At 46.0% G+C, this 271,007-nt stretch overlaps 2 protein-coding genes across 5 annotated transcripts in view; one reads left to right on the top strand and one right to left on the bottom strand.

Moving 5' to 3' along the window:
- The first annotated feature begins 29,258 nt into the window (after positions 1-29,258).
- LOC137347980 (parathyroid hormone/parathyroid hormone-related peptide receptor-like) lies at positions 29,259-173,027 on the top strand. The gene is made up of 17 exons (XM_068013051.1): positions 29,259-29,418; positions 30,045-30,144; positions 31,565-31,750; positions 33,900-33,981; positions 40,056-40,319; positions 41,888-41,993; positions 124,983-125,093; positions 126,174-126,295; positions 128,560-128,654; positions 133,105-133,288; positions 139,594-139,747; positions 144,753-144,813; positions 147,634-147,700; positions 148,486-148,580; positions 157,712-157,853; positions 169,642-169,683; positions 172,659-173,027. Exons 1-17 carry the CDS (start codon positions 29,259-29,261, stop codon positions 173,025-173,027), a joined length of 2,340 nt encoding a protein of 779 aa, XP_067869152.1.
- A 74,783-nt stretch (positions 173,028-247,810) lies between these two features.
- The window catches only part of ddx42 (DEAD (Asp-Glu-Ala-Asp) box helicase 42), a 96,914-nt gene continuing 73,717 nt past the window's right edge, over positions 247,811-271,007 (bottom strand). For 3 of the 4 annotated variants that reach the window (XM_068013098.1, XM_068013099.1, XM_068013100.1), the window contains 5 exons: positions 264,488-264,589; positions 260,146-260,270; positions 255,878-255,988; positions 250,734-250,832; positions 247,811-248,861 (listed from right to left, as the gene is read on the bottom strand). In XM_068013098.1, the coding sequence (XP_067869199.1) occupies positions 248,127-248,861; positions 250,734-250,832; positions 255,878-255,988; positions 260,146-260,270; positions 264,488-264,589 (1,172 nt within the window). In that variant the 3' untranslated portion in view covers positions 247,811-248,126. Of the gene's footprint in view, positions 248,862-250,733; positions 250,833-253,518; positions 253,744-255,877; positions 255,989-260,145; positions 260,271-264,487; positions 264,590-271,007 lie in introns of those variants that run through there. The other variant, XR_010969050.1, reaches the window with a different exon arrangement.

Below are 271,007 nucleotides of genomic sequence, written 5' to 3'. Positions count from 1 at the left end.
TCATCACATGGACCATGCCCACATGGTGTATCATCACATGGACCATGCCCACATGGTGTATCATCACATGGACCATGCCCACATGGTGTGTCATCACATGGACCAAGCCCACATGATGTATCATCACATGGACCATGCCCACATGGTGTATCATCACATGGACCAAGCCCACATGATGTGTCATCACATGGACCATGCCCACATGGTGTGTCATCACATGGACCATGCCCACATGGTGTATCATCACATGGACCATGCCCACATGATGTGTCATCACATGGACCATGCCCACATGGTGTATCATCACATGGACCATGCCCACATGGTGTGTCACCACATGGAGTGTGATCATATGGTTCCATCACTCCAGGCAAGTGACTTGCAAAATGGGACAGCCACTTTCTATTAGAGATTTCCCTGCCAATTTCTGGGATCAACTCTCACTCATGTCCCAGACTGTGAGTTGGCATTTAACTTCATCCCTGCTCCTTTGGTTGTGTGAGACCCCTCAGATGTGAAAATCCACTGTTCAAGTATTTTTAACAGGAACAGGCAGGTTTAAGCTATGTAAAGGGCTGTTGTAATCTGGAAGGTGCTTTGTGACAGTCACTATATCCCAGTGTTAGAGGAGGGGTCACTGTGTGTGTTCTTACTTATAACTTACTGCTCAAAACAATAGGGCTCGCAACATTAAATATTAGATGTCACAGATTTATTACATAAACAATAATTGAACATTCAGCAGTAATAATGATTAAACTTTGCAAGTTTAATCGGAGGACCCAAATACATTATAGTTCTGAGCTTGGTAAACAGGCTGCAGACCTTAATTGCTAAGTCTCTGTTCCAGCTCTCACTTTTAATATTTTTTTCTTACCCATTCTGTGTGACAATCCATGCATTTCTGTATTACCGAATAAAATTCTAGATCAGGTGAATTCTAATCAAAGAGAATTCATGAGTAATTTATTTTTTAGCATTACATATCTCTCCTCGTTTATTGCTTAGATTGCTATTCATTAGTTTTACATAAATATAATTATAATTAAAATATGACTCTACATTTCATTGTAAACAACATTCAAAACCTATTCCCCAGTCTGTGACGCTATAATATTACCTGGTCTTATAAGATTCTCCGGTACTCTGCTGTTATCATTATTGTAGATATTTGAACTAATTGGTAGTTCACTGTGAATTTGGAATTTCTTTCCACTATCTATTCCTTTCTCTATTTTAATTTCAATAACTCTGATCAGTATCTGTGTTTTTGAACCTTCCTGGTTGTCGTATTAAGCTTAATGCAAAAAGTTGGTTTCTCGATGGAGCATGGGTCAGTTCCTTGTGTAAACGGTTTACATCAGTAATAATACAGTATATGTTCTCACAGTCCTGAGCCACATTAACCGTTTCATGTAGTGGTGTTGTCAGCATGACTGAGCATGTTTGAGACTTGCTCTTCAATATATCTTCATTGTGCACCTTCACATAACAATTTTCCTGTTGCTACCCTATACCCTCAGTCACATACTCTCATCCAATTTTCTCTCTTACCAGTTTCGATTTTAATTTCAATTGACTGGCAGGGGAAACTCTTTCTTCCTCTGTTCCAGTCTTACTTTGTACACAGCATTATCCAGGACCCACCTAGACTGGACCTTTTTTTTAGATTATCTCCTCTTAAGCTCTTGTGGTAAATATTTACCTTTCTCCAGTGCTTGAACAGCAATTCATATAGGTAAACTCTGGTGCCCAGGCTTGGTGGTTTTACACTAGATACCGGAGTGCTTGCATATAACGTTCGAAGGTAACTCCCATGTCTCCCCTTATCGCCCCTGAGTACTTTGCATAGCAAGCTGAGAAAGGGCATTGAATGAGTTAAAACCAAGCCTTTGAATGGTGAGGCCTTCGTCCAGCTTGTCAGCAAGCTGTGACATTTGATGATATTTGTCTATGGCTGTAGCAATACCTTTACAGAAAAGGCTTCTCTTTAACTCTGTGCACCTACTTTCAGATAAAAGGAATACTTTTGGAAATCTTGCACTGCTACCATTGACACAGTCCTGAAAACCACGGTCACCTGTAATAAAGGAAGGGAAATCCGTTGTGGTTCTTGAGCATTCTGAAGTAGAACAATCTGTGTAGCATGCATTTGACGATTTCCTGATTTCCTTCTGTTACCATTGGAGTGCAATTGGTAAATATCCGCTCAAATTAAGTCCTAACATTTAAAATGTAGCAATCCCTGATATCATTACATTCAATAATACAATTCGATAAAACCTGTTACTTTAGTGATTACTCAAGCAGAGCTAATCTGCTACTAGAAAAATCGTTAAATCACACTGCCTGTGAACATAAAGAGCTAAACCTCATTATAATGTAAAGAAACACTGCCAGTTTCAGACCAGAGAACAGCAGTTTTCAACACACAGATTTCAAGAAAATGTACTTAGAATTATAAGCACAGAAACAAGTCATTCGACCAAACTAGCCTGTCTTGGTGTTTATGCTCCACACGAGCCTCGTCTCATCCTACTTCATCTCACCCTATCAGCATATTCTTCTATTCCTTTTTCCTTCATGTGTTTTGCTTCTCCTTGAATGTATCTATGCTATTCACCCTCAACCACTCCATGTGGTAGTGAGTTCCACATTCTCAACACTCTCTCTGAGTAAAGAAGTTTCTCCTGAATTTCCTATCTTATATTGACGGCTCCTGGTTTTTGTCTCCCCAACGGTGGAAAAGTCTTCTTTTTATCTACTCAATCAAGCCCGTTCCTAACCTTAAAGACCTCTATCAGGTCACCCCTTACCCTTCTCTTTTCGACCTGTTCAGTCTCTCCTGATAAGTATAACCTCTCAGTTCATCATCCTTGTGAATCTTTGGTGCACCTTCTCCAGTGTTTTTATAATATAGAACTATTCATAGGTGTAGTCTAACCAGGTGTAGTCTAACCAATGTTCAATTTACAGTTAACATAACTTCTCTGCTTATCAATTCTATCCCTCTAGAAATGAACCCCAGTACTTGGTTTGCTTTTTCATGACCTTATTAACCTGTGTTGCTGCTCAGAATCATAGTATGATACAGCACAGAAGGAGCCCATTCGTCCCATCATGCCTCTCTCTGGTAGAGCTATCCAATCATTCTCCCCCTTAGCCCTGTAATTGTTATCCAGCTTTCCTTTGAATGCATTTCCAGATCATAACTCGCTATGCAAAAATAAATGCTCCTCATCTCCTCCCTGTTTTCTTTGACAAATGATCTTAAATCTGTGTCCTCTGGTTAACAACCCACATGTTGTTTCTCCCTATCTACTCTATCCAAACCTCTCATCATTTTGAATATTGATTTTGTCTTGGTGGTGTAATGTATCCTATGGGTCTTATTTCAATTATTCCAATTCATTTCAGACCCAAGAAATAGAGGAATGCAATACCCCTAAAACAACACATGCATATAGATACTCCCTATACATGTACACACATGTACACACATCAAATACATATATAGAACAGCAGACGCTTACAGATGTCCAGTAAATTACAAGCTCGCTTTCTCTTGTACTTTCCCTCGATATGTCTCTAACAAACAACAGTAAATACTCTGAATATAACTGAAGGAAAAGCTATCATTTACAATTAAACAAAAATTGGAAGACTTGTACCATTCTTAGTGGTAATTAAGCTAATGCTTCCAAAAGGGTTAATTGTGAGCAAGCTGCAAGGGGCAGAGCCATCTGTAGCCAACAGCTCTGAAAATGTGCATGGACATTCTTAAAGCAGCAGTACACTGAAAAGAAAAGAAATCCTGGAGCCTTTTACCTTTATTTTTACACCAGTTTTAATTTGTGATGCTTGCTATGGGCTTTTAATTCCTTTCTTTGCTTCCCAATTATTACATTTGATGTGACTAGCCATGGAATTTTTACATAACTCCTTTACAGCATCTGTCTGCTGTGATGGACTAATGGTAATTTCTCATCCTCCTGCACAATCTATTTTCTTCTTCTAGGTTGTGTATGGGAGGGGTGCATCGGGGTATCTAGAGTGTCGGGGATGGGACGCTGGGGTATTCAGTCTCTTTCTCAGTTTATGATTATCTCTGTCATTGCTGGTCTCAACCTTACAACTACCATTCTGTATTCACTTAGACTATGCCTACACTCCTTACACACCATCTTTTGCCATTCACTGAATTTATTGCACAGTGTTGAACACTGTTTTGTTTAGTTTAGTTTAGAGATACAGCACTGAAGCAGGCCCTTCGGCCCACCGAGTCTGTGCCGACCATCAACCACCCATTTATATTAATCCTACACTAACTCCATATTCCTACCACATCCCCACCTGTCCCTATATTTCCCTACCACCTACCTATACTAGGGGCAATTTATAATGGCCAATTTACCTATCAACCTGCAAGTCTTTTGTCATGTGGGAGGAAACCGGAGCACCCGGAGGAAACCCACGCAGACACAGGGAGAACTTGCAAACTCCACACAGGCAGTACCCAGAATTGAACCCGGGTTGCTGGAGCTGTGAGGCTGCGGTGCTAACCACTGCGCCACTGTGCCGCGCACTGTTCTGCTTGTTCAAGACGTGACAGGTTATAGAATCATGGAATGGTTACAGCACAGAATGAGACCATTTGGCCCAGCATGTCTGTGTCTGCTCTCTGCAAGAGCAACTCATCTAGTCCCACTCCCCTGCCTTTTCTCCATAGTCCTGCAAATATTTTCTCTTTCGATAATTATCCAGTTCTCTTTTGAAGACCTTGGTTGAATCTGCCTCCACCACACTCTCCGGCACTGCATTCCAGATCCTAACCACTTGCTGCTAAACAAAAGGTTTCTCCTCATGTCACTGCTGCTTCTTTTGCTAACCACCTTAAATCAGTGTTCTCTGGGTCTGGATCCTTCTGCCAATGGGAACAGTTTCTCCTTATATACTCTGTATACTCTGTCCAAACCCCTCATGATTTTGAACACCTCTATGAAACCTCCTCTCAACCTTCTTTTCACCCAGGAGAACAGCCCCAGCTTCTCCAACCTATCCTGTAACTCAAGTTCCTCATCCCTGGAATCATTCTCGTGTATCTTTTCTGGGCTCTCACTAATGCTTTCACATCCTTCCTAAAGTGAGGTGCCCAGAACTGGACACAATGCTCCTGTTGAGGCCGAACCAGTGTTTTTTAGAGGTTTATCATACTTCTTTGTTCTTGTCCTCTATGCCCCTATTTATAAAGCCCAGGATCCCATTTGCTTTATTAACTGGTTTCTCAACCTGCCCTGCCACCTTCAATGATTTGTGCACATCTACTCCCCAGATCCCTCTGCTCCTGCACCATCTTTCGAATTGTACACTTTACTTTACATTGCCTCCCCTCGTTCTTCCTACCAAAAATGAATCACTTCACTTTTCTGCATTAAGTTTTGTCTACCACTTGTGTGCCCATTCCACCAGCCTATCTATGTCCTCTTGAAGTTTATCACTAACTTCATCACAGTTCACAATATTTCCAAGTTTTGTGTCATCCCCAAATTTTGAAAGTCCTCTACACACAAGTCTAGATCATTGATATATATCAAGAAAAGAAGGGATCTGAACAATGAACCCCACTATATGCCTTCCTCCAGCCCAAAAAACAACCATTCACCACTACTCTCTGTTTCCTGTCACTCAGCCAATTTCATATCCTTGCTGCCACAGTTCCTTTTATTCCATGGGCTCTAACTTTGCTGGCAAGCCTGTTATGTGGCACTTTATCAAATGCCTTTTGGAAGTCCATGTACACCACATCAACTGCATTACCCTCATCAACTTCTCGGATACCTCATCAAAAACTCAATCAAGTTATTTAAACACGATTAGCCCTTAACAAATCTATGCTGGCTTTCCTTAACTAACCCACATTTGTACAAGTGACTATAAATTTTGTCCCAAATTATTGTTTCTAAATGCTTTCCCACCACCGAGGTTAAACTAACTGGCCTGTAGTTTCTGCACTCGTCCTTACACCCTTTTTTGAACAAGGGTGTAACATTTGCAATTCTCCAGTCCTCTGACACCATCCCTATACCTAAGGAGGACTGGAAGATTATGGCAAGTGCCTCCACAATTTACACCCTTATTTCTTCAAATATCCTCAGATACATCTCATCCAGTCCGGATGAATTATCAAATTTAAGTCCAGCCAGCCTATCTAATACCTCCTCTTTATCAAATTTATCCCATCCCATTGTGTGTCAGCCATGGCTCAGTTGGTAGCACTCTTTTCTATAAGTCACAGGGTTCTAGGTTCAAGTCCCACTCCAAAGGCTGAGTATCAAAATCAAGGCTAACACTTAAGTGCTCAGTGTCAGAGGTGCTCGTTTTCAGATGTGATGTTAATCACAAGCCCTATCTGCCTGCTCAGGTGGCTGTAAAATGAACCCATGGCACTATTTGGCAGGGGAGCAGGGACCTTCTATATTCAGCCTGGTTCTCAATTGTATTATCCACCTGTCATATGCAGCCTTTTTCTGCTTCATCTTACTCTCTATCTCCTTCGTCATCCAGGGAGTTATTTGTCCTCCCTTTCCCCATTGTGAGAATGTATCTTTGCTGTACCCAAACTATCTCCTCTTTAAAGGCAGCCCATAGAAATAACCCTTGACCACCAGGCCCTTTTGGGTCTGACATTCCTCAGCAAAGAGGGCTGTACCCAATTAAAATGGGTCTTCTTGTCTGACCACATCCAACTTAAATTCAGATCCTTGATGTTCAAGGATATATTTCTCTAACCTCTCATCTAGTTTAGGTTTTGATTCTGCCACGGCTTTATAATAATGATTGTAATATGCCTGTATTGATAGTTGGCAGGGGGCTGAAAGCAGTAATCCTACATATCAGAGAAATCAGTGTGTGCTCCATAAGTCTCTGCTCATTATACACCAACAGAATGTGTGATCTGAGTTACCAAATGTTGGAGGAGGGGTCAATATGTGTGCTTTTACAATTTACTCCTCAAATCAATGTAGTTTGCAACATTGAATATCAGGTGTCACAGATTTATTAAGTAAACAATAATTGAATATAACGTAACAGCAGTACTTTTGACCAAACCTTGTGAGTTTAATTGGAGGTTTCAAATATGTTACACCTCTCCGTGGGAGACTCGCTGGAGTCATGGGGTGTCTGAAATTATTTGCCTGGTACCTAATCTACTGCAACAACTGGCCAATCTCTGTTACTAATTTTCATGGCCTCTGTTGCTGCTTTCGTTCTCTTTAGTAGTTGTTCGACAGGGTCGGGACTCATCGATGTTGGAGGAGGAGGAGGGAAAAAAGGCTCACTAATTCAGTCAGTTCCCCGCCCATGCCTATTACAGCAGTTGCGAGCGTAATGGCCCAAGTCGTTCCAGTTGAAACAATGCACTCAGACATTCATTCTCAACACAGGGCTTTTGGAGGTCCAGGTTCCTGGCTGGGCAAGGGGACTTCAGTGACTGCTACCTTAACTTTCACAGGTGTTTGGGGGAGGTTACCACGGCCCTGTCCCCAGACCATACCAGTGTGGAGGATCAAATCATCCCAGATACTGTTCCAGAGTTATAAACACCCAACCCACTATGGACTACCAGCTGGAGTCCTTTCAGGAAAAGGCTGCTAAAATTTGGGGTATCATAATATGTATCAACATAGTCCTCCTGGTCCTCCCCCTCTCGAGTCCTTTGGTAACAGTCATGGAGTCTCACTGCGTATACACCTGGACTTTGGATGGGGGTCTGTTTGATGTTAACATGGACTTTCTGGAAATCTATGTTCTCTTCTCCGAGGGCCCCACGTAAGTCAGCTTCTGTCTCTCTGAGTGAGTCTTTGGTCATAGTGTCCCAGTTCATCTTTTGTTTTAACTCTAGGGAGAATTGATAGGAAGGATGTATTGAAAAGGATGGCGATGCTTAGAGTGGATAAGTTGGATAGTCTGCATGTCTTGCATCCCAGGTTGCTAAGAAATGTGGGGGTGGAGATAACGGAAGGGCTTGCCATAATCCTTCAATATTCCCTGGATACAGGGGAAGTGCCAGAAAGTTCAAGAAAGGTTATAAGGACATTCCTAGTAACTACAGACCAGTCAGTTTAACATCAGTAATGGGTAAGGTTTTAGAAACAATAATCAGGGGGAAAAAACCAACAGACACTTGGAGAGGTTCGAGTTGGTTAAAGAGAGCCAGCATGGATTTGTAGAAGGCAGATCATGTTTGATAAATCTAATTTTTGATGAAGTAACAGAGAACACGAAAGGCTGGTTACCAGAATTGAAGCTCATGTAATAGGAGGGTCAGTGTCAGCTTGGATAAAAAAATGGCTTAAGGACAGAAAACAGCGAGTCATGGTAAATGGTTGTCTTTCAGACTGGAGGATGGTAGACAGTGGCGTTCTCCAAGGCTCAGTGCTAGAACCACTACTATTTTTGATATATGTAAATGACTTGGATATTGGAATACAAAATAAAATTTCAAAATTTACTGATGATACCAAACTTGGAGGAGTGGCAGACTGTGAGGACGATACCAAGCAGACATGACATAGATAGGCTGGCAGAATGGGCAGACAAGTGGGAGATGGAATTTAATACAGAAAAATGTGAGCTGATGCATTTTGGCAGAAGGGATAGGGAGAGGCAATATAGAAATAATGTCAGGGGCAGAGGGACCTGGCAGTTCATGTGCATTGTGGTTTGAAGGTGGCAGGACATATTGAGAGAGTCATTAGCAAAGCATATTGGATCTTGGTCTTCATAAATAGAGCTATTCAATACAAATGCAGTGAAGTTATGCTGAACTTGTATAAAGCTCTTGTTAGGCCACAACTGGAGTATTTCGTCCAGTTCTGGTCACCATACTTTAGGAAGGAAGGTGTAATATTACTTATTCCTTTGATGTGTGAACTATTGTAAGATTCAAGGCCTACAAGTCATATCCTAATAAAATATGGGTTTTTATTATACTTTAACTAGAACATTTATATATATATATATATATATATATATATATATATACAAACAGTTACCACATGAGCCGCATCCAAACACATCTCACTCTGTTGAGCTACACCCACAACTCACTGGTCATGTGTGATGCAACATCACTTCCTCTGGTGATCTTCAGTTACAGCTTCTTAAGGTGGTTTGCTCTTAAGGTCGCTCCACAACATTCCCCTTCTTTCCAAAGATAAAAACATATTGTTACGACCTGGTGAGAAAGGTGTCTACGGTTCCCTTTCAGCCTTCACCTGGTCTTACTGTAACAGGGTTTTATTTTTAAGCACACTGTGCTTTGAGCTCCCCCTTGGTGAATTCTTGTTCACTGCTTTCCAATTATAAGGTAAAGAAATGAGCACAAACAGGCTTTCTTAGGTTTAAAGAAGAAAAGTGAAATGTATTAAAACTTAAGTTTAAACTGTAATTCGGTTAACTCCTACGGATACACCCGTGCACCACATTCGCATGCATTGCGATACGCACATGCAAATAGAGACAGAAAAGAGCAGATAGGTTAATTGGCCATTATAAATTGCCCCTAGTATAGGTAGGTGGTAGGGAAATATAGGGACAGGTGGGGATGTGGTAGGAATATGGAATTAGTGTAGGATTAGTATAAATGGGTGGTTGATGGTCGGCACAGACTCGGTGGGCCGAAGGGCCTGTTTCAGTGCTGTATCTCTATACTAAAATGGAGAGGTTTGAGGCAATATCTGAAGAGTTTCTTGTTATTGTGCTTCAAGCTCATTGCAGAGTCCTTTTGCAGGTATTTCTTGCTTTTCATTGGGGCCCAGTATTCTTCTTAAACCTTGTTCACTGTAGGAGACTTTTCTCTCTTGGGGTTCATGTATCTTCAATGGATTCCAAAGCTGGTGAGAAAGAGATGGAACCAGACAGGAGAGGCTGCGGCGAGCCAGCCATGAGAGGTCTTTTCAGTTCAGGAGCAAACAGCTTTCATACCAAAAATGTTGGGGAACACAGGGTTTAGTGAGAAACAGGAACTGAAGGAAATCAATATTAGTAGAGAAATGGTGTTGGGGAAATTGATGGGATTGAAGGCCGATAATTCCCCAGGGCCTGATGGTATGCATCCCAGAGTACTTAAGGAAGTGTCCCCAGAAATAGTGGATGCATTGGTGGTCATCTTCCAAGATTCTACAGACTCTGGAACAGTTCCTACAGATTGGAGGGTAGATAATGTAACCCCAGTATTTAAAAAGGGAGGTAGAGAGAAAGCAGGGAATTATAGACCAGTCAGCCTGACATCAGTAGTGGGGAAAATGCTAGAATCCATTATCAAAGATTTTATAGCAGAGCACTTGGAGAACTGTAGTAGAATCGGACAGAGTCAGCATGGATTTATGAAAGGGAAATCATGCTTGACAAATCGACTAGAATTCTTCGAGGATGTAACTAGTAGAGTTGATGAGGGGGAGCCAGCGGATGTGGTTTATTTGCACTTTCAGAGGGCTTTCGACAAAGTCGTGTAAAGCATGTAAAATTAAAGCGCATGGGATTGGGGTTAGTGTATTGCAATGGATAGAAAATTGGTTGGCAGACAGGAAACAAAGAGTAGGAATAAACAAGTCTTTTTCTGAATTGCAGGCAGTGACTAGTGGGGTACTGGAGGGATCGGTGCTAGGACCCCAGCTATTCACAATATATATTAACGATTTAGATGAGGGAACTAAATGTAATATCTCCAAATTTGTAGATGACACAAAACTGGGTGGGAGGGTGAGTAGTGAGGAGGATGCAGAGAGGCTTCAGGGTGATTTGGACAAGTTAAGTGAGTGGGCAAATGCATGGCAGATGCAGTATAATGTGGATAAATGTGAGTTTATCTGCTTTGGTAGCAAAAACAGGAAGGCAGATTATTATCTGAATGGCTATAAACTGAGAGAGGGGAATATGCAACGAGATCTGGGTGTTCTCGTACACCAGTCACTGAAGGAAAGCATGTAGGTCCAACAGGCAATAAAAAGGCAAATGGTATGTTGGCCTTCATAGTGAGAGGATTCGAGTACAGGAGCAGGGATGTCTTGCTGCAATTATACAGGGCCTTGGTGAGGCCACACCTGGAATATTGTGGCAGTTTTGGTCTCCTTATCTGAGGAAGAATGTTCTTGCTATAGAGGGAGTGCAGTGAAGATTTACCAGACTGATTCCTGGGATGGTGGAACTGACGTATGAGGACAGATTGAGTCGGTTAGGATTATATTCGCTGGAGTGAGGGGGGATCTCATAGAAACCTATAAAATTCTAACAGGACTTGACAGGGTAGATGCAGGAAGGATGTTCCCGATGGTGGGGGAGTCCAGAATCAGGGGTCATAGTCTAAGGATATGGGGTAAACCTTTCAGGACTGAGATGAGGAGAAATTTCTTCACCCAGAGAGTGGTGAGCCTATGGAATTCGCTACCACAGAAAGCAGTTGAGGCCAAAACATTGAATGTTTTCAAAGAGGAGTTAGATATAGCTCTTGGAGTGAAAGGGATCAAAGGATGTGGAGGAAAAGCGGGAACAGGTTACTGAGTTGGAAAGAACGGATAAATGGGATTGATTGGATTGTTCTACAGAGAGCTGGCATGGACCTAATGGGCCGAATAGCCTCTTTCTATGACCCACAGTAATCACAGTGTTTTGGGGGAAGCAAGTTTCACATTTCAGTACCTTTTGTGTGAAAAAGTGCTTCCTGATTTCACATCATAAATAACCTGACTCTAATTTTAAGTTTATATCCCTTCTTCTGGACTTCCCCCACCAGAGAAAATCATTGCTCTGTAATCACCCGATCAAATTCCTTTATCACTTTAAACATCTCAATCAGATCACCCCTCAACCTTCTAAACTCAAGGGAACACAAAGCAAGTTTATGCAACCTGGAGTCATAATTTAACCCTTTCAGGCCTGGGATCATTCTGGTGAAACTGATATATTCTCCCTCGGGGGTGGTCCCCAGAATTGAATGCAGTACTCCAGATGGGGGTGAAACCAAAGCTCTGTACAAAGGAAGCAACAAACAGTTTAATACCTTCAATAAAACAGAAATGTAATTCAATGTGAATACACAGTGCTCACAGTAACACAGCAGTCAGTATACTGAAAATTCAACAAGTAATGTACAACAGGAGATGGTCTGAGTTTCAGTCTCTTCTAATCCCTGTTTGGTTTTGATAGCTTTCTTGGTATTTTTGTTCACTGATGTGTGTCACTGACTTACTCCCTGACATGTTTAGCTTGTCAGTTGTGTGTGAAGATATTTCATTGGCTCAAGCGAGCTACTTAGAACTCTTGGAGGCCCTCTGTATACACAATGTGCTGACCACAGATCTGTCAATTGTAAGATGAGTCGGACAGATGCTGGAGAATCAGAAGCAGCCTGCATTTGCACACTGTGTTTCCTTATGCTTAGGGCCTAGTTACTAGCCAATGATGGGGCAAAGGAAATTGGGGCAGCACAATAGGTCAGAATTGGAGGCACACAGAGATTGCAGAGGGTTGTAAGACTGGAGGAGGTTAGAGAAAAGGAAGGGAGGAGGCCATTGACTGATTTGAACACAAGAATGAGAATTTTAAATTTGAGGCCTTGCTGGACCTGGAGCCAATGTAGGTCAACGAACACAGGTTTGGTGGGTGAATGTGACTTTGTGCAAGTTAGGAAATGGGCATATGAGTTTTGAATCAGCTCAAGTTTACAGAGGATACAAGATTGGAGGCGGGAGTCCAAGGGCAACAAAGGCACAGATGAAAGTTTCAGCAGCTGGTGGGCTGAGGCAGGAGTGGAGAGAAGCCATGTTACAGTGGTGGAAATAGGAAGTCTTAGGGAAGCAGAGGATGTGGGGTTGAGAGCTTAGTTCAAGGTCAAATAGGATGCCAAAGCTGCGAACAATCTGGTTCAGTCTTTGTGGCTAGAGAAGGGAATGGAATCATTGACTGGTAAAGTAGTTTGTGGTTGCAACTGAACACAATGCATTTGGTCTTACCAAAATTGGAGGAAATTTCTGCGAATCTAATACTGGATGTCAGACAAGCAGCATGACAAATCTTAGGCAGTGAAGGGCGTGAGAGAGGTGGTGGTAAGGTAGAGCTGGGTGTTGATGGTATACATGTGCAACCTATATTATACCCAGCTCTCATTGTATATCTGCATCATACCCCGTTACTATTCTGTATCTGCTTGATACCTCGGCTCCATTGTGTATTACTTTCATAGCCAGGCAGAGCATAGTGGAAATAAAACGCTTGCTGAAAATAATCTGAAAAAAGACAAAATTGCTGGAAGTGCTCAGCAGGTTTCGCTGCATCTGTGGAGAGAGAAAACAATTCTGATGAAAGGTCACAGACCTGAAATGTTAACTTTGCTTCTCTCTCCACAGGTGCAGCTGAGTATTTCCAGCATTTTCTGTCTTTATTTCAAAGCATAGTGGATCTGGATAATACAGCGTGAGACTAGATCAGACAGATGCTCTCCTTCATATCCAGGTGCCATTGCGTACCTGATATATACCACGCCCCAATGTGTACCTGATAAATACCACACCCCATTGTGTACCAGATATATACCACACCCCATTGTGTACCAGATATATACCACACCCCATTGTGTACCTGATATATACCACATCCCAATGCGTACCTGATATATACCACACCCCATTGTGTACCTGATATATACCACGCCGCAATGCGTACCTGATATAAACCACATCCCAATGTGTACCTGATATATAAGACACCCCATTGGGTACCTGATATATAAGACACCCCATTGGGTACCTGATATATACCACACCCCATTGTGTACCAGATATATACCACACCCCATTGTGTACCTGATATATAAGACACCCCATTGGGTACCTGATATATACCACACCCCATTGTGTACCAGATATATACCACACCCCATTGTGTACCTGATATATAAGACACCCCATTGGGTACCTGATATATACCACACCCCATTGTGTACCAGATATATACCACACCCCATTGTGTACCTGATATATAAGACACCCCATTGGGTACCTGATATATACCACACCCCATTGTGTACCAGATATATAAGACACCCCATTGTGTACCTGATATATAAGACACCCCATTGGGTACCTGATATATACCACACCCCATTGTGTACCTGATATATAAGACACCCCATTGGGTACCTGATATATACCACACCCCATTGTGTACCAGATATATACCACACCCCATTGTGTACCTGATATATAAGACACCCCATTGGGTACCTGATATATACCACACCCCATTGTGTACCAGATATATAAGACACCCCATTGGGTACCTGTTATATCCCACACCCCATTGTGTACCTAATATATACCACACCCCATTGTGTACCTGATATATATCACACCCCATTGTGTACCTGTTATATACCACACCCCAATGCGTACCTGATATATACCGCGCCCCAATGCGTACCTGTTATATACCACGCCCCAATGCGTACCTGATATATACCATGCCATAATGCGTACCTGATATATACCACGCCCCAATGCGTACCTGATATATACCACACCCCATTGTGTACCTGATATAGACCACACCCCATTGTGTACCTGATATATACCACACCCCTTTGTGTATCTGATATATACCACACCCCAATGTGTACCTGATATATACCACACCCCAATGCGTATCTGTTATATACCCATGTCCCATTGTGTACCTGATATATACCACACCCCATAGTCTACCTGTTATATACCATGTCCAATTGAGTTTCTGATACATACCCACACCCCATTGTGTACCTGATATATACCACACCCCATTGTGTACCTAATATATACCACACCCCATTGTGTACCTGATATATACCACACCCCAATGTGTACCTAATATATACCACACCCCATTGTGTACCTGATATATACCATGCCGCAATGCGTACCTGATATATACCACACCCCATTGTGTACCAGATATTTACCACACCCCATTGTGTACCTGATATATACCACACCCCATTGTGTACCTAATATATACCACATCCCAATGTGTACGTGATATATACCACACCCCATTGTGTACCTGATATATACCACACCCCATTGTGTACCTGATATATACCACACCCCATTGTGTACCTGATATATACCCATGTCCCATTGTGTACTTGATATGTACCACACCCTATTGTGTACCTGATATATACCACGCCCCAATGTGTACCTGATATATACCACGCCCCAATGTGTACCTGATATATACCACGCCCCAATGTGTACCTGATATATACCACGCCCCAATGTGTACCTGATATATACCACGCCCCAATGTGTACCTGATATATACCACGCCCCAATGTGTACCTGATATATACCACACCCCATTGTGTACCTGATATATACCACACCCCATTGTGTACCTGATATATACCCATGTCCCATTGTGTACTTGATATGTACCACACCCTATTGTGTACCTGATATATACCACGCCCCAATGTGTACCTGATATATACCGCGCCCCAATGTGTACCTGATATATACCACACCCTATTGTGTACCTGATATATACCACGCCCCAATGTGTACCTGATATATACCACGCCCCAATGTGTACCTGATATATACCACGCCCCAATGTGTACCTGATATATACCACACCCCATTGTGTACCTGATATATACCACACCCCATTGTGTACCTGATATATACACATGTCCCATTGTGTACTTGATATGTACCACACCCTATTGTGTACCTGATATATACCACGCCCCAATGTGTACCTGATATATACCACGCCCCAATGTGTACCTGATATATACCATGCCCCAATGTGTACCTGATATATACCACGCCCCAATGCGTACCTGTTATATACCACACCCAATATGCACCTGATATATACCCAAGTTCCATTGTATACTTGATATGTACCACACCCTATTGTGTACCTGATATATACCACACCCCATAGTCTACCTGTTATATACCATGCCCCAATGCATACCTGATATATACCACACCCTATTGTGTACCTGATATATACCACACCCCATAGTCTACCTGTTATATACCATGTCCCATTGAGTTTCTGATACATACCCACAACTCATTGTGTACCTGATATATACCACACCCCATAGTGTACCTGATATATACCACACCCCATAGTGTACCTGATATATACCACAGACAATGGTGTACCTGTTATATACTCATGTCCCATTGTGTACCTGATGTATACCACACCCCATAGTGTACCTGTTATATACCACACCCCAGTGTGCACCTGATATATACCATGTCCCACTGAGTTCCTGATATATACCGGCGTCCCATTGTGTACTTGATATATACTGCAGCCCATTGTGTATCTTCGTATAGCAAGCTCCAAGCCATGGCTCAGTGGTAATACTCTTGCCTCTAAGCCAGAAGGGTGTGGCTGGAATTCTCACTTCTGAGACATGAGCTGAAAGGCCAAGCTGATACTTCAGTGCAATATTGAGGACGTGCTGCAGTGTCAGAAGTGCCATCTTTCACATGAGACATTAAGCAGAGGGGCCATCAGGTGGGTATAAGAGATCCAATGACATTATTTTGAAGGAGAGCAGGGGAGTTCTTCTCAGTGTCCTTGTCAATAGTTATCCCTCAACTAGCATCAATAAAACAAATTCTATGGTTGTTATCTCATTGCTGCATGTGGGATCTTGCTGTAAGCAAATTTGCTGCTGTTTTCCCTACATTACAATGGCACTAAGTGAATTGCTCACTCAGAGAGCTAGTGCAGACACAATGGGCTGAATGGCCTCTTTCTGTACTGTAACAATTCCGTGATTACAACAGTGATTATACCTCAAAAGTACTTAATTGGCTGTAAAGCACTTTGGGACATCCTGAGCTTGTGAAAGGTGCTATATAAATGCAATTTGTTCCCTTCTTTCTTCCATTTCTTTCTTGCAGATCCCACTGCCTATTTCCATAACCAGATGTGCATTCAGACAGGGATTAAATGCATGACAGGGTACATCGACTGTGGAAGGAGATTAAAATGGGTGATAGGGTAGAGACAATGATAAGATAAAGTGCACACAATATATTCCATTATAGGTTGAGCAGACATGGGCTGTGGGAGGCGATTAAATTGGTGAGTACAGCAAAATTGCCTTCACTCTGGCACGAACCCTGTTACAGATGGGAAGCTCTAGAAGTTTCAATATACTGTGAAATATCTGAAGTGCCTGTACAGTTCACAACTAAGTCTTGTTTGGAGCTGGCCTTTTATATGGCCATCAAGTAACTGTTGCAGACTGGAATGTGGTTGTGAAAAGTTGCAGCAATGGCCAGTCATTGCCAGGCCTTGTATTTTGTATGTGGCATGGCGATGCAGGCTGCTTATCAGCTGTCTGGGGTCTGGTTTGTTTGTCTGTGGGTTTTGTTCACTCCTGCTACTTTCAGAATTATCTATGCAGCAAGTGTGGAAATCCTGAAGGAGGGTTCAGAGACAGAATGCGAAATGTTGGATATTTTAACAGATCACAGGCTATGTGTGACAGAGAGGCAGCTGGAGTCTGCAACCTGCATTATTAACAGGAAAGAACAATTAAGGGCAGGGATGTAACTGCCTGTGAGTCACAGAGTCGTACAGCATAGAAACAGGCCCTTAGGCCCACCGCGTCCATAATGCCTATCTATACCAATCCCACTAGCCTGCGTTAATTCCATATCCCTCTATGCATTGCTCATTCAAGTACCTGTCCAGATGCCTCTTAAATGTCGCTCCTGTTCCTGCCTCCACCACCTCCTCTGGCAGCTCATTCCAGATACCCACTATTCTTTGTGTGAAACATTTACCCCTTTGATCCCCTTTAAACCTCCTCCCTCTCACCTTAAATCTGTGCCCTCTAGTTTTAGTCATCCCTGCCATGGGAAACAGACTCTGGCTATCTACCCCATCGATGCCTCTCATAATTTTATAAACCTCTATCATGTCCCCTCTCAGCCTCCTTTGCTCCAGGGAAAACAGACCCAGCCTATCCAATCTCTCTTTATAACTCAAGCCCTCCAAACCAGGCAACATCCTTGTGAATCTTTTCTGCACCCTCTCTAGCTTAATCATATCTTTCCTGTAGTGCAGCGACCAGAACTGCACACAGTACTCCAAATGCAGCCTAACCAACGTTATTTACAACTGTAACATGACGTCCCAACTCTTGTACTCAATGTCTCGGCTGATGAAGGCAAGCATGCCATGCGCCTTCTTCGCCACCCTGTCTACCTGTGTTGCCACTTTCAGGGAACTATGTACTTGCACCCCAAGGTCTCTCTGCTCAACAACACTCCCCAGGGCCCTGCCATTCACTGTATATGTCCTGCCCTGGTTTAACTTCCCAAAATGCATCACTTGTCTGCGTTAAATTCCATTTGCCACTACCTTGCCCACTTTCCCAGTTGATCTATATCCTGTTGTAACCTTAGACAACCTTCTTCACTGTCCACTATACCACCAAATTTGGTGTCATCTGCAAACCTACTATTCATGCCCCTTACATTCACATCCAAGTCATTAATATATATGACAAACAACAGCGGGCCCAGCACCGATCCCTGCGGCACACCACTGGTCACCGGCCTCCAATCTGAAAAACAACCCTCCACTACCACCCTCTGCCTCCTATCACCAAGCCAATTTTGTATCCAATTTGCTAGCTCACCCTGGATCCCATGTGTTCGAACCTTCTGGACCTGCCTACCATGCGGGACCTTGTCAAAGGCCTTGCTAAACTCCATGTAGACAACGTCCATTGCCCTGCCCTCATCAGTCCTCTTGGTCACCTCCTTGAAAAACTCAATCAAATTTGTGAGACATAACTTCCCACGCACAAAGCCATGCTGACTATCCCTAATCAGACCTTGCCTTTCCAGATGCATATAAATCCTATCTCTCAGAATCCCTTCCAATAACTTTCCCACCACTGATGTAAGGCTCACCGCCCTGTAGTTCCCTGGCTTATCCCTGCTGCCCTTCTTAAATAAAGGCACAATATTAGCCATCCTCCAGTCTTCTGGTACCTCACCTGTGGCTAACGATGATACAAAAATCTCTGCCAGGGCCCCAGCAATCTCCTCCCTTGCTTCCCACAGCATCCTAGGATACACCTGGTCAGGCCCTGGGGATTTACCCAACTTAATATGCTTCAAAACCTCCAACACTTCCTCCTTTGTAATGTTGATATGTTCCAGGATATCGGTGTTCCCTCCTTTGAACTCACTAGCTTCCATGACCTTCTCCACGGTAAATACGGATGAGAAATATTCATTTAAGACCTCGCCCATTTCCCGTGGCTCCACACATAGATTACCACACTGATCCTTAAGGGGACCTACTCTATCCCTAGCTACCCTTTTACTCTTAATATACTTAAAGAATCTTTTAGGATTCTCCTTTATCTTATCTGCCAGGGAAATCTCATGGCCTCTTTTCGCCCTCCTAATTTCCTTCTTAAGTGTACTACTACATCCCCTATACTCCTCGAGGGACTCGCTCGATCCCAGCTGCCTATACCTGACATATGCCTCCTTCTTTGTCCTGACCAGACCCTCAATATCCCTCATCAACCAAGGTTCCCTAAACTTGCCAGCCTTGCCCTTCCATCTCACAGGAACATGAAGGCCCTGAACTCTTCCTATCTCACTTTTAAAAGCCTCCCACTTGCCAGATGTCCCTTCACCTGCAAACAGCCTCTCCCATTCAACTTTTGAGAGTTCCTGTCTGATGCCATCGAAATTAGCCTTCCCCCAATTTAGAACTTCAACTTGAGGACCAGTCCTATCCTTTTCCATAACTATCTTGAAGCTAATAGAGTTATGGTCACTGGTCCCAAAGTGCTCGCCCACTGACACATCAACCACCTGCCCATCCTCATTTCCTAAGAGGAGGTCGAGTGTAGCCCCTTCTCTAGTAGGACCATCCACATACTGCTTCAGAAAACTATCCTGGACACACTTAACAAATTCTTCCCCATCTGATTCCTTAGCACTAAGGCAGTCCCAGCCAATATTAAGGAAGTTAAAATCACCTACTATTACAACCCTATAATTCCTACACCTATCTGTGATTTCCCTACATATGTGCTCCTCCATTTCCCTCTGAATATTGGGGGGCCTATAGTATAATCCCGTCAAAGTGATCACCTCTTTCTTATTTCTATGTTCTACCCATATGGCCTCGCTGGACATTCCCCCTCGGATATCCTCTCTACGTACTGCCGTGATGTCCTCCCTCATCAATAGTGCAACTCCACCTCCTCTCTTACCTCCACCTCTGTCACGCCGGAAGGATCGGTACCCCGGAACATTGAGCTGCCAGTCCTGCCCATCCCTCAACCACATTTCCATAATATATAGCTATAATATCACAATCCTATGTACTGATCCATGCTCTGCCTTCCCTGTAAGGCTTCTTGCATTAAAGTAAATGCAGTTTAGCCTACCAGACCTTCCACGCTCCCTGTCCTGCCCCTGCCCGGCCTGCCTACTGAACTTGCTTGCTTTAACCTCTACATTTACCTGAACTATCTCATCGGAGAGACTACTACTTTGAGTCCCACCCCACTGCAAGACTGGTTTAAACCCTCCCGAGTAGTACTAGCAAACCTCCCCACAAGGATATTGGTCCCCCTCCAGTTTAGATGCAACCCGTCCTTCTTGTACTGGTCACCTCTGCACCAGAAGAGATTCCAATGATCCTACACCAGCTCTTCAGCCACACATTCATTTGCCTAATCCTCCTATTCATACCCTCACTAGCACGTGGCACAGAGAGTAATCCTGAAATTACAACCCTGGAGGTTGCTTTTTAACCTTCTGCCTAACTCCCTATATTCACTTTGCAGGACCTCATCTCTCTTCCTGTCTATGTCGTCAGTACCAATATGGACCACGACCCCTGGCTGCTCACCCTCCCCTTTCAGAATGTCCTGCAGCCGCTCCGAGACATCCTTGACCCTAGCACCAGGGAGGCAACATACCATCCTGGAGTCTCGTTTGCAGCCATAGAAATGCCTATCTGCACCCCTTACGATAGAATCCCCTATTACTATAGCTCTTCCACCCCTTTTCCTCCTCTTGCTGTGCAGCAGAGCCCACTGTGGTGCCACGAACTTGGCTGTTGCTGCTTTCCCCTGGGAGGTCATCCCCCCCAACAGTATCCAAAGTGGTATAGCTGTTTGAGAGGGGGATGACCACAGGGGACTCCTGCACTACCTGCCTGCGCCTACTACTCCACCTGGTGGTCACCCATCTCTTTTCTGCCTGTGCAGCCATTACCTGCGGTGTAACCACCTCACTAAACGTGCTATCCACAACGTCCTCAGCATTGCTGATGCTCCACAGTGAATCCACCCGTAGCTCCAGCTTCATAATGCGGGTAGCCAGTAGCTGCAGCCGGATACACTTCCTGCACACATGGTCACCAGAAACACTGGAAGCGTCCCTGATTTCCCACATAGCGCAGGAGGAGCATATTACAGGGCTGAGCTCTCCTGCCATGACTTACCCTTAGATTAATTGGTTACTCCCTTAATTAAAAAATACTAATTATCCTAGTGGCCTTGTTCTACGCACTTCAATCCAAAGTCCTTAAAAAAAAACACTTTAGTAGTACTCACCTCATCACCAGAGATTTTGTTTCCAAAAAAAACAACTTTCCCCCTTTTTTTAAGGTATTCCAACAGCTGCTATTCACCAACCAATCACCTTGCAGCTCTCCTCTGACTTCACTGTTTGCCTTTTTTTTTTCAAAACTCCAGCACGTTGGAAGAGCTCCTCTCCTCTCCTCTCCGCTCCCGGAAGGTAAGTAGTTGAATCCGAAACTAGGGTCCTGAATCTAAATAAAGGAAACTACGAAGTTATGAGGAGCGAGTTGGCAATGGTAGATTGGGGAACTTTACTAACAGGGTTGACGGTGGATAAGCAATGAATAATATTTAAAGAACATGTGCATGAATTAAAACAATTATTCATTCCTGTCTGGCGCAAAAATTAAACGAGAAAGGTGGCTCAATCGTGGCTTACAAAAGAAATTAGGAATAGTATTCGATCCAAAGAAGAAGCATATAAACTTGCCAGAAAAAGCAGCAAATCTGAGGATTAGGAGCAGTTTAGAATTCAGAAAAGGAGGACAAAGAGGTTGATTAAGCGGGGAAAATAAAGTATGAGAGTAAACTGACTGTAAAAGCTCCTATAAATATGTGAAGAGAAGTCAGAAACGGGGGAAATTATAATGGGGAACAAAGAAATGTCAGAACAATTAAACACATACTTTGGTTCTGTCTTCACAAAGGAGGATACAAATAACCTCCCAGAAATGTTAGGGAACCGAGGGTCTAATGAGAGGGAGGAACTGAAGGAAATCAGTATTAGTAAAAAAATAATGCTGGGGAAATTAATGGGGTTAAAGGCTTACAAATCCCCAGGGCCTGATAATCTACATCCCAGAGTACTATCGACTCTGGAGCAGTTCCTACAGATTGGAGGGTGTCAAATGTAACCTCACTATTTAAAAAAAGGAGGGAGAGAAAACAGGGAATTACAGACCAGTTAGCCTTACATCAGTAGTGGGGAAAATACTAGAGTCTATTATAAAGGATGTGATAGCAGAACACCGAGGAAAGCATAAACGGGATTGTGCAAAGTCAGCATGGGTTTACGAAAGGGAAATCATAGTTAACAAATCTACTGGAGTTTTTTGAGGATGAAACTAGTAGAATAGATAAGGGAGAACCAGTGGATGTGGTGTATTTGTATTTTCAGAAGACTTTTGATAAGGTCCCACATAAGAGGTTAGTGTGCAAAATTAAAGCACATTGGATTGGGGGTAATTAGAGATACAGCACTGAAACAGGCCCTTCGGCCCACCGAGTCTGTGCCGAACATCAACCACCCATTTATACTAATCCTACACTAATCCCATATTCCTACCAAACATCCCCACCTGTCCCTATATTTCCCTACCACCTACCTATACTAGTGACAATTTATAATGGCCAATTTACCTATCAACCTGCAAGTCTTTTGGCTTGTGGGAGGAAACCGGAGCACCCGGAGAAAACCCACACAGACACAGGGAGAACTTGCAAACTCCACACAGGCAGTACCCGGAATCAAACCCGGGTCCCTGGAGCTGTGAGGCTGCAGTGCTAACCACTGCGCCACTGTGCCGCCCTGGCATGGATTGAGAATTGGTTGACAGACAGGAAACAGAGAGTAGGAATAAACAGGTCTTTTTCCGGGTGGCAGGCAGTGACTAGTGGGGTACTGCAGGGATCAGTGCTTGGGCCCCAGCTATTCACAATATATATTAATGACCTGGGTGAGGGAACTAAATGTAACATTTCCAAGTTTGCAGTCGACACAAAGCTGGGTGGGGGAGTGTGAGCTGTGAGGAGGATGCAGAGACGCTCCAATGTGATTTGGACAAGTTGGGTGAGTGGGCAAATGCATGACAGATGCAGTTTAACGTGGATAAATGTGAGGTTATTCGCTTTGGTTGTAATAACAGAAAGGCTGATTATTATCTGAATGGTGATAGATTGGGAAAGGGGGAGGTGCAACGAGACCTGGGTGTCCTTGTACACCAGTCGCTGAAAGCAAGTATTCAGGTGCAGCAAGCCATTAGGAAGGCGAATGGTATGTTGGCCTTCATTGCAAGAGGATTTGAGTACAGGAGCAAGGATGTCTTACTGCAGTTATACAGGGCCTTGGTGAGACCACATCTGGAGTATTGTGTGCAGTTTTGGTCTCCTTATCTGAGGAAGGATGTTCTTGCCATGGAGGGAGTGCAAAGAAGATTTACTAGGCTGATTCCTGGGGTGGCAGGATTGACGTATGAGGAGAGATTGGGTCAATTAGGCCTATATTCATTAGAGTTTAGAAGAATGAGAGGGGATCTCATAGAAACCTATAAAATTCTAACAGGACTAGACAGGCTAGATGCAGGGAGGATGTTCCCGATGGCTGGGGAGTCCAGAACCAGGGGTCACAGTCTCTGGAGACGGGGTATGTCATTTAGAACCAAGATGAGGAGAAATTTCTTCACTCAGAGGGTGGTGAACCTGTGGAATTCCCTACCACAGAAGGCAGTGGAGGCCAAGCCATTAAATATATTCAAGAAGGAGATAGATATATTTCTTAATGTCAAAGAGATCAAGGGGTATGGGGAGAAAGCATGAACAGGGTACTGAATTAGACTATCAGCCATGATCCTTTTTGAATGGTGGAGCAGGCCCGAAGGGCTGAAAGGCCTACTCTTGCTCCTATTTTCTTTGTTTCTAGGTTTCTATTACTCTAGAAAGACTGAATCTTGTTGCCACATCTATGAAATGCAAAATGAAAATTTTTCTGTCCTTGTCCCACACCTTTAATTCCATAGCTCCTACTTCATTGAAGTCTCGTGCTAATGGGAGACTAACAATAGGCCATGATGGTGTCCTGTGACACTTTTTGCATATATCACAATTTTCACTAATCTCTTCAATAAGCTTTGTGTACTTATCATCAACAACTCCTGCATATTTTAGTAGGATTTTTAATCTGTGACAAGAGGGATGAGCAAATTGTTGATGTAACTTTAGGACAATTTGCTTTTTTTCTCTCAAACTCCTGTCACCTGATGCCATTAAAACTTCTTTAACATTCTTATTAGAGATGCTAGGTTTTGTTAAAGGGATACAATAATATCCTGGTTGGGTAAATTACAAATCTACTGACTTTCCAAAGACAATTGCTTTATCATGTCCAATTTCATTTGTGCCTTTTTCATGGAAGGCTTGTTCAGCAGCAAGGGTATCTCACTAAATATCACATCTGTACTAATAAAGTGGCTTACTCCAGCTATTTTGCATGGAATCACCACCCTTTTCAGTGACCTTAATGTGTTGTCATCCCCGAACCTGAAGCAAGTAGAACTTTCATATTCCCTGACTTTACTTTGATCCTTACTACAGAGTGAACCTAAATAACATTTCAACCAATCTGTTCCACATACTGTGGATGTGCAACCACTGTCCAACACAGTGCAATTAAATGAATCCGTGACTAGTGACCAATACAATTCTCTCAGTCTGATCAATATCATCATCTCAAACACTGTTGTTCCATTCTGGACTATTTTCGGCATAGTGATATTTTGAATCACATCTGAAGCACTTGTTAATAATTCCCTGGGCATTCCTGGGATTCATTCATCTGTTATTGTTATTCCATTCCTATCGTCTGCCAGATTTGCCAAAAATGTCTCCATCCTCATTTTTTTTGTCTGTGATTCTTCTGCTGTGTGGATGCCTGCGCCCCACGTCTTCTATGACTCTGCCGAATGTTCCATTTGTGTCATGAAGGCTGCTGGAATTGACTGTTTTCCCAGGCGTTTTTGTAAAACACAGACACCTGATCCAAGAGCACGCCTCTTTCCACGAATCTCACTCCAGTTAAAACCAGGAGCCTATCCATGCGAGACATTTTAGCACAATCCAACAATTTGAAAGCAAGCATAGAATTTCTGCAATCTGTTATATAGTTTGTTAAATTCCATGATATATTCCTCTATGGAATAACTGTGTTTCTAAATTTATCAAAGTCTGACATGCCTCATAAACATTTAATAGATCATCTTTCTTGTAAATTTTATCCATAAAGCTCATTAGAAGCTCCAAACCTTCCTCAGTGGCCAACTGATGGGCCTCTAGCTCATAAAATACTGTGCTCCTAATCTTGCTTTTGTTAGGAAGTGACAGTGCCAAGGCAATACCTTTGGTAAAGACGTAACCCATGTCCATAGTTCCACTTCATTTTTCCAATGGTCATAAAGGTTCAAATTCAGGGCGGCACAGTGGCGCAGTGGTTAGCACCGCAGCCTCACAGCTCCAGTGACCCAGGTTCAATTCTGGGTACTGCCTGTGTGGAGTTTGCAAGTTCTCCCTGTGTCTGTGTGGGTTTCCTCCGGGTGCTCCGGTTTCCTCCCACAGCCAAAAGACTTGCAGGTTGATAGGTAAATTGGCCATTATAAATTGCCCCTAGTATAGGTAGGTGGTAGGGAAATATAGGGACAGGTGAGGATGTGGTAGGAATATGGGATTAGTGTAGGATTAGTATAAATGGGTGGTTGATGGTCGGCACAGACTCGGTGGGCCGAAGGGCCTGTTTCAGTACTGTATCCCTAAACTAAACTAAACTAAACTAAACATTGGTGGGAAATCAAACTCTGAAATTTTACACTTAGTTTCAGCCATTCTTCTCAAGAGTAACTCAGATTACAACCAGCTGTCTGAAAAGAAATTGTTAGTTTCTAATCTTCACCTTAGGCAACTACCCTCTGCTACCATGTTAATTGGATCCAACACAAATGGTGAAGCATGAAGCTCAACACAGATCCTTTTCTTGATAAAAGCAAAATACTGCGGATGCTGGAAATTTGAAATAAAAATAGAAAGTGCTGGAAATACTCAGCTCTGATACTCAGAGGGGTCTCTGGCCTGAAGCATTTGCTCTGTTTCTCTCTCCACAGATGCTGCCAGACCTGCTGAGTATTTCCAGCACTTTCTGTTTTTAATCCCTTTGCTTGATAGTCAGTTTAACAACACTGGCATCTACCTGGCAATGTGGAAAATTGCCCAGGTATGTCCTGTACACAAAACAAAAAGAGGACAAATCCAACCAAGCCAATTACCCATTCTATCAGTCTATTCTCAGTCATCAGTAAAGTGATGGAAGGTGTCGTCGACAGTGCTATCAAGTGGCACTTACTCAGCAATAACCTGCTCACTGATGGTCAGTTGGTTCCGCCAGGGCCACTCAGCTCCTGACCTCATTACAGCCTTGGTCCAAACATAGACAAAAGAGCTGAACTTAAGAGGTGAGGTGAGAGTGACTGCCTTGACATCAAGGCAGCATTTGACAGAGTATGGCATCAAGAAACCCTAGCAAAACTAGAGTCAATGGGAATCAGGGGGAAAACTCTCCGCTGGTTGGAGTCATATCTAGCACAAAGGAAGATGGTTGTGTTTGGTGGAGGTCAATCATCTGAGATCCAGGACATCACTGCAGGAGTTCCTCAGGGTAGTGTCCTAGGCCCAACCATCTTCAGCTGCTTCATCAATGACCTTCCTTCAATCATAAGGTCAGAAGTGATGATGTTCGCTGATGATTGCACAATGTTCCCCTGGACCATTCACAACTGCTCAGATCCTGAAGCAGTCTATGCCCATATGCAGCAAGACCTGGATAACATTCAGGCTTGGGCTGCTAAGTGGCAAATAACATTCAGGCCACACAAGTGCCAGGTAATGACCATATCCAACAACAGTGAATCCAATCATCTCCCCTTGACATTTAATGCCATTCCTATCGCTAAATCCCCCACTATCAACATCCCGGGCATTATCATTGACCAGAAACTGAACTGGACCAGCCATATAAATACTGTGGCTACAAGATCAGGTCAGAGGCTGAAAATTCTGCAGTGAGTAACTCACCTCCTGACTCCCCAAAGCCTGTCCACCATCTACAAGGCACAAATCAAGAGTAAAATGGAATACTCTCCACTTGCCTGGATGAACAACACTCAAGCTCAACATCATCCAGGACAAAGTAGCCCACTTGATTGGCACACCATCTACAACCTTCAACCTTCACTCCCTCCACCACCGATGCACAGTGGCAGCAGTGTGTACCATATACAAGATGCATTGCAATAACTCACCAAGGCTCCTTAGACAGCACCTTCCAAACCCATGACCTACTAGAAGGACAAGGGCAACAAATGCATGGGAACACCACCACCTGCAAGTTCCCATCCAAGCCACACACCATCCTGACTTGGAACTATATCACTGTTCCTTCACTGTTGCTGGGTCAAATCCTGGAACTCCCTCCTTAACAGCACTGTGGGTGTACCTACACCAGATGGACTGCAGCAGTTTAAGAAGGCAGCTCACTACCACCTTCTCAAGGGCAATTAGGAATGGGCAATAAATGCTGGCCTAGCTAGCAACGTCCACATCATGTGAAAGAATTAAAAAAATTACAGAATGCAACATTGCATATCTCTGACTCCTGCCTTTTTTCCTGTGTTCCAGCAGGCTCTCTTGATATCTGCTCTAAATCATTAATTAAACAATGCCCTTCACCTGTGTATCTTTAACAATATAATTAACCTACCACTAACAGAGCTGACTGGGAGCCAAGAGGGACTATGTCAGGCAGAAGACACAAGATAGCCCCATGGTTCAGCAATGCCTCCCTGTGATTCTCCTCCAAGCTGTAAGGGATAGGCGGGAACGCCTCTTCCCAGGTGTTGACAGGAAAAGACCCTTCCACCTAACCTTGCAAGCCTGGATGGAAATTGGAGAGGAGGTCAGAAACTATGCAATCACCCTCCGAAACTGGGTCCACAAGAGGTTCAATGATCTCCTTCACTCCGCCAACATGAGTCTCCATACCTATTCTATCTTTGGGGCTTGCATGTTGTTACACAGGAGGGAGTGTGACATGGTCAGGGAGTGGCTGCAAAGGGGGTGACAAGGAGCTGAGGCAACCGCAGATGCATGACTGCATCTCCAAGACAACTGGCCTTCTGTCCTAGCTTGCCCACCGTATGTCGCTTGAGAGCAGAGTCATTTGGGAGCCCCCATCAGGGGCCAAAGGATTGCTGGTCTCCATGGAAAGACTAATAGTTTCCCTCTTCTTTGCTCGCAGGAGAAAATGGCCCACAACACTAGGGAAAGGGTGAAGACTGGAGATGGGGTCCTGGACATCCGAGAAACTGACCCCGGCCCAGCTGCTCACATTACTACCCAGGATGCCAGGGGTGCCCTTTTACTGCAAGGTTGCCTTAGGTTGCACCAGTGAAGCCCATTTCAGAAGGAAATGCAATTGTTACTGCTCCTGCTCCTTCCCACCCACAGTGCCATAGACACAAAGCAGACCTGCAACCAACCAACCGACCACCCCTTCAACAATCTCCCATTGGTCCCCATCAATTCATATCCTCACATTCAGCATCAAACTTCGACAGTCACTTATCACCCAGCACCCAGGAACAGACAAGACAGCATAGTCATGAAAGAGATTAACATTTATGTGAGATAAATAAATAACAGAAGCTTATCAAAACAACATTTTCTCAGATACCCATGTGTTAATCCCTGTGCAACTACAAAGCCAAACTCCTAATTTTTCTGCTACTCCAACATGGTGCAACCCGTGTGGCTTGCTCAGATCCCTGCTCTGACTGCTGAGTTACTGTTAGCCAATGAACTCTGGGTTTTGGAGCCCATGAGGGCCTCAACGAAGACTGTTCCACCTGCACTGGTACATGGACAGACTCAGCCATTGCAGGACAAGGCAGAAAGTCAGGTGCTGACTGGGTGGGGGAGGGCAGGGGCAATGGGTGAGAAGTGGAAGTGCTTTGAGTGGAGTCCCCACTTCCATTTCCCCTTTCACCATTTTCCCTCTCATGGCCCAGCTGCACTTCATTGCTACCACTGTCCTGGAGAGAACTTTACTGCAGATCAGTGCAGCTTCATAAAGACAAGGCTAAGGTATCTGTCAACCTCGTTAAAGTGGCAGCCTTGCTGGCATTCAGAATCTGTCGTTGGATTGAAGGTGTGTGTGGACTCATTTAATTGGAACATATGACCGTTCACAGTGCTGGCCACTTTATCCATGGGAGAACACGTCATTGCATGCTTGAGGCAGACTGCACCATTTGGTCTGCAATCATGGTCATTGTGCCTGTCGGTGCCTCGCACATTGTCTGTTGCTGCTCAATGTTGGCTCTCAGGATACAGCATTTGTGTCCAGCTGAGCAGAGCTGGAGGGAGCTGCACCCTCTGACACAGACTCTCCACTGCCCTCCCTATCTCCACCATCTGCTCTGGCTCACTGGTGAAGTGAGAGTCACCAGGTGAAAACCCTGGTCTCACTGAAGTGTGAGTATCTGAGCGGGTGCATGGCCCCATGATGATGCACCCTCAGAAATATCCAGCTCCTCTGAGGACTCGCCACCCGCCACATCCTCTAACTACACATGTGAAGGTCCTGTCCGAGAGAAAAGACATGAATTACTTCTGGCAAGGTAAGAATGTTGCCAGTTATCTTTATGAAGATGTTCAGATTTCATTCACTGTTGAAACCAAATTGATGTGACTGAGTGTTGCACATCATGTGGGCATCAAATATTTAATAGCTGGCAGGCCCAATCTGCCCATCTCCAACTGCCAGGCACAGCAAGACTCCACTGATCTCCAACACCTCCTCCTCTGCACTTGTGAGTTGAGAGATGCTTGGAGGATCCAGCTCCCCCCTCCCCACCACTTCACCCCCACCTCGCCCCTCTGATTCTCTGCCTTTCCTGGTGTTCTGTGCCCTCTTCTCCTGCCAGGAGGGAAAGAACAGACACCTCTGAGTGAGAGTAATGGCATGTGTTCACCCAATGGATGGAGTGCATTTGGTTAGGGTGACTATGAGAGAGAGCCATGACATTGCATAAGGATGAGGGAGAGTGCCAGTGCTGTATGGATAGATTGGGATGTGAGGGTGTGGATACAAAGAGAAGAATGGGTAAGTTGGAATGAGGAGTGATGTGCTGGAGTAGGTTCGAGAAGGTAGAGTGAGGGGTGGGGTGATACAGCAGGATGTAGGTGAATGTGCAACTGTACTCACCTTTCCTGACCTGCTTTGGTTATTAAATTGCCTCCTGCACTGAATCCAAGAGTGTGGCACCATACTGCTGCTGACCTGTTTGGCAACCTGCGACCACGCCTTCTGTGTCTCACCAGTCAGCTTCTGCCTCCATTTGCTCGGGCAGAGGATCTCTGTCTGACACCTCCCAGTCCCCAGCAGCACATCAGAGACGTCAGTGAAACAGGCTCAACTCCATTCTGCCAATTTCTTCTCTTTTTCTCCTGACTTCAAACTCCTCCAACTGAAATTTTCAGAGTGTCCCATTAAATACTGGAGTTGAAATGGCGCCATGCACATCGTCATCACGCCTGTTGCCGCTGCTTGGACCGGAGACCCGGAAGTAAAATGATGATGAAGTGGTGAAGTTAAAAAGCCCCTGACAGATGTGCTGCGCTTAATTCTTGCTTTCCCACAATTTATCAGACCCCTGCAAATGGAAGCATGTCAACCCTATCAAACCATTCGTCATCTTAAATACCTCTATCAGATCACCCCTCAGTCTTCTCTTTTCTCAAGAAAAGACTCCCAGTCTGTTCAATCTTTCTGGATAGGTATATCCACTCAGTTATAATTTCGTTCTAGTAAACATTTTTTTTCACCTTTTCCAGTGCCTGAGTATCCTTTTTCTAATATGGAAATCAGAACCGTTCTCTAAGTGTGTTCTAACCAAGGTTCTACATAAGTTTAACATAATGTCTCTGCTTATCAATTCTGTCTCGAAATTAACCCCAGTGCTTTGTTTGCTTTTTTATGGCCTTATTAATCTGCATTGCTACTTTTAGTGATTGTGATTTGTGTATCCGTACCCACAGATCCCTCTGTTCCTCTACCTCATTTAGACATGTAGGGGGAATCTTAATCCCAAAAACAGGCAGCTATGTGTCGTGTGGGAGCTTAAAGTGTAATAAATCTGAGTTTTGTCGCCAACTCGGGATGGGTATCCTGAGTCTCAGGAAATCTGGCAGCTACAGGGAGGCAAGGACTGTTGGATCCAGAAGGTAATTGCCAACCCTCCAGGAATAGACACCAACCCCCAACCCTTCTTATCTACCCCGACCTCTAACCCGAGAGCTCCAAAACTTCCGAAGTCACCGATCTTCCCCCACCTCGTCAGGGCTTCCAAACCTTCCCAAGCAAGGCTGACCTCTGGGTGGGGACCTGTCAGTGACATCACACGCACGCTGTGGAGTTTTAACACGGAAAACTTCAGGAAAAGTTCTGACTTGCAGGTTTGCTATGTGCTACCAGGCACACCTGCTGCCAGTGGGTCAAAAAGTTGAAATCCGCCCCCCCGACCCATCCCTGCTTATTTTCCAAAGAGTGTGTGGCCTCCTTATTCGTCCTTCCAAAATTTACCACCATGTACTTAACTATATTGAAGTTAATTTGTCAATTGCACGCCCATTCTGCAAGTTTATTAATCTCTTCCTGCATTTTGTTGCATGTCCCCCACAATTTGCTGTCATAGTTGGCGGGAAACATAGTTTAAAAAACAGACTGAGAGAGGAGAGAGGCTCTGGGGCAGGATGATGATGGGGAGAGGGAGATATTGGAGCCATTGAAATAAATTGAGCAAACAAAGGTGTTATAACCAGGTGAGCAATGTCTCGGGGTCTGTTACTAACATCACCTGCTCTTATTGTAACAGGGTGTAATTTTAAACACACTGTGTTTTGAGCTCCCTTTTTGTGAATCCTTGTTCACTGCTTTTTAATTAAGGCAAAGAAATGAGCACAAACAGACTTTCTCAGGATTAAAGAAGAAAGATTACATTTTATTAAAACTTAAAAACTTAAACTCTAAGACAGTTCACGCTAACAGATATATAATGTACCCACGCTAGCATGCACATGTGATGCACACATGCAAATAGAGACAGAAAAGAAAAGATGAGGTAGAACAGTTTGAATCAATATCTTGTTACTGTTTCTCGAACTTGCTGTAGTCCTTGATTGAAGAAATGGTCTTGCATTTCGTCTGGGCCCAGTATTCATCTTAAACCTTGTTCATGTAGGAGACTGTTCTCTCTTTGCGTTTATGTGTCTTCACAAGATTCAGTTCTGTGGGAAGAGAAGAAGGCAGGCAGACAGGAGAGATGTTCTTAGTCCCAGGAGAGATCTTTACTCTATGAGCACACGGCTTTGTCTCTGTTTCAATCCCTTTGTTGGGAGTTCAAATTTTAAAAAAACCTCCCAGGTTGCCCAGCAGGCTAGTCATGTGACTAGCTCCTTATATGGAACAGTCTCGTCAAAATCCATTGTTGGAAGTTCAAATTCTCTACAACAGCCATAGTCATGTGACTAAATCTGATTTGACCACTTCTGTGTATTGGGGAAGCAATGGCTGAGTCCCCATTGTTTCAACATTGTCTGTTACTATGCAAATATCTTTCCAGTCAGGAACTTGCAATTTTTAAGTTTTAATGTTCATGTGGCGAAATAATGTGTGCCTCAGTCTTGGCAGGTGGGGGGGTTTGCCTGACACCTCCACACCCAGAGGAATGAAATCTGTTTTGAAGGCAACTATTACAGAGTTTGAGAGAAATATAAGATATAGAAAGAAAAGCCATGCATTTCTCTCATTCATTTACATTCATTCACCAATCTTAAGCTTATTAAAACTGGTCTGTTCTGGGTGCCAGGGCTGTTTTAATTTCCCCATTTTTTTCCCCTCAGGAGAGTGACTAGGCGGGTGGGTCTATCCTGAACTCTGTGTCATGTAAAGACTTTTGGCTTCAGGGGATGGGTAGTTCCCTTTTCCTCTGACTGTGGGGGAAGAATATTTGTTACTCCCCCTTTTGTTCTCTGCAGGTATTTGTACAGACTTAACTGCATTCTCCTGTGACACTTTGACTAGTTGAGGCATCACCCTCATAGTTTCTCTGCCACCTAGAGGTCTCTCTTTGTCTCTACAGGTTTCTGTAAATGCTGTTAGTAACTCTGGTGGGGTGCTTCTAGAATCTGCATCTACATAGGAGGATGTGGGGTCTACTTTTTCACATTTTTCTGGGTTGGTTGACCGGGCGGTAGGGGTTTTCATTTGGGATTCGTCCCAGACTTCCTTTAACCTGCCCTCTTTGTCACTTTTTCCCCTTCTCTTTCTAAACTTTTGCCACCCATGAGCTTGCCTGTCCCCTTTTGTTCTCAGCGGGGGTCCCTTACAGTTCACCAGCCCTCTGCTGGACGGCCCTTCTAACACCAGCACAGGACTTAGGGGTGCAGGCTTCGCTGTAGGTTGGAGTTTCCCCTCAAACTGACACATGTGGCAACTCCTGCAGTACTCCACCACATCTTTGTGGAGTTTTGGACAGTCAAACTGCTGTCTTATGCGGGCTTTGGTCTTTCGTATACCGGCATGTACAACTACTGAAGTCTCGTGGGCCCTTCTTAATATTTCTCCCTGGTACCTCTGTGGCACCACTAACTGGTGAACTGCTGTCCACTCCTTGCCCTCAGGTCCATGAGGAGAACTCCATTTCCTCATCAGTACCTCATTCTTTAAATAGTATCAATCAGGGACTCCCTCTGCTTCACTTTCAGACTGGGCAGCCTGTGATAACTCTTGCAATACTGGGTCGGCTCACTGAGCCTCAGCTAGGGAAAATCCATTTAATTCATTCCCTGGGTCTCCTAACTTTCCAAAGATAGTCTCGGACAGGCAGACCTCATGGTCATCTGCCTGCAGTGTCAATGCAGTTTCCTCTGGGGGATCTGATTTGATCATGGCCTGATCCACTACACATTCAGGGACACTGCAGGAGACCGTCTCCTGCCACTGCCCTGTCTCTCTGACCTCCTGCGGTCTTTCACTACTGGGGAGGCTACCACCTTCACCCCTGTCAGATCATTACCTAGGAGCAGGTCAACCCCGTCCACAGGTAAACTAGGGACAATCTCTACGGTCACCGGCCCCGAAACTAAGTTGCACTCTCGGTACACCCGGTGTACAGGTACAGGCATATACTGCCCTCCAATACTATTCACCACCATTCTGGTGTTCACCGCACTCTCTGGGGGAAAGGTCAGGGCTTTTCCCAGTAAAAAGGATCTGATGACCCCTGTGTCTCTGAGAATTACTATGGGCTTGCTTGCCCCACTTGAGGGGTATGGGGTTACTTTCCCCTCAGACACAAAATCCTGATAACCTTCAGGAATCCTATTAACTTTTTCTGCACGGGCCATAGTAAGCTTCCTGGGTTGCACCCTTACTGCAGTCAAAGCCACAGCCCAATCCATTTTTCCATCAGGTCCCCGTCTTCACTGAGTGGGTGTGCCCTGATTAACCCTACCGGGCTTCCCTTTAGTTTCCAGCAGTCAGCTTTTAAATGCCCTTCTTTATTACAATGGAAGCACACAGGTCTCTGAGTCTCACTCTTGCTCACATCACCTTCCTTTTTGGCTGGAGGAGGACCCCCTGTGTCTCCCAGGACTGCTTGGGCGGATATCACCTTCCCACCCTTTGTCCTTTTCGGACTTGTGGGGGTGATCAGGAAGGGAAACTGACTTATAAATTAAAGCAAACTCATCGGCCAGAACGATTGCTTGCCAGGCTCCCTGAAACCGCAGCTCCTCAACTCTAACAGGGTTACTTCTCTGAGATTCTCATAGATGAGCTGTATTTTTAAAGCCCTCAGCTACTGGTCAAAAGCCAGCTGCTTATGTCTTTCAAACTCCAAATAAGTTTGATTGGCTTTCTTTTGAGGGTTCTAAACTTTTGGTGATAGGCTTCGGGTACTAATTCATATGCCTCGAGGGTAGCATTTTTGGTCAGTTTATAGTTTGATGAACTCTCATCTGGCAGGAAGGAGTAAACCTCATGGGCTTTTCCAATTAGTTTGCTTTGTATTAAAAGAGACCAGGTCTCAGCTGGCCATTTTAGCTGCCTTGCCAGTTTCTCAAAGGACATGAAAAACGCTTCCACATCTTCCTCATTGAATTTTGGAATTAGTAGGGTGAGTTTTAGCAATCTTGTACCCAGTCCTGAATTCTGATCCTCCATATTGGCCATGCTTTCGCTAGGGTTACTCTGTCGCCCCCTAGCTAACTCAAGCTGCTTCAACTCTTGTTCTTCGCATTCTTTCTGGAATATTCCTTCTCTCTCTCTCTCCTCTCTCTCCCTCTTTCCTTCTCTTGCCTTTCTCTCTCTCTCCTGCCTTTCATTTTCTTCACGTTCCTTTTGGAAGGCTCTTTCTTTCTCCCTCTCCTGCCTCTCTCTTTTTCCCTTTCCTCTAATTCAAGATTCCTCTGTTCCAATTGTATCTTTGCTAACACTACCCTGTCGGATTCTGCTTCTAAGCCTGTTTCTATTTCTTCATATTCAAGGAAAAGATGGTTGGCCACTAGCCTTAGGAGTTCAGACTTCCTAGCCTTGCCACGTACAGTGATCCCACACTGCCCAACCATTTTCCTCAACTCCTCCATAGTCAGTGATTTTAACTTACCCCAAGTTACTTCACCCTGGCATGCAGAGCTACTCACTTCAGTTGTAGACATGTTAGTATTCAATCACACACAACCACAAGAAAACCTGTATTGATTTGCTCTTTTTGATTGGGAACGATTTGGCTCCCACTTCAATTTAACTCGCTTGACTGTGGGTAACAATCCAGACGTTAGCACCCAATTTCTGTTACAACCAGGTGAGCAATGTCTAGGGGTATGTTACTAACATCACCTGCTCTTATTGTAACAGGGTTTAATTTTAAACACACTGTGTTTTGAGATTCTTTTTTGTGAATCCTTGTTCACTGCTTTCCAATGATAAGGCAAAGAAATGAGCACAAACAGGCTTTCTCAGGTTTAAAGAAGAAAGATGAAATTTTATTAAAACTTAAAAACTAAAACTCTGATAGGGTTCACACCTACAGATATACGACGCACCCATGCTAGCATGCACACGTGATGCACACATGCAAATAGGGACAGAAAAGAGAAGAAAAGATGAGGTGGAAAAGTTTGAGGCAATATCTTGTTACTGTTTCTCGAACTCGCTGTAGTCTTTGATTGAAGATATGGTCTTGCATTTCATTGGGGCCCAGTATTCGGCTTAAAACTTGTTCAAGTAGGAGACTGTTATAGAGTCATAGAGTTGTACATAGAAACAGGCCCTTCGGCCCACCGCGTCCATGCCGACCATAATGCCTATCTATACTAATCCCACCCACCTACATTAATTCCATATCCCTCTATGCCTTTCTCATTCAAGTAACTGTCCAGATGCCTCTTAAATGTTGCTACTGTTCCTGCCTCCACCACCTCCTCAGGCAGCTCATTCCTGATCCCCACTATTCTTTGTGTGAAAGATTTACCCCTTAGATCCCCTTTAAACCTCCTCCCTCTCACCACCAGCTCATTCCAGATGCCCACTATTCTTTGTGTGAAAAATTTACCCCTTTGAACCCCTGTAAACCTCCTCCCTCTCACCTTAAATCTATGCCTTCTAGTTTAGTCACCCCTACCATGGGAAACAGACTCTGGCTATCTACCCTATCTATGCCTCTCATAATTTTATATATCTCTATCATGTCCCCTCTCAGCCTCCTTCGCTCCAGGGAAAACAGACCCAGCCTATCCAATCTCTCTTTATAACTCAAGCTCTCTAAACCAGGCAACATCCTTGTGAATCTTTTCTGCCCCCTCTCTAGCTTAATCACATCTTTCCTGTAGTGCAGTGACCAGAACTGCACACAGTACTCCAAATGCGGCCTAACCAACGTTATGTGCAACTGTAACATTACGTCCCAACTCTTGTACTCAATGCCTCGGCCGATGAAGGCAAGCATGCCACCCTGCCTACCTGTGTTGCCACTTTCAGAGAACTATGTACTTGCACCTCAAGGTCTCTCTACTCAACAACACTCCCCAGGGCTCTGCCATTCACTGTATATGTCCTGCCCTGGTTTAACTTCCCAAAATGCATCACTTTCACTTGTCTGCGTTAAATTCCATTTGCCAATCCCTTGCCCACTTTCCCAGTTGATCTATATCCTGTTGTAACCTTAGACAACCTTCTTCACTGTCCACTATACCACCAATTTTGGTGTCATCTGCAAACTTACTAATCATACCCCCTACATTCACATCCAAGTCATTAATATATTTGACAAACAACAGAGGGCCCAGTACCGATCCCTGCGGCACACCACTGGCTACCGGCCTCCAATCTGAAAAACAACCCTCTACTACCACCCTCTGCCTCCTATCACCAAGCCAATCTTGTATCCAATTGGCTAGCTCACCCAGGATCCCATATGTTCGAACCTTCTGGACCAGCCTACCATGTGGGACCTTGTCAAAGGCCTTGCTAAAGTCCATGCAGACAACGACCATCGCCCTGCCCTTGTCAATCCTCTTGGTCACCTCCTCAAAAAACACAATCAGATTCGTGAAACATGATTTCCCATGCACAAAGCCATGCTGACTATCCCTCATCAAACCTTGCCTTTCCAAATGCATATAAATCCTGTCTCTCAGAATCCCTTCCAATAATTTTCCCACCACTGATGGAAGGCTCACCGGCCTGTAGTTCCCTGGCTTATCCCTGCTGCCCTTCTTAAATAAAGGCACAACATTAGCTATCCTCCAGTCTTCTGGTACGTCACCTGTGGCTAACAATGATACAAAAATCTCTGCCAGGGAAGTTAAACCAGGGCAGGACATATACAGTGAATGGCAAGGGCCCTGGGGAGTGTTGTTGAGCAGCAAATACAGTATACTAAATTGAAAGAAGGACAAGTAAATCGCTGCTTCACCTGAAAGGAGTGTTTGGGGCCTTGGATAGTGAGGAGAGAGGAGGTAAAAGCAGATATTATACTTCCTGCAATTGCATGTGCAGGTGCTGTGGGAAGGGGATGATGTGTCGGGGGTAATGGAGGAGTGAGCCAGGGTGTCGCGGAGGGAACAGTTGCTTCAGAATGCTGACAGGGGAGGGGAGTGGAAGATGCGTTTAGTAGTGGCATCACACTGAAGGTTGCGGAAATGGTGGAAGATGATCCTTTGGATGTGGAGGCTGGTGGAGTGGAAAGTGAGGGCCAGGGGAACCCTGCCATGGTTCTGGGAAGGAGGGGGGGCGGTGAGGGAAGACGTGTGGGGAATGGGTCAGACCCGATCGAGGGCCCTGTCAACCATAGTGGGGGGAATCCTCGGTTGAGGAAAAAGCAAGACATCAGAAGCGCTGTTGTGGAAGGTTGCATCGTCAGAGCAGATGTGTCGGAGACGGAGAAACTGGGAGAATGGAATGGTGTCCTTAGAGGAGGCAGGGTGCGAGGAAGTGTAGTCGAGGTAACCGTGGGAGTTGGTGGTCAAGGAATAATGAATATTAATATTAATATCCAGTAATGAATATTGCTGGACAGCCTATCCCCAGAGACGGAGACAGTGAAGTCGAGGAAGGGAAGGGAAGTGTCAGAGATGGACTAGGTGAAGGTAAGGGGAGTGGAAATTGAAAGCAAAGTTGATGAAGTTATCCAGTTCGAGACGAGGGCAAGAAGTGGCACCGTTACAATCATCAATGTACCGGAAAAAGAGTTGGGGAGGGAGCTTGAGTCGGACTGGAACAAGGAATGTTTGACATATCCCACAAAAAGACATGTAGAAGATAAGTAGGATCCATGCGGGTACCCATAGTAACACCTTTTACTTGAAGGAAGTGAGTGGAGTTGAAGGAGAAGTTGTTCAATGTGAGAACCAGTTCAGCCAGACGGAGGAGGGTGGTGGTGGATGGGGACTGCTCAGTCTGTAAAGATCCCCCTGAGCTTCTGGTTGCTTGCCGTTTCAATTCACCACCTTGCTCTCACACCCACATTTCAGTCCTTGGTCTGGTGCAGTGTTACCAGTGAAGCTCAACGCAAGCTTGAGGAACAGGATCTCATCTTCCGATTAGACACTCTACCGCCTTCTGGACTCAACACTGAGTTCAACAATTTCAGACCATGATCCCCGTTTTGATTGTGTTTTATTTTATCATGTGCTGATTTTAACTTTGTTTTTCATGGTTTTGCTTTAGGACTAAGCAGTTCATTATTCAACCATAACACATTCTCTCAATGCCTTGTCTTTTACAACTATTACCACTCTCTTTGCCTTTTATTCCATGACATCTTTGTCATTTAATCTCGCCTACCCTCCACCCTATCACAGATCTTCCCTTTTGTTCTTCTTTCCCCCTTTTCACTTGCTGAAAACATTTCTAACTTTTTCCAATTCCTATGAAAGATCATCAACCTGAAACATTAACTCTGTTTCTCTCTTCACAGGTGCTGTCTGACCTGCTGTGTATTTGCAGCACATTCTGTTTTTATTTCAGGTTTCCAGCATCTGCAGCACTCTGCTTTTACAGAGTGCTGAGGCCCTGTCTGCTCTCTCAGGTGGTGTAAAAGGCTACATAGTTCTATTGGAAGATGAGCAGGCGAGTTCCTCTGGTATCCTGGGCAATATTTACACCTCAACCATCATTAACAAAAGAAATTACCTGGTCATTATCTCATTTTTGTTTATGGCTGTGCTCAAAGTGGACGACACATTCCCTACAACAGTGACTACACTTCTAAAGTTCTTCATTGATTGCAAAGTGCTTTGAGACATCTTGAGGTTGTGAAAGGTGCTATATAAATGCAAGTCTTTCTTTCAGTACATAGCACTTGACGCAGTGGATGGGTCGGGGGAGGGGGAGTACCTGTGTTTGATGGTTGCAATACGGGAGGAGAAAGAGTAACAGAGCATCATTTGAGAGAGAAGATGCAATTAAACAGCTCATCAGGAATGTTTCAAACTCTTAGCAACAATATTTTTGCTATGGTTTTAGTTTAACAAAACCAGTTATTGTCAACATTGTCACCCATTGAGTTGTGGGCACAGCTGGATGACTCAGTGCCCATGTCACAGTGCAGGGAGCTTCAATACTTTGCACCAGTGCTGTCTGCCTCCTTTAATATTAGGTACGGATAGAGGGGACAGAAGTTGGGCGGGGACAAAGGGTGAGTAGGGGAGATCGTGGCGTAGTGGTAATGTCACTGAACTATTAATCTAGAGGCCCAGGCTAATGCCCTGGGGGTATGGGTTCAAATGCCACCATGGCAACTGGTGGAATTTAAATTCAATTATTTGATAAATTCAATTAATTAATAAAAATCTGGAATTGAAAGCTAGACTCAGTAATGGTGCCATGAAACTATCATCGATTGTCATAAAAACCCACCTGATTCACCAATATTCTTCAGCAAAGGAAATCTGCTGTTCTTACCTGGTCTGGCCTGCATGTTTTTTTTGTAGGGTGTGGGTGTCGCTGGGTAGACCAGCATTTATTGCCCATCCCTAATTGCCCTTGAACTGAGTGGCTTGCTAGGCCATTTCAGAGGGCATTTTAAGAGTCAACCACATTGCTGTGCGTCTGGAGTCACAAGTAGGTCAGACCAGGTAAGGACAGCAGATTTCCTTCCCTGAAGGACGTTAGTGAACCAGACGGGTTTTTACAACAATTGACAATGGTTTCATGGTCACCTTTAGACTAACTTTTTTAATATCAAATTTTATTAATTGAATTCAAATTTCACCATCTGCTGTGGTGTGATTTGAACCCATGTCCCCAGAGCATTAGCCTGGGCTCTGTATTACTAGTCTAGTGACATTACCATATGCCACTGCCTCTCCCAGAATCCAGACAGTAATGTGATTGACTCTTAACTGCCCTCTGAAATGGCCTAGAAAGCCATTCAGTTGTCAAGGGCAACAAGGGAGGGGCACAATTGCTGGTTTTGCCAGCCACATCCTATGAAAGAATTTAAAAAAGGATCGGGGCAAAGGGTGAGATTGGGGCAGAGGCAAAGGAGTGAAAGAATTTTTTAAAAAGTCATTCTTTGGTATGTGGGTGTCAGTGGCAAGGTTGTTTTTTTTTCCATTCCTAATAGGGGCAGTACAAAAGGTGAGAGATTGGTGGCAGGGCAAAGGGTTTAAGTGGCCACGATGAGAGTTGGGGGCAAGAGGTCAGGGTCAATGATTGGCAGGAAAGGGTCAATGTGAGGGAAAGAGGGTCAAGGCAAGAGAGAGATCAAAAGGTCATTCCAGGGTTGGGGGCAAAAGGTCAGTGGGACTGTGAAATTTGCTTGGTTCTTAGTGCCACCTGTTTCTTGTTACTGACAGGTGGATGCTGATGATGTCATCACTAAAGAGGAGCAGATTTACCTGTTGCTTGAGGCAAAGCAAAACTGCGAAAAGAATCTGGAAACAAGACCAACTCAGAAAGCAGGTAAAATGCCAATAAAAACCATTAACAGTGTTTGAACTTGGAAAAACAGCCAATATCAATATGATAAAAAGAGAACCAGACCAGATGCAATGACTGCTCTTCCTGCTCCTGCACCATTACCTCTGGTGTCCCCCAAGGATCTATCCTTGGCCCCTTCCTTTTACTCGTCTGCATACTTCCCCTTGGCAACATCATCCTAAAGCATAGTGTTAGTTTTCACATATACGCTGATGATACTCAGCTCTACCTCACCACCATCTCTCTCGACCCCTCCACTGTTGCTAAGTTATCAGACTGTTTATCCAACATCCAGTACTGGATGAGCAGAAATTTCCTCCAATTAAATATTGGGAAGACTGAAGCCATTGTTTTCGATCCCTGCTCCAAACTTCATTCCCTAGTCACTGACTCTATCCCTCTCCCTGGCATCAGTCTGAGGTTAAGCCAGTCTGTTCGCAAACTTGGTGTCACATTTGACCCTGAGATGAGCTTCCGACCTCATATTCGTGTCATCACTAAGACCGCCTATTTCCACCTCCATAGCATTGCGTGTCTTCGCCCCTGTCTCAGCTCATCTGCTGTTGAAACCCTCATTCATGCCTTCGTTACTTCCAGACTTGACTATTCCAACACACTTCTGGCTAGTCTTCCACATTCTACTCTCCATAAACTCGAGGTCTTCCAAAACTTTGCTGCCCGTGTCTTAACTCACGCCAAGTCCCGTTCACCTATCACCCCTGTGCTCACTGATCTACATTGGCTTCCAGTCAAGCAAGGTCTTAGTTTTAATATTCTCACCCTTGTTTTCAAATCCCTCCATGGCCTCACCCCTCCCTATCTCTGTAATCTCCTCCAGCCCCACAACCCTCCAAGGTATCTGCGCTCCTCTAATTCTGGCCTCTTGTGCATCCCTGACTTTAATCGCTCCATCATTGGTGGCTGCACAAGGCCCCAAGCTCTGGAATATCCTCCCTCCACCTCTCCGCCTCTCCACCTCACTTTCCCACTTTAAGACACCCTTACAACCTAGCTCTTTGACCGAGCTTTTGGTTATCTGACCTAATATCTCCTTTTGTGACTCGGTGTCACACTTTGTTTTATAATGCTCCTGTAAAGCACCTTGGGACAATTTATTACATTGAAAGTGCTGCATAAATATAAGTTATTGCAGTAGTTGATTAACCAGAAAGAAAAATCATCAATAAAATCATGGACAAACAATGGGAAAGGTTTATACAGGAGATGAATGAGGTTGCACAAGGGAGAAAGGCATTAGATAAGTTAGAGAAATTAAAATGTCAGTCAAAGAGGAGGATTATAACAAATCTCATGTTAATAACAAGAGAATAGCAGAATGTAGAAAATATAGAATGGGCAAGAAAGTTGTTGAGAATGGCTGAGGAGATATGAAGAAAGACTGGCAGAAAGCAAAAGAGAAATAGGGAAGGAGCTTTGTAAACACAAAAAGTAAGAAGGGAGGAAAGGCAAGGCAGATTAGAGATTGAAAAGGAAATCTTCTGGAGCATGGACAATAGTGATAATGTTAAGTGAGCACATTACCTCAGTTATCACAGTGGAAATGAAAAAATGCAAGAGGAGCAATGAGACAGGAGAAATGGAGATAAGAATTTATGCTAGAATGCTGGTTCAGGAGAGAGAGTCTGTGAATTGGGGAGGTGGTTCAGGAGAGAGAGTCTGTGCATTGGGGAGATGGTTCAGGAGAGAGAGTCTGTGAATTGGGGAGATGGTTCAGGAGAGAGAGTCTGTAAATTGGGGAGATGGTTCAGGAGAGAGAGTCTGAGAATTGGGGAGATGGTTCAGGAGAGAGAGTCTGTGAATTGGGGAGGTGGTTCAGGAGAGAGAGTCTGTGAATTGGGGAGATGGTTCAGGAGAGAGAGTCTGTGAATTGGGGAGATGGTTCAGGAGCGAGAGTCTGTGAATTGGGGAGATGGTTCAGGAGAGAGAGTCTGTGAATTGGGGAGGTGGTTCAGGAGAGAGAGTCTGTGAATTGGGGAGATGGTTCAGGAGAGAGAGTCTGTGAATTGGGGAGGTGGTTCAGGAGAGAGAGTCTGTGAGTTGGGGAGATGGTTCAGGAGAGGTAGTCTGTGAATTGGGGAGATGGTTCAGGGGAGATAGTCTGTGAATTGAGGAAATGGTTCAGGAGAGAGAGTCTGTGAATTGGGGAGATGGTTCAGGAGAGAGAGTCTGTGAATTGGGGAGATGGTTCAGGAGAGAGAGTCTGTGAATTGGGGAGATGGTTCAGGGGAGATAGTCTGTGAATTGAGGAAATGGTTCAGGAGAGAGAGTCTGTGAATTGGGGATGTGGTTCAGGAGAGAGAGTCTGTGAATTGGGGAAATGGTTCAGGAGACACAGTCTGTGAATTGGGGAGATGGTTCAGGAGAGAGAGTCTGTGAATTGGGGAGATGGTTCAGGAGAGAGAGTCTGTGAATTGGGGAGATGGTTCAGGAGAGAGAGTCTGTGAATTGGGGAGATGGTTCAGGAGAGAGAGTCTGTGAATTGGGGAAATGGTTCAGGAAAGGTAGTCTGTGAATTGGGGAGATGGTTCAATAGAGATAGTCTGTGAATTGGGGAAATGGTTCAGGAGACACAGTCTGTGAATTGGGGAAATGGTTCAGGAGAGAGAGTCTGTGAATTGGGGAGGTGGTTCAGGAGAGAGAGTCTGTGAATTGGGGAGATGGTTCAGGAGAGAGAGTCTGTGAATTGGGGAGATGGTTCAGGAGAGATAGTCTGTGAATTGGGGAAATGGTTCAGGAGAGAGAGTCTGTGAATTGGGGAAATGGTTCAGGAGAGAGAGTCTGTGAATTGGGGAGGTGGTTCAGGAGAGAGAGTCTGTGAATTGGGGAGATGGTTCAGGAGAGAGAGTCTGTGAATTGGGGAGATGGTTCAGGAGAGAGAGTCTGTGAATTGGGGAAATGGTTCAGGAGAGAGAGTCTGTGAATTGGGGAAATGGTTCAGGAGAGAGAGTCTGTGAATTGGGGAGGTGGTTCAGGAGAGAGAGTCTGTGAATTGGGGAGATGGTTCAGGAGAGAGAGTCTGTGAATTGGGGAGATGGTTCAGGAGAGAGAGTCTGTGAATTGGGGAAATGGTTCAGGAGACACAGTCTGTGAATTGGGGAGATGGTTCAGGAGAGAGAGTCTGTGAATTGGGGAGATGGTTCAGGAGAGAGAGTCTGTGAGTTGGGGAGATGGTTCAGGAGAGGTATTCTGTGAATTGGGGAGATGGTTCAGCGGAGATAGTCTGTGAATTGAGGAAATGGTTCAGGAGAGAGAGTCTGTGAATTGGGGAGATGGTTCAGGAGAGAGAGTCTGTGAGTTGGGGAGATGGTTCAGGAGAGGTATTCTGTGAATTGGGGAGATGGTTCAGGGGAGATAGTCTGTGAATTGAGGAAATGGTTCAGGAGAGAGAGTCTGTGAATTGGGGAGGTGGTTCAGGAGAGAGAGTCTGTGAATTGGGGAGTTGGTTCAGGAGAGAGAGTCTGTGAATTGGGGAGATGGTTCAGGAGAGGTATTCTGTGAATTGGGGAGATGGTTCAGGGGAGATAGTCTGTGAATTGAGGAAATGGTCCAGGAGAGAGAGTCTGTGAATTGGGGAGATGGTTCAGGAGAGAGAGTCTGTGAGTTGGGGAGATGGTTCAGGAGAGGTATTCTGTGAATTGGGGAGATGGTTCAGGGGAGATAGTCTGTGAATTGAGGAAATGGTTCAGGAGAGAGAGTCTGTGAATTGGGGAGATGGTTCAGGAGAGAGAGTCTGTGAGTTGGGGAGATGGTTCAGGAGAGGTATTCTGTGAATTGGGGAGATGGTTCAGGGGAGATAGTCTGTGAATTGAGGAAATGGTTCAGGAGAGAGAGTCTGTGAATTGGGGAGGTGGTTCAGGAGAGAGAGTCTGTGAATTGGGGAGATGGTTCAGGAGAGAGAGTCTGTGAATTGGGGAGATGGTTCAGGAGAGAGAGTCTGTGAATTGGGGAGATGGTTCAGGAGAGAGAGTCTGTGAATTGGGGAAATGGTTCAGGGGAGACACAGTCTGTGAATTGGGGAGATGGTTCAGGAGACACAGTCTGTGAATTGGGGAAATGGTTCAGGAGAGAGAGTCTGTGAATTGGGGAGATGGTTCAGGAGAGAGAGTCTGTGAATTGGGGAGGTGGTTCAGGAGAGAGAGTCTGTGAGTTGGGGAGATGGTTCAGGAGAGGTAGTCTGTGAATTGTGGAGATGGTTCAGGGGAGATAGTCTGTGAATTGAGGAAATGGTTCAGGAGAGAGAGTCTGTGAATTGGGGAGATGGTTCAGGAGAGAGAGTCTGTGAATTGGGGAGATGGTTCAGGAGAGAGAGTCTGTGAATTGGGGAGATGGTTCAGGGGAGATAGTCTGTGAATTGAGGAAATGGTTCAGGAGAGAGAGTCTGTGAATTGGGGAGGTGGTTCAGGAGAGAGAGTCTGTGAATTGGGGAGATGGTTCAGGAGAGAGAGTCTGTGAATTGGGGAGATGGTTCAGGAGAGAGAGTCTGTGAATTGGGGAGATGGTTCAGGAGAGAGAGTCTGTGAATTGGGGAGATGGTTCAGGAGAGAGAGTCTGTGAATTGGGGAGATGGTTCAGGAGAGAGAGTCTGTGAATTGGGGAAATGGTTCAGGAAAGGTAGTCTGTGAATTGGGGAGATGGTTCAATAGAGATAGTCTGTGAATTGGGGAAATGGTTCAGGAGACACAGTCTGTGAATTGGGGAAATGGTTCAGGAGAGAGAGTCTGTGAATTGGGGAAATGGTTCAGGAGAGAGAGTCTGTGAATTGGGGAGGTGGTTCAGGAGAGAGAGTCTGTGAATTGGGGAGATGGTTCAGGAGAGAGAGTCTGTGAATTGGGGAGATGGTTCACGAGAGAGAGTCTGTGAATTGGGGAAATGGTTCAGGAGAGAGAGTCTGTGAATTGGGGAGGTGGTTCAGGAGAGAGAGTCTGTGAATTGGGGAAATGGTTCAGGAGAGAGAGTCTGTGAATTGGGGAAATGGTTCAGGAGAGAGAGTCTGTGAATTGGGGAGATGGTTCAGGAGAGAGAGTCTTTGAATTGGGGAGATGGTTCAGGAGGGAGAGTCTGTGAATTGGGGAGGTGGTTCAGGAGAGAGAGTCTGTGAATTGGGGAAATGGTTCAGGAGACACACTCTGTGAATTGGGGAAATGGTTCAGGAGAGAGAGTCTGTGAATTGGGGAGGTGGTTCAGGAGAGAGAGTCTGTGAATTGGGGAGATGGTTCAGGAGAGAGAGTCTGTGAATTGGGGAGATGGTTCAGGAGAGAGAGTCTGTGAATTGGGGAGATGGTTCAGGAGAGAGAGTCTGTGAGTTGGGGAGATGGTTCAGGAGAGAGAGTCTGTGAATTGGGGAGATGGTTCAGGAGAGAGAGTCCGTGAATTGGGGAGATGGTTCAGGAGAGAGAGTCTGTGAATTGGGGAGATGGTTCAGGAGAGAGAGTCTGTGAATTGGGGAGATGGTTCAGGAGAGAGAGTCTGTGAATTGGGGAGGTGGTTCAGGAGAGAGAGTTTGTGAATTGGGGAAATGGTTCAGGAGAGAGAGTCTGTGAATTGGGGAGATGGTTCAGGAGAGAGAGTCTGTGAATTGGGGAGATGGTTCAGGAGAGAGAGTCTGTGAATTGGGGAGATGGTTCAGGAGAGAGAGTCTGTGAATTGGGGAGATGGTTCAGGAGAGAGAGTCTGTGAATTGGGGAAATGGTTCAGGAAAGGTAGTCTGTGAATTGGGGAGATGGTTCAATAGAGATAGTCTCTGAATTGGGGAAATGGTTCAGGAGACACAGTCTGTGAATTGGGGAAATGGTTCAGGAGAGAGAGTCTGTGAATTGGGGAAATGGTTCAGGAGAGAGATTCTGTGAATTGGGGAGGTGGTTCAGGAGAGAGAGTCTGTGAATTGGGGAGATGGTTCAGGAGAGAGAGTCTGTGAATTGGGGAGATGGTTCAGGAGAGAGAGTCTGTGAATTGGGGAAATGGTTCAGGAGAGAGAGTCTGTGAATTGGGGAAATGGTTCAGGAGAGAGAGTCTGTGAATTGGGGAGGTGGTTCAGGAGAGAGAGTCTGTGAATTGGGGAGATGGTTCAGGAGAGAGAGTCTGTGAATTGGGGAGATGGTTCAGGAGAGAGAGTCTGTGAATTGGGGAAATGGTTCAGGAGACACAGTCTGTGAATTGGGGAGATGGTTCAGGAGAGAGAGTCTGTGAATTGGGGAGATGGTTCAGGAGAGAGAGTCTGTGAGTTGGGGAGATGGTTCAGGAGAGGTATTCTGTGAATTGGGGAGATGGTTCAGCGGAGATAGTCTGTGAATTGAGGAAATGGTTCAGGAGAGAGAGTCTGTGAATTGGGGAGATGGTTCAGGAGAGAGAGTCTGTGAGTTGGGGAGATGGTTCAGGAGAGGTATTCTGTGAATTGGGGAGATGGTTCAGGGGAGATAGTCTGTGAATTGAGGAAATGGTTCAGGAGAGAGAGTCTGTGAATTGGGGAGGTGGTTCAGGAGAGAGAGTCTGTGAATTGGGGAGATGGTTCAGGAGAGAGAGTCTGTGAATTGGGGAGATGGTTCAGGAGAGGTATTCTGTGAATTGGGGAGATGGTTCAGGGGAGATAGTCTGTGAATTGAGGAAATGGTCCAGGAGAGAGAGTCTGTGAATTGGGGAGATGGTTCAGGAGAGAGAGTCTGTGAGTTGGGGAGATGGTTCAGGAGAGGTATTCTGTGAATTGGGGAGATGGTTCAGGGGAGATAGTCTGTGAATTGAGGAAATGGTTCAGGAGAGAGAGTCTGTGAATTGGGGAGATGGTTCAGGAGAGAGAGTCTGTGAGTTGGGGAGATGGTTCAGGAGAGGTATTCTGTGAATTGGGGAGATGGTTCAGGGGAGATAGTCTGTGAATTGAGGAAATGGTTCAGGAGAGAGAGTCTGTGAATTGGGGAGGTGGTTCAGGAGAGAGAGTCTGTGAATTGGGGAGATGGTTCAGGAGAGAGAGTCTGTGAATTGGGGAGATGGTTCAGGAGAGAGAGTCTGTGAATTGGGGAGATGGTTCAGGAGAGAGAGTCTGTGAATTGGGGAAATGGTTCAGGGGAGACACAGTCTGTGAATTGGGGAGATGGTTCAGGAGACACAGTCTGTGAATTGGGGAAATGGTTCAGGAGAGAGAGTCTGTGAATTGGGGAGATGGTTCAGGAGAGAGAGTCTGTGAATTGGGGAGGTGGTTCAGGAGAGAGAGTCTGTGAGTTGGGGAGATGGTTCAGGAGAGGTAGTCTGTGAATTGGGGAGATGGTTCAGGGGAGATAGTCTGTGAATTGAGGAAATGGTTCAGGAGAGAGAGTCTGTGAATTGGGGAGATGGTTCAGGAGAGAGAGTCTGTGAATTGGGGAGATGGTTCAGGAGAGAGAGTCTGTGAATTGGGGAGATGGTTCAGGGGAGATAGTCTGTGAATTGAGGAAATGGTTCAGGAGAGAGAGTCTGTGAATTGGGGAGGTGGTTCAGGAGAGAGAGTCTGTGAATTGGGGAGATGGTTCAGGAGAGAGAGTCTGTGAATTGGGGAGATGGTTCAGGAGAGAGAGTCTGTGAATTGGGGAGATGGTTCAGGAGAGAGAGTCTGTGAATTGGGGAGATGGTTCAGGAGAGAGAGTCTGTGAATTGGGGAGATGGTTCAGGAGAGAGAGTCTGTGAATTGGGGAAATGGTTCAGGAAAGGTAGTCTGTGAATTGGGGAGATGGTTCAATAGAGATAGTCTGTGAATTGGGGAAATGGTTCAGGAGACACAGTCTGTGAATTGGGGAAATGGTTCAGGAGAGAGAGTCTGTGAATTGGGGAAATGGTTCAGGAGAGAGAGTCTGTGAATTGGGGAGGTGGTTCAGGAGAGAGAGTCTGTGAATTGGGGAGATGGTTCAGGAGAGAGAGTCTGTGAATTGGGGAGATGGTTCAGGAGAGAGAGTCTGTGAATTGGGGAAATGGTTCAGGAGAGAGAGTCTGTGAATTGGGGAGGTGGTTCAGGAGAGAGAGTCTGTGAATTGGGGAAATGGTTCAGGAGAGAGAGTCTGTGAATTGGGGAAATGGTTCAGGAGAGAGAGTCTGTGAATTGGGGAGATGGTTCAGGAGAGAGAGTCTTTGAATTGGGGAGATGGTTCAGGAGGGAGAGTCTGTGAATTGGGGAGGTGGTTCAGGAGAGAGAGTCTGTGAATTGGGGAAATGGTTCAGGAGACACACTCTGTGAATTGGGGAAATGGTTCAGGAGAGAGAGTCTGTGAATTGGGGAGGTGGTTCAGGAGAGAGAGTCTGTGAATTGGGGAGATGGTTCAGGAGAGAGAGTCTGTGAATTGGGGAGATGGTTCAGGAGAGAGAGTCTGTGAATTGGGGAGATGGTTCAGGAGAGAGAGTCTGTGAGTTGGGGAGATGGTTCAGGAGAGAGAGTCTGTGAATTGGGGAGATGGTTCAGGAGAGAGAGTCTGTGAATTGGGGAGATGGTTCAGGAGAGAGAGTCTGTGAATTGGGGAGATGGTTCAGGAGAGAGAGTCTGTGAATTGGGGAGATGGTTCAGGAGAGAGAGTCTGTGAATTGGGGAGGTGGTTCAGGAGAGAGAGTCTGTGAATTGGGGAAATGGTTCAGGAGAGAGAGTCTGTGAATTGGGGAGATGGTTCAGGAGAGAGAGTCTGTGAATTGGGGAGATGGTTCAGGAGAGAGAGTCTGTGAATTGGGGAGATGGTTCAGGAGAGAGAGTCTGTGAATTGGGGAGATGGTTCAGGAGAGAGAGTCTGTGAATTGGGGAAATGGTTCAGGAAAGGTAGTCTGTGAATTGGGGAGATGGTTCAATAGAGATAGTCTGTGAATTGGGGAAATGGTTCAGGAGACACAGTCTGTGAATTGGGGAAATGGTTCAGGAGAGAGAGTCTGTGAATTGGGGAAATGGTTCAGGAGAGAGATTCTGTGAATTGGGGAGGTGGTTCAGGAGAGAGAGTCTGTGAATTGGGGAGATGGTTCAGGAGAGAGAGTCTGTGAATTGGGGAGATGGTTCAGGAGAGAGAGTCTGTGAATTGGGGAAATGGTTCAGGAGACACAGTCTGTGAATTGGGGAGATGGTTCAAGAGAGAGAGACTGTGAATTGGGGAGATGGTTCAGGAGAGAGAGTCTGTGAGTTGGGGAGATGGTTCAGGAGAGGTATTCTGTGAATTGGGGAGATGGTTCAGGGGAGATAGTCTGTGAATTGAGGAAATGGTTCAGGAGAGAGAGTCTGTGAATTGGGGAGATGGTTCAGGAGAGGGCGTCTGTGAATTGGGGAGATGGTTCAGGAGAGAGAGTCTGTGAGTTGGGGAGATGGTTCAGGAGAGAGAGTCTGTGAATTGGGGAGATGGTTCAGCAGAGAGAGTCTGTGAATTGGGGAAATGGTTCAGGAAAGGTACTCTGTGAATTGGGGAGATGGTTCAATAGAGATAGTCTGTGAATTGGGGAAATGGTTCAGGAGACACAGTCTGTGACTTTGGGAAATGGTTCATGAGAGAGAGTCTGTGAATTGGGGAGGTGGTTCAGGAGAGAGAGTCTGTGAATTGGGGAGATGGTTCAGGAGAGAGAGTCTGTGAATTGGGGAGATGGTTCAGGAGAGAGAGTCTGTGAATTGGGGAGATGGTTCAGGAGAGAGAGTCTGTGAATTGGGGAGGTGGTTCAGGAGAGAGAGTCTGTGAATTGGGGAAATGGTTCAGGAGAGAGAGTCTGTGAATTGGGGAGATGGTTCAGGAGAGAGAGTCTGTGAATTGGGGAGATGGTTCAGGAGAGAGAGTCTGTGAATTGGGGAGATGGTTCAGGAGAGAGAGTCTGTGAATTGGGGAGATGGTTCAGGAGAGAGAGTCTGTGAATTGGGGAAATGGTTCAGGAAAGGTAGTCTGTGAATTGGGGAGATGGTTCAATAGAGATAGTCTGTGAATTGGGGAAATGGTTCAGGAGACACAGTCTGTGAATTGGGGAAATGGTTCAGGAGAGAGAGTCTGTGAATTGGGGAAATGGTTCAGGAGAGAGATTCTGTGAATTGGGGAGGTGGTTCAGGAGAGAGAGTCTGTGAATTGGGGAGATGGTTCAGGAGAGAGAGTCTGTGAATTGGGGAGATGGTTCAGGAGAGAGAGTCTGTGAATTGGGGAAATGGTTCAGGAGACACAGTCTGTGAATTGGGGAGATGGTTCAAGAGAGAGAGACTGTGAATTGGGGAGATGGTTCAGGAGAGAGAGTCTGTGAGTTGGGGAGATGGTTCAGGAGAGGTATTCTGTGAATTGGGGAGATGGTTCAGGGGAGATAGTCTGTGAATTGAGGAAATGGTTCAGGAGAGAGAGTCTGTGAATTGGGGAGATGGTTCAGGAGAGGGCGTCTGTGAATTGGGGAGATGGTTCAGGAGAGAGAGTCTGTGAGTTGGGGAGATGGTTCAGGAGAGAGAGTCTGTGAATTGGGGAGATGGTTCAGCAGAGAGAGTCTGTGAATTGGGGAGATGGTTCAGGAGAGAGAGTCTGTGAATTGGGGAAATGGTTCAGGAAAGGTACTCTGTGAATTGGGGAGATGGTTCAATAGAGATAGTCTGTGAATTGGGGAAATGGTTCAGGAGACACAGTCTGTGACTTGGGGAAATGGTTCAGGAGAGAGAGTCTGTGAATTGGGGAGGTGGTTCAGGAGAGAGAGTCTGTGAATTGGGGAGATGGTTCAGGAGAGAGAGTCTGTGAATTGGGGAGATGGTTCAGGAGAGATAGTCTGTGAATTGGGGAAATGGTTCAGGAGAGAGAGTCTGTGAATTGGGGAAATGGTTCAGGAGAGAGAGTCTGTGAATTGGGGAGGTGGTTCAGGAGAGAGAGTCTGTGAATTGGGGAGATGGTTCAGGAGAGAGAGTCTGTGAATTGGGGAGATGGTTCAGGAGAGAGAGTTTGTGAATTGGGGAGGTGGTTCAGGAGAGAGAGTCTGTGAATTGGGGAAATGGTTCAGGAGAGAGAGTCTGTGAATTGGGGAAATGGTTCAAGAGAGAGAGACTGTGAATTGGGGAGATGGTTCAGGAGAGAGAGTCTGTGAGTTGGGGAGATGGTTCAGGAGAGGTATTCTGTGAATTGGGGAGATGGTTCAGGAGAGAGAGTCTGTGAATTGGGGAGATGGTTCAGGAGAGAGAGTCTGTGAATTGGGGAGATGGTTCAGGAGAGAGAGTCTGTGAATTGGGGAGATGGTTCAGGAGAGAGAGTCTGTGAATTGGGGAGATGGTTCAGGAGAGAGAGTCTGTGAATTGGGGAGGTGGTTCAGGAGAGAGAGTCTGTGAATTGGGGAAATGGTTCAGGAGAGAGAGTCTGTGAATTGGGGAGATGGTTCAGGAGAGAGAGTCTGTGAATTGGGGAGATGGTTCAGGAGAGAGAGTCTGTGAATTGGGGAGATGGTTCAGGAGAGAGAGTCTGTGAATTGGGGAGATGGTTCAGGAGAGAGAGTCTGTGAATTGGGGAAATGGTTCAGGAAAGGTAGTCTGTGAATTGGGGAGATGGTTCAATAGAGATAGTCTGTGAATTGGGGAAATGGTTCAGGAGACACAGTCTGTGAATTGGGGAAATGGTTCAGGAGAGAGAGTCTGTGAATTGGGGAAATGGTTCAGGAGAGAGATTCTGTGAATTGGGGAGGTGGTTCAGGAGAGAGAGTCTGTGAATTGGGGAGATGGTTCAGGAGAGAGAGTCTGTGAATTGGGGAGATGGTTCAGGAGAGAGAGTCTGTGAATTGGGGAAATGGTTCAGGAGACACAGTCTGTGAATTGGGGAGATGGTTCAAGAGAGAGAGACTGTGAATTGGGGAGATGGTTCAGGAGAGAGAGTCTGTGAGTTGGGGAGATGGTTCAGGAGAGGTATTCTGTGAATTGGGGAGATGGTTCAGGGGAGATAGTCTGTGAATTGAGGAAATGGTTCAGGAGAGAGAGTCTGTGAATTGGGGAGATGGTTCAGGAGAGGGCGTCTGTGAATTGGGGAGATGGTTCAGGAGAGAGAGTCTGTGAGTTGGGGAGATGGTTCAGGAGAGAGAGTCTGTGAATTGGGGAGATGGTTCAGCAGAGAGAGTCTGTGAATTGGGGAAATGGTTCAGGAAAGGTACTCTGTGAATTGGGGAGATGGTTCAATAGAGATAGTCTGTGAATTGGGGAAATGGTTCAGGAGACACAGTCTGTGACTTTGGGAAATGGTTCATGAGAGAGAGTCTGTGAATTGGGGAGGTGGTTCAGGAGAGAGAGTCTGTGAATTGGGGAGATGGTTCAGGAGAGAGAGTCTGTGAATTGGGGAGATGGTTCAGGAGAGAGAGTCTGTGAATTGGGGAGATGGTTCAGGAGAGAGAGTCTGTGAATTGGGGAGGTGGTTCAGGAGAGAGAGTCTGTGAATTGGGGAAATGGTTCAGGAGAGAGAGTCTGTGAATTGGGGAGATGGTTCAGGAGAGAGAGTCTGTGAATTGGGGAGATGGTTCAGGAGAGAGAGTCTGTGAATTGGGGAGATGGTTCAGGAGAGAGAGTCTGTGAATTGGGGAGATGGTTCAGGAGAGAGAGTCTGTGAATTGGGGAAATGGTTCAGGAAAGGTAGTCTGTGAATTGGGGAGATGGTTCAATAGAGATAGTCTGTGAATTGGGGAAATGGTTCAGGAGACACAGTCTGTGAATTGGGGAAATGGTTCAGGAGAGAGAGTCTGTGAATTGGGGAAATGGTTCAGGAGAGAGATTCTGTGAATTGGGGAGGTGGTTCAGGAGAGAGAGTCTGTGAATTGGGGAGATGGTTCAGGAGAGAGAGTCTGTGAATTGGGGAGATGGTTCAGGAGAGAGAGTCTGTGAATTGGGGAAATGGTTCAGGAGACACAGTCTGTGAATTGGGGAGATGGTTCAAGAGAGAGAGACTGTGAATTGGGGAGATGGTTCAGGAGAGAGAGTCTGTGAGTTGGGGAGATGGTTCAGGAGAGGTATTCTGTGAATTGGGGAGATGGTTCAGGGGAGATAGTCTGTGAATTGAGGAAATGGTTCAGGAGAGAGAGTCTGTGAATTGGGGAGATGGTTCAGGAGAGGGCGTCTGTGAATTGGGGAGATGGTTCAGGAGAGAGAGTCTGTGAGTTGGGGAGATGGTTCAGGAGAGAGAGTCTGTGAATTGGGGAGATGGTTCAGCAGAGAGAGTCTGTGAATTGGGGAGATGGTTCAGGAGAGAGAGTCTGTGAATTGGGGAAATGGTTCAGGAAAGGTACTCTGTGAATTGGGGAGATGGTTCAATAGAGATAGTCTGTGAATTGGGGAAATGGTTCAGGAGACACAGTCTGTGAATTGGGGAGATGGTTCAGGAGAGAGAGTCTGTGAATTGGGGAGATGGTTCAGGAGAGAGAGTCTGTGAATTGGGGAGATGGTTCAGGGGAGATAGTCTGTGAATTGAGGAAATGGTTCAGGAGAGAGAGTCTGTGAATTGGGGATGTGGTTCAGGAGAGAGAGTCTGTGAATTGGGGAAATGGTTCAGGAGACACAGTCTGTGAATTGGGGAGATGGTTCAGGAGAGAGAGTCTGTGAATTGGGGAGATGGTTCAGGAGAGAGAGTCTGTGAATTGGGGAGATGGTTCAGGAGAGAGAGTCTGTGAATTGGGGAGATGGTTCAGGAGAGAGAGTCTGTGAATTGGGGAAATGGTTCAGGAAAGGTAGTCTGTGAATTGGGGAGATGGTTCAATAGAGATAGTCTGTGAATTGGGGAAATGGTTCAGGAGACACAGTCTGTGAATTGGGGAAATGGTTCAGGAGAGAGAGTCTGTGAATTGGGGAGGTGGTTCAGGAGAGAGAGTCTGTGAATTGGGGAGATGGTTCAGGAGAGAGAGTCTGTGAATTGGGGAGATGGTTCAGGAGAGATAGTCTGTGAATTGGGGAAATGGTTCAGGAGAGAGAGTCTGTGAATTGGGGAAATGGTTCAGGAGAGAGAGTCTGTGAATTGGGGTCGTGGTTCAGGAGAGAGAGTCTGTGAATTGGGGAGATGGTTCAGGAGAGAGAGTCTGTGAATTGGGGAGATGGTTCAGGAGAGAGAGTCTGTGAATTGGGGAAATGGTTCAGGAGAGAGAGTCTGTGAATTGGGGAAATGGTTCAGGAGAGAGAGTCTGTGAATTGGGGAGGTGGTTCAGGAGAGAGAGTCTGTGAGTTGGGGAGATGGTTCAGGAGAGAGAGTCTGTGAATTGGGGAGATGGTTCAGGAGAGAGAGTCTGTGAGTTGGGGAGATGGTTCAGGAGAGGTATTCTGTGAATTGGGGAGATGGTTCAGCGGAGATAGTCTGTGAATTGAGGAAATGGTTCAGGAGAGAGAGTCTGTGAATTGGGGAGATGGTTCAGGAGAGAGAGTCTGTGAGTTGGGGAGATGGTTCAGGAGAGGTATTCTGTGAATTGGGGAGATGGTTCAGGGGAGATAGTCTGTGAATTGAGGAAATGGTTCAGGAGAGAGAGTCTGTGAATTGGGGAGGTGGTTCAGGAGAGAGAGTCTGTGAATTGGGGAGTTGGTTCAGGAGAGAGAGTCTGTGAATTGGGGAGATGGTTCAGGAGAGGTATTCTGTGAATTGGGGAGATGGTTCAGGGGAGATAGTCTGTGAATTGAGGAAATGGTCCAGGAGAGAGAGTCTGTGAATTGGGGAGATGGTTCAGGAGAGAGAGTCTGTGAGTTGGGGAGATGGTTCAGGAGAGGTATTCTGTGAATTGGGGAGATGGTTCAGGGGAGATAGTCTGTGAATTGAGGAAATGGTTCAGGAGAGAGAGTCTGTGAATTGGGGAGATGGTTCAGGAGAGAGAGTCTGTGAGTTGGGGAGATGGTTCAGGAGAGGTATTCTGTGAATTGGGGAGATGGTTCAGGGGAGATAGTCTGTGAATTGAGGAAATGATTCAGGAGAGAGAGTCTGTGAATTGGGGAGGTGGTTCAGGAGAGAGAGTCTGTGAATTGGGGAGATGGTTCAGGAGAGAGAGTCTGTGAATTGGGGAGATGGTTCAGGAGAGAGAGTCTGTGAATTGGGGAGATGGTTCAGGAGAGAGAGTCTGTGAATTGGGGAAATGGTTCAGGGGAGACACAGTCTGTGAATTGGGGAGATGGTTCAGGAGACACAGTCTGTGAATTGGGGAAATGGTTCAGGAGAGAGAGTCTGTGAATTGGGGAGATGGTTCAGGAGAGAAAGTCTGTGAATTGGGGAGGTGGTTCAGGAGAGAGAGTCTGTGAGTTGGGGAGATGGTTCAGGAGAGGTAGTCTGTGAATTGGGGAGATGGTTCAGGGGAGATAGTCTGTGAATTGAGGAAATGGTTCAGGAGAGAGAGTCTGTGAATTGGGGAGATGGTTCAGGAGAGAGAGTCTGTGAATTGGGGAGATGGTTCAGGAGAGAGAGTCTGTGAATTGGGGAGATGGTTCAGGGGAGATAGTCTGTGAATTGAGGAAATGGTTCAGGAGAGAGAGTCTGTGAATTGGGGAGGTGGTTCAGGAGAGAGAGTCTGTGAATTGGGGAGATGGTTCAGGAGAGAGAGTCTGTGAATTGGGGAGATGGTTCAGGAGAGAGAGTCTGTGAATTGGGGAGATGGTTCAGGAGAGAGAGTCTGTGAATTGGGGAGATGGTTCAGGAGAGAGAGTCTGTGAATTGGGGAGATGGTTCAGGAGAGAGAGTCTGTGAATTGGGGAAATGGTTCAGGAAAGGTAGTCTGTGAATTGGGGAGATGGTTCAATAGAGATAGTCTGTGAATTGGGGAAATGGTTCAGGAGACACAGTCTGTGAATTGGGGAAATGGTTCAGGAGAGAGAGTCTGTGAATTGTAAATGGTTCAGGAGAGAGAGTCTGTGAATTGGGGAGGTGGTTCAGGAGAGAGAGTCTGTGAATTGGGGAGATGGTTCAGGAGAGAGAGTCTGTGAATTGGGGAGATGGTTCACGAGAGAGAGTCTGTGAATTGGGGAAATGGTTCAGGAGAGAGAGTCTGTGAATTGGGGAGGTGGTTCAGGAGAGAGAGTCTGTGAATTGGGGAAATGGTTCAGGAGAGAGAGTCTGTGAATTGGGGAAATGGTTCAGGAGAGAGAGTCTGTGAATTGGGGAGATGGTTCAGGAGAGAGAGTCTTTGAATTGGGGAGATGGTTCAGGAGGGAGAGTCTGTGAATTGGGGAGGTGGTTCAGGAGAGAGAGTCTGTGAATTGGGGAAATGGTTCAGGAGACACACTCTGTGAATTGGGGAAATGGTTCAGGAGAGAGAGTCTGTGAATTGGGGAGGTGGTTCAGGAGAGAGAGTCTGTGAATTGGGGAGATGGTTCAGGAGAGAGAGTCTGTGAATTGGGGAGATGGTTCAGGAGAGAGAGTCTGTGAATTGGGGAGATGGTTCAGGAGAGAGAGTCTGTGAGTTGGGGAGATGGTTCAGGAGAGAGAGTCTGTGAATTGGGGAGATGGTTCAGGAGAGAGAGTCTGTGAATTGGGGAGATGGTTCAGGAGAGAGAGTCTGTGAATTGGGGAGATGGTTCAGGAGAGAGAGTCTGTGAATTGGGGAGATGGTTCAGGAGAGAGAGTCTGTGAATTGGGGAGGTGGTTCAGGAGAGAGAGTTTGTGAATTGGGGAAATGGTTCAGGAGAGAGAGTCTGTGAATTGGGGAGATGGTTCAGGAGAGAGAGTCTGTGAATTGGGGAGATGGTTCAGGAGAGAGAGTCTGTGAATTGGGGAGATGGTTCAGGAGAGAGAGTCTGTGAATTGGGGAGATGGTTCAGGAGAGAGAGTCTGTGAATTGGGGAAATGGTTCAGGAAAGGTAGTCTGTGAATTGGGGAGATGGTTCAATAGAGATAGTCTCTGAATTGGGGAAATGGTTCAGGAGACACAGTCTGTGAATTGGGGAAATGGTTCAGGAGAGAGAGTCTGTGAATTGAGGAAATGGTTCAGGAGAGAGATTCTGTGAATTGGGGAGGTGGTTCAGGAGAGAGAGTCTGTGAATTGGGGAGATGGTTCAGGAGAGAGAGTCTGTGAATTGGGGAGATGGTTCAGGAGAGAGAGTCTGTGAATTGGGGAAATGGTTCAGGAGAGAGAGTCTGTGAATTGGGGAAATGGTTCAGGAGAGAGAGTCTGTGAATTGGGGAGGTGGTTCAGGAGAGAGAGTCTGTGAATTGGGGAGATGGTTCAGGAGAGAGAGTCTGTGAATTGGGGAGATGGTTCAGGAGAGAGAGTCTGTGAATTGGGGAAATGGTTCAGGAGACACAGTCTGTGAATTGGGGAGATGGTTCAGGAGAGAGAGTCTGTGAATTGGGGAGATGGTTCAGGAGAGAGAGTCTGTGAGTTGGGGAGATGGTTCAGGAGAGGTATTCTGTGAATTGGGGAGATGGTTCAGCGGAGATAGTCTGTGAATTGAGGAAATGGTTCAGGAGAGAGAGTCTGTGAATTGGGGAGATGGTTCAGGAGAGAGAGTCTGTGAGTTGGGGAGATGGTTCAGGAGAGGTATTCTGTGAATTGGGGAGATGGTTCAGGGGAGATAGTCTGTGAATTGAGGAAATGGTTCAGGAGAGAGAGTCTGTGAATTGGGGAGGTGGTTCAGGAGAGAGAGTCTGTGAATTGGGGAGATGGTTCAGGAGAGAGAGTCTGTGAATTGGGGAGATGGTTCAGGAGAGGTATTCTGTGAATTGGGGAGATGGTTCAGGGGAGATAGTCTGTGAATTGAGGAAATGGTCCAGGAGAGAGAGTCTGTGAATTGGGGAGATGGTTCAGGAGAGAGAGTCTGTGAGTTGGGGAGATGGTTCAGGAGAGGTATTCTGTGAATTGGGGAGATGGTTCAGGGGAGATAGTCTGTGAATTGAGGAAATGGTTCAGGAGAGAGAGTCTGTGAATTGGGGAGATGGTTCAGGAGAGAGAGTCTGTGAGTTGGGGAGATGGTTCAGGAGAGGTATTCTGTGAATTGGGGAGATGGTTCAGGGGAGATAGTCTGTGAATTGAGGAAATGGTTCAGGAGAGAGAGTCTGTGAATTGGGGAGGTGGTTCAGGAGAGAGAGTCTGTGAATTGGGGAGATGGTTCAGGAGAGAGAGTCTGTGAATTGGGGAGATGGTTCAGGAGAGAGAGTCTGTGAATTGGGGAGATGGTTCAGGAGAGAGAGTCTGTGAATTGGGGAAATGGTTCAGGGGAGACACAGTCTGTGAATTGGGGAGATGGTTCAGGAGACACAGTCTGTGAATTGGGGAAATGGTTCAGGAGAGAGAGTCTGTGAATTGGGGAGATGGTTCAGGAGAGAGAGTCTGTGAATTGGGGAGGTGGTTCAGGAGAGAGAGTCTGTGAGTTGGGGAGATGGTTCAGGAGAGGTAGTCTGTGAATTGGGGAGATGGTTCAGGGGAGATAGTCTGTGAATTGAGGAAATGGTTCAGGAGAGAGAGTCTGTGAATTGGGGAGATGGTTCAGGAGAGAGAGTCTGTGAATTGGGGAGATGGTTCAGGAGAGAGAGTCTGTGAATTGGGGAGATGGTTCAGGGGAGATAGTCTGTGAATTGAGGAAATGGTTCAGGAGAGAGAGTCTGTGAATTGGGGAGGTGGTTCAGGAGAGAGAGTCTGTGAATTGGGGAGATGGTTCAGGAGAGAGAGTCTGTGAATTGGGGAGATGGTTCAGGAGAGAGAGTCTGTGAATTGGGGAGATGGTTCAGGAGAGAGAGTCTGTGAATTGGGGAGATGGTTCAGGAGAGAGAGTCTGTGAATTGGGGAGATGGTTCAGGAGAGAGAGTCTGTGAATTGGGGAAATGGTTCAGGAAAGGTAGTCTGTGAATTGGGGAGATGGTTCAATAGAGATAGTCTGTGAATTGGGGAAATGGTTCAGGAGACACAGTCTGTGAATTGGGGAAATGGTTCAGGAGAGAGAGTCTGTGAATTGGGGAAATGGTTCAGGAGAGAGAGTCTGTGAATTGGGGAGGTGGTTCAGGAGAGAGAGTCTGTGAATTGGGGAGATGGTTCAGGAGAGAGAGTCTGTGAATTGGGGAGATGGTTCAGGAGAGAGAGTCTGTGAATTGGGGAAATGGTTCAGGAGAGAGAGTCTGTGAATTGGGGAGGTGGTTCAGGAGAGAGAGTCTGTGAATTGGGGAAATGGTTCAGGAGAGAGAGTCTGTGAATTGGGGAAATGGTTCAGGAGAGAGAGTCTGTGAATTGGGGAGATGGTTCAGGAGAGAGAGTCTTTGAATTGGGGAGATGGTTCAGGAGGGAGAGTCTGTGAATTGGGGAGGTGGTTCAGGAGAGAGAGTCTGTGAATTGGGGAAATGGTTCAGGAGACACACTCTGTGAATTGGGGAAATGGTTCAGGAGAGAGAGTCTGTGAATTGGGGAGGTGGTTCAGGAGAGAGAGTCTGTGAATTGGGGAGATGGTTCAGGAGAGAGAGTCTGTGAATTGGGGAGATGGTTCAGGAGAGAGAGTCTGTGAATTGGGGAGATGGTTCAGGAGAGAGAGTCTGTGAGTTGGGGAGATGGTTCAGGAGAGAGAGTCTGTGAATTGGGGAGATGGTTCAGGAGAGAGTGTCTGTGAATTGGGGAGATGGTTCAGGAGAGAGAGTCTGTGAATTGGGGAGATGGTTCAGGAGAGAGAGTCTGTGAATTGGGGAGATGGTTCAGGAGAGAGAGTCTGTGAATTGGGGAGGTGGTTCAGGAGAGAGAGTCTGTGAATTGGGGAAATGGTTCAGGAGAGAGAGTCTGTGAATTGGGGAGATGGTTCAGGAGAGAGAGTCTGTGAATTGGGGAGATGGTTCAGGAGAGAGAGTCTGTGAATTGGGGAGATGGTTCAGGAGAGAGAGTCTGTGAATTGGGGAGATGGTTCAGGAGAGAGAGTCTGTGAATTGGGGAAATGGTTCAGGAAAGGTAGTCTGTGAATTGGGGAGATGGTTCAATAGAGATAGTCTGTGAATTGGGGAAATGGTTCAGGAGACACAGTCTGTGAATTGGGGAAATGGTTCAGGAGAGAGAGTCTGTGAATTGGGGAAATGGTTCAGGAGAGAGATTCTGTGAATTGGGGAGGTGGTTCAGGAGAGAGAGTCTGTGAATTGGGGAGATGGTTCAGGAGAGAGAGTCTGTGAATTGGGGAGATGGTTCAGGAGAGAGAGTCTGTGAATTGGGGAAATGGTTCAGGAGACACAGTCTGTGAATTGGGGAGATGGTTCAAGAGAGAGAGACTGTGAATTGGGGAGATGGTTCAGGAGAGAGAGTCTGTGAGTTGGGGAGATGGTTCAGGAGAGGTATTCTGTGAATTGGGGAGATGGTTCAGGGGAGATAGTCTGTGAATTGAGGAAATGGTTCAGGAGAGAGAGTCTGTGAATTGGGGAGATGGTTCAGGAGAGGGCGTCTGTGAATTGGGGAGATGGTTCAGGAGAGAGAGTCTGTGAGTTGGGGAGATGGTTCAGGAGAGAGAGTCTGTGAATTGGGGAGATGGTTCAGCAGAGAGAGTCTGTGAATTGGGGAAATGGTTCAGGAAAGGTACTCTGTGAATTGGGGAGATGGTTCAATAGAGATAGTCTGTGAATTGGGGAAATGGTTCAGGAGACACAGTCTGTGACTTTGGGAAATGGTTCATGAGAGAGAGTCTGTGAATTGGGGAGGTGGTTCAGGAGAGAGAGTCTGTGAATTGGGGAGATGGTTCAGGAGAGAGAGTCTGTGAATTGGGGAGATGGTTCAGGAGAGAGAGTCTGTGAATTGGGGAGATGGTTCAGGAGAGAGAGTCTGTGAATTGGGGAGGTGGTTCAGGAGAGAGAGTCTGTGAATTGGGGAAATGGTTCAGGAGAGAGAGTCTGTGAATTGGGGAGATGGTTCAGGAGAGAGAGTCTGTGAATTGGGGAGATGGTTCAGGAGAGAGAGTCTGTGAATTGGGGAGATGGTTCAGGAGAGAGAGTCTGTGAATTGGGGAGATGGTTCAGGAGAGAGAGTCTGTGAATTGGGGAAATGGTTCAGGAAAGGTAGTCTGTGAATTGGGGAGATGGTTCAATAGAGATAGTCTGTGAATTGGGGAAATGGTTCAGGAGACACAGTCTGTGAATTGGGGAAATGGTTCAGGAGAGAGAGTCTGTGAATTGGGGAAATGGTTCAGGAGAGAGATTCTGTGAATTGGGGAGGTGGTTCAGGAGAGAGAGTCTGTGAATTGGGGAGATGGTTCAGGAGAGAGAGTCTGTGAATTGGGGAGATGGTTCAGGAGAGAGAGTCTGTGAATTGGGGAAATGGTTCAGGAGACACAGTCTGTGAATTGGGGAGATGGTTCAAGAGAGAGAGACTGTGAATTGGGGAGATGGTTCAGGAGAGAGAGTCTGTGAGTTGGGGAGATGGTTCAGGAGAGGTATTCTGTGAATTGGGGAGATGGTTCAGGGGAGATAGTCTGTGAATTGAGGAAATGGTTCAGGAGAGATAGTCTGTGAATTGGGGAGATGGTTCAGGAGAGGGCGTCTGTGAATTGGGGAGATGGTTCAGGAGAGAGAGTCTGTGAGTTGGGGAGATGGTTCAGGAGAGAGAGTCTGTGAATTGGGGAGATGGTTCAGCAGAGAGAGTCTGTGAATTGGGGAGATGGTTCAGGAGAGAGAGTCTGTGAATTGGGGAAATGGTTCAGGAAAGGTACTCTGTGAATTGGGGAGATGGTTCAATAGAGATAGTCTGTGAATTGGGGAAATGGTTCAGGAGACACAGTCTGTGACTTGGGGAAATGGTTCAGGAGAGAGAGTCTGTGAATTGGGGAGGTGGTTCAGGAGAGAGAGTCTGTGAATTGGGGAGATGGTTCAGGAGAGAGAGTCTGTGAATTGGGGAGATGGTTCAGGAGAGATAGTCTGTGAATTGGGGAAATGGTTCAGGAGAGAGAGTCTGTGAATTGGGGAAATGGTTCAGGAGAGAGAGTCTGTGAATTGGGGAGGTGGTTCAGGAGAGAGAGTCTGTGAATTGGGGAGATGGTTCAGGAGAGAGAGTCTGTGAATTGGGGAGATGGTTCAGGAGAGAGAGTTTGTGAATTGGGGAGGTGGTTCAGGAGAGAGAGTCTGTGAATTGGGGAAATGGTTCAGGAGAGAGAGTCTGTGAATTGGGGAAATGGTTCAAGAGAGAGAGACTGTGAATTGGGGAGATGGTTCAGGAGAGAGAGTCTGTGAGTTGGGGAGATGGTTCAGGAGAGGTATTCTGTGAATTGGGGAGATGGTTCAGGAGAGAGAGTCTGTGAATTGGGGAGATGGTTCAGGAGAGAGAGTCTGTGAATTGGGGAGATGGTTCAGGAGAGAGAGTCTGTGAATTGGGGAGATGGTTCAGGAGAGAGAGTCTGTGAATTGGGGAGATGGTTCAGGAGAGAGAGTCTGTGAATTGGGGAGGTGGTTCAGGAGAGAGAGTCTGTGAATTGGGGAAATGGTTCAGGAGAGAGAGTCTGTGAATTGGGGAGATGGTTCAGGAGAGAGAGTCTGTGAATTGGGGAGATGGTTCAGGAGAGAGAGTCTGTGAATTGGGGAGATGGTTCAGGAGAGAGAGTCTGTGAATTGGGGAGATGGTTCAGGAGAGAGAGTCTGTGAATTGGGGAAATGGTTCAGGAAAGGTAGTCTGTGAATTGGGGAGATGGTTCAATAGAGATAGTCTGTGAATTGGGGAAATGGTTCAGGAGACACAGTCTGTGAATTGGGGAAATGGTTCAGGAGAGAGAGTCTGTGAATTGGGGAAATGGTTCAGGAGAGAGATTCTGTGAATTGGGGAGGTGGTTCAGGAGAGAGAGTCTGTGAATTGGGGAGATGGTTCAGGAGAGAGAGTCTGTGAATTGGGGAGATGGTTCAGGAGAGAGAGTCTGTGAATTGGGGAAATGGTTCAGGAGACACAGTCTGTGAATTGGGGAGATGGTTCAAGAGAGAGAGACTGTGAATTGGGGAGATGGTTCAGGAGAGAGAGTCTGTGAGTTGGGGAGATGGTTCAGGAGAGGTATTCTGTGAATTGGGGAGATGGTTCAGGGGAGATAGTCTGTGAATTGAGGAACTGGTTCAGGAGAGAGAGTCTGTGAATTGGGGAGATGGTTCAGGAGAGGGCGTCTGTGAATTGGGGAGATGGTTCAGGAGAGAGAGTCTGTGAGTTGGGGAGATGGTTCAGGAGAGAGAGTCTGTGAATTGGGGAGATGGTTCAGCAGAGAGAGTCTGTGAATTGGGGAAATGGTTCAGGAAAGGTACTCTGTGAATTGGGGAGATGGTTCAATAGAGATAGTCTGTGAATTGGGGAAATGGTTCAGGAGACACAGTCTGTGACTTTGGGAAATGGTTCATGAGAGAGAGTCTGTGAATTGGGGAGGTGGTTCAGGAGAGAGAGTCTGTGAATTGGGGAGATGGTTCAGGAGAGAGAGTCTGTGAATTGGGGAGATGGTTCAGGAGAGAGAGTCTGTGAATTGGGGAGATGGTTCAGGAGAGAGAGTCTGTGAATTGGGGAGGTGGTTCAGGAGAGAGAGTCTGTGAATTGGGGAAATGGTTCAGGAGAGAGAGTCTGTGAATTGGGGAGATGGTTCAGGAGAGAGAGTCTGTGAATTGGGGAGATGGTTCAGGAGAGAGAGTCTGTGAATTGGGGAGATGGTTCAGGAGAGAGAGTCTGTGAATTGGGGAGATGGTTCAGGAGAGAGAGTCTGTGAATTGGGGAAATGGTTCAGGAAAGGTAGTCTGTGAATTGGGGAGATGGTTCAATAGAGATAGTCTGTGAATTGGGGAAATGGTTCAGGAGACACAGTCTGTGAATTGGGGAAATGGTTCAGGAGAGAGAGTCTGTGAATTGGGGAAATGGTTCAGGAGAGAGATTCTGTGAATTGGGGAGGTGGTTCAGGAGAGAGAGTCTGTGAATTGGGGAGATGGTTCAGGAGAGAGAGTCTGTGAATTGGGGAGATGGTTCAGGAGAGAGAGTCTGTGAATTGGGGAAATGGTTCAGGAGACACAGTCTGTGAATTGGGGAGATGGTTCAAGAGAGAGAGACTGTGAATTGGGGAGATGGTTCAGGAGAGAGAGTCTGTGAGTTGGGGAGATGGTTCAGGAGAGGTATTCTGTGAATTGGGGAGATGGTTCAGGGGAGATAGTCTGTGAATTGAGGAAATGGTTCAGGAGAGAGAGTCTGTGAATTGGGGAGATGGTTCAGGAGAGGGCGTCTGTGAATTGGGGAGATGGTTCAGGAGAGAGAGTCTGTGAGTTGGGGAGATGGTTCAGGAGAGAGAGTCTGTGAATTGGGGAGATGGTTCAGCAGAGAGAGTCTGTGAATTGGGGAGATGGTTCAGGAGAGAGAGTCTGTGAATTGGGGAAATGGTTCAGGAAAGGTACTCTGTGAATTGGGGAGATGGTTCAATAGAGATAGTCTGTGAATTGGGGAAATGGTTCAGGAGACACAGTCTGTGACTTGGGGAAATGGTTCAGGAGAGAGAGTCTGTGAATTGGGGAGGTGGTTCAGGAGAGAGAGTCTGTGAATTGGGGAGATGGTTCAGGAGAGAGAGTCTGTGAATTGGGGAGATGGTTCAGGAGAGAGAGTCTGTGAATTGGGGAGATGGTTCAGGGGAGATAGTCTGTGAATTGAGGAAATGGTTCAGGAGAGAGAGTCTGTGAATTGGGGAAATGGTTCAGGAGAGAGAGTCTGTGAATTGGGGAAATGGTTCAGGAGAGAGAGTCTGTGAATTGGGGAGGTGGTTCAGGAGAGAGAGTCTGTGAATTGGGGAGATGGTTCAGGAGAGAGAGTCTGTGAATTGGGGAGATGGTTCAGGAGAGAGAGTTTGTGAATTGGGGAGGTGGTTCAGGAGAGAGAGTCTGTGAATTGGGGAAATGGTTCAGGAGAGAGAGTCTGTGAATTGGGGAAATGGTTCAGGAGAGAGAGTCTGTGAATTGGGGAGGTGTTTCAGGAGAGAGAGTCTGTGAATTGGGGAAATGGTTCAGGAGACACAGTCTGTGAATTGGGGAAATGGTTCAGGAGAGAGAGTCTGTGAATTGGGGAGGTGGTTCAGGAGAGAGAGTCTGTGAATTGGGGAGATGGTTCAGGAGAGAGAGTCTGTGAATTGGGGAGATGGTTCAGGAGAGAGACTGTGAATTGGGGAGGTGGTTCAGGAGAGAGAGTCTGTGAATTGGGGAGATGGTTCAGGAGAGAGAGTCTGTGAATTGGGGAGATGGTTCAGGAGGGAGAGTCTGTGAATTGGGGAGGTGGTTCAGGAGAGAGAGTCTGTGAATTGGGGAGATGGTTCAGGAGAGAGAGTCTGTGAATTGGGGAGATGGTTCAGGAGGGAGAGTCTGTGAATTGGGGAGGTGGTTCAGGAGAGAGAGTCTGTGAATTGGGGAAATGGTTCAGGAGACACAGTCTGTGAATTGGGGAAATGGTTCAGGAGAGAGAGTCTGTGAATTGGGGAGGTGGTTCAGGAGAGAGAGTCTGTGAATTGGGGAAATGGTTCAGGAGAGAGAGTCTGTGAATTGGGGAGATGGTTCAGGAGAGAGAGTCTGTGAATTGGGGAGATGGTTCAGGAGAGAGAGTCTGTGAATTGGGGAGATGGTTCAATAGAGATAGTCTGTGAATTGGGGAAATGGTTCAGGAGACACAGTCTGTGAATTGGGGAAATGATTCAGGAGAGAGAGTCTGTGAATTGGGGAGATGGTTCAGGAGAGATAGTCTGTGAATTGGGGAGATGGTTCAAGAGAGAGAGACTGTGAATTGGGGAGATGGTTCAGGAGAGAGAGTCTGTGAGTTGGGGAGATGGTTCAGGAGAGGTATTCTGTGAATTGGGGAGATGGTTCAGGGGAGATAGTCTGTGAATTGAGGAAATGGTTCAGGAGAGAGAGTCTGTGAATTGGGGAGATGGTTCAGGAGAGGGCGTCTGTGAATTGGGGAGATGGTTCAGGAGAGAGAGTCTGTGAGTTGGGGAGATGGTTCAGGAGAGAGAGTCTGTGAATTGGGGAGATGGTTCAGCAGAGAGAGTCTGTGAATTGGGGAGATGGTTCAGGAGAGAGAGTCTGTGAATTGGGGAAATGGTTCAGGAAAGGTACTCTGTGAATTGGGGAGATGGTTCAATAGAGATAGTCTGTGAATTGGGGAAATGGTTCAGGAGACACAGTCTGTGACTTGGGGAAATGGTTCAGGAGAGAGAGTCTGTGAATTGGGGAGGTGGTTCAGGAGAGAGAGTCTGTGAATTGGGGAGATGGTTCAGGAGAGAGAGTCTGTGAATTGGGGAGATGGTTCAGGAGAGATAGTCTGTGAATTGGGGAAATGGTTCAGGAGAGAGAGTCTGTGAATTGGGGAAATGGTTCAGGAGAGAGAGTCTGTGAATTGGGGAGGTGGTTCAGGAGAGAGAGTCTGTGAATTGGGGAGATGGTTCAGGAGAGAGAGTCTGTGAATTGGGGAGATGGTTCAGGAGAGAGAGTTTGTGAATTGGGGAGGTGGTTCAGGAGAGAGAGTCTGTGAATTGGGGAAATGGTTCAGGAGAGAGAGTCTGTGAATTGGGGAAATGGTTCAGGAGAGAGAGTCTGTGAATTGGGGAGGTGTTTCAGGAGAGAGAGTCTGTGAATTGGGGAAATGGTTCAGGAGACACAGTCTGTGAATTGGGGAAATGGTTCAGGAGAGAGAGTCTGTGAATTGGGGAGGTGGTTCAGGAGAGAGAGTCTGTGAATTGGGGAGATGGTTCAGGAGAGAGAGTCTGTGAATTGGGGAGATGGTTCAGGAGAGAGAGTCTGTGAATTGGGGAGGTGGTTCAGGAGAGAGAGTCTGTGAATTGGGGAGATGGTTCAGGAGAGAGAGTCTGTGAATTGGGGAGATGGTTCAGGAGAGAGAGTCTGTGAATTGGGGAAATGGTTCAGGAGAGAGAGTCTGTGAATTGGGGAGGTGGTTCAGGAGAGAGAGTCTGTGAATTGGTGAAATGGTTCAGGAGAGAGAGTCTGTGAATTGGGGAAATGGTTCAGGAGAGAGAGTCTGTGAATTGGGGAGGTGGTTCAGGAGAGAGAGTCTGTGAATTGGGGAGATGGTTCAGGAGAGAGAGTCTGTGAATTGGGGAGATGGTTCAGGAGGGAGAGTCTGTGAATTGGGGAGGTGGTTCAGGAGAGAGAGTCTGTGAATTGGGGAAATGGTTCAGGAGACACAGTCTGTGAATTGGGGAAATGGTTCAGGAGAGAGAGTCTGTGAATTGGGGAGGTGGTTCAGGAGAGAGAGTCTGTGAATTGGGGAAATGGTTCAGGAGAGAGAGTCTGTGAATTGGGGAGATGGTTCAGGAGAGAGAGTCTGTGAATTGGGGAGATGGTTCAGGAGAGAGAGTCTGTGAATTGGGGAGATGGTTCAGGAGAGAGAGTCTGTGAATTGGAGAGATGGTTCAGGAGAGAGAGTCTGTGAATTGGGGAAATGGTTCAGGAAAGGTAGTCTGTGAATTGGGGAGATGGTTCAATAGAGATAGTCTGTGAATTGGGGAAATGGTTCAGGAGACACAGTCTGTGAATTGGGGAAATGATTCAGGAGAGAGAGTCTGTGAATTGGGGAGATGGTTCAGGAGAGATAGTCTGTGAATTGGGGACATGGTTCAGGAGAGAGAGTCTGTGAATTGGGGAAATGGTTCTGGAGAAAGATTCTGTGAATTGGGGAGGTGGTTCAGGAGAGAGAGTCTGTGAATTGGGGAGATGGTTCAGGAGAGAGAGTCTGTGAATTGGGGAGATGGTTCAGGAGAGAGAGTCTGTGAATTGGGGAAATGGTTCAGGAGACACAGTCTGTGAATTGGGGAGATGGTTCATGAGAGAGAGACTGTGAATTGGGGAGATGGTTCAGGAGAGAGAGTCTGTGAGTTGGGGAGATGGTTCAGGAGAGGTATTCTGTGAATTGGGGAGATGGTTCAGGGGAGATAGTCTGTGAATTGAGGAAATGGTTCAGGAGAGAGAGTCTGTGAATTGGGGAGATGGTTCAGGAGAGAGAGTCTGTGAATTGGGGAGATGGTTCAGGAGAGAGAGTCTGTGAGTTGGGGAGATGGTTCAGGAGAGGTATTCTGTGAATTGGGGAGATGGTTCAGGGGAGATAGTCTGTGAATTGAGGAAATGGTTCAGGAGAGAGAGTCTGTGAATTGGGGAGGTGGTTCAGGAGAGATAGTATGTGAATTGGGGAGATGGTTCAGGAGAGAGAGTCTGTGAATTGGGGAGATGGTTCAGGAGAGAGAGTCTGTGAATTGGGGAGATGGTTCAGGAGAGAGAGTCTGTGAATTGGGGAGATGGTTCAGGAGAGAGAGTCTGTGAATTGGGGAAATGGTTCAGGAAAGGTACTCTGTGAATTGGGGAGATGGTTCAATAGAGATAGTCTGTGAATTGGGGAAATGGTTCAGGAGACACAGTCTGTGAATTGGGGAAATGGTTCAGGAGAGAGAGTCTGTGAATTGGGGAGGTGGTTCAGGAGAGAGAGTCTGTGAATTGGGGAGATGGTCCAGGAGAGAGAGTCTGTGAATTGGGGAGATGGTTCAGGAGAGATAGTCTGTGAATTGGGGAAATGGTTCAGGAGAGAGAGTCTGTGAATTGGGGAAATGGTTCAGGAGAGAGAGTCTGTGAATTGGGGAGGTGGTTCAGGAGAGAGAGTCTGTGAATTGGGGAGATGGTTCAGGAGAGAGAGTCTGTGAATTGGGGAGATGGTTCAGGAGAGAGAGTTTGTGAATTGGAGAGGTGGTTCAGGAGAGAGAGTCTGTGAATTGGGGAAATGGTTCAGGAGACACAGTCTGTGAATTGGGGAAATGGTTCAGGAGAGAGAGTCTGTGAATTGGGGAGATGGTTCAGGAGAGAGAGTCTGTGAATTGGGGAGATGGTTCAGGAGAGAGAGTCTGTGAATTGGGGAGATGGTTCAGGAGAGATAGTATGTGAATTGGGGAGATGGTTCAGGAGAGAGAGTCTGTGAATTGGGGAGATGGTTCAGGAGAGAGAGTCTGTGAATTGGGGAGATGGTTCAGGAGAGGGAGTCTGTGAATTGGGGAGATGGTTCAGGAGAGAGAGTCTGTGAATTGAGGAAATGGTTCAGGAGAGAGAGTTTGTGAATTGGGGAGATGGTTCAGGAGGGAGAGTCTGTGAATTGGGGAGGTGGTTCAGGAGAGAGAGTCTGTGAGTTGGGGAGATGGTTCAGGAGGGAGAGTCTGTGAATTGGGGAGATGGCTCAGGAGAGAGAGTCTGTGAATTGGGGAGATGGTTCAGGAGAGATAGTCTGTGAGTTGAGGAAATTGTTCAGGAGAGAGAGTCTGTGAGTTGGGGAGATGGTTCAGGAGAGAGAGTCTGTGAATTGGGGAGATGGTTCAGGAGAGATAGTCTGTGAATTGGGGAAATGGTTCAGGAGAGAGAGTCTGTGAATTGGGGAGATGGTTCAGGAGAGAGAGTCTGTGAATTGGGGAGATGGTTCAGGAGAGAGAGTCTGTGAATTGGGGAGATGGTTCAGGAGAGAGAGTCTGTGAATTGGGGAGATGGTTCAGGAGAGAGAGTCTGTGAATTGAGGAAATGGTTCAGGAGAGAGAGTCTGTGAATTGGGGAGATGGTTCAGGAGAGAGAGTCTGTGAATTGGGGAGATGGTTCAGGAGAGAGAGTCTGTGAGTTGGGGAGATGGTTCAGGAGAGAGAGTCTGTGAATTGGGGAAATGGTTCAGGAGAGAGAGTCTGTGAATTGGGGAGATGGTTCAGGAGAGAGAGTCTGTGAATTGGGGAGATGGTTCAGGAGAAGTAGTCTGTGAATTGGGGAGATGGTTCAGGAGAGAGAGTCTGTGAATTGGGGAGATGGTTCAGGAGAGATAGTATGTGAATTGGGGAGATGGTTCAGGAGAGAGAGTCTGTGAATTGGGGAGATGGTTCAGGAGAGAGAGTCTGTGAATTGGGGAGATGGTTCAGGAGAGGGAGTCTGTGAATTGGGGAGATGGTTCAGGAGAGAGAGTCTGTGAATTGAGGAAATGGTTCAGGAGAGAGAGTTTGTGAATTGGGGAGATGGTTCAGGAGGGAGAGTCTGTGAATTGGGGAGGTGGTTCAGGAGAGAGAGTCTGTGAGTTGGGGAGATGGTTCAGGAGGGAGAGTCTGTGAATTGGGGAGATGGCTCAGGAGAGAGAGTCTGTGAATTGGGGAGATGGTTCAGGAGAGATAGTCTGTGAGTTGAGGAAATTGTTCAGGAGAGAGAGTCTGTGAGTTGGGGAGATGGTTCAGGAGAGAGAGTCTGTGAATTGGGGAGATGGTTCAGGAGAGATAGTCTGTGAATTGGGGAAATGGTTCAGGAGAGAGAGTCTGTGAATTGGGGAGATGGTTCAGGAGAGAGAGTCTGTGAATTGGGGAGATGGTTCAGGAGAGAGAGTCTGTGAATTGGGGAGATGGTTCAGGAGAGAGAGTCTGTGAATTGGGGAGATGGTTCAGGAGAGAGAGTCTGTGAATTGAGGAAATGGTTCAGGAGAGAGAGTCTGTGAATTGGGGAGATGGTTCAGGAGAGAGAGTCTGTGAATTGGGGAGATGGTTCAGGAGAGAGAGTCTGTGAGTTGGGGAGATGGTTCAGGAGAGAGAGTCTGTGAATTGGGGAAATGGTTCAGGAGAGAGAGTCTGTGAATTGGGGAGATGGTTCAGGAGAGAGAGTCTGTGAATTGGGGAGATTGTTCAGGAGAAGTAGTCTGTGAATTGGGGAGATGGTTCAGGAGAGAGAGTCTGTGAATTGAGGAAATGGTTCAGGTGAGAGAGTCTGTGAATTGGGGAAATGGTTCAGGAGAGAGAGTCTGTGAATTGGGGAGATGGTTCAGGAGAGAGAGTCTGTGAGTTGGGGAGATGGTTCAGGAGAGAGAGTCTGTGAATTGGGGAGATGGTTCAGGAGAAGTAGTCTGTGAATTGGGGAGATGGTTCAGGAGAGAGAGTCTGTGAATTGGGGAGATGGTTCAGGAGAGAGAGTCTGTGAATTGGGGAGATGGTTCAGGAGAGAGAGTCTGTGAATTGGGGAGATGGTTCAGGAGAGAGAGTCTGTGAATTGAGGAAATGGTTCAGGAGAGAGAGTCTGTGAATTGGGGAGATGGTTCAGGAGAGAGAGTCTGTGAATTGGGGAGATGGTTCAGGAGAGAGAGTCTGTGAGTTGGGGAGATGGTTCAGGAGAGAGAGTCTGTGAATTGGGGAAATGGTTCAGGAGAGAGAGTCTGTGAATTGGGGAGATGGTTCAGGAGAGAGAGTCTGTGAATTGGGGAGATGGTTCAGGAGAAGTAGTCTGTGAATTGGGGAGATGGTTCAGGAGAGAGAGTCTGTGAATTGGGGAGATGGTTCAGGAGAGATAGTATGTGAATTGGGGAGATGGTTCAGGAGAGAGAGTCTGTGAATTGGGGAGATGGTTCAGGAGAGAGAGTCTGTGAATTGGGGAGATGGTTCAGGAGAGGGAGTCTGTGAATTGGGGAGATGGTTCAGGAGAGAGAGTCTGTGAATTGAGGAAATGGTTCAGGAGAGAGAGTCTGTGAATTGGGGAGATGGTTCAGGAGAGAGAGTCTGTGAATTGGGGAGATGGTTCAGGAGAGAGAGTCTGTGAATGGAGGAAATGGTTCAGGAGAGAGAGTCTGTGAATTGGGGAGATGGCTCAGGAGAGAGAGTCTGTGAATTGGGGAGATGGTTCAGGAGAGATAGTCTGTGAGTTGAGGAAATTGTTCAGGAGAGAGAGTCTGTGAGTTGGGGAGATGGTTCAGGAGAGAGAGTCTGTGAATTGGGGAGATGGTTCAGGAGAGATAGTCTGTGAATTGGGGAAATGGTTCTGGAGAGAGAGTCTGTGAATTGGGGAGATGGTTCAGGAGAGAGAGTCTGTGAATTGGGGAGATGGTTCAGGAGAGAGAGTCTGTGAATTGGGGAGATGGTTCAGGAGAGAGAGTCTGTGAATTGGGGAGATGGTTCAGGAGAGAGAGTCTGTGAATTGAGGAAATGGTTCAGGAGAGAGAGTCTGTGAATTGGGGAGATGGTTCAGGAGAGAGAGTCTGTGAATTGGCGAGATGGTTCAGGAGAGAGAGTCTGTGAGTTGGGGAGATGGTTCAGGAGAGAGAGTCTGTGAATTGGGGAAATGGTTCAGGAGAGAGAGTCTGTGAATTGGGGAGATGGTTCAGGAGAGAGAGTCTGTGAATTGGGGAGATGGTTCAGGAGAAGTAGTCTGTGAATTGGGGAGATGGTTCAGGAGAGAGAGTCTGTGAATTGAGGAAATGGTTCAGGAGAGAGAGTCTGTGAATTGGGGAAATGGTTCAGGAGAGAGAGTCTGTGAATTGGGGAGATGGTTCAGGAGAGAGAGTCTGTGAGTTGGGGAGATGGTTCAGGAGAGAGAGTCTGTGAATTGGGGAGATGGTTCAGGAGAAGTAGTCTGTGAATTGGGGAGATGGTTCAGGAGAGAGAGTCTGTGAATTGGGGAAATGGTTCAGGAGAGAGAGTCTGTGAATTGAGGAAATGGTTCAGGAGAGATAGTCTGTGAATTGGGGAGATGGTTCAGGAGAGAGAGTCTGTGAATTGGGGAGATGGTTCAGGAGAGATAGTATGTGAATTGGGGAGATGGTTCAGGAGAGAGAGTCTGTGAATTGGGGAGATGGTTCAGGAGAAGTAGTCTGTGAATTGGGGAGATGGTTCAGGAGAGAGAGTCTGTGAATTGGGGAGATGGTTCAGGAGAGATAGTATGTGAATTGGGGAGATGGTTCAGGAGAGAGAGTCTGTGAATTGGGGAGATGGTTCAGGAGAGAGAGTCTGTGAATTGGGGAGATGGTTCAGGAGAGGGAGTCTGTGAATTGGGGAGATGGTTCAGGAGAGAGAGTCTGTGAATTGAGGAAATGGTTCAGGAGAGAGAGTTTGTGAATTGGGGAGATGGTTCAGGAGGGAGAGTCTGTGAATTGGGGAGGTGGTTCAGGAGAGAGAGTCTGTGAGTTGGGGAGATGGTTCAGGAGGGAGAGTCTGTGAATTGGGGAGATGGCTCAGGAGAGAGAGTCTGTGAATTGGGGAGATGGTTCAGGAGAGATAGTCTGTGAGTTGAGGAAATTGTTCAGGAGAGAGAGTCTGTGAGTTGGGGAGATGGTTCAGGAGAGAGAGTCTGTGAATTGGGGAGATGGTTCAGGAGAGATAGTCTGTGAATTGGGGAAATGGTTCTGGAGAGAGAGTCTGTGAATTGGGGAGATGGTTCAGGAGAGAGAGTCTGTGAATTGGGGAGATGGTTCAGGAGAGAGAGTCTGTGAATTGGGGAGATGGTTCAGGAGAGAGAGTCTGTGAATTGGGGAGATGGTTCAGGAGAGAGAGTCTGTGAATTGAGGAAATGGTTCAGGAGAGAGAGTCTGTGAATTGGGGAGATGGTTCAGGAGAGAGAGTCTGTGAATTGGCGAGATGGTTCTGGAGAGAGAGTCTGTGAGTTGGGGAGATGGTTCAGGAGAGAGAGTCTGTGAATTGGGGAAATGGTTCAGGAGAGAGAGTCTGTGAATTGGGGAGATGGTTCAGGAGAGAGAGTCTGTGAATTGGGGAGATGGTTCAGGAGAAGTAGTCTGTGAATTGGGGAGATGGTTCAGGAGAGAGAGTCTGTGAATTGAGGAAATGGTTCAGGAGAGAGAGTCTGTGAATTGGGGAAATGGTTCAGGAGAGAGAGTCTGTGAATTGGGGAGATGGTTCAGGAGAGAGAGTCTGTGAGTTGGGGAGATGGTTCAGGAGAGAGAGTCTGTGAATTGGGGAGATGGTTCAGGAGAAGTAGTCTGTGAATTGGGGAGATGGTTCAGGAGAGAGAGTCTGTGAATTGGGGAAATGGTTCAGGAGAGAGAGTCTGTGAATTGAGGAAATGGTTCAGGAGAGATAGTCTGTGAATTGGGGAGATGGTTCAGGAGAGAGAGTCTGTGAATTGGGGAGATGGTTCAGGAGAGATAGTATGTGAATTGGGGAGATGGTTCAGGAGAGAGAGTCTGTGAATTGGGGAGATGGTTCAGGAGAAGTAGTCTGTGAATTGGGGAGATGGTTCAGGAGAGAGAGTCTGTGAATTGGGGAGATGGTTCAGGAGAGATAGTATGTGAATTGGGGAGATGGTTCAGGAGAGAGAGTCTGTGAATTGGGGAGATGGTTCAGGAGAGAGAGTCTGTGAATTGGGGAGATGGTTCAGGAGAGGGAGTCTGTGAATTGGGGAGATGGTTCAGGAGAGAGAGTCTGTGAATTGAGGAAATGGTTCAGGAGAGAGAGTTTGTGAATTGGGGAGATGGTTCAGGAGGGAGAGTCTGTGAATTGGGGAGGTGGTTCAGGAGAGAGAGTCTGTGAGTTGGGGAGATGGTTCAGGAGGGAGAGTCTGTGAATTGGGGAGATGGCTCAGGAGAGAGAGTCTGTGAATTGGGGAGATGGTTCAGGAGAGATAGTCTGTGAGTTGAGGAAATTGTTCAGGAGAGAGAGTCTGTGAGTTGGGGAGATGGTTCAGGAGAGAGAGTCTGTGAATTGGGGAGATGGTTCAGGAGAGATAGTCTGTGAATTGGGGAAATGGTTCAGGAGAGAGAGTCTGTGAATTGGGGAGATGGTTCAGGAGAGAGAGTCTGTGAATTGGGGAGATGGTTCAGGAGAGAGAGTCTGTGAATTGGGGAGATGGTTCAGGAGAGAGAGTCTGTGAATTGGGGAGATGGTTCAGGAGAGAGAGTCTGTGAATTGAGGAAATGGTTCAGGAGAGAGAGTCTGTGAATTGGGGAGATGGTTCAGGAGAGAGAGTCTGTGAATTGGGGAGATGGTTCAGGAGAGAGAGTCTGTGAGTTGGGGAGATGGTTCAGGAGAGAGAGTCTGTGAATTGGGGAAATGGTTCAGGAGAGAGAGTCTGTGAATTGGGGAGATGGTTCAGGAGAGAGAGTCTGTGAATTGGGGAGATGGTTCAGGAGAAGTAGTCTGTGAATTGGGGAGATGGTTCAGGAGAGAGAGTCTGTGAATTGAGGAAATGGTTCAGGAGAGAGAGTCTGTGAATTGGGGAAATGGTTCAGGAGAGAGAGTCTGTGAATTGGGGAGATGGTTCAGGAGAGAGAGTCTGTGAGTTGGGGAGATGGTTCAGGAGAGAGAGTCTGTGAATTGGGGAGATGGTTCAGGAGAAGTAGTCTGTGAATTGGGGAGATGGTTCAGGAGAGAGAGTCTGTGAATTGGGGAGATGGTTCAGGAGAGAGAGTCTGTGAATTGGGGAGATGGTTCAGGAGAGAGAGTCTGTGAATTGGGGAGATGGTTCAGGAGAGAGAGTCTGTGAATTGAGGAAATGGTTCAGGAGAGAGAGTCTGTGAATTGGGGAGATGGTTCAGGAGAGAGAGTCTGTGAATTGGGGAGATGGTTCAGGAGAGAGAGTCTGTGAGTTGGGGAGATGGTTCAGGAGAGAGAGTCTGTGAATTGGGGAAATGGTTCAGGAGAGAGAGTCTGTGAATTGGGGAGATGGTTCAGGAGAGAGAGTCTGTGAATTGGGGAGATGGTTCAGGAGAAGTAGTCTGTGAATTGGGGAGATGGTTCAGGAGAGAGAGTCTGTGAATTGGGGAGATGGTTCAGGAGAGATAGTATGTGAATTGGGGAGATGGTTCAGGAGAGAGAGTCTGTGAATTGGGGAGATGGTTCAGGAGAGAGAGTCTGTCAATTGGGGAGATGGTTCAGGAGAGGGAGTCTGTGAATTGGGGAGATGGTTCAGGAGAGAGAGTCTGTGAATTGAGGAAATGGTTCAGGAGAGAGAGTTTGTGAATTGGGGAGATGGTTCAGGAGGGAGAGTCTGTGAATTGGGGAGGTGGTTCAGGAGAGAGAGTCTGTGAGTTGGGGAGATGGTTCAGGAGGGAGAGTCTGTGAATTGGGGAGATGGCTCAGGAGAGAGAGTCTGTGAATTGGGGAGATGGTTCAGGAGAGATAGTCTGTGAGTTGAGGAAATTGTTCAGGAGAGAGAGTCTGTGAGTTGGGGAGATGGTTCAGGAGAGAGAGTCTGTGAATTGGGGAGATGGTTCAGGAGAGATAGTCTGTGAATTGGGGAAATGGTTCTGGAGAGCGAGTCTGTGAATTGGGGAGATGGTTCAGGAGAGAGAGTCTGTGAATTGGGGAGATGGTTCAGGAGAGAGAGTCTGTGAATTGGGGAGATGGTTCAGGAGAGAGAGTCTGTGAATTGGGGAGATGGTTCAGGAGAGAGAGTCTGTGAATTGAGGAAATGGTTCAGGAGAGAGAGTCTGTGAATTGGGGAGATGGTTCAGGAGAGAGAGTCTGTGAATTGGGGAGATGGTTCAGGAGAGAGAGTCTGTGAGTTGGGGAGATGGTTCAGGAGAGAGAGTCTGTGAATTGGGGAAATGGTTCAGGAGAGAGAGTCTGTGAATTGGGGAGATGGTTCAGGAGAGAGAGTCTGTGAATTGGGGAGATGGTTCAGGAGAAGTAGTCTGTGAATTGGGGAGATGGTTCAGGAGAGAGAGTCTGTGAATTGAGGAAATGGTTCAGGAGAGAGAGTCTGTGAATTGGGGAAATGGTTCAGGAGAGAGAGTCTGTGAATTGGGGAGATGGTTCAGGAGAGAGAGTCTGTGAGTTGGGGAGATGGTTCAGGAGAGAGAGTCTGTGAATTGGGGAGATGGTTCAGGAGAAGTAGTCTGTGAATTGGGGAGATGGTTCAGGAGAGAGAGTCTGTGAATTGGGGAAATGGTTCAGGAGAGAGAGTCTGTGAATTGAGGAAATGGTTCAGGAGAGATAGTCTGTGAATTGGGGAGATGGTTCAGGAGAGAGAGTCTGTGAATTGGGGAGGTGGTTCAGGAGAGAGAGTCTGTGAATTGGGGAAATGGTTCAGGAGAGAGAGTCTGTGAATTGAGGAAATGGTTCAGGAGAGAGAGTCTGTGAATTGGGGAGATGGTTCAGGAGAGAGAGTCTGTGAATTGGGGAGATGGTTCAGGAGAAGTAGTCTGTGAATTGGGGAGATGGTTCAGGAGAGAGAGTCTGTGAATGGAGGAAATGGTTCAGGAGAGAGAGTCTGTGAATTGGGGAGATGGTTCAGGAGAGAGAGTCTGTGAATTGGGGAGATGGTTCAGGAGAGAGAGTCTGTGAATTGGGGAGATGGTTCAGGAGAGAGAGTCTGTGAATTGGGGAGATGGTTCAGGAGAGAGAGTCTGTGAATTGGGGAGATGGTTCAGGAGAGAGAGTCTGTGAATTGGGGAGATGGTTCAGGAGAGAGAGTCTGTGAATTGGGGAGATGGTTCAGGAGAGAGAGTCTGTGAATTGAGGAAATGGTTCAGGAGAGAGAGTCTGTGAATTGGGGAGATGGTTCAGGAGAGAGAGTCTGTGAATTGGGGAGATGGTTCAGGAGAGAGAGTCTGTGAATTGAGGAAATGGTTCAGGAGAGAGAGTCTGTGAATTGGGGAGATGGTTCAGGAGAGAGAGTCTGTGAATTGGGGAGATGGTTCAGGAGAGAGAGTCTGTGAGTTGGGGAAATGGTTCAGGAGAGAGAGTCTGTGAATTGGGGAAATGGTTCAGGAGAGAGAGTCTGTGAATTGGGGAGATGGTTCAGGAGAGAGAGTCTGTGAATTGGGGAGATGGTTCAGGAGAAGTAGTCTGTGAATTGGGGAGATGGTTCAGGAGAGAGAGTCTGTGAATTGAGGAAATGGTTCAGGAGAGAGAGTCTGTGAATTGGGGAAATGGTTCAGGAGAGAGAGTCTGTGAATTGGGGAGATGGTTCAGGAGAGAGAGTCTGTGAGTTGGGGAGATGGTTCAGGAGAGAGAGTCTGTGAATTGGGGAGATGGTTCAGGAGAAGTAGTCTGTGAATTGGGGAGATGGTTCAGGAGAGAGAGTCTGTGAATTGGGGAAATGGTTCAGGAGAGAGAGTCTGTGAATTGGAGAGATGGTTCAGGAGAGAGAGTCTGTGAATTGGAGAGGTGGTTCAGGAGAGAGAGTCTGTGAATTCGGGAAATGGTTCAGGAGAGAGAGTCTGTGAATTGGAGAGATGGTTCAGGAGAGAGAGTCTGTGAATTGGGGAGATGGTTCAGGAGAATTAGTCTGTGAATTGGGGAGATAGTTCAGGAGAGAGAGTCTGTGAATTGAGGAAATGGTTCAGGAGAGAGAGTCTGTGAATTGGGGAGATGGTTCAGGAGAGAGAGTGTGAATTGGGGAGATGGTTCAGGAGAGAGAGTCTGTGAGTTGGGGAGATGGTTCAGGAGAGAGAGTCTGTGAATTGGGGAGATGGTTCAGGAGAGAGAGTCTGTGAATTGGGGAGATGGTTCAGGAGAGAGAGTCTGTGAATTGGGGAGATGGTTCAGGAGAGAGAGTCTGTGAATTGGGGAGATGGTTCAGGAGAGAGAGTTTGTGAATTGGCGAGGTGGTTCAGGAGAGAGAGTCTGTGAATTGGGGAAATGGTTCAGGAGACACAGTCTGTGAATTGGGGAAATGGTTCAGGAGAGAGAGTCTGTGAATTGGGGAGGTGTTTCAGGAGAGAGAGTCTGTGAATTGGGGAAATGGTTCAGGAGACACAGTCTGTGAATTGGGGAAATGGTTCAGGAGAGAGAGTCTGTGAATTGGGGAGATGGTTCAGGAGAGAGAGTCTGTGAATTGGGGAGATGGTTCAGGAGAGAGAGTCTGTGAATTGGGGAGATGGTTCAGGAGAGAGAGTCTGTGAATTGGGGAGATGGTTCAGGAGAGAGAGTCTGTGAATTGGGGAGATGGTTCAGGAGAGAGAGTCTGTGAATTGGGGAGATGGTTCAGGAGAGAGAGTCAGTGAATTGGGGAGATGGTTCAGGAGAGAGAGTTTGTGAATTGGGGAGATGGTTCAGGAGGGAGAGTCTGTGAATTGGGGAGGTGGTTCAGGAGAGAGAGTCTGTGAGTTGGGGAGATGGTTCAGGAGGGAGAGTCTGTGAATTGGGGAGATGGCTCAGGAGAGAGAGTCTGTGAATTGGGGAGATGGTTCAGGAGAGATAGACTGTGAGTTGAGGAAATTGTTCAGGAGAGAGAGTCTGTGAGTTGGGGAGATGGTTCAGGAGAGAGAGTCTGTGAATTGGGGAGATGGTTCAGGAGAGATAGTCTGTGAATTGGGGAAATGGTTCAGGAGAGAGAGTCTGTGAATTGGGGAGATGGTTCAGGAGAGAGAGTCTGTGAATTGGGGAGATGGTTCAGGAGAGAGAGTCTGTGAATTGGGGAGATGGTTCAGGAGAGAGAGTCTGTGAATTGGGGAGATGGTTCAGGAGAGAGAGTCTGTGAATTGAGGAAATGGTTCAGGAGAGAGAGTCTGTGAATTGGGGAGATGGTTCAGGAGAGAGAGTCTGTGAATTGGGGAGATGGTTCAGGAGAGAGAGTCTGTGAGTTGGGGAGATGGTTCAGGAGAGAGAGTCTGTGAATTGGGGAAATGGTTCAGGAGAGAGAGTCTGTGAATTGGGGAGATGGTTCAGGAGAGAGAGTCTGTGAATTGGGGAGATGGTTCAGGAGAAGTAGTCTGTGAATTGGGGAGATGGTTCAGGAGAGAGAGTCTGTGAATTGAGGAAATGGTTCAGGAGAGAGAGTCTGTGAATTGGGGAAATGGTTCAGGAGAGAGAGTCTGTGAAGTGGGGAGATGGTTCAGGAGAGAGAGTCTGTGAGTTGGGGAGATGGTTCAGGAGAAGTAGTCTGTGAATTGGGGAGATGGTTCAGGAGAGAGAGTCTGTGAATTGGGGAAATGGTTCAGGAGAGAGAGTCTGTGAATTGAGGAAATGGTTCAGGAGAGAGAGTCTGTGAATTGGGGAGATGGTTCAGGAGAGAGAGTCTGTGAATTGGGGAGGTGGTTCAGGAGAGAGAGTCTGTGAATTGGGGAAATGGTTCAGGAGAGAGAGTCTGTGAATTGAGGAAATGGTTCAGGAGAGAGAGTCTGTGAATTGGGGAGATGGTTCATGAGAGAGAGTCTGTGAATTGGGGAGATGGTTCAGGAGAGAGAGTCTGTGAATGGAGGAAATGGTTCAGGAGAGAGAGTCTGTGAATTGGGGAGATGGTTCAGGAGAGAGAGTCTGTGAATTGGGGAGATGGTTCAGGAGAGAGAGTCTGTGAGTTGGGGAAATGGTTCAGGAGAGAGAGTCTGTGAATTGGGGAAATGGTTCAGGAGAGAGAGTCTGTGAATTGGAGAGATGGTTCAGGAGAGAGAGTCTGTGAATTGGGGAGATGGTTCAGGAGAATTAGTCTGTGAATTGGGGAGATAGTTCAGGAGAGAGAGTCTGTGAATTGAGGAAATGGTTCAGGAGAGAGAGTCTGTGAATTGGGGAGATGGTTCAGGAGAGAGAGTCTGTGAATTGGGGAGATGGTTCAGGAGAGAGAGTCTGTGAGTTGGGGAGATGGTTCAGGAGAGAGAGTCTGTGAATTGGGGAGATGGTTCAGGAGAGAGAGTCTGTGAATTGGGGAGATGGTTCAGGAGAGAGAGTCTGTGAATTGGGGAGATGGTTCAGGAGAGAGAGTCTGTGAATTGGGGAGATGGTTCAGGAGAGAGAGTCTGTGAATTGAGGAAATGGTTCAGGAGAGAGAGTCTGTGAATTGGGGAGATGGTTCAGGAGAGAGAGTCTGTGAATTGGGGAGATGGTTCAGGAGAGAGAGTCTGTGAGTTGGGGAAATGGTTCAGGAGAGAGAGTCTGTGAATTGGGGAAATGGTTCAGGAGAGAGAGTCTGTGAATTGGGGAGATGGTTCAGGAGAGAGAGTCTGTGAATTGGGGAGATGGTTCAGGAGAAGTAGTCTGTGAATTGGGGAGATGGTTCAGGAGAGAAAGTCTGTGAATTGAGGAAATGGTTCAGGAGAGAGAGTCTGTGAATTGGGGAAATGGTTCAGGAGAGAGAGTCTGTGAATTGGGGAGATGGTTCAGGAGAGAGAGTCTGTGAGTTGGGGAGATGGTTCAGGAGAGAGAGTCTGTGAATTGGGGAGATGGTTCAGGAGAGAGAGTCTGTGAATTGAGGAAATGGTTCAGGAGAGAGAGTCTGTGAATTGGGGAGATGGTTCAGGAGAGAGAGTCTGTGAATTGGGGAGGTGGTTCAGGAGAGAGAGTCTGTGAATTGGGGAAATGGTTCAGGAGAGAGAGTCTGTGAATTGAGGAAATGGTTCAGGAGAGAGAGTCTGTGAATTGGGGAGATGGTTCAGGAGAGAGAGTCTGTGAATTGGGGAGGTGGTTCAGGAGAGAGAGTCTGTGAATTGGGGAAATGGTTCAGGAGAGAGAGTCTGTGAATTGGAGAGATGGTTCAGGAGAGAGAGTCTGTGAATTGGGGAGATGGTTCAGGAGAATTAGTCTGTGAATTGGGGAGATAGTTCAGGAGAGAGAGTCTGTGAATTGAGGAAATGGTTCAGGAGAGAGAGTCTGTGAATTGGGGAGATGGTTCAGGAGAGAGAGTCTGTGAATTGGGGAGATGGTTCAGGAGAGAGAGTCTGTGAATTGGGGAGATAGTTCAGGAGAGAGAGTCTGTGAATTGAGGAAATGGTTCAGGAGAGAGAGTCTGTGAATTGGGGAGATGGTTCAGGAGAGAGAGTCTGTGAATTGGGGAGATGGTTCAGGAGAGAGAGTCTGTGAGTTGGGGAGATGGTTCAGGAGAGAGAGTCTGTGAATTGGGGAGATGGTTCAGGAGAGAGAGTCTGTGAATTGGGGAGATGGTTCAGGAGAGAGAGTCTGTGAATTGGGGAGATGGTTCAGGAGAGAGAGTCTGTGAATTGGGGAGATGGTTCAGGAGAGAGAGTCTGTGAATTGAGGAAATGGTTCAGGAGAGAGAGTCTGTGAATTGGGGAGATGGTTCAGGAGAGAGAGTCTGTGAGTTGGGGAAATGGTTCAGGAGAGAGAGTCTGTGAATTGGGGAAATGGTTCAGGAGAGAGAGTCTGTGAATTGGGGAGATGGTTCAGGAGAGAGAGTCTGTGAATTGGGGAGATGGTTCAGGAGAAGTAGTCTGTGAATTGGGGAGATGGTTCAGGAGAGAAAGTCTGTGAATTGAGGAAATGGTTCAGGAGAGAGAGTCTGTGAATTGGGGAAATGGTTCAGGAGAGAGAGTCTGTGAATTGGGGAGATGGTTCAGGAGAGAGAGTCTGTGAGTTGGGGAGATGGTTCAGGAGAGAGAGTCTGTGAATTGGGGAGATGGTTCAGGAGAGAGAGTCTGTGAATTGAGGAAATGGTTCAGGAGAGAGAGTCTGTGAATTGGGGAGATGGTTCAGGAGAGAGAGTCTGTGAATTGGGGAGGTGGTTCAGGAGAGAGAGTCTGTGAATTGGGGAAATGGTTCAGGAGAGAGAGTCTGTGAATTGAGGAAATGGTTCAGGAGAGAGAGTCTGTGAATTGGGGAGATGGTTCAGGAGAGAGAGTCTGTGAATTGGGGAGGTGGTTCAGGAGAGAGAGTCTGTGAATTGGGGAAATGGTTCAGGAGAGAGAGTCTGTGAATTGGAGAGATGGTTCAGGAGAGAGAGTCTGTGAATTGGGGAGATGGTTCAGGAGAATTAGTCTGTGAATTGGGGAGATAGTTCAGGAGAGAGAGTCTGTGAATTGAGGAAATGGTTCAGGAGAGAGAGTCTGTGAATTGGGGAGATGGTTCAGGAGAGAGAGTCTGTGAATTGGGGAGATGGTTCAGGAGAGAGAGTCTGTGAGTTGGGGAGATGGTTCAGGAGAGAGAGTCTGTGAATTGGGGAGATGGTTCAGGAGAGAGAGTCTGTGAATTGGGGAGATGGTTCAGGAGAGAGAGTCTGTGAATTGGGGAGATGGTTCAGGAGAGAGAGTCTGTGAATTGGGGAGATGGTTCAGGAGAGAGAGTCTGTGAATTGGGGAAATGGTTCAGGAGAGAGAGTCTGTGAATTGGGGAGATGGTTCAGGAGAGAGAGTCTGTGAATTGGGGAGATGTTTCAGGAGAGAGAGTCTGTGAGTTGGGGAAATGGTTCAGGAGAGAGAGTCTCTGAATTGGGGAAATGGTTCAGGAGAGAGAGTCTGTGAATTGGGGAGATGGTTCAGGAGAGAGAGTCTGTGAATTGGGGAGATGGTTCAGGAGAAGTAGTCTGTGAACTGGGGAGATGGTTCAGGAGAGAGAGTCTGTGAATTGAGGAAATGGTTCAGGAGAGAGAGTCTGTGAATTGGGGAAATGGTTCAGGAGAGAGAGTCTGTGAATTGGGGAGATGGTTCAGGAGAGAGAGTCTGTGAGTTGGGGAGATGGTTCAGGAGAGAGAGTCTGTGAATTGGGGAGATGGTTCAGGAGAAGTAGTCTGTGAATTGGGGAGATGGTTCAGGAGAGAGAGTCTGTGAATTGGGGAAATGGTTCAGGAGAGAGAGTCTGTGAATTGAGGAAATGGTTCAGGAGAGAGAGTCTGTGAATTGGGGAGATGGTTCAGGAGAGAGAGTCTGTGAATTGGGGAGGTGGTTCAGGAGAGAGAGTCTGTGAATTGGGGAAATGGTTCAGGAGAGAGAGTCTGTGAATTGAGGAAATGGTTCAGGAGAGAGAGTCTGTGAATTGGGGAGATGGTTCAGGAGAGAGAGTCTGTGAATTGGGGAGATGGTTCAGGAGAGAGAGTCTGTGAATGGAGGAAATGGTTCAGGAGAGAGAGTCTGTGAATTGGGGAGATGGTTCAGGAGAGAGAGTCTGTGAATTGGGGAGATGGTTCAGGAGAGAGAGTCTGTGAGTTGGGGAAATGGTTCAGGAGAGAGAGTCTGTGAATTGGGGAAATGGTTCAGGAGAGAGAGTCTGTGAATTGGAGAGATGGTTCAGGAGAGAGAGTCTGTGAATTGGGGAGATGGTTCAGGAGAATTAGTCTGTGAATTGGGGAGATAGTTCAGGAGAGAGAGTCTGTGAGTTGGGGAGATGGTTCAGGAGAGAGAGTCTGTGAATTGGGGAGATGGTTCAGGAGAGAGAGTCTGTGAATTGGGGAGATGGTTCAGGAGAGAGAGTCTGTGAATTGGGGAGATGGTTCAGGAGAGAGAGTCTGTGAATAGGGGAGATGGTTCAGGAGAGAGAGTCTTTGAATTGAGGAAATGGTTCAGGAGAGAGAGTCTGTGAATTGGGGAGATGGTTCAGGAGAGAGAGTCTGTGAGTTGGGGAGATGGTTCAGGAGAGAGAGTCTGTGAATTGGGGAAATGGTTCAGGAGAGAGAGTCTGTGAATTGGGGAGATGGTTCAGGAGAGAGAGTCTGTGAATTGGGGAGATGGTTCAGGAGAAGTAGTCTGTGAATTGGGGAGATGGTTCAGGAGAGAGAGTCTGTGAATTGAGGAAATGGTTCAGGAGAGAGAGTCTGTGAATTGGGGAAATGGTTCAGGAGAGAGAGTCTGTGAAGTGGGGAGATGGTTCAGGAGAGAGAGTCTGTGAGTTGGGGAGATGGTTCAGGAGAAGTAGTCTGTGAATTGGGGAGAATGTTCAGGAGAGAGAGTCTGTGAATTGGGGAAATGGTTCAGGAGAGAGAGTCTGTGAATTGAGGAAATGGTTCAGGAGAGAGATTCTGTGAATTGGGGAGATGGTTCAGGAGAGAGAGTCTGTGAATTGGGGAGGTGGTTCAGGAGAGAGAGTCTGTGAATTGGGGAAATGGTTCAGGAGAGAGAGTCTGTGAATTGAGGAAATGGTTCAGGAGAGAGAGTCTGTGAATTGGGGAGATGGTTCAGGAGAGAGAGTCTGTGAATTGGGGAGATGGTTCAGGAGAGAGAGTCTGTGAATGGAGGAAATGGTTCAGGAGAGAGAGTCTGTGAATTGGGGAGATGGTTCAGGAGAGAGAGTCTGTGAATTGGGGAGATGGTTCAGGAGAGAGAGTCTGTGAGTTGGGGAAATGGTTCAGGAGAGAGAGTCTGTGAATTGGGGAAATGGTTCAGGAGAGAGAGTCTGTGAATTGGAGAGATGGTTCAGGAGAGAGAGTCTGTGAATTGGGGAGATGGTTCAGGAGAATTAGTCTGTGAATTGAGGAGATAGTTCAGGAGAGAGAGTCTGTGAATTGAGGAAATGGTTCAGGAGAGAGAGTCTGTGAATTGGGGAGATGGTTCAGGAGAGAGAGTCTGTGAATTGGGGAGATGGTTCAGGAGAGAGAGTCTGTGAGTTGGGGAGATGGTTCAGGAGAGAGAGTCTGTGAATTGGGGAGATGGTTCAGGAGAGAGAGTCTGTGAATTGGGGAGATGGTTCAGGAGAGAGAGTCTGTGAATTGGGGAGATGGTTCAGGAGAGAGAGTCTGTGAATTGGGGAGATGGTTCAGGAGAGAGAGTCTGTGAATTGAGGAAATGGTTCAGGAGAGAGAGTCTGTGAATTGGGGAGATGGTTCAGGAGAGAGAGTCTGTGAATTGGGGAGATGGTTCAGGAGAGAGAGTCTGTGAGTTGGGGAAATGGTTCAGGAGAGAGAGTCTGTGAATTGGGGAAATGGTTCAGGAGAGAGAGTCTGTGAATTGGGGAGATGGTTCAGGAGAGAGAGTCTGTGAATTGGGGAGATGGTTCAGGAGAAGTAGTCTGTGAATTGGGGAGATGGTTCAGGAGAGAGAGTCTGTGAATTGAGGAAATGGTTCAGGAGAGAGAGTCTGTGAATTGGGGAAATGGTTCAGGAGAGAGAGTCTGTGAATTGGGGAGATGGTTCAGGAGAGAGAGTCTGTGAGTTGGGGAGATGGTTCAGGAGAGAGAGTCTGTGAATTGGGGAGATGGTTCAGGAGATGTAGTCTGTGAATTGGGGAGATGGTTCAGGAGAGAGAGTCTGTGAATTGGGGAAATGGTTCAGGAGAGAGAGTCTGTGAATTGAGGAAATGGTTCAGGAGAGAGAGTCTGTGAATTGGGGAGATGGTTCAGGAGAGAGAGTCTGTGAATTGGGGAGGTGGTTCAGGAGAGAGAGTCTGTGAATTGGGGAAATGGTTCAGGAGAGAGAGTCTGTGAATTGGAGAGATGGTTCAGGAGAGAGAGTCTGTGAATTGGGGAGATGGTTCAGGAGAATTAGTCTGTGAATTGGGGAGATAGTTCAGGAGAGAGAGTCTGTGAATTGAGGAAATGGTTCAGGAGAGAGAGTCTGTGAATTGGGGAGATGGTTCAGGAGAGAGAGTCTGTGAATTGGGGAGATGGTTCAGGAGAGAGAGTCTGTGAGTTGGGGAGATGGTTCAGGAGAGAGAGTCTGTGAATTGGGGAGATGGTTCAGGAGAGAGAGTCTGTGAATTGGGGAGATGGTTCAGGAGAGAGAGTCTGTGAATTGAGGAAATGGTTCAGGAGAGAGAGTCTGTGAATTGGGGAGATGGTTCAGGAGAGAGAGTCTGTGAATTGGGGAGATGTTTCAGGAGAGAGAGTCTGTGAGTTGGGGAAATGGTTCAGGAGAGAGAGTCTGTGAATTGGGGAAATGGTTCAGGAGAGAGAGTCTGTGAATTGGGGAGATGGTTCAGGAGAGAGAGTCTGTGAATTGGGGAGATGGTTCAGGAGAAGTAGTCTGTGAACTGGGGAGATGGTTCAGGAGAGAGAGTCTGTGAATTGAGGAAATGGTTCAGGAGAGAGAGTCTGTGAATTGGGGAAATGGTTCAGGAGAGAGAGTCTGTGAATTGGGGAGATGGTTCAGGAGAGAGAGTCTGTGAGTTGGGGAGATGGTTCAGGAGAGAGAGTCTGTGAATTGGGGAGATGGTTCAGGAGAAGTAGTCTGTGAATTGGGGAGATGGTTCAGGAGAGAGAGTCTGTGAATTGGGGAAATGGTTCAGGAGAGAGAGTCTGTGAATTGAGGAAATGGTTCAGGAGAGAGAGTCTGTGAATTGGGGAGATGGTTCAGGAGAGAGAGTCTGTGAATTGGGGAGGTGGATCAGGAGAGAGAGTCTGTGAATTGGGGAAATGGTTCAGGAGAGAGAGTCTGTGAATTGAGGAAATGGTTCAGGAGAGAGAGTCTGTGAATTGGGGAGATGGTTCAGGAGAGAGAGTCTGTGAATTGGGGAGATGGTTCAGGAGAGAGAGTCTGTGAATGGAGGAAATGGTTCAGGAGAGAGAGTCTGTGAATTGGGGAGATGGTTCAGGAGAGAGAGTCTGTGAATTGGGGAGATGGTTCAGGAGAGAGAGTCTGTGAGTTGGGGAAATGGTTCAGGAGAGAGAGTCTGTGAATTGGGGAAATGGTTCAGGAGAGAGAGTCTGTGAATTGGAGAGATGGTTCAGGAGAGAGAGTCTGTGAATTGGGGAGATGGTTCAGGAGAATTAGTCTGTGAATTGGGGAGATAGTTCAGGAGAGAGAGTCTGTGAATTGAGGAAATGGTTCAGGAGAGAGAGTCTGTGAATTGGGGAGATGGTTCAGGAGAGAGAGTCTGTGAATTGGGGAGATGGTTCAGGAGAGAGAGTCTGTGAGTTGGGGAGATGGTTCAGGAGAGAGAGTCTGTGAATTGGGGAGATGGTTCAGGAGAGAGAGTCTGTGAATTGGGGAGATGGTTCAGGAGAGAGAGTCTGTGAATTGGGGAGATGGTTCAGGAGAGAGAGTCTGTGAATTGGGGAGATGGTTCAGGAGAGAGAGTCTTTGAATTGAGGAAATGGTTCAGGAGAGAGAGTCTGTGAATTGGGGAGATGGTTCAGGAGAGAGAGTCTGTGAATTGGGGAGATGGTTCAGGAGAGAGAGTCTGTGAGTTGGGGAAATGGTTCAGGAGAAAGAGTCTGTGAATTGGGGAAATGGTTCAGGAGAGAGAGTCTGTGAATTGGGGAGATGGTTCAGGAGAGAGAGTCTGTGAATTGGGGAGATGGTTCAGGAGAAGTAGTCTGTGAATTGGGGAGATGGTTCAGGAGAGAGAGTCTGTGAATTGAGGAAATGGTTCAGGAGAGAGAGTCTGTGAATTGGGGAAATGGTTCAGGAGAGAGAGTCTGTGAATTGGGGAGATGGTTCAGGAGAGAGAGTCTGTGAGTTGGGGAGATGGTTCAGGAGAGAGAGTCTGTGAATTGGGGAGATGGTTCAGGAGAAGTAGTCTGTGAATTGGGGAGATGGTTCAGGAGAGAGAGTCTGAATTGGGGAAATGGTTCAGGAGAGAGAGTCTGTGAATTGAGGGAAATGGTTCAGGAGAGAGAGTCTGTGAATTGGGGAGATGGTTCAGGAGAGAGAGTCCTGTGAATTGGGGAGGTGGTTCAGGAGAGAGAGTCTGTGAATTGGGGAAATGGTTCAGGAGAGAGAGTCTGTGAATTGGAGAGATGGTTCAGGAGAGAGAGTCTGTGAATTGGGGAGATGGTTCAGGAGAATTAGTCTGTGAATTGGGGAGATAGTTCAGGAGAGAGAGTCTGTGAATTGAGGAAATGGTTCAGGAGAGAGAGTCTGTGAATTGGGGAGATGGTTCAGGAGAGAGAGTCTGTGAATTGGGGAGATGGTTCAGGAGAGAGAGTCTGTGAGTTGGGGAGATGGCTCAGGAGAGAGAGTCTGTGAATTGGGGAGATGGTTCAGGAGAAGTAGTCTGTGAATTGGGGAGATGGTTCAGGAGAGAGAGTCTGTGAATTGGGGAAATGGTTCAGGAGAGAGAGTCTGTGAATTGGGGAGATGGTTCAGGAGAGAGAGTCTATGAATTGGGGAGGTGGTTCAGGAGAGAGAGTCTGTGAATTGGGGAAATGGTTCAGGAGAGAGAGTCTGTGAATTGAGGAAATGGTTCAGGAGAGAGAGTCTGTGAATTGGGGAGATGGTTCAGGAGAGAGAGTCTGTGAATTGGGAGATGGTTCAGGAGAGAGAGTCTGTGAATGGAGGAAATGGTTCAGGAGAGAGAGTCTGTGAATTGGGGAGATGGTTCAGGAGAGAGAGTCTGTGAATTGGGGAGATGGTTCAGGAGAGAGAGTCTGTGAGTTGGGGAAATGGTTCAGGAGAGAGAGTCTGTGAATTGGGGAAATGGTTCAGGAGAGAGAGTCTGTGAATTGGAGAGATGGTTCAGGAGAGAGAGTCTGTGAATTGGGGAGATGGTTCAGGAGAATTAGTCTGTGAATTGGGGAGATAGTTCAGGAGAGAGAGTCTGTGAATTGAGGAAATGGTTCAGGAGAGAGAGTCTGTGAATTGGGGAGATGGTTCAGGAGAGAGAGTCTGTGAATTGGGGAGATGGTTCAGGAGAGAGAGTCTGTGAGTTGGGGAGATGGTTCAGGAGAGAGAGTCTGTGAATTGGGGAGATGGTTCAGGAGAGAGAGTCTGTGAATTGGGGAGATGGTTCAGGAGAGAGAGTCTGTGAATTGGGGAGATGGTTCAGGAGAGAGAGTCCTGTGAATTGGGGAGATGGTTCAGGAGAGAGAGTCTTTGAATTGAGGAAATGGTTCAGGAGAGAGAGTCTGTGAATTGGGGAGATGGTTCAGGAGAGAGAGTCTGTGAATTGGGGAGATGGTTCAGGAAGAGAGAGTCTGTGAGTTGGGGAAATGGTTCAGGAGAAAGAGTCTGTGAATTGGGGAAATGGTTCAGGAGAGAGAGTCTGTGAATTGGGGAGATGGTTCAGGAGAGAGAGTCTGTGAATTGGGGAGATGGTTCAGGAGAAGTAGTCTGTGAATTGGGAGATGGTTCAGGAGAGAGAGTCTGTGAATTGAGGAAATGGTTCAGGAGAGAGAGTCTGTGAATTGGGGAGATGGTTCAGGAGAGAGAGTCTGTGAATTGGGGAGATGGTTCAGGAGAGAGAGTCTGTGAGTTGGGGAGATGGTTCAGGAGAGAGAGTCTGTGAATTGGGGAGATGGTTCAGGAGAAGTAGTCTGTGAATTGGGGAGATGGTTCAGGAGAGAGAGTCTGTGAATTGGGGAAATGGTTCAGGAGAGAGAGTCTGTGAATTGAGGAAATGGTTCAGGAGAGAGAGTCTGTGAATTGGGGAGATGGTTCAGGAGAGAGAGTCTGTGAATTGGGGAGGTGGTTCAGGAGAGAGAGTCTGTGAATTGGGAAATGGTTCAGGAGAGAGAGTCTGTGAATTGGAGAGATGGTTCAGGAGAGAGAGTCTGTGAATTGGGGAGATGGTTCAGGAGAATTAGTCTGTGAATTGGGGAGATAGTTCAGGAGAGAGAGTCTGTGAATTGAGGAAATGGTTCAGGAGAGAGAGTCTGTGAATTGGGGAGATGGTTCAGGAGAGAGAGTCTGTGAATTGGGGAGATGGTTCAGGAGAGAGAGTCTGTGAGTTGGGGAGATGGTTCAGGAGAGAGAGTCTGTGAATTGGGGAGATGGTTCAGGAGAAGTAGTCTGTGAATTGGGGAGATGGTTCAGGAGAGAGAGTCTGTGAATTGGGGAAATGGTTCAGGAGAGAGAGTCTGTGAATTGAGGAAATGGTTCAGGAGAGAGAGTCTGTTAATTGGGGAGATGGTTCAGGAGAGAGAGTCTGTGAATTGGGGAGGTGGTTCAGGAGAGAGAGTCTGTGAATTGGGGAAATGGTTCAGGAGAGAGAGTCTGTGAATTGGAGAGATGGTTCAGGAGAGAGAGTCTGTGAATTGGGGAAATGGTTCAGGAGAGAGAGTCTGTGAATTGAGGAAATGGTTCAGGAGAGAGAGTCTGTGAATTGGGGAGATGGTTCAGGAGAGAGAGTCTGTGAATTGGGGAGGTGGTTCAGGAGAGAGAGTCTGTGAATTGGGGAAATGGTTCAGGAGAGAGAGTCTGTGAATTGAGGAAATGGTTCAGGAGAGAGAGTCTGTGAATTGGGGAGATGGTTCAGGAGAGAGAGTCTGTGAATTGGGGAGATGGTTCAGGAGAGAGAGTCTGTGAATGGAGGAAATGGTTCAGGAGAGAGAGTCTGTGAATTGGGGAGATGGTTCAGGAGAGAGAGTCTGTGAATTGGGGAGATGGTTCAGGAGAGAGAGTCTGTGAGTTGGGGAAATGGTTCAGGAGAGAGAGTCTGTGAATTGGGGAAATGGTTCAGGAGAGAGAGTCTGTGAATTGGAGAGATGGTTCAGGAGAGAGAGTCTGTGAATTGGGGAGATGGTTCAGGAGAATTAGTCTGTGAATTGGGGAGATAGTTCAGGAGAGAGAGTCTGTGAGTTGGGGAGATGGTTCAGGAGAGAGAGTCTGTGAATTGGGGAGATGGTTCAGGAGAGAGAGTCTGTGAATTGGGGAGATGGTTCAGGAGAGAGAGTCTGTGAATTGGGGAGATGGTTCAGGAGAGAGAGTCTGTGAATTGGGGAGATGGTTCAGGAGAGAGAGTCTTTGAATTGAGGAAATGGTTCAGGAGAGAGAGTCTGTGAATTGGGGAGATGGTTCAGGAGAGAGAGTCTGTGAATTGGGGAAATGGTTCAGGAGAGAGAGTCTGTGAATTGGGGAGATGGTTCAGGAGAGAGAGTCTGTGAATTGGGGAGATGGTTCAGGAGAGAGAGTCTGTGAATTGGGGAGATGGTTCAGGAGAGAGAGTCTTTGAATTGAGGAAATGGTTCAGGAGAGAGAGTCTGTGAGTTGGGGAGATGGTTCAGGAGAGAGAGTCTGTGAATTGGGGAAATGGTTCAGGAGAGAGAGTCTGTGAATTGGGGAGATGGTTCAGGAGAGAGAGTCTGTGAATTGGGGAGATGGTTCAGGAGAAGTAGTCTGTGAATTGGGGAGATGGTTCAGGAGAGAGAGTCTGTGAATTGAGGAAATGGTTCAGGAGAGAGAGTCTGTGAATTGGGGAAATGGTTCAGGAGAGAGAGTCTGTGAAGTGGGGAGATGGTTCAGGAGAGAGAGTCTGTGAGTTGGGGAGATGGTTCAGGAGAAGTAGTCTGTGAATTGGGGAGAATGTTCAGGAGAGAGAGTCTGTGAATTGGGGAAATGGTTCAGGAGAGAGAGTCTGTGAATTGAGGAAATGGTTCAGGAGAGAGATTCTGTGAATTGGGGAGATGGTTCAGGAGAGAGAGTCTGTGAATTGGGGAGGTGGTTCAGGAGAGAGAGTCTGTGAATTGGGGAAATGGTTCAGGAGAGAGAGTCTGTGAATTGAGGAAATGGTTCAGGAGAGAGAGTCTGTGAATTGGGGAGATGGTTCAGGAGAGAGAGTCTGTGAATTGGGGAGATGGTTCAGGAGAGAGAGTCTGTGAATGGAGGAAATGGTTCAGGAGAGAGAGTCTGTGAATTGGGGAGATGGTTCAGGAGAGAGAGTCTGTGAATTGGGGAGATGGTTCAGGAGAGAGAGTCTGTGAGTTGGGGAAATGGTTCAGGAGAGAGAGTCTGTGAATTGGGGAAATGGTTCAGGAGAGAGAGTCTGTGAATTGGAGAGATGGTTCAGGAGAGAGAGTCTGTGAATTGGGGAGATGGTTCAGGAGAATTAGTCTGTGAATTGGGGAGATAGTTCAGGAGAGAGAGTCTGTGAATTGAGGAAATGGTTCAGGAGAGAGAGTCTGTGAATTGGGGAGATGGTTCAGGAGAGAGAGTCTGTGAATTGGGGAGATGGTTCAGGAGAGAGAGTCTGTGAGTTGGGGAGATGGTTCAGGAGAGAGAGTCTGTGAATTGGGGAGATGGTTCAGGAGAGAGAGTCTGTGAATTGGGGAGATGGTTCAGGAGAGAGAGTCTGTGAATTGGGGAGATGGTTCAGGAGAGAGAGTCTGTGAATTGGGGAGATGGTTCAGGAGAGAGAGTCTGTGAATTGAGGAAATGGTTCAGGAGAGAGAGTCTGTGAATTGGGGAGATGGTTCAGGAGAGAGAGTCTGTGAATTGGGGAGATGGTTCAGGAGAGAGAGTCTGTGAGTTGGGGAAATGGTTCAGGAGAGAGAGTCTGTGAATTGGGGAAATGGTTCAGGAGAGAGAGTCTGTGAATTGGGGAGATGGTTCAGGAGAGAGAGTCTGTGAATTGGGGAGATGGTTCAGGAGAAGTAGTCTGTGAATTGGGGAGATGGTTCAGGAGAGAGAGTCTGTGAATTGAGGAAATGGTTCAGGAGAGAGAGTCTGTGAATTGGGGAAATGGTTCAGGAGAGAGAGTCTGTGAATTGGGGAGATGGTTCAGGAGAGAGAGTCTGTGAGTTGGGGAGATGGTTCAGGAGAGAGAGTCTGTGAATTGGGGAGATGGTTCAGGAGAAGTAGTCTGTGAATTGGGGAGATGGTTCAGGAGAGAGAGTCTGTGAATTGGGGAAATGGTTCAGGAGAGAGAGTCTGTGAATTGAGGAAATGGTTCAGGAGAGAGAGTCTGTGAATTGGGGAGATGGTTCAGGAGAGAGAGTCTGTGAATTGGGGAAGTGGTTCAGGAGAGAGAGTCTGTGAATTGGGGAAATGGTTCAGGAGAGAGAGTCTGTGAATTGGAGAGATGGTTCAGGAGAGAGAGTCTGTGAATTGGGGAGATGGTTCAGGAGAATTAGTCTGTGAATTGGGGAGATAGTTCAGGAGAGAGAGTCTGTGAATTGAGGAAATGGTTCAGGAGAGAGAGTCTGTGAATTGGGGAGATGGTTCAGGAGAGAGAGTCTGTGAATTGGGGAGATGGTTCAGGAGAGAGAGTCTGTGAGTTGGGGAGATGGTTCAGGAGAGAGAGTCTGTGAATTGGGGAGATGGTTCAGGAGAGAGAGTCTGTGAATTGGGGAGATGGTTCAGGAGAGAGAGTCTGTGAATTGAGGAAATGGTTCAGGAGAGAGAGTCTGTGAATTGGGGAGATGGTTCAGGAGAGAGAGTCTGTGAATTGGGGAGATGTTTCAGGAGAGAGAGTCTGTGAGTTGGGGAAATGGTTCAGGAGAGAGAGTCTGTGAATTGGGGAAATGGTTCAGGAGAGAGAGTCTGTGAACTGGGGAGATGGTTCAGGAGAGAGAGTCTGTGAATTGGGGAGATGGTTCAGGAGAAGTAGTCTGTGAACTGGGGAGATGGTTCAGGAGAGAGAGTCTGTGAATTGAGGAAATGGTTCAGGAGAGAGAGTCTGTGAATTGGGGAAATGGTTCAGGAGAGAGAGTCTGTGAATTGGGGAGATGGTTCAGGAGAGAGACTCTGTGAGTTGGGGAGATGGTTCAGGAGAGAGAGTCTGTGAATTGGGGAGATGGTTCAGGAGAAGTAGTCTGTGAATTGGGGAGATGGTTCAGGAGAGAGAGTCTGTGAATTGGGGAAATGGTTCAGGAGAGAGAGTCTGTGAATTGAGGAAATGGTTCAGGAGAGAGAGTCTGTGAATTGGGGAGATGGTTCAGGAGAGAGAGTCTGTGAATTGGGGAGGTGGTTCAGGAGAGAGAGTCTGTGAATTGGGGAAATGGTTCAGGAGAGAGAGTCTGTGAATTGAGGAAATGGTTCAGGAGAGAGAGTCTGTGAATTGGGGAGATGGTTCAGGAGAGAGAGTCTGTGAATTGGGGAGATGGTTCAGGAGAGAGAGTCTGTGAATGGAGGAAATGGTTCAGGAGAGAGAGTCTGTGAATTGGGGAGATGGTTCAGGAGAGAGAGTCTGTGAATTGGGGAGATGGTTCAGGAGAGAGAGTCTGTGAGTTGGGGAAATGGTTCAGGAGAGAGAGTCTGTGAATTGGGGAAATGGTTCAGGAGAGAGAGTCTGTGAATTGGAGAGATGGTTCAGGAGAGAGAGTCTGTGAATTGGGGAGATGGTTCAGGAGAATTAGTCTGTGAATTGGGGAGATAGTTCAGGAGAGAGAGTCTGTGAATTGAGGAAATGGTTCAGGAGAGAGAGTCTGTGAATTGGGGAGATGGTTCAGGAGAGAGAGTCTGTGAATTGGGGAGATGGTTCAGGAGAGAGAGTCTGTGAATTGGGGAGATGGTTCAGGAGAGAGAGTCTGTGAATTGGGGAGATGGTTCAGGAGAGAGAGTCTTTGAATTGAGGAAATGGTTCAGGAGAGAGAGTCTGTGAATTGGGGAGATGGTTCAGGAGAGAGAGTCTGTGAATTGGGGAGATGGTTCAGGAGAGAGAGTCTGTGAGTTGGGGAAATGGTTCAGGAGAAAGAGTCTGTGAATTGGGGAAATGGTTCAGGAGAGAGAGTCTGTGAATTGGGGAGATGGTTCAGGAGAGAGAGTCTGTGAATTGGGGAGATGGTTCAGGAGAAGTAGTCTGTGAATTGGGGAGATGGTTCAGGAGAGAGAGTCTGTGAATTGAGGAAATGGTTCAGGAGAGAGAGTCTGTGAATTGGGGAAATGGTTCAGGAGAGAGAGTCTGTGAATTGGGGAGATGGTTCAGGAGAGAGAGTCTGTGAGTTGGGGAGATGGTTCAGGAGAGAGAGTCTGTGAATTGGGGAGATGGTTCAGGAGAAGTAGTCTGTGAATTGGGGAGATGGTTCAGGAGAGAGAGTCTGTGAATTGGGGAAATGGTTCAGGAGAGAGAGTCTGTGAATTGAGGAAATGGTTCAGGAGAGAGAGTCTGTGAATTGGGGAGATGGTTCAGGAGAGAGAGTCTGTGAATTGGGGAGGTGGTTCAGGAGAGAGAGTCTGTGAATTGGGGAAATGGTTCAGGAGAGAGAGTCTGTGAATTGGAGAGATGGTTCAGGAGAGAGAGTCTGTGAATTGGGGAGATGGTTCAGGAGAATTAGTCTGTGAATTGGGGAGATAGTTCAGGAGAGAGAGTCTGTGAATTGAGGAAATGGTTCAGGAGAGAGAGTCTGTGAATTGGGGAGATGGTTCAGGAGAGAGAGTCTGTGAATTGGGGAGATGGTTCAGGAGAGAGAGTCTGTGAGTTGGGGAGATGGTTCAGGAGAGAGAGTCTGTGAATTGGGGAGATGGTTCAGGAGAGAGAGTCTGTGAATTGGGGAGATGGTTCAGGAGAGAGAGTCTGTGAATTGGGGAGATGGTTCAGGAGAGAGAGTCTGTGAATTGGGGAGATGGTTCAGGAGAGAGAGTCTGTGAATTGAGGAAATGGTTCAGGAGAGAGAGTCTGTGAATTGGGGAGATGGTTCAGGAGAGAGAGTCTGTGAATTGGGGAGATGTTTCAGGAGAGAGAGTCTGTGAGTTGGGGAAATGGTTCAGGAGAGAGAGTCTGTGAATTGGGGAAATGGTTCAGGAGAGAGAGTCTGTGAATTGGGGAGATGGTTCAGGAGAGAGAGTCTGTGAATTGGGGAGATGGTTCAGGAGAAGTAGTCTGTGAACTGGGGAGATGGTTCAGGAGAGAGAGTCTGTGAATTGAGGAAATGGTTCAGGAGAGAGAGTCTGTGAATTGGGGAAATGGTTCAGGAGAGAGAGTCTGTGAATTGGGGAGATGGTTCAGGAGAGAGAGTCTGTGAGTTGGGGAGATGGTTCAGGAGAGAGAGTCTGTGAATTGGGGAGATGGTTCAGGAGAAGTAGTCTGTGAATTGGGGAGATGGTTCAGGAGAGAGAGTCTGTGAATTGGGGAAATGGTTCAGGAGAGAGAGTCTGTGAATTGAGGAAATGGTTCAGGAGAGAGAGTCTGTGAATTGGGGAGATGGTTCAGGAGAGAGAGTCTGTGAATTGGGGAGGTGGTTCAGGAGAGAGAGTCTGTGAATTGGGGAAATGGTTCAGGAGAGAGAGTCTGTGAATTGAGGAAATGGTTCAGGAGAGAGAGTCTGTGAATTGGGGAGATGGTTCAGGAGAGAGAGTCTGTGAATTGGGGAGATGGTTCAGGAGAAGTAGTCTGTGAATTGGGGAGATGGTTCAGGAGAGAGAGTCTGTGAATTGAGGAAATGGTTCAGGAGAGAGAGTCTGTGAATTGGGGAGATGGTTCAGGAGAGAGAGTCTGTGAATTGGGGAGATGGTTCAGGAGAGAGAGTCTGTGAGTTGGGGAAATGGTTCAGGAGAGAGAGTCTGTGAATTGGGGAAATGGTTCAGGAGAGAGAGCCTGTGAATTGGAGAGATGGTTCAGGAGAGAGAGTCTGTGAATTGGGGAGATGGTTCAGGAGAGAGAGTCTGTGAGTTGGGGAGATGGTTCAGGAGAGAGAGTCTGTGAATTGGGGAGATGGTTCAGGAGAGAGAGTCTGTGAATTGGGGAGATGGTTCAGGAGAGAGAGTCTGTGAATTGGGGAAATGGTTCAGGAGAGAGAGTCTGTGAATTGGGGAGATGGTTCAGGAGAGAGAGTCTGTGAATTGGGGAGATGGTTCAGGAGAGAGAGTCAGTGAGTTGGGGAGATGGTTCAGGAGAGAGAGTCTGTGAATTGGGGAGATGGTTCAGGAGAGAGAGTCTGTGAATTGGGGAGATGGTTCAGAAGAGAGAGTCTGTGAATTGCGGAGATGCTTCAGGAGAGAGAGTCTGTGAATTGGGGAAATGGTTCAGGAGAGAGAGTCTGTGAATTGGGGAGATGGTTCAGGAGAAGTAGTCTGTGAATTGGGGAGATGGTTCAGGAGAGAGAGTCTGTGAATTGAGGAAATGGTTCAGGAGAGAGAGTCTGTGAATTGGGGAGATGGTTCAGGAGAGAGAGTCTGTGAATTGGGGAGATGGTTCAGGAGAGAGAGTCTGTGAGTTGGGGAAATGGTTCAGGAGAGAGAGTCTGTGAATTGGGGAAATGGTTCAGGAGAGAGAGTCTGTGAATTGGAGAGATGGTTCAGGAGAGAGAGTCTGTGAATTGGGGAGATGGTTCAGGAGAATTAGTCTGTGAATTGGGGAGATAGTTCAGGAGAGAGAGTCTGTGAATTGAGGAAATGGTTCAGGAGAGAGAGTCTGTGAATTGGGGAGATGGTTCAGGAGAGAGAGTCTGTGAATTGGGGAGATGGTTCAGGAGAGAGAGTCTGTGAGTTGGGGAGATGCTTCAGGAGAGAGAGTCTGTGAATTGGGGAGATGGTTCAGGATAGAGAGTCTGTGAATTGGGGAAATGGTTCAGGAGAGAGAGTCTGTGAATTGGGGAGATGGTTCAGGAGAGAGAGTCTGTGAGTTGGGGAGATGGTTCAGGAGAGAGAGTCTGTGAATTGGGGAGATGGTTCAGGAGAAGTAGTCTGTGAATTGGGGAGATGGTTCAGGAGAGAGAGTCTGTGAATTGGGGAAATGGTTCAGGAGAGAGAGTCTGTGAATTGAGGAAATGGTTCAGGAGAGAGAGTCTGTGAATTGGGGAGATGGTTCAGGAGAGAGAGTCTGTGAATTGGGGAGGTGGTTCAGGAGAGAGAGTCTGTGAATTGGGGAAATGGTTCAGGAGAGAGAGTCTGTGAATTGGAGAGATGGTTCAGGAGAGAGAGTCTGTGAATTGGGGAGATGGTTCAGGAGAATTAGTCTGTGAATTGGGGAGATAGTTCAGGAGAGAGAGTCTGTGAATTGAGGAAATGGTTCAGGAGAGAGAGTCTGTGAATTGGGGAGATGGTTCAGGAGAGAGAGTCTGTGAATTGGGGAGATGGTTCAGGAGAGAGAGTCTGTGAGTTGGGGAGATGGTTCAGGAGAGAGAGTCTGTGAATTGGGGAGATGGTTCAGGAGAGAGAGTCTGTGAATTGGGGAGATGGTTCAGGAGAGAGAGTCTGTGAATTGGGGAGATGGTTCAGGAGAGAGAGTCTGTGAATTGGGGAGATGGTTCAGGAGAGAGAGTCTGTGAATTGAGGAAATGGTTCAGGAGTGAGAGTCTGTGAATTGGGGAGATGGTTCAGGAGAGAGAGTCTGTGAATTGGGGAGATGTTTCAGGAGAGAGAGTCTGTGAGTTGGGGAAATGGTTCAGGAGAGAGAGTCTGTGAATTGGGGAAATGGTTCAGGAGAGAGAGTCTGTGAATTGGGGAGAAGGTTCAGGAGAGAGAGTCTGTGAATTGGGGAGATGGTTCAGGAGAAGTAGTCTGTGAACTGGGGAGATGGTTCAGGAGAGAGAGTCTGTGAATTGAGGAAATGGTTCAGGAGAGAGAGTCTGTGAATTGGTGAAATGGTTCAGGAGAGAGAGTCTGTGAATTGGGGAGATGGTTCAGGAGAGAGAGTCTGTGAGTTGGGGAGATGGTTCAGGAGAGAGAGTCTGTGAATTGGGGAGATGGTTCAGGAGAAGTAGTCTGTGAATTGGGGAGATGGTTCAGGAGAGAGAGTCTGTGAATTGGGGAAATGGTTCAGGAGAGAGAGTCTGTGAATTGAGGAAATGGTTCAGGAGAGAGAGTCTGTGAATTGGGGAGATGGTTCAGGAGAGAGAGTCTGTGAATTGGGGAGCTGGTTCAGGAGAGAGAGTCTGTGAATTGGGGAAATGGTTCAGGAGAGAGAGTCTGTGAATTGAGGAAATGGTTCAGGAGAGAGAGTCTGTGAATTGGGGAGATGGTTCAGGAGAGAGAGTCTGTGAATTGGGGAGATGTTTCAGGAGAAGTAGTCTGTGAATTGGGGAGATGGTTCAGGAGAGAGAGTCTGTGAATTGAGGAAATGGTTCAGGAGAGAGAGTCTGTGAATTGGGGAGATGGTTCAGGAGAGAGTCTGTGAATTGGGGAGATGGTTCAGGAGAGAGAGTCTGTGAGTTGGGGAAATGGTTCAGGAGAGAGAGTCTGTGAATTGGGGAAATGTTTCAGGAGAGAGAGCCTGTGAATTGGAGAGATGGTTCAGGAGAGAGAGTCTGTGAATTGGGGTGATGGTTCAGGAGAGAGAGTCTGTGAGTTGGGGAGATGGTTCAGGAGAGAGAGTCTGTGAATTGGGGAGATGGTTCAGGAGAGAGAGTCTGTGAATTGGGGAGATGGTTCAGGAGAGAGAGTCTGTGAATTGGGGAAATGGTTCAGGAGAGAGAGTCTGTGAATTGGGGAGATGGTTCAGGAGAGAGAGTCTGTGAATTGGGGAGATGGTTCAGGAGAGAGAGTCAGTGAGTTGGGGAGATGGTTCAGGAGAGAGAGTCTGTGAATTGGGGAGATGGTTCAGGAGAGAGAGTCTGTGAATTGGGGAGATGGTTCAGAAGAGAGAGTCTGTGAATTGCGGAGATGCTTCAGGAGAGAGAGTCTGTGAATTGGGGAAATGGTTCAGGAGAGAGAGTCTGTGAATTGGGGAGATGGTTCAGGAGAAGTAGTCTGTGAATTGGGGAGATGGTTCAGGAGAGAGAGTCTGTGAATTGAGGAAATGGTTCAGGAGAGAGAGTCTGTGAATTTGGGGAGATGGTTCAGGAGAGAGAGTCTGTGAATTGGGGAGATGGTTCAGGAGAGAGAGTCTGTGAGTTGGGGAAATGGTTCAGGAGAGAGAGTCTGTGAATTGGGGAAATGGTTCAGGAGAGAGAGTCTGTGAATTGGAGAGATGGTTCAGGAGAGAGAGTCTGTGAATTGGGGAGATGGTTCAGGAGAATTAGTCTGTGAATTGGGGAGATAGTTCAGGAGAGAGAGTCTGTGAATTGAGGAAATGGTTCAGGAGAGAGAGTCTGTGAATTGGGGAGATGGTTCAGGAGAGAGAGTCTGTGAATTGGGGAGATGGTTCAGGAGAGAGAGTCTGTGAGTTGGGGAGATGGTTCAGGAGAGAGAGTCTGTGAATTGGGGAGATGGTTCAGGATAGAGAGTCTGTGAATTGGGGAGATGGTTCAGGAGAGAGAGTCTGTGAATTGGGGAGATGGTTCAGGAGAGAGAGTCTGTGAATTGGGGAGATGGTTCAGGAGAGAGAGTCTGTGAATTGAGGAAATGGTTCAGGAGAGAGAGTCTGTGAATTGGGGAGATGGTTCAGGAGAGAGAGTCTGTGAATTGGGGAGATGGTTCAGGAGAGAGAGTCTGTGAGTTGGGGAAATGGTGGAGGAGAGAGAGTCTGTGAATTGGGGAAATGGTTCAGGAGAGAGAGTCTGTGAATTGGGGAGATGGTTCAGGAGAGAGAGTCTGTGAATTGGGGAGATGGTTCAGGAGAAGTAGTCTGTGAATTGGGGAGATGGTTCAGGAGAGAGAGTCTGTGAATTGAGGAAATGGTTCAGGAGAGAGAGTCTGTGAATTTGGGGAGATGGTTCAGGAGAGAGAGTCTGTGAATTGGGGAGATGGTTCAGGAGAGAGAGTCTGTGAGTTGGGGAAATGGTTCAGGAGAGAGAGTCTGTGAATTGGGGAAATGGTTCAGGAGAGAGAGTCTGTGAATTGGAGAGATGGTTCAGGAGAGAGAGTCTGTGAATTGGGGAGATGGTTCAGGAGAATTAGTCTGTGAATTGGGGAGATAGTTCAGGAGAGAGAGTCTGTGAATTGAGGAAATGGTTCAGGAGAGAGAGTCTGTGAATTGGGGAGATGGTTCAGGAGAGAGAGTCTGTGAATTGGGGAGATGGTTCTGGAGAGAGAGTCTGTGAGTTGGGGAGATGGTTCAGGAGAGAGAGTCTGTGAATTGGGGAGATGGTTCAGGATAGAGAGTCTGTGAATTGGGGAGATGGTTCAGGAGAGAGAGTCTGTGAATTGGGGAGATGGTTCAGGAGAGAGAGTCTGTGAATTGGGGAGATGGTTCAGGAGAGAGAGTCTGTGAATTGAGGAAATGGTTCAGGAGAGAGAGTCTGTGAATTGGGGAGATGGTTCAGGAGAGAGAGTCTGTGAATTGGGGAGATGGTTCAGGAGAGAGAGTCTGTGAGTTGGGGAAATGGTGGAGGAGAGAGAGTCTGTGAATTGGGGAAATGGTTCAGGAGAGAGAGTCTGTGAATTGGGGAGATGGTTCAGGAGAGAGAGTCTGTGAATTGGGGAGATGGTTCAGGAGAAGTAGTCTGTGAATTGGGGAGATGGTTCAGGAGAGAGAGTCTGTGAATTGAGGAAATGGTTCAGGAGAGAGAGTCTGTGAATTGGGGAAATGGTTCAGGAGAGAGAGTCTGTGAATTGGGGAGATGGTTCAGGAGAGAGAGTCTGTGAGTTGGGGAGATGGTTCAGGAGAGAGAGTCTGTGAATTGGGGAGATGGTTCAGGAGAAGTAGTCTGTGAATTGGGGAGATGGTTCAGGAGAGAGAGTCTGTTAATTGGGGAAATGGTTCAGGAGAGAGAGTCTGTGAATTGAGGAAATGGTTCAGGAGAGAGAGTCTGTGAATTGGGGAGATGGTTCAGGAGAGAGAGTCTGTGAATTGGGGAGATGGTTCAGGAGAGAGAGTCTGTGAATTGGGGAAATGGTTCAGGAGAGAGAGTCTGTGAATTGGAGAGATGGTTCAGGAGAGAGAGTCTGTGAATTGGGGAGATGGTTCAGGAGAATTAGTCTGTGAATTGGGGAGATAGTTCAGGAGAGAGAGTCTGTGAATTGAGGAAATGGTTCAGGAGAGAGAGTCTGTGAATTGGGGAGATGGTTCAGGAGAGAGAGTCTGTGAATTGGGGAGATGGTTCAGGAGAGAGAGTCTGTGAGTTGGGGAGATGGTTCAGGAGAGAGAGTCTGTGAATTGGGGAGATGGTTCAGGAGAGAGAGTCTGTGAATTGAGGAAATGGTTCAGGAGAGAGAGTCTGTGAATTGGGGAGATGGTTCAGGAGAGAGAGTCTGTGAATTGGGGAGATGGTTCTGGAGAGAGAGTCTGTGAGTTGGGGAGATGGTTCAGGAGAGAGAGTCTGTGAATTGGGGAGATGGTTCAGGAGAGAGAGTCTGTGAATTGAGGAAATGGTTCAGGAGAGAGAGTCTGTGAATTGGGGAGATGGTTCAGGAGAGAGAGTCTGTGAATTGGGGAGATGGTTCAGGAGAGAGAGTCTGTGAATTGGGGAGATGGTTCAGGAGAGAGAGTCTGTGAGTTGGGGAGATGGTTCAGGAGAGAGAGTCTGTGAATTGGGGAGATGGTTCAGGAGAGAGACTCTGTGAATTGGGGAGATGGTTCAGGAGAGATAGTCTGTGAATTGGGGAAATGGTTCAGGAGAGAGAGTCTGTGAATTGGGGAGATGGTTCAGGAGAGAGAGTCTGTGAATTGGGGAGATGGTTCAGGAGAGAGAGTCTGTGAATTGGGGAGATGGTTCAGGAGAGAGAGTCTGTGAATTGGGGAGATGGTTCAGGAGAGATAGTCTGTGAATTGGGGAAATGGTTCAGGAGAGAGAGTCTGTGAATTGGGGAGATGGTTCAGGAGAGAGAGTCTGTGAATTGGGGAGATGGTTCAGGAGAGAGAGTCTGTGAATTGGGGAGATGGTTCAGGAGAGAGAGTCTGTGAGTTGGGGAAATGGTTCAGGAGAGAGAGTCTGTTAATTGGGGAAATGGTTCAGGAGAGAGAGTCTGTGAATTGGGGAGATGGTTCAGGAGAGAGAGTCTGTGAATTGGGGAGATGGTTCAGGAGAAGTAGTCTGTGAAATGGGGAGATCGTTCAGGAGAGAGAGTCTGTGAATTGAGGAAATGGTTCAGGAGAGAGTCTGTGAATTGGGGAAATGGTTCAGGAGAGAGAGTCTGTGAATTGGGGAGATTGTTCAGGAGAGAGAGTCTGTGAGTTGGGGAGATGGTTCAGGAGCGAGAGTCTGTGAATTGGGGAGATGGTTCAGGAGAGAGAGTCTGTGAATTGGGGAAATGGTTCAGGAGAGAGAGTCTGTGAATTGAGGAAATGGTTCAGGAGAGAGAGTCTGTGAATTGGGGAAATGGTTCAGGAGAGAGAGTCTGTGAATTGAGGAAATGGTTCAGGAGAGAGAGTCTGTGAATTGGGGAGATGGTTCAGGAGAGAGAGTCTGTGAATTGGGGAGGTGGTTCAGGAGAGAGAGTCTGTGAATTGGGGAAATGGTTCAGGAGAGAGAGTCTGTGAATTGAGGAAATGGTTCAGGAGAGAGAGTCTGTGAATTGGGGAGATGGTTCAGGAGAGAGAGTCTGTGAATTGGGGAGATGGTTCAGGAGAGAGAGTCTGTGAATTGAGGAAATGGTTCAGGAGAGAGAGTCTGTGAATTGGGGAGATGGTTCAGGAGAGAGAGTCTGTGAATTGGGGAGATGGTTCAGGAGAGAGAGTCTGTGAGTTGGGGAAATGGTTCAGGAGAGAGAGTCTGTGAATTGGGGAAATGGTTCAGGAGAGAGAGTCTGTGAATTGGAGAGATGGTTCAGGAGAGAGAGTCTGTGAATTGGGGAGATGGTTCAGGAGAATTAGTCTGTGAATTGGGGAGATAGTTCAGGAGAGAGAGTCTGTGAATTGAGGAAATGGTTCAGGAGAGAGAGTCTGTGAATTGGGGAGATGGTTCAGGAGAGAGAGTCTGTGAATTGGGGAGATGGTTCAGGAGAGAGAGTCTGTGAGTTGGGTAGATGGTTCAGGAGAGAGAGTCTGTGAATTGGGGAGATGGTTCAGGAGAGAGAGTCTGTGAATTGAGGAAATGGTTCAGGAGAGAGAGTCTGTGAATTGGGGAGATGGTTCAGGAGAGAGAGTCTGTGAATTGGGGAGATGGTTCTGGAGAGAGAGTCTGTGAGTTGGGGAGATGGTTCAGGAGAGAGAGTCTGTGAATTGGGGAGATGGTTCAGGAGAGAGAGTCTGTGAATTGGGGAGATGGTTCAGGAGAGAGAGTCTGTGAATTGAGGAAATGGTTCAGGAGAGAGAGTCTGTGAATTGGGGAGATGGTTCAGGAGAGAGAGTCTGTGAATTGGGGAGATGGTTCAGGAGAGAGAGTCTGTGAATTGGGGAGATGGTTCAGGAGAGAGAGTCTGTGAGTTGGGGAGATGGTTCAGGAGAGAGAGTCTGTGAATTGGGGAGATGGTTCAGGAGAGAGACTCTGTGAATTGGGGAGATGGTTCAGGAGAGATAGTCTGTGAATTGGGGAAATGGTTCAGGAGAGAGAGTCTGTGAATTGGGGAGATGGTTCAGGAGAGAGAGTCTGTGAATTGGGGAGATGGTTCAGGAGAGAGAGTCTGTGAATTGGGGAGATGGTTCAGGAGAGAGAGTCTGTGAATTGGGGAGATGGTTCAGGAGAGATAGTCTGTGAATTGGGGAAATGGTTCAGGAGAGAGAGTCTGTGAATTGGGGAGATGGTTCAGGAGAGAGAGTCTGTGAATTGGGGAGATGGTTCAGGAGAGAGAGTCTGTGAATTGGGGAGATGGTTCAGGAGAGAGAGTCTGTGAGTTGGGGAAATGGTTCAGGAGAGAGAGTCTGTTAATTGGGGAAATGGTTCAGGAGAGAGAGTCTGTGAATTGGGGAGATGGTTCAGGAGAGAGAGTCTGTGAATTGGGGAGATGGTTCAGGAGAAGTAGTCTGTGAAATGGGGAGATCGTTCAGGAGAGAGAGTCTGTGAATTGAGGAAATGGTTCAGGAGAGAGTCTGTGAATTGGGGAAATGGTTCAGGAGAGAGAGTCTGTGAATTGGGGAGATTGTTCAGGAGAGAGAGTCTGTGAGTTGGGGAGATGGTTCAGGAGCGAGAGTCTGTGAATTGGGGAGATGGTTCAGGAGAGAGAGTCTGTGAATTGGGGAAATGGTTCAGGAGAGAGAGTCTGTGAATTGAGGAAATGGTTCAGGAGAGAGAGTCTGTGAATTGGGGAAATGGTTCAGGAGAGAGAGTCAGTGAATTGAGGAAATGGTTCAGGAGAGAGAGTCTGTGAATTGGGGAGATGGTTCAGGAGAGAGAGTCTGTGAATTGGGGAGGTGGTTCAGGAGAGAGAGTCTGTGAATTGGGGAAATGGTTCAGGAGAGAGAGTCTGTGAATTGAGGAAATGGTTCAGGAGAGAGAGTCTGTGAATTGGGGAGATGGTTCAGGAGAGAGAGTCTGTGAATTGGGGAGATGGTTCAGGAGAGAGAGTCTGTGAATTGAGGAAATGGTTCAGGAGAGAGAGTCTGTGAATTGGGGAGATGGTTCAGGAGAGAGAGTCTGTGAATTGGGGAGATGGTTCAGGAGAGAGAGTCTGTGAGTTGGGGAAATGGTTCAGGAGAGAGAGTCTGTGAATTGGGGAAATGGTTCAGGAGAGAGAGTCTGTGAATTGGAGAGATGGTTCAGGAGAGAGAGTCTGTGAATTGGGGAGATGGTTCAGGAGAATTAGTCTGTGAATTGGGGAGATAGTTCAGGAGAGAGAGTCTGTGAATTGAGGAAATGGTTCAGGAGAGAGAGTCTGTGAATTGGGGAGATGGTTCAGGAGAGAGAGTCTGTGAATTGGGGAGATGGTTCAGGAGAGAGAGTCTGTGAGTTGGGGAGATGGTTCAGGAGAGAGAGTCTGTGAATTGGGGAGATGGTTCAGGAGAGAGAGTCTGTGAATTGGGGAGATGGTTCAGGAGAGAGAGTCTGTGAATTGGGGAAATGGTTCAGGAGAGAGAGTCTGTGAATTGGGGAGATGGCTCAGGAGAGAGAGTCTGTGAATTGGGGAGATGGTTCAGGAGAGAGAGTCAGTGAGTTGGGGAGATGGTTCAGGAGAGAGAGTCTGTGAATTGGGGAGATGGTTCAGGAGAGACAGTCTGTGAATTGGGGAGATGGTTCAGAAGAGAGAGTCTGTGAATTGCGGAGATGCTTCAGGAGAGAGAGTCTGTGAATTGGGGAAATGGTTCAGGAGAGAGAGTCTGTGAATTGGGGAGATGGTTCAGGAGAGAGAGTCTGTGAATTGGGGAAATGGTTCAGGAGAGAGAGTCTGTGAATTGAGGAAATGGTTCAGGAGAGAGAGTTTGTGAATTGGGGAGATGGTTCAGGAGAGAGAGTCTGTGAATTGGGGAGATGGTTCAGGAGAGGTAGTCTGTGAATTGGGGAGATGGTTCAGGAGAGAGAGTCTGTGAATTGAGGAAATGGTTCAGGAGAGAGAGTCTGTGAATTGGGGAGATGGTTCAGGAGAGAGAGTCAGTGAGTTGGGGAGATGGTTCAGGAGAGAGAGTCTGTGAATTGGGGAGATGGTTCAGGAGAGACAGTCTGTGAATTGGGGAGATGGTTCAGAAGAGAGAGTCTGTGAATTGCGGAGATGCTTCAGTAGAGAGAGTCTGTGAATTGGGGAAATGGTTCAGGAGAGAGAGTCTGTGAATTGGGGAGATGGTTCAGGAGAGAGAGTCTGTGAATTGGGGAAATGGTTCAGGAGAGAGAGTCTGTGAATTGAGGAAATGGTTCAGGAGAGAGAGTTTGTGAATTGGGGAGATGCTTCAGGAGAGAGAGTCTGTGAATTGGGGAAATGGTTCAGGAGAGAGAGTCTGTGAATTGGGGAGATGGTTCAGGAGAGAGAGTCTGTGAATTGGGGAAATGGTTCAGGAGAGAGAGTCTGTGAATTGAGGAAATGGTTCAGGAGAGAGAGTTTGTGAATTGGGGAGATGGTTCAGGAGAGAGAGTCTGTGAATTGGGGAGATGGTTCAGGAGAGGTAGTCTGTGAATTGGGGAGATGGTTCAGGAGAGAGAGTCTGTGAATTGAGGAAATGGTTCAGGAGAGAGAGTCTGTGAATTGGGGAGGTGGTTCAGGAGAGATAGTATGTGAATTGGGGAGATGGTTCAGGAGAGAGAGTCTGTGAATTGGGGAGATGGTTCAGGAGAGAGAGTCTGTGAATTGGGGAGATGGTTCAGGAGAGAGAGTCTGTGAATTGGGGAGATGGTTCAGGAGAGAGAGTCTGTGAATTGGGGAAATGGTTCAGGAAAGGTAGTCTGTGAATTGGGGAGATGGTTCAATAGAGATAGTCTGTGAATTGGCGAAATGGTTCAGGAGAGAGAGTCTGTGAATTGGGGAAATGGTTCAGGAGAGAGAGTCTGTGAATTGGGGAGCTGGTTCAGGAGAGAGAGTCTGTGAATTGGGGAGATGGTTCAGGAGAGAGGGTCTGTGAATTGGGGAGGTGGTTCAGGAGAGAGAGTCTGTGAATTGGGGAAATGGTTCAGGAGACACAGTCTGTGAATTGGGGAAATGGTTCAGGAGAGAGAGTCTGTGAATTGGGGAGGTGGTTCAGGAGAGAGAGTCTGTGAATTGGGGAAATGGTTCTGGAGACACAGTCTGTGAATTGGGGAAATGGTTCAGGAGAGAGAGTCTGTGAATTGGGGAGGTGGTTCAGGAGAGAGAGTCTGTGAATTGGGGAGATGGTTCAGGAGAGAGAGTCTGTGAATTGGGGAGATGGTTCAGGAGAGAGAGTCTGTGAATTGGGGAGATGGTTCAGGAGAGAGAGTCTGTGAATTGGGGAGATGGTTCAGGAGAGATAGTATGTGAATTGGGGAGATGGTTCAGGAGAGAGAGTCTGTGAATTGGGGAGATGGTTCAGGAGAGAGAGTCTGTGAATTGGGGAGATGGTTCAGGAGAGAGAGTCTGTGAATTGGGGAGATGGTTCAGGAGAGAGAGTCTGTGAATTGGGGAGATGGTTCAGGAGAGAGAGTCAGTGAATTGAGGAAATGGTTCAGGAGAGAGAGTTTGTGAATTGGGGAGATGGTTCAGGAGGGAGAGTCTGTGAATTGGGGAGGTGGTTCAGGAGAGAGAGTCTGTGAGTTGGGGAGATGGTTCAGGAGGGAGAGTCTGTGAATTGGGGAGATGGCTCAGGAGAGATAGTCTGTGAATTGAGGAAATTGTTCAGGAGAGAGAGTCTGTGAATTGGGGAGATGGTTCAGGAGAGAGAGTCTGTGAATTGGGGAGATGGTTCAGGAGAGAGAGTCTGTGAATTGGGGAGATGGTTCAGGAGAGATAGTCTGTGAGTTGGGGAAATGGTTCAGGAGAGACAGTCTGTGTATTGGGGAAATGGTTCAGGAGAGATAGTCTGTGAATTGGGGAAATGGTTCAGGAGAGAGAGTCTGTGAATTGGGGAGATGGTTCAGGAGAGAGAGTCTGTGAATTGGGGAGGTGGTTCAGGAGAGAGAGTCTGTGAATTGGGGAAATGGTTCAGGAGAGAGAGTCTGTGAATTGGGGAGATGGTTCAGGAGAGAGAGTCTGTGAATTGGGGAGATGGTTCAGGAGAGAGAGTCTGTGAATTGGGGAGATGGTTCAGGAGAGAGAGTCTGTGAATTGAGGAAATGGTTCAGGAGAGAGAGTCTGTGAATTGGGGAGATGGTTCAGGAGAGAGAGTCTGTGAATTGGGGAGATGGTTCAGGAGAGAGAGTCTGTGAGTTGGGGAGATGGTTCAGGAGAGAGAGTCTGTGAATTGAGGAAATGGTTCAGGAGAGAGAGTCTGTGAATTGGGGAGATGGTTCAGGAGAGAGAGTCTGTGAATTGGGGAGATGGTTCAGGAGAGAGAGTCTGTGAGTTGGGGAGATGGTTCAGGAGAGAGAGTCTGTGAATTGGGGAGATGGTTCAGGAGAGAGAGTCTGTGAATTGGGGAAATGGTTCAGGAGAGAGAGTCTGTGAATTGGGGAGATGGTTCAGGAGAGAGAGTCTGTGAATTGGGGAGATGGTTCAGGAGAGAGAGTCTGTGAGTTGGGGAAATGGTTCAGGAGAGAGAGTCTGTGAATTGGGGAGATGGTTCAGGAGAGAGAGTCTATGAATTGGGGAGATGGTTCAGGAGAGAGAGTCTGTGAATTGGGGAGATGGTTCAGGAGAGAGAGTCTGTGAATTTGGGAGGTGGTTCAGGAGAGAGAGTCTGTGAGTTGGGGAGATGGTTCAGGAGGGAGAGTCTGTGAATTGGGGAGATGGCTCAGGAGAGAGAGTCTGTGAATTGAGGAAATTGTTCAGGAGAGAGAGTCTGTGAATTGAGGAAATGGTTCAGGAGAGAGAGTTTGTGAATTGGGGAGATGGTTCAGGAGAGAGAGTCTGTGAATTGGGGAAATGGTTCAGGAGAGAGAGTCTGTGAATTGAGGAAATGGTTCAGGAGAGAGAGTTTGTGAATTGGGGAGATGGTTCAGGAGAGAGAGTCTGTGAGTTGGGGAAATGGTTCAGGAGAGAGAGTCTGTGAATTGGGGAGATGGTTCAGGAGAGAGAGTCTGTGAATTGGGGAGATGGTTCAGGAGAGAGAGTCTGTGAGTTGGGGAAATGGTTCAGGAGAGAGAGTCTGTGAATTGGGGAAATGGTTCAGGAGAGAGAGTCTGTGAATTGGAGAGATGGTTCAGGAGAGAGAGTCTGTGAATTGGGGAGATGGTTCAGGAGAATTCGTCTGTGAATTGGGGAGATAGTTCAGGAGAGAGAGTCTGTGAATTGAGGAAATGGTTCAGGAGAGAGAGTCTGTGAATTGGGGAGATGGTTCTGGAGAGAGAGTCTGTGAATTGGGGAGATGGTTCAGGAGAGAGAGTCTGTGAGTTGGGGAGATGGTTCAGGAGAGAGAGTCTGTGAATTGGGGAGATGGTTCAGGAGAGAGAGTCTGTGAATTGGGGAGATGGTTCAGGAGAGAGAGTCTGTGAATTGGGGAAATGGTTCAGGAGAGAGAGTCTGTGAATTGGGGAGATGGCTCAGGAGAGAGAGTCTGTGAATTGGGGAGATGGTTCAGGAGAGAGAGTCAGTGAGTTGGGGAGATGGTTCAGGAGAGAGAGTCTGTGAATTGGGGAGATGGTTCAGGAGAGGCAGTCTGTGAATTGGGGAGATGGTTCAGAAGAGAGAGTCTGTGAATTGCGGAGATGCTTCATGAGAGAGAGTCTGTGAATTGGGGAAATGGTTCAGGAGAGAGAGTCTGTGAATTGTGGAGATGGTTCAGGAGAGAGAGTCTGTGAATTGGGGAAATGGTTCAGGAGAGAGAGTCTGTGAATTGAGGAAATGGTTCAGGAGAGAGAGTTTGTGAATTGGGGAGATGGTTCAGGAGAGAGAGTCTGTGAATTGGGGAGATGGTTCAGGAGAGGTAGTCTGTGAATTGGGGAGATGGTTCAGGAGAGAGAGTCTGTGAATTGAGGAAATGGTTCAGGAGAGAGAGTCTGTGAATTGGGGAGATGGTTCAGGAGAGAGAGTCAGTGAGTTGGGGAGATGGTTCAGGAGAGAGAGTCTGTGAATTGGGGAGATGGTTCAGGAGAGACAGTCTGTGAATTGGGGAGATGGTTCAGAAGAGAGAGTCTGTGAATTGCGGAGATGCTTCAGTAGAGAGAGTCTGTGAATTGGGGAAATGGTTCAGGAGAGAGAGTCTGTGAATTGGGGAGATGGTTCAGGAGAGAGAGTCTGTGAATTGGGGAAATGGTTCAGGAGAGAGAGTCTGTGAATTGAGGAAATGGTTCAGGAGAGAGTGTTTGTGAATTGGGGAGATGCTTCAGGAGAGAGAGTCTGTGAATTGGGGAAATGGTTCAGGAGAGAGAGTCTGTGAATTGGGGAGATGGTTCAGGAGAGAGAGTCTGTGAATTGGGGAAATGGTTCAGGAGAGAGAGTCTGTGAATTGAGGAAATGGTTCAGGAGAGAGAGTTTGTGAATTGGGGAGATGGTTCAGGAGAGAGAGTCTGTGAATTGGGGAGATGGTTCAGGAGAGGTAGTCTGTGAATTGGGGAGATGGTTCAGGAGAGAGAGTCTGTGAATTGAGGAAATGGTTCAGGAGAGAGAGTCTGTGAATTGGGGAGGTGGTTCAGGAGAGATAGTATGTGAATTGGGGAGATGGTTCAGGAGAGAGAGTCTGTGAATTTGGGAGATGGTTCAGGAGAGAGAGTCTGTGAATTGGGGAGATGGTTCAGGAGAGAGAGTCTGTGAATTGGGGAGATGGTTCAGGAGAGAGAGTCTGTGAATTGGGGAAATGGTTCAGGAAAGGTAGTCTGTGAATTGGGGAGATGGTTCAATAGAGATAGTCTGTGAATTGGCGAAATGGTTCAGGAGAGAGAGTCTGTGAATTGGGGAAATGGTTCAGGAGAGAGAGTCTGTGAATTGGGGAGCTGGTTCAGGAGAGAGAGTCTGTGAATTGGGGAGATGGTTCAGGAGAGAGAGTCTGTGAATTGGGGAAATGGTTCAGGAGACACAGTCTGTGAATTGGGGAAATGGTTCAGGAGAGAGAGTCTGTGAATTGGGGAGGTGGTTCAGGAGAGAGAGTCTGTGAATTGGGGAAATGGTTCTGGAGACACAGTCTGTGAATTGGGGAAATGGTTCAGGAGAGAGAGTCTGTGAATTGGGGAGCTGGTTCAGGAGAGAGAGTCTGTGAATTGGGGAGATGGTTCAGGAGAGAGAGTCTGTGAATTGGGGAGATGGTTCAGGAGAGAGAGTCTGTGAATTGGGGAGATGGTTCAGGAGAGAGAGTCTGTGAATTGGGGAGATGGTTCAGGAGAGATAGTATGTGAATTGGGGAGATGGTTCAGGAGAGAGAGTCTGTGAATTGGGGAGATGGTTCAGGAGAGAGAGTCTGTGAATTGGGGAGATGGTTCAGGAGAGAGAGTCTGTGAATTGGGGAGATGCTTCAGGAGAGAGAGTCTGTGAATTGGGGAAATGGTTCAGGAGAGAGAGTCTGTGAATTGGGGAGATGGTTCAGGAGAGAGAGTCTGTGAATTGGGGAAATGGTTCAGGAGAGAGAGTCTGTGAATTGAGGAAATGGTTCAGGAGAGAGAGTTTGTGAATTGGGGAGATGGTTCAGGAGAGAGAGTCTGTGAATTGGGGAGATGGTTCAGGAGAGGTAGTCTGTGAATTGGGGAGATGGTTCAGGAGAGAGAGTCTGTGAATTGAGGAAATGGTTCAGGAGAGAGAGTCTGTGAATTGGGGAGGTGGTTCAGGAGAGATAGTATGTGAATTGGGGAGATGGTTCAGGAGAGAGAGTCTGTGAATTTGGGAGATGGTTCAGGAGAGAGAGTCTGTGAATTGGGGAGATGGTTCAGGAGAGAGAGTCTGTGAATTGGGGAGATGGTTCAGGAGAGAGAGTCTGTGAATTGGGGAAATGGTTCAGGAAAGGTAGTCTGTGAATTGGGGAGATGGTTCAATAGAGATAGTCTGTGAATTGGCGAAATGGTTCAGGAGAGAGAGTCTGTGAATTGGGGAAATGGTTCAGGAGAGAGAGTCTGTGAATTGGGGAGCTGGTTCAGGAGAGAGAGTCTGTGAATTGGGGAGATGGTTCAGGAGAGAGAGTCTGTGAATTGGGGAAATGGTTCAGGAGACACAGTCTGTGAATTGGGGAAATGGTTCAGGAGAGAGAGTCTGTGAATTGGGGAGGTGGTTCAGGAGAGAGAGTCTGTGAATTGGGGAAATGGTTCTGGAGACACAGTCTGTGAATTGGGGAAATGGTTCAGGAGAGAGAGTCTGTGAATTGGGGAGGTGGTTCAGGAGAGAGAGTCTGTGAATTGGGGAGATGGTTCAGGAGAGAGAGTCTGTGAATTGGGGAGATGGTTCAGGAGAGAGAGTCTGTGAATTGGGGAGATGGTTCAGGAGAGAGAGTCTGTGAATTGGGGAGATGGTTCAGGAGAGATAGTATGTGAATTGGGGAGATGGTTCAGGAGAGAGAGTCTGTGAATTGGGGAGATGGTTCAGGAGAGAGAGTCTGTGAATTGGGGAGATGGTTCAGGAGAGAGAGTCTGTGAATTGGGGAGATGGTTCAGGAGAGAGAGTCTGTGAATTGGGGAGATGGTTCAGGAGAGAGAGTCAGTGAATTGAGGAAATGGTTCAGGAGAGAGAGTTTGTGAATTGGGGAGATGGTTCAGGAGGGAGAGTCTGTGAATTGGGGAGGTGGTTCAGGAGAGAGAGTCTGTGAGTTGGGGAGATGGTTCAGGAGGGAGAGTCTGTGAATTGGGGAGATGGCTCAGGAGAGATAGTCTGTGAATTGAGGAAATTGTTCAGGAGAGAGAGTCTGTGAATTGGGGAGATGGTTCAGGAGAGAGAGTCTGTGAATTGGGGAGATGGTTCAGGAGAGAGAGTCTGTGAATTGGGGAGATGGTTCAGGAGAGATAGTCTGTGAGTTGGGGAAATGGTTCAGGAGAGACAGTCTGTGTATTGGGGAAATGGTTCAGGAGAGATAGTCTGTGAATTGGGGAAATGGTTCAGGAGAGAGAGTCTGTGAATTGGGGAGATGGTTCAGGAGAGAGAGTCTGTGAATTGGGGAGGTGGTTCAGGAGAGAGAGTCTGTGAATTGGGGAAATGGTTCAGGAGAGAGAGTCTGTGAATTGGGGAGATGGTTCAGGAGAGAGAGTCTGTGAATTGGGGAGATGGTTCAGGAGAGAGAGTCTGTGAATTGGGGAGATGGTTCAGGAGAGAGAGTCTGTGAATTGAGGAAATGGTTCAGGAGAGAGAGTCTGTGAATTGGGGAGATGGTTCAGGAGAGAGAGTCTGTGAATTGGGGAGATGGTTCAGGAGAGAGAGTCTGTGAGTTGGGGAGATGGTTCAGGAGAGAGAGTCTGTGAATTGAGGAAATGGTTCAGGAGAGAGAGTCTGTGAATTGGGGAGATGGTTCAGGAGAGAGAGTCTGTGAATTGGGGAGATGGTTCAGGAGAGAGAGTCTGTGAGTTGGGGAGATGGTTCAGGAGAGAGAGTCTGTGAATTGGGGAGATGGTTCAGGAGAGAGAGTCTGTGAATTGGGGAAATGGTTCAGGAGAGAGAGTCTGTGAATTGGGGAGATGGTTCAGGAGAGAGAGTCTGTGAATTGGGGAGATGGTTCAGGAGAGAGAGTCTGTGAGTTGGGGAAATGGTTCAGGAGAGAGAGTCTGTGAATTGGGGAGATGGTTCAGGAGAGAGAGTCTGTGAATTGGGGAGATGGTTCAGGAGAGAGAGTCTGTGAATTGGGGAGATGGTTCAGGAGAGAGAGTCTGTGAATTTGGGAGGTGGTTCAGGAGAGAGAGTCTGTGAGTTGGGGAGATGGTTCAGGAGGGAGAGTCTGTGAATTGGGGAGATGGCTCAGGAGAGAGAGTCTGTGAATTGAGGAAATTGTTCAGGAGAGAGAGTCTGTGAATTGAGGAAATGGTTCAGGAGAGAGAGTTTGTGAATTGGGGAGATGTTTCAGGAGAGAGAGTCTGTGAATTGGGGAAATGGTTCAGGAGAGAGAGTCTGTGAATTGAGGAAATGGTTCAGGAGAGAGAGTTTGTGAATTGGGGAGATGGTTCAGGAGAGAGAGTCTGTGAGTTGGGGAGATGGTTCAGGAGGGAGAGTCTGTGAATTGGGGAGGTGGCTCAGGAGAGAGAGTCTGTGAATTGAGGAAATTGTTCAGGAGAGAGTGTCTGTGAATTGGGGAAATGGTTCAGGAGAGAGAGTCTGTGAATTGGGGAGGTGGTTCAGGAGAGAGAGTCTGTGAATTGGGGAAATGGTTCAGGAGAGAGAGTCTGTGAATTGGGGAAATGGTTCAGGAGAGACAGTCTGTGAATTGGGGAAATGGTTCAGGAGAGAGAGTCTGTGAATTGGGGAGGTGGTTCAGGACAGAGAGTCTGTGAATTGGGGAGATGGTTCAGGAGAGAGAGTCTGTGAATTGGGGAGATGGTTCAGGAGAGAGAGTCTGTGAATTGGGGAGATGGTTCAGGAGAGAGAGTCTGTGAATTATGGAAATGGTTCAGGAGAGACAGTCTGTGAATTGGGGAGATGGTTCAGGCGAGAGAGTCTGTGAATTGGGGAGATGGTTCAGGAGAGAGAGTCTGTGAATTGGGGAGATGGTTCAGGCGAGAGAGTCTGTGAATTGGGGAGATGGTTCAGGAGAGAGAGTCTGTGAATTGGGGAGATGGTTCAGGAGAGAGAGTCTGTGAATTGGGGAGATGGTTCAGGAGAGAGAGTCTGTGAATTGGGGAGATGGTTCAGGCGAGAGAGTCTGTGAATTGGGGAGATGGTTCAGGCGAGAGAGTCTGTGAATTGGGGAGATGGTTCAGGAGAGAGAGTCTGTGAATTGAGGAGATGGTTCAGGACAGAGAGAGTCTGTGAATTGGGGAGATGGTTCAGGAGAGAGAGTCTGTGAATTGGGGAGATGGTTCAGGAGAGAGAGTCTGTGAATTGGGGAGATGGTTCAGGAGAGAGAGTCTGTGAATTGGGGAGATGGTTCAGGAGAGAGAGTCTGTGAATTGGGGAGATGGTTCAGGACAGAGAGTCTGTGAATTGGGGAGATGGTTCAGGACAGAGAGAGTCTGTGAATTGGGGAGATGGTTCAGGAGAGAGAGTCTGTGAATTGGGGAGATGGTTCAGGAGAGAGAGTCTGTGAATTGGGGAGATGGTTCAGGAGAGAGAGTCTGTGAGTTGGGGAGATGGTTCAGGAGAGAGAGTCTGTGAATTGAGGAAATGGTTCAGGAGAGAGAGTCTGTGAATTGGGGAGATGGTTCAGGAGAGAGAGTCTGTGAATTGGGGAGATGGTTCAGGAGAGAGAGTCTGTGAGTTGGGGAGATGGTTCAGGAGAGAGAGTCTGTGAATTGGGGAGATGGTTCAGGAGAGAGAGTCTGTGAATTGGGGAAATGGTTCAGGAGAGAGAGTCTGTGAATTGGGGAGATGGTTCAGGAGAGAGAGTCTGTGAATTGGGGAGATGGTTCAGGAGAGAGAGTCTGTGAGTTGGGGAAATGGTTCAGGAGAGAGAGTCTGTGAATTGGGGAGATGGTTCAGGAGAGAGAGTCTGTGAATTGGGGAGATGGTTCAGGAGAGAGAGTCTGTGAATTGGGGAGATGGTTCAGGAGAGAGAGTCTGTGAATTTGGGAGGTGGTTCAGGAGAGAGAGTCTGTGAGTTGGGGAGATGGTTCAGGAGGGAGAGTCTGTGAATTGGGGAGATGGCTCAGGAGAGAGAGTCTGTGAATTGAGGAAATTGTTCAGGAGAGAGAGTCTGTGAATTGAGGAAATGGTTCAGGAGAGAGAGTTTGTGAATTGGGGAGATGGTTCAGGAGAGAGAGTCTGTGAATTGGGGAAATGGTTCAGGAGAGAGAGTCTGTGAATTGAGGAAATGGTTCAGGAGAGAGAGTTTGTGAATTGGGGAGATGGTTCAGGAGAGAGAGTCTGTGAGTTGGGGAGATGGTTCAGGAGGGAGAGTCTGTGAATTGGGGAGATGGCTCAGGAGAGAGAGTCTGTGAATTGAGGAAATTGTTCAGGAGAGAGTGTCTGTGAATTGGGGAAATGGTTCAGGAGAGAGAGTCTGTGAATTGGGGAGGTGGTTCAGGAGAGAGAGTCTGTGAATTGGGGAAATGGTTCAGGAGAGAGAGTCTGTGAATTGGGGAAATGGTTCAGGAGAGACAGTCTGTGAATTGGGGAAATGGTTCAGGAGAGAGAGTCTGTGAATTGGGGAGGTGGTTCAGGACAGAGAGTCTGTGAATTGGGGAGATGGTTCAGGAGAGAGAGTCTGTGAATTGGGGAGATGGTTCAGGAGAGATAGTATGTGAATTGGGGAGATGGTTCAGGAGAGAGAGTCTGTGAATTGGGGAGATGGTTCAGGAGAGAGAGTCTGTGAATTGGGGAGATGGTTCAGGAGAGAGAGTCTGTGAATTGGGGAGATGGTTCAGGAGAGAGAGTCTGTGAATTGGGGAGATGGTTCAGGAGAGAGAGTCAGTGAATTGAGGAAATGGTTCAGGAGAGAGAGTTTGTGAATTGGGGAGATGGTTCAGGAGGGAGAGTCTGTGAATTGGGGAGGTGGTTCAGGAGAGAGAGTCTGTGAGTTGGGGAGATGGTTCAGGAGAGAGAGTCTGTGAATTGGGGAGATGGTTCAGGAGAGAGAGTCTGTGAATTGGGGAAATGGTTCAGGAGAGAGAGTCTGTGAATTGGGGAGATGGTTCAGGAGAGAGAGTCTGTGAATTGGGGAGATGGTTCAGGAGAGAGAGTCTGTGAGTTGGGGAAATGGTTCAGGAGAGAGAGTCTGTGAATTGGGGAGATGGTTCAGGAGAGAGAGTCTGTGAATTGGGGAGATGGTTCAGGAGAGAGAGTCTGTGAATTGGGGAGATGGTTCAGGAGAGAGAGTCTGTGAATTTGGGAGGTGGTTCAGGAGAGAGAGTCTGTGAGTTGGGGAGATGGTTCAGGAGGGAGAGTCTGTGAATTGGGGAGATGGCTCAGGAGAGAGAGTCTGTGAATTGAGGAAATTGTTCAGGAGAGAGAGTCTGTGAATTGAGGAAATGGTTCAGGAGAGAGAGTTTGTGAATTGGGGAGATGGTTCAGGAGAGAGAGTCTGTGAATTGGGGAAATGGTTCAGGAGAGAGAGTCTGTGAATTGAGGAAATGGTTCAGGAGAGAGAGTTTGTGAATTGGGGAGATGGTTCAGGAGAGAGAGTCTGTGAGTTGGGGAGATGGTTCAGGAGGGAGAGTCTGTGAATTGGGGAGATGGCTCAGGAGAGAGAGTCTGTGAATTGAGGAAATTGTTCAGGAGAGAGTGTCTGTGAATTGGGGAAATGGTTCAGGAGAGAGAGTCTGTGAATTGGGGAGGTGGTTCAGGAGAGAGAGTCTGTGAATTGGGGAAATGGTTCAGGAGAGAGAGTCTGTGAATTGGGGAAATGGTTCAGGAGAGACAGTCTGTGAATTGGGGAAATGGTTCAGGAGAGAGAGTCTGTGAATTGGGGAGGTGGTTCAGGACAGAGAGTCTGTGAATTGGGGAGATGGTTCAGGAGAGAGAGTCTGTGAATTGGGGAGATGGTTCAGGAGAGATAGTATGTGAATTGGGGAGATGGTTCAGGAGAGAGAGTCTGTGAATTGGGGAGATGGTTCAGGAGAGAGAGTCTGTGAATTGGGGAGATGGTTCAGGAGAGAGAGTCTGTGAATTGGGGAGATGGTTCAGGAGAGAGAGTCTGTGAATTGGGGAGATGGTTCAGGAGAGAGAGTCAGTGAATTGAGGAAATGGTTCAGGAGAGAGAGTTTGTGAATTGGGGAGATGGTTCAGGAGGGAGAGTCTGTGAATTGGGGAGGTGGTTCAGGAGAGAGAGTCTGTGAGTTGGGGAGATGGTTCAGGAGGGAGAGTCTGTGAATTGGGGAGATGGCTCAGGAGAGATAGTCTGTGAATTGAGGAAATTGTTCAGGAGAGAGAGTCTGTGAATTGGGGAGATGGTTCAGGAGAGAGAGTCTGTGAATTGGGGAGATGGTTCAGGAGAGAGAGTCTGTGAATTGGGGAGATGGTTCAGGAGAGATAGTCTGTGAGTTGGGGAAATGGTTCAGGAGAGACAGTCTGTGTATTGGGGAAATGGTTCAGGAGAGATAGTCTGTGAATTGGGGAAATGGTTCAGGAGAGAGAGTCTGTGAATTGGGGAGATGGTTCAGGAGAGAGAGTCTGTGAATTGGGGAGGTGGTTCAGGAGAGAGAGTCTGTGAATTGGGGAAATGGTTCAGGAGAGAGAGTCTGTGAATTGGGGAGATGGTTCAGGAGAGAGAGTCTGTGAATTGGGGAGATGGTTCAGGAGAGAGAGTCTGTGAATTGGGGAGATGGTTCAGGAGAGAGAGTCTGTGAATTGAGGAAATGGTTCAGGAGAGAGAGTCTGTGAATTGGGGAGATGGTTCAGGAGAGAGAGTCTGTGAATTGGGGAGATGGTTCAGGAGAGAGAGTCTGTGAGTTGGGGAGATGGTTCAGGAGAGAGAGTCTGTGAATTGAGGAAATGGTTCAGGAGAGAGAGTCTGTGAATTGGGGAGATGGTTCAGGAGAGAGAGTCTGTGAATTGGGGAGATGGTTCAGGAGAGAGAGTCTGTGAGTTGGGGAGATGGTTCAGGAGAGAGAGTCTGTGAATTGGGGAGATGGTTCAGGAGAGAGAGTCTGTGAATTGGGGAAATGGTTCAGGAGAGAGAGTCTGTGAATTGGGGAGATGGTTCAGGAGAGAGAGTCTGTGAATTGGGGAGATGGTTCAGGAGAGAGAGTCTGTGAGTTGGGGAAATGGTTCAGGAGAGAGAGTCTGTGAATTGGGGAGATGGTTCAGGAGAGAGAGTCTGTGAATTGGGGAGATGGTTCAGGAGAGAGAGTCTGTGAATTGGGGAGATGGTTCAGGAGAGAGAGTCTGTGAATTTGGGAGGTGGTTCAGGAGAGAGAGTCTGTGAGTTGGGGAGATGGTTCAGGAGGGAGAGTCTGTGAATTGGGGAGTTGGCTCAGGAGAGAGAGTCTGTGAATTGAGGAAATTGTTCAGGAGAGAGAGTCTGTGAATTGAGGAAATGGTTCAGGAGAGAGAGTTTGTGAATTGGGGAGATGTTTCAGGAGAGAGAGTCTGTGAATTGGGGAAATGGTTCAGGAGAGAGAGTCTGTGAATTGAGGAAATGGTTCAGGAGAGAGAGTTTGTGAATTGGGGAGATGGTTCAGGAGAGAGAGTCTGTGAGTTGGGGAGATGGTTCAGGAGGGAGAGTCTGTGAATTGGGGAGGTGGCTCAGGAGAGAGAGTCTGTGAATTGAGGAAATTGTTCAGGAGAGAGTGTCTGTGAATTGGGGAAATGGTTCAGGAGAGAGAGTCTGTGAATTGGGGAGGTGGTTCAGGAGAGAGAGTCTGTGAATTGGGGAAATGGTTCAGGAGAGAGAGTCTGTGAATTGGGGAAATGGTTCAGGAGAGACAGTCTGTGAATTGGGGAAATGGTTCAGGAGAGAGAGTCTGTGAATTGGGGAGGTGGTTCAGGACAGAGAGTCTGTGAATTGGGGAGATGGTTCAGGAGAGAGAGTCTGTGAATTGGGGAGATGGTTCAGGAGAGAGAGTCTGTGAATTGGGGAGATGGTTCAGGAGAGAGAGTCTGTGAATTATGGAAATGGTTCAGGAGAGACAGTCTGTGAATTGGGGAGATGGTTCAGGCGAGAGAGTCTGTGAATTGGGGAGATGGTTCAGGAGAGAGAGTCTGTGAATTGGGGAGATGGTTCAGGCGAGAGAGTCTGTGAATTGGGGAGATGGTTCAGGAGAGAGAGTCTGTGAATTGGGGAGATGGTTCAGGAGAGAGAGTCTGTGAATTGGGGAGATGGTTCAGGAGAGAGAGTCTGTGAATTGGGGAGATGGTTCAGGCGAGAGAGTCTGTGAATTGGGGAGATGGTTCAGGCGAGAGAGTCTGTGAATTGGGGAGATGGTTCAGGAGAGAGAGTCTGTGAATTGAGGAGATGGTTCAGGACAGAGAGAGTCTGTGAATTGGGGAGATGGTTCAGGAGAGAGAGTCTGTGAATTGGGGAGATGGTTCAGGAGAGAGAGTCTGTGAATTGGGGAGATGGTTCAGGAGAGAGAGTCTGTGAATTGGGGAGATGGTTCAGGAGAGAGAGTCTGTGAATTGGGGAGATGGTTCAGGACAGAGAGTCTGTGAATTGGGGAGATGGTTCAGGACAGAGAGAGTCTGTGAATTGGGGAGATGGTTCAGGAGAGAGAGTCTGTGAATTGGGGAGATGGTTCAGGAGAGAGAGTCTGTGAATTGGGGAGATGGTTCAGGAGAGAGAGTCTGTGAGTTGGGGAGATGGTTCAGGAGAGAGAGTCTGTGAATTGAGGAAATGGTTCAGGAGAGAGAGTCTGTGAATTGGGGAGATGGTTCAGGAGAGAGAGTCTGTGAATTGGGGAGATGGTTCAGGAGAGAGAGTCTGTGAGTTGGGGAGATGGTTCAGGAGAGAGAGTCTGTGAATTGGGGAGATGGTTCAGGAGAGAGAGTCTGTGAATTGGGGAAATGGTTCAGGAGAGAGAGTCTGTGAATTGGGGAGATGGTTCAGGAGAGAGAGTCTGTGAATTGGGGAGATGGTTCAGGAGAGAGAGTCTGTGAGTTGGGGAAATGGTTCAGGAGAGAGAGTCTGTGAATTGGGGAGATGGTTCAGGAGAGAGAGTCTGTGAATTGGGGAGATGGTTCAGGAGAGAGAGTCTGTGAATTGGGGAGATGGTTCAGGAGAGAGAGTCTGTGAATTTGGGAGGTGGTTCAGGAGAGAGAGTCTGTGAGTTGGGGAGATGGTTCAGGAGGGAGAGTCTGTGAATTGGGGAGATGGCTCAGGAGAGAGAGTCTGTGAATTGAGGAAATTGTTCAGGAGAGAGAGTCTGTGAATTGAGGAAATGGTTCAGGAGAGAGAGTTTGTGAATTGGGGAGATGGTTCAGGAGAGAGAGTCTGTGAATTGGGGAAATGGTTCAGGAGAGAGAGTCTGTGAATTGAGGAAATGGTTCAGGAGAGAGAGTTTGTGAATTGGGGAGATGGTTCAGGAGAGAGAGTCTGTGAGTTGGGGAGATGGTTCAGGAGGGAGAGTCTGTGAATTGGGGAGATGGCTCAGGAGAGAGAGTCTGTGAATTGAGGAAATTGTTCAGGAGAGAGTGTCTGTGAATTGGGGAAATGGTTCAGGAGAGAGAGTCTGTGAATTGGGGAGGTGGTTCAGGAGAGAGAGTCTGTGAATTGGGGAAATGGTTCAGGAGAGAGAGTCTGTGAATTGGGGAAATGGTTCAGGAGAGACAGTCTGTGAATTGGGGAAATGGTTCAGGAGAGAGAGTCTGTGAATTGGGGAGGTGGTTCAGGACAGAGAGTCTGTGAATTGGGGAGATGGTTCAGGAGAGAGAGTCTGTGAATTGGGGAGATGGTTCAGGAGAGAGAGTCTGTGAATTGGGGAGATGGTTCAGGAGAGAGAGTCTGTGAATTATGGAAATGGTTCAGGAGAGACAGTCTGTGAATTGGGGAGATGGTTCAGGAGAGAGAGTCTGTGAATTGGGGAGATGGTTCAGGAGAGAGAGTCTGTGAATTGGGGAGATGGTTCAGGCGAGAGAGTCTGTGAATTGGGGAGATGGTTCAGGCGAGAGAGTCTGTGAATTGGGGAGATGGTTCAGGAGAGAGAGTCTGTGAATTGGGGAGATGGTTCAGGACAGAGAGAGTCTGTGAATTGGGGAGATGGTTCAGGAGAGAGAGTCTGTGAATTGGGGAGATGGTTCAGGAGAGAGAGTCTGTGAATTGGGGAGATGGTTCAGGAGAGAGAGTCTGTGAATTGGGGAGATGGTTCAGGAGAGAGAGTCTGTGAATTGGGGAGATGGTTCAGGACAGAGAGTCTGTGAATTGGGGAGATGGTTCAGGACAGAGAGAGTCTGTGAATTGGGGAGATGGTTCAGGAGAGAGAGTCTGTGAGTTGGGGAGATGGTTCAGGAGAGAGAGTCTGTGAATTGGGGAAATGGTTCAGAAGAGAGAGTCTGTGAATTGGGGAGATGCTTCAGGAGAGAGAGTCTGTGAATTGGGGAAATGGTTCAGGAGAGAGAGTCTGTGAATTGGGGAGATGGTTCAGGAGAGAGAGTCTGTGAATTGGGGAGATGGTTCAGGAGAGAGAGTCTGTGAATTGGGGAGATGGTTCAGGAGAGAGAGTCTGTGAATTGGGGAAATGGTTCAGGAGAGAGAGTCTGTGAATTGAGGAAATGGTTTAGGAGAGAGAGTTTGTGAATTGGGGAGATGGTTCAGGAGAGAGAGTCTGTGAATTGGGGAGATGGTTCAGGAGAGGTAGTCTGTGAATTGGGGAGATGGTTCAGGAGAGAGAGTCTGTGAATTGAGGAAATGGTTCAGGAGAGAGAGTCTGTGAATTGGGGAAATGGTTCTGGAGACACAGTCTGTGAATTGGGGAAATGGTTCAGGAGAGAGAGTCTGTGAATTGGGGAGGTGGTTCAGGAGAGAGAGTCTGTGAATTGGGGAGATGGCTCAGGAGAGAGAGTCTGTGAATTGGGGAGATGGTTCAGGAGAGAGAGTCTGTGAGTTGGGGAGATGGTTCAGGAGAGAGAGTCTGTGAATTGGGGAGATGGTTCAGGAGAGAGAGTCTGTGAATTGGGGAGATGGTTCAGGAGAGAGAGTCTGTGAATTGGGGAAATGGTTCAGGAGAGAGAGTCTGTGAATTGAGGAAATGGTTCAGGAGAGAGAGTCTGTGAATTGGGGAGCTGGGAGTGCAGATAATAGAACATGGTTGTACAGGGATATGGTTTGGAGAACACGGTGCATGGAGCTTTGGTTGTTTGAGTGCTGGGGCTGTGGGATTGATGAACATGAAGTGATCTTTCGAGAGACACATTTCCAGTATTCACTGCAGGCTTCTGGTGCTGCGTGCTCCTTTACTTCTGGCCAAGGCTGCTGTCTGACCTTTCCCTCCCACCCGACATCCCCCATTCTGCTTGATTTATCTTTGTACTTGATCATTAACCACTCTGTGACCTGCCGATATATCACATATTATTTGGTGTTTTTGCGTTTGTGCAGGTGTCAGTTGCAGGCCTGAGTGGGATGGCATCGTATGTTGGCCCATGGGGACGCCCAACCACAGCATCTCAGTCACCTGTCCGGAATACATTTATGATTTTAACCACAGAGGTAACTGCTCAGACTCGAGTCCGCTCACACTGACTGTAATCATGTTCTCTGTCGCAATGACTGTGAGCAAAGGGAGCGGGAGATGCAAAAGAGGCCAGAATTGGAGAAATGTGCAGTTTGTGGAGGTTGCACACTGGGAGGAGATTAGAGTGATGGGGAGGGATGAGGTCATGAAAAGATTTAAACCTAAGGATGAAAATTTTAAAGTTGTGCTTTGAGGACTGGGGGCCAAAGTAGGGCATGGCTGAATGGGACCTGGTGTGGGATAGAATATGAACAACAGTGTTTTGGATGAGCTGAGGTTTCTGTAGGGTGAAGGATGTGATGTTGGCCATCTGGATGAGCTTTCTGAAGTGAAAGGTAGAGAGGAACAGTGATCATTGAGCTGCTGGCAGAGTCCATGGCAACAGGGGTGGCTGTGGTTTGCAGGATGACAAGGAGGATGGCGAACCTAATCCCAAGTGGGCGAACTGACTGCAAAGCTCAGCGAGAGAGGAAGATGAAGCAGTTCGAGTGTTGCTTATAAGCAGGTGTACCTTGATGGCCCCTTTGGAGGAAAAAAGGCAGCGAGGGAGGCTGCAGGCTTATTCAGGGGGCACTAAACCTGGAATGGCAGAAGGAGAGCAGGAAGGCAGAGGAATGATAGGTTATGATGGTGATAGGGGAGAGAAAGAAGGAGAAATGAAAGGAGACATGAGTGGGTGGCAGGAAGCAGAGGAAAAAGAAAGGTGCCCGAGTAGTGAAGGGAAGAGAAAGAAAAAGAAAGATAGAATTAATAGGCTCGGGTTCAGAATGACATTGAAAATGTGCACATGAGTGGACACAAAGAGGAGGTGATCTGTCCTGAGTTAAAGTCTGAGGCCCTGTGATGGGGTGAAGTCAACATGAGGCCATTGAGGAGTCAGCTTAGAGAGTCTCGGAACCAGTGATCAACTGGTTTGGAGAGCGGGTGGATCCAGGAGCTGTTTGAGGGGCAGTGAATCAGAGGGTGCTGCTGGAGGTTATTCAGTGGAACTGGAGGGCTGAAAACCTGCATCCATACCTGTACAATAACTTTAAATGTTGCCTTCCTTCTGACAGGACGTGCCTATCGCAAGTGCAACATACACGGGGACTGGGAGCTGGTTCCCAGCATTAACAGAACCTGGGCAAACTACACCGAGTGTACCAAGTTCCTGCTGCCTGACCACTGGTACCAAAAGGTAGACAGCAGAAAAACAACCCAGTTAAGAATTTAACCAAGAGTTACTAACTAAAGCACAGTGGCACAGTGGTTAGCACCGCAGCCTCACAGCTCCAGGCACCCGGGTTCGATTCTGGGTACTGCCTGTGTGGAGTTTGCAAGTTCTCCCTGTGTCTGCGTGGGTTTCCTCCGGGTGCTCCGGTTTCCTCCCACAGCCAAAAGACTTGCAGGTTGATAGGTAAATTGGCCATTATAAATTGCCCCTAGTGTAGGTAGGTGGTAGGGGAATATAGGGACAGGTGAGGATGTGGTAGGAATGTGTAGGATTAGTATAAATGGGTGGTTAATGGTCGGCACAGACTCGGTGGGCCGAATGGCCTGTGTCAGTGCTGTATCTCTAAATCAAATCTAAAAAAAACATCAAAAATCAAAGCAGGATTTGTTAACTTTAACCAAGATTTACTAATGAACCCAGGATTTACTAACTAACCAAGACTGACAATGCTATCAAGCAGCACTTGCTTAGCAATTACCTGCTCAGTGATGCTCAGTTTGGGTTCCGCCAGGGCCCCTCAGCTCCTGACCTCATTACAGCCTTGGTCCAAACATGGATAAAATAGCTGAACTCAAGAGATGAGAGTGACTGAGTATGGCATCAAGGAGCCCTAGAAAAACTGGAGTCAATGGGAATTAGGGGGAAAACTCTCTGCTGGCTGGAGTCATACCTAGCACAAAGGAAGATGGTTGTGGTTGTTGGAGGTCAATCATCTGAGCTCCAGGACATCACTGCAGGAGTTTCTCAGGGTAGTGTCCTAGGCCCAACCATCTTCAGCTGCTTCATCAATAACCTTCCCTCCATCATAAGGTCAGAAGTGGGGATGTTCACTGATGATTGCACAATGTTCAGTACCATTCTCGACTCCTCAGATACTGAAGCAGTACGTGTAGAAATGCAACAAGACCTGGACAATATCCAGGCTTGGGCTGATAAGTGGCAAGTAACATTCGCTCCACACAAGTGCCAGGCAATGACCATCTCAAACAAGAGAGAATCTAACCATCTTCCCTTTGATGTTCAATGGCATTACCATTGCTGAATCCCCCACTATCAACATCCTAGGGGCTACCATTGACCAGAAACTGAACTGGAGTAGCCATATAAATACCCTGGCTACAAAAGCAGGTCCGAGGCTGGGAATTCTGCGGCGAGTAACTCACTTCCTGACTCCCCAAAGCCTGTCCACCATCTACAAGGTACAAGTCAGGAGTGTGATGGAATAATCTCCACTTGCCTGGATGGGTGCAGCTCCAACAACACTCAAGAAGCTCGACACCATCCAGGCCAAAGCAGCCCGCCTGGCTCGGGTATAAAATTAAAACCCAACCCGGGCCCGACCCGACCACAGCCAACCTGAACCCGACCTGAGCCCGAGCCCTTTCATATTTTTTCCCGCCCAACCCGACCCTTCATCTGTTCCGGCAGCAGGAAATTCCTGCAGCTGGAGTTGTGGGGAATCATGGGTAAGCCTGATCCTGTGACTTCCCGGAAGCAGTATCCAGCCAGACCTGACCCGAGCCCGAATGCTGGACTTGGAATTTCGACCCGACCTGACCCGAACCCGACATATGTAGTCAGGTCTAGTCGAGTTTGGGTCGTGTAGCCAGGCTTTACCTGGAACTCCCTTCCTAACAGCACTGTGGGTGTACCTACACCACATGGGCTGCAGCGGTTCAAGAAGGTGCCTCACCATCACCTTTGTAAGGGCAATTAGGAATGGACAACAACATTGTCAGTGACGCCCACACCGCATGAATAAATAAAAAAGCAAAATTTCCAAACTAAACCAGGATTTATAACTAAACTGGATTTATGAACTAATCCAGGATAAACTAACTAAGCCAAGATTTACTAACTAAAGTTACTAAGCCAAACTTTATAATCTAAACCAGGACTTACTAACTAAATGAAGATTTACAAACTGAACCAAGATTTACTAACTGAATGAGGGGCTTTCGTTTTTTCCCATTTGAGGAAGGGACTGACTTCTATTTATTGGCTGCTCTTGGTGTGGGACTTGGGCTGCAGACCCAGATCCCATTGCTCCTGTGTTCGAGCATTGCTGAGAACTAGCCCTTGAAACAGACATAGTGTGGGAGTGTGGCCCATGACGCAGAGTTAGTGATTAATACTGAGTGGGAAAGTTGGGAATGCATTGAAGCACCTACTCTGTGACACTCAGACTGAGAATGCTGATTGCCCATTCATCTGATTATTTCCCACAGGAAGTGTTTGACCGTCTCCACCTGATATACACTGTGGGTTACTCCATCTCCTTGATCTCTCTCTTAGGCGCTGTTTCTATACTCAGCTACTTCAAGTAAGAATATGCTCAATAATACATTAATATTTATCTATATAACACCAGTGACTACTTCAGAAATAATTCTTTGGCGTAGAAATTTGATGGGACCGTTCCCGTTTTTTCAGGTGCTCAGTGGACGACTGAGCCTCCGCTATGGGCTGCAGGTGGGGGCAGGAGTTGCCCTCACTATGAGACAAAATGCACTGCTTGCTATATTAACGGAAGCAAGAAAATAAACATCCATGGCCCACACTTGAAACAGGCGATAGGCCCTCTGCTTCGGCAAATAAGGGGCCTAACGCCCCTTTGATGCCCCCACTGCAACGTTAGGTTACCTGGAACCCAGCCAGCGGGCTGTCACCAGAAGGAGGAATTTGTAAAAACTACTTACCCGAATGTGGAATCGGGAGCAGCAAATCCCACTCCTCCTGGCTTCACATTAAAAGCACAAGCCAGCTGCCCCTCAGCCCCCATCATCATCTCTGCCTGAGCCGCCCCCAACACAATCATCCCCTGAGCCCTCCTAACACAATCACCGCTACCCCCGCATCCCCACTTCCACCCCCACCTAATTACCCCCACGGCAGGAGACTCAGTATATCTGGAGTTTTACCAGGGCGCTGCCTATCGTTTCTTCTGGATATTGGATGGTGTGCGGTGCCACAACTCTAAGGAGGTGGAGCACTTACAAAAAAACTGCCCGACCTCCTGAGTCACCAATGTAATCCAAGCAGCTGAGGTGCCATTCCCGAATCCAAACCTCGGGCTTGCAGTCAGCGTCAGTGGAAAATGTAACCGCGGCTGCTGGTGGGATGGGGGGAACATCCATGCGGAAGGAAGGCGCGTAAAAAAAAAATTGCCTCAAGGTGAGCCACCCCGATAGTGATCCTGTGTGCGACTCTGTGACCATGCCCGAGCCTCAGACCATGCCTGATTTGGCAGAACTTTCAAATCCCACAGCCGGGCTTGGGTGTGGGAACAAGGGAGAGAGGGAGGGTGCGGAGCCAGAGGCCTCAACAGACATGGAGGTCTCCCTTCCCCTAAATCCCTCCTGGCAAAGGAGGAGAAGGTGCCACTCCTCGGAAGGCGGGGAGAGCCTGGAGAATAGACATCCCTCTGTGGAAGAGGAGTCAGGGCCCATCACGGATCCTGCTACCCATCATCCCACCACTATGCACTGTCAGTGGAAGTCGTCCAACCCCCAGGAAGGTGAAGCAGCTTCCTCTGTCCAGTAGGGACCTCCAGGAGATGTGAGGGGCACTCCTGCCCAAGGGAGCGGAGGTGAATCCACCTGGTATAATCCAGTCACTCATCAGCAGATCGGACGTCATGGAGGCTGAGGCGGGCGAAGTGAATGAGGCTGAGCCCGGCCACGTGCTGACATTCTCCAGGACATACTTGACATGGCAGAGGTTTCGAATAGAAAGGCCGCACATGCTGGGTCACTGGACGGTGGTGAGGGAAGGGAAGACCCCATTTCATCCTTCCCTGCCTTTGGCACCGGGGGCACTGATGCTGGGGATGGAGCTTTCCCCAGTGTTGTCGCGTGGCCCAGTGCCTGGACAGAGTGGGGCTCCGAACCACTGCTGCCCTGTGGCTCAGACCCCCCAACTGAGTCAGGGAGGACCGCTCTCCCCTCAATCCTGGGGCTGGGATGGTTTCAGAGGTAGGGCTGCCCACTGCACTCCATGCAATGGGAAGGTCAGTCACTAACGGTGACAACCCGGAGAAAGATGGTGACTCAGTGGAAGGTACCAGGGATGATTTGGAGTCCATCGCCAGGGAGGCAGTGGACACCCTCATGCCTCCCACCTAGTGTCCCCTCGTCCGCTCTGCGGAACTCTGGGAATTCCTGGTCAATTGTTTAGGTTGCTGTGACAAGGTTCAGCTGGCCCTTGACTGACAGTCGGAGCTGCAGCTGCTTGTCGGGTCTGTCCGCTCTGCTGTAAAGACCGTGGGCATGAACAAGGACGTGAGCTGACTCGAGCTGTGCCAGCTGAAGGAATGGAGATCACGAGTGACTCCATTCCCTCCCACAGTTGGGTGTAGGACTCTTGCCATGATGCCAACCATAGCCAGCCTCAACATCAATGATGGCAGAGAGGCACACTGTAGATTTCTTAACTTCTCGTTCCTTAAGGAGGATGGCAGTATGCGATGTGCTTCCTGCAGGAAACCCATGCCAGGAGACAAGGCTACATGGCCATCCAGCGAGGATACTCGCAGGGTTTTGTGGGAGGATTTGCCAAAGGTTGGCCCGGAGGCCGCCAAGCAGCTTGATGTGCTGCTTAGCCTGGCGGAGCTGTCAGGTGCCCTTGTCTGGCTCTCGAGGGGTAGGTCCCCGGGGCTGGACGGGCTCTGTGGAGCTCAACAGGGAATTCTGGGATGTTCTGGGCGGCGACTATGTGCGGGTCCTGGGCAATGTCTGGTAACTGGGTAGATGCCCCTCTCTTGGCAGAATGATGTTCCTGATGGTGGGGGAGTCCAGAACCAGGGGTCATAGTTTAAGGATACGGGGTAAACCTTACAGGACTGAGATGAGGAGAAATTTCTTCACCCAGAGAGTGGTGAGCCTGTGGAATTCGCTACTACAGAAAGCAGTTGAGGCCAAAACATTGTGTGTTTTCAAGAAGGAGTTAGATATAACTCTTGGGGTGAAAGGGATCAAAGGATATGGGGGGAAAGTGGGAACAGGTTACTGAGTTGGATGATCAGTCATGATCATAATGAATGGCGGAGCAGGCCCGAAGGGCCGAATGGCCTACTGTGGACCACAAGATCTTTGCCAGAGCCATGTTTGCTCACCTAGGCACTGTGCTGGCCCACATGATCCACCCTGACCAATCGGATTCAGTCTAGCCGGACAATCCACTATAACATCCATCTGGTCCAGGACTGATCCACCATTCCCAGAGGGCCAAAACCATCGAGGCACTTACAATGGTACTCAACCCCAACTGCACTTATGTTGTCGAGGTGGCTCAAGTGTGTGGAGCACACCCGTCTGAGCTGACCCCCATTCAGAGCGAATTTCTCATCGGTACCAGGCCCCAAAACCTCCCTCAGGAGCCTCGGTCCCACAACTTGAACTGTCTCTCGGAAATCCCATCTGTGCTATTCCACTCCAAGCGGTAGGGTTTCCTGTATGGGCTGAAGGGTTCCCTGTTTTTTTTTATATTCGTTCATGGGATGTGGGTGTCACCCATCCCTAATTGCCCTTGAACTGAGTGGCCATTTCAGAGTCAACCACATTGCTGTGGGTCTGGGGTCAGCATGTAGGCCAGACCAGGTAAGGACGGCAGATTTCCTTCCCTAAAGGACATTAGTGAACCAGATGGGATTTTACAACAATCGACAATGGTTTCATGGTCACCATTAGACTAGCTTTTTAAAAAAAATTCCCAATTTACTAATTGAATTCAAATTTCTCCACCTGCCCTGGTGGGATTCGAACCCATGTCCCCAGAGGACTAGCCTGGATCTCTGGATTACTAGCCCAGTGATATTAACACTATGCCACCGCCTCCCCTGTTGCCGATAGCCAGGTTTGCCTGTGGGGGCAGTTCGTGTCAGAGATTCAGGCCTCAGCTGTGGCATTTCATCCTGCTGTCTGTAGGAGGCGGGTCCCCCAGTGGGAGCTTCTCTACTTTGGAGTCCTCCCTTAGTCCATTGGCGATTTGGCATGGAAGGTGTTGCAAACGACGGTCCCATGTAATAGACTGTTAAGCTGTTTCATAGAATCCTGGGCCGCCGGTAGTTTCTGCGGCCTGGAGGAGCCTGTGCTTCACATATATATAGAATGTGAGAGGTTGCAGCCCCTGTTCGACTATCTGAGGGGGTGGCTCCTCAATTTCTGGCTGCATTTCAGTCCCACACTCCTAATCTATGACCACCCAGTGAGAAGGGGAGTGGGCAGATCGGAGGATCACCTGGTGGGACTGCTCCTGGGCCTGACCAAGGTGGCCATCAACAAGTCCAGGCAGTAGGTGGTTGAGGGGGTCATTCAGCCCGACTGCCTGCCTGTCTTCCGTGGCTTCATCCGCATCTGGGTGTCCCAGGAGAGGGAGCATGCAATGTCCACCTTGAGGCCTTCCACGACTGGTAGGAATCTGGGGAACTGGAGTGCATCATCCCCCCTGGGAATGTTATTTTAATCTGGTTAGTTAAGTTTCTTTTAAAGTTTTGGGTTTTTTTTGTAACAGTATATGAGCGGTGCCCCATTTCAGAAGGGGCACTTAGTTCCCCTTTATTGGCTGGATCAAAAGTTGTATAAATAGGCACAGGCTGAAACTGTGGTTGTTAGGTTAGGAGGTGCATGCTTGTAATGTGTAACTCTGTAAATAAATGCCAAAAATGTGAGTAAAGATTAGCTCCAGTTCTATCCTTCACCAGCTGGCTTTCGGGAGTATAACACCTCTCACTCTAGACTCCTTTTGATCACATGGTACTTCTGTCCTCCATACAGGCGCCTGCATTGTACCAGGAATTACATCCATTTGCATCTCTTCACTTCCTTTGTGTGCCGGGCTGTCAGTATCTTTGTCAAGGACGCTGTAGTCTATTCAGACTCTGTGATGGATGGGCTGGAGTTCAGAGTTGAAGAGTTACCGGGTGATGTAGCCGTTCTTTCCAGAGACAAGCATCAGTTTGTAAGTGTAGCCATGCGCACTGTCAGAGCTCCTTCACATACTTCATGTAGAGTAATAAATAAATATTTTAATGAAATTAGTGCTTCACTAGTAAAAGGGTCTCATTCCATCGAGGAGTCATGGCACCCTAAGGTCAATTAGGGTTACTAGGGATGATTGGGGGGTTCAGCTGTGGACCAATTAACACAGGGAGCCGATTCAGACCATCACTCTGAGTAAAATGGCATAAGATTCAAAGAGCGAGTAAAGTGTCATTGGCTTGTCGTGGCGGTTGGGTTTTCTGTGGCCCATGCTGCCAGTACAAAACTCCAACTCCAACTGTTGATAACTTGGGGCATGTCACCATTAATTTTAATGGTCAGAAGATCGTGAGCAGCTGAGGTCTGAATCTCTGACATGACCTGTCCCCACAGGCAAACCTGGCCATTGGCAACAGGGAACCCTTCATATCAGGACACCTCACTCCTTGTGGATGGCACTAAGCTTTGGTGTAATGCAGTAGTTATGTGACTAGAGGCCTGGACTAATAATTCAGGGAACACCAACTCGTGGGAAAGAAACAGAGGAATACATTTGCTAGGAAATTACAGAGAGTTGCAAAAACTATAGAATGATTATAATGGGAAACTTTAATTATCCTAATATAGACTGACATAATAATAGTGTAAAGGGCAGAGAGGGGGAAGAGTTTCTGAATTGTGTTCGAGAGAACTTTCTTGAGCAATAGTGGCGCAGTGGTTAGCACCGCAGCCTCACAGCTCCAGCAACCAGGGTTCAATTCTAGGTACTGCCTGTGTGGAGTTTGCAAGTTCTCCCTGTGTCTGCGTGGGTTTCCTCCGGGTGCTCCGGTTTCCTCCCACATGCCAAAGACTTGCAGGTTGATAGGTAAATTGGCTATTAGCAATTGCCCCTAGTATAGGTAGGTGGTAGGGAAATATAGGGACAGGTGGGGATGTGGTAGGAATATGGAATTAGTGTAGGATTAGTATAGATGGGTGGTTGACGGTTGGCATAGACTCGGTGGGCCGAAGGGCTTGTTTCAGTGCTGTATCTCTAAACTAAACTAAACAATAGGTTTCTGGCCTAACAAGGAAGGAGGCATTGCTGGATCTGGTTCTGGGTAATGAGGTGGGTCAAGATGATCAAGTGTCAGTAGGGGAACAGTTAGGCAACAGTGATCATAGTATCATACAGTTTAGGTTAGCTATGGACAAGAAGCAATCTAGGGTAAAAAAAATAATTAATTGGGGAGGGCCCATTTTAGTGGACTAAGAATGGATCTGGACCAGGTAAATTGGAAGCAAAGGTTGGCAGGCAAAACTCCAATTAAGGAGGAGATGGTTTGGGTACAGTCGGAGTACATTCCCACAAGGGGGAAGGATCGGATAAAGAAAGCCAGTGTTCCCTGGATGACGAAAGAGATAGAGAGTAAGATGAAGCAGAAAAGGGGTGTGTATGACAGATGTCAAATTCATAATACAAGTGAAAACCAGGCTGAATATATAAAGTTCAGAGGGGAAGTAAAAAAAGTAATGAGAAGCAAAGAGAGAGTATGATAAGAAACTGGCAGCTAAAATAAAAGGGAATCTAAAAGTCGTCTTTAGACATATAAATAGTAAAAGGGAAGTAAAACAAGGGTTAGGACTGTTTAGGGACCAAAAAGGCGATTTACGCATGGAGGCAGAAGGCATAGTTGAGGTACTAAATGAGCACTTTGCCTCTGTCTTTACCAAGGAAGAAGATGCTACCAAAATCACTGTGAAAGAGGAGATAGTTGAGACACTGGATGGGCCAAAAATTGATAAAGAGGAAGTATTAGATAGGCTGGCTGTACTCAAAGTTGATAATTCACCAGGACCGGATAGGATACTGAAGGAAGTAAGGGTGGAAAGTGTGGAGGCACTGACCATAATCTTCCAATCCTCCTTAGATACAAGAGTGGTGCCAGAGGGCTGGAGATTTGCAAATGTTGCACCCTTGTTCAAAAATGTGTAAGGATAAACCCAGCAACTACAGGCCAGTTAGTGTAACCTCCATGGTGGGAAAGCTTGTAGAAACAATAATCCAGCACAAAATTAACAGTCACTTGGACAAATGTGCATTAATTAAGGGAATTCCGCATGGATTTGTTAGAGGCAAATCGTAATTAATTAACTTGATGGTGTTTTTTGATGAGATAACAGAAAATTGATAAGGTAATGTGGTTGATGTAGTGTATACAGACTTCCAAAAGGCCTTTGATAAAGTGCCACATAACAGGCTTGTCAGCAAAGTCAAAGCCCATAGAATAAAAGGGACAGTGGCAGCATGGATACAAAGTTGGCTGAGTGACAGGTAATAGGCACTAGTGGTGAATGATTGTTTTTCGGACAGGAGGAATGTATATGGTGGAGTTCCCTAGGGGTCAGTACTAGGAGGAGGATAGTGATAGACTTCTAGAGGACATAGATAAGTTGGTGGAATGGACAGATATGTAGCAGATGAAATTTAATGCAGAGGAAGTGTGAAGTGCTACATTTTGGTAGGAAGAATGAGGAGAGGCAATATAAAATAAAGGGTACAATTCTAAAAGGGTTGCAAGAGCAGATGGACCTGGGGGTGTATGTACATAAATCGCTGGCAGGGCAGGTTGAGAAAGTGGTTTTAAGGCATACTGACTTGACTAATCTAATTGAGCTGCTTGACTAATCTTATCGAGTTTTTTGATGAAGTAACAAAGTTGATGAAGGGAATGTGGTAGATGTTATTTATATGGCTTTTAAGAAAGCATTTGATAGGGTACCACATAAAAGGATGGTTAACAAAATTGAAGTTCATGAAATAGGAGAGTCAGTGTCCAATTGGCCAAAAAATTGGTTTAAGGACAGAAAACGGTGAGTCATAGTAAATAGTTGCTTTTCACACTGGAGGATGGTCGACAGTGCTGCTCCCAAGAGTCAGTGCTGGGACCACTGCTTTTCTTGCTATACGTAAATGACTTGGATCTTAGAATACAAAATAGAATCTCAAAATTTGCTGCTGACACCAAATTGGAGGTACTGCAAACAGTGAGGATGATAGGAACTGTCTGCAACAGGACATAGATAGGCTAGCAGAATGGGCAGAAAAGTGACAGATGGAATTTAATACTAACAAGTGTGAGCTGATGCATTTTGGCAGAAGGAATAGGGAGAGGCAATATATACTTAATGGCACAGTTATAAAGAATGTGCAGGAACAGAGGGACCTGGGGGGTGCATGTGCATTGATCTTTGTAGGTGGCAGGAGATATTGAGAGAGTAGTTTGTAAAGCATATGGGATCTTGGGCTTCATAAATAGAGGCATTGAGTACAAAAGCAGGGAAGTTATGCTGAACATTTATAAAGCCCTGGTTAGGCCCCAACTGGAGTAGTGTGTCCAGTTCTGATCACCACACTTTAGGAAGGATGTGAGGGTCCTTGAGAGGGTGCAGAGGAGATTTACCAGAATGGTTCTGGGGATGGAGGATTTTAGTTACAAGGATAGGATGGAAAAGCTGGGGATGTGCTCCTTAGAACAAATGCGATTGAGGGGAGATTTGATAGAAGTGTTCAAGATTATGACGGGCTTAGATAAGTTAGACAAGAAAAAACTGTTCCCATTAACTAATGGTACAAGGACTAGGAGACATAGATTGAAGGTTTGGGGCAAAAGATTCAGGGGGAATATGAGGAAACACTTTTTATGCAGCGGGTGGTAATGACCTGGAACTCGCTGCCCACAAGGTGGAAACGGAGACAATCAATGACTTCAAGAGGAAGTTTGATGGTCACCTGAGAGAAATAGACTTAGAGGGCTATGGGGATCGAGCGAGGAATGGGACTGACAGGATAGTTCCGTGGAGAGCCGGCATGGACTCGATGGGCCGAATAGCCTCCTTCTGTGCCGTAAATAACTCTATGACTCTATGGATCCTGGGCTTTATAATTAGAGGCACAGAGTACAAAAGCAAGGAAGTTATGTTAAACCTTTATAAAACACTGATTCAGCCTCACCTGGAATATTGTGTCCAGTTCTGACCACCACACTTTAGGAAGGATGTGAAGGCATTTGAGAGGGTGTAGAAAAGATTTCCGAGAATGGTTTCAGGGATGAGGGACCTCAGTTGCATGGATACATTGGAGAAGCTGGGGCTGTTCTCCTTAGAGAAGAGAAAGTTGACAGGAGATTTAATAGAGGTATTCAAAATCATGACTAGACAGAGTAGATAGAGAGAAACTGTTCCCATTGGTGGAAGGGTCGAGAACCAGAGGACACTGATTTAAGGTGATTGGCAAAAGAACTAAAGATGACATTAGAAAAAGCTTTTTACGCAGCGAGTGGTCAGGATTTGGAATGCACTGCCTGAGAGTGTGATGGAGACAGATTCAATCAAGGCCTTCAAAAGAGAATTGGATAATTATCTGAAGATAAAAAATTTGCAGGGCTCTGGAGAAAGTGGGGGGGGGGGGGGGAGGGGAAATGGGATTTGGTGAGTTGCTCTTGCAGAGAGCCAGCATGGATATGAAGGGCCAAAGGGCTGAATGGCCTCCTTCTGTGCTGTAACCATTCTATGATTTTATGATTCTTTGGGCTTTATTTTGTGCAGCAGGCAGGGCTTATGGAACTGGGCCAGAAAGTTGGGGGGAACCCCACCTCTCCATTTTTTCTGACCCCCGGAGCGATTGTCCAGTCTATTTGGGTCAAAGTTTAAGGAGGCGGGATCCCCATCCCTTTAAACATTTAATAGGGACGGGCATCCCGCCCCCTCCCCCTCACGAGCTGCCGGCCTATCACAGGGCCAGCAGCTCAGCAGTATCAGCACAGCCACCGGGAGCGGCGGCCACTGCCAGTACTGCAGAGGCCTCAGACCCAGGCCCAGCGGTGGATCCTGGAGAAGAGGTAGGTGAGACGGGATCACTGGGGCAAGTCTGAAAGACCCCAGCAAGGGTTTGGGGTGGGGGGGGCGGTGCTTTCGGTCCAGGGAGGGTCTTGTGGGGTACATTTGTTTCCGGTGGGGGTCCTCCATGGGCCACAAATTGCTTTTTCAAGGCGTCCTCACCACACAGTGCAGGTCCCCCTGCCGCTGGTAAGATCCCTTATTTGGGAAGAGGCCCTTACTTGGCCTCTGGATGAGAAAGCCGTTATCGGCCTATCCCGCGCCCAGGAGAATCGGAACCAGGACTCCCAGCGTCGGGATCTTTGGCGGGCAATTCTGCCCCCATTCTCTGGTCACCACACCCCCTCCTCAGCCCACCCTGTGCCACAAAACCCGACGTCAGGTTGAGCTGTTAGATTGTCATAAAAACCCGACTGGTTCACTAACGTCCTTTAGGGAAGGAAACCTGCCATCCTTGCCCCATGACTCCAGTCTCACAACAGCTTCCCTTTGAAGTGGCCAATCAAGCCTTTCAGTCACTAGGGATGGGTAATAAATGTCAGAGACATCCATGTCCTGAAAGTGAATAATAAATTAATATTATTAATATTATTAGTGTAATAAATTAATATTAGCCTTTTCCAGTTTGTGCCAAATAACAAGCTTCTGGCCCCTGAGTATTCAAGCTTCCAAATTGTTGTGCCTTGAACTCCCCGTATCCTGTGTGACCAGTGGAATTCCTGAATAGGATCAACTCGACCCTGCCCCACACACACACTGGGACATACTACATATATGTAGTATGTGGTCGCCCTCTGCAACATGACCCCCAGAAGCTCAGCCTGAGGATCACCTCAGGCCCCGTCACTTTCAAAGCAGCAAGCTGCTGGTATCTCCATTCCGGTTGCCAGAAGGGCCTGGAGAAAGATCGGTCGGCTCATATACCAAGAGTAGCCCTTGGTTTGTTCCTGGTAGGGGGAAGTGGGTGAACATGAGCTACCAGAGCACATCCCGTCCTCACAGCTCCATGTCCGGTAAGAATATTTTGAAAACTTACCATATTGTTAAAAGGCACTCCCAAGTTCTGTTTTTTGTGATTGCAGCTGATGGCGACTGCTTCAGGGCAAAGCTGGGGCAGCAAAACAGGTATTAGGCCCCGTATCTCCATTTCCAAGAGGAATAATTTTGTATCAGGCGTTGGCACTGGATGGCAATACTTTTTGTCCTTTTCTCAATATGGTAGATGATGTACTTCTGGCTGGAAATGTGCACGCACTTCCTGCCCGCCATTTTGAGGTCTCAGAAGGCTGGTATACCCCGAAAAATGGGCACTGCATGGCTGAATTTATGGGCCAATCACACACACAAAGCACATCAGTATTATACCCATTACCTTTTCAGTCTGATAACTGAGCTGTACATTTGCAGGCTGGTTGTAAGGTGGCAGTGACGATATTCCTATACTTTCTTGCTACTAATCACTACTGGATCCTGGTGGAGGGCCTTTACCTGCACAGTCTGATCTTCATGGCTTTCTTATCGGACAAGAATTATCTCTGGGCCCTAACTCTGATTGGCTGGGGTAAGAATGATGCAGATCCTCTCCTATGTAATTGTTGGCTGGTTGTGTGTTTGCCTCTGATTGGTGTCCTCATCACTCAGCTCAATAATTCATCAAACAGTTACACCGACTCAGAACACCAGTCCGCCTATATGCTGCATCCCAAATCATTGGATCTGGGCACTCCAATGGAATTCCTTGAATGTGAGAAACTTCCCCAAAGAAAAAGGAAAGGAAAACATGTATTGGAGGGAAAGTCAACTATTGTGGTTTAATGGCCACTTCAAGAGTTGGCCGAGGTCTGGCACAGACTAGAATGACCAGCATGAAGAGTGGAGGGAGGGCAATGGCTCAGATAATGGGCAGAAGATTCAGGGACTAAACAGCATAGCTGCAGTATCTCAGGAGGACTTTAAGAGGGTAGTACTGAAACTCATTAGTCTCAGTGTTACAAGCAGAGATTTAACATGGGATGTGATGGTAAGGTAGGGTCACAAAGACCTCACAATGGTCTGATGCTAGATAGGTTTATGCTACTTGTGGTTATAATTTTAGTATTGGCAAGAGTTAAGATATTTAATCCAATATATATACAGTTCCACATTTACAGATCCATCCCAGTTTCATGTCCATAGTCTATCCCAGGAATTGTTAGCCAAAAAAGGACCAAAATCCATTTTCAATCCTGGTATTCATGTGATACAATAATATTGGAGTTATATTCTTAGTCACTGCAATCAATCTCTATCAATTACACAACAGCACACCCAGACCTGAAGCAAGGAAAACCACAGTGGTGGAGCGCTTTGGGAACCATACAGTAGCGGTTAAAGGCAGTTTTTCAGTGTGACTGGAAGTAAGTGATGGTGTCCCATGGGGTTCAGTTCTGGGATCACTTCTGTTCACTGTGTCTGTCAAATGATTTGGATAAAGAGCTAGGGGGAATTGTGTTGAAATTTGAAGATGATACTAAAATAAAAGATATAGTTAATTCTTCAACACACTAATGGAAATTTCAAAGGGATATTAATAAGGTATAAATGAGATAAAAAGCAGCAGATGGAATTCAATGCAAGGTGATACATTTTGGTAAAAACAAAGCAGCACTGATTGTACTATGAATGGAAGAGGGCTGGGGGCTGTGGGAGAGCAAAGGGATTTGGGTCAACAGTTTCACAGGATATTAAAGGCAGCACCTCAGGTTGATGAGATTCTAACTTTTATCACAAGAGATAGAGAATATAAAAGTCAATATGTAATGATGAATTGATATAAAACCCTTTTAAGACTTCAGTTAGAAGACTGAATGCAGTATTGGTCTCACCACTGTAGGAAAGGTAATGATGCATTAGAGAGGGTCCAATGCAGACTCACGAGGCTGCTGTCCAGCATAGGGAAATACAAATATAAGACTTTTTTGGTCTTTTTTCTTAGAACACAAATTACGGGATGATATTCTAAATGTTAAAAGTTCAAACAGGATAGGACAGGGCAGATAGAAGCAGAGTTTCCAGTAGTTGTAAGGGTCTGGAATGAGGGGCCAGATTTAGGAAAGGCAGAGAGTTTACACAGAGAGTTATGAGGCTGCAAATTCACTTCCAGAGTGAGTGAGTGAGGCAAAAATGATATGAACTTTCAACTTGAGATTGGACAGGTGAATGAAGGAAGGGGACTTGAAGGGTTGTGGAAAAGGGGCAAGGGGTAAATATGATTAGTAATACTTGATCATGTGGAGGATAAACACTGAGACCGCTGATTGGACAAATGTTCCTGTGTTATAATTTCTATGTATTTCAACATATTTCTAATAGCATTGACTTCTGTCAGTTTGTATGAAGTGTGTAGAAGCAATAAACTTGACATCAATCAAAATGTTGCTGCCCCGTGGCCTAACTCGCACAAAGTCCCATTTACCCATCCCTCCTGTGCTTGCTGACCTACTTTGGCTCTCAATTAAGCAACACCTCAATTTTAAAAATTCATAGAGTCTTAGAAATTTACAGCGTGGAAGGAGGCCATTCGGCCCATCATGTTGGCTCCGAGTAGCCATCCAACTAAATCCCACTTTCCAGCGCTTGGTCTGTAGCCTTGTAGGCTATGGCACTTCAAATACATATCCATGCATGTTTTAAATGTTATGAGGGTTTATGCCTCTACCAACCTTTCAGGTAGTGAGTTCCAGATCCCCATCACCCTCTGGGTGAAAGAAATTCCCCTCGAATACCCTCAAAACCTCTTACCCAAAGTCTCTGCCCCCTGGTCAAGGACTCCTCAACCAAGGACTTTCCTATCCGATCTATCTAGACCCCTCATAATTTTATAAACTTCAAATAGGTCTCCCATAGCCTCCTCTGCTCCAAAGAAAACAACCCTAGCCTATTCAATCTTTCCTCATAACTAAAATTCTCCAGTCCAGGCAATATCCTTGTAAATCACCTCTGCATCCTCTCCAGCGCAATCACATCTTTCCTCTGGTGCAGTGACCAGAACTGCACTCAGTACTCCAGCCATGACCTAACTAGTGTTTTATTCCAGCATAACCTCTCAGCTCTTCGATTGTATGCCTCAGCTAATAAAGGCAAGAATCCCTTATGCCGTCTTGGCCACCTTATCTACCTGTCCAGCCACCTTCAGGGATCTGTAACATGCACTCCCAGGTCCCTCTGTTCCTCTACACTTCTCAGTATCCGACCATTTACTGTGTATTCTCTTGCCTTAGTAGCCTTCCCCAAATGCATTACCTCACACTTCTTTGGATTGAACTCTGCCCATCTGACTAGTCCACTGATACCTTCCCGCAGTCTATAGCTTTCTTCTTCATCATCAACCACACAACCGATTTTTGTATCGACTGTAAACTTCATCATACCCCCTAATTCAAGTCCAAGTCATTGATATATACCACAAAAACCAAGGGACTTAGTACTGAGCCCCGCGGAACCCCACTGGAAACATCCTTCCAGTCACAAAAACACCCATCGACCATTACCCTTTGCTTCCTGCCTCTGAGCCAATTTTGGATCCAACTTGCCACTTTATCTTGGATCCCATGGGCTGTTACTTTCATGACCAATCTGCCATGTGGGACCTTATCGAAAGCCTTATTAAGATCCATATCGGCTACATCAAATGCACTACCCTCATCAAGCCTCCTTGTTATCCCCTCAAAAAATTCAATCATGTTAGGCTGGCGTGACCTTCCCTTAACAAATCCGTGCTGACTGTCTTTGATTAATCCGTGTCTTTCCAAATGAAGATTTATCCTGTCCCTCAGAATTTTTCCAATAATTTTCCCACCATTGATGTTAGGCTGACTGACCTTTGATTATTCGATCGATCCTTTTTTCCCTTTTTAAACAATGGTACAACATTAGCTGTCCTCCAGTCCTCTGGCACCACACTGGTAGCCAGCGAGGATTGGAAAATGATGGTCAGCGCCTCTGCAATTTCTTCTCTTGCTTTCCTTAACAGCCTAAGGTACATTTTGCTTTTATATTACTAAGGTACATTTCATCTGGGCCTGAGGACTTATCCACTTTCAAAGATGGTAAATTCCTTAATACTTCCTCTCTATGTTAATTTCATCTAAACTTCACATTCCTCCTCCCCTGATCGCAATGTCTGTATCGTCCGTCTCCTTTTGTGAAAACAGACAAAAAGTATTCATTAAGAACATTCCAACCATCTTCTCCCTCCAAGCACAGGCTACCCTTATGCTCCCTAATATGCGCAATTTTATCTTTATTTATCCTCTTGTTCTTTATGTATTTATAAAAAATCTTTGGGTTTTCTGTGATTTTATTTGCCAATATTTATTCTTGCCCTCTCTTGGCTTTCTTAATTTCTCTTTTAATTTCATCCCCACACTTTTTATACTCCTCTCGGTTTTTTGCAGTACTGAGCCCTCAGTATATGTCACAAGCTTCCTTTTTTTCCTTTATCCTCTCCTTTAAGCCCCTTGACATCCAGGAGGTGCTGTATTTGTTAGTTCCACCCTTTTTCAAAGAGAACATATTTGTTCTGAACATTCACTACCTCTTCCTTGAATGTCTTCCACTCATCCAGCATTGATATATTTTCAAGTAGCTGTTTCCAGTCTATTTTAGCTAAATCTCATCTCAGCTTCATAAAATTAGCTTTTCCCCAATTGAGGAATGTTATTCCTGGTCAATCTTTGTCTTTTTCCATTACCATTCTAAATCTAACTGAATTATGATCACTTCCACCGAAGTGCTCTCTAGTAATACCCCTTCCACCTGCCCAGCGTCATTCCTTAAAATTAAGTCCAGAACTGTCCCCTTTCCTGTTGGGTTTGCTACATACTGGTTTAAAAAGTTCCCCTGAATGCATTTTAGGAAAACAAAATACTGCAGATGCTGAAAATCTGAAACACAAACGAGAAATGCTGGAAATACTCAGCAGGTCTGGCAGCATTTGTGGAGAGAGAAGCAGAGTTAACGTTTCAGATCAGTGACCCTTCATCAGAATTGGCAGATATTAGAAATGTAAAAGGTTTTAAGCAAGTAAAGTGGGGGTGGGGAAAGAGATAACAAAAGAGAAGGTGTTGATAGGACAAGGTCACAGAGAATAACTGACCAGAAAGTCATGGAGCAAAGGCAAATGGTATGTTAATGGTGTGCTGAAAGACAAAGCGTTAGTACAGAGAGGGTGTTAATGGACAGAAAACTGAGCAGCGTGGCCCCAAGCACAAACATGAAAAAAACAGTGGGTAGGCACAGTAGAAGCAAACAAGCTAAAATAAAATAAACACAAAAAAGAAAAAAGAACTAAAAATAAAAATAAAAAGGGGGGTCCTGTCAAGCTCTGAAATTATTGAACTCAATGTTCAGTCCAGCGGGCTGTAGCATGCCTGAATGAGCACCTCATTCAGTTTTATTTGATAATGTTCTTGCGATGTATTACTACATTAGAGGTGTTGTTGCTAGCTGCAGTGTGTACAGAATGAGTAAGAACAAAAGCCTGTTGGATTTGCGATCTCAGATGTCTGTTTCTGGATTTTCTCTAGGAGTCCCAGCTGTGGTGGTGGCTGTATGGGGAAGTGCCAGAGCGTCGCTAGCTGATACACAGTATGTACATCTTTGGTTCCAACAGCTGGAATAGCTGGGGCCACCTGAACATCTGAGCAACATAAAAATTTTGGAAACTGGGTGACCGACTTTTGTCCGGTCAAAAGCTGGATGGGGGTGGGGCATCCCACTCCAGAGATGTGAGCACCACATCTAGATTGACACTCCAGTGTGGTTCTGGGGGAATGCTGCACTGTTGGACGTGTTGTCTTTTGGATAAGATGTTACAAGGCCCAGCTTGCCCTCTTAAGAGGACATAAAAGACTCCACAACACTATTCAAAGATAACTAGGAGAGTTCTCCCTTGTGTCTTGGTCAACATTTATCTCGTAACCAACTTCAATAAAATTATCTGGTCAGTTATCACACTGCTGTTTGTAAGAGCTTGCTGTGCACAACTTGGCTGCTGTGTTTCCTATACTACAGCAGTGACTACACTTCAAAATACTTCATTGGCTGTGAAACACTTTGGAACATCCTGAGGTTGTGAAAGGGGCAGTAGAAATGAAGCCCTTTCTTATTAAGTGAATTTGTGGAAAAGTGTTATAAAAACAAGTGAAAATCAGCTGTTCTTTGTCCAGTTTTTATTATCCTGAAAATGTATCAGAACCAGAGATGTGGTCACTGTAGCAAGAACACAAAAAGGCCATTTTAATCCACCCATCTCACTCCTCACTCCTCTTTCTGCATTTAATCCTAGCACTTCGCATCTATTCCTTGCCCCTTCCCTCTTCACTGTCTGTCTTAAATCAGGAATACATCCAAATTCCTGTTGTTCACTGGTGACAGTTTGCTCGATATCCCACTGAGACTGAAGATTTTCCTGCAGCTAATACAGCCCCTCAATGTATTCTTGTATTCTGGTTTTGCTCGAAATACTTCTTAACAACTGCCTTTCATTATGGAAAAATAGTCCAATCAGTTTGCTGTTTCATTCTCCTTTTTATTCGTTCTGTGCTCATTATCTTCTTATCTTCCTTATCTTTGGCCTCCTTGTCTCGAGAGACAATGGGGAAGCGCCTGGAGGTGGTCAGTTCTTTTGTGAAGCGGCGCCTGGAGTGGCTATAAAGGCCAATTCTGGAGCGACAGACTCTCCCACAGGTGCTGCAGATAAAATTGGTTGTCGGGGCTGTTACACAGTTGGCTCTCTCCTTGCGCTTCTGTCTTTTTTCCTGCCAACTGCTAAGTCTCTTCGACTCGCCACACTTTAGCCCCGCCTTTATGGTTGCTCGCCAGCTCTGGCGATCGCTGACAACTGACTCCCACGACTTGTGATCAATGTCACAGGACTTCATGTCGCGTTTGCAGACGTCTTTAAAGCAGAGACATGGACGGCCGGTGGGTCTGGCACCAGTGATGAGCTTGCTGTACAATGTGTCCTTGGGGATCCTGCCATCTTCCATGAGGCTCACATGGCCAAGCCATCTCAGGCGCCGCTGGCTTAGTAGGGTGTATATGCTGGGGATGTTGGCCGCCTCGAGGACTTCTGTGTTGGAGATACGGTCCTGCCACCTGATGCCAAGGATTCTCCGGAGGCAGCGAAGATGAAATGAATTGAGACTTCGCTCTTGGCTGACATACGTTGTCCAGGCCTCGCTGCCGTAGAGCAAGGTACTGAGGACACAGGCTTGATACACTTGGACTTTTGTGTTCTGTGTCAGTGCACCATTTTCCCACACTCTCTTGGCCAGTCTGGACATAGCAGTAGAAGCCTTTCCCATGCGCTTGTTTAATTCTGCATCGAGAGACAGGTTACTGGTGATAGTTGAGCCTAGGTAGGTGAACTCTTGAACCACTTCCAGAGTGTGGTCGCCGATATTGATAGATGGGGCATTTCTGACGTTCTGTCCCATGATGTTCGTTTTCTTCAGGCTGATGGTTAGGCCAAATTCATTGCAGGCAGCCGCAAACCTGTCGATGAGACTCTGCAGACACTCTTCAGTGTGAGATGTTAATGCAGCATCGTCAGCAAAGAGGAGTTCCTGTGCTCATTAACATATGGGAAAATAGTACTAAGAAATGGATTTCTTACCATTTCAGACACTCTGTGAGTCCCTGTACTGGGGATTAGATATAAAACAAAGCCGAGGATTGCAGTAAGGTATTTTCCCCTTAGCATCCTCTTTGGAGAAGAGCTGGGGCGTTCTCCCCGGTGTCCTGTACAATATTTATCCCTCGACTAACGTCACCGGAACAGATTATCTGGGCATTATCACATTTCTGCTTGTGGGACCTTGCTATACCACCTTTCCTCCATTACGACAGTGACAGCACTTCAAAAGCTGGCTGTAAAGTGCTTCAGTCGTGCAAGGCGCTATATAAATGCAAGTCTTTCCATCTTCCTTCTCCTACATAGAATGTCCTGTATATTGAAAGAGTAGTCTCTTCAGGGAAATCGTAGGCATTGCGCATCTCATTATTAGTTCAGCCTCTTTGGACTCAGAAACAAATCGCCCATTTATTGTGAGCTGCAGGGAATTTCAGCAACCTGCTACAAAATGCCAAGCTAACTCCAGATGTTTTCTGTCGATACAGTTGTGCCAGTTGCTTGGATACACGATAATGTTAATGGTGGAAGATGAGCTTGATAGCTCAGATCAGGTTAACTGAGTGAACATAAAATTTCTTTTAGGATTCAACATTTTGCTTGCTTTATCTGATCATTCAGATCACCAGGGACTTAGCGAGATTGACAGATCAGTGTTCCAGGCAAATCTGAAGCAAGAAGCTGAGCCTGGTTTGACAGCTCATAATGACTGCGGAGTCAGCCCATAAATGTCTGTGTCGAAATCATAAAATTCTTTGTTTTCTCTCTCCCAGCTGTTGGGACCTAAGTGCCGGAAACTTGAAGTGGATTTACCAAGTTCCTATTCTCATCGCCATTGTGGTAAGTGAGGGGTTCCCTCCGTGCGGGGGGATGGGGGGGAAGGTGCCTTGGGATGCTGGTCAATGAGGTGGGCAGTAATTATCAGCTGGTGTAAAGTTTAGTTGATCAGCAGATACAAATGGACCACAACCAATCACCAGTCACCTTAAATATAACAGAGAAATAGCAAGGAAAACAAATAAAAATATCTCCTCTCTTTAGAAAGTTTCCGCAGACATCAGGCTCCTGTCTTCGTCATGGTTTTATCACCTGCCTCCCCATCTATCCTGAAGGTGCTTACCCCCAACTGGGAAAGGGTCAGCAGGTGCTGACTCCTGTTGGGATATGGTCCACAGGTGTTGACTGCTCTTGGGTGCTGACCCCAACTGGGATAGGGGTCCACAGGTGCTGACCCCAACTGGGATAAGGTCCACAGTTCCTGACCCCTCCTGCGATTGGTATCCACAGGTGCTGACCCCAACTGGGATAGGGTCCACATGTGTTGACTCCTGTTGGGATAGGGTCAATTGGTGCTGACTCCTGTTGGGATAGGGTCTACAGGTGTTGATTCCTGCTGGGATGGGGTTGACTGGTGTTGAGTGCTGCTGGGATAGGGGTCCACAGGAACTGACTCCTGCTGGGGTAAGGGTCCATGGTGTTGAGTCCTGCTGGGATAGGGGTCCACATTTTAAAGAAACTGAATTACAACAGCCTGTCAATCAGAGAAAGGTTTCTGGAAACATCTCCATCCAGGGCAGGAAACGGAACTCAGGGATGCGGACTGAGTGATTTTGCTCTTTTTTCAGCTGAATTTCTTCCTATTCATAAACATTGTCCGGGTTTTGGCATCAAAACTGTGGGAGACAAATGCAGGAAAATTGGACCCACGGCAACAGTACAGGTGAGACCATATCGACCGAGACCGTTTACTCTGACCGATGCATCTGAGAGTTCTAAAACAGGGAGCTGCAGAGGTAGTGAGTGTACTGATCATGATTTTCCAAAATTCCCTCGATTCTAGAATGGTCCCAGCAGATTGGAAGTTAGCAAAAGTAACATCACTATTCAAGAAAGAAGGGAGAGAGAAAACAGGGAACTACAGGCCAGTTAGCCTGATATCAGAAGTCAGGAAATTGCTGGAGTCTATTGTTAAGAATGTCTTAACAATGCACTTAGATAGTCACAGTATGATCAGATAGTCAGCAAGGTTTTATGAAAGGGAAATCATGTTTGACAAATTTATTAGTTTTTTGAGGATGTAACTAGTTGGGTAGATAAAGGGGAGCCAGTAGATGTAGTATACTTGAATTTCCAAAAGGCATTCGATAAGGTGCCACATACAAAATTAATATGGAAGATGAGGGCTCATGGAGTTGGGGGTAATATATTATGGAGGATTGGTTAATGGACAGGAAGCTGAAAATATGGATAAATGGGGCATTTTCAAGTTGGCAGGCTGTAACTAGTGGAGTGCTGCAAGGATCAGTGCTGGGGCCTCAACTATTTAGAATCGATGTTAATGACTTAAACAAAGAGACCGAGAGGAATGTATCCAAGTTTGCTGACAAATCAAAGCTAGGTGGAATGTAAACTGTGAGGAGGACACAAAGAAGCTGCAAAGAGAGATAGGCAGGCTAAGTGAGTGGGCAACAAGGTGGCAGATGGAATATAATGTGGGAAAGTGTGAGGTTATTCACGTTGATAGTGAGAATAGAAAAGCAGAATATTTTTTAAAAGGCGTGAAACTTTTCAATGTTGATGTTCAGAGAGACTTGGGTGTACTCATACAAGGAACTCAAAAAGATAGGTACAGCAAGCAACTAGGAAGGCAAATGGAATGTTGGTCTTTATTGCAAAGGGTCTGGAGTACTACGACAAGGGAGTCTTGCTACAATTGTATAGAGCTTTGGTGAGACCACATCTGTGTCCTATTCCAGAAAGCCAGTTGGTGAAGATTAGAATTGGAGCCAATCGTCACACACATTTATATTTATTTAAACAGTTACACATTGCAAGCATACACCTCCTAACCCAACAACCACAGTTTTAGTCTGAGTCTATTTAAAGGTGGCTCTAGTGAATGCCCTTCACCTGCATACAATTAAACACAATTAATATACAATGAACAGATGCCCTTCTCTCTCTTTAAATAAAAATTAGAGTTAATATGCATCACCAAAATTTCAAAATAAATTAAATCAAATATCTCCATATTCTGTAGAAAGCATTACATTGTGAGACACCCCTCCTCTGGGACACCTAACAATTTCTTTGTACAAGCATTTCTTTTTGTAAAACAGACAGTGGATGACTTGCATCCAACCATTTAATTTTAGAGATTTCCTTTCTCTCCGGCATTTGTTTCAAGTCAGCAAGATAAATCAATAACCTTTTCTCATCAACACTTTTTGTAGAGTGTACATTATCCCATGTATGATTATGTATAATTATCTACATAACATTCAATGGGTATATTATCTTCAGTACACCCTTTGTACAGAATCTTGCTTAAAATATTTGACAAATAGAATCCCATATCCACTGCTGCCAAAAGAGCCAGTGTTTCTGTAGCCAAAGTACTTTTAAGAACCCTTTTTATTTTCTTAGCTAAAGGACAATATTTCCCATTTTCACCCATCAGAAATATTATGAAACCAGCTGCACTACAATACCCACCAGAAAGATTAGCATGTGAAGCATCATGAAAACTTATTAGCTTCATGTTATTTGGGTCATCTAAGGATGGGAACTTCAGTACACATTTCTCCAGATTTAATTCTTTTTAATGTTTTATTTGCCCTTAAAACATTCTCTACTTTAGGGTATTTCATCATAGTACTTAACTCCATCATGTCAAAACTAACATCTAGTCTAGTCTGAGTGTCCAACCAGTCGAACTAATCAATCAAGCTTCACAATTGCTCTATCTCTTCTTCAGATGTCAAATTGTCTTTCTGTGATGATCCAACATGATTAACTAGGATGGGAGTAACACACTCTGAATAGAATTATTGATTTAAGATTATTCTAGACTTACTCTGCTTAATATCTAAGCCAATATATTTATGATACTAATAGAGCATTGTGGGATCTTCTTTTCGTTGAATACAACCTATTTTCAGCAAAACAGATCCCGCTGAAAAACACAACATCCTGGAAGCATTATTAAAGCCATAGGTGCATTTGTTTAGTTTCCATAGTTTTCCTTCTGTATCTGCTGCCGCTTTGGGTGGTTTCAGAAACACTTCTCGCTGAAAAGTTTCACCCTGCAGAAATGCAGCTTTTATGTTGAATAATCTATGCTCCCATGAATACGTGGCTAAAAGAGCTAAAAAGTTTTAAGATTACTTTTCCAACTATGGGAGAGTTCACTCAAACATCTGTGTCACCCAAATAAAAGCAAAATACTGCAGATGCTGGAAATCTGAAACAAAAACAAAAAGTGCTGGAAATACTCAGCAGGTCTGGAGCATCAGTGGAGAGAGAAGCAACGTTAACGTTTCAGGTCTGTGACCTTTCATCTGCCCTTATTTCATCTAATGGAAGGTCACAGACCTGAAACGTTAACTTTGCTTCTCTCTCCACAGATGCTGCCAGACCTGCTGAGTATTTCCAGCACTTTTGTTTTGTATCTGTATCTGTATCACCCAGTCGCTCTTCAAAACCCCTATCAAATAGTCTCGCTTTAGCCTTGTAAGTCCCATCTGCAAGGATTTTTCAGTACAAATTCACCTGTGTAACAAGGTTGGTTGCCCCTTATCTGGTACCTCAGAATAAACTCCAAACTCTCTCCAACTCTCTAATTCCCTTTATTATGACCCAGAATTGAACCCGGGTCGCTGGAGCTGTGAGGCTGCGGTGCTAACCACTGCGCCGCTGTGCCGCCCTGTAGCCTTTATTTCATTGTGTAATTTATTCAAGCTATGGCCTCTAATTGAACTTCTATCTCTGTCAAGACTACTACTGTGAGATTGCCCTCTTGCAGTGCTGGAGGCTCTTTCTCCGGTACACGATCGTTTTCTGACACAAGAGCCACTTCCTAACTACTATCAGTACCTCAACTGTGCTTTTTTACTCTCCACCCTTTCATCCCATTCTGCCAGACCATGGACTTCACTTCTTGGCCATCATCCTGAACATTCAACCAATATTCAAACTTACCAGTAGCTTTCCTTGCATGTCAAACAATTGTCACATCTCTCCATTCATTAGACCCTTCTGGAATATATGTCATTCAAGTACCCACTCTGGGAAATATTTTTTTATTCTTTCATGGAATGTGGGTATCACTGGCAAGGCCAGCATTTGCTGCCCATCCTTAATTGCCCTGGCGAAGTTTGTGGTAAGCTGTCTTCTTGAACTGCTGCAGTCCATGTGAGGTAGGTACACCCACAGTGCTGTTAGCAAGTGAGTTCCAGGATTTTGATCCAGCGACAGTGAAGGAACGGCGATATAGTTCCAAGTCAGGATGGTGTGTGGCTTGGAGGGGAACTTGCAGGTGGTGGTGTTCCCATGTATCTGCTGCCCTTGTCCTTCTAGGTGGTAGAGGTCGCAGGTTTGGAAGGTGCTGTCGAAGGAGCCTTGGTGAGTTGCTGCAGTACATTTTGTGTATGGTACATACTGCTGCCATTGTGCATCAGTGGCGGCAGGAGTGAATGTTTAGGTAAAGGCTGGCTCGGATATAAAATTAAAACCCGACCCAGGCCCAACCCGACCATAGCCAACCCAACCCGACCCGAGCCTTTTAATTTTTTTCGCGTCCGACCCGACACGAATCTCCTTCATCTGTTCCGGCAGCAGGGTATTCCTGCAGCTGGAATTGTGGGGAATCATGGGTAAACCTGATCATGTGACTTTCCGGAAGCAGTATCCAGCCCCACTGGACTCGAGCCCGAATGCTGGACTTGGAATTTCGACCCGACCCAACCCGTACCTGACACATGTAGTCGGGTCTAGTTGGGTTCAGGTCGGGTAGCCAGGCTTCACTGAATGAGGTGCCGATCAAGCGGACTGCTTTGTCCTGGATGGTGTTGAGCTTCTTGAGTGTTGTTGGAGCTGCACTCATTCAGACAAGTGGAGAGTATTTCATCACACTCCTGACTTGTGCCTTGTGGATGTTGAACAGGCACTGGGGAGTCAGGAGGTGAGTTACTCACCTCAGAACTCCCAGTCTTTGGATCTGATAACTCTGTCCTGTATGTCATTATCACTCACATTACTATCCAGCCCTTGATCTATTGTATTCTATTCCTCAGGATCTTTTTCACAAAACACATGAGCTACAAGGTGCCTCGTTTACTTCTAACAGCTGCTCAGAGTCTGTGATTTTGTAATTTATCCCGATTAATCATGAGGAATGAACCTTAACAGTTTGATTTCCGTGTTTGATAAGTACTGTCTTACCATTATGATCTATTACCTTACCGGGCCTTACCATTCCCCATGACCCTCTCTTTTACAATACACCAAAACTCCTGAATTAAATGCTGTCACAGATGGTCTTATACGATGCCTCAGAGCTCTGCGAATTTTCTTAGAGACCTCAGCCTTGATGAAAACCCGTACCCCTGCAAGTAAACCATTCAAATGTGCAGAAAAAATGGTACTAATTGTAGCACCTTCTAGAGCAGGAGGACTATCACACAGCACAGAAGGCAATTTGGGATTTTGCCTGTAGACTAATTAATAGGTTATATCCTCCAACCATCTGGAGTGAATTCTTTGCATGAACCACCCATGCCAGGGCAGTTGTCAACTTGCAGTTTGATTAACTAAAATTTTATGCAGCATTTTACCGATCACCACATGATTCCTTTCAAATAGTCCATCAGCTAAAAGACTTGCAGCTGCGGTATTCATGACCATGATGTTCATGTTTTCATACATGTCTCTGAACACATCATTGGTAAATTCCCTTCCGTTATCAGCCAGAAAATTCGCTGGTGCCCAAGTCCAGGCCCTATCCATTTCTCCATGATTTTGTCTACATTAACCCTTTTGTCCTCACTAAGTATTATCATAGAAAAACTAAATCTGGTCGTCGGGTCTACAAAATGTAGCATGATATTATTTCTATCTTTGTCCCATACTTTTAGATCCATGGCAACTACCTTGTTAAAGTCATGTGCCAATGGAAGGCTTACAATAGGACATGGCAGTGTCCTCCGATACTTTTTACAGATTTCATACTTCTCACTAATCTCTTCTATTAGCTTTGTATATTCTTCATCAACTACACCTGCATCCTTTGGCAGGGTTTTAATCTTTAACAAGAAGGGTGAGAAAATTGTCTGTGTAACTTTAAGACAATTTGTTCTTTTTCTTTCTGATTCTTATCACCTGATGCCATTAATACTTGTCAAGCACTCTGATGAGGAACACCAGGTCTTATTAAAAGGGTACAATAATGTCCTGACTGGGTAACTGAGATCCACTGACTTTCCAAAAATAATTGCCTTATTATGTTCCATGTCAAGTTTCATTTGAGCTTTTTTCGTAGAACTCTCATTAGGAGCTACATCAGTATTTATAAAATGGCTTATTCCAGCTATTTTACATGGAACTTTAACTCTCATTGGTGACCTCAGTCTGTTGTCATCACTAAACATAAAGCAAGTAGTATGTTTATATTCCTTAACTTTGCATCTATCATCACTACTTAGTGAATCTAGGCAACATTTTAACTAATCTGTTCTACATACTGTCGAAGTACAAGCACTATCTAACATTGCACAGTTAAATGAGTCTGCAACTAACATATTCATCATTATCTTCATCCTCTTCCTCAGAATTCTCTTCACGATATGTCATTTCGAGGACCCTGCCTCTCTGTTTTGGCCAGTTCATCGCATAATAATCCTTCAAATTATAACTGAAAAACCTATCACCTGTTCCTTGATTTCTGGGATTCAGTTGCCTATTATTGCTGTTCCAATTCTGTCTTCTGCTTTAATAGTCAAATCTGCTAAAGGCGCTTTCATCCTCATTCTGCTTGTGTTTAACCCTTCCATTATATTGATGCCTGCCTCAAGTATTTGGACCATTTTGAAATCTGGCATTCGTTGAGTACTCTATTATTTGAGTCACCACGGAATGTTCCATTTGTTCCATGCAGGCTGAAGGAAAGGAATATTTTCAAGGCAGCAGACATCTGGTCCAACAGGGTCTCCTTCTCTGAGAAATGAACGCCAGTTAGAACCAAGAGCCTGCCTATATGTAACACCTAAGCACAATCCAGCAATTTAAACACTAGTACTGATCCTGGGATCCCCAAATAGAATTTCATCAATCTTTTATACAATCTGTTTAGGTACATGATCTATACTTCCATGGAAAGAGCATCTGTTTTCTGAAATCTATCAAAGTCTGAGCATGCCTCATAGACATTGAACAGATCATCTTTTTTGTAAATTTCTTCCAAGAATTCAAATAGAAGATCCAAACCTTCATCATATATCCGACTGATGGATATCCAACTCACAAAATACTTTAATGTTGATTTTACTTCTGGTAGGAAGCCAAGGCCATACCTTGTTTCCTCTTTGGTAGGGACATAACCCGTGTCCACATATCCACTTCATTCTTCCACTGGTCCTATGATTCAGACTCTGAAAAGGTCGGAGGGTAATCATAACCCAACTATTTTCACTTGCTTTTGGCCACTTTCACAATGGCCACGAGGGTAGTAGTTTTCTGCCTGATTTTTTTTTTGCTTAGCTTCCAACCTTCACCTTTAGGCAACCATTCTCTGCTACCATGTTCTATTCCAGAAAGCCAGTTGGTGAAGGATAGAACTGGAGCCAATCATTACACACTTTTATATTTATTTACACATTGCTAACATACACCTCCTAACCCAGCAACCACAGTTTTAGACTGTCTCTATTTATAGGGGGCTCAAGTGAATGCCCAGCATTTGTATACAATTAAACACAATTAATATACAGTTATAAACCTGGAGTACAGTTTTGATCAACATATCTAAGGAAGGATATACTTGTATTGGAGGCGGTGCAGCAATGGTTCGCTTGTTTGGTACGTGGAATGAGAGCGTTGTCCTATGATAAGAGGCTGCATAAATTGGGCCTATACTCTCTGGAGTATAGAAGAATTAGAGGTGATCTCATTGAAACATACAAGATTCTGAAGGAGCTTGTCAAGGTAGACACTGACAGGTTGTTTTCCCTGGCTGGGGTATCAAGAACATAGGGGCACACCTGAGGATAAGGAGTCAATCATTTAGGACTGAGATGAGGAGAAATTTCTTCACTTAGTAGGTTGTGAATCTTTGGAATTGTTTATCCCAGAGGTAGTGGATGCTCCATCATTAAGTATATTCAAGGTTGAGATAGACAGATTTTTGATCTGTCAGGGAATCAAAGGATATAGGCAGGAAAGTGGAGTTGAGGCAGAAGATCAGCCATGATCGTATTAAATGGCAGGGCAGGCTCGAGGGACCGAATGGTCTACTCCTGTTCCTATTTCTTATGTTCTTATGAGACCATTGACCGAGACCAACAACTAAGACCAATGACCAAGACCTTCGACATAGATCATCGACCGAGATAATCAACTGATCATTGACTGAGGCCATCAACGAAGATCATCAACCAAGACCATCGACTGAGATCATCAACCGAGACCATTGACCGAGACCATCAACCAAGACCATCGACCGGCACCATCGACTGAGACCAACAACCAAGATCAACGACTGACCATCAGCCGACACCATCGACTGACCATTGGTTGAGACCATTGACTGACTGACCATTGACCGAGACCATCAACTGACCATTGGCGGAGACTATCGACTAAGAGGAGCGACCGAGACCATCGACCAACCATCGACTGAGATCAACAACCAAGACCATTGACTGACTATCAACTGAGACTCTCAACTGAGCATTGACCCAGATCATCAACCGAGAATATTGATCTAGACCTCGAGCTATGACGGAAATTATTACAACAATGCTTTAGTTACACCATAGATGTGTTCCCTTGGCGCAGTTGAAGGGGCAACATCCAGGTTCATCTACTTAACAGGAGCTGAAGTACTTCATAGAGGTCAGTCAGGGGAGATGCAATTGGTGAGGTCAGCTCTGTGGAGAATTTCGAATGGCAGAGAGGGAGCAGGGCTTAGGAATTAGGGAAAGGAGAAGCAGGGCATTAGGGTATAGAGAGAGGGGGAGCAGGGAATAAGAGTTTAGGGAGAGAAGTCCAGAGTCCAATAGTGTGGAGCTGGAATGGGAGCGGGGGGGTGTGGTTGGTGGGGAACAGGGCCACAGAGGCGGGGCAGGGAAGCGAAAGAGCGGATAAGTAAAGGGTGAGAGTTAGGATGTAGCACTGGAGAAAGTAACAGAGATTGAATGGAGTTAAAAACCAGGATGAGGATTTTGAAATTGATACACTGGGGACAGGATGGGGGCCACAGGTCGTTCAATGACGTAACCGGGGCTACAGATCAACCAATGACAGGACAGGGGCTAAAATCTCTGACAGTGTTCCACCATTCATCAGGACCAAAGTGACACTGCAGCATTCAATCAATTCTACACGCACTCTGACCATGAAATATATACACACTCACACACCCCTACGCACTCACACGCACCCCTACATACACACCCACACCTATACACTCTCACCCCTACACACTCACAAGTCCTTAGACACACACACCCCAACTGACACACACCCATATCCTCACAACCCTCAATAGACACACATTCAAACTCACACAGACACACACTCACACCCACAGCCCGACATGCAAACACACACAAAAACTTGTTGGGATGGTGTTCAGTGATTGGCTTTGGACTCTGGAATCTGGACTCCAGACTATGGGCTCTGGAGTCTTGGCTTTAAGCTCTAGATTCTGGAATCTGGACTCTGGGCTCTGAACTTTGGATTCTGAGATCCAGGCTCTGGGAGTGTTGAGAAAGCTGCAGCTTCCACTCGGGGTGTGACTCACTCTGCCAGTCTCCTGTTCACTCTGTTTTTTAATTGGTTTTGCTTCTCTTAAAGAAAACTGCTGAAGTCTACGCTTGTACTCATGCCACTCTTTGGGGTCCATTATGTGATTTTCATGGCGATGCCATACTCTGATGTGACCGGGATCCTTTGGCAGATCCAAATGCATTATGAGATGCTCTTCAACTCGTCTCAGGTAGGATTCTGAATTCTGGATTTGGGGCACTTGATGCTGGGATCAACTCTGGGCTCTAAACTCTGGGCTTCAGGCTCAAGCTCTGGACTCCAAGCTCATTTCTTTCAGTTTTGGGCTCTGGGCTTCAGGATTCGGATGCTAGGCACTGGGTGCTGAGCTCTGAATCTGACTCTGCCCACCTAATCAGTCTCAAGTTATCGAGACACATTTCACTTCATCAGAAGCTGAGATTTGGACAAGCTCTATGCATGCCTATTTTTTATATATATTATTTGGTCACAGGATGTGAGTGTCACTGACAAGGCCAGCATTTATTGCCCATTCTTAGTTGCCCTTGAGAAGGTGGTGGTGAGCTGCCTTCTTAAATTGCTGCAGTCCATGTGGAGTAGGTACACCCACAGTGCTATTAGGAAGGGAGTTCCAGGATTTTGATCCAGAGATCGTGAAGGAAGGGCGATATATTTCCAAGTCAGGATGGTGTGCGGCTTGGAGGGGAACTTGCAGGTGGTGGATGTGGGAATGTGGATTCACACTACCCATATAATTAAATGTACCTCGCTGTTGTTGGATCAGCACTCAATGGGTTAAAATAGCTGTCAGTTCTGCTGAAGAGGGATGCTTTGTAAAAGGATGAGAAGCTGAAAAATGAGCAAGTCACTCATCCATGTCTTCAAGGTTTGGGACATTGTTTATAGGAATAAAGTTATTAACGTGCTTAGAATGGAATCATCGGGAGAGGTTGATGAACATGAGTGTGTGTATCGTCTTGGCTCCATGTTATCTGAAGTCTGCATTATGTGTCTTTGACTGTATTGTAGTTTAGTGTTAGTATGTATGGAAAATACAGATCAAAGGTAGGATTGGTATAAATGATTAGTAGACCACTGTTTATTGTAGACAGGCTGCAACTGTGAAGCTTGGTGTCTAAGTTCTTGTAGTGAGTTGTGAACTCAATAATGAAGAATTACAGCAATGGAATTGTGTTGTATGATTTGACTGTGTACTCATGTTGGATTGTGTAACCTGAGCTCGTTAAAGGCAAACATTCGATTCTGCAGTTATTACAACTGAGGTCTACATTTAAAGTAATGAAAAAACCTAGAAGAGGAAAGCAGTTCAACAATGGCAGTCCCATGCACCTGCTGCTATTGTCCTTCTAGGTGGTAGAAGTCACAGGTTTGGAAGGTGTTGTCAAAGGATGCTTGGCGAGTTGCGGCAGTACATCTTGTACATGGTATCCACTGCAGCCATGGTGCGCCAATGGTGGAGGGAGTGAATGTTGAAGGTGGTAGACGGGGCAGCAATCAAACAAAATGCTTTTCCATGGATAGAGTATATCAGTACGAAATGCTCCTGAAGACCGGAGCGACGGCTGGCTCTCTCTCTCTCTCTCTCTCTGTGCCGACTCGCGATTTCAGAGGCTCCAGCATTTTACTGGGACATGACAAGCATTGTGAAGGTGGGTTCTGTGTTCACTGAAGGCAGGCCAACATGATGGAGGAGCTGCGTCTATTCCCACAGTCAACACCCTCAACTATCACACTGCCCTTTTGAATCTTTGTTGAGTGTTGTTGGAGCTGCACTCAGTTAAGTTTCTGGTCAACGTTAACCCCAGGATGTTGGTGATGGGGGAATTCAAAGAGAGGTGGTTAGATTCTCTCTTGTTGTAGATGGTCATTGTCTGGCACTTGCGTGGCGTGAATGTTACTTGCCACTTATCAGCCCAAGCCTGAATGTTGTCCAGGTATTCCTGCATGTGGGCATGGACTGCGTCACGATCTGGGGAGTTGCGAATGGTGCTGAACATTGTGCAATCATCAGCAAACATCCCCACTTCTGACCTTATGATGGAGGGAAGATCATTGATGAAGCAGCTGAAGATGGGTTGGGCCTAGGACACTACGCTGAGGAACTCCTGCAGTGATGTCCTAGGACTGAGATGACAGACCTCCAACAACTACAACCATCTTCCTTTGTGCTGGGTATGACTCTAACCAGTGGAAACTTTTCCCCCGTTTCCAATTGTTATTACATTAAACATTTCTGAACATTGCAGCTTTAAATTAAGTTTATCATCGAATGTTGTAATGTGCAGAAAGAAAGTGTAAGTCCAATTGACTTCAATTTTGCTAGGGCTCCTTGATGCCATACTCGGTCAAATGCTGCCTTGATGTCAAGGGCAGTCACTCTCATCTCACCTCTGGGATTTGGCTCTTTTGTCCATGTTTGGACCAAGGCTGTAATGAGGTCAGGAGCTGAGTGATCTTGGTGGAATCCAAACTGACCATTTGTAAGCAGGATATTGGGGAGTATGTGCTGCTTGATAGCACTGTTGATGACACCTTCCATTACTTTGTGATGATTGAGAGTAGACTGATGGGACGGTAATTGGCCGGATTAGATTTGCCCTGCTTTCTGTGGACAGGACATAGCTGAACCATTTTCCACATTGTTGGGTAGATGCCAATTTTGTAACTGTACTGGAACAGCTTGGCTAGGGGCGCGGCAAGTTCTGGAGTACAGGTCTTCAGTACTATTGCTGGAATGTTGTCAGGGCCTATAGCCTTTGCAGTATCCAGTGCGCTTAGCCATTTCTTGACATCACATGGAGTGAATCAAATTGGCTGAAGATTAGGATCTATGATGGTGGGGGCCTCCAGAGGAGGTGAAGATGGATCACTCACTCGACAGTTCTGGCTGAAGCTGGTTACAAATGCTTCAGCCTTACCTTTTGCACTGATGTGCTGGGCTCCCCTATCATTGCGGATAGGGATATCTGTGAAGCCTCCTCCTCCTGTTAGTTGTTTAATTGTCCACCACCATTCACGACTGGATGTGGCAGGACTGCAGAGCTTAGATCTGATCCGTTGGTTGTGGGATCGCTTAGCCCTGTCGGTTGCATGCTGCTTCTGCTGTTTAGCATGTATCTAGTCCTGTGCTGTAGCTTCACCAGGTTGACACCTCATTTTTAGGTATGCCTGGTGCTGCTCCTGGCATGCCCTCCTACACTCCTTATTGAATCAGGGTTGGCACCCCTGCTTGATGGGAATGGTAGAGTGGGGGATATACCGGACCATGAGGTTACAGATTGTGGTTGAGTACAATTCTGCTGCTGCTGATGGTCCACAGCGCCTCATGGATGTCCAGTTTTGCATTGCTAGATCTGTTCCGAATCTATCCCATTTAGCACGGTGATAGTGCCACACAACACTATGGGGAGTCTTCTTCTTCGTTGGCCTCCTTTTCTCGAGAGACAATGGGTAAGCACCTGGAAGTGGTCAGTGGTTTGTGAAGCAGCGCCTGGAGTGGCTATAAAGGCCAATTCTAGAGTGACAGACTCTTCCACAGGTGCTGCAGATAAAATTGGTTGTCAGGGCTGTTTCGCAGTTGGCTCTCTCCTTGCGCTTCTGTCTTTTTTCCTGCCAACTGCTAAGTCTCTTCGACTCGCCACACTTTATCCCCATCTTTATGGTTGCCCGCCAGCTCTGGCGATCGCTGGCAACTGATTCCCACGACTTGTGATCACAGGACTTCATGTCGCGTTTGCAGACGTCTTTAAAGCAGAGACAAGGACGGCCGGTGGGTCTGATACCAGTGACGAGTATCGTCAATGTAAAGACAGGACTTTGCCTCCATGAGGATTGTGCAGTGGTCACTGCTACCAGTGCTGTCATTGGCAGATGCATCTGTAACAGGTAGATTGGTGGGGACAAGGTCAAGTAGGTTTCTCGCTCCTATTAATTCATTCACCACCTGTTGCGGGCCCAGTCTGACAGATATGTTCTTCAGGACTCAGCTAGCTTGGTCAGTAGTGGTGCTGCTGAGCCACTTTTGGTGATGGACATTTAAGTCTCCCATCCAAAGTATATTCTGTGCACTTGCCACCCTGACTGCTTCTTCCAAGTGGTGTTCAACATGGAGGAGTACTGACTCATCAGCTGAGGGAGGGCGGTAGGTGGTAATCAGCAGGAGGTTTCCTTGCTCATGTTTGACCTGATGCCATGAGACGTCATGGGGTCCGGAGTCAATGTTGAGGACTCCCAGGGTGACACCTTGCTATGTGTCCCCGCCCCAGGTCTGTCCTGCTTGAGGAACAGAACATACCTGGGATGGTGATGGAGAAGTCTGGGCATAGGCTAAAGGTATGAAACAGCTTTTATCAAAGTCACAAATGACATCCTATGTGACTGAGACAAAGGTAATCTTTCCCTCCTCGTCCTTCTCGACCAGTCTGTAGCCTTTGACAGGGTTGACCACACCATCCTCCTCCAACACCTCTCCACTGTAGTCCAGCTGGGTGAGACTGGTCTCACCTGGTTCCATTCTTATCTATCTAGTGGTCGTCAGAGAATCACCTGCAATGGCTTCTCTTCCTGCTCCTGCACTGTTACCTCTGGTATCCCTCAAGGATCTATCCCTCCTATTTCTCATCTACATGCTGCCCCTCAGTGACATCATCAGAAAACACAACATAGTTTTCAACATGTACGCTGACATCACCCAGCTCTACCTCGCCACCATCTCTCTCAATCCCTCCACTGTCTCTAAATTGTCAGACTGCTTGTCTGGTATCCAGTACTGAATGAGTAGAAATTTCCTGTAACCAGAAGGCCGGTAAGCCTTACATCAGTGGTAGGGAAATTATTAGAGAGGATTCTTTGGGACAGGATTTTCTTCCATTTGGAAACAAACAAACTTATTAGCGAGAGGCAGCATGGTTTTGTGAAGGGGAGGTCGTGTCTCACTAATTTGATTGAGCTTTTTGAGGAAGTGATGAAGATGATTGATGAAGGAAGGGCAGTGGATGTTATCTATATGGACTTCAGTAAAGCCTTTGACAAGGTCCTTCATGGCAGACTGGTACAAAAGGTGAAGTCACACGGGATCAGAGGTGAGCTGGCAAGATGGATACAGAACTGACTCTGTCATAGAAGACAGAGGGTAGCAGTGGAAGGGTGCTTTACTGAATGGAGGGCTGTGACTAGTGGTGTTCCGCAGGGATCAGTGCTGGGACCTTTGCTCTTTGTAGTATATATAAATGATTTGGAGGAAAATGTAGCTGGTCTGATTAGTAAGTTTGCGGACGACACAAAGGTTGGTGGAGCTGCGGATAGTGATGAGGATTGTCAGAGGATACAGCAGGATATAGATCGGTTGGAGACTTGGGCAGAGAAATGGCAGATGGAGTTTAATCCAGACAAATGTGAGGTAATGCATTTTGGAAGATCAAATGCAGGTGGGAAGTATACAGTAAATGGCAGAACCCTTAGGAGTATTGACAGGCAGAGAGATCTGGGCGTACAGGTCCACAGGTCACTGAAAGTGGCAACGCAGGTGGATAAGGTAGTCAAGAAGGTATACGGCATGCTTGCCTTCATCGGTTGGGGCATAGAGTATAAAAATTGGCAAGTCATGCTGCAGCTGTACAGAACTTTAGTTAGGCCACACTTAAAATATTGTGTGCAATTCTGGTCACCACACTACCAGAAGGACGTGGAGGCTTTGGAGAGGGTACAGAAGAGGTTTACCAGGATGTTGCCTGGTCTGGAGGACATTAGCTATGAGGAGAGGTTGGATAAACTCGGATTGTTTTCACTGGAACGACGGAGGTGGAGGGGTGACATGATAGAGGTTTACAAAGTTATGAGCGGCATGGACAGAGTGGATAGTCAGAAGCTTTTTCCCAGGGTGGAAGAGTCAGTTACTAGGGGACATAGGTTTAAGGTGAGAGGGGCAAAGTTTAGAGGGGATGTGCGAGGCAAGTTCTTTACACAGAGGGTGGTGAGTGCCTGGAAATTGCTGCCGGGGGAGATGGTGGAAGCAGGTACGATAATGACGTTTAAGAGGCATCTTGACAAATACATGAATAGGATGGGAATAGAGGGATATGGTCCCCAGAAGTGCAGAAGGTTTTTGTTTAGGCAGGCATCAAGATCGGCGCAGGCTTGGAAGGCCGAATGGCCTGTTCCTGTGCTGTACTGTTCTTTGTTCTTTGTTCAGATATTGGGAAAACCAAAACCATTGTCTTCGGTCCCCACCACAAACTCTGCTCCCAGGCCAGTGACTCCGCACCTCTTCCTAGCAATTGTCTGAGGCTGAACCAGTCTGTTTGCAGCCTTGGTGTCGTATTTGACCGCAAGATGAGCTTCCAACCACATTTCAGTGCCATTACTAAGACCACCTATTTCCACCTCCGTAACATTGCCTGACTTTGCCCCACCTGCTCATCTTATCCCATCTCATCTGTTGCTGAAACCTTGATCCATACCTTTGCTACCTCTGGACCTGACTATTCCAAAGTACTCCTGGCCAGCCTCCCATGTTCTACTGTCTGTAAACTTGACATCATCCAAAACTCTGCTGCCCGTGTCCTAACTCACACCAAATCCCATTCACCTGTCACCTCTGTGCTCGCTGACCTATGCTGGCTCTCGGTTAAGCAAAGCTTTGATTTTAACTCTCTCTTCCTTGTTTTCAAATCTTTCTATGGCTTCTCCCCCTCTCTATCTCTGTAATCTCCTCCAGCCCAACAACCTTCCGAGATATCTGCCCTCATCTAATTCTGGCTGCTTCAGCTTTGTGAATTTTAATCACTTCACTATTGGTGGCTGTGCCTCCAACTGCCCGGGCCCTAGCTCTGGAATTCTCTCCCTCAACCCCTCTGCCTCTCGACCTCACTTTCCTCCTTTAAGACAGTCTTTCACCAAGTCTGTTGTAATATCTCTTTATGTGGCTCAGTGTCAGATTTTGTTTGTGAATGTTCCTGGGAAGTGGCTTGAGACATTTCACTCTGTTACATGTGCTATATTGCACAAGTTGTTGTCAGATGAGCCTCACAAAAATATTTACTTTTCATTGTCTCTCTCTCTCTCTCTCTCTCTCTCTAAATTTATCTACATATAAATAGACCTCTACCTTGGTCTCTCTTTATTTATTTATATCTCTGTTTCATTGTCAGTACATTGCTATGCATTTCTCTACCAAACTGACTCTATACAATAACCTGCTTAATGTAATAAGGATCACTATCTCAGTTGTTTACTGTTGTAAACTTGAGTATTGCTGAAAATAGAGACATGTTATCGAAGCTTTTAATCTTGCACTCATCAGGACAATCTGCACGAATAACCAATGTAAAGGAAAACAACAACTTATACTGCATGAAAAGAGAGTGCTGATTGGTTGGCAAGTAAACTCTGATTGTTCAAGGTGTTGCCATGGAGAATGCACCAGTTTACAGTGACTGACAGTTAACTGCCAAGCTTTGTTTGAAATTTAAACCAGGCAGCTTGACTCTGATTGGTCAAGGCATTGCCCTGAGGAATGAACCAGCGAATGGCCGTCACTTATTTTGTTCAGCTGAAACAGGCGCAATGTGTGTACATGGTATTTCTGTCTGCAAAGAATAGGGCCCTGTGAGTTGAAAAGCTTCGACAACATGTCTCCATTTTCAGCAATTCTCAAGTTCTGTACTGCCAAACGACGGTTGTAAAGATGTTTGTTTTCCTGTGTGATTCTCCCTCTCTGGGTCCCCAGTCCCAGTGTCATATTTATTCCCTGCCAGAGGAATCCTACACACAAGCCTGCAACAATGCCTAATACCCGGGTCCAATTTACCTTCACATGTGGCTGAGTGTCCAGCCTTTCCCAGGGATATTCCCCAGGGAATTATTAAACCAATTAAAGTGTGGGAGGGGAAAATCGACACTGTGGGAGATCTTGACTATGGGTGATAGCGAGACGGCAACACGATTTACATCTTTCTTGACTTTTATTTTCATTGATTTCAAGAGAACTTTTTTTTATTCATTCATGGGATGTGGGCATCGCTGGCTAGGTCAGCATTTGTTGTCCATCCCTAATTGCCCTTGAGAAGGTGGTGGTGAGCTTTACTTTACTCTGTATCTAGCCCGTGCTGTACCTGCTCTGAGAGTGTTTGATGAGACCGTGTAGAGGAGCTTCACTCTATATCTAACCCATGCTGTACCTGGTCTTGGAGTGTTTGGTGGGACAGTGTAGAGGGAGCTTCGCTCTATATCTAACCCATGCTGCACTTGGTCTTGGAGTGTTTGGTGGGATAGTGTAGAGGGATTTTAACTCTGGATCTAAGAGTGTTTCTTCTCTCATGTTTTCTCTATTGCTTTTTCTCTTTCCACGGTCTGCTTTGCTGTGGAATTTGCAAGTTTTCCTCTTGATTCTTCTCACTGGAGACAGTTGTGAGGGTGGGGCTATCCCAGCAGGCATAGATATCTATCTAACTCTGCTTCTCTTTCCACAAATGCTGCTGAGTATTTCCAGCATTTCTTGTTTTTGTTTCAGATTTCCAGCATCCGCAGTATTTTGCTTTTATTATAGATATCTATCTATAGGGAATATACATTTAATTATGTGACTTTGGATCCTGGGCCAGCATTAGATCAAAGCAAGAGAAATTATGGCACTTCCCAATGTAATGGAACTGGCGGAAAATTGTACCTCTCCTCCCAATTATTGGGGACTTAATGGCACGGAAAGTCCTCATCAGGGAACTCCTCTTTGCTGATGATGCTGCATTAACATCTCACACTGAAGAGTGTCTGCAGAGTCTCATCGACAGGTTTGCAGCTGCCTGCAATGGATTTGGCCTAACCATCAGCCTCAAGAAAACGAACATCATGGGACAGGACGTCAGTAATGTTCCATCCATCAATATTGGTGACCATGCTCTGGAAGTGGTTCAAGAATTCACCTACCTAGGCTCAACTATCACCAGTAACCTGTCTATCAATGCAGAAATCAACAAGCGCATGGGAAAGGTGTCCGCTGCTATGTCCAGACTGGCCAAGAGAGTGTGGGAAAATGGCGCACTGACACGGAACTCAAAAGTCCGAGTGTATCAGGCCTGTGTCCTCAGTACCTTGCTCTACGGCAGCGAGGCCTGGACAACGTATGTCAGCCAAGAGCGACGTCTCAATTCATTCCATCTTCACTGCCTCTGGAGAATCCTTGGCATCAGGTGGCAGGACCGTATCTCCAACACAGAAGTCCTCGAGGCGGCCAACATCCCCAGCGGCACAGTGGCGCAGTGGTTAGCACCGCAGCCTCACAGCTCCAGCGACCCGGGTTCAATTCTGGGTACTGCCTGTGTGGAGTTTGCAAGTTCTCCCTGTGTCTGCGTGGGTTTTCGTCGGGTGCTAAGGTTTCCTCCCACAACCAAAAGACTTGCAAGTTGGTAGGTAAATTGACCATTATAAATTGCCCCTAGTATAGGTAGGTGGTAGGGAATATGGGATTAGTGTAGGATTAGTATAAATGGGTGGTTGATGGTCGGCACAGACTCGGTGGGCCGAAGGGCCTGTTTCAGTGCTGTATCTCTAAATAAATAAATAAATACACCCGACTGAGCCAGCGGCGCCTGAGATGGCTTGGCCATGTGAGCCGCATGGAAGATGGCAGGATCCCCAAGTACACATTGTACAGCGAGCTCGCCACTGGTATCAGACCCACTGGCCGTCCATGTCTCCGCTTTAAAGACGTCTACAAACGCGACATGAAGTCCTGTGACATTGACCACAAGTCGTGGGAGTCAGTTGCCAGCAATCGCCAGAGCTGGTGGGCAGCCATAAAGGCGGGGCGAAAGAGTGGCGAGTCAAAGAGACTTAGCAGTTGCCAGGAAAAAAGACAGAAGCGCAAGGGGAGAGCCAACTGTGCAACAGCCCCGACAACCAATTTTATCTGCAACACCTGTGGAAGAGTCTGTCACTCTAGAATTGGCCTTTATAGCCACTCCAGGCGCTGCTTCACAAACCACTGACCACCTCCAGGCGCTTACCCATTGTCTCTCGAGACAAGGAGGCCAAAGAAGAAGAATGGCATGACTTACAATCTATTGGGCAAGGTGTATACTAATGGCAGAGGAAGTAGAGATGGAGACAGGTCCTGTGAACAGGATACAGGAATGATTCAATGATAAAAGGTGGGGAGAGGGGCAGCTTCTCATTACTTAATTATTTGAGGAGTTGTATATATGGACTTTCAGAAGACGTTTGGTAATGTGCCACATAATAAACTTGCTGATGCCCATGAGATTAAACTGTCGCACTGATACAAAATTGGCTGAGACACAGAAAGCCGAGAGTTGAGGTGAATGGTTGTTTTTAAGACTGGGGTGAAGTAAACAGTGCTGTTCCTTAGGGGTTGATATGAGGACCACTGCTGTTTTTGATATATTTTCATGGCATGGGCTTGGGTATACAGGGCATAATTTCAAAGTTTGCAGATGACACAAAGCGTACAAATGCAGTAAATAGCAAGGGGGACTTTTTGTTGCTGTACTGTGTAGCTGAGGAGAGACCAGACTGATGTTGTTGTCTGTAATCCTGTCCTGAAAAGACACCCCTTTGTTCCTCAGAACAATTACCTTTTAAGGTGAATTTTACAAGGGTTGACTTCGCCCATGTGACTTCAGGTTTCAGTTCTAACTGGGCTGGATAATGGCCTTGATGATGGCCCCATTCTGAGGAGATGAGGTGGTTCACACTCCATTGTAATGGAAGTTATTCAGAGATGAGAAGTCTGCGAAGGGGCTTGTCTCATTGTGTTTGAGTTTAGCTCACATCCAGGTATGATGATCTGTCGTATCACCAAGCAGATTGGGCTGAATTGGTTTCAGTCTTTGTAGACATGGATGTGGATTGGAGTGCAAGAGATGTTGAGGGTCATGTGTCTTGTCCTCCATTTTGTTGACAGCACATGTATCAGTCTCTTTAAAATTGTTCCAATTTTTTATAACTCTTCAGTTTGGTTCTGTATTTTTCATCACTGCACTCCTCGTGAGCATGATATGATATAAAACATTAGTTTAACCCCAGCCGGAGAATTGTGTCTAATTCCAGGCACCACATTTTAGGAAGGACACGAAAGCTTTGGAGAGCGTGCAAATAGATTTATGAGAATGGTTCCAAGAATGAGGGATTATAGTCACATGAATAGACTGGAGAAGCTGGGATTGTTCTCCTTAGACTAGAGAAGGTTAAGAAGAAATTTAGTGGAGGTGTTTAAAATCATGAAGTGTTTAGAGGGAGTAAATAAAGAAAAACTCTTTCCAATGGCTGAAGTGTCGATAACCAGAGGCACAGGTTTAAGGTGATTGGAAAACGAACCAGAGGTGGTATGTTTTTATGATGTGAGGAGAAAAGCTTTTACACAATGAGAGGTTAGGATTTGGAATGCACTGTCTGATTGGGTGGTGGATATAGATTCAGTAGTAGCCTTCAAAAAGGGAATTAGATATATAGAGTCATAGAGAGATACAGCACTGAAACAGGCCCTTCAGCCCACTGAGTCTGTGCTGACCAACAACCACCCATTTATACTAATCCTACATTAATCCCATATTCCCTACCACATCCCCACCATTCTCCTACCACCTACCTACACTAGGGGCAATTTACAATGGCCAATTTACCTATCAACCTGCAAGTCTTTGGCTGTGGGAGGAAACCAGAGCACCCGGAGGAAACCCACGCAGACACAGGGAGAACTTGCATACTCCGCACAGGCAGTACCCAGAATTGAACCCGGGTCACTGGAGCTGTGAGGTTGCAGTGCTAACCACTGTGGCACTGTGCCACCCTTGAAGCAAAACAAATTGCAGGGATATGGGGAAAGAGTGGGGAGTGGGACTAACTGGATTGCGCTACGAAAGAGCCAGTGCAGATCTGATGGGCTGAATGGCCTCTGTCTGTGCTGGACAATGATTCTATTCTATGGCACTGTTTATAATTTTTTTCTTTTTTCCCCCAAACAGGGCTTCTTCGTTGCTTTTATTTACTGTTTCTGCAATGGAGAGGTGAGTCACTAGGCTGCATGTAAAAAAAACTGTCATAATATCTCCTTATGTGGCTTCATATCACATTTTGTCTGATTGCAGTGAGTGATCTGTGTTTTGAATCTAGAGTTTTGAAGAATGAGAGGTGATCTCATCAAAAATGAGAAATTACTGACAGACACATTGGGCTGAATTTGATCAGCGTGAGGTGACATGCTGTGAAAGGGGTGGGGTCTTCCGACATGGAAGTGCCACCGCACAGCCCCTGCAATATTATTTGCGGGGGCTGATTTAAATGGAGGGGGCAGAGTGGCCGCCCCCGACGACATAGAGGGGGCAGACGCCACGTCCCCGGCAATGGCGTCCGGCGCCACCACACAGACACCGGCGCCATTTTTAAAGGGCTTTAAGCCCTTAGCAAAGATTTAAATTATTAAAAGTACAGTAGACATGGTTTTTTTTAAATAAATAATTTGGAGATGGAGGCCCTTCCCCAACCTCTCAATGGTCTTCTCATATTAAGAAAACTTACTTTATTCCCGACCCAAACTTTCCCACCCAACCTTCTGACATTTGCCCTTCAACCCCCTCCCACCATCCCCACAGCCAATAAGAAGTGTTTTCCCTGCTACCCCACCCCTCCCATACAGCGTTCCGAAGGCGCGCGAGTTGCGTTTGGCAGCCATCAAATCAGCGTGGGACGGTCACCACCGGCAGGTAAGTTCATTTGCATCTAATTTTTGTTATTTTAAATATTTAGATGACAGCCCCACCGCACCGAGGTGCCCCGCCACCGGTAATATGTGGCGGGCCCTTCTTGACGTCAGGAGTCGAGGCAGGCCTCTACCCGTAGAATTTTACTGGCCCCCCCTGCTGTCAAGGGGCTGGTAAAATTCAGCCCATAGGAACAGAGGAGCAGGAGTAGGCCATTCAGCCCATCGAGCCTGCTCTGCCATTTGATTAGATCATAGCTAATCATCTACCTCAACGCCACCTTCCTACACTATCCCCATATCCCTTGATGTCATTAGTATCCAGATATCTCTTGATTTCTGTCTTGAACATGCTCAATGAACAAACCCTCACCACAGCCCTCTGGGGTTGAGAATTCCAAAGATTCACCCTGCCCCCACCCCTCTGAGTAAAGAAATTCTCCCTCAACTCATTCTTAAATGGCCTACCCCTTATTCTGAGACTCTGTCCCCTGGTTCTAGACTCACCAGCCAGGGGAAACATCCTATCTACGTCCACCTTGTCACACCCTGTAAGAATGTTGTAAGTTTCAATGAGATCACCTCTCATTCTTCGAAACTCTAGAGAATACAGGCCCAGTTTCCTCAATCTCTCCTCATAAGACAATCCCACCATCCCAGGGATTAATCTGGTGAACTTCCATTGCACTCCCTCTATGACAAGTATATCCTTCCTTAGATAAGGAGACCAAAACTGTACACAATACTCCAGGCGTGGTTTCACCAAGGCTCTTTATAACTGCAGCAAGACTTCTTTACTTCTGTATTCTAAACCCTTACGATGAAGGCCAACATACTATTTGCCTTCCTAATTGCTTGCTGCACCTGCATGAGTCACCTCCTTTTAGTGACTCATGAACAAGGACACCCAGATCCCTTTGGACATCAACACTTCCCAACCTCTCACCCTTTAAGAAATGCTCTGTCTTTCTGTTTGTTCTACCAAAGTGGATCACCTCACACTTATTCACATTATATTCCTCTGACATGTTTTTGCTCATTCACTTAGCCTGTCCAAGTCCCCTTGAAGCCTCCTTGCATCTTCTTCACAACTTACATTCCCACCTAGTTTTGTGTCATCAGCAAATTTGGAAATATTACAATTGGTCCGCATATCCAAGTCATATATATAGATTGTGATCAGCTGTGGCCCAATCACTGATCGTTGTGGTCCCTCACTAGAAACAGTCTGCCATCCTGAGAATGACCCTTTATTGCTACTCTCTGCTTTCTGTCTGTTAACTAATTCTCGATTCATAGCAGTATATTACCCCCAATCCCATGTTCTCTAATTTTGTTCACTAACCTCCTGTGTGGGACCTTATCAAAAGCCTCTGAAAATCCAAATACACCACATCCATTGGTTCTCCTTTATCTATGCTATAAGTACCATCCTCAAAAAACACCAACATATTTTTCAAACATGATTTCCCATTCATAAATCCATGTTGACTCTGCCCAATCATCTCATTATTTTCTAAGTATCTAGTTATCACATCCTTTATAATAGGTTCAAACATTTCCCCTACTACTGGCGTCAAACTACAGGTCTGTAGTTCCCTGTTTTCTCTCTCCATCCTTTCTTAAATAGTGGGGTTATATTTACTACTTTCAAGTCTGTAGGAACCTTCCCAGAATCTATAGAATTTTGAAAGATAACCACCAATGCATCACTATCACCACTATCTCTATAGCCACCTCCTTCAACACTCTGGGCTGCAGCTCATCTGGTCCAGGGGATTTATCAACCTTCAATCCAGTTAATTCTTCGAGTGTTACCTCTTTATTAATAGAGTCATAGAATCATAGACTCTATTTATTAATTCTATTTTGTTTCAGTTCCTCATTTTCACAGGTTCCTTGGAATTCTTGTTGTTGCTGGTGAAGTTCGGCTGTAGAGGCCGATTGCTCAGCATGCTGGAATTTGTTGTATGCCTGGGATTATGTGTCTGGGACGGTGTCAGGGACTCTGACTGAGAGTTTGTGTGTACTGTATTGCACTGTGACCAGGACTGTGTCACAGACCGTGTCTACTGTATCTGGGATTGGACTCAAACCCATGGCCTTCTGACTTGGAGACAAAAGTGTTTGATACAAACTGAGCAAAGTTATTGGACTCAAAGGAGCTGCAAGGGGTTTAAGCTGACACTCAAGGACATCATAATCCCAATCACCACTTCACAGTGACATTATACACCAATCACCACATCTTTAACTGTGTGTTTTATTCTGTGCTCTGTCTAGGTCCAGGCGGAGATTAAGAAGTCCTGGTTCAGGAGGAATCTAACTCTGAACTTTAATCAGAAGATCCGAGCTGGCAGCAGCTGCCCCTATGGAGCAGTGACCTCTCATGCCACCAATAGCATTAGCACCACCATGGCTACCAGAGGAGTGTCCACACTGCACAGTAACACCAAGCACTGCGTACTGCCGCTGCACTCCTTCTCCAATCTGCCCGGCTACATCACAAGCACTTCCCAGTCTGAAAACTCCCTGCCCTCCCCAACCCTGGAGAACATCAAGAGGAAGATAGAGAGCAAAGAGCATTTTGCAAATCAGGAGCAGGAAAAACCCAAAACTCCTCTCCACAATCAATGGGAAACTGTCTTGTGAAAAACATGGGTTGTATTATCGCTTGCAACTTTCCCCTCCTGAATAAACAGGAACATTGTATGGTGAGCTAAGCAGTGGTGCGAGTACTTTGTTGACCTTGTCTAAACCTGTCATAATCTTGTGCACCTCTGTCAAACATCCCTTCAATCTCCTTTGCTCCAAGTGTGTCCAACCTAACCTTGTAGCAGAAATCCCTCATCCCTGGAACCATTCTGGTAAATCTCCTCTGCATCCTCTCAAGGACCCTCACATCCTTCCTAAAGTATGGTGACCAGAACTGGATGCAATACTCTCACTATGGCCTATCCAACCTGGCTATCTGGTCTCATATTTGAAGAATGGTCACTTTGTTGAGGTAGCAGAGGGTGGTCAATGCCCAAGTCACTACCCTCAGGAGAGATTGAATGAGTGGAGAAAATTGGAAAAACAACCATTCAAATCATTTTGATTGACTAAAGAAAGGGATGAGGGATGAGCTCAGCCTCAGATAGTTCAGGGGTCTGGGACACTGCTGAATGTAATAGTCGCCAGCCAATAACTACATTTGAAGTTTATGGTTAAACACTTTGACAATTACAGACTCAGGGCAACAACAACAGGAAAAAGTGTGGAAAAAATAGGGAGCATTAGATGGAGGACAAGCAACAGACCAGATCTGCCTGGTATAGTGGGTCAGATAATCCCTCTGTTCTTGATCAACACTTTTGACAAACACGGAATCCCTAAATGCATTGTAATTCTGATTGTAAGGATAAGAATTTCTTTCACAATTTCTGACCCGGGCAAATTAAGAAAAAGCAACGAAAAGAGAAATGATCTCAGAGCCTGGTGCTGAACCACATAGAGCAGAAGGTGCAAGGTTTCTTTCCCTCTGTGCCCAGGTAACTGAACTCAGATGCGAGCATCACTGGTCAAACTCGTAAAGGACAGCTTGTAGATACTCCTGCTGCAATGGGTTTGTGTGTGGAAGTGGGCTCAGGACCAAATTCGAACAGGCTCAAATGCTCAATATCCAGTCAGTATTGACTCACTGTTTAGTGAGGCTTCAGAGCATATCTATTAAATGTATCCCTGTAAGAGTCAGTATCTGTGGAACTGTACCCCAGTGAGAGTCAGTGTCTGTGGAACTGTACCCCAGTGAGAGTCAGTATCTGTGGAACTTAACTCCAGTGTGAGTCAGTGTCTGTGGAACTGTACCCCAGTGAGAGTCAGTATCTGTGGAACTTAACTTCAGTGTGAGTCAGTGTCTGTGGAACTGTACCCCAGTGTGAGTCAGTGTCTGTGGAACTGTACCCCAGTGAGAGTCAGTGTCTGTGGAACTGTACCCCAGTGTGAGTCAGTGTCTGTGGAACTGTACCCCAGTGACAGTCAGTGTCTGTGGAACTGTACCCCAGTGAGAGTCAGTATCTGTGGAACTTAACTCCAGTGTGAGTCAGTGTCTGTGAAACTGTACCCCAGTGAGAGTCAGTGTCTGTGGAACTGTACCCCAGTGAGAGTCAGTGTCTGTGGAACTGTACCCCAGTGAAAGTCAGTGTCTGTGGAACCTAGCTCCAATGAGAGTCAGTGCCTGTGGAACTGTACCCCAGTGAGAGTCAGTGTCTGTGGAACTGTACCCCAGTGAGAGTCAGTGTCTGTGGAACTGTACCCCAGTGAGAGTCAGTGTCTGTGGAACTGTACCCCAGTGTGAGTCAGTGTCTGTGGAACTGTACCCCAGTGAGAGTCAGTGTCTGTGGAACTGTACCCCAGTGAGAGTCAGTGTCTGTGGAACTGTACCCCAGTGTGAGTCAGTGTCTGTGGAACTGTACCCCAGTGAGAGTCAGTGTCTGTGGAACTGTACCCCAGTGAGAGTCAGTGTCTGTGGAACTGTACCCCAGTGTGAGTCAGTGTCTGTGGAACTGTACCCCAGTGAGAGTCAGTGTCTGTGGAACTGTACCCCAGTGAGAGTCAGTGTCTGTGGAACTGTACCCCAGTGTGAGTCAGTGTCTGTGGAACTGTACCCCAGTGACAGTCAGTGTCTGTGGAACTGTACCCCAGTGAGAGTCAGTATCTGTGGAACTTAACTCCAGTGTGAGTCAGTGTCTGTGAAACTGTACCCCAGTGAGAGTCAGTGTCTGTGGAACTGTACCCCAGTGAGAGTCAGTGTCTGTGGAACTGTACCCCAGTGAAAGTCAGTGTCTGTGGAACCTAGCTCCAATGAGAGTCAGTGCCTGTGGAACTGTACCCCAGTGAGAGTCAGTGTCTGTGGAACTATACTCCAGTGAGAGTCAGTGTCTGTGGCACTGTATCCCAGTGAACATCAGTGTCACCTATATAAAATAAATTGCCAATGTTGATTTATGTATGACTCTATGAGGACACAGACCAGAACAGTAACAGTGGAACATCTGTGAATTGTAACCCATTGATGCAGGGGATCAGAGCTCCGGCCTCTGAATATTGGAATGTACAGCCTGTGGCATGTGGGAAGTCATGGATGCACCATGTACCCTAAACAAACACATCTGCAGGAAGTGTCACTGGCTGCACAAGCTTGAGCTCCGGGTTTCAGGACTCCAGCGGTGGCTGGAGTCACTGTGGTGCATCCAAGAGGCAGAGAACTACATGGATAGCATGTTTAGGGAGGTGGTCACAACACAGGTTAGAAGCATGCAGGCAGATAGGGAATGGGTGACTGCCAGGCAGTCTAAGAGAACCAGGAAGGTAGTGCAGGAGTCCCCTGAGATGATTTTTGATACTGTGAGGGTGATGGTTCCTCAGAGGAGTGCAGTCAGAGCCAGGTTTGTGGCATCACAAGTGGTTCAGCTGCACAGGAGGAGAGGAAGAGGACTGGAAGAGCAGTAGTGATAGGGGATTCGTTAGTTAGGGGAACAGACAGCCGTAGCCGGAATCCAGGATGGTGAGTTGCCTCCTTGGTGCCAGGGTCAAAGATGTCATGGAACGGCTGCAGGACATTCTTCTGGGGAGGGTGAACAGCCAGAGGTCGTGGTTCACGTTGGCACCAATGACATAGGTAGGAAGGGGGATGAGGTCCTGAAAGCATATTTTAGGGAGCTAGGAAGGAGATTAAAAAGCAGGACCTCAAAAGCAGTAATTTCAGGATTACTCCCAGTCCCACATGCAAGTGAGCATAGCAATAGGAGAATTGGTGTAGGAGGGAGGGCATCAGATTTCTGAGACATTGGGACCTGTTCTGAGGTAGGTGGGACCTGTACAAGATGGATGGGTTGCATCTTAGCAGGACTGGGACCAATATCCTCACAGGGAGATTTGCTACTGCTGTTGGGGAGGGTTTATACTGGATTGGCAGTGGGATGGGAACCTGAGAGGGAGCTCAGATTGGAGGGAAGTAAAACTGGTAACTTGTCTGGGGTGTGGGAACCAGAAGCAAATATCAGAGAGGAATACCAAGGTGCACAGAATACTGGCAGAGATAGATAGCACTAGAGTAGGGAATAATAAGTTATTAGGTGGGGTCAGAGTAAGGGAGAAAGTGATGAAGTCTAAATCAGGGCTAATGTGCATGGATGTGAATGCACGGAGTGTGGTAAATAAGACTGGTGAGGCACAGGTGCAGATTGTCCTGTGGAAATATGATGTGGCTGGAACAGAGACCTGGCTCAAAGAAGGGCAGGAATGGGTGTTAAATATTCCTGGATACAAGGTGTTCATGAAAGATAGGAAAGGAAAAAAAGGGGGAGGGGTGGCAGTAGGGATTAAGGAAAGCATTGCAGTGCTGGAGAAAAAGGATGTTTAGTTTAGTTTGTTTAGTTTAGAGATACAGCACTGAAACAGGCCCTTCGGCCCACCGGGTCTGTGCCGACCATGAACCACCCATTTATACTAATCCTACACTAATCCCATATTCCTACCACATCCCCACCTGTCCCTATATATTTCCCTACCACCTACCTAAACTAGGGGCAATTTATAATGGCCAATTAACCTATCAACCTGCAAGTCTTTGGCATGTCCCAGAGGGGTCGAGGACAGAACAATTTGGCTAAAGCTAAGAAACAAAAAAGGTGCAGTTACATTGCTCGGTGTTGTCTATAGGCCACCAGCTAGGCGGAAGGACATGGAGGAACAAATTTGCCAGGACATTACAGTGAGGTGCAAAAATTATAGGGTAGTTATAATGGGGGACTTTAATTATCCAAACATAGACTGGGATAATAGTAGTGTAAAGGGAAATGGTGGGGGGGCAAGAGTTCATAGAATGTGTTCAGGAAAATTTTACAACATTATGTTGCTAGTCCAACGAGAAAGGAGGCACTGCTAGACCTGGTTCTTGGGAATGAGATGGGCCAAGTGGATCAAGTATCAGTAGGAGAGCATTTAGGGGACAGTGATCATTGTATCATAAGGTTTAGGCTAACTATAGAAAAGGACAAAGAGCAATCCAGGGTAAGAATAATTAACTGGGGGAAGGCCAATTTCAATGGGGTAAGAATGGAGCTGGAGCGAATAAATAGGAATCAAAAGTTGGCAGGAAAGCCAGTATCTGAACAATGGGCTACCTTCAAAGAAGAGAGGGTTTGGGCACAGTCAAGGCATGTTCCTACGAAGGGGAAAGGTAGGACAAACAAATCCAGAGCACCCTGGATGACAAAAGAGGTAGAGATTAAGATAAAGAAGAAAAAATGTGCTTATGACAGATGCCGGGTGGAAAATACTATTGAGAACCAGGTTGAGTATAGAAGGTCCCGAGGGGAAGCGAAAAAGCAAATAAGAGCAGCAAAGAGAGAGCATGAAAAGAGACTGGCAGCTTACATTAAAGGAAATCCCAAAGTTTTCTATAGACATATGAATAGTAAAAGGGCGGTAAAAGGATGAGTGGGGCCAATTAAGGACCAGAAAAGGGATTTACACATGGAGGCAGCGTGCACAGCTGAGGTATTAAATGAATACTTTGCATCTGTCTTTACCAAGGAAGCAGATGCAACCCAGGCAATGGTGAAAGGAGGTAATTTAGACATTAGAAAGGTTTAAAATTGATAAAGAGGATGTTTTAGATAGGCTGTCTTTACTTAAAGTGGATAAAGCACCAGGACCAGATGACATGCATCCAAAAATACCAAGGGAATGAGAGTGGAAATCACAGAGATGCTGGCCATAATTTTGCAGTCTTCCTTAGGCTCAGGGATGGTGCCAGAGGACTGGAGAATTGCAAACCTTACACCCTTGTTCAAAAAAGGGTGTAAAGATAAGCCAAGCAACTCCAAGGCAGTCAGTTTAACTTCGGTGAAAAGAGAAGCAGAGTTAACGTTTCGGGTCAGTGACCCTTCAAGGGTCACTGACCCGAAACGTTAACTCTGCTTCTCTTTTCACAGATGCTGCCAGACCTGCTGAGTGGTTCCAGCATTTCTTGTTTTTATTTCAGATTTCCAGCATCCGCAGTATTTTGCTTTTAGTTTAACTTCGGTGGTGGGGAAACTTCTAGAAAAAATAATTCAGCAGAAAATTAATAGTCACATGAACAAATGTAGGTTAATTAAGGAAAGTCAGCATGGATTTCTTAAGGGAAAATCATGTTTAACTAACTTGCTGCAGTTTTCTGAGGAGGTAACAGAGAGGGTTGATGAGGGCAATGCAGTTGATGTGTACATGGACTTTCAAAAGCCATTTGGTACAGTGCCACACAACAGACTTGTGAGCAAACTTGTAGTTCATGGAATAAAAGGGACAGTAGCAACATGGATATGGAATTGGCTGAGTGACAGGAAACAGAGAGTAGTGGTTAATGGATTTTTTGGGGGGCGTGGGAAGGCACAGTGGTTAGCACCACAGCTGCACAGCTCCAGTGACCCAGGTTCAGTTCTGGGTACTGCCTGTGCGGACTTTGCAAGTTTTCCCTGTGACTGTGTGGGTTTCCACCGGGTGCTCTGGTTTCCTCCCACAGCCAAAGATTTGCAGGTTGATAGGTAAATTGGCCATTGTAAATTTCCCCTAGTGTAGGTAGGTGGTAGGGAATATGGGATTAATGTAGGATTAGTATAAATGGGTGACTGATGGTCAGCACAGACTCAGTGGGCCAAAGGGCCTGTTTCAGTGCTGTATCACTCTATGACTCTAAGGTTTGTAGTGGAGTTCCCCAGGGGTCATTGGGACCCTTGCTTTTCCTGATATATATTAATGACCTAGACTTTGGTGTAAAGGGCACAATTTCAAAGTTTGCAGATGATACGAAACTTGGAAGCATTGTGAACGGTGAGGAGAATAGTGTAGAACGCCAACAGGACACTGACAAATTGGTGGAATGGGCAGACAGGTAAAGATGAAGTTCAATGCAGAGAAATGTGAAGTGATTCATTTTGGGTGGAAGAACATGGAGAGACAATATAGAATAAAGGGTATAATTCTCAAGGGGGTGCAGGAGCAGAGGGACCTCGGTGTATATGTGCATAAGTCATTGAAGGTGGCAGGACAGGTTGAGAGAGCGGTTAATAAAGCATACAGTATCCTGGGCTTTACTAATAGGGACATAGAGTACAAGAGCAAGGAAATTATGTTGAACTTGTATCAGACACTAGTTCGCCCTTAGCTGGAGTATTGTGTCCAGATCTGGGCACAGCACTTGAGGAAAGACATGAGGGCATTGGAGAGAGTGCAGAAAAGATTCACGAGAATGGTTCCAGGGATGAGGAATTTCAGTTATGAAGATAGATTGGAGAAGTTAGGACTGTTTTCCTTGGAGAAGAGAAGGTTGAGAGGTGTTCTGATAGAGGTATTCAAAATCATGAGGGGTCTGGACAGAGTAGATAGAGAGAAACTGTTCCCACTCATGAAAGGATCGAGAACGAGAGGGCACAGATTTAAAGTATTTGGTCAGAGAAGCAAAAGTGACATGAGGAAAAGCTTTTTCACGTAGCGAGTGGTTAAGGTCTGGATTGCACTGCCTGAGAACGTGGTGGAGGCAGGTTCAATTGAAACATTCAAAAGGGAATTAAACAGTTATATGAAAAGGAAGAATGTGCAGGGTTATGGGGAGAAGGCGGGGGAATGGGACTGAGTGAATTACTCTTTCGGAGAGCCGGTGCAGACACGATGGGCCAAATGGCCTCCTTCTACACTGTGATGATTCTGTGATTCTGTGGATACTCCAGGTTCACCTTCAGAGGGTACTCTGCATCAGATAGGAGTGGTGCAAACCCCTTAATCCAGCCAGATACACTCCCATGTCATCCAGCTAGAGCCCTCCCTTCACTCTGATTAGGTTAACAATCTGTGCAAGGGAGTCTTTGTTACTGCAAGACTCCAGAGCTCAGTCTGCTAGGTGTAGAAGCATTACAGAGGAGGAAAGAAGCAGCATGTAAATCCCAATCACTGAAATGTTAACATAGCAGAATATTTCTGAAGAAATAAAACGTCTTGTCAGAAATATATGAAAGGTGGGAAATTGATGGATTAGAAGGTGAGGACCTCAATCCTGAAACTCTCTGTTTCTTTTCCTTGAAATTAAACCAGCCTTTAGCAAATGGAATTATATTGTCACTTGTTACCATGCCAACCTTCACAACCTGCCACTAGTCAATATCATCCAGGTTTATTTACTCTCCCCCTCCCCCCACAATATAATCAGGTGGATGAAGTATTACAGCAATGTGTCAGGGGCCAGGAACCCAGTTAAAGACTCACTCGAGGGACCATTCTCAGGAATGTTAGACATGTTTGTACCACTGAGTGATTGGAGGGAGATGGGGTTGCACCTCACATGGGGAGAGGAGGATGTGGGGAACAGGGAGAAGCCAGGACGGGGAGTCAGACGGTTGCTCTGTGCACTGTGTAACAATATCATAAACCCGCCTGCAAACAGGAAAGTTCCCTCCTGGACGTGCCTGGTCAATTGCGTTGCTGTGTGCGATTATCCCAGCCACTTCCTCAAAAGAGGAAGGGGAAAAGGACAGGAACACTAGTTCTATGTCAGACACAAAAGCAAAATACTGCAGATACTGGCAATCTGAAATAAAAACAGAAAGTGCTGGAAATACTCAGCAAGTCTGGCAGCATCTGTGGAGACAGGAACAGAGTTAACGTTTCAGGCCAATGACCTTTCATCAGAATTGGCAAAAGTTAAAAGTTTAACAGGTCTTAAGCAAGTGCAAAGGCAGGGAAAGGGCTGTATGGGAGACACAGCAATGAAGGTGAAAAAAATTAGTACATTAGAAACAGAGGTACAATCTGTGCTGTTTGCTCGCGAACCTATTCTGAGCTCCACTAACAAACTGCTTGTTTACAATAACAAATATCTTTCACACTTTTTTCCTGCTGGCCAGTCCTCCCCTCCATTTAGGGACAAACAGAAAACCCGTCAGAGAGAAGAGCAGCACTTAGAGTACGATTTAGTGGGACTATTCAACTTTTTTATTCATACTTGGGAAGTGAGCATAGTTGGTAAGGCCAGTGTTTGTTGCCCATCATTGATTTTCCCTTGAGAAAGTGGCGATGAGCCGTTTTCTTGAACCGTTGCAGTCCATGTGGTGTAGGGACACCAACAGTGCTGTTAGGGAGGGAGTGCCAGGATTTTGACCAGCAACAGCGAAGGAACGGCAATATAATTCCAAGTCAAGATGGTGCATGGCTTGGAGGGGAACTTGCAGGTGGTTGCTGCTGCCCTTGGCCTTCTAGGTGGTAGGTTGTGGGTTTGGAAGGCGTTGTCGAAGGAGACTTGGTGAGTTGCTGCAGTGCATCTTGTAGATGGTACACACTGCTGCCACTGTGCACCAGTGGTGGAGGAAGTGAATGTTTAAGGTGGTGGATGGGGTGCTGATCAAGAGGCAGCTTTGTCCTGGAGCTTCCTGAGTGTTGTTGGAGCTGCACCCATCCAGACAAGTGGAGAGTATTCCATCACACTTCTGACTTGTGCCTTGTAGATGGTGGAACGACTCTGGGAAGTCAGGAGGTGAGTTACTCACTGCAGAATTGCCAGCCTCTGACCTGCTCATGTAACCACAGTATTTATATGGCTGGTCCAGTTCAGTTTCTGGTCAATGGTAACTGGATATTGATGGGGGAGGATTCAGCATTGGTAATGCCATTGAATGTCAAGGGGAGATGGTTAGATCCTCTCTTGTTGTATGTGGTCATTGCCTGGCACTTGTGTGGCACAAATGTTACTTGCTACTTAACATGCCAAGCCTGAATGTTGTCCACGTCTTGCTGCATGCGGGCATGGACTGCTTCAGTATCTGAGAAATTGTGAATGGCATTAAACGCTGTGCAATCATCACCAAATATCCCCACTTCTGATCTTATAATGGAGGGAAGATCATTGATGAAGCAGCTGAAGATGGTTGGGCCTAGGTCACTATCCTGAGGAACTCCTGCAGTGATGTACTGGGACTGAGATGATTGACTTCCAACAACCACAACCATCTTCCTTTGTGCTAGGTATGACTCCAACCAGTGGAAAGTTTCCCCCCCATTTCCAATTGACTTTAATTTTGCTAGGGCTCCTTGATGCCATACTCGGCCAAATGCTGCCTTCATGTCACGGGCAGTCACTCTCACTTCTGGAATTCAGCTTTTTTGTCCATGTTTGGACCAAGTCTGTAATGAGGTCCAGAGCTGAATTTCCCTGGCAGAACCCAAATTAAGCATCAATGAGCAGGATATTGCTGTGTAAGTGTCATTTGATAGCACTGTTGATGACACCTTCCATCACTTTGCTGATGTTTGAGAGTAGACTGATGGGGTAGTAATTTTCAAGATTGGATTTGTCCTGCTTTCTGTGGAGAGGACATACTTGGGCAATTCTCCACATTGCTGGGTAGATGCCTGTGTTGTAGCTGGCCAGGGGCACAGCTAGTTCTGGAGCAGAAGTTTTCAGTACTACTGCTGGGATGTTGTCAGGGCCCATAGCCTTTGCTGTATTCAATGTCTTCAGCCATTTCTTGAAATAACATGGAGTGAATCAAATTTGCTGAAGACTGGCATCTGTGATTCTGGGGACCTCAGGAGGAGGCCGAGATGGATCATCCACTCAGCATTTCTGGCTGAACATAAGAAATAGGAGCAGAAATAGGCCATTTGACCCCTCGAGCCTGCTCTGCCATTCAGTAAGAAAGGTTGAAGATGGTTGAAAATGTTTCAGCCTTGTCTTTTGCACCGATGTGCTGGGCTCCACCATCATTGAGGATAGGGATGTTCTTCCTGTTAGTTGTTTAATTGTCCACCACCATTCATGACTGGACATGGTAGGACTGCAGAGCTTAGATCTGATCCATTGGTGTGGAATTGCTTAGCTGTGTCTAGAGAGATAAATTCACCTGGCACCTCATGGTGATAACAGACAGCAAGGATCCTTCGGCAGCACTACCTAAAAGGATTATCCACTACTTACAGGCTATTTGCTGGTTTGTCAATTCAGACTGCTGGTTAGCTTCAGAATGGGTTTTCTGACTGTGAAAACTTCATATTGACTGCTGAAAAGAAGATTTTGCTAATCTTTCACTGTTTTAATCTAATATCTTGTATGACTTGTACCGCAGTCATGGGCTGCCTGATGGGGCTGGCGGACAACGGGGAGCAGCAAGGAAGAGAGCAGAGAGCAGGAGCACGCTTGGAGAACAGGAAGGAGGAGGGCACTGAGCAGGAGTCCAGTCCCACAGCAGGTCTTCAGGGAGAACTTCTTCAACATAATCTCCACTGAAGAACAATATCTGAGACACGTTCACTTCACCGAGTTCTGCTACCCACTGCAGTCACAGCTCCCAGCCTCACAGCAGGACATGGACAGCACCGCCTACGGCTGTCAAGCTCACTGTGGCCCTTAACCTCGATGCCATGAGCTCCTTTCAGGCTGCAGCAGGTGACATCAGCAATACCTTCCAAGTTTGCAGTTCCCTGCTATCAGGGAGGCCCCCAAAGCTCTTTACAGCAGGAGGGGCACTGACCTCTGGTTCCCCATGGACAGAGTGTAGTGGGACATGAGAGCTCTAGGCTTCACCAGCATGGCAGGCTTTCCCACGGTGCAAGATGCCGTAAACTGCACCCACTTTACGTTGCACATTCCTAATCACCAGCCTGCCATCTTTATCAGGAAAAAGGTAATCCACTCCCTCAACCTACAGCTGGTTTGTGACCACAGGCAGTGCATCATACATGTCTGTATCCGCTATCCTGGCAGCAGTCACGATCCTTTCATCCTGCACCAGTCCTCTGTGCCAAATTTATTCCAACCAGGCCACCAGGTTACATACTGAATATTGGGTGACAATAACTCTTGAGATAACTCATGAATGAAACCGGACGGACCACCCGACATCGACCTAGGTACCGGAAACGACAACGACAAACCCAGCCCTGTCGACTCTGCAAAGTCCTCCTTACTAACATCTGGGGGCTTGTGCCAAAGTTGGGAGAGCTGTCCCACATTCTAGTCAAGCAACAGCCTGACATAGTCATACTCACGGGATCATACCTGACAGACAATGTCCCAGACACTGCAATCAATATCCCTGGGTATGCCCTGCCCCACCGGCAGGACAGAACCAGCAGAGGTGGTGGCACAGTGGTATACAGTAGGGAGGGAGTTGCCCTGGGAGTCCTCAACATGGACTCCGGACCCCATGAAGTCTCATGGCATCAGGTCAAACATGGGAAAGGTAACCTCCTACTGATTACCGCCTACCGTCCTCCCTCAGCTGATGACTCAGTACTCCACCATGTTGAACACCACTTGGAGGAAGCACTGAGGGTGGCAAGGGCACAAAATGTACTCTGGGTGGGGGACTTCAATGTCCATCACCAAGAGTGGCTCGGTAGCACCACTACTGACCGAGCTGCCCGAGTCCTAAAGGACATAGCTGATACACTGGGTCAGCGGCAGGTGGTGGGGGAACCAACATGAGGGAAAAACATACTTGACCTCGTCCTCACCAATCTGCCTGCTGCAGATGCTTCTGTCCATGACAGTATTGGTAGGAGTGACCACCGCACAGTCCTTGGAGAGACAAAGTCCCATCTTCACATTGAGGATACCGTCCATCGTGTTGTGTGGCACTATCACCGTGCTAAATGGGATAGATTTCAAACAGATCTAGCAATGCAAAACTGGGCATCCATGAGGCACTGTGGGCCATCAGCAGCAGCAGAATTGTACTCAACCACAATCTGTAACCTGGCATATCCCCCACTCTACCAGTACCATCAAGCCAGGAGACCAACCCTGGTTCAATGAAGAGTGCAGGGGGGCATGCCAGTAGCAGCACCAGGCATACCTCAAAATGAGGTGTCAACCTGGTGAAGCTACAACACAGGAATATCTGTGTGCCAAACTACGTAAGCAGCTCATGATAGACAGAGCTAAGCGATCCCATAACCAATGGATCAGATCTAAGCTCTGCAGTCCTGCCACATTCATGCGTGAATGGTGGCAGACAGTTAAATAACTAACTGGAGGAGGTGGCTCCACAAATATCCCCATCCTCAATGATGGGGGAGCTCAGCACATCAGTGCGAAAGATAAGGCTGAAGCATTTGCAACAATCTTCAGCCAGAAGTGCCGAGTTGATGATCCATCTCGGCCTCCTCCTGAAGTCCCCAGCATCACAGATGCTAGACTTCAGCAAATTCGAATCACTCCGCGTGATATCAAGAAACGACTGAAGGCACTGGATACTGCAAAAGCTATGGGCCCTGACAATATTCCGGCAATAGTGCTGAACACTTGTGTTCCAGAACTTGCCGTGCCCCTAGCCAAGCCGTTCCAGTACAGCTACGACATTGGCATCTACCCGGCAAATGTGGAAAATTGCCCAGGTATGTCCTGTACACAAAAAGCAGGACAAATCCAACCCGGCCAATTACCGCCCCATCAGCCTACTCTCAATCATCAGTAAAGTGATGGTAAGGTGTCATTAACAGTGCCATCAAGCAGCACTTGCTTAGCAATAACCTGCTCAGTGACGCTCAGTTTGGGTTCTGCCAGGGCCACTCAGCTCCTGACCTCATTACAGCCTTGGTTCAAACATGGACAAAAGAGCTGAACTCAAGAGGTGAGGTGAGAGTGACTGCCCTTGACATCAAGGCAGCATTTGACCGAGTATGGCATCAAGGAGCCCTCGCAAAACTGAGGTCAATGGGAATCGGGGGAAAACCCTCTGCTGCCGGGAGTCATACCTAGCGCAAAGGAAGATGGTTGTGGTTGTTGGAGGTCAATCACCTGAGCTCCAGGACATCACTGCAGGAGTTCCTCCTGGTAGTGTCCGAGGCCCAACCATCTTCAGCTGCTTCATCAATGACCTTCCTTCAATCATAAGGTCAGAAGTGGGGATGTTCACTGATGATTGCACAATGTTCAGCAGCATTCGTGACTCCTCAGATACTGAAGCAGTCCGTGTAGAAATGCAGCAAGACCTGGACAATATCCAGCCTTGGGCTGATAAGTAGCAAGTAACATTCGCGCCACACAAGTGCCAGGCAATGACCATCTCCGACAAGAGAGAATCTAACCAGCTCCCCTTGACATTCAATGGCATTACCATCGCTGAATCCCCCACTATCAACATCCTAGGGGTTACCATTGACCAGAAACTGAACTGGAGTAGCCATATAAATACCATGGCTACAAGAGCAGGTCAGAGGCTAGGAATCCTGAAGCAAGTAACTCACCTCCTGACTCCCCAAAGCCTGTCCACCATCTACAAGGCACAAATCAGGAGTGTGATGGAATACTCTCCACTTGCCTGGATGGGTGCAGCTCCAACAACACTCAAGAAGCTCAACACCATCCAGGACAAAGCAGCCCGCTTGATGGGCACCCCATCTACAAACATTCACTCCCTCCACCACCGACACACAGTGGCAGCAGTGTGTACCATCTACAAGATGGACTGCAGCAATGCACCAAGGCTCCTTCGACAGCACCTTCCAAACCCACGACCTCTACCAACTAGAAGGACAAGGGCAGCAAATACATGGGAACACCACCACCTGCAAGTTCCCCTCCAAGTCACACACCATCCTGACTTGGAACTATATCGCCGTTCCTTCACTGTCACTGGGTCAAAATCCTGGATCTCCCTTCCTAACTTTGGGTATAACTACCCCAAATGGACTGCAGCGATTCAAGAAGGCAGCTCACCACCACCTTCTCAAGGGCAATTAGGGATGGGCAATAAATGCTGGCCTGGCCAGCGACGCCCACATCCCATGAATGAATAAAAATAAACTCCTACAAGAGCCTCGCTACCACAAGGAACGTCATTGAGTGAACAGTTGGGGAGCTCAAGCAACACTTCTGCTGCTTGGACCGTGTGGGAGGAGTTTTGCAGTAATCCCTGAGCAGATATCCAGGTTTGTAGTCGTCTGCTGAATGCTCCACAACTTCACCACCATGAAGGACCAGCCCGTCCCACCACCTGTGAAATGAAAAGTCCACAGGAGGAGGAGGAGCAAGACAGACAATGACTACCAAAGGCCCTAGCGGTCCGAGGGCTAGGAAAGAAGCTCATCAAGAGGGCTGCCCATGAACCAGCCTTCCCAATTCTGATACACAAACAGAAATCATGAAGAATCCTCCTTGTGCCTGCCCATGTTCTGTGTTGTGTGACTGTTTCCCCACCTCCTTCTGCAATGAGGTGTTTCCCCATGGGCTGCAGCTTGGGAGGTTGGAGGCTGCTGAGATTCCATTGAGGACTCTTCAGACGGCTGGTGGGGGTGGAGGGTGGGGGTGGGGTGGTGACCTCGAGCACCTCTGGGCCTTGAGGGCCTGGATACACACTGCAGCCTCTCGGCTTGGGCCGGAGCAGTCTGGTCCAGCCAGCTGTGTGGCACTAACAAGGGCACTGGTAGAGTGGGTAGTGGGACAACAGGCAAGCTGTCATCAATTGTAACATGCTTGGGATCTGTCCACATTACCCTCTTCTTGCTTCCACTCCTTTCCACCACTCACTCTTCCCTTTATTTCGAATACCTTTCCCTTTTGTTTGTTCTCCTCCCCCCGGTCAGATTTAAAAACCAGAGTCAGTTTCCTCAACACACCTGCCTCTGTATTTGTCTCATCCTCGGGGTCAAATCATGATTCTGCCCTTGCCCTGATAAATGGCAAGCTGTTAGCTACTGAGGTCCTCAACCAATGATTCCTGGGAGCCCCTATCAGCTGCACTTGGATTGGATTTCCCCCAGTAGCTTTCACATATATGGGCCATGACCTATCCGCAAACACCTCCGGTGCCTCACCTGCTAGCTGTTTGGTCTGCTCAACCTGCAAAAATGGACTGCCCTGATTATGTCCCAGTGCCATGAAGATTTCATCCTTCAATCCGTCTGTGGTTCCTCCTCCCAACTTAGTAGTTGTCGACAGACTCTGATACAGCTTCCCATCTAGGGAGAACAGGATCTGTTTTTTCATTTCCTCCTCATCACAGTTATTAATTCCCCCTATCTGCTCTATGCTCGCAAAATGGACAGAGGCCTCCCCTCCATGCTTCAGTTATGGCACACTGGCCAGCATTTCCCACAACTGAAGGGTCATATAGGGGAGCACATAATCGCTCTACAATGGCGCTGGGCCATTGGACTACCGGGGGTGGACTGTACCTTTGCTGTCGCAGGGAGCACATTGGTTTCTGTGGTCCCAGTGCCTCAGGAGCTGGCTGACACTCTCTATACTGGGTTCCATCATCGGACACACTTCTCTCCACATCCCAATCCACCTCAACTTCCCCTGGTGCCATAAGACAAGCCATGCCCCTGACACCCAATAACGTTAGAGTCAGCTAGCGAATTTTTTCATTACATGGCCCGTGATCAGACTCTTCATGTATCCGACTCTGAGCTACCCTGTATGCCACCTTGTTATCCTTCACTTGCCCCTCAGCCTTGTCAGCTCTTTCCAAGTTCCTGGCACTTTCCTCGCACTGAGCCGGACCCTCCCTTTTACTCTCTGTGACCTGGCATTGTAGGTACTCAATATCGTATTCCTGGATGTTTCTTCCTGCAACTTCCTCTCCTGCCTTTCTTTACTTAGATCTTCCATTTGCCTACAGCCTCTCTGTCACTTAGCCTGTTCTCTAATTCCCTTTTCTCCTCTTCTACCTGTTTAACCCTTTCTGTGCGAATCTGAATTTGTTTCTGCATACACAGTAACCAAATTGCCTTTCCTTAGATTTCTTATATTTGCAACTACCCGTCCACTCTGCTGCCCTCTCCTGTGGACTGTCAGAATGCATTATTTCCAGAACCCACGGCTTGGAAAGATTTACTGTGCCATGCACATACATTGAGGGTTTCTTGCCTACGACCTTGTCCATAATTTTGTTCTTAACCTTAAAGTCCTGTCATGGTCACCAAGATTCTGCAAGAGGTTCCCGTTTCCCCCTCTCAATAGTTCTTGGACTTTAGGAATTACAAGAACAAAATTGCACACAACACAGGGTTTGAATCCAATAATATCCCTTATACAGACACCTCTATGGTTAGTTGAAACAGAAATAAAACAAACTGTCCTCAGTACAAAACCTCCTGCAGTAACTTAAAATTCATACCCCAATTCCCAGCTGAACCCTTCAGCGATTTGATCACTGTTCCCAGTTACCCAAAACAAAGTCACTATGACTTGGCTCAAACTTACACATTTCAGACAAAAACTCTATGCCTTTCTCCCAAAACCCTTGGACCACGATCACGACAATTTGGCTGAAATACTTACAATCCCCAACACGGCCACTAGGTCTGGTGTTGATTGTAGGTCCTGAGTCATGGAGAGATACAGCACTGAAATAGGCCCTTTGGCCCACTGAGTCTGTGCTGACCATCAACCACTCATTTATACTAATCCTACATTAATCCCAAATTCCCTACCACATCCCCACCTTCCCTCAATTCTCCTACCACCTGCCTACACTAGGGGCAATTTACAATGGCCAATTTACCTATCAACCTCCAAGTCTTTGGCTGTGGGAGGAAACCGGAGCACCCAGCAGAAACCCACATGGTCACAGGGAGAACTTGCAAACTCCTCACAGGCAGTAGCCAGAACCAAACCTGGGTTGCTGGAGCTGTGAGGCTGTGGTGCTAACCGCTGTGCCACCGTGCCGCCCTGGGCTGTCAAGGGGACCAATCCTGACTCTTCTTCCGACTGCAGTACAATCACTCCGCTGTGCTTTCTTTTTATAATGAAATGACTCAGGACTTCTAAGACATATTTCTGATTGTTAATGCTGGGCAGTTTCTGGCAGGTAACACCCTTTAGTTTATTCCACTCGTAGTCCAGACGAATTACTGAGTGCAACAATACAGTCCTTCTGTGGAACAAAGGACCCAGACAAAACTAATAACTCTCATATCGTTTGAACAATCCTCCTGTTGTTTTGAGGCAATACAGTAAAAGCACCTGGCTCTGAGGTTGATGAAAGTCTCATCTCTCTCCTTGAGAGGAATCAATCATAGTTATCCAATACCATTGTCTGTGATGGTGGCCTTATTATCATATCGATGACATGTCCCTTGTACCATTGTGCAGGGTAATCAGTTTCTTAATTGCAATAGTCAATGGCAGGTAATGGCTTTCCTCTGGTACCAGTGCTCCATGATAGCACTCAGTCAATGTTTGAATCCCTTTTGATGAGCCACTGTCTTTTACTAAATGTCCAAATTAACCCCTTGCTGCTCAGCCCGTGCTGCTGGCTGTAGCTTGGCTTTTTGTATTTCCAAGTCCAAGCATGAGGTCAAAACATGTCTGTGGGTCTGAATTTTATATTCCATAAATCTTCCCAGTTGGAGAGGATTCCTATCCTACAAGACAGAAGCAGCAGGCTGTTGAACTTAATGGAGTCCTTTTTATTCTATCTTTCTTAAACTTGCACTTTGGTAGCATGTGTGTTCTACAGCAGCCCCAAGTGTACACAAAACACAAAACAATTTCAAAACGCTATCTCAAAACACTACAACACTACATCTCTCCATTTCTTAGTAAATGAGAGGCATAACATGTTTCAAATGGTTTGTTTCCAAAACTGTAAACAATAAACTTCAATGTAAATAGTTGACTTTGCAGCAGTCACTTAAGTATGGTGGGTGTTTTCTGTCACGATAGGATATTGTCTGACATCAGATGTGGTCTCATTTGACTTGTTCTTCATCTGAGGTGTCGATGTCCGAATCGGATTCAATGCTTGCGAGTGAGGTTTTTAGTGCTTTGTGTTTCTTGTGATGATTTGTGAATCATGCTTAGCAGTGATCATTGATCCTTTTGTGTTGGTCACAACAAATGGTTGGATGTCATAAGGAGTTGTTTGTTTTCCAACATGACTATCACATTTCACAAGTACTTTATCTCCTGGCTTTAGCAGTGTAGCTCGAAATTTCATGTTTCGCTCCACATGTACTTTCATTCAATCCTTCTAATCTCAATCGCATTCACTTACATATTGATCATTATCTCCACAGGGTAGCTCAGGTAGATGTGTGTGCAGAGGATGTACAAAGATGAGTGTAGCTGGAGGTTTTCCAGTAGTCGAGTGAGGTGTTACTCTGTAATTACGAAGAAAGTGATATAGCTCTTGCTTTCATGACTTGTTCTCAGCTGTAGCTGTATGTATCACTTTTTTCAAGGTTTGCATAAATCTCTCGACTTCTCCATTAGCTCTTGGCCAACGAGGTGTGATTTTCCTGTGAGTGAACCCGAGGTAGTTTGTGAATTTATTGAACTCATCGCTGTTGAATGGGGGTCCATTGTCAATTCTTACCGTTAGAGGGATTCCAAACAAAGTAAATATTCGGTCAAAAGTTTTGGGATAACTGATTTCATTGAAGTTGACTAACTAATTTCACGATTGGGAATCTGCTGTAGTTGTCAGTGATAAGCAGGTGTTCACCTTTGGGCAAATCTGTAAAGTCAACACTGACATCAATCCATGGTCCTGGAGGTAGTTCAGACATCTCGAGAGGATCAGGAAGATTTGACATTGTGTTTGTTTGACATGGTAAACACTGATTGATTTTGTGCTTTACTATATGGTCAATTCCTGGGAACTTTTTCCCTAAGGAGTTGTTTGGTTTTGACTATTCCCTGCTGTCCTCCATGTGCTGGATGAACAACACATTCCCTCAATGAGTGTGGAATGACAATACAGTTGTTGCATAATACAAGATCAGATGTGGTTGTAACAGTGAGTTCATTTCCAATATTGTGAAGACCTTGTCATGTGTGAGCGATTTTGCTTGTAGACACTTTCTCAATCACATCTTTCCAGTTTCGTGATTCTAGAGCCTTCCTACATAATTGCAAAACTCATCTTGTTTTGTTGCAGCTTTGATGTCATCTAGTCTTAGCGACTTTGGCACCGCATTTATGCTTATGAGTTAAAATGTTGCTCAGCAACCTTTTCCTCATGGCTAGTAGGATCGACTGTCAGCAATGACTGTTGACAAAGGTAGGTTGGGTTGAACTTGCCTGGCTGATATTCAACATGGAAGTAGTACTCTTGTAGTTTGAGTATGCAGTGTTTTATTCGAGTGGGTGGTTTGCTTTGTGGATTGTTGAACAATCTCATTAATGGTCTATGATTGGTTATTACTTTAAACTCGCTTCCATATAAATAGAGATGAAAGTGTAAGATACCCCATGTGATTGAGAACACTTCTCTCTCTGTTTGTGAATAATGTTGCTCTACAGGCTTTAACAATCAGTTTAGCATTGCAATAATTGATGTCGTCTTTTTGTATGAGAACTGCACCTAAGCCAGCCGGGCTTGTATTCCACCACTAGCTGGGCGGTTTTCTCAGTGTCGAGAAAGGCATTTGTGCAACTTGCTGACAAGTGTCATTTGATCTGGTGTCCCGCCTGATGGTGTGATTTTGTCTATTCCCACTCGGTCGTCTCTTTTGTCAGATCACATAAGGGAGCAGATAGCGTAGTGAGGTCAGGAATGAAGCAACTACAGTGTGTGATGAGTCCTAGCAGACTCCAGACTTCTTGCACGATTGTAGGATCTGCAGTGTTTGCAATGACTTCAACTTTCTGTGGATCTGGTGAAACTCCTTCACCACTGAACACATGACCAAAGAATTCAATTCTGCTTTCATTTAAGACCGCATTTGTTGACAACGCGAACGGTAGGTGGCGCTGTTTTGGCACATGCGCAAATACAGCATGTGCCACAAAAACGTCACAGATTGCGACTGTAGCAGCTGCCAGGACTAAAGATGGCGCTGCTCAAAGAATCACACAGAGGCAACCTAACGAACACGTGGCAGTATACAATGGCCGGAGTGAGAGAGCAGCACGGGGGCCGGGGAGAGCAGCGTTGAGGGTGTCGGGGGGGGCGGGGGGAGGGGGAAAGAGAAGGAGGGGGGGAAAAGAGAGGGAGGGGGGAAAAGAGAGGGGGGGGAAAGAGAGGGAGGGTGGGAAAAGAGAGGGAGGGGGAAAAGAGAGGGAGGGGGGAAAAGAGAGGGAGGGGGGAAAGAGAGGGAGGGGTGGAAAGAGAGGGAGGGGGAAGAGAGAGGGGGGAAAGAGAGGGGGAAGAGAGGGTAAGGGGGGGAAGAGAGGGAGTGGGGGGTGAGGGATGGGGGGGGAAGAGCGGGAGTGGGGGGGGGGTGGGGGAGAGGGGGGGAAGAGCGGGAGTGGGGGGGGTGGGGGAGAGTGGGGGGGGGGGAGCAGCGGAGCGGAAGAGGAGTGCCTTTTTCTGTGCATGCGCCAGAAACACAACAGCAAAAGACTTACCGGCCAGTCCCTGGACCCGGCGACACCAAGGTCTTCGCACACTCGCTCCCCGCAGCTCTCTACGGCCTCTCGCATCCGGCCCTCTCCATTCAGCCGTTCCCTCCAGCTGCGGATGCCCAATCCAGTTGCTTCTCCCCTACTTCTCCACAGTACTTCAGGCATTGCAACTGTCTGGTCCTTGCATTTTGCATGCTCCCGCTCCCCACCCCTCCCCCCTCTCCATCTTCACCTCCCCCTCTTCACCCACCCCTCCCTCCCCCTCTTCACCCACCCCTCCCTACCCCTCTTCACCCAACCCTCTATCCCCCTCTTCACCCAACCCTCTATCCCCCTCTTCACCCAACCCTCCCTCTACCCTGCTACCTCCACCCCTCCCTCTACCCCCTACCTCCACCCCTCCCTCTACCCCCCTACCTCCACCCCTCCCTCTACCCCCCTACCTCCACCCCTCCCTCTACCCCCTACCTCCACCCCTCCCTCTACCCCCTTACCTCCACCCCTCCCTCTACCCCCCTACCTCTACCCCCCTACCTCCACCCCTCCACCACAGTTGAATATCTGAAGTGCAGTTGCAAAGTCGGGGAAATAGCATCCAAAACAAAACCTCAACAATTCTGGGGTTAATTATTGAGAAGTTTTATTAAGTTCATTAAGCATCCGAGGAACTGCTGTGCATGGATACATGAGTGTTGTGTCCAGCATTCCCGTTAGACAGACAGGCCGAGTCTCTGCTATGCACAGCTAAAGAGATTGTTCCTGGAGAGCCTTGTGGTGAATGAACGCTTGGCTCTCTATTCCACTACTGTATTGTCCATGTGAAGAAGGCAAAGTCACAAGAGTCTGAGCTCAGTCTATTCTTGGTGAATGTTCCCCAAGCGCATCCCAATGTGTATTCCCAATTCATCCATAAATGCAATGTTCCTTTCCACATCGTGACGAGCTCCGCAGCATGATCCAGTTGCCTTCGTTGCTTGAATGCTGACCTTAAGTCTCAAGGATTGTTTTCTCGACGGCATGTTTTACATGAAAAGAAATAAAGCAAATCAGAGTCAGAGCTTGCCTCCGTCCATCCACTGAAATTACTGTTGTGCACACCTTTTTAAGTTCTGCAGTGAAACGAAAGTGACCGTTTAGATGGTAGGTTGCAGCACATGTACTGCCTGCACACAGCAACTCACAACAGGGACTGGAGCACATGCGGTGCCCCAGACAATGGAAATGCTTTCAGAGCAACTTACAAAGGCAGAGCAACTTACCTTGGAACAATCTCCTGTGTCAAATAAAAATGAAGCAAGTCTCCAAAACGACTAAATAATTCAGATAAAATGCGAGAAAATGCCCAACAAAACCTCTCCTCCTTCCACTTTCAAAAAGTCGCGCCGAAGCTTTGACGCATGCGTGAATATCCGAAGATTGACGCATGCGCAGAGGCCAACGTGGCGCGTTGCCCGAGGAAGACGACGTAACGCGATGACGTCATCTGCGCATGCGCAAAGCGTCCGTGGCAAGCCGGACCACGGCGCATGTGCAGAGATCAGGAGACCGTGTGCGCATGTGCGCACCGCGGCGCATCCTGATGACGTCGGCGGTGACGAAGCGTTGTCATGAATCACTTTGTTCATTTAACAAGCACTTGTCTTTGTTCAAAGTGAGGTTACATTCTCTAAGATGTTGTAGGTGTGCATGTAGGTGTGTTTCGAGTTCACTGTCGGTGTGGCTCTAGATGAGAATGTCATCACTGATGTTCAGCCTGCCTTCAAATCCTTGAAGTACAGATTGGATCAAAGGCTGAAATACCTCAGCAGCTGAACTGACTCCAAAGTTGAGCCTCTTGTATCAGAAAAGTCCGATGTGAATAGAGAATACAATAAGATTTTTGATGATAGGCTGCATTGAGGCCAAGTTTAGCGAAGTGTTTAGCACCATTTACTTTCTCTATAACATCATCGATTGTCAGTTTTAAGTGTCTTTCTCGTTGTATAGTTTTGTTTGGTGATCGCTTATCAATGCAAATTCTAATCTGGTTCTTGGGTTTCTTGATGAATTGTATGGGTGAGACCCAGGACGTAGGCTCATCCCCAACTTTCTCAATAATGCCAAGGTCTAGTAGGTGATGAAGTTCCTTCTCTGTCTGTTTCCTGACATGAAATGATATTCATCGCCTTTGATGTGCAACTGGGGGCATATTAGGGTCGACATGCAACTTGCATAGAGTCATACAGTTATACAGCACAGAAACAGGCCCTTCGGCCCACTGTGTGCGCTGGCCATCAAGCCTATATATTCTAATCCCATTTTCCAACAATTGGCCCATAGCCTTGTATGGTATGGTGCTTCAAATGCTCATCTAAATACTTCTTAAATGTTGTGAGGTTTCCTACCATTGCATGTGACACCTTTCAACTTGCCGATATCAGTGAAGCAATCAGCATACAGCTTGAGTCTGTTTTTGTTATGCGAAGGAATCCCGTATGTGACTGAAATCATGTGCAGATCTGTTGCTGTGTGGAAATGATAAGTGTGTCACATTCTCTAGATATGGCATAAAATACAGCATTTGTTCTAGTGCCTTTGAATAAGACCGGCATTTCAAAAGTTCTGAGGAGTTTCAATTGGGTGATAGTGTTGTAAGGGAAAATTTTCATATTCCTTGGTTTGCAGAGAATTGTGCAATCATGAAGTTTGTTTTGTCTCCCATGACATTGACAGGTGCTCCTGTGTCTATGAGAGCATCTACGTCCAAGCAGCCAATGGCCACTACCACATGTGGCTGTTTGCTGTGTCTGAGAGAGAGATCAAAAGTATGTTCAGGGTCATCTGCCTCTACTTTGGCTACATTCTCTTGCTCTTTTTGCTGTGCTGTGCATACATAACACCCTTCTGTTGGTATTGGTCTAAGTAGTTCATTTTACTGATGAGCGACAAACACGAGCAAAGTAGTTGTGTTTTCCACAGGCTTTATATTGTTTACCAGTAGCAAGACACTCTGTCTGGTGTGGGTAAGCACCACCACAGTGGAAACATTCTTTGGACAAGTCGCAACTCTGTTTGTGAGATGGCTGTTTTTGTTTTGCAGGTGGTTTCCTGGCACATCAGCGATGAATAGTGTTCACAGGAATTGAACTTGGAGTGTAGTAGTTACTCTTAGCAGCCTCAACTTCAGTAGCTCTGGACTCTGAGGGTGATAATGATCTTGCTAACTCCAGCAGCTCTGATAGCTTTCTGTCTTTCTCGAGTGCTTGTCAGTGTAGTTTACGAGAGAGACAACCTTCGATTATTTGTGGATTTTTTTCAAACATTAGAAATAAGGGCAGGAGTAAACCATTCGGCCCCTCGACCCTGTTCTGCCATTCAATCAGACCATGGCTGATCTTCAACCTCAAATCCACCTTCCCCCATTATCCCTATGTCCCTTAATTCCCTGATTTCCCATTCGACATGTTCAACATCACTGAAGTCACATCTGGTCGCTCGTTGCCTCAATCGCGTATAATATTGGTAAATTGTCTCATTTTCTTCTTGCTTAGTGCATCAGAAGACAATTAACTGTCTGAAGGATATCCTCTAATTCTTCACCTCCATAGTGTAGCAGTAAAGCCTTTTTCCTTGTGTCGTCTGTCATTGCAAAACCTGCCATCATGCCTTTGAAACACGGTAACCACTTTTGCCAACGTGGCAATACAGGTGATGGCTCTGAATGCACATCAAAAGGTGAGAGGTTGGTCATAGACAACGACATATTGATCAGCAACGCAGTGATAAAGGATCCGGGATCGCATTCCTTTCAGAGAAAACTTCTCTGCAATGAGATTATACATTGTTTTGACTGGATAGTTATTTTGGAGAGATCAGTGTGTGCATACACTGTACAAGCTTCCTGTGTGTCACTCTAACACAGTCTCCAACTTAAAATGTTGCCTGCAAAAGTAGACAAAAATCTTCCAAAATTTTCACACTGAAAGCAATGTTTTGTGTTTTTCATCATTTGTTTTCGGTTTTCCACATCACTATTGTGATGTCTCTCAGGACTGGAGTGAGGTTTAGCTGAGTTTAGTAGAAAGTCTGAGGCAGAGACAGAGAGACAGAGGCAGCAGGCTGTTTTACTTAAACTTTCCCTTTGCTAGCTTTAGAAACTGAACTGAAATAACGGCAGTTATGCTCTACATAGGTTTAAGATGTTCTTTGCACTTTTTAATTTGCACTATGGGTAGGTAGAGGTTTTTAATCACCATTCTCAGCAGCCCCAAGTGTACACAATGCAAAATGCAATTTCAAAATGCTATCTCAAAACACTACTGCACTACATCCCCCACAGCCTTTGACTTCCTTGTCTATCAAAAATACAGCCTTAAACATATTCAGTGACCCAGCCTCCACTGCTCACTAGGGAAGAGAATTCCAAATGCTATTGACCCTCTGAGTGAAGAAATTCCTCCTCAACTCTGTCTTAAATGGGAGACACCTTATTCTGAAACGGTGCCCCCCAGTTCTAGATTCCCCATGAGGGGAAACATCCTCTCAATATCCACCCTGTCAAGCCACCTTAGAATCGTATATATTTCAATAAGATCACCTCTCAAACTTCTAACTTCAATTAGTATAGGCCCAACCTGCTCAACATTTCCTCACAAGACAAACCCCTCATCCTGGGAATCAGCATAGTGAATCTCGTCTGAACTGTCTCCAATGCAAGTACGTCTCTCCTTAAATAAGGTGACCAAAACTGTACACACTACTCTAGGTGTGGTCACATCAAAGCCCTGTACAGTTGTAGTAAGACTTCCCTACATTTATATTCCATCCCCCTTGCAATAAAGGCCAACATTCCATTTGCCTTCCTAATTACTTGTACCTGCATGCTAACTTTTGCGATTCATGTACAAGGACACCCAAGTCCCTCTGTAGCACAACATTCTGCAGTCTCCATCTAAATAATATTCTACTTTTCTATTCTTCCTGTCTAAGTGGACAACCACATTTTCCCACTTCATACTCCATCTGCCAAATTTTTGCATGCTCACTTAACCTCTCTATATCTCTTTGCAGATTCTTTGTATTCTCATAATTTGTTTTCCTACCTATTTTCGTAACATCAAAAAATTTGGCTACAATACACTCGATCCTTTCATCCCAGTCTTTAACATAAATTGTAAGTAGTTGAGGCCCCATTAACAGTTGATCCCTGTGGCACACAACTAGTTTGTCATCCTGAAAATGACTCATTTATCCCCACTCTCTGTTTCCTGTTAGTCCTCTGTCCATGTTAATATATCACCTCCAACACCACGATCTCTTACCTTGTGTAGTAATTTTTTATGTGGTACCTTATCGAATGCCAATTGGAAATCCAAATACACTACATCTACTGGTTCCCCTTTATCCACCTTGCTTGTTACATCCTCAAAGAACTCTAATAATTTTGTCAAACACCACAGATATCAACAAGCCCTAGCAAAATTGAAGTCAGTGGGAATTGAGGGAAAAGTCTCCACTGGTTGGAGTCATACCTAGCACAAAGGAAGATAGTTGTGGTTGTTGGAAGTCAGTCATCTCAGTCCCAGGACATCACTGCAGGGGTTCCTCAGGGTAGTGTCCAAGGCCCAACCATCTTCAGCTGCTTCATCAATGACATTCTCTTTATCATAAGGTCAGAATTTGGGATATTCTCTGATAATTGTACGATGTTCAGCGCCATTCGCAATTCCTCAGATACTGAAGCAGTCTGTGTCTGCATGCTGCAAGACCTGGACAACATTCAAGCTTGGGCTGATAAGTGGCAAGTAACATTCACACCACACAAGTATCGGGCAATGACCATCTCCAACAAAAGAGAATCTAATCATCTCCCCTTGACATTCAATGGCATTACCATCACTGAATTCCCCCACTATCAATATCCTAGGGGCTACCATTGACCAGAAACTGAACTGGAGTAGCCATATAAATACCATGGCTACAAGAGCAGGTCAGAGGCTAGGAATTCTGCGGCAAGTAACTCACCTCCTGACTCCCCAAAGCCTGTCCACCATCTACAAGGCACAAGTTAGGAGTGTGATGGAATATTCTCCACTTGTCTGGATGGGTGCAGCTCCAACAACACACAAGAAGCTCGATATCATCCAGGACAAAGCAGCCTGCTTGATCGTCACCCCATCCACCACCTTAACCATTCACTCCCTCCACCACCGTTGCACAGTGGCAGCAGTGTGTACCATCTACAAGATGCAATGCAGCAATGCACCATGCCTCCTTCGACAGCACCTTCCAAACCCACAGCTTCTTCCACCTAGAAGGAAAAGGGCAGCAGATGCATGGGAACACCACCACCTGCAAGCTCTCCTCCAAGCCACACACCATCCTGACTTAGAAATATAACGCCGTTCCTTCACTGTCACTGGGTCGAAATCCTGGAACTCCCTTCCTAACAACACTGTGGGTGTAGCTTCACCAGATAGACTGCAGCCATTCAAGAGTGGAGGCGGTGGGGTCGTGGTAATGTCACGAGACTAGAAATCCAGAAACCCAGGCTAATGCTCTGGGAACATGGATTCGAATCCCACCATGGCAGATGGTGATATTTAAATTCAATTAATAAATCCGGAATTAAAAAGCTAGTCCAATGGTGACCATGGAATGATTGTTGCAAAAACCCATCTTGTTCACTAATCTCCTTTCGGGAAGGAAATCTGCTGTCCTTACCTGGTCTGGTCTACATGTGACTCCAGACCCACAGCAATATGATTGACTCTTAAATGCTTGAAATGGCCTGGCAAGCCACTCAGTTCAAGAGCAGTTAGGGATGAGCAATAAATTCTGGCCTAGCCAGTGATGCCCACATCTCACAAACAAATTTTTAAAAAGTTTAAGACGGTGGCTGACCATCATTTTCTCATGGGCAATTAGGGATGGGCAAAAAATGCTCGCTTTGCCTGCAACATACATCCCATGACCAATTTTAAAAAGTCACAGGCTGAAGTGCTACTGAATACGCTATCAGAATTACAACAATACTAGAATTTATATCATGCAGGGGAACAGCATTGTTGCAGTAATAATACATTCAGTTCAAAACCAACAATTTCATTTTGAACCATTATATATTATGGTTCTATTCCATCGATATTGAACCACAGGCAACAAAAAATTGAACTCATAATTCAACTGTAGATAAAAGCAGAATGCCGTAAACCAGCCATTTGAAGGGTTTTTAAATGCTTTGAGTGTAGTAGATATCGATCTTTTCTCAATGAGCAATCACTACTGAAACGTGTATGCCTGGGCAGTGTTGACTGGTGACTAATCACCATCAAACTGCATCTTTTGATGTTCTCTATCACATATATTTTATTCTGCTACCCAGATGGTACCTGAGGACCGTGCAGCTAGCGGCAAATTGATTTTGATTACAGTCACAGCTTGCGCACATAAAATGCAATCTGCGGCACTGCCAGTCACATAATCCTCAACTTCATCGGTAATTAAACTCTGTATTTCAAACAAGACAAAGAACAGGAACAAACCCTCGCCCAGAAAATATCAAAAATAGCTGGGAAAGAGAGGAGACTGGTTACATCAGGCACAGATAAGTTAAGCATAACTTCCTGACTTTTGTACTCTATGGCTGCACAATTGGGTTCATGCCTGCTATCCTGGCAGTAGCCATGCTGCTCTTTTCCTGTGCCAGTTAGCTGTTCCCATCAGATTAGTGTTATGGACAGGTGGGAAATGGTGTGGCTGGTTTCCACTGGGCACCTCCCAACTTACCACAGAGAGTGTTTTTGTATAAGTTAGTGTTTCAGCCCCTGTGTTTTGTTGTCGAAATAAACAGGCAGTGACAGGTTTTCTCATGAGTTTAAACAGAAGATTAAGTATTTATTGAACAATAAGCACCTGAAATCTTCGCAACACCAGCCACATATGCATTCACTCTCTCATGCACACTCAAGAAAAGATAGATAGAAGGTAAAGGGTAAGAGGCATTAAGATTTCAATGTCTGCTGTTTCCAAGAAAAACCTGTGGGGTCCTTTTAGAAGGTATGTTTGAAGGTTTCAGGCCTGTTTGCTGGTTGTCTTGCCCTGACTGGGTTGCTGAAGTCTCCTGGCAGTCAATACTTCAGTTCGAAGACAGTGCTGGTATTTCTTAGGTCAATTTTCACAGGTGGAGGAGTTGTTCAAAAGGCACTTTCTTATTTCTCTACTACAGTTGGTTGGCAACTTGTCACAGCGGGGTTCAACTTTACGATGGCTTTCAACATTCTCGCCGTCGCTGGAGATCCCTGACTGATGTTCCCATGTTCTGATGACTGCTGACTCTGTTTGTTCTCCAAAAAGGTTCTTTTTAAAGATAAATTAATAAAGTGTTAGCTTCACTCATGTGACATTTGGCTTTTGGTTCCTGAGGGGCTATATATTGGCTTCTGACCTCAGTGCATTTTAATAAGATAGAAACATAGAAAATAGGAGCAGGAGTAGGCCATTCAGCCCTTCAAGACTGCTCCGCCATTCATTATGATCATGGCTGATCATCCAACTCAGTAACCAGCTCCCGCTTTCGCCCCATACCCTTTGATCCCTTTAAACCCAAGAGCTATATCTAATTCCTTTTTGAAAACATACAATGTTTTGGCCTCAACTGCTTTCTGTGGTAGCGAATTCCACAGGCTCACCACTCTCTGGGTGAAGAAATTTCTCCTCATCTCAGTCCTGAAAGGTTTACCCCGTATCCTGAGACTATGACCCCTGCTTCTGGACTCCCCCATCATCGGGAATATCCTTCCTGCATCTACCCTGTCAAGTCCTGTTAGAATTTTATAGGTTTCCATGAGATTAACCCTCACTCTTCTGAACTCTAGCGAATATAATCCTAACCGACTCAATCTCTCCTCATATGTCAGTCCCGCCATCCCAGGAATCAGTCTTGTAAACCTTCACTGCACTCCCTCTATGGCAAGAACATCCTTCCTCAGATAAGGAGACCAAAACTGCACCCAATATTCCAGGTGTGACCTCACCAAGGCCCTGTATAATTGCAGCAAGACATCCCTGCTCCTGTACTGCAATCCTCTCGCTATGAAGGCCAACATATCATTTACCTTTTTTACCACCTGTTGCACCTACATGCTTACCTTCAGTGACTGGTGTACGAGAACACCCAGGTCTCGCTGCATGTTCCCCTCTCTCAGTTTGTAGCCATTCAGATAATAATCTGCCTTCCTGTTTTTGCTACCAAAGTGGATAACCTCACATTTATCCACATTATACTGCATCTGCCATGCATTTGCCCACTCACTCAACTTGTCCAAATCACCCTGAAGCCTCTCTGCATTCTCCTCACAACTCACCCTCCCACCCAGTTTTGTGTCATCTGCAAATTTGGAGATATTACATTTCGTTCCTTCATCTAAATCATTAATATATATTGTGAATAGCTGGGGTCCTAGCACCGATCCCTGCAGTACCCCACTAGTCACTGCCTGCCATTCGGAAAAAGACCCATTTATCCCTACTGTTTGTTTCCTGTCTGACAACCAATTTTCTATCCATTGCAATACACAACCCCCAATCCCATGCACTTTAATTTTACACACTAATCTCTTATGTGGGACTTTGTCGAAAGCCTTCTGAAAGTCCAAATAAACCACATCCACTGGCTCCCCCTCATCAACTCTACTAGTTACATCCTCGAAGAATTCCAGTAGATTTGTCAAGCATGATTTCCCTTTCGTAAATCCATGCTGACTCTGCCCCGATTCTACCACTGTTCTCCAAGTGCTCTGCTATAAAATCTTTGATAATGGATGCTTGCATTTTCCCCACACAACGGTTCGGTTGCCTGTTGGACTGCTCAGGGGAAGTCCGACAACACTCGGCAGCGTGTGAAATTCAAATTCATATCACTGCAAATTCATAGTGGTTTAAATTTTAGATTAAGAGTCAGGCTTTAAATCTGCAGGTTGGGTAAATAGCCTTGTTAAACAAGAAGCAGCCAACGTGGCAGTTAAAAATCAATCTGTTGGAAGTATATAGGTTCAATAGGTGTTAACTATTGCAGCAGAAAGTTGAGCTAACTAGTGAGTCATCAGAATCCTTATATAAAGCAGATCAGTTTCTTAGCCGAATGCAGTGAAGGGACACATTTGAGAAGATACAGTTGCCTGAGACATTTGCCAGAGTGAAGCTGGAAATTTGGTGCACATGGGAATTCGGTGCAGAGGAGGAAAGAGGGGCTCCTTTTCCTATCTTTTTCAGCCTCCAGCAGTTGGTGACTGTTCTTCCTTTGACTCCAAGGTAGGTGAGTGCAACTTTCCATTACCTCAGCTGCATTATTAACTAATTGACTAATTAAAAAAATAAGGTTGCACAGAGATGGCAGGGCCTGTGGTGTGCTGCAATTGCAACATGTGGGAATCTGTGGAACGCACTGTAATCCCGAACAACCATGTCTGCAGTAAGTGTCTGCAACTTGCATGACTTCAGCTCAGAATTGCTGAGCTGGAGACTGAGTTGCAGACATTGCAGAGCATCGGGGAGAGGGAGAGTTTACCTGGGCACTTTGTTCCAGGAGGCAGTCACACCCATTAGAGTAGGGAGACCATTAGAAATGTCCAATGATCAGGGACAGGAGGGTGCGACTGTGAGTGAAGCAGGTAGGGGGAATCAGCATGTAGTGATGGAGGACCCTCAGCCCCTGACCTTGTCCAATAGGTATGAGGTCCTTGTTACCTGTGTGGATGAAGAGAAGGACTGCAAGGTAGATGAGTGGACTGACCATGGCACCATGGTGAAAGATGCTGTTCCAGTGAGGGGACTGAAGAGAAATGTGGTAGTGATAGGAGACAGTATGGTCAGGGGGATAGATACCTGTTCTCGGCAGCCATGGCAGAGAGTTCCAATGGCTGTGTTGCCTGCCCAGTACCAGGGTGAAGGACATCTCCTCGCAGCTGGAGAGGAACCTGGAGTAGGAGGGGAAGGATACAGTTTTCCTGATCCATGTGGGAACCAATGACATAGGGAGAACCAGAAATTATGTTGTGCTTAGAGAATTTGAGGAGTTAGGGTCCAAACTAAAACACAGAACAAAGGTAATCATCTCCGGATTGTTACCTGAGCCACGCAAATTGGCATCAAGCAGATTAGAGAACTAAATACGTGACTCAAAGAGTGGTGTGGGAAGAAGGGATTTCGATTCTTGGGACACTGGCACCAGTACTCAGGGAAGAGGGAGCTATTCTGTTGGGATGGGCTTCACTTGAACCAGGCTGGAACCAGTGTCCTGGCAATTGCATAACTAGTACTGTGGACAGGGCTTTAAACTAACAGAGGTGGGGGCAGGGTTTGGGTAAAGGGAAATTTAAAAATCCAAAGCGAGAGGTCAGGGCATTGGAGCAGGATAGTGATGTGGGTAACTCCCAACAAAATGGGACAGGAAGGGACAGAGAATGTTACAAAAATTTTACATTGGCAAATAAGGTCATTACAGGGAAAAGAGGTAAAAAAAAATGAAGTTAAAGTTCCTTTATCTGAATGCACAAAGAATCTGTAATAAGATAGATAAACTAGTGGCATGAATAGAGGTAAATGATCTGGATCTAAATGCCATTACTGAGACATGGTTGCAAGGAGATCAAGGTTGGGAAATGAATGTTCCAGTGTGCACAATATTTCGGAGAGATAGACAGAATGACAAAGGAGGAGGGGTAGCCCTGATAGTAAAGGATGGCTTAAGGACATAAATAGCAGAAGATCATGAAGTAGAATCAGTTTGGGTGGAAATTAGGAATAGCAGGAGTCAGAAAACATTGGTGGGAGTAGTTTGCAGGCCCCCTAACAGTAGTTATATTATTGGACAGAACATTAAATGGGAAATTATTGGAGCATGTAAAAAAGGTAATGTATTAATTGTGGGGAACTTTAATCTGCATATAGACTGGGACAATCAAATTGGCAACAGTGGTTTAGAAGATGAAATTGTTGAATGCTTTGGTGACAGTTTCTTGAAGCAATACGTTGTAGAACCGACTAGGGATAAAGCTGTCTTAGGTCTTGTATTGTGTAATGAAGCAGGGTTAATAAGCAATGTCATAGTAAAAGATCCACTGGGAAATAGTGATCATAATACCATTGAATTTCATGTTAAGTTTGAAAGTGACATACTTCAATCACAAAAAATCTTAAACTTAAACAAAGCCAATTACAAAGGTATGATGGGAGCACTGGCTAAGGTTAATTGGGTAACTAGACTGGAAGGTATGGCGGTAAATGAACAGTGGGAAACATTTAAAGAAACAATTCAAAGGGTTCAACAAAAGTACATTCTATTCAAAAACAAAAACTTGTCAAGAAAGACCTATTTCGGGGCTCACTCAGGAAGTTAAGGAGAGTATTAAACTAAAAGAAGAGGCTTACAATGTTGCAAAAAATAGTAGCAAGTCTGAGAATTGGGGGTGTTTTAGAAAGCAGCAAAGTTGATAAAAAGGGAAAAAATAGAATGAGAGTAAACTTGCCAGCAATATAAAAACAGGTTATAAGAGCTTTTTAAAGTAAATAAAAAGGAAGAGAGTATCTAAAGTAGATATTGGTCCCTTAGAAATAGAGACAGGAGAAATAATCATGGAGAATGAGGAGATGGCAGAGGCATTGAACAAATATTTTGTGTCTGCTTTCACAGTAGAAGACATTAGTTCCATACCAGAAATAGGCAGTAACCTAGGGACTAAAAAGAGTGAGAAAATTAATGATATTGATATCAACCAAGAAAAAGTATTGGAGAAACTTGAGGGACTAAAATCTGACGAGTCCCCGGGCCAGATGGCCAACATCCAAGGGTTCTAAAAGAGATAGCTGCAGAGATAGTGGATGCGCTGGCTATGATTTTCCAGCATTCCTTAGATTCAGGAATGGTCCCATCAGATTGGAAGTTGGCAAATGTTACGCTGCTTTTCAAGAAAGGAGATAGAGAGAAAACAGAGAACTACAGACCAGTTAGACCAACATCAGTCATTGGGAAGATGCTGGAAACTATTATTAAAGAAGTCTTAACATTGCAGTTGGAAAAGCAGAGTATGATGATAACAAGTCAGCATGGTTTTACGAAAGGGAGATCCTGTTTGACAAATTTATTAGAGTTTTTTGAGGATGTAACTAGTAGGGTAGATAAAGGGGAACCAGTAGATGTAGTATACCTGGATTTTCAAAAGGCATTCGATAAGGTGCCACATAAAAGATTAATAGGCAAAATAAGGGCTCATGGTGTTGGGGGTAATATATTAGTGTGGATAGGGGATTGGTTAACAGACAGGAAGCAGAGAGTGAGCATAAATGGGGCAATTTCAAGTTGGCAGGCAGGCAGGCCACAAGGATTAGTGAAGGGACCTCAGCTATTTACACCCTATGTTATTGATTTGGATGAAGAGACAGAGAGTAATGTATCTAAGTTTGCTGATGATACAAAGCTCGGTGGAAAGGTTAGCTGTGGGGAGGGAATAGAGAGGCTGCAAAGAGATATAGACAGGTTAAGTGAGTGAGCAATAAGATGGCAAATGGAGTATAATGTAGGGAAGTGTGAAGTTGTTCACTTTGGTCATAAAAATAGAAAAGCAGAATATTTATTAAAAGGTGTGGAACTGGTAAGTTGATATTCAGAGAGACTTGGGGGTACTTGTACAAGGAACACACAAGGTTAACATGCAGGTGCAGCAAGCAATTAGGAAGGCAAATGGCATGTTGGCCTTTATTGCAAGGGAATTGGAGTACAGGAATAAAGAAGTCTTACTAAAATTGTACAGGGCTTTGGTTAGACCGCAACTGGAATATTGTGTGCAGTTTTGGTCTCCACATTTAAGAAAGGATATACTTGCACTGGAGGCAGTGTAGTGAAGATTTACTAAGTTGGTCCCTGGGATGAGGGGGTTGTCCTATGATGAGAGGCTGAGTAAATTGGGCCGGTATTCTCTGGCGTTTAGAAGAATGACATGCGATCTAATTGAGACATACAAGATTATGAAAGGGCTTGATAGGGTAGAAGCTGAAAGATTGTTCCAGCTGGCCAGGGAATCTAGAACACGGGGACACAGTCTCAGGATAAGGGGTCAATCATTCAGGACTGAGATGAGGAGAAATTACTTCATTCAAAGGGTTGTGAATCTTTGGAATTCTCTATCCCAGAGGGTTGTGGATGCTCCATCATTGAATACATTTAAGGCTGGGATAGATAGATTTTTGGTCTCGCAGGGAATCAAGGGATATGGGGAGGGGGCAGGAAAGTGGAATTGAAGCCCAAGATCAGTCATGATCGTATTGAATGGCGGAGAAGGCTTGATGGCCCAAATGGTCTACTTCTGCTCCTATTTCTTGTGTTCTTGAGTGGCTCATCAGACTCTAGTTCCCCTGAAAACATCCCCACATCACAGCTGTTCCAGTTTCCCACCTTTCAATCCCTCTGTTATGGACCATCATAGCCTCCTTCCTCTTGGTCAAAGCCTTGAAATAAAAGACACCACAAAAAAAAAATTTCATAGTGACTTTATTCAACAACATTTCCAATAATAGATATAAAACTGAACTATTCACTGTTTTACATTCCCATAGTGCCTGCCCTGTAGGTGCCTTTGCCAGGCCTAGTGCTCCTACGTAGTGCTACCCCAGTGTCTGAAGCATAGCTGGTGGAAGGCTGCTGACTTTCAGAGGAGGAGACTGCAGAGGGCTTTGCAGGATGCCCTTGAGCAGGTCTGGACACTGAGGGCCCAGCTATGGACTGTGCCACCGAGGCATAGGTGTCAGCAGTCTGGGCTTGTGCTGGTGGAGTGGCTATGGTGGGAGCATCAATACTGCTATCCTGCGAGAGGACAGAAGGTTCTTGATCCACAGAAGCACAAGGAGTTTGGAAGTGAAGGGAGTACAAGTGGGGAACAAGGTAAAAGAAAAGTGTTGTCAGCATAAGGGAAGGTGCTGATTGGTGAGTAGCTGGTAATTTTTTTTTATATAAACCTTTATTAAGCTTCTGTTATGTTTAGTTAGTCTAATAAATAGAAGGATGGCAGGGCATTTCAGTCCCATGGAATACACATCTTGCTCCATGTGGGAACTCCAGGATGCTTCCCCTGTCCTAGACAACTACATGTGCAGGAGGTGTCATTGGCTGGAGGAGCTCGAGCTCTGGATTTCAGAGCTTGAGCAGCAGCTGGTGTCACAGCAGTGCATCTACGAGGCTGACAGCTACATGGATATTATGTTGCTGAATGTTGTCACCTCGCAGCTTAAGGATATGCAGGCAGAGAGGGAATGGGTGACTGCCATGGAGTCAAGGAGGACCAGGCAGGTAGTGCAGGAGTCTCCTGATTGCATAATGCTCTCCAATTGGCACTCAGTTCTGAATACTGGTGAAGGCGATGGTTTTTCTGGGAAGCACTGCCACTGCTAAGTCCATGGCTGCCTCAGTTGTACAAGGTGGGGCAGGAGCAAGATTAGGAAAGCAATAGGGATAGGGGCTTCTATAGTTAGAGAACAGGCAGGTGTTTCTGTGGTTGCAGACATGATTCCATGTTACCTCCTTGGTGCTACAGTCAAGGATGTTACTGAGCAACAGCAGAGCACTCTGAGGGGGGTGGGCGAACAGCCAGAGTTCATGGTGTACATTGGTACCAACAACATAGGGAGAAAGAGGATGAAGCCCCACAGGCAGATTTTAGGGAGCTAGGAAGGAGACTAGCAAGCAGGACCTCAAAGCTAGTAATCTCTGGATTAATCCCAGTGCCACAGGCTGGTGCATATACAAATAGGAGGATCGTGCAGATGAATGTGTGGCTGGAGAGATGGTGCGGTGGGGAGGGGGGGGGGGTGCAGCTTTAGATTCCACTGACTTTGCAATCAGTTCTGGGGGAGGTGGGACCTGAACAGAGGCAGTACCTGATGTCCTCTCAGGGTGATTTGCTAATGTTGTTGTGGAGGGTTTTAACTAGTTTGGGAGGGGCTTGGGAAACAGAATGCAGCATTAGAGAGGAGATACAAGGTGTGCAAAGTATTGATAGAGACAGACAGCACTAGAGTAAGGTATAGTAAGGCACTAAGCAGGGTCAGAGCAAGGGGGAATCCAATAAGGTCTAAATTAGGTTTACTGTGCATGTATGTGAATACATGGAGGATAGCTGTCGACTGCAGGAAGATATTGATGGTCTGGTCAGATGGACAAAAAAGTGGCAAAAGGAATTCAACTTGGAGAAGTGTGAGGTGATGCATTTGGGGAGGTCAAACAAGGCAAAGGAATACACGATTAATGGGAAAATACTGAGAAGTGTGGAGGAAGTGAGGGACCTGGGAGTGAATGCCCACAGATCCCTGAAGGTAGCAGGACAGGTCAATAAGGTGGTTAAGAAGGCTGATGAAATCCTTTCCTTTATTAGCTGTGGTATAGAACATAAGAGCAGGGAGGATATGCTGGAACTGTATAACTCATTGGTTAGGCAACAATTTGAGTACTGTGTGCAGTTCTGGTCATCTCATTACAGAAAGGATGTAATTGCACTGGAGAGGGTACAGAGGAGATTTACGAGGATGTTGCCAGGACTGGAAAAATGCAGCTATGAGGAAAGATTGGATAGGCTGGGGTTGCTCTCCTTGGAACAGAGAAGGTGAGGGCAGATCTGATTGAAATGTACAAAATTGTGAGAGGCCTGGATAGAGTGGAGGTGAAGGGCCTATTTACCTTAGCAGAGAGGTCAGTGACGAGGGGGCATAGATTTAAAATGATTGGCAGAAAAATTAGAGGGGAGATGAGGAAAACCTTTTTCACCCAGAGGGTGGTGGAGTCAGGAATTCACTGCCTGAAAGGGTAGTAGAGGCAGAAACCCTCAACTCATTCAAAAGGAGTCTGGATATGTACCTCAAGTGCCATAAGCTGCAGGGCTACGGACCAAATGCTGGAAGGTGGGATTAGAATAGGTGGATCGTTTCTCGGCTGGCACAGACATGATGGGCCAAGTGGCCTCTTTCTGTGCCTCAAATTTTCTATGATTCTATGGACCGTGGTAAATTAGGTTAGTGAGCTGCAGGTGCAGGTATCCATATGGGAATATGAATTAGTGACAATAACGGATCAAAAAAGGGCAGGACTGGATACTAAATATTCCTAGATATTGGGTGTTCAGACAAGATAGGGAAGAAAAGAAAGGAGGAGAGGTGGCAGTATTGATAAAGAAGAACATTACAGTGCTGGAGAGAGAGCATGTCTGAGAGGGGGCAAGGACAGAATCTATTTTGTTTGAGCTAAGAAACAATAGAGGCACCATTACATTGCTGGCTGTAATCTCTAGGCCACCAACTAGTGGGAAATGACAGAGAGGTGCAAAAAGTATATGGTATTTGTTACGACCACGTGGTGAGGGTTGTAGGTGGTCCCAACAGTTCAACTCCCACCTGACCGCAGCAAGTGTTTTTGTTATTAGGGTTTTAACCCTTTTGTTCTTTATTTGTCAAATAAATAGACAGCAACAGGTTTTCTTGTAGGTTTAAAACAGAAGATTAATTATTTATTGAGCAATCTGCCTTATCCCAAAATTGTCGCAATCATACCCACTCACGCATTCATACGCATTCACACACACACAAGAGAGATAGAGAGAAAAAGGGGTAAGTGGTTTCAGGTGAGGTGGGGTTTCGGGGTTCAAGGTAAACCTGTTGAACCTTCTCAGAGGTTAATTTCTCTTTAATGTTGCAGGCCTGGGGTTTTTGTAGATTTCCCTGTTGGCTGAAATTTCAGTATGAAGACAGCACAAGTTGAAATGTAGAATTCACAGCAGGGCACCTTCCTTTTGGCTTTCTGGATTTACTCCCAGCTCTCAGCTGGACAGGATTTGGTGATGCTTTGTCCTGGGTCTCTCTCTCTCTCCAGACAGCTACCTTTTAAGCTAAAAGTCTCTCCCATCTCGCCTCTGTTGGAAGACACGGATCTTCCCTCCTGTGGTGGCTGACAATGGCCCAGGATGTGGCTACTTCACACCTTCTTTGTTTTAGAAGAACCCATTCAATTCATAAATGTCTCTTGATGGGTTCAGGACGGATGTAATCTTAGCTTGGAATGTGTCCTTTTCTTCGTACCAGACAGTAAGACAGTCTGAATATACAAGGTCAGGTCTTTTGAACATTTTGAAGCACATTGTCCACTTTTTAAAGAAAAGTCCATTTTATAACTCTTCAGTTTGAGTTATTGTATTTTCAATCACTGCACTTTACATGAGCGTAACATATTGATAATCCGGGACTTTAATAATCCTATTATAAACTAGGATGGTAATAGTGTAAAGGGCAGAGAGGGGGAAGAGTTTCTGAAATATTTCAGGAGAATGTTCTTGATTAGTATGCTTCCTGCACAACATGGAAGGAGGGATTGCTGAATCTGGTTCTCGGGAATGAGGTGGGTCAAATGGATCAAATGTCAATTGGGACACATTTAGGAGAAAGTGATCATCGTATCATGAGATTTAGGTTAGCTATGGAAAAGGACAAGGAGCAATCTAAAGTAAAAAAATAATAATAATTGGGGGAGAAGCAATTCAGTGTGGTGAGAACAGATCTGGCCCAAGTAAATTGGAATCAAAGATTGCCAGGTAAAACTGTAAAACTGCCTTTAAAGAGTACAGTCAAGGTACATTCCCATGAGGGGGATAGGTAGGACAAACAAATCCAGAGCTGCCTGGATGATAAATGAGATAAAGAGTAAGAAGAAGCAGAAAAAGGGTGCATATGACAAATGTCAGGTTGATATTACAAGTGATAATAAAGTTGAATATAGAAAGTACATAGGGGAAGTGAAAAAGGAAATAAGCAAGGCAAAGAGCGAGTATGAAAAAAGACTGGCAGTTATGAGGACCACTACTTTTCTTGATATTTTATTAATGATCAAGACTCAGGTGTACAGAGCACAATTTCAAAATTTGCAGGTGATACAAAACTTGGAAGTATTGTGAACTGTGAAGAGGATAATGACAGATTTCAAGAGGATATGGACAGGCTGGTGCAATGTGGCAGATGAAATTTAACACAGAGACGTGTGAAGTGTAATATTGTGGTAAGAGGAAAGAGGATAGGCAATATAAAATAATGGATACAATTCCAAAAGGGTTGCAGGAACAGAGAGACCTGGGGGTATATGTGCACAAATCACTGAAGGTGGCAGGGCAGGTTGAGACATAGACTACAAAAGGAAGTTATGATGAATCTTTATAAAACACTGGTTAGTCCTCAAACTGGAGTATTGCATGCAATTCTGAGCACTACACTTTAGGAAGGATATGAAGGCATTTGAGAGGGTGCAGAAAAGATTCAGGAGAATGGTTCCAGGGATGAGGGACTTCAGTTACTTGGAAAGTTTGGAGAAGATGGGTGTATTGTTGTGCTGTGTTCTTAAGTCTTCCATAAAGACAGGTGCAGAGTTTATATTTGGATTCAACACAAACACTATTTACTGTCTTACTTACGTAGATTGCATCACAGAATCAAGGAATTGTTACAACACAGAGGGAGGCCATTTGGCCCATCGTGTCTGTGCTGGCTCTCCAAAAGACCAGTTTGCCTAGTGCCACTCCCCGGCCTTCTTCCCGTAGCTCTGCACATTCTTTATTTTCAGCTAACAATCCAATTCTCTCTTGAATGCCTCGATTGAACCTACCTCCACCACACTGTCAGGCAGTGCATTCCAGATCCTAACCACTCGTTGCATGAAAAAGTTTTTCTCTATGTCACCATTGTTTCTTTTTCCATTTACCTTAAATCTGTGCCCTCTTGTTCTTGATCCTTCCACCAATGGGAACAGTTTTTCCCTCTCTACTCTGTCTAGACCCCCCATGATTTTGAATAACTCTATCAAATCACCTCTTATCCTTCTCTTCTCCAAGGAAAACAGTCCCAACTTCTCCTCATCCCTGGAACCATTCGCGTGAATCTTTTCTTCACTTTCTCTAATGCCGTCACACCTTTGCTAAAGTGTGATGCCCAGAACTGAACATAATACTCTAGTTGAGGTGGAAAGAGGGTTCTCTACAAGTTTCACATAACTTCAATGCTTTTGTACTCTATGCCCCTATTAATGAAGCCTAGGATACTGTATGCTCTATTACCAGTGCTCTCAACCTGTCCTTCCACCTTCAATGATTTATGCACATATACACCCAGGTTCCTCTGCTCCTGTAGCCCCTTTAAAATTGTACCCTTTATTCTATATTGTCTCTCCATGTTCTTCCTATCAAAATTAATCATTTAGCACTTCTCTGCATTAAATTTCATCTGCCACCTGTCCACCCATTCCAACAACTTATCTATGTCCTTTTGAAGTTCTACACTATCCTTCTCACAGTTCACAATGCTTCCAAGTTTTGTATCATCCACAAATTTTGAAATTGTGCCCTGTACACCAAGATCTATATCATTTATCTATATCAGGAAGACAAAGGTCCCAACACCAACCCTTGGGGAACTCCACTACAAACCTTCCTCCAGCCTGAAAAAACATCCATTAACCACTAAAATAAAAGCAAAATACTGAAGATGCTGGAAATCTGAAATAAAAACAAGAAATGCTGGAAATACTCAGCAGGTCTGGCAGCATCTGTGGAGAGGGAAGCAGAGTTAACGTTTCAGATCAGAGACCCTTCATCAGAACAGTTCTGATGAAGGGTCACTGACCTCAAATGTTAACTCTGCTTCTCGCTCCACAGATGCTGCCAGACCTGCTGAGTATTTCCAGCATTTCTTCTTTTTATTCCATTAACCACTACTCTCTGTTTCCTGTCACTCAGCCAATTTCGTATCCATGTTGCTACTGTCCCTTTTATTCTATTAGCTATATCCTTGCTCACAAGTCTGTTGTGCGGCACTTTATTGAATGCTTTTTGGAAGTCCATGTACACCATGGACCTTTCATGAGTTCTGATGAAAGGTCGCAGACCTGAAATGTTAACTTTGCTTCTCTCTCCACAGATGCTGCCAGACCTGCTGAGTATTTCCATCACTTTCTGTTTTTCTTTTTGATTCCAATTTATCTGGGTCAGATCCATTCTTACACCCTTGAAGTTGGCTTTTCCCCAGTTAATAATTCTTACTCTGGATTGTTCTTTGTCCTTTCCAGTACCCAACCTGAACCTTATGATACAATGATCACTGTCCCCTAAACGTTTCCCTACTGTCACTTGATCCACTTGGCCCACCTTATTCCCAAGAAGCAGGTCTAGCAGTGCCTCCTTTCTCATTGGACTGGAAACATACTGCAGTAGAAAAATCTCCTGAACACACTCTAGAAACTCTGGTCCCTCTCTGCCTTCTAAACTACTATTATCCCAGACTATATTAGGATAATTAAAGTTTCCCATGATAACTACTCTATGATCCTTGCACCTCTCTGTAATTTCCTTGCAAAATTGTTCCTCTACATCTTTCCCACCAGTTGGTGGCCTATAGACTACACTAAGCTATGTAATTGCATCATTTTTTTACTTAGTTCTAGCCAAATAGTTTCTGTCCGTGACCCCTCTGGGACATCCTCACTCTTAATCAAAATTGCCACCCCTGCCCCTTTCCTTCCTTTCCTATCTTTCCTGAACACCTTGTATCCAGGAATATTTAACACCCAGTCCTGCCCTTCTTTGAGCCAGGTCTTCGTTATCACCACAGCATCAGACTCCACATAGCTATCTGCATCTGCAACTCACCAAACAAATTTACAACACTTCACACATTCACCTACATGCACAATAATGCTTTCAGGTGCAGGTCTTTTCCTTGCTGGTGTGTGTCTGCCTTTTGTTAAGCCATTTGCTGAGTGCCTCACAAAATGGTGTCTAGTCCCTATATATGTCTGATGATGCCACCTTATCTTTCAAAATTCTATAGACTCGGGAAGGTTTCCTGCAGACTGGAAAGTAAATAATGTAACCCCACTATTTAAGAAGGGAGCGACGGAGGTGGAGGGGGCGACATGATAGAGGTTTACAAAGTTATGAGTGGCATGGACAGAGTGGATAGTCAGAAGCTTTTTCCCAGGGTGGAAGAGTCAGTTACTAGGGGACATAGGTTTAAGGTGAGAGGGGCAAAGTTTAGAGGGGATGTGCGAGGCAAGTTCTTTACACAGAGGGTGGTGAGTGCCTGGAACTTGCTGCCGGGGGAGGTGGTGGAAGCAGGTACGATAGCGACGTTTAAGAGGCATCTTGACAAATACATGAATAGGATGGGAATAGAGGGATACGGTCCCCGGAAGTGCAGAAGGTTTTAGTTTAGGCAGGCATCAAGATCGGCGCAGGTTTGGAGGGCTGAATGGCCTGTTCCTGTTCTGTACTGTTCTTTGTTCGTTGTTCTTTGATTGGGCAGCATCAACATGGATTTGTGAAAGGGAAATCATGCTTGACAAACCTGTTGGAATTTTTTGAGGATGTTATTTGTAGCATAGATAAAGGAGAACCAGTGGATGTGGTGTATTTGAATTTTCATAAGACTTTTGAGAGAGCCCCACACAGGAGGTTAGTGAACAAAATTAGAGCACATGGGATTGGGGATAATGAACTGTAATGAATTTTTTTTATTCATTCGTGGGATGTGGGCATCACTGGCTAGGCCAGCATTCATTGCCCACCCGTAGTTGCTCTTGAACTGAGGCCATTTCAGAGTCAACCACATTGCTGTGGGACTGGAGTCACATGTAGGCCAGACCAGGTAAGGATGGTAGATTTTCTTCCTCAAAGGACATTAGTGAACCAAATGGTTTTTACAGCAATCGACAATGGTATCATGGTCACCATTAGACTAGGTTTTTTTAAATTCCAGATTTATTAATTGAATTCAAATTTCACCATCTGCCCTGGTGGGATTGGAACACATGTCCCCAGATCACTCTCTTGTTAACCTGTGCTGTCATCTTCAAAGATTGTGCAGAAATACCTGTTTTACACCCTCTTTAAAATTGTACATTTTTCATTCTTCCATGGGATGTGGGCATTGCTGGCAAGGCCAGAATTTGTTGCCCATCCCTAATTGCCCTTGAGAAGGTGGTGGTGAGCTGCCTTCTTGAACCACTGCAGTCCATGTGAGGTAGGTACACCCAAAGTTCTGTTAGGGAGGGAGTTCCAGGAACGGTGATATAGTTCCAAGTTAGGATGGTATGTGACTTGGAGGGGAACCTGCAGGTGGTGGTGTTGCCATGCATCTGCTGCCCTTGTCCTTCTTGGTGGAAGAGGTTTAGCTTGTATTGTTTCTCCTCATTGCCGTTTCAAGAGACTCTCTGGTTACACCTGGATAGCTAAGAATGGAATCATGCAGTGAGTGAGCGTGCAGTGGCAGAGGGAAACCATTAAGAAATCTAAATGGAAAAAATGGAATGGTCAGCAAAGTGCTTAAGGTGGAGGTAATACCACTGAAGACATCATGAAAGAAATCAAAAACATTATGAGACACAGAGAATGAGGGAATAGCTCCAGACGTGTGGGGTGATACAAGTAGAAGCATAAAAGGCTGGCCATGTGGAATAGGCTTCACAAGCCCAGGGAGAAGATAAAAGCAGCTCCACATTAGGGCTGCAAATGGCCTGACCAGTACAGTGCCCCGATGGAGGGTCCCTACTCCAAGCACCAGCTATTCATTCCCTCCCTCCTACCAGTCCCAGAAATGTCTGTACACCTATGCCACACTGCCAGCACCTTGTGACAAAGAGAAAGTGGAAGCTACAGTTTAAGATCTGAAGATATTATAGTCAGTAACTAGTTCCGTTCTTCCCGGGACTTGTGCCATTACAATGTAGAGACCCTTGAACAGTGAAAAAGAGGAAATTATGTAGAGTGACTTACACCATTAATTGTCGCATGTCATATTTTCCTAGCACTTCTGCAGTACTCTGCTATTACCTATTTTGAAAGTGGAGGAGATTGGGTCAGAAATTGCTGGGAAATCATGCCATTCGAATGTTGCATTAATGGCGTACGTATTGATAATTCAGAAAAAACAGTCTGATAATTGCGGAGTAACAGAAACACGCAATGAGGTTTGATTCTGTGCAGATTGATAGAGATTTGTGGCACTCCATCATTACCCTCGCTAAAGCTGGTAAAAACTCTTACCACGAAGCTCCCATAAAACACAATGGTGATGGTGAAATCTTGTGTCCACAAACCACTGACCACCTTTAGGTGCTTACCCATTGTCTCTCGAGACAAGGAGGCCAAAAAGGAAACGGATGGTGAAATTTCTAGATTTACATGGTTGCAAATTATTCCTGCTGCAGCCATTTAGAGCTGGTAATTCATGTTGTGATATGATTTATGACATGACATTCATCCTTGGAGGCCGATAAATCTCACTCTGGCAGGCAGTGAATTGTTCCTAGAGGTTTTAAAAATATTTTAAATAGTCCTGGCAGTATTTTGTCCCTTTCTTGCCATCTACACGCCTGTTACTAAAGCCACTGTAATGCTCTGTTCGATAGCCTTACATGGGAAATTTCTGATCCGAACCCGACAGATGTCATTGGGTCCTGTCGGTGTCGGGTCAGGTCGGGTAGCAGGCCTTTACCCATGTACTGATGTAAAGGCCTGTTACCCTACTTGGCCCTGATGGTACCCGACGACATGTGTTGGGTTCGGGTCGGGTCGTGCTTCCAGGTCTGGCATTTGGGCTCGGTTGGTTTCATTTGCAGATCTTTACCAGTTACTGTCAGTAGGCAGTCATTATCAGGACACTCTGAAGAGGGTTATTCATTTAAATGGAAATTACCTTGATTTGCAGAAACATTATACAAGTGAGTGATGGAACAGGCACCATTGGGAGATGGTGAAAGCAGCTAGTATGGATCCATCCAAATGCAAATTAGGGATATTTCAGAGAAATAGTACTTTGGGATTCAGTATATGAGCCTTTGGAGATCATTGCAAGTGTAGTGTGCTTGGAAGGAATAATAACTTACATTTACAAAGCACCTATAATGTGATAAAATGCTCCAAGTGCTTCACTAGAACAAAACTGCACACCAAGCCACATAAACAGATAATAGGACAGGTGACCAAAAGCATGGTCAAAAAGGTAGGTTTTAAGAAGCGCTTTAAAGGGGGAAAGGTAGAAAGACAGAGAGGTATGGAAAGAAATTCCAGAGCTTCGGATCTAAGCAGCTGAAGGCATTGCCACCAATGATGGAGTGATTAAAATCGGGATGCCCAAGAAGCCAGAAGGATTGTGGATGTGTGACTTGCTGCGAGTTCGGATATGGGCAGCAGTGCTTTGGAGGAACTTGGGTTTATCGAGGATGGAAGATGGGGGGGTTGGGGTGTGGTCATCCAGGAGAGCATTGGAATAGTACATTCCAGAGAAAACAAAGGCATGGATGAGAATTTCAGCAGTAGGTGAGTTAAGGCAGAGTGATGTTACTGGGGTGGAAATAGTCAGTAGTAGCAGGGGGGTTTTATGATTGAAAGGACACATCATTGAAGCTGACTAAAGTCTTGAAAATCCAAATAGGAAACAACACCCAAAATAAATAGTAACTAGCAAGTATCGTTATCACCTAACAATAAAATATGTAAAATGCCTTCTAAAATTAATCGCATCTATTGCCTTTATAAGTTTTGGAAACAATTTGGAGTCAAGTTGCCAAATTTCCCGAGAAGAAGGAAACAAACATTGAAATCACAGGTTTTGGTCCAAAAAGCTGCTGGTTACATTTCACAAAGTTCCTTCATCAGATTAATCACTGAGGCTGGAATCACTTAGAGTCATACAGTCATTTACAGTATAGAAGGAGGCTATTTGGCCCATCAAGTTCATGCCACCTCTCCATAGATCAATCTAGTCAGTCCTACTCCCCCCACTCTGTGGCCTTGCAAATTTATTTCCCTCAAGTATCCATTTAATTTCCTTTTGAAATCATAATTGTCTCATCTTCCACCAGCTTCAAAGGCAGTGAGTTCCAGGTCATTACCACTCGCTGCGTAAAAACGTTCTTCCTCACATTCCCCTGCATCTCTTGCCCAAAACCTTAAATCTGTGTCCTCTAGTCCTTATGCCATCAGCTAATGGGAACAGCTTTTCTTTCTCTACATTATCCAAACCTATCATAATCTTGTACACCTCTACCAAATCTCCCCTCAATCTCCTTTGCACCAAGGAGAACAACATCAGCTTCTCCAACCTAATCTTGTAGCTAAAATCCCCCATCCCGGGAACCATCCTGGTAAATCTCCTCTGCCCTCTCAAGGATCCGCACATCCTTCCTAAAGTGTGGCGACCAAAACTGGGTGCAATATTCTAGTTGTTGCCTAACCAGAGCTTTATAAAGGTTCAGCATAACTGCCTTGCTTTTGTACTCAATGCCTCTATTTATGAAGCCTAAGATCCCATATGCTTTACGAACCATTCTCTCAATATAACCTGCAACCTTCAAAGATCTGTGCACATGCACTCCCAAGCCCCTCTGTCCCTGCACACTCTTTAGAACTGTGCCATTTAGTCTATATGGCATCTCACCATTCCATCTGCCAAAATGCATCACCTCACCTTTCTGGATTAAATTCCGTCTGCCACTTTTCTGCCCATTCTGCTAGTCTATGTCCTGTTGCAGTCATCCTCACCACCACTCCTCCAAGTTGGGTATCATTGGCAAATTTTGAAATGTCACTCTCTTCCAATATCCAAGTCATTTATATATATCAAAAAAAAAGCAGTGGTCCTAGCATTGACCTTTCGAGAGCACCATTGTGTTAATCCTCCAGTCTGAAAAATAACCATTTATTTCTGTCCTTAAGCCAATTTTTTGTGCAAGCTGACAATGACCCTCCTATTACATGAGCAACAATTTTTTGAACCAACCTTTTATGTGGTACTTTGTCAAAAGTTTTCTTAAAATCGAAATAAGCAACATCCATTGCATTTCCTTCATCAACCTTCCTCTGTTACCTCATCAAAAAATTCAATTAGTTTAATCAAGTATGATCTGCTATTCAGAAATCTGAGCTGGCTATCCTCAATTAGATCAAATCTCTCCAAGTGCCGGTTGATTTTTTTACTGATTAATGCGTTATGAATACTGGAGTCAAAGAGTCATAGAGTTTTACAGCACAGAAACTGGCCCTTCAGCCCATTGTGTCTGTGCCGGCCATCCAGCACCCAACTATTCTAATCCCATTTTCCAGCACTTGGCCCGTAGCCCTGTATGCTATGGCGTTTCAAGTGCTCATCTAAATACTTCTTAAAGGTTGTGAGGGTTCCTGCCTCCACCACCTCTTCAGGCAGTGCGTTCCAAATTCCAACCACCCGCTGGGTGAAAACATTTTTCCTCAAATCCCCTCTAAACCTCCTGCCCCTTACCCTAAATCTATGCCCCCTGGTTCTCCGCTAAGGGAAAAAGTTTCTTCCTATCTAACCTATCAATGCCCCTCATAATTTTGTATACCTCAATCATGTCCCCCCTCAGCCTTCTCTGCTCCAAGGAAAACAACCCTTGCCTTTTCAGTCTCTCTTCATAGCTGAAATGCTCCAGCCCAGGCAACATCCTGATGAATCTCCTCTGCACCCTCTCCAGTGCAATCACATCCTTCCTATAGTGTGGTGACCAGAACCAGAACTACACTTTACTCCAGCTGTGGCCTAACTAGTGCTTTATACAGCTCCATCATAACCTCCTTGCTCTTATATTCTATGTCTCGGCTAATAAAGGCAAGTGTCCCATATGCCTTCCTAACCACCTTATCTACCTGTGCTGCTGCCTTCAGTGATCTATGGACAAGTACACCAAGGTCCCTCTGACCTTCTGTACTTCCTAGGGTCCTACCATCCATTGTATATTCCCTTGCCTTGTTAGTCCTCCCAAAATGCATCACCTCACACTTCTCAGGATTAAATTCCTATTGCCACTGCTCTGCCCATCTTACCAGCCCATCTATATCGTCCTATAATCTAAGGATTTCCTCCTCATTATTTATGACACCACCAATTTTCGTGTCATCTGCGAACTTACTGATCATACCTCCTATATTCACGTCTAAATCATTAATGTACACTACAAACAGCAAGGGTCCCAGCACCGATTCCTGTGGTACACCACTGGTCACAGGCTTCCAATCGCAAAAACAACCCTCGACCATCACCCTCTCCCTCCGCCACTAAGCCAATTTTGGACCCAATTTGCCAAATTGCCCTGGATCCCATGGGCTCTTACCTTCTTAACCAATCTCCCATGCAGGACCTTATCAAAAGCCTTACTGAAATCTATGTAGACTACATCAACTGCTTTACCCTCATCTACACATCTAGTCACCTCCTCGAAAAATTCAATCAAGTTAGTTAGACACGATCTCCCCCTGACAAAACCATGCTGACTATCCCTGATTAACCGCTGCCTCTCCAAGTGGAGATTAATCCTGTCCCTTGGAATTTTTTACAATATTTTCCCAACCACTGATGTTAGACTCACTGGCCTGTAATTACCTGGTTTATCTCTGCTACTCTTCTTGAATAATGGTACCACATTCGCTGTCCTCCAGTCCTCTGGTACCTCTCCTATGGCCAGAGAGGATTTGAAAATTTGTGTCAAAGCCCCTGCTATCTCTTCCCTTGCCTCACATAACAGCCTGGGATACATCTCATCTGGGCCTGGGGATTCATCCACTTTTAAGCCCATTAAAACAGCTAATACTTCCTCCCTTACAATGCTAATATGTACAAGTACATCACAATCCCCCTCCCTGATCTCTACACCTACATCGTCCTCCACCATAGTGAACACCAATGAAAAATAATAATTTAAAACCTCACCTATGTCCTCTGGCTCCACACAAAGATTGTAGACTTTGTAGTATGGTTATGTTTTAAAAACTGTGATCTTTAATGCAGTGGATATTCAGAGGAGACATGTGACCTCACACCAATTCCGCCCAGAGACAAACCAGGGGTCTTGGTTACCATGAAAACAAAGAAACTAGATCAAAGACCCTTTGAAAGCAGGGTGCAAGGTTGGAGTACTTAAGGACAATGGGTTTCACTCTCCTGGATTCTCAGATTGTAAACAGGGAGCCGGGGGTTCTAAGATGCAAATTTGAGTTGCAATTTTTAACACCTGGAAACAAAGGAAGGTCCAGATGGTTTTGCTATGGCCAGATTTATGGACTCTGAGAATTGTAAAAGGTAAATGATGATTGACATTTTAATCTGGATATATTCGAGAGGCTTTCCTCAGTATGGAGACTGAAAGCAAGAAACAAGCACCAGCAGCTGCTGCACAGCCTGAGCGAGAGAGAGAGATAGACCAGTGAGCTGTTTCTGAGAAAAAAGCTTCTCTCAGATCACTGTTACAGCAAAAAGGCTGCTAAAATTTGAGCCCAATTTGAAGGGTGGAGGTTTGCGGAGGAGAAAAGATCAACAGGGTCACCAGAGATTTCTTTATTAATGGAAGCGCAGGTCAAATGTGCTCAGAAGAAATAAATGAAGCAGATTTTGGCTTCGAGAAGGATTGGGAGATCCAACCCATTGCAACTGGGAGGAGTTTGGGTCTCTCTAGCTGCAAGGATACCATTTCGATGAGAACACTGTGTAATGTATAAATGTGGTATGGGCTTTCCGAGTGCTTTGATACGTGAAAGGTAAATACCTTTCTCTGTAATTTATTGTATCAAATACCTACTAAGTACTGTTAAGTTAATGTTGAATTTTATTTAGTTGTTATAGTAAAAGTCTAAAAACATGAAATCTTGTTGTGTAATTCTTTAATCGGTCTGGGGAGTTCACATCCCTTTTTTGAAAGTTAATAGTCTCAACTGGCTGCACTGAGAGCTGCTGAGTCTGGTGAGAAGCAGTTTTAAGGGTTCATTTCTACCTAAAATCTAGTTTCTTCTTCAATTCAGCAGTTAAGTAAAAATTACTCGAAGTTAAGAGAAGTTATGTTTTATTCCAACCTGAGAGCAGGGGTATACAAGCTCTTTGGGAGCAGCTGCAGCTAGTTACTTCAGTGGCTGGCTTAAACTGGTTTTCAGAAGCTTGAATCAGTTGTTTTTCAGAAAGTGTAAAAGCAGGACTGCCTCTGTGTAGTTTGGTCTGCACTGAGTGCTGCTTTGAGTGCACAGAGTGTAAAGTGGGAGTTTGGTGGGTGAGGGAGTTCGGTGAGAGAGGTGCTCCTTTCTTTTTCTACCTCTTTTCAGCCTCCAGTAGCTGGCTCTTACTTAGGTACAGGGAAGAAGCTGATTGGTGAATAATTGGTAAGTTATTCTACTTATTCTAATTGTAATAAACAGTTTTTAAAGTTACAGTATGGCAGCTCAGCTCAGCCAAGTGGAATGTGCATCCTGCAGTATGTGTGAAATCATGGACACACCATGTGTCCTAGACAAATACATCTGCAGGAAGTGGCATTGGCTGCAGAAGCGTGAGCTCTGGGTTTTGGAACTCGAGCAGCAGCTGGAGTCACTGCTGTGCATCTGCGAGGTGGAGGACTACTTGAATAGTACATTTAGGGAGGTGGTCACACTGAAGGTTAAGAGCATGCCAGGCAGTTTAAGAGAACCAGACAGGCAGTGCAGGAGTCCCTTGAGTCTATCTTGCTTGCTAATTGGTTTTCCATTTTGGATACTGGTGAGGGTGAGTGCAGCCAGAGCTAAAGTCCATGGCGCCACTGGTGCCTCAGCTGCACAGGAGGGGTGGAAGAAGAGTGGAAGGGCAATAGTGATAGGGAATTTGACAATCAGGGGATCACACAGGTGTTTCTGCGGCAGTAAATGTGACTCCAGGATGGTGTGTTGCCTCCCTGGTACCAGGGTCAAGGATGTCATGGAGCGGCTACAGAACAACCATCTGGGGGAGGGTGAACAGCCAGAGGCTGTGGTCCATATTGGTACCAATGACATAGGTAGGAAGAGGGATGAGGTCTTGAAAGAAGATTTTAGGGAGTTAGGAAGGAAATTAAAAAGCAGGACCTCCAAAGCAGTAATCACAGGATTACTCCCAGTGCCACGTGCTGGTGAACATAGGAATAGGAGGATTGGTCGATTGAACACATGGCTGGACAATTGGTGTAGGAGGGAGGGCATCAGATTTCTGAGGCATTGGGACCAGTTCTGGGGCAGGTGGGACCTGTACTAGAAGGTTAGGCTACACCTTAACAGGACCAGGGAGGGTTTAAACTAGCTTGTCAGGGAGATGGGAACCTGAGGGGCAGCTCAAATTGGAAGGAAGTAAAACTGGTAACAGGAAGTAGAAAAGTAGCAAGGGACATTAGGAGGCAGGCGAAACAAAGGCGAGCATAAACATGGCTTAGAATGCAGAATGTCAAGAAGACAAGGTTAAGGGCACTCTACCTGAATGCACGCAGTATTTGCAACAAGGTAGATGATTTGAAGGCACAAATAGCGGTAAATAGGTATGATTTAATTGCCATTACGGAAACATGGCTAAAGGGTGACCAAGACTGTGAACTGAATATTCAAGGATATGCGACATTTAGGAAGGACAGGCAAAAAAGGAAAAGGAGGTGGTGTTGTGCTGATAATAAGGGAAGGGATCAGTAAGGGAGGATCTCAGATTGGAAGAACCAAATGTGGAATCTGGGTGGAGCTAAGAAACAGCAAGGGGCAGCAAACATTGGTAGGAGTTGTTTATAGGTCACCAAAACAGTAGTGGTAGTGTGAGGCATGGTATTAATCAGGAGATTAGAGAAACATGTAGCATGGATAATACAGTAATTATGGGTGACTTCATTCTGCATATTTTTTTATTATTCGTTCATGGGATGTGGGCGTTGCTGGCTAGGCCAGCATTTATTGCCCATCCCTAATTGCCCTTGAGAAGGTGGTGGTGAGCTGCCTTCTTGAACCGCTGCAGTCCATGGGAGGTAGGTGCACCCACAGTGCTGTTCGGAAGGGAGTTCCAGGATTTTGACCCAGCAACAGTGAAGGAACGGCGATATAGTTCCAAGTCAGGATGGTGTGTGGCTCGGAGGGGAACTTGCAGGTGGTGATGTTCCCATACATCTGCTGCCCTTGTCCTTCTAGGTGGTAGAGGTAGTGGGTTTGGAAGGTGCTGTTGAAGGAGCCTTGGTGAGTTGCTGCAGTGCATCATTATATATTTTTTGGATTCATTTCATGGGATGTGGGCATCACTGGCCAGGCCAGCATTTATTGCCCATCCCTATTTACCATTTACATCTTGTAGATGGTACATACTGCTGCCACTGTGCATCAATATTTGTAGATGGGGTGCCAATCAAGCGGGCTGCTTTGTCCTGGATGGTGTCAAGCTTCTTGCGTGTTGTTGGAGCTGCACCCATCCAGGCAAGTGGAGAGTATTCCATCACACTCCTGACTTATGCCTTGTAGATGGTGGACAGGCTTTGGGGAGTCAGGAGGTGAATTACTCGCCGCAGGATTCCTAGCCCCTGACCTGCTCTTGTAGCCACGGCATTTATATAGCAAGTCCAGTTCAGTTTGTGGTCAATGGTAACCTGCATGATGTTGATAGTGGGGGATTCAGCGATGGTAATGCCATTGAATGTCAAGGGGAGATGGTTAGATTTTCTCTTGGTGGAGATGGTCATTGCCTGGCACTTGTGTGGCACAAATGTTACTTGCCACTTATCAGCCAAGCCTGGATGTTGTCCATGTCTTGCTGCATTTCTACACGGACTGCTTCAGTATTTGAGGAGTCATGAATGGTGCTGAACATTGTGCAATCATCAGCGAACATCCCCGCTTCTGACCTTATGATTGAAGGAAGGTCATTGATGAAGCAACTGAAGATGGTTGGGTCTAGGACACTACCCTGAAGAACTCCTGCAGTGATGTCCTGGAGCTCAGATGATTGACCTCCAACAACCACAGCCATCTTCAGAGTTTTCCCTGATTCCCATTGACCACAGTTTTGCTAGGGCTCCTTGATCTCATACTCGGTCAAATGTCGCCTTGATGTCAAGAGCAGTCACTCTCACCTCACCTCTTGAGTTCAGCTCTTTTGTTCAAGTTTGAACCAAGGCTGTAATGATGTCAGGAGCTGAGTGGCCCTGGCGGAACCCAAACTGAGCGTCACTAAGCAAGTTATTGTGAAGCAAGTGTTGCTTGATAGCACTGTCGACGACACCTTCCATCACTTTACTGATGATTGACAGTAGACTGATGGGGCGATAATAGGCCGGGTTGGACTTGTCCTGCTTTTTGTGTACAGGACGTACCTGGGCAATTTTTCACATTGCAGGGTAGATGCCAGTGTTGTAGCTATACTGGAACAGCTTGGCTAGGGGCGTGGCAAGTTCTGGAGCACAGGTCTTCAGGACTATTGCCGGAATATTGTCAGGGCCCATAGCCTTTGCAGTATCCAGTGCCTGCAGTCGTTTCTTGATATCACGTGGAGTGAATCGAATTGGCTGAAGACTGGCATCTGTAATGCTGGGGACTTCAGGATGAGGCCGAGATGGATCATCCACTTGCAAATGCTTCGGCCTTATCTTTCGCACTGATGTGCTGAGGATGGGGATATTTGTGGAGCCACTTACTCCAGTTAGTTGTTTAATTGTCCATCACCATTCACGACTGGATCTGGCAGGACTGCAGAGCTTAGATCTGATCCATTGGTTGTGGGATCGCTTAGCTCTGTCTATCACGAGCTGCTTACGCTGTTTGGCATGCAAGTAGTCCTGGGTTGTAGCTTCACCAGGTTGACACCTCATTTTGAGGTATGCCTGGTGCTGCTACTGGCATGACCTCCTGCACTCTTCAATGAACCAGTGTTGGTCTCCTGGCTTGATGGTAATGGTAGAGTGGGGTATATGCCGGACAATGAGGTTACATATTGTGGTTGAGTACAATTCTGCTGCTGCTGATGGCCCACAGCGCCTCATGGATGCCCAGTTTTGCATTGCTAGATCTGTTCAAAATCTATCCCATTTAGCACAGTGAGAGTGCCACACAACACAATGGACGGTATCCTCAATGTGAAGATGGGACTTTGTCTCTCCAAGGACTGTGCGGTGGTTACTCCTACCAATACTGTCATGGACAGATGCATCTGCGGCAGGCAGATTGGTGAGGACGAGGTCAAGTATGTTTTTCCCTCTTGTTTGTTCCCTCACTACCTGCCGCAGACCCAGTCGAGCAGCTATGTCCTTTAGGACACGGCCAGCTTGGTTAGTAGTGGTGCTACCGAGCCACTCTTGGTGATGGACATTGAAGTCCCCCACCCAGAGTACATTCTGCACCCTCAGTGCCTCCTCCAAGTGCTGTTCAACATGGAGTACTGATTCATCAGCTGAGGGGGTGCGGTAGGTGGTAATCAGCAGGAGGTTTCCTTGCCCATATTTGACCTGATGTCATGAGACTTCATGGGGTCCGGAGTCAATGTTGAGGACTCCCAGGGCAACTCCCTCCTGACTGTATACCACTGTCCCGCCACCTCTGCTGGGCCTGTCCTGCCGGTGGGACAGGACACACCCACGGATGTTGATGGCAGTGTCTAAGTCATTGTCTGTAAGGTATGATTTGGTGAGTATGACTATGTCAGGCTATTGCTTGACTAGTCTGTGGGACAGCTCTCCCAACTTTGCCACAAGCCCCCAGATGTTAGTAAGGAGGATTTTGCAGGATCAACAGGGTGTCCTCGTCAATAATTCACTGAAAGCTAACATGCAGGTACAGCAAGCAATTAGGAAGGCTCATGGTATGTTAGCTGTTATCGCAAGAGGATTTGAGTACAGGAGTCACAAAATCTTGCTTCAATTGTATAGAGCCTTGGTTTGACCGCACCTGGAGTACTGTGTGCAGTTATGGTCCCCTTACCTTAGGAAGGATATTATTGTCATAGAGGGAATGCAACGAAGGTTCACCAGACTTGTTCCTGGGATGGTGGGACTGTCCTATGAAGAGAGATTGGAGAAAATGGGCCTGTATTCTCTAGAGTTTCAAAGAATGAGAGGTGATCTCATTGAAACCTATAAAATACTTAAATCCAGGGTAGATGCAGCTAAGATGTTTCCCCTGTTTGGGGAGTCTAGAACCAGGGGACACAATTTCAAAATAAGGGGCAAGCCACTTAGAACAAAAAGAACAAAGAACAGTAAAGCACAGGAACAGGCCATTCGGCCCTCCAAGCCTGCGCTGATCGTGGTGCCTGTCAAAACTAAAACCTTCTGCACTTCCAGGGACCGTATCCCTCTATTCCCATCCTATTCATGTATTTGTCAAGATGCCTCTTAAACGTCGCTATCGTACCTGCTTCCACCACCTCCCCTGGCAGCAAGTTCCAGGCACTCACCACCCTCTGTGTAAAGAACTTGCCTCACAAATCCCGTCTAGACTTTGCCCCTCGCACCTTAAACCTATGTCCCCTAATAACTGACTCTTCCACCCTGGGAAAAAGCTTCTGACTATCCACTCTGTCCATGCCACTGATAACATTCTAAACCTCTATCATGTCGCCCCTCCAACTCCGTCGTTCCAGTGAAAACAATCCGAGTTTATCCAACCTCTCCTCATAGCTAATGCCCTCCAGACCAGGCAACATCCTGGTAAACCTCTTCTGTACCCTCTCCAAAGCCTCCACATCCTTCTGGTAGTGTGGCGACCAGAATTGTACGCAATATTCCAAGTGTGGCCTAACTAAGGTTCTGTACAGCTGCAGCATGACTTACCAATTTTTATACTCTCTGCCCAGGCCGATGAAGGCAAGCATGCCGTATGCCTTCTTGACTACCTTATCCACCTGCGTTGCCACTTTCAGTGATCTGTGGACCTGTACACCCAGATCTCTCTGCCTGTCAATACTCCTAAGGGTTCTGCCATTTACTGCATACTTCCCACCTGCATTAGACCTTCCAAAATGCATTACCTCACATTTGTCCGGATTAAACTCCATCTGCCATTTCTCCGCCCAAGTCTCCAACCGATCTATATCCTGCTGTATCCTCTGACAATCCTCATCACTATCCGCAATTCCACCAACCTTTGTGTTGTCCGCAAACTTACTAATCAGACCAGCTCAATTTTCCTCCAAATCATTTATATATACTACAAAGAGCAAAGGTCCCAGCACTGATCCCTGCGGAACACCACTAGTCACATCTCCAAGCACCCTTCCACTGCTACACTCTGTCTTCTATACTGAAATCCATGTAGGCAACATCCACTGCCCTTCCTCCATCAATCATTTTCGTCACTTCGTTTACTCAGAGGGTTGTGAATCTTTGGAATTCTCTACCCCAGAGGGCTGTGGAAGCTCAGTCATTGAGTATGTTTAAAGCAGAGATTGACAGATTTCTAAATACCAATGACATAAAGGGATATGAGGATAGTGTAGGAAAAAGGCATGGATGTGGATGATCAGCCATGATCGTATTTAATGGTGGGGCAGGCTCGATGGGCTGAATGGCCTACTCCTGCTCCTATGTTCCTGACATTGTAACAATTGTTTCTCAAACCTTACACGTCAGTTATGTTAAACTGACTGGCCCGTAGTTACTGGGAATGTCCTTACCCCTTTCTTGAATAAGGGTGTCACATTTGCTACTCCCCAATCCTCTGGCACCTCCCCCTATCTAGGGAAGACTGAACGATTATGGTAAGCCCTTCCACCAGCTCCAACCCCATTTCCTTTAGCAGCTTTGGATGCAAGCCATATGGACCAGGAGCTTATTTACTCAAAGAATAGCCAGCCTTTCCAGTACTGCCTGCCTCTCCATTTTCACCCCATCCATTGCCTTAACCATCTCCATTTCTACTAATATTTTGTCAGCATTCTCCTCCTTAGTAAACACCGATAGAAAGTACTTAAGTATTCTAGCCTTGTCTTGTGCCTCTAGGCATATATCACCCTCTTTGTCCCTAATAGGCCCTCTCCTCCTCTTACTACCTGCTTACTATTTACATGCCAGTAGAAGATCTTCGGTTCCCTTTTATGTTGACTGCCATTCTATTGCCAAATTCTCTCTTTGCCCATCTTATTTTCCTTTCACTTCCTCTCTCAACTTATTTGACCTGGTTCTCACTTGAAGAATTCACCTGACATGATAGGTAAATTGGCCATTGTAAATTGCTCTTAGTGTAGGTAGGTGGTAGGGAATATGGGATTAATGTAGGAGGGGATGTGGTAGGAATATGGGATTGATGTAGGATTAGTATAAATGGGTGGTTAATGGTCGGCACAGACTCGGTGGGCCGAAGAGCCTGTTTCAGTGCTGTATCTCGCTATAACTCTATCTATGCATCATACACCCTCTTTTTTTTGTTTCATCATATACTCTCCCTCCCTCGTCATTCCAGGAGCCCTGGTTTTGGTTCCCTACCTTTCACCTTTGTTGGAATGTACCTAGCCTGTATGTAAAGCATCTTCTCCTTAAAGATCATCCATTGCTCTATTACAGATTTTCCTGAGAGTCTTTGGTTCCATTTTATGCTGGCCAGGCCCCTTCTCATCCCATTGAAATTAGCCCTCTTCCAATTTAGATCTTGTACTTCGTTTGTCTTCATTATTCTTGGAAAGACGGTTAATGTTCATGAAATAAAGCATGTCAATGTCAGAACACACAGCACTCCTTCATTTTCTGCCTCCTCAGTTCCCTTTATCAGTTGGATTTAAAATTGAGATTATATCGTTTATTAAAGTCCACAAGGGTATTCTTATATAATGACAATCTTAAAAATTAGAGTTTGCCCATTTAAGAGTGAAATTAGGAAGTACTTCTTCAGGCATACAATAGAGTAGAAATCTGGAACTCTCTTCCCCCAAAAGGCTGTAGTTGTTGGAACAATTGAAATTTTCAAGGCAGAGGTCAGCAGGCTTTCGTAGGGTAATGGTATCGAGGGATATGGAGCTAAGGGGGGGTAAATAGATACAGATCAGTCAGAATCTAATTGAGTGCCGGAACAGGCTCGAGGGCTGAATGGCCTCCTTCTTTTTCCTATTCACTTGTTACTGGAGTTGTGCCCAATGCTGGCACATTAAAAATAAATGAAGGTAAACATTTATATTTTGTTTAGCCATTAGGAGGTTTCGTATATTTATTGCAGTTTTTCAGGTATGGCATTTTGTTCAAGCACACTTTTGATTCCCATTTGGTTGCATTTGAAATGGATGGAAAATTGACCAAAGCAGCTCAGATAGCCTGTGACACGAAAGCAATGGCAAGATTGGTACGTTAAGATGGCGAAATTCAGTGTAGGACACCAATCTTGCCTTTGCAGGAAGTTTCCCTGAAGAGGGAGTGCGCTGTGTCCATCAGCACATTTGAAGCCCTCCGCAACCAGAGAGCACTGGAGGATCTGGAGTACTTCATTAACTAGATTTAGTTTAGTTTTAGTTTAGAGATACAGCACTGAAACAGGCCCTTCGGCCCACTGAGTCTGTGCCGGCCATCAACCACCCATTTATACTAATCCTATATCCCTACCACATCCCCACCTGTCCCTATATTTCCCTACCACCTACCTATACTAGGGGCAATTTATAATGGCCAATTTACCTATCAACCTGTAAGTCTTTTGGCTGTGGGAGGAAACCGGAGCACCCGGAGAAAACCCACGCAGACACAGGGAGAACTTGCAAACTCCACACAGGCAGTGCCCAGAATCGAACCCGGGTCACTGGAGCTGTGAGGCTGCGGTGCTAACCACTGTGCCACTGTGCCGTTTAATTTAAAAAAGCTGTTTAATTTACAGTTTATTAGTTGTTCCCCTTTAAGAAGGGGGCACTTGTTACCTCTTAATGATGATGACATCAGTCATTAATCACTCATTTTAACATAAAAGAGGTTGCCTTTGCAGGAAAATCTAGGTCCAGTATAAGGCCAGAGGCTGCAAAGTGTTGAGTAGAGAGAGAGAGAGAGAGAGAGAGAGAGACGAGGCGAGGCGAGGCGAGGCGTTTGCTGGAACTGTGAAGAAGCCCAAAGGCTGAGTGGGATTTGAAGTGGTGAGGGGGAGGGAGCTTGGGGTCCAACGTCCAGACAAAACAGAGTTGCCCAGCAAAGTGATCTCCTAATCAGTATGTGGCCTTCCTTATTTTTGATGAAACGCTGGTAGAAGCAGATTCAATCTAACAATCAAAAAGGATTTTTGTAGGGCTCGGGAAAGAGCAGGGGGATGGGACTAATTGGATAGCTCTGTCAAAGAGCTGGCACAGACAAATGACATCCTTTGTGACTGTGACAAAGGTAAACTTCCCCTCCTCAACCTGTTTGCAGCCTTTGACACATGACCACACCATCCTCCTCTAACGCCTGTCCACTGTCATACAGCTGGGTGAGACTACTTTCACCTGGTTCCATTCTTATGTAATCGTAGCCAGAGAATCACTTGCAATGGTTCCTCTTGCTGCTCCCACACTGTTACCTCTGGTGTCCCCAAGGATCTATCCTTGGCCCTCTCCTATTTCTCATCTACATGCTGCCCCTTGGTGACATCATTCGAAAGCACAACGTATGCTGACTGACCAATTCCTCTCTTGATTTCTCCACTGTTGCTATATTATCAGACTGCTTATCTGACATCCAGTACTGGATGAGCAGAAATTTTCTCCAATTAAATATTGGGAAGACTGAAGCCATCGTTTCTGGTCCCCGTTCCAAACTCCATTCCCTAGCTACTGACTTCATCCCTCTCCCTGGCAACAGTCTGAGATCAAGTCAGTCTGTTCGCAACCTTGGTGTCACAGGTGACCCTGAGATGAGCTACCGAACTCATATTCGTGCCATCACTAAGATTGCCTATTTCCACCTCCATAACATCACCTGACTTTGTCCTTATCTGAGCTACTCTGCTGCTGAAACCCTCATTCATGCCATTGTTACCTCTACACTTGACCATTCCAATGCATTCCTGACTAGTCTTTCACATTCTGCCCTCCATAAACTTGAGGTCATCCAAAACTCTGCTGCCTGCATCTTAACTTGTACCAAGTCCTATTCCTCCTATCACTGACCTACATTGGCTCCCAGTCAAGCAAATTCTTGATTTTAAAATTCTCATCCTTGCTTTCAATTCCCTCCATGGCCTCGCCCATTCCTATCTGTAATCGCCTCCAGCCCCACAACCCTCCAAGATATTTACGCTCCTCTAATTCTGGCCTCTTGAGTATCCCCAATTTTAATTGCCCCTAACATACTTATAAAATGCCTTGGGATTTTCCTTTATCTTGTCTGCTAGTGACTTTTCATGCCCCCTCTTCGCTCTCCTAATTATTTTTTAAAATATTCCCTTACACTTTCTATACTCCTCTAGTGTAATTCAGCACTCTGAATTTGCCATACACCACCTTTTTTTTCCTTATCCAATCCTCTATATCCTTTGCCATCCAGGGTTCCCTTGACCTGTTGGTCCTACTCTTCACCTTTACGGGAACATGCTGTACCTGAACCCTCACAATATCCCTTCTAAATGACTCCCAGTGCTCTGAATTAGACTTTCCTGAAAGAAGCTGCTCCCAGTTCACTTTGGCCAGATCCTGTTTTATCATATTGAAATCTGCCTTCCTCCAATTCAGTACTCTTATTTCCGGTCCCTCTATGTCCTTTTCATTAACAATCTTAAATCTTACAGAGTTATGGTCACTATCCCCGAAATGCTCCCCCACTGCCACTTCTACCACTTGTCCAGCTTCATTCCCTCGGATTAGGTCCAGTACTGCCCCTCCTCTTGTAGGACTCGCTACGTGCTGGCTCAAAAAGCTCTCCTGAATACACTTGAAGAATTCCGCCCCCTTTAAGCTTTTTGCACTAATACTATCCCCTCTAATATAGGGGAAGTTGAAATCCCCTACTACTATTACCCTATTATTTTTGTACCTCTCTGAGATTTGCCTACATATCTGCTCCTCTATCTCTCCCTGACTGTTTGGAGGCCTGTAGTACACTCCCAGCCAAGTGATTGCCCCCTTTTTAAGTTCTACCCATATGGCCTCATTAGAGGAACCTTCTAGGATATCATCCCTCCTTACTGCAGTAATTGTCTCTTTAATCAACAGTGCAATGCCACCTCCTCATACCCCCTCCCCTATCACGTCTGAAGATTCTATACCCTGGGATATTGAGCTGCCAGTCCTGCCCTTCCCTCAACCATGTCTCAGTAACAGCAATAATATCATATTCCCATGTGTTAATCAACACCCTCAATTCATCTGCCTTACTAGTAAGACTCCTTGCATTAAAATAGATACAATCTAGCCTTGCATTATCTGCCTGAGCCTTAACAGGTCTACATTTACTCTGTCCTCCGGACTGACTTAGCTACACATTAATATTTGATTGTACATCACCCCCAACTGTGCATCCACTCTGTATCCCACCCCCTGCCAAATTAGTTTATCCTTCCCCGCCCCCCCCAACAGCACTAGCAAACCTCCCAGCAAGGATGCTGGTCCCGTTTTGGTTCAGGTGCAACCCGTCCATCTTATACAGATCCCACCTTCACCAGAAACAGGCCCAGTGATCTAAGAATCTAAAGCCCTCCCTCCTGCACCATCTCCCCAACCATGCATTCATCTGCTCTAACCTCCTATTCATATACTCACTAGCCCGTGGCACCGGAAGAAACCCAGAAATTACAACCTTTGAGGTCCTACTTTTTAATCTGCTGCCTAGCTCCCTAAATTCTTTTTACAGGACCTCATCCCTCTTTCTACCTATGTCATTGATACCAACGTGGACCACAACCTCCGGCTGTGCACCCTCACCCTCCAGAATACTTTGTAGCCGCTCAGTAATATACAAGACCCTTGCACCAGGGAGGCAACATACCATCCTGGAATCACATCTGCAATCACAGAAATGCCTATCTGTTCCTCTAACCATAGAATCCCCTATCACTATTGCCCTCTTGTCCCTTTTTTCCCAACCCAGCACAGCCAAGTCAGCCATGACATTCCGGTCATGATTCTCGGTGCATTCTCCAGAGGAACCCTCTCTCCCATCGGTAGTCAGAACTGAATACTGGTTAGAAAGTGGCTTGTCCTCTGGGGACTCCTGTACTACCTGCCCTGACTTCTTTGTCCGTCCGGCAGCCACCCAGTCACCCCCGAATTGTGCTTGCTTAGGCACTGGCTTGACTACCTCCTGAAACATGCAATCCACATAGTCCTCCACCTCGCAGATGTGCCACAGTGACTCCAGCCGCCGCTCGAGCTCCGAAACGCGAAGCTCAAGCTTCTGCAACCGGAGACACTTTCTGCAGACATGTTCACCAAGGTCACATGGCACATCCACATTGCACAGGAGGTACATTCCGCTTGGCCAAGCTGCCCTGTCATTACTAACTTAACTTACCAGCTATTTACAATCAAGGTGTTACATTTGCTATTTTCCAATCTACTGGGACCCTTCCAGAAACTAAGGAATTTTGGAAAATTATAACCAAAGCCTCTACTATCTCTGCAGCCACTCCTTTTAAAACTCTAGGATGCAGGCCATCTGGTCCTGGGGACTTGTCAGCCTTTAGTTCTAATGGTTTTCCCAGCATCTGGTGATGGTAATTGTTTTAAGTTCCTCCCTCCCTTTCATCTCTTGTTTTTCAAGTATCTTTGGGAAGGTTTTCGAAGTATTCTATAGTGAAAACAGGCACAAAATACCTGTTCAACACCTCCACCATTTCCTTGTTTTTCATTATCAATTCTCCAATCTCTCACTCTACTGGACCAACAGGGCTTTCGTTACTCTTGTCCTATTTAAATACTTGTAGAAACTCTTACTATCTGTTTTTATATTACTAGCTAGTTTTGTCTCATACTTTCTCCCTTTTGTTTTTTGGTCATTTTATGCTGGTTCTTAAAATCTGTCCAATCTTCTGACCTACCACTAATCATTGCAGGGCGGCACAGTGGCGCAGTGGTTAGCACCGCAGCCTCACAGCTCCAGCGACCCAGGTTCAATTCTGGATACTGCCTGTGTGGAGTTTACAAGTTCTCCCTGTGTCTGCGTGGGTTTCCTCCGGGTGCTCCAGTTTCCTCCCACAGCCAAAAGACTTGCAGGTTGATAGGTAAATTGGCCATTATAAATTGCTCCTAGTATAGGTAGGTGGTAGGGGAATATATGGACAGGTGAGGATGTAGTAGGAATATGGGATTAGTGTACGATTAGCATAAATGGGTGGTTAATGGTCAGCAGAGACTCGGTGGGCCGAAGGGCCTGTTTCAGTGCTGTATCTCTAAATCAAAAAATTTGTACAGTGTTTCTTTCAATTTGATACAATCCTTAACTTCCTTATTTAGCCACAGATGATGCATCCTTCTCAAAGCATCTTTTTTTCTCACTGGGATAAATCTTTGCTGAGAGTTATTAAATATCTCTGTAACAGTCTGCCACTGTATCTCTGTTGTCCTACCTTGTAATCTAGTTTCCCAGTTCACTTTAGAGTTGAGGTATAAGTTCAGTCATGATCTTATTGATCGGTGAAGCAGGCTTAATGGGCAGTATGGCCTATTCCTGCTTCTATTTCTTATGTTATTACAATGCAGTTAACTTTGTGATCGACTTACTGGTCTAGGACGAAATGGCCAAACTCACTCCACCAGGCCCATTGCCACCAATACTTGCTGCTGAATGCTGGAGCATGGCAGTTAGATGAACAATTTGCCTCACACCTTATATATCCTTTGGTACCTCATGGCTTTGGCAAGGTCCAGGAAAACAGTTCTTTAGCAGCTAAACATAATTCCCACCATGTGATTAAAGTTGGAATGTTGCGGGGGAGGTGATGGGAGTGGGATAATTGTCAGTGATGGCTTAGTGGTTCAAGACCCACTCCAGAGACTTGAGCACATAATGCAGGCTGACACTCCATTTAAGTACTGAAGGAGTGTTGGAGGTGCTATTCTCACGCGGTCTCAATTTTTAGATTGCTGCTATATTCTAGCCACTGTTCCCTAAACATTTCCTGCTTTACAACTGTGACTATACTTCAAATGTTAGTTGTAAAGTGCTTTGGGCCATCCTGAGGTTGTGAAAATCACCATATAAATATGTCTTTCTTTCTTTTGATGTTTGTACATTGATATAGGCTCACAGAATGATACAGAAGGTGATCGGAGAGTCAGTTGGCTGAGCAGCTCTTTGAAGGACAGTATATTGGTTTGAAGTGAGCTGGTAATGGTGGGTGGGAGGGCGGAGGTTAAGTGCAGTGCTGCTACTGAAGGCTTTTCTGCACATTTTCCAGTCGAAATAATCAATGCGTTGATTAACAGCAGACACAGGCAGTGGAAAACGGTTGACTTTATATAAACACTCAGATCAAAAAAAAGGACGTAGCAACAGAAAAGTATTCAGTGACAACCACAGAGCCAGAGAGAGACAAAACACAGTAGCTGTGTGATAGGGTTAACAAATAATCATCATTAGGGACTGTGATATAAATGATGACACCGCTTCCCATCCACAAGTTTGTGTAGGTTTGTGAGACTGCTCAGGTCCAGGAGCCCCATTCTACTGTAACAGTTACAGATGACATTATCTACTATTAACCATTTATTTTATTTAGAGATACAGCACTGAAACAGGCCCTTCGGCCCACCGAGTCTGTGCCGACCAACAACCACCCATTTATACTAATCCTACATTAATCCCATATTCCCTACCACATCCCCACCATTCTCCTACCACCTACCTACACTAGGGGCAATTTACAATGGCCAATTTACCTATCAACCTGCAAGTCTTTCTGCAAGTCTTTTGGCTGAGGGAGGAAACCAGAGCACCCGGCGGAAACCCGCGCGGTCACAGGGAGAACTTGCAAACTCCGCACAGGCAGGACCCAGACCTGAACCCGGGTCGCTGGAGCTGTGAGGCTGCATTTAAAACAAAGTCACAGGAAAAGTCTGCAGCTGTCAATGCTGGGATGGAACATTTTTCCCACCTAGTGTCTGCATCAAGTACTTCCAGGTTTGGGACTAGCTCCCCTCACTTGTAAAGTAAGCTCACTACATACCACCCAATAACATGCAAAACCCCATATCTCAGGGAATGGCACCTCCTGATATAGCAGTCACACTGTCTTTTCCTGCACTTGCCATTCTTTTGGCTTCTTTGGGCGACTTTAGGATCTATATTGCCATTGACTTGTTACTGCCATACTCTGTTGTCCAATACAATACAGACTGCTGCACTTAATGAGGCTGGTCCACTCAATTTCCTGGCACTATTTACAACCATGTAGCTGCTTGGTTGATGGCGACGCACAAAGACTGACCTTCTCAGGCCAGGTTGTACAGGGTTGCTGGATGCAATGAAGCCATGCCACCAAAAGGCACACCTAGAGGAAAGGAGAAAATTGCAAAAAACGTAAGATGTGACAATGCTGTCAGCCCTCTACCACTATCCTCTCTGACTCAGAATGTTGTGGGTTCATGTCCTACTCCAGTAACTTGAGTGCATCATCCAGATTGACACTCCAGTGCTGTATTAAGGGAGTACTGTACCGTCAGAGGTCCCATCTTTAGGATGCAATGTTTAACCGAGGCTCCATCTGCCCTCTCAAGTGGATGGAGAAAAATCCACTGTTTCGAAGAGCAGGGAAGTTCTCCTTGGTGTTCCGGCTATTATTTATCTTGCAATTAACATCACAAAAACAGATTACCTGGCCATTATTGTTTGTGAAATCTTGCTGAGTGCAAATTGGCTTCTGCATTTCCTACACCAGTGACTACACTTCAAAAGTACCTCTTTGATTGTAACGTGCTTTGGAATGTCCTGAGGTTGTGAAAGAAGCTTTATAAATGCTACTATACAAGTCCTTTGCTTAAGAACATAAGAAATAGGAGCAAGAGTCGATCACATGGCTCCACAAGCCTGCTCTGCCATTCAACATGATCATGGCAGATCTGCCTCAACTCCACTTTCCCACCTGCTCCCCACATCCCTCAATTCCCTGAGATTAAAAATCAGCCTCGATTACACTCAACAATGGAACATTCACAACCCTCTGGGGGAGACAATTCTAAAAAGATTCACAACGCTCTGAGTGAAGATATTTCTCCTCATCTCAGTCCTGAATGATCAACCTTTTATCCTGATGGAATAAAGTTAGGAGAAACAACCTCAGTGTCTACCTTGTCAACCCCCTTCAGAACCTTGTATGTTTCAATGAGATCACCTCTCATTCTTCTAAATTCCAGAGAATATGGGCCCACTCAGATACCCTGGAACCAATCTAGTGAACCTTTGCTGTATGTGCACACAGTACTCCAGGTGTGGTCTCACCAAAGCCCTATACAATTGGAGCAAAACTTCCTTGTTCTTGTACTCCGGTCCCCTTGCAATAAAAGCCAACTTGCCATTTGCTTTCCTAATTGCTTGCTGTACCTGCATGCTTTTTGTGTTCCTTGTATGAATACACTCAAGTCTCTCTGAACATTAAAAAAAATTCTGCTTTTCTATTCTTGTTACCAAAGTGAATAACCTCTCACTCCCCACATTATTCTCCATGTCACCTTGTTGCCCACTCACTTAACCTGTCTATATCTCTTTGCAGCCTCTTTGTGTCTTCCTCACAGCATACATTCCCACCCAGCTTTGTATCGTCAGCAAAGCCTAATCCCACCTTCCAGCATTTGGCCCATAGCCCTGCAGGTTACGGCACTTGAGGTGCATATCGAGACACCTTTTAAATGAGTTGAGAGTTTCTGCCTCAACTACCCTTTTGGGCAGTGAGTTCCAGACCCTCACCACCCTCTGTTTCCTTGTCTCTCTGCTAAGGTAAATAAGCCCTTCACATCCAGGCCCCTCACAATTTTGTACATTTCAATCAAATCTCCCCTCAGCTTTCTCTGTTCCAAGGAGAAAACCCCCAGCCTATCCAATCTTTCCCCAAAGCTGCATTTTTCCAGTCCTGGTAACATCCTTGTAAATCTAAAAGTGTCTACCAAAACTCGTTTTCACAGCCACATCTCCTTCCTCAGTGACTGTCTCCGGCTCCGACTTATTCCATGTGGATTCCAACTGCAGTTTCACCCATCATGTTTTGAATCCCCCCGCGATTGCAGGTGTCTCCGAGAAATACAACGTTCCTCGGACTGCTATTCTCACCGCATCCCGAGATCCACACTCAGTGCTATGCGCCGCCACATGTACACACTGAACCTCTCTCTCCAGCAGCACCACCTCACCTTATCTCAGAGCTGTTCTACTCTGTAGTTTCATTTCATCCTTCGTCTCATCCGACGCATTAACACCTTTCAGGTGTCAAGGAACGCAAGCTCCAGCAGCTGATAGGGACTAATGCCCCTCCAGATCCTTCTTCCCCTTCACTTCCCTCTGACCCCACCCCTTCTGATCTGACCCCTTGCCGTGTATTCACTATACCCTCTGACCTTCCCCCAATCAGTAGATCCATTCATCTGCCTCCAGCATTCTCCCTCTCCCTGGACCCCTCCCCCTGGCCTCTTACCCGCTCTTGATCTTTTCATTGAAAACTGTCGGCGACACATTGGTCGTCTCAATTTCTCTGCCCCTCTCACTCACTCTAACCTGTCCCCCTCTGAACTCGAGACACTCCGTTCTCTCAGGTCTAACCCTGACATGGTCATCAAACCTGCAGACAAGGGTGGTGCTGTTGTTGTATGGCGTACTGACCTCTACCTTGCAGAGGCTCAGCGCCAACTCTCAGACACTTCTTCCTATCTCCCTCTGGACCATGACCCCACCACCGAACATCAAGCTACTGTCCACAGGACTGTCACTGACCTCAATTCCTCTGGAGAGCTTCCCTCTACAGCTTCCAACCTCATAGTCTCACAACCCCGGACAGCCCGCTTCTACCTCCTTCCCAAAATCCACAAATGGGACTGTCCCAGCAGACCCGTTGTGTCAGCCTGCTCCTGTCCCACTGAACTTATTTCTTCCTATCTTGACTCTATCTTTTCTCTGCTGGTCCAGTCTCTTCCCACCTACATCCATGACTCTTCTGACGCCCTACGTCATTTTGACAATTTCCAGTTTTCTGGCCCCAACCGCCTCCTCTTCACTATGGACATCCAATATCTCTACACCTCTATCCCCCACCAGGACGGTTTGAGGGCTCTACGCTTCTTCCTTGAACAGAGGCCCAACCAGTCCCCATCCACCACCACCCTCCTCCGCCTGGCTGAACTTGTTCTCACATTGAACAACTTCTTAACTCCACTCACTTCCTTCAAGTAAAAGGTGTTGCTATGGGTACCCGCATGGGTCCTAGTTATGCCTGTCTTTTTGTGGGATATGTCAAACATTCCTTGTTCCAGTGCTACTCAGGCCCCCTCCCCAACTCTTTTTCCGGTACATCGATGACTGTATCGGTGCCCCAAACTGGCAAACTTTATCAACTTTGTTCTAATTTCCACCTTTCTCTCATGTTTACACGGTCCATCTCTGACATTTTCCTTCCCTTCCTCGACTTCTCTGTCTACATCTCTGGTGATAGTCTGTCTACTAATATCCATTATAAGCCCACCGACTCCCACAGCTACCTCGACTACACTTCTTCACTCCCAGCCTCTTGTAAGGACTCCATTCCATTCTCCCAGTTTCTCCGTCTACGACGCATCTGCTCTGATGATGCTACCTTCCATGACAGCGCTTCTGATATGTCTTCCTTTTCCCTCAACTGAGAATTCCCTCCCACTGTGGTTGACAAGGCCCTCAACCATGTCCGGCCCATTTCCTGCACCTCTACCCTCACCCCTTCCCTCCCAGAACCGCGACAGGGTTCCCCTTGTCCTCACTTTCCACCCCATCAGTCTCCATATCCAAAGGATCATCCTCCGCCATTTCTACCACCTCCAGCATGATGCCACTACCAAACGCATCTTCTCCGCCCTTTCCCTGTCAGCATTCCGAAGGGATCGTTCCCTCCGTGACACCCTGGTCCACTCCTCCATTACCGCCACCACCTCATCCCCTTCCCATGCAATCGCAGGAGGTGTAATACCTGCCCATTTACTTCCTCTCTCTTCACTTTCCCAGGCCCCAAACACTCCTTTCAGGTGAAGCAGCGATTTACATGTACTTCTTTCAATGTAGTATACTGTATTCGCTGCTCACAAAGTAGTCTCATCTACCCTGAGGAGACCAAACGCAGACTGGGTGACCGCTTTGTGGAACACCTCCACTCATTCCGCAAGCAGGACCCCGAGCTTCTGGTTGCTTGCCATTTCAACACTCCCCCCTGCTCTCATCTCTCTCCTGGGATTGCTGCAGTGTTCCAGTGAACATCAATACAAGCTCGAGGAACAGCATCTCATTTACTGATTAGGCACACTACAGCCTGCTGGACTGAACATTGAGTTCAATAATTTCAGAGCATGACGGGCCCCCCATTTTACTTTTATTTTTAGTCTTTTTTCTTAATATATATTTTTGTGTTTGTTTTATTTTATCTTAGTTTGTTCGGTTTGCTTACCCACTGTTTTTTTCATGTTTGTACTTGCGGCTGTTCAATTTTCAGTCCATTAATACCCCATCTGTACTAATGCTTTGTCTTTCAACACACCATTAAAATATTGTTTGCCTTTGCTCCACGACCTTCTGGTCAGCAATTCTGTGACCTTGTCCTATTTACACCTTCTCCTTTGTTATATCGTGCCCCACCCCCACTTTACTTGCTTATAACCTTTTACATTTCTAATATTTGCTAGTTCTGAAGAAGGGTCACTGACCTGAAACGTTAACTCTGCATCTCTCTCCACAGATGCTGCCAGACCTGCTGAGTATTCCCAGCATTTCGTTTTTATTTCAGATTTCCAGCATCTGCAGTATTTTGCTTTTATTTTATCCTTGTAAATCTCCTTTGTACCCTCTCTAGTGCAATTACATTCTTTCTGTAATGAGGTGACACAGTACTCAAGTTGTGGCCTAACCAATGATTTATACAGTCTCACCATAATCCCCCTACTCTTACATTCTGTACCTCGGCTAATAAAGAAAAGGATTTTATATGCTTTCTTAACCATCTTATTGACCTGTCCTGCTACCTTCAGGGATCTGTAGACATTTACTCCAAGGGCCCTCACTTCCTCTATGCCTCTCAGTATTCTCCCACTAATTGTGTATTCCTTTGCCTTGTTTGACCTCCCCAAATGTATCACCTCACACTTCTCCAGGTTGAATTCCATTTGCCACTTTGCTGCCCACCCGACCAGACTATCAATATCTTCCTGTAGCCTAAAGCTATCCTCATCGCTATCTCCCAGACGGCCAATCTTTGTGCTGTCAACAAACTTCTTGATCATGAGGGCAGCGCAGTGGTTAGCACCGCAGCCTCACAGCTCCAGGGGCCCGGGTTCAATTCTGGGTACTGTCTGTGTGGAGTTTGCAAGTTCTCCCTGTGTCTGCGTGGGTTTCCTCCGGGTGCTCCAGCTTCCTCCCACCGCCAAAGACTTGCAGGTGATAGGTAAATTGGCTGTCATAAATTGCCTCCAGTGTTGGTTGGTGGTAGGGCATATGGGATTACTGTGGGGTTAGTATAGATGGGTGGTTGTTGGTCGGCACAGACTCGGTGGGCCGAAGGGCCTGTTTCAGTGCTGTATCTCTAAATAAATAAATAATAAAAAAAAATGCCCTCTACATTCACGCCCAAATCAATGTATACCACAAAAAGCAAGGGACCCAGTACTGAGCCCTGAGGAATGCCACTAGAAACAGCCCTCCAGTCACAAAAACACCCGTCAACAATTACCCTTTGTTTCCTGCCACTGAGCCAATTTTGTATCCACCTTGCTACATTTCCCTGGATCCCATGGGCTTTTATGTTTTTAAAAAATCATTCTGCCATGTGGGACCCTGTCAAAAACCTTGCTAAGATCCATGTAGACCACATGTGCACTAACCCCATCAATCTTCCTTGTTACTTCTTCAAAAAATTCAATCCAGTTAGTTAGACAAGATCGTCGCTTAACAAATCCATCCTGACTATCCTTGATTAATCTGTGCCCTCCTAAGTGACAGTTTATCCTGTCTCTCAGAATTGATACCAATAATTTGCCCACTACTGAGGTTGGCCTGTAATTATTCGGTCTATCCTTCGCTCCCTTTTTAAACAGAGGTACAAAGTTAGCAGTCCTCCAATCCTCCGGCACCACAGTCAATGGACACTTGAAGGAAATAGACTTTTTAGGGCTACGGGGATCAAGCGGGGGAGTGGAACTGACTGAATAGCTCCGGGGAGAGCTGGCATGGACTCAATGGCCTCCTTCTGTGCTGTAAATGACTGACTAAATCTGTATCCAGTGAGGACTGGAAAATGATGGGACAGACCTGCCGCTATTTCCTCTCTGGCTTCTTTTAACAGTCTGGGGAACATTTCATCCAGCCCTGGTGATTTATCAACTTTCAAGGATGCAAATCCCATTAATTCTTCCTCTCTCCCTATGTTTTATCACATCCAATACTTCACATCCCTCTTCCTCAACTACAATATCTGCATCGTCTCCTCCTTTTGTGAAGACAGATATAAAATATTCATTAAGAACAATACCAACATCTTCTGCCTCTACACATGTCACACTTTTGGTCTTTTATGGGTCCTACTCTTTCCTTAGTTATCCTCTTGCTCTTAATGTATTGGGTTCACCTTGATTTTGCTTGCCAATATTCTTTCATGCCCTCTCTTCGCTTTTCTAAATTCCTTTTTGATTTCACCCTCCACTTTCTCTACTCCTCTCAGCTTTCTGTAATATGGAGTTCTGTGTCGGACACAAGCTTTCCTTTTCTGCCTTATCTGACTCTCTAAGTTCCTTGACAGCTATGGGGCTCTAGATTTGGCCATCCCACCCTTTTTCTTTGTGGGAACATGTTTACTCTAAACACCTTGAAGCTCCCCTTTGAATGTGGTCCCACTGGTCTGGCACAGATTTACCTTCAAATAGCTGTTTCCAGTCCACTTTCGCTAAATCACTCCTCAGCTGAGTAAAATTGGCCTTGCCCCAATTGAAAACTCCACATCCTGTTGTATCTTTGCCCTTTTCCATAATTAGGTTAAAACTGACTGAATTATAATCACCATCACCAAAATGCTCTCCCATTGCCACTCCTTCCCCCACCCAGCTTCATTTCCTAAAACTAAGTCTAAAACTGCACCCTCTCTTGCTGGACATAATGGGGCTACAAAGGGATATAGATAGGTTAAGTGAGTGGGCAAAGATCTGGCAAATGGAGTATAATGTGAGAAAGTGTGAAATTGTTCACTTTGGCAGGAAGAATAAAAAAGCACATTATCTAAATGGTGAGAGATTGCAGAGCTGAGATGCAGAGGGATCTGGGTGTCCTAGTGCATGAATCGCAGAAGATTAGTATGCAGGTATAGCACATAATTAGGAAAGCTAATAGAATGTGTCTTTTTCAGGTTGGAAACAGGTAACTAGCGGAATGCCAAAAGGACCAGTCCTGGGCCTCAATTACTTACCATCTATATTAATGATTTGGAGGAAGGGGCAGAGGTGTAACATATCCAAATTTGCTGATGATGCAAAAATAAGTGGGAGGTCATGCTGTGATGAGGACATAAGGAATTTGCAAGGGGATATAGATAGGTTGAGTGAGTGGGCAAAAAATTGGCAGATGGAGTTTAATGTAGGAAAGTGTGAGGTCATGCACTTTGGTAGGAAGAATCAAAAGGCAGACTATTATTTTAATGGAGAGAGACTTCAAAAAAGTGCAGCACAGAGGGATCTGGGTGTTCTTGTGTATGAAACACAAAAAAGTTAGCATGCAGGTGCAAAGTAATTAAGGCGGCAAATTGAATTTTGGCCTTTATTGCTAGGGGGTTGGAGTTTAAAAATAGGGAAGTCTTGTTACAACTGTACAGGGTGTTGGTAAGGCCGCACCTGGAGTACTGTGTACAGTTTTGGTCCCTGTATTTAAGGAAGGCTATACTGGCATTGGAGGCAGTTCAAAAGAGATTCTCTAGGCTGATTCCTGGGATGAAAGGTTTGACTTATCAAGAATGGCTAAACAAGTTAGGCCTTTATTTATGAGAGTTTAGAAGAATGAGGAGTGATTTTATTGGAACATACAAGAGCCTGAGGGGGCTTAGCAGGGTAGATGTTGAGAAGATGTTTCCACTAATGGGGGAATCTCAAACTAGGGGACGTAGTTACAGAATACGGGGACACTCATTTAAAATTGAGATGCGAAGGAATTTCTCTCAGAGGGTCATGAATTTTTGGAATTCTCTCCCTCAAAAGGCAGTGGAAGCAGAGTCTTTGAATATTTTTAAGGCAGAGGTAGACAGATTCTTGATAAGCAAGGGAATGAAAGATTATCGGGGGCAGGTGGAATGTGGAGTAATCAGTTCCATGAACTTACTGAATGGCGGAGCAGGCTGCAGGGGCCGAATGGCCTACTCCTGCTCCTAATTCGTATCTTCGTATCTGTTCGTATGACTTGCTACATACTGGCCAAAAAAGTTCTGAATGCACCTCAAGAATTCTGCTCCCTCAATTCCTTTCACACTAAAACTATCCCAGTTAATATTGGGCTGGTTAAAATCCCCTATATAAATGCAGGTTTTTCTTTTACTGCCACCTGATTCATGGGCACTTTTGCTGGAACCACATCTCAGCATTGGTGCAAAAGTTCCATAAAAAAACACCATGGGGCCGAACTTTCTTATCCTATCCGTGCTCCCCAATGTAAATTCTCTGAGGCACAGCCCCCACCTGGTCAGTTATCCCCAGCTACTCACTGCTCTCTTGGGGTATCACATGCTTGTTTGAAAAACAGGATTTAAACAAGAGGTCTGTTGGTACAAGGACAATGCTCTAATGCTTGCCACTCAATACCTCACGTTTTCACACCAAATCTGTCTGATTTACACCTATCCCTCTCATTCACCAAGTAGCACAAAACAGAACACGCACACCAGCAAAACTACAGCATACAGCTGCTCTTATATCTTTTTAGAATGTGAACTTGTTCAACCAGAGCTTCGTTAAACATTTAATTGAAGTGGCTTTTTAAAATTTCTTTTTTATAAAGGAGCTAAGTTACCAAACGTAATAGTGAGCAATGTGATTAGACTTAGATCAGACAGATGGCACAGTCTGCTAGCCCCAGCCTGGGGAAAAGGAAACATGAAAGTTCCCTCTTCGTAGCCTGCTCCTGCCAGAATAGTAACGTCAATCCAAACACGGCCAGATTTCACAACGCAAGTCAGCAAAAAACAAAAGTAGACAGATTTCACGAGAATTTCAGAAACATTCGAGATGACTTTACTGTTTCACGAAGAGAGCAGAGCAAAGGCAAAACAAGTGAAACAGACAGTATATTGAAAATATCTGAATTTGAAAAACTCCCAATGACTGCAACTTATAGAATTTTCCATTTCAAATACCAGCACTAACATACAAGATACATAGTTCACTACTCTAAATAAAAATCCATTCTGTAGTATCCCTTTTTGTTTCAATGGTTTTGAAGATAAAACTATGCATTGTAGTTTCTAATAGGGATTCAAAGCATCTTTGTGTTTGCAAGAGAACATTTGGAACACAAACGCCGGGATTTAATTGTCCCATCTGCTCCTCTTCTTTCTGGGAGGTGGTTCTGGAACAGCAAAGCCGTCATTCTCATTGGGACTGGTCCGATTGCCACTTCTGCTGTCGCCATTCCTGCTCTCACCTCCACTCCGACTCTCCCCGCTGCTCCCAGTCTCGTTCGCGCTGCCGCTTTCCCCACCACTCCGGTTTTGGATGCTGCTCCTGGCCTCACTGTGCCGGCCTTCACTACTTCGGCTCTCGCTGTGCCTATCGCCGTGCCGGCTGTCACTGCGTCGGTCGCCATGCCGGCTGTCACTGCGGTCAACATGCCTTTCACTGTGCCTCTCACTGCCCCGGTCGCTGTGCCTGCCTTCGCTGCTGCGATCATTGTACTTACTGACAGAATGGCGGCTGCTAGAATCACCGTGACGACTGCCGCCATCGCTGTGACGGCTGCCGCTGTCGCTATGACGACTGAAGTTATCACCATGACGACCGCTGCCTTCAAAACGGCTAGAGCTACCATCAACAAGGCGACCGATTTTGATCTCAACAGGACGGCTGCTGCTTTCTTTATTCCGTCCACTTCCTCCGCTGTTACTGCTGGGTACTGAGGGTTGGTTGGTGATTTGATTGCCCAGAGGACAGGTAGGGATGATGCTGAGACTCCCAGCACTAGTCCAGTTGCTAGTACCAGCGGTGGAGCCTGTGATCTTCGGAGCACTACCAGTGGCTGCAACAAAGTGTGATTTGTATTGTGACTGGTGAAATAAAATAAGCACAATGTTAGTATGTGGTGGACTACATCTCCAAACACCAGCCTTAGTGCTGCAGGTACTGAACCTGTATCAAAAACACTGCATCTGTGGACTGAGCTGTCGTGTGCTATTACTTCATATTACTTAACACAACATATGATGAAATGAACAAATATCAGTGTTGGAAACATCTGCTGTGACTGAAAAACGTGAAGCTTTCACTGAACCCCCTTTGCAGTGTACTGAAGGACGAAGCATGAACATTTTGTAAATGATTCAGTTGGTCTTCGACACTCTTCATTATTGCTGTATATATGGTCTACATGGGGTCTCTTGTCCCAAGGAACCTATCATTTTGACGCAAATGACTGATGCCTGATGGTGAAAGGATTTATCATGCCTTTGTTGAGTATTTAGGGTGAAACTAAACTGGTGGCATGCTGTGATGGAGCTACAGCATGTTGCATCCATGGAGTGGAGTGACACTAGCCCTGGGCCACTGCTTCCTATGCGTCTAGTTACAAAAACTATCAGATCCAGATTCAATGGATGATAGTTCTGAGAGATACAACATTAGAATTGATTTAAGTCCCTGATATGCTAGTTGGCAGCACCAAGCCTTACAGACCAGAAGGACCCATGCGGTGTTGGCTGATCTAGGCTAGGACAGTAATAGTGTTAAGCTCCGATTGAGCTCATTGGGTCAAGGTCAAGGACGGAAAACCAACTAAGTTCCTGACTGCCAACTTGAAATGGGCTCAGACGTCAGATGATGCTCTTTCCAGAAGACAAGCCTAATAACACTCACGCGAGATGATCAACTGGTTGAGGCATCAGAGGATGTTCTCAGTGTATGATCCCAGTGAGTATCAGAAACCTATTAATCTTGGGTGAGGGATAGGAGATCAGACTAGAGATCGATCTTGTCCTTAGTTAACATGCTGGGGTAGGAACCCAGAGGATTTATTCCATCCACTAATACTGACAGTAAACTCAACTGCAAAGAGCAACTAATGCAGCAGGAACCAGGAACTAAATCTAGGGCCTTCTGTATCAATGAGTGGTGGAATGTCATCTTCGTCTCTCACTGAAGGGAACTCCTTCAGGTTGGGAAAATGAATACAAATGGAGTGAAAGATTAGATGAACGAGATTAAATTAATTACAGGTTAATTCAGATCTGCAGTGCAGAGATTTCTTTACAAATTACAAATACACCAATGATAAAGAATTGTACTCTTAAAAAATATCATGTAGGCCAGCTAATACATTGCTTAGAATAACAGAATCTAAAATGAATAAACAGTATAATTAAAACTGCAGGAACTACAAAGGTGAATGCCATGAGCAATCCTGGTTAATGTAACATATAAAAAAAATCCCAGTTAATGTAATGCTTAAAAGAAATCCCTGTAGAAAAAAAATTACTTTTATTGGTCTGATTGCAAAGTGATCTCCCGAAAGCTATTTTGCGTCATCATGCATTTCCACCCTGTTCAACTAGTCACAATGATTAGTATCTGTTTTTCAAAACCACAAACCATCTGATACTATGTTGCTGCAGTTTCCAAGGATGACTCAATGCCTGTACAGCTAAGGAGTGCTCTGAATGTATTTAAATGGCTGCACTCAGAATGTTTTGTAATGAGAGCAATGAATGGAACATAAAAGCATTAACTTTCTGAGCACTACATTGGGAGATGAATCTGAACAGCTATTTAATCAGCCATTTAAAGTGCTCTTCAGGTGGAAAATACAAGGAGGATCAGTTTTATAACAGAGAGCTTCAACTGGATCTCCTTAAAATACATCAGGGGTAGCTACAGTTTACAAACTCAGTCAGCCCAACACGGCAGCTCCATCAAAGATTCTTTACCTGGAATGCTGCTTTCATGGCTGACATTCTGTCACCCATTGCTCCTGTGGATGGTTTGTACGCTTCATAATTAGACAGCACATTGCTAGATGATCTGTCCTATATAAGGCAAACACCCCAATATGGTTACCATGCATCAAGTGACAGGTTTAAGGTCAACAGTGACAAATAAACCCTCATGAAGTTCATGCAATAGAAATTCATAAGTTAGCAGAGCAATATACATCAAGAGGATTGAACAACATGGTTTACCTCAAGAGGGGTTAACTGCGCGGAAGAAAAACAGAAAATGTATGGCACAGGTGGTGGCCATTTGACCCATGGCTGCTAAGACAGAGCTATCCAGTCTAATCTCATTTGCCAGCACTTGGTTCATAGCCCTATAGGTTACAGCACTTCAGTGCATATCCAACTACTTTTTAAATTCAATGAAGGTTTCTGTATCTATCACCTTTTCAGGCACTGAGTTCCAAACCCCCACAACCTTCTGGGTGGAAAAATGTCTCAACTCCCTGCTAATCCTTCTGCCAATTACTTTAAGTTTATGCCCCCCACTGCACTCCCCCCCCCCCCCCCCCCCTCAAAGTTCTTGACCATCCTGCTAAGGGAAATAGGTCCTTCCTATCCACTCTATCTATGCCTCTCAATTTTATGCTCTTCAATTAAATCTCCCCTCAGCCTATCCAATATAATAAAAGCAAAAAACTGCAGATACTGGAAATCTGAAATAAAAACCAAAAGTGCTAGAAATACTCAGCAGGTCAGGCAGCATTTGTGGAGAGAGAAGCAAAGTTAATGTTTCAGGTCAGTAACCCTTCATCAGAGCTGGCAAAGGTTAGAAATGTAATAGGTCTAAGCAAATAAAGCAGGGGTGGGGCAAAAGATAACAAAAGGGAAGGTGTTGATAGGACAGAGGGTCACAGAGAATAACTGACCAGACGGTCATGGAGCAAAGGCAAAGGGTGTGTTAATGGTGTGGTGAAAGACAAAATGTTAGTGCAGAGAGGGTGTTAAATGACCGAATAATGAACAGCCCTGGTAAAAAGCATAAACATGAAAAAAAACAGTGGGCAGGCTATATGGTAAAAAAATGAATGATGAAACAAACTAAAATAAAATAGGGGGGCCAGTCATGCTCTGAAATTACTGAACAAAATGAATGATGAAACAAACTAAAATAAAATAAAATAAAAGTAAAATAGGGGAGCCAGTCATGCTCTGAAATTACTGAACTCAATGTTCAGACCAGTAGGCTGTAGCGTGCCTAATCGGTAAATGAGGTACTGTTCCACGAGCTTGCGTTAATGTTCACTGGAACACTGCAGCAAGCCCAGGACAAAGATGTCGGCATGAGAGCAGGGGGGTGTTGAAATGGCAAGCGACAGGAAGCTCGGGGTCCTGCTTTCAGACTGAGCGCAGGTGTTCCTCAAAGCGGTCACACAATCTGCATTTGGTCTCCCCAGTGTAGAGGAGACCACATTGTGAGCAGCAAATACAGTATACTAAATTGAAAGAAGTACAAGTAAATCGCTGCTTCACCTGAAAGGAGTGTTTGGGGCCTTGGAAAGAGAGGAAAGAGGAGGCAAATGGGCAGGTATTACACCTCTTGCGATTGCATAGGAAGGGGACGAGGTGTCGGGGCTAATGGAGAAGTGGATCAGCGTGTCACGGAGGGAATGATCCCTTCGGAATGCTGACAGGGAAAGGGAGGGGAAGATGCGTTTGGTAGTGGCATCACACTGGAGGTGGCGAAAATGGCGGAGGACGATCCTTTGGATGTGCAGGCTGGTGGGGTGGAAAGTGAGGACAAGGGGAACCCTGTCGCAGTTCTGGGAGGGAGGGGAAGGGGTGAGGGTACAGGGGCGGGAAATGGGCTGGACACGGTTGAGGGCCCTGTCAACCACAGTTGGTGGGGGGGGGGAATCCTCGGTTGAGAAAAAAGGAAGACATATCAGAAGCGTGTCCAATCCAATCTTGCCTCACAGCTAAAAGTCTCGATTCCTGGCAACATCCCCATAAATCCTCTGTACCCTCTCTATGCAATCACATCCTTCCTGTAATATGATGATGAAAACTGTATGCCCTCGTCAATCCTCTTGGTCACCCCCTCAAAAAACTCAAATTTGTGAGGCATGATTTCCCACGCACAAAGCCATGTTGACTATCCCTAATCAGACCTTGTTTACCCTCCCCAAATGCATTACCTCACACTTCTCCAGACTGAATTCTATTTGATACTTTCCTGCCCACCTGACCAGTCCATTGATATCTTCCCGTAGTTTACGGCTTTCTCCCTCACTATCAACCACACAGCCAATTTCTGCATCATCTGCAAACTTCTTAATCATTCCCCTACATTAAAGATGAAGTCATTGATATATACCATAAAAAGTAAGAGACCCAGTAGAGTCCTGTGGAACCCCACTGGAAACGGCTTTCGAGCCACAAAAACACCCAGTGACCATTACCCTTTGCTTCCTGTTACCTGCTCTTGGATCCCATGCGCTCTTACTTTTCTGACCACTCTGCCATTTGGGACCTTGTCAAAAACCTTGCTAAAATCCGTACAGATGACATCAAACGCACTACCCTCATTGACCCTCCTTGTTACCTATTTAAAAATTCCATCAAATTAGTCAGACCCAACTTTCCCTTTACAAATCCATGCTGATTATCCTCGATTAATCTGTGCCTTTCTAAATGAGAATTTAAACTGTCCTCAGAATTTTTTCCAATAATTTTCTCAGCACCGAGGTTAGGCTGACTGGCCTAACTTTACACGCACCTGAAGTGTTGTAATTGGCAAGGCTTACGGACCAGGTGCTGGAAGGTGGGATTAGATTGGGCGGCTAGTTTTTTCGGCCGGCATGGATACGACAGGCTGAATAGCCTCCTTCTGTGCCATAATTTTTCTATGGTTCTCTATGGCCTGTATTTACTCAGTCTCGAGGTTCCTCCCTTTTTAAACGATAGTACAAATTAGCAGCCCTCCAGTCGTTCAGCACCATGCCTGTAGCCACAGAGGATTGGAAAATGATGGTCAGAGCTTTTGCTATTTCCTCTCTTGGTTCTCTTTGCAGACTGGGATACATTTCAACAAGGCTTGGCAATTTATCCACTTTCAAAGATGCTAAATACCTTACTAGTTCTTCTCTCACTGTGTTTATCCCATCCAATATTTCACACTCCTTCTCCTTAACTACAATACCTGCATCGTCCCCCTCTTTCGTGAAGATAGGTGCAAAGTTTTCATAAAGAACCATGTCCATGCCTTCCGCCTCCACACACGTTACTTTTATGTTCTCTAACAGGCTATATTTTTTCCTTAATTATCCTCTTGCTCTTTATGTATTTATAAAATACCTTTGGGTTTTCTTTGATTTTACTTGCAATACTTTGTCATGCCCTCTTTGGTCTCCTAATTTACTTTTTAATTTCACTCCCATACTTTCTATACACCGCTAGGTTTTCTGCAGTATTGAGCTCTCGGGATCGGACATAAACTTCTTTTTTTGCCTTATCGCTACTCTTTGACTTCCAGGTAGAGGGGTTGTCTAGATTTGGGAGTTCCACCCATTATTTTTGGGAACATATGTGTTTTGAACCCTCTATGGCCAATTTATCTATCAACCTGCAAGTCTTTGGCTGTGGGAGGAAACCAGAGCACCTGGCACCTTGAATGCCTCCCACTGCTCTGACATTGATTTACCTTCAAGTAGCTGTTTCCAATCCACTTTGCCATATCACATTTCAGCTTCGTAAAATTGGCCTTTTCCCAACTTAAAACTTTTACTCCTGGTCCATCTTTGTCCTTTTCCATAACTACGTTAAATCTAACTGAATTATGATCACTACCACCAATATGCTCTCCCACAGATACCCCTTCCACCTGCTCAGCTTCATTCCCTAAAACTAAGTCCAGAACTACCCCTTCTCTTGTTGTACTTGCTATGTACTGGCTAAAAAGGGCAGCACAGTGGCTAGCACCACAGCCTCACAGCTCCAGCGACCCGGGTTCGACTCCGACTCTGGGTACTGCCTGTGTGGAGTTTGCAAGTTCTCCCTGTGACCGTGTGGGTTTCCGCCAGGTGCTCCGGTTTCCTCCCACAGCCAAAGACTTGCAGGTTGATAGATAAATTGGCCATTGTAAATTGCCCCTAGTGTAGGTAGGTGGTCGGAGAATTGTGGGGATGTGGTAGGGAATATGGGATTAATGTAGGATTAGTATAAAATGGGTGGTTGATGGTCGGCACAGACTCGGTGGGCCAAAGGGCCTGTTTCAGTGCTGTATCTCTAAATAAATAAATAGGTTCTCCTGAATTCTGCACCCTTGCTACATTTCATATTGAATTTAGCCCAGTTAGATTAGGGTAGTTGAAATCCTCCACTAATACTTCTTTCTTTCTTCACTTCTCAGCATTTTGCTCTTTTATCTCCCTCTGACTGTTTGGGGGTCTATAGCACATTTCTAGTAGTGTGACTGCCCATTTTTTTGCTCTTCAGTTCAACCCATAAGGCCTCATTTGATGACCCTTCTGGCATATCATCCCCCTTCACAGCTGTGATTGTTTCTTTAACCAATATTGTGACCCTCCCCTTCCTTTTTTAGCCCCCTCTCTATCTTGTCTCAAAACCCTGTGACCAGGAATGCTGAGCTGCCTTTTCAGCTCCTCTATCAGCCATGTTTCAGTAATATCTATGATATACTTCTGAGTGTCTATCCATGCTCTGAGCTTATCTGTCTTATTCACTAGACTGTTTGCAATAGGATTTAACAATAGGGTTTAACCTCAATAGGTTTTAATAGCACGGTACATCTCAACAGGATTTAATTGTCCTGTACATCTTAAAAGGTTACAACAGCAATATATTTCAATTGCAGCCTAAAGATTAAAAATGGAACATTATTTTTAGTATAGTTCATTCTATTTTGGGCTTCAATGTGATTGGAGAAGCTCATCCAACATAAACTAGAATAGTCCTAGGCAGAACACAAGATTACTGATACTCTTGAAGACACTCGCTCTCATATTTGTACATAGCAGTAAAAATGAACAGTGCTCTCGTGTGACAATGGCCGCACCACTTTCAACTGCAGAATATTTATTGATGTTACTAACATCACAAACCCATCATTTACTTACTGAGGTATCTGAGCCCAGCCCTGGACGCTCTCTGTAGCCTAGTCCTCCTCCTCCAATATTCATTCTTTTCCCTTTCCCAGCTTTGTAACGAGATTTTCGAAACCATGGGTTCTGTCAGTGCCAAAAAGTTATTAAAATACTTATTGCTATACTTTCATAGTAACACAAATATTAAACCTGTAAATTAATACTTGCATTCAAGAATTGTTATACACAACAATTGAAGGTAGTCCTGTAACTGTAGAAGTTGCATCATTTTAAAGTTGTTTTAGTCCTATTTGCTCATTTCACTTGCCATTCACAGTCAAGATAGCAAATGTTCCATCTCCAGGCCTTGATATACATAAGTGAAACAGACAACTGGAGTGGTGCAACATGTAGACCAGGATTTGTCACTCCCCCGATTCTCCCTTCCTGGTATGGAGAGAGGGATATCATTCAGAAAGCTCTATGTATAGTAATTGGGCAGGTGGGTGGAAGTGGGGTTCAGAAATGTAAGGTGATGTACAATAATGAACCATATTATATGAGTGTCACAGATTTGTGAGAGCTAGCATCTGATAAGAGAAATAAATATTTTGGGAGTAGAACTTTAAGAGCTTGGAAAGACAGTTCAGTGCTTGACACAGTATTTATTGAAGAACTGGGATTCATACCAGGGGCAAATTTGGTATCATCACTGGGCTAGAAAAAAAAGGCTGAGTGAGCTTAATGAGAAAGATTGCACCTTCTCATCTCTTAGTAAGTCCCAAAGCACTTCACATGCAACAAATTGTTTTGTAAACACACCCTGTTTAAGGAGTGTCTGCATGTGGACCTGAATGATCTGGAAACACAGATCAGCCATGTGGCCTTTTTTCGTTTTATCCTGATACTCAAATTATAATTACTTTTGAATGATTTGCTTTTTTGTACTTGGTCAACGGTCCAGGTTTCATGATCAGTCTGTGCATGAAATGAATGTAAAAGGTTTACAGTAAGGTCAGAGGATCAATCGCTGGTCTCAACTGACAGCTCACCTCAGCTATAGTTGCAACTGGAGTTGTACAACTGAGCTCAGCAGCAGGGAAGAGAAAGAAAAAAATCAGCCAGGGTTCCTACTTATAATATAAAAACAAGACATGCTTGAAATACTCAGCAGGTCTGGCAGCATCTGTGGAGAGAGAAGCAGAGTTAACGTTTCAGGTCAGTGACCCTTCATCAGAACTGACAAATATTAGAAATGTAAAAGGTTTTAAGCAAGCAAAGCGGGGGTGGGACAAGAGATAACAAAAAGGTGTTGATAGGACAAAGTCACAGAGAATAACTGACCAGAAGGTCATGGAACAAAGGCAAACAGTACGTTAATGGTGTGCTGAAAGACAAAGCATTAGTACAGAGAGGGTGTGAATTGACTGTAAAGCACAAAGCACTCCAAGCACAAACATCAAAAAAAAATTAAAAAACAGAAACATTGGGTAGGCACGGTAGAAACAAACAAAAAAAAACCAAAATTAAATAACCAAATAAAAAAGAAAAAATAACTAAACATAAAAGGGGGGGGGGGCCTGTCATGCTCTGAAATTATTGAATTCAATGTTCAGTCTGGCAGGCTGTAGCGTGCCTAATCGGCAAATGAGATGCTGTTCCTCGAGCTTGTGTTGACGTTCGCTGGAACACTGTAGCAAGCCCAGGACAGAGCTGTGAGCATGAGAGCACAGGGGAGGGTAGTGGGGGGGGTGGTTGTTGAAATGGCCAGCAACTGGAAGCTCGGGGTCATGCTTACGATTGAACGGAGGTGTTCCGCAAAGCGGTCACCCAGTCTGCATTTGGTCTCCCCAGTGTAGTGGAGACCACATTGTGAGCAGTGAATACAGTATACTACATTGAAAGAAGTACAAGTAAATCGCTGCTTCACCTGAAAGGAGTGTTTGGGGCCTTGGATAGTGAGGAGAGAGGAGGTAAATGGGCAGGTATTACACTGCCTGGGATTGCAGGGGCAGGTGACGTGGGAAGGGGATGAGGTGGTGGGGGTAATGGAGGAGTGGACGAGGGTGTCGCGGAGGGACGAACCCTTTGGAATGCTGACGGGGAAGGGAGGGGAAGATGCGTTTGGTAGCGGCATCTCGCTGGATGTGGCGGAGGATGATCCTTTGGATCTGGAGGCTGGTGGGGTGGAAAGTGAGGACAAGGGGAACCCTGTCGTGGTTCTGGGAGGGAGGGGAAGGGGTGAGGGTAGAGGTGTGGGAAATGGGCCGGACACGGCTGAGGGCCCTGGCTCCTTTGGGAAAGATGGGATTAGACTGGGTTGTGACAACGAATGGCAAATGGACACTCACTCTATCGGCTCACATACGAAGACTGGTCATTGGGCAATGTCCTGGCAGCTCAGCTGGAACTGGAACCCAGCAAAAGTGAGTGCCTTCAGGGGAGGAAGGAAGGAGGAAAGTAGCTCGTGAACTTTCAGTCATGGGTTCAGACTCTTGCCTCACAGCACTGAATACCAGGTCAGGTTACTATGATTTGCTAATTGATTGCGTCAAAAGCTGTGTGCCTTGTACGCAATATACAGTGGACCTGGCTGCATTGGCAGAAACTGAAAAGAAAAACAATTTGGAGTGAGCACTGATGATACCCTGGAAGCATCTGGTCAGTATGAGGCAGTCATTAATAAGGCAAATCACACCCCCAGTGAACATCGGACTACAAATCAGAACAAGTCATACTGACATTGCACAGATTGCAACAGTGAGGTTAGTTCTGGTGTATGTTATGTGTTTTTGATCTCCTTGCCTTCAAAAGGTCACAGATGCTTTCGCAAGGTTTGGAAATGAGAGACCAAGATGATTCCAGGCTTTAGGGAGCCAAGTCATGAAGAAATGTTTTAGCAATAAATTTATTTTTGCTGGAGGGTAAAATATAGAGCAGAAACATGATCTAGGATTTCAAAGCAACAAAGGCATAGACAGACTGGAAGCAAACAAGTAACTTGGACAACAGGCCTAGGACTAGAGGATAAGTCTCTAGTTAGGTTTGAAATTGTAGGAAACTTCCCTCCGCCACAGAGGCTGTGGCTACATGGACAAACTCAGAGAGAATGATGATTTAGGATCATTTGGAACCATTTAAAATGAGTCTGGATTTATTTAAATCTGGGGGGATGGAAGGCAAGAGATATTTCACAAATCTGCTCTTTACCCCTAGGACTGCTGGGGGGCAGGGGGCAAACGTTTTGCTTAAAATAGGGAGAGCAACAAAGAGGGCTTGATTTTAAGAGATCGGCGGTCAGCTCAAAAAAATGGCAGCCCACCAATGAGCCGCCATAATCTCCCGTGCGGCAGCTTATTTAAATGGCTGGGACAGCCCGCCACCATCGCCCCAATAACGTAGAGGGGGCGGGTTGTCCGTCGCCAGCAATGGCGCCAGCTGCCTGTTTGCAGGCGCTGGCGCCATTTTTAAAGGACAGCCAGCCCTGCCGATACATTTAAATTTTTAAAGAAGTCACCCCCTCAAAATTAAATAATTTTATAACGCCCCTTTCGCACCCCCAATAACAATTACAATAACTATTTGTCCTTACGCCACCCCCCACCCAAAACTTACCTTTCACATTTGAGCTTCCCCTCCACAAACTGCACAAAGTTTAAAGGTTAACCCTTCCCATGATCCCCTAAACCCATTATGATTATTTGACCCCATTTCCACATCGCCCGCCATCCCCCCAGCGCTGAAAATCTTACGTCCTCCCCCTTCTCCACCAGCCTGGCACCGCGTTTCCCCAGATGGGGCTTTGAAAGGCGCAGGAGTGCCGGCTGCTGTACCGAAGATCGCGTGGGCCCTCAAGATCGCAGGTAAGACTATTCAAACGTATGTATTTCATTGACTTGAATATTTTAATTGAGGTCCCGTCACTCAGTGGTGGCAGGGGGTTGGTGGGGGCACCACAGAGCCTTGCCGCTGCCAGGACGATTGGGCCAAGCCCTCACATTGTCGAGGTCTGTGGTGGGCCTCTTCCGGAGCCATCTTCAGGCCCCCCCCCCTTCCGTCACAGAACCTGATGTTTGGGGGAGAACAAAATCCAGCCCAGAGGCTTGGGAGACAAATCCAAGATAATCAAAATGTGCTTTGAATGGAATATGCTGATGGGTTGAGTGGTCTTTGACTTTTGCTCATTCTGAATTTTCTTATGTCTTTAGATCTTACGCATTGAGTTATACAAGCACAAAAATTTAAATCTTTCAGACACAGCCAAGCAAGTTCAGCAACAACAGTTTGTCTTTTACACATACCTGCATAGCCAGGTCCAACAGTTCTTTGGAAACATACTGGTTGGCTCCTTCCAAATTGCGAACAAGATCCCCAGCGAAATTACTGTCTTTGTTGGTCATCAATGTATATGCCACACCTTTCTCCCCTGGATAGGGAGAAACAGAACAAACCATGGCAGAATTAAAATTTCCCTCTAATGAGGTTAGAGTTAAACACTGGTCAACTGGGCAGAAAATCTAGGGAGAGGAATGCATTTTTGTTCAGTTACATACTAACTGGCCAGTAAAGAACAAACTTGTATTTATATAGCACATTTCAAGTACTCAGGACATCCCAAAGCACTTTACAGCAAACTGAGCAGCCTTTTTCTGCACATAAAATCCCATAAAGAGACAAATCACAAGTTAATCTGCCTTGGCAATATTGGCTGAGGAATAAATGTCAGAGAGGACAATGGGACAATTTCAGAAGTGCCACTGGGATTTTTTACTTGAATAGGCAGACAATCATCTCCAACTGTGCAGCATTCCCTCCATTCTGCAATGAAGTATCAGCCTAGATCAAGTGCTCACATCTTGAGTGGGGCTTGTCCTTTTGACTCAGAGGTGAGAGTGGTACCACTGAGTCACGCCGACATCATTGCATAGTTTTCAGGGTCAGGCATCTTTCTATCTGTTGCACTGGGTGTTACTTGAGGCTCAGTAGTAGCCTTCTCACCTCTGAATCAGAGGGATGTATTTTTCAAGGCTCACTCGAGAGACTTAAGCAAAAAATCTAGGCTGACGCTCCAAAGGTGCTCTCTTTTGGATGAGAAATTAAACCCAGGCCTGTTTACCCTCTCATGATTTTATGACATGATTTTGAACAGCAGCTGGGGAATTCTCTCCAATGTCCTGGCCAGCAATAACTAAAGCCTGGCTCGGGTATAAGATTAAAACCCGACCCAGGCCCGACCCGACCACAGCCAACCTGAACCTGACCCGAGCCCTTTAATTTATTTTCGCGCCCGACCCGACCCGAATCTCCTTCATCTGTTGCAGCAGCAGGGTATTCCTGCAGCTGCAGTTGTGGGGAATCATGATCCTGTGACTTCCCGGAAGCAGTGTCCAGCCCGACCCGACCCGAGCCCGAATGCTGGACTTGAAATTTCAATCCAACCTGACCCGAAACAGATACGTAGTCAGGTCTCGTCGGGTAGCCAGGCTTTAACATTAACCCCTCAACCAGCACCAAAAGAACCTATTACCTGGTTATCATGTTTGTTTGTGGGAGCTTGTTGTGCACACACTGGCTGCTGCATTTCCCTACATCTAAAAAAAAAATCAACTAATTTCAAAAATACTACAGCAGCTGTAAAACACTTTGCTACGTCTGGAGGTTGTGAAAAGCGCTATATGACTAAGTATTTCTTTAACCCTTTAATAACTGATAAAAGGCAGGGAAGTTGGGGAAAAATAATTAATCCCGACAACTCAGTTTCCTGGCCACTCAAGATCATATCAATTACACGAGCTCACCTGGGCTAGAAATCAGAAAGAAAACTCCACACCACTGACACTGGCAAGGCGGCAGGTACTGCCCTTCCTGAGGCGGTTGGCTGATTTCTTGAACCTCTACAGTCACTGTGGTGCTGGTGTTTCATAGCAATGGGCAGCAAGAGTCACTGTGTGGTGTTGGACCGCAGTCATGTGTAAGGCAGACCAGATAGAGGGGGAATGTTCCCACAAAGGTCAATAATAACCCAGTTGGAGTTTTACAACATAATATAATAAAATAAAACCAAAACACTGCAGATGATGGAAATCTGAAATAAAAACAAGAAATGCTGGAAATACTCAGCAGGTCTGACAGCATTTGTGAAGAGAGAAGCAGAATTAACGTTTCAGGTCAGTGACCCGTCATCAGAACTGGCAAAGGTTAGAAATGTAATAGGTTTTAAGCAAATAAAGCGGGGCTGGGACAAGAGATAACAAAAGGGAAGGTGTTGATAGGACAAGGTCACAGAGAATAACAGGCAAGAAGGTCATGGAGCAAAGGCAAAGGGTGTGTTAATGGTGTGCAGAGAGGGACAGAATGGACAGAAAAATGAACAGCCCTAGCCCAAAACACAAACATGAAAAAAGTGTGTAGGCACATGGCAAAAAAAAACGATGAAACAAACTAAAATCAAATAAAAAGAAAAAATAAAAAATAACTACAAATAAAAAGAAGGGCCCATCATGTTCTGAAATTATTGAACTCAATGTTCAGTCCTGCAGGCTGTAGCGTGCCTGATCGGTAAATGAGATGCTGTTCCTCTAGCTTGCGTTGATGTTCACTGGAACACTGCAGCAATCTCAGGACAGAGATGTGGGCATGAGAGCTGGGGGTGGGTGTGCTGATCCTGAGGGGTCTTGACAGGGTGCATGTGGAAAGGATGTTTCTCCTTGTGGGAGAATCTAGAACTAGGGATCACTGTTTAAAAATAAGGGGTTGCCCATTTAAAACAGAGATGAGGAGAAATTTTTTCTCTCAGAAGGTCGTGAATCCTTGGAATTCTCTTCCTCAAAAGGCGGTGGGAGCAGAGTCTTTGAATATTTTTAAGGCAGAGGTTAGATAGATTCTTGATAAGCAAGGGGGTGAAAGGTTATCGGTGGTAGGTGGAATTGTGGAGTAATTAGTTGGGCCATCTTATTGAATGGCGGAGCAGGCTCGAAGGGCTGAGTGGCCTACTCCTGCTCCTAATTTGTATGTTCGTAAATGGCAAGCAACCAGAAGCTCAGGGTCATGCTTTCAGACTGAGCAGAGGTGTTACGCAAAGTGGTCACCCAATCTGCGATTGGTCTCCCCAATGTAGAGGAGACCACATTGTGAGCAGTGAATACAGTATACTAAATTGAAAGAAGTACAAGTAAATCGCTGCTTCACCTGAAAGGTGTGTTTGGGACCTTGGATAGTGAGGAAAGAGGAGGTAAATGGGTAGGTATTACACTTCCTGCGATTGCATGGGAAGGTGCTGTGGGAAGGGGAATAAGGGGTTGGGGGTAATGGAGGAATAGCCCAGGGTGTCGCAGAGGGAAGATTCCCTTCGGAATGCTGACAAGGGACGGAAGGGGAAAATGCATTTGGTAGTGGCATCACGCTGGACATAGCGGAGTTTTACAACAATTCCGGTGGAAGGTGAATTCACAATCTCTCTAGCTACACCTTGCGCTATGTGCCATTTTATCAAGATTAAATCAAAGCTATTATGTATACCTAATTGAGACCTCCTTTCCAAAGTGTATTACCTCTCATTATAAACATCTTAGAACATGCCTTGAGAATGACAGAGCAAGCAGATGGAAAGAAAGCACAACAGACTATTTGAGTTAAAAGTCTGCACTACAAAAAATCTTCATACAAGTTCACTCACGAAAACTGTTCTGCTGACATTTGTAATGAGTTTGGAAGAAATCCATCAATTCAATGGTTTGCAAATTTTAATTCAATGAAAATGAGAGTTAATCCGAGTTGGAAATAATGGAATATATATATAGAACGTGTAAGCAAGGAAGAGCTAAGGTAGAATGATTAAAAGGCTGTTGTTACGATCAGGTGAGGAGGGATCAAAGGGCTTCCCTTTTTTTTCCATCTCCCTGTTTGACCACAACAGGTTTAATTCTTTTTTAAAGTGGATGTTCTGGACAATTCAGTGCTTGATTACTTCCTTGTAATGATCATAACGAGAACCAAGCAGACAGGTTTTCTTGAGTTTAACAAAGAGATTAACTTCATTGTACCCAAACTAAATTAATGCAAATAAGAAACTACGTGCTAACACACACACACACTAACACACACACACAAATAGGTTACCCAGTAATTCAAACATAGCAGTTTAACAGTATTTCCCCTTGCTGAAATAACAGGTAGTTCCCTTAAATTTCCTGGGTCTTGGTTCTTGCTGGGAAATGAGCTAACATTTCGCCTTCACCTCAAACCTTGCAATGTCGGATAGTGTTGCAAATTAGGTGACCATCATAAGCTGCTAGCAAAGTCAATTTTTTTTTAATCAGTTCTTTTTAACATTTCTTCTAAATATAAATTCAGTGGATTAAAGAAAATTATCATTCAACAAATCAAGTTGGCCTGACACTGGGGCAAAATATGCAACATAAAATTTGTAAAGCAAACAATTTGGCAGTAAAAGAAAAACTGTGAAACAAAATCTTCATACTAGTCAGAATTTTGTGCCACATGGAGACCTCCACTAACCTGAACTATGACAGTGGATGAAGAGTTACATTCATCTACTTGTGACCATTCCCACAGTGCGAAAATTATCTTTCAGTCTTTTGCTGGACATTTTACTGCACATTGTTGAGGTTAACACCTTCTTACCTGCTCTGCCAGTACGCCCAATCCTGTGAGTGTGCGTATCAATATCACGAGCCACATCATAGTTAATTACTGTCTTAATGGATGGAATATCCAAACCACGTGCTGTAATAAATGAAACAATGCAATTATTCCAACATCAAAATTTGGGAGTGATCTCTTAAGATGCCTCTTAAACGTCGCTATCGTACCTGCTTCCACCACCTCCCCCGGCAGCAAGTTCCAGACACTCACCACCCTCTGTGTAAAGAACTTGCCTCGCACATCCCCTCTCACCTTAAACCTATGTCCCCTAGTAACTGACTCTTCCACCCTAGGAAAAAGCTTCTGACTATCCACTCTGTCCATGCCGCTCATAACTTTGTAAACCTCTATAATGTCGCCCCTCCACCTCCGTCGTTCCAGTGAAAACAATTCGACTTTATCCAACCTCTCCTCATAGCTAATACCCTCCAGACCAGGCAACATCCTGGTAAACCTCTTCTGCACCCTCTCCAAAGCCTCCACGTCCTTCTGGTAGTGTGGCGACCAGAATTGCATGCAATATTCTAAGTGTGGCCTAACTAAAGTTCTGTACAGCTGCAGCATGACTTGCCAATTTTTATACTCTATGCCCCGACCGATCAAGGCAAGCATGCCGTATGCCTTCTTGACTACCTTATCCACATGCGTTGCCACTTTCAGTGACCTGTGGACCTGTACGCCCAGATCTCTCTGCCTGTCAATACTCCTAAGGGTTCTGCCATTTACTGTGTACTTCCCACCTGCATTAGACCTTCCAAAATGCATTAAATGAATCTCAAAAGATGTTCCAGTGTCCTGGGACAGTTACAAACCATACATTTTTAAAAATAAAAAAGCAACTTATTCCAGTACTGTAAAAATCACTGATCAATAAATTACTTTTAATCAATAAATGACTTTTATTCTCGCTTCCTGAAGGTGCTGACTCATTGCTGGTTGGCAGTTTCGTGAGCATTGATTCCCTATTTGCATTTATTTATTTATTTAGAGATACCGCACTGAAACAGGCCCTTCGGCCCACCGAGTCTGTGCCGACCATCAACCACCCATTTATACTAATCCTACATTAACCCCATATTCCCTACCACATCCCCACCATTCTCCTACCACCTACCTACACTAGGGGCAATTTACAATGGCCAATTTACCTGTCAACCTGCAAGTCTTTGGCGGTGGAAGGAAACCGGGGCACCCGGCGGAAACCCACGCGGTCACAGGGAGAACATGCAAACTCCGCACAGGCAGTACCCAGAACTGAATCCAGGTCACTGGAGCTGTGAGGCTGCAGTGCTAACCACTGCGCCGCCCTAAAGATTGAAGTGTTAAAGATTGGTGACACTGGTGAAATGCAAATGGAGAAATCAACATGCACGAAACTGCCAGCCAGCAATAAAAGCTAAGGCAGTATGATTAAAATGCTGTTTAGGACAAAATATGCAGCATAAAATTTGTAAAGTGAACAATCTGGCAGTAAAAACAAAACTGAAAGAGAATCTTCGCACTAGTCAGAATTCTGTGCCACTAGCCTGAACTGCCAGATTGGATGAAGAATTACATTCATCTGCTTGTGATCACTCCCACACAATGATGGGCTGATACATGGGGAAAATTGTTCATTATGGTTTTAATAATAACAAAAATAAGAGGTACAGCTAATGATTTAGAAGACCAAAAGAAAATTGCAAACGGATAAGATGGGGAATAGACTAAATTTTAACAGATGGAATTCAATGGGAGGCCTTCAAACAGAAAATGGTTCAGGTACAGATTAGACATATTCCCACGAAGGGAAAAGGAGGAACTTCCATAGCTGGAGCTCCCTGAATCACAAAATGAGACAAATAAAAAAAGGCGCTTATGAGAAATGTAAGCTTCATAATACAGATGAGAACCAAGCTGAAAGCATAAAGTACAGAGGAGAACTGAAACAGGGAATAAGAGGGACAAAGAGAGTATGAGAATAGATTATCAACCAACACAAAAAAAACAAAGGAAGGGTGGGACCAAAAAGGAGAGATTCTTATGGAGGCAGAGGGCATGGCTGAGTACACAGCGTTTGTCTGCACTAGAGGATGCTGCAAATGTAGCATGGAGAGGATAAAAATAGATAAAAAGAGGAGGTATTTAAAAGGTTTTGATGGGATAAATCCAGATTACAGTGGTAAGTAAACATGGAAGTTGCAGAGGTCCTGGCCACAATCTTTCAATCCTCCTTGGCTGTGGGGGGCTGATGGACACAGGGGCTCGGTGCTGGGTCCCTTGGTGTTTGTGGTATATATTAATGATTTGGACTTAAATGTGGGAGGCATGATTGGGAAATTTGCTGATGACACAAAAATTGGCCATGTAGTTGATAGTGACGAGTATAGCCATAGACTCCAATGACGTCAATAGTTTGGTTGAGTGGGCAGAAAAGTAACAAATGGAATTCAATCCAGAGAAGTGAGAGGTAATGCATTTGGGGAAGGCAAATAAAGTGAGGGAATACACAATATATGGGAGGATATTGAGAGGGGCAGAAGAAGTGAGAGACCTTGGAGCGCATGTCCACAGGTCCCTAAAGGTGGCAGGACAGGTAGCGTGCTGAAGAAGGTATATGGCTAAGATATAGAACACAGAAGCAGGGCTGTAATGCTGGAACTGTATAAAACTCTGGTTAGACCACAGCTGGAGTATTGTGTACAGTTCCGATCACCACATTACAGGAAGGACATAATCGCTCTGGAGAGAGTACAGAGGAGATTTACAAGAATGTTGCCAGGGCTTGAAAGTTGCAGCAATGGGGCAAGATTGGACATGCTAGGGTTGTTTCCCCTAGAACAGAGGAGGCTGAGGGGTGACTTATTAGGGGTGTACAAAATTATGAGGGGCCTAGATAGAGTAGACAGGAAGGACCTGTTTCCCCTAGCGGAGAGGTCAATTACCAGGGGGCACAAATTTAAGGCGATTGGTAGAAGGATTAGAGGGGACATGAGGGAAAAGTTTTTCACCCAAAGGGTGTCTGGAATTCACTGCCAGGAATGGTAATGGAGGTAGAAATCCTCAATTCTTTTAAAAGGTACCTGGACATGCACCTGAAGAGCTGTAACCTGTAACATCTCCAATATTGCTACTACCTCCTGCTTTATTGCAACATTTTTAGCATCCTCTAGTGCAGACAAATGCTGTGTACTCAGCCATGCCCTCTGCCTCCACAAGAATCTCTCCTTTTTGGTCCCACCCTTCCTTTGACTACCTTTTAGTTGGCCGATAATTTCTCATTCTCTCTTTGTCCCTCTTATTCCCTGTTTCAGTTCTCCTCTGTACTTTCTATTTTCAGCTTGGTTCTCATCTGTATGAAGCTTACATTTCTCATAAGCTGCTTTTTTTTTTAGTTTGTCTCATTTTGTGATTCAGGGACCAGGTGCTGGAAGGTGGGATTAGATAGCGGCTAGTTTATTCAGCCGGCATGGACACGACGGGCTGTATGGCCTCCTCTGTGCCGTAATTTTTCTATGTTTCTAAATGTCACAAACCTGCTTTAAAAGAAACAGGGAGGAAGGATATAACTGAAAACTGCAGCCCAGCCAGCTGAATGTCAATGGTAGGGAAACATTGAGACAATAATCGGCACAAAAGTAGTTGACATTTGGTGAACTACAGGCTAATAAATTAAAGTCAACACGGATATTAAAGGTAAATTATGTTTGACTACCTTCATCAAGTTCTTTGAAGAATGGAGAGGGTGGGTGAGGATAGTACAGTTGATGTTGTGCATATGGATTTTCAAAAGGTATTTGACAAAGTACCATAAAATAGATTTAACAAAATTAAAGGCATGGATATAAAGGGACAGTGGCAGCATGGATACAAAACCAGTAGTGAACAGCTGTTTCTCAGACTGGAGAGCAGTATACCATGTGTTACCCACGGGTTGCTATTAGGACCATTATTCCTTTTGATATATATTAATGACCTGGACTTAGATATACAGGACAATTTCATTGCTTACAGATAATACGAAACTCAGGAATGTAGTAAAAAGGTGAGGAGGCTAGCAACAGACCTCAGGAAGACAGACAGACTGGTGAAGTGGGCAGACATATGGCAGATGAAATTTAAAACTTGAAGTGATATATTTTGGTAGGAAGAATGAGTGGAGGTAAAATAAACCAATTTTAAAAGGTGGTGTAGGAACAGAGAGATCTGGGGCGGGGCGGGGGTGAATGTACAGAAATCTCTGAAGGTGGCAAAACAAACTGAGAAGGCTGTTAAAGCATATGGGATCCTTGGATTCATTAACAGAGGAAAAACAGAGTACAAAAACAAGTGCTAAACCTTTTTTAAATACTGGTTAGGCCTCAGATGGAGTATTGTGTTCAGTTCTGGGCACCACACTTTAGAAAGGATGTCAAGGCCTTACTGAGGGTGCAGAAGAGATTTACTAGAATGTTATCAGAAATGAGGGGCTTCAGTTATGTGGAGTCACTGGAGAAGATGGGGTTGTTCTTAAAAGGACATTTGATACAAGTGTTCAAAATCATGAAGGGATTTGATAAAATAAGGAAAAACTGTTTTCCAGGCACAATGTGTGATATTATTCTATGATTCTATATCTGTAAGTGAGCTGATGCACTTCGTAATTTAAAAAAATAACAGCAGTAATTATATTCTGAATGGAAGTAAGCTCAGGGTTGTGGGACAGAGGGGCATTTGGGGGTACAGGTTCACAGGACATTAATGGCAGCATCTCAAGATTGTAAAAAAAAAAATGTAATGGGATTATATATTTTATTTCAAGTAGTACAGAATATAAAAACCAAGATGTAATAGATTGTTAATCGTACCAGCTATTAGAAGCAGAAATAGGTATTCAGTGAGCAGTCCACACATCGTTAAAGTGTCCTTCTAATCAATTACATTACAATAACCCAACCAAGCAGGTACAGCTAATCCAACCATTTTAAAACAGCAAAATATAGTGGATGCTGAAAATTTGAAATAAAAACTAAGTGCTGGAACACACAGCAGTTCTGATGAAAACTCATTAACCTGAAGCGTTAAGTCTCTCTCCACATACCTGCTGAGCATTTCCAGCATTTTCTGTTTTTATTTCAGCTTTTTATCTTTGGTTGTTTGTCATCTGCTACCCATGTCAAGCTTCAGTGGAATTCAAGATCCTCTGCTGCTGCTACTGCCTCTGCTGCTCTTTCGCAGGCAATCATTGCGAGGAGAAAATTGCAGTGATCAAGAAAATCGGAGTGTGCCTTTTTCATGCAAAGTATCAATGGCACAATACACAGATTCACTTGAACAAAGATGATTTTTTCCCATATCAAGACTTAGCTCCTGGCCCTAAATATCAGATCATGCAATCTGTCCAACGTATAGTGGGAAAATTGCATTCAACCAACAGGCTCGTTATATACAGTCTGGGAGGAGTGCGGGGGTCACTCCCCCTGCTAACACCCTCTCCCTCTCTCTGATCACAGTCTGGGAGGAGTGCGAGGGTCACTCCCCATGCTAACACCCTCTCCCTCTCTCTGATCACAGTCTGGGAGGAGTGCGAGGGTCACTCTTCGTGCTAACACCCTCTCCTTCTCTCTGATCACAGTCTGGGAGGAGTGCGAGGGTCACTCCCCGTGCTAACACCCTCTCCCTCTCTCTGATCACAGTCTGGGAGGAGTGCGGGGGTCACTCCCCGTGCTAACACCCTCTCCCTCTCTCTGATCACAGTCTGGGAGGAGTGCGAGGGTCACTCCCCGTGCTAACACCCTCTCCCTCTCTCTGATCACAGTCTGGGAGGAGTGCGGGGGTCACTCCCCGTGCTAACACCCTCTCCCTCTCTCTGATCACAGTCTGGGAGGAGTGTGGGGGTCACTCCCCGTGCTAACACCCTCTCCCTCTCTCTGATCACAGTCTGGGAGGAGTGCGAGGGTCACTCCCCGTGCTAACACCCTCTCCCTCTCTCTGATCACAGTCTGGGAGGAGTGCGAGGGTCACTCCCCGTGCTAACACCCTCTCCCTCTCTATAATCACTGTATTTACAGTGGAGAAAGAACATGTTGTCGAGGAGAATACTGAGATACAGACTACTAGGCTAGATGGGATTGAGGTTCACAAGGAGGAGGTGTTAGCAATTTTGGAAAGTGTGAAAATAGATAAGTCCCCTGGGCCAGATGGGATTTATCCTAGGATTCTCTGGGAAGCCAGGGAGGAGATTGCAGAGCCTTTGTCCTTGATCTTTATGTCGTCATTGTCGACAGGAATAGTGCCGGAAGACTGGAGGATAGCAAATGTTGTCCCCTTGTTCAAGAAGGGGAGTAGAGACAGCCCTGGTAATTATAGACCTGTGAGCCTTACTTCGGTTGTGGGTAAAATGTTGGAAAAGGTTATAAGAGATAGGATTTATAATCATCTTGAAAAGAATAAGTTCATTAGAGATAGTCAGCACGGTTTTGTGAAGGGTAGGTCGTGCCTCACAAACCTTATTGAGTTTTTTGACAAGGTGACCAAACAG

Source organism: Heterodontus francisci, chromosome 33, assembly GCF_036365525.1.
Source record: "Heterodontus francisci isolate sHetFra1 chromosome 33, sHetFra1.hap1, whole genome shotgun sequence".
NCBI classification, from domain to species: Eukaryota; Metazoa; Chordata; class Chondrichthyes; order Heterodontiformes; family Heterodontidae; genus Heterodontus; species Heterodontus francisci.
This window is presented reverse-complemented; position numbering and strand designations above follow the sequence as displayed.

Excerpts from the sequence above, each read along its gene's own strand:
- LOC137347980 (XM_068013051.1), top strand. The coding sequence starts at position 29,259 with ATGGTGCAACCCGTGTGGCTTGCTCAGATCCCTGCTCTGACTGCTGAG. Across the intron at positions 29,419-30,044 it reads ATTGCAGGACAAGGCAGAAA|AAATATCCAGCTCCTCTGAG; the intron begins GTCAGGTGCTGA and ends ATGCACCCTCAG. Across the intron at positions 133,289-139,593 it reads CCAGAGACAAGCATCAGTTT|GCTGGTTGTAAGGTGGCAGT; the intron begins GTAAGTGTAGCC and ends GTACATTTGCAG.